This window comes from Neofelis nebulosa, chromosome 3, assembly GCF_028018385.1.
Source record: "Neofelis nebulosa isolate mNeoNeb1 chromosome 3, mNeoNeb1.pri, whole genome shotgun sequence".
NCBI classification, from domain to species: Eukaryota; Metazoa; Chordata; class Mammalia; order Carnivora; family Felidae; genus Neofelis; species Neofelis nebulosa.
The window spans coordinates 193,604,264-193,848,920 of record NC_080784.1 but is presented as its reverse complement, the minus strand read 5'-3'; the positions used below and the strand labels follow the sequence as shown (position 1 = coordinate 193,848,920).

At 43.8% G+C, this 244,657-nt stretch overlaps 3 protein-coding genes across 5 annotated transcripts; 2 read left to right on the top strand and 1 right to left on the bottom strand.

Annotated features, from left to right (window-relative positions):
* Positions 1–30,599: 30,599 nt before the first annotated feature.
* On the top strand, positions 30,600–59,679 carry LAP3 (leucine aminopeptidase 3). The gene is made up of 13 exons (XM_058723012.1): positions 30,600–30,756; positions 33,107–33,222; positions 34,549–34,603; positions 35,333–35,438; positions 36,511–36,670; positions 38,534–38,698; positions 41,335–41,493; positions 45,721–45,845; positions 47,533–47,621; positions 48,705–48,807; positions 55,594–55,673; positions 57,987–58,096; positions 59,124–59,679. Exons 1-13 carry the CDS (start codon positions 30,655–30,657, stop codon positions 59,311–59,313), a joined length of 1,560 nt encoding a protein of 519 aa, XP_058578995.1. The 5' UTR covers positions 30,600–30,654; the 3' UTR covers positions 59,314–59,679.
* A 3,174-nt stretch (positions 59,680–62,853) lies between these two features.
* On the top strand, positions 62,854–70,983 carry MED28 (mediator complex subunit 28). Of its 3 annotated transcripts, none has more exons than XM_058723011.1 (5): positions 62,854–63,032; positions 67,585–67,651; positions 68,314–68,426; positions 69,672–69,897; positions 70,748–70,983. In XM_058723011.1, the coding sequence occupies exons 1-4, from the start codon at positions 62,883–62,885 to the stop codon at positions 69,867–69,869; spliced, it is 528 nt and encodes a 175-aa protein (XP_058578994.1). In that variant the 5' UTR covers positions 62,854–62,882; the 3' UTR covers positions 69,870–69,897; positions 70,748–70,983. The 3 variants fall into 3 exon arrangements, with proteins under 3 accessions (XP_058578994.1, XP_058578993.1, XP_058578992.1); XM_058723010.1 differs by having other exon boundaries at positions 70,745–70,983; XM_058723009.1 differs by having other exon boundaries at positions 69,672–70,983.
* Positions 70,984–76,893: 5,910 nt separating this feature from the next.
* On the bottom strand, positions 76,894–228,564 carry FAM184B (family with sequence similarity 184 member B). The gene is made up of 18 exons (XM_058723003.1): positions 228,286–228,564; positions 152,114–152,866; positions 151,223–151,358; positions 149,760–149,899; positions 149,025–149,231; positions 127,904–128,014; positions 123,753–123,860; positions 110,696–110,799; positions 100,664–100,793; positions 99,718–99,930; positions 91,101–91,254; positions 87,931–88,094; positions 85,213–85,385; positions 83,988–84,134; positions 82,012–82,129; positions 80,329–80,433; positions 78,868–79,067; positions 76,894–77,127 (listed from the first exon to the last, which is right to left on the bottom strand). Exons 1-18 carry the CDS (start codon positions 228,430–228,432, stop codon positions 77,034–77,036), a joined length of 3,204 nt encoding a protein of 1,067 aa, XP_058578986.1. The 5' UTR covers positions 228,433–228,564; the 3' UTR covers positions 76,894–77,033.
* Positions 228,565–244,657: the final 16,093 nt, after the last annotated feature.

Here is a 244,657-nt window from a genome sequence, read left to right as displayed (position 1 = left end):
CAGGGAATCTCAAGGTGAACCATGACCTCAGGATATGGTGCTGGAGAGGGACACAGCCACTTAGAGAAGTTACTGTGCCCATTTTAGATGAGTTACTGTATAGGAAAGACGTCTTCCCCTCCCCTTCTCTCCTCCTCCTCTCCCCTTCCCCCCTCCTCCTCCTCCCCTCCTCCACCTCCTCCTTTTCCTCCTCCCTTTAGTTTTGGTTGTTGAACTAAAGTAGAGTTTCATAAGTAACCTATGTAACCCTGACGCACATAAAATTCTTGCCAAATAAATTAGGTTTCACACTCTCTTTTGCTCCTATAATTGCTCCTATAATTTATTTTCTACCATAATGTCAACAGTCAGCAAATAAGTCTCCACTTGACGTGAACACCATTGGATCCCTACTGAGCATTCGCTGGGCTCTGTGCTGAGTACTCCACATGCATTATGTCATTTCATCCCCACCAAAACCCTGAGAAGCACTTACTCTAATTACTGGTTTTGAAATTAGAAATCTAGTTTTCTCATTTGGAAAATAACCAGCTTGCATAAGATCATCTCTAATTTTCTTTCCCACTCTAACATGTTATGATTTTTAATGTTATAAAATATGTTCAGATTTATCATAAACGGAGCACCTAGTATATCCCCGGCACTAAGCTCAGCATTTTCATGTGGGCTATTTGGTAATGTGTGATGGAGATGTTACATGTATAAACCAAAAATTCAACATTTGGAGGATTCCAACCACCAGTTCAATGATATTTTGAATACACATGCATTTCTGTAATCGTCATAGGTTGAATTCTCAGCTAAATAAAACAAATTTATACACAGCATGGGATTATTTGTTTCCTTGCTTTTTGTTTTGGAAAAAGTAATAAGCAACAATGACAAACAACTTTGCAACAACAGCGATTTTTCTTTTGCCATTTCGGGAAGAACAAATAGGATGTCATACATCTTTTCTTTATTGTTTTTTATTTTAAAACTTTTTTTTAACGTTTAGTTATTTTTGAGAGACAGGCAGAGCATGAGCCGGGGAGGGGGAGAGAGAGACAGGGAGGCACAGAATCCGAAGCAGGCTCCAGGCTCTGAGCTGTCAGCACAGAGCCCAATGCGGGGCTCAAACTCAGGCACCCCGATCATGACCTGAGCCGAAGTCAGACCCTCAACAGACTGAGCCCCCCCAGGCGCCCCCATTTTTTTTCTTTTGTAGCAAGTTTCTCAACCCTGAAGATTTTGAAAGGGTGGGAGGCATGAGGAAGTTAATACGCCAAAACGTGTTCGTTCTACTGAAAAGGAGAGGATTATGTGAGGCCAGCAGACCTTCTTGGTACTGCTCTATGGAATGGGGAGCCAATCAGTAAGGAAACCCTGATGTCCCTGCTGATGGTCACCCTGGGCTCTTCCAGGTAGAGCAGCCCATGTTGAGAGGCAGTTGGCTCTATACCCACTATTTATTAACTGTATTGTCAGGGTAATTTCTGTCTCCAGAGCAAATTATTCAAAGTATTGTTTTGTGGGTTTTTTTTTTTTTAAGTTTATTTATTTTGAGAGAGAGAGAGCGTGGCTCCAGTTCAAGTGCAAGAGCACATACCAGCCGGGGAGGGGCAGAGAAAGGGAGAAAGAGAATCCCAAGCAGGCTCCCCACTGCCAGCCCAGAGCCCAATGTGGGGCTTGAACTCACAAACAGTGAGATGGTGACCTGAGCAGAGATCAAGATTCGGCTGCTTAACCCACTGAGCCACTCCGGCGCCCCCTTACTTCGGTTTTGAAAAGCAGTGTTCTGGGGCACCTGCGTGGCTCAATGGGTTAAGCACCTGACTTTGGCTCAGGTCATGATCTCGCAGTTCGTGAGTCCGAGCCCTGAGTCGGGCTCTGTGCTGACAGCTCGGAGCCTGGAGCCTGCTTCGGATTCCATGTCTCCCTCTCTCTGCCCCTCCCCTGCTCATGCTTATCTCTCTCTCTCTCTCTCTCAAAAATAAATAAACTTTAAAATAAGCTAGATTTCTATTAAAAAAAAAAAAAAGAAAGAAAAGCAGTGTTCTCTGTGGTGAGTGGTCAGCAGAGCCATTTTAAAAGCCCAACTTTAGGGGCACCTGGCTGGTTCAGTCAGTAAAGCATGGGACTCTTGATCTCCAGTTGTGAGTTTGAGCCCCACATTGGGAATAGAGATTACTAAAAAATAAATAAATAAACACCCAACTTTAGGGGTTCCACTCTAGTAGATTCTCATAGTGGAAAAAATCCTAGAAAATTCATAAATTGTTCACTTTTTCATTTTGTTTTTAAGTGTGTCTTTTTTTCTTTGAGAGTCACATCTAGAAGGTGTTCTCTCTGTCAGTCATCATTATAGCAAATATTAACAAGTTACTTAGAACTTATAAAGCTATAGCAAAAACACTATTTTATAGCTGAGAAAGCAGAGTGGGAATGCATTACGTTTTCAAGTTTCCTTTATGTATCAAGTTTTATACCCATCAGTATAAATGAAAATACTACATTCAGACAAATAATATTACACTGTTTAAAGTTATACATTCAAAGAATCAGTTTTCTTTTAAAAATTTTTTTTTAATGTTTATTTATTTTTGACAGAGAAAGAGACAGAGCATGAACGGCGGAGTGTCAGAGAGAGAGGGAGACACAGAATCTGAAACAGGCTCCAGGCTCTGAGCTGTCAGCACAGAGCCCGACGCGGGGCTCAAACTCACGGACCGCGGGATCACGACCTGAGCCGAAGTCAGACGCTCAACCGACTGAGCCACCTAGACGCCCCAGAATCAGTTCTTTCTTAAACTGAAGTTTAGCTTACAAATCACATTCTTCTATTTATAAGGCTAGCAAATTTTAATGGTCACTTTCAAAGGGCTTTTGATTACTTGGTGCCATTTACAAATGTAGTTAAATAAACCTCTTGAAATAGCCTGTATACCTTTAATCAATTTCTTTTCTAAGCACTCCAATTAACTGACAAAATTTAATAAGTCTTCTAATGAGTGAAACTTAAAGTACTGTGAACCTTAAATTCTTGTAGCTGTTCTAACACTACACATAAATGGAGTAGGATTCCAAATCAATTGGAATTGCAAGGCTGACCTATTTCTCACAGACCAACTCCTCTTAATCATCACCAATACCTAAAATAGTAAATTTGCACAGATTTTAAACTCAAAAATATCACTACTTCGATTTTCTTCCTTTTAGATATTTTTGCACTCAATGAGAAATCTTGTCAGGGAAAGATGCTTACTCACCAAGTAAATAATTATACCAATTTTTTAGGAATTGCTTTCCCATATATTTTGGGAATTAACTCTTAAAAGGCTTGAGGTCACATGAGGATCTTAAGTCTTGCCTCAAATGTCACCTTCCAAGTGACAACCCAATTCAATACTGAAACCTGCTTCACACCTCCTTAGTATTGCCAATCGGCCTGCTCTGCTCTACATATTCCTTTTACTTAATTTTCACATGCCACATAATTGGTGTGTGTGTTGTGTTATTATTGTCTTTTTTCTCTGTTAAGAATGTCACCTCAGGGCGCCTGGGGGGGCTCAGTCGGTTAAGTGTCTGACTTCATCTCAGGTCATGATCTCACAGTTTGGGGTTCGAGCCCCGCATTGGACTCTGTGCTGACAGCTCAGAGCCTGGAGCCTGCTTCAGACTCTGTGTCTCCCTCTCTGCCCCTCCCCAGCCTGCACTCTGTTTCTCTGTCTCTCTGTCTCTCTCTCTCTCTCTCTCAAAAATAAGTAAAACATTAGAAAAAAAAAGAATGTCATCTCTGTTAAGACAGTGATCTTTCTAGGTTTTTCTCTTGTTGATGTATCTAAAGCATCCCGAACTGTTCTTAAATTATATAGAAAACAAAGATTTTATATACACAAAAAAATTTAAAACACCAATGAAAATTTTAAAGTGCCCCTTTTCCTCCTTCAACCCCCACTTTTAAAGGTAACCATTTCTAAAATCTCTATGTAAATTTTCCTATACTCTTTTATAAATATACATCCACTTTTCTCTTACACAATGGATTATTTGTATACATATTGCTCTGTAATTCTAAAATGTTTATTTATTTATTTTGAGAGAGACAGAGAGAGAGAGAGAGAGAGCAGGGGAAGGGCAGAGAGAAAGGGAGAGAGAGAATCCCAAGCAGACTCTACAATGTCAGCACAGAGCCCTACATAGGGCTAAACAAGCCAACTTCTTCTGGAATAGTATTAACTATCTTCTTTTTATAAACAGATAAATCATATATGACAACAAATGAGCTGTTGCTTACTTTTGATTTGATTTTATTTATTTTTTTAATGTTTTTTCATTTATTTTTGAGGCAGAGAGAGACAGAGCATGAGCAGGGGACGGGCAGAGAGAGAGGGAGAGAGAGAATCCCAAGCAGACTCTGCAATGTCAGCACAGAGCCCGATGTAGGGCTTGAACTCACAAACTGTGAGATCATGACCTAAGCCAAAATCAAGAGTCAGATGCTTAACTGACTGAGCCACCCAGGAGCCCCTCCAGTACATATTTCTTTTTTTTTTTTTTCAACGTTTTTTATTTATTTTTGGGACAGAGAGAGACAGAGCATGAACGGGGGAGGGTCAGAGAGAGGGAGACACAGAATCGGAAACAGGGTCCAGGCTCCGAGCCATCAGCCCAGAGCCTGACGCGGGGCTCGAACTCACGGACCGCGAAATCGTGACCTGGCTGAAGTCGGACGCTTAACCGACTGCGCCACCCAGGCGCCCCCTCCAGTACATATTTCTAAACAAGCCAACTTCTTCTGGAAAAAAAAGTGGTGGATAATATAACTTTCTTCTTTTTATAAACAGATAAATCATATATGACAACAAATGAGTTGTTGCTTACTTTTTATTTTTTTATTTATTTAAATTTTTTTTTTAATTTATTTTTGAGACAGAGAGAGACAGAGTGTGGGCAGGGGAGGGGCAGAGAGAGAGGGAGACACAGAATCTGAAGCAGGCTCCAGGCTCTGAGCTGTCAGCACAGAGCCCAACGCGGGGCTCAAACTCATGGACTGTGAGATCATGACCTGAGCTGAAGTCGGATGCTAACCAACTGAGCCACCCAGGCATCCCTGTTGCTTACTTTTTAGATCATTTGATCCAAATTCAGGAAAGAGAAAGGTACACATAAGAAAGGTACATATTGCAGTGGTCAATAAAGTTTCTTGGGAAAGTGACTGGAGGTCAAGTAAATGTGTTTCATGCTGGCAGAGAGGATGCATGGAAAAGACAGAGACACAAGCAAGCAGGGCATCCAGGAAAGATGGACTGGGCTGTGTTCTGAGGACAGTGAGATGATGGGCTGCACAGAGTAGAAGACTGCGTATCAGAAGATAAGTCTGTAATATTAGCAGTCTTGCAGGAAATATATCCTATATTCCAGGCACTATGCTAAGCACTTGATGAGCTTTACCTATGCTATCACATTTGATGCCTGTGGCAATTTTTTAACTTTTAATTTTGACATGATTTTAGACTTACAGCAACTCGTAAATGTGGTACAAGGAATCCCCACATATCCTTTAGCTAGATTCTCCACTGTTAGCATTTTACCATATTTTCTTTATTACATTCTCTCTCTCTTCTCTTCACCTCTCTCTTCTTCTGTGTGTGTGCATGTGCATATGTATGCAGGTGTGTGTGTGTGATGTGCACTATGTACATGTGTGTATGCACGCAAGGGTGTATGCATAGACTTTTGCTAAAGCATTTGAGAGTAAGTTGCAGACATCTTACCACTTACCTCTAAATACTTTAGTGTGTATTTCCTTTAAAAATATTTTTAAAGGCATTCTTTTATATAACTACAGCACAATCAGCAAAATCAGGAAATTAACATTGACACAGTTCTGTTGTCTCATCTACAGATCTTATTCCAATTTTGCCAACAGTCCTCTTTTGTCCTTTATAGTTTGTTCCTTTTAACATGATGCAGGGGCCAGGTTGCATTTAGTATCATATCTCTTTAGTGTCCTTTAAACTAGAACAATCCATCAGTCCTTTGTTTTCTCTCATGACCTTGACATTTTTTGAAGAACACAGGACATTTATTTTATAGACTCTCTCTGGGTTTGTGTTTCCTTAGATTTTAGCTGTGCCTTCTCGGCAGGAATCACCTTTCACATGATGTTGGAACCATCTCAATACAACCTATAGGAGGCGCTTGATATCTTTTTGTCCTACTGGTGGTATTAACTGTGATAGCTTGGAGAGTGGTATTGTCAGATTTCTCCACTGTGGTTACTACCTTTCCCATTCACATTAGTCAGTATCTTCTTGAGAGATATTTTGAGCCTATGTAAACATCTTATTTCCCATCATATTCTCACCCAGTAGTTTTTTTTTGTTTTTTAACGTTTATTTATTATTGAGAGACAGAGAGAGACAGAGCATGAGCATGGTCCAGGGGAGGGCAGAGAGAGAGGAGGAGACACAGAATCCGAAACAGGCTCCAGGCTCTGAGCTGTCAGCACAAAGCCCAACGCGGGGCTGGAACCACAAACCGCAAGATCATGACCTGAGTTGAAGTCAGATGCTTAACTGACTGAGCCACCCAGGCGCCCCTCTCACCCACTAGTTTTAGCACCTGTTGACTGCTTCCTGCCTGAATCCACTGTTATTGTGATGGTTACCAAATGGTTCTTTTCCTAATTGCATTATTCCTTCTTACATGTATTAGTTGGCATTTTACTGTAAGGTAGAATTTATTTATGTATTTGTTCATTTGTGTTATGAATATGGACTCATAGATTCCTATGTCATTCTATGGTTTATTATCCATTCTTAGTTCATTGTTTATTTTGATGCTCAAATTGTCCCAAATGTGACCCGCGAGAGAGCCTTCTGGTAGCTCCTTTTGACAGGTCCCCACTGTTCTCTAAGCACTTCTTTACCTTTGGCACAGCAAGATTCTAGGCTTATGTTGTGCTCTCCCTGTCCCAGCCCTGAATCAGCATGGCTGTGTTTTGAGGTAGCTCATACTATGCTCATACTATTTTTTAGACGAGAAACAGAAGCTCAAGAAGTTGGGTATGTGGTTACAGATGTCAGAAAAAGGAAGTCAGTTCAGTAACATTTTGCCATCAGACAAAAAAACTGCAAGGGAACTGCCATTAAAATAACAACTGTTTGGGGGGAGGTGGCTTTAAGTCCCATTTGGGATGAGGGACCACGGCTCACCCACCATGGAGGACCAACTAGTATGAGAACTCTCCCTGACAACCTTATCCTTGACAAAGCAACAGAAGAAAGAGAGAAGATGGCGTCAGCAGACTGTGCAGCATCTGCTAGAAAGCCAAACACCTTGCGTCATTGCTTACACTCAGTGAAAAGCTGAACTTAATTTTAAGAGTCTTTGATTTGGGACACTTGGGTGGCTCAGTCGGTTAAGCATCCAACTTCGGTTCAGGTCATGATCTCACAGTTCATGGGTTCCAGCCCCATATAGGGGCTGTTAGCACAGAGCCTGGAGCCTGCTTTGGATTCTGTGTGTGTGTGTGTGTGTGTCTCTCTTCCCCTCCCCTGCTGGCAATCTGTCTCTCTCTCTCTCTCTCTCTCTCTCAAAATCAAATAAACATTAAAAAAAAATAATATGAAAAACAAAGTGTCTTCAATTTTATGGTTTATCAGAAACATAGTCTCTGGGATTTTCTTTTAATAAAAATTCATTACCATTGGTGAACGGGACGCATCCTTGCTGGATTTTCACTATGAGTGATGATAAATTGTGCAGTGTTTGTGGAGAAGATAATGTAATGAATTACATCATGATGTAATAAGATAATTTTTTTTAAAAAAAATCTTGTATCCCAAAACACCAACATTTTTAACAGCTTCATTGAGGATGACTTTATACACCAACTGCAGTCATTTAAAGTAGACAATTCATAAATAAATACATAAATAAGTGTACAATTGAGAGTGTTTGTAGAATTGTGTGCAAACATCACCACAATTTTAGAACATTTTCAGGGCCCCAAAAGGGGCCCAGGTCCTCTAGCATTCTGCTCCCTCTCTTCCAAGCCCAGTGTAGGCAACCACTAATGTGTGTTCTGTCTTAGGGATTTGCCTATTCTGGACATTTCTTATAAATGGATTTACACGATATGTGGTTCTAGTGACTGGGCTCTTCTGCTTAATCTAATGTCCTCAAGGTTCATCCATGTTGTAGCATAATGTCCCCAAATTATAATTTAAAAAAAATTTTTTTTAATGTTTATTTATTTTTGAGACAGAGAGAGACAGAGCATGAATGGGGGAGGGTCAGAGAGAGGGAGACACAGAATCTGAAACAGGCTCCAGGCTCCGAGCTGTCAGCACAGAGCCCGACGCGGGGCTCGAACTCACGGACCACGAGATCGTGACCTGAGCTGAAGTCGGCCGCTTAACCGACTGAGCCACCCAGGCGCCCCCCAAATTATAATTTTTATATGCCATCATTGTGTCTCTCATCCCACATAGTGTACAGCCTGTACTTATTTTCATTCCCTTTTCTTCACATAAAAATATCAAGCCTATTTTTTTTTTTAATGTCCATGTTTTCTTCTTTATAACTTTTAAGGGCTATATCAGTATCTAACCTCATGACCTCCCCCTGCAGTGGAAATTTCCAGGGCTGACATTTCAGACGATCCCATCAGATCCTATAATCCCTTACTCATGCCATCATTAAAGACAAAACATCATTAAGGACAAAACAAAATCAGAGCCAAAGGATAGCGTGTAACAATGATCATTCTAATACTCAATTGTTCCTTCTGCAGCTAAATGAAGGTTTTATCCTCAGGGAAACTGTGACACCATCTCAAGCTCCATGGCAGTGACACCCTTGCCTGGGCTTCTCCCCGGAAGATATGGAAGTCACTGCCATCATTCCTCAACAAAGGGCCATTATGACAAAATGCAAAAAATAAGCTTTCCCGCTTTCCTGGGCATCTTCATTATAACATTAAGACTTCTTTCTCATGCCTGTTTATAAACAAATAGACTTTTTTTTTCACATGTTAATCGGGAAATTTTCAAATCTAATTAAAAGCAGACAGACTATTATAATGCAGTCCCATCACCCAGCTTCAATGATCAGCCCATGGCTAATCTTATTTCGTCTGTACCTTCACCTCCACATTCCCACCTCCAGGGACACCTTTTAGCTTCTCACTAAAACTATTTTCAAATATTTCCTTGGGATGCCCCTACACTGTCCTCCCACTGATATGATTATTTTAACTTTGTTTTCAATAGATATTTGGGGAGAATCACTATGTGTCCAGCACTGGGTCCTGAGGGCACAAAGATGAATAGGACATTGTTTGGGCAGTTTATAGACCAGAAAGCAAAAACACAAACATTCCATTTGATTATTACATGAGTTTGGGGCGTGGACCAAGTTGGTTCCTGACACGGCTTCACGCGGACAGTGGTGGGGTTTGTAAGTAAATTCACCAATAGTAATCATGTGCTGGAGTGAGGGTAAAGTTTCCAATAAAGTTGCGGGTATGGAAGTACTCACATGGTGTTATTTTAAAGGTTAGATAGGGTTAACCTTTATGATGAGGTTGGGGGTTGGCTAAAATGTGAAAGCAGGGCCACTTCTCTGATTGAATCCTTGAGCAGCTGTGGCACTTTGTTATGGCAGCTCCAGGGAATAATAACGAGGGAGGAGCAGGATGTGAAGGAGGGTCAGGAAAACCAACAAGATTTGTTGGTTGCAAGCAGGGACAGAGGAAGGAGAAGGATCCAGGAGGCCTCCCAGATTTCTCATTTGAGGAGGTTAGTGATGGTGATACCACCGACCGTCACAGGAATCCAGGAGAAGGAATAGTTTGGGATGAGTTACATCTTCGAGCCTGTGGACGGATCATCCAAGTAATACACAGCCGGAAATTGAATGTTGAGTCTGAAGCATTTCACAAACACTGGACACCTGTGATTCTTGCCTCATTTCTGGGACTGTTTTTGCTGTGTGCTCTTTCCTCAACCAGAAAAAAAAAAAAAAAAAAAAAAAAAGATAATAATACCTTCCCTGTCTACCTTGCAGAGTTGCTAAGGGATCAAATAATAATACAATGTATACAAACACCTTTTGAAAATGGTAGAAAAGCAGTTATTTTAAGAAAAATTTATAATTACATCTGCCTATTCCAGGACACCAAAGGATGTTTTCAAAACTTCGCCGAGCTCATTGAGGTTCTTCAGAGCAATCTGCCTCCAAATAACGACTGTTTTCTAGGCATGAACCATTTACCAAATCCTGGATCTGGTAGTAAACTGTGTCCGGATCCCTTTGTTTTGCTTCTTTTCGTTTTGTTCTGTTCTGTCACTGAAGGCTATAACCACAGGGTGGCAATTGGCCATTTCTGGAAACTTAACCACACTGGCTTATAATGCTGTCTTAGTATGATAAGGGCTGACTTTTAACTATAACAGTTACATGCATTTCTCTAAGATATCTTAACAGTAGGAGTATTGTAAATCAGAGATAAGTCATTTCATTTGAAACAGTGAGTCAAAAAGAAATTAGAGAAGTAATGAGCTTCACCTGCCTTATTGCTTTGTTAAAATCATGGGCTGTTTTAGCACTGATATTATGTGATATTGTCACAAAAGCATAGGTTGTAATAATCACAGTCAAAGAAATGCATGCTGTGCAAAAATTGATAAACTGATTTTGAAGTTGAACTACTTTTAAAAACTGACATGGTAGGACCATCTTTCACCACTGGGGGGAAGCAATCCACTGGAAACGAATACTTTGTGTCCTGGGGTATGATTTCCAGGGGGATAGGGAATGTTGAACGGGTCTTCCAACTCAGATTCAGTCTAGGATTCTAACAGGATAGATTTCAATTTCAATTTCCAATCAGAGAAGGAAAGCCCTTTCTATATTTTACATATAACATTGCTGGCTAAGTACAATGGCCATCATTTCTCAGGGGGTGCTGACAGACCGTTAAGACAGAAACTGTTAGAACTTTAGAGGTCTTCTATCTTACCAGTAATCTGTAAAGTCTTAGCCATTAAAGTATTCCTTTTTAGTCTTCTGAGGGAAAAGAGAGTCCTAAAACTAAAAATATTTTGTTAACTGATAACTCACCAAGTATAAAAGAGTAGATAGGGCAACCATGACAAGTCACTGGATCAACTTTTTGCCCATAAAAATTTACTCTTTAATGGGGCACCTGCATGGCTCAGTCAGTTAAGCATCTGACTCTGGATTTCGGCTTGGGTTATGATCTCACCGTTTGTGAGACGCCCCCCTGACTCAGGCTCAGCACAGAGCCTGCTTGGGATTCTCTCTCTCTCTCTCTCTCTCTCTCTGCCCCTCACATGCGCATGCTCTCTCTCTCTCTCTCTCAAAAATAAATAAGGGGCACCTGGGTAGCTCAGTTGGTTGAACGTCGACTCTTGGTTTCGGCTCAGGTCTTGACCTCACAGTTTGTGACTCTTGGCTAACAGTGCAGAACCTGCTTCGGATTCTCTCTTTCCCTCTCTCCCTGCCTCCCCCTCTCAGAATAAATAAATAAACATTTAAAAATAAATAAACATTAAGAAAACTTTAAAAGTTATTATCATTATAATAACACATGCCAGGGCGACTGGGTGGCTCAGTCGTTTAAGCATCCGCTTCTGCTCAGGTCATGATTTCAGGGTTCATGAGTTCGAGTCCCGAATCGGTTGAGCTCAAGCTCCACTTTGGGTGAGCACAAATCCTGCTTCAGGTGAGCCCTGCTTCTCTCTCTCTTCCTCTCTCTCTGCCTCTTGCTTGCTTGTGCCCTCTCTCTCTCTCCCTCTCTCTCTCTCTGTCAAAGAAAAAAAAAAACATTAAGAAAATTTGGAAAGCACAAAATTATGGGAGAGAAGGTAAAAATTAAACTACTATAAATATTTTATTTATTTTATTAAATGGTTTCCTAAGATACTGTATTTAATTAAGCTGATATCTTAAATGTTTTCTGGAATAAGGAAAGCAGAATAAATAGGATAGATAGATTGATAGATCTACAGATCGATAGATAGGCACAAGGAACCATCTCAATAGTTTCCAAACATGGATGACGGTCAAAATTACCTGCTGAGCTTTTAAAAACTAAATCAGAATCTGTTGTGGGGGAGGAAGGAGAAAAGGAAAGGTAGATTTCTGAGTGAGTGTGTGCGTGCATGTGTGTGTTTCCTGAGTTCTCCAGCTGACAGCTAAGAGTTGGCATTTGGGAATTACTGATACAATCAAGACAATATACAGTGTTTGAAATATACAGTGCCTGAATGTAAGTGCAGAATTACCCGACTCCATAGGTTGATCAGTACACTCCCTGGACATAAGAATGTTGTGCTGCTCCATGCGAAGTGAGACAAAAGTATTACTTAGAGTCCAAATGGTTTGGAACAATGAGAGGCCCAGAGGGACTGCACCGAGAAAAACTCCCTTAAGCAAGAAAGGGCTGTGTGCAGCCCTGACCTGGGTAGCTCTCCTGTATTTGTTGGGGAGTGAATAGTAGTATGTGGAAATGAAAGCAGAAAAATAAGTTACTGAGTCATGCTGACATACCATGACTCTAATTACGTGACTGCTTATGCATATACATTAGCGAACTCAGGAAGAAATGCATGGGGTGGAGTAATGGGTAAGGGTGGGCTCGACATTCCTTAGTAACCTAAGCATTTCATCTTGGAAGGAAAAACATTTCTGCTATTTCCGGCATGTATTGTTTTTTCCTTGGTTGAGCAGATACTGCGTTCAGCGTGTGCTGCATTCAGCCCACGCTGCTCTTGCCTTACTTTATCTCTTCTGTCCTCTGTATCCCCACATAAGAAGAGGGTCCACTTCTTTTTTTCTTTTATTTATTTATTTTGAGAGAGAGAGAGAAAGCTAGAGCAGGGGAGGGGCAGAGAGAGAGAGAAAGAAAGAATCCCAAGCAGGCTCTATACCATCAGCACAGAGCCCAATGTGGGGCTCAAACTCGTGAACCGTGAGATCATGACCTGAGCTGAAATCAAGAGTTGGACATTTAACTGACTGAGCCACCCAGGCGCCCCAGAAAAGAATCCATTTCTTAAACAGAGAGCTCGAGATATAGAAACTTAGTTATATTTTTATTCAGTGGCAGAATTGATAAGGATGAAGGTTTTTTTTGAGTAATTCACTCTATTTTTGAGTGAATTATTTTGAGTACTCTATTTTTTGAGTAATTCACTTCTCAGTGGTAGGGCAAAACACTCCCTTAGCTCTAGCAAGTTCTTGACTATGACAAGTTGGGTACTCACCTGCTCCAGTAACTTTTTTACCCACTTCACATATTCATCCTCCGTGAATGTAATCCTTACATAGATTCAACTCACCTCAATTTTTCACAAACTGTATTCGAGCGGCATTGTTGGGCATTGATTTTCTAGCTCTACAAGCAGATGCTGTGGAACTCAGAAATTTACATTTCTGTAGTTCTTAAATTTCAGACTCACCTAGAAATATTTTTTTAATGCAAACTTTCAACTCACGCTCCCGAAGATTCTGATTCAGAAGTTCTAGGGTGATTCTGATTCAGGTCTAGGGTGAGACTTAGAAATCTACATTTTTAACAAGCAGTTCCAGTGAGACTTACCCACATGGGCCACAACCACATTTTGATAAACGTGGGTCTGCTTGTGGATGATCATTTCTTGTTAACACAGGCTACCCCCTGGGGAGTGAAGACAGATTAATTAGAAAGCCCCAGAGACATACTGGCTTTACAAGTGCTTCTGTTACACAAGTGATGCCAATGAAATCCAGCTGACCTATGGCACTTGGAGAAAATTGCCTGGTGAACCTTAGCCAAGGAAAATGCTTCCCTGGCAAGGGCACCTTGAACTTGAATCTCTGCCTTCAGAAGGGAGAACAGTGACTCAAGAGACTACCCATATGGAAATGGTAAAGTTGAGGAAAGCATTTCCTTTAAGATAAACACCTACACAAGTGCAAACTCCTAACAAGGCAAGGGTAAACCTAAAATGTTCTCCAGGAATTCTGTACATATCTGTAAAACTGTCAAATATAACACGGATAGAAGCAGTGAATTGCACGATTCTACAATTGATGCTGTGATATTGTCTAAGGGTATCATAAAGGCGTCAAAATTATTGGGTGGAGGAGGATAAAGGCAAGATCACTGCAGGTACCTGGTGGTTAAGCCGGAATGCCTCCCAGTTACTACGGAAGGGGTGGGGCACCTTTGCTGGCGTCTCACTACCTGTACCCACGCGCATGCGCACACACGGCTGCTGTGTGATTGGAAATGTGATGCGCAGCACGTCCTGCGCATCAACGACAGTCACCCTGATGATGGAAGTACGCTAAGTCGTAAATTCTCCGCATCAAGCTTTCACCTTTCTTTGAAAACGTAGAGAACACATAAATAATTGGTAACTTTTGTCAGACTCTTCTGGTGTGCAAAACTCTACTCCAAGTAGATTAATTCTGTATGGATTAATTCTCACAGCAAGCCTAGGAGGTGGGTGTACTGTTAATCGCACTTTACGGTAAGGAAAGGGAGACAGAGAAGCATTGAATAATGTGCCCAAAGTCACACTGGGATGTAGCTACAGGCACTTTGGCTCCAGAGCTCAGCTTTTATTGACTTGTCTGTCAGTAACCGATGTGTGGTATTTATTTTGTATACAAATTCTTTGCTGATTACATGGCTCGCAAATATCTTTTCCCAAGCTATGGTTTGCCTTTCACTGTCTGAATGTCTTTTTGTTGAACAGAAGTTCTTAATGTAATTCATCACTCTTCCTTTATTGGTCGTGCTTTTTGAACCATGTGTAAGAAATCTTTGCCTATCCCTAGTTCATCCGAATAGTGTCCTCTGTTTTCTTCCACAGATTTTACCGTTTTACCTTTCACATTTGCTTGGAAATGATTTTTGTGTTTGTTGTGAGGTAAGGGTCAAAACTAATTTTTTCCTGGACACATACCCACCTGGCCCCACTTCATTAATTGAGATCCGAGGGCTTCAATTACGTAAAGGACTTGTTTCTCTGCTGGTCTGCAGCACCACTTTTTTTTTTTTTTTAATTTATTTTTGGGACAGAGAGAGACAGAGCATGAACGGGGGAGGGGCAGAGAGAGAGGGAGACACAGAATCGGAAACAGGCTCCAGGCTCCGAGCCATCAGCCCAGAGCCCGACACGGGGCTCGAACTCACAGAGCGCGAGATCGTGACCTGGCTGAAGTCGGACGCTTAACCGACTGCGCCATCCAGGCGCCCCCTGCAGCACCACTTTTATAACAAATCTAGTGTTCATAGAAGAATGCTCATTCATTTTTATTCTTATTTTTTAATTTATTTTTTATTTTTTTAAATTTTTTAATGTTTATTTATTTTTGAGAGAGAAAGACAGAGACAGAGCATGATCAGGGGAGGGACAGAGAGAGAGAGATACACAGAATCCGAAGTAGCCTCCAGGCTGAACTGTCAGCACAGAGCCCGATGCAGGGCTCGAACCCACAAACCGTGAGATCATGACCTGAGCCGGTCTGATGGCTTAACTGACTGAGCCACCCAGGCGGCCCCTATTTTTTATTTTAGAGAGAGAGAGCATGTGAGTGGAGGAGAGGGGCAGAGGTAGAGAGAGAGAATTTCAAGCAGCCTTCAAACTTAGTTCGGAGCCTGATGCAATCCCACAACCCTGGGACCATGACCTGGGCCAAAATCTAGAGTAGGATTCTCAACCTACTGAGCCACCCAGGTGCCCCTAAGAATGCTAATTCATTTTTTTTAATGTTTATTTTTTTTATTTTTTTATTTTTTTTAATTTTTTTTTTCAACGTTTTTTATTTATTTTTGGGACAGAGAGAGACAGAGCATGAACAGGGGAGGTGCAGAGAGAGGGAGACACAGAATCGGAAACAGGCTCCAGGCTCCGAGCCATCAGCCCAGAGCCCGACGCGGGGCTCAAACTCACGGACCGCGAGATCGTGACCTGGCTGAAGTCGGACGCTTAACCGACTGCGCCACCCAGGCGCCCCTAAATGTTTATTTTTGAGAGAGAGAGAGAGAAACACACACACAGTGTGAGAGGGGGAGGGGCAGAGAGCAAGGGAGACACAGAATCGGAAGCAGACTCCAGGCTCTGAGCTGTTAGCACAGAGCCCGTCGCAGGGCTTGAACTCACAAACTGTGAGATCATAACCTGAGCTGAAGTCTGACGCTTAACCGACTGAGCCACCCAGGCGCCCCAGATGTTAATTCATTTTTAAGTATCAGTTTGGTATAACTAGTGCATATGCCAAATTATATTGGGATACTTTTTAAATACTAGGAGATTTTACTAAAAATCTGAGCACAATACTCTGATCCCACATAGCTGGACTCCTGCCTCTGTTGGGGAGGCTGGAAGCCCATGAGTGTTCATGGCAACTATCCTTTCTTCCAGAGCTTCCCCAAGTGGTGTGCCGAGAACACTGTTCTCTGGATAGGTGAGGGGAGGGCCTAGAAATATATGAGGAGAGCAAACAATTAATCCTTCACCACACACATTCATTTGTTCAAACCACAGGGTGTGGCCAGTTTTCATTCTCACCTTTCCCACCTAGCTCATAGCTAGGGTTCAGCGTTAATAAGAAGCATTTCCCAACTGTGTCTGAACTCAGAACCCTTTGATCTTAGAGCATGTCACTCTCAGCCTGGCCTTCATTCTCTATTTACTAGTGAGAAGAGAAGCCAGTAAGTTCCTGCCACCAAACCTATAAAGCAGCCTGTGTCTGACCTCACTCCTTCCTCCTCTGGTTACTAGTGTGTGCTATTCAGTCAAGGGATGTCCCTTTCTTCCACTCCAGGGCCACCCCTCTTGCTGCCTTGGGACTCTGCTCCCACCCCCCACCCCCCAAACAGTGCACCTTTCCCCTTCCTGGTGACTGGCTCCTCCCCTACAACACATAAACATGTTTTACATCACCCACCTTAAGAAACAAAACAATCTGGGGCACCTGGGCGGCTCAGTCAGTGGCACCCAACTCTTCATTTAGACTCAGGTCATGATCTCACGGTTTCATGGGTTTGAGCCTGAATTGGGTTCTGCGCTGACCGTGTGCAGAACCTGCTTGGAATTCTCCCTCTCGCTGCACCTCCCCTGCTCACGCTGTCTCTGTCTCTCTCAAAATAAATAAAACTTAAAAAAATAAATAAATAAACAATCATGAGAAATGTAAAATGGTACAGCCCCTCTGGAAAATAGTTTGATGGTTTCCTTAAAAACTGAATTCAAGAGTTGAACGCTTAACCCACTGAGCCACCCAAGTGTCCCACAGCTTTGTTTGGAATAGTCAAACACTGGAAACAATCAAAATGTCCTTCAGCAGGTGAATGGCTAAAAAAATGTGGAGCATCTATACCATGGAATACTATTCAGCAAGAAAAAGGAATGAACCATTGGACAGATCTCCAGAGCACATGCTGAGTAGGAGAAACCAATCTTAAAAGGTCACATACGATATGATCCCATTGACATAACACTCTAGAAATGATACCGTTCTACACATGGAGAACAAATTAGTGGTTGCCAAGGGTTAGGGATGGGGGAGAAGGGAGCATGAGGGAGATCTTTGTAATAGTTTGATGTGATAAAGTAACATGGAACCATACGCACACATTATGCTAACGTAAGTTTCCTAGTTTGGATATTGTACTGTAGTTATATAGATGCGAATGTAGACCTACTCATGTGATAAAACATAGAACTGTATAGACACACATTCATATACCAATGTCATCTTCTTGGGTTTGGTATTGTTCTATAATTATGTAGATGTAGAAGTAACCACTGGGGAAAACAGGTGAAGTGTAAATGGAGTCTCCTGGATTTCCTTTCCAACTTTCTGCAAACTGATCATTTTTTTTTTCAAAATAAAACATTAAGAAGAAAAGGAAAAATATGAGTGTCAACCAAACAAAAACATCATCTTCCCTAGACTCCACATTTCCCTCTAAGTACAACAATATCTTTCTCCACTTCTTTCAGCCAAACTTTTGAAAAAATTTTAATTTACATTCTCCATATCTACTTTTTTGAACCATTACTTGAGTCATTAATTTATTCACCAAATATTTATTGAGTGACTATTATGCCATATGCATTATTCTAGTTTCTATTTATTAAGTGATGATGATGTCATATTCGTTGTTCTAGCTTCTTGGGACACATAAGTGAACAAAATTTCTTCTCTTATGCAGCTTACATTTGAGGAAAGGTGGAGGTGACAGGCAATAAAGTAAATAAATTAAACATATAGTATGTTCAATGGTGGTAAAAGCCATGAAAAAAAAATAGTAAGGAGGAATAGTGCTTATATGGAAACAAGAGTGATTTATGTTTTTGGGTGTTTTTTTAGTTTATTTATTTTGAGAGAGAGAGAGAGAGAGCACAAGCAGGTGAGGGGCAGAGAGGAGAGAGAATCCCAAGCAGGCTCTGCACTATCAGATCAGAGCCCTATGTGGGGCTTGAACTTACGAACCGTGAGATCATGACCCGAGCCAAGATCAAGAGTCAGACACTTAACCTACTGAGCCACCCAGACACCCTACAAAAGTGATTTAAACAGAGTGTCAGATAAGCCCTCACTAAAAAGTAATATTTGAGCAAAGACCTTAAGGAAGCAAAGGGAGGAGTTTGGCAGAAATCTGGGAACATCATTCCTGACAGGTCAAATAGCAACTGCAAAGGCCCTGTGGCAGGAGCCTCCCTGGCTTTTTCAAGACACAATGAGGTGGTAAAAGTGATAGGAGTAGAGGGAGTCATAGGAGATGAGACCCAGAAGATAATTGGTTGGAGGTGGAGAGACTGGATCCCTTGTTGGACATTGTAAGTCTGAAAGTGAATGATCAGAAGACCTTGGTGAATTTTGAACTCAGGTGACATGAGGTAACCTACATTTTTACAGAATCTGCTACGGATGGAATAGACCTTTGCAATGGCTCTTGCCAAGTAAACTGGAACCTCCACATTGTATCATCTGTTGGACTCTTGCCCGTTTTTCTTCTTGCTGACTCATCTTAAGGCAGTGTTGGAGCTTGCTGAGCACTGTTGTTCTCTAATCACTGTCTTTATCTTGCTACCCCTCAGGCCACTCCTTCTCTGTTTCTTCTTCTACCTGTTCCTTAATGGAATCTTACCTCTCCCCTGGTTCCATTCTGGCTGATGCTTGCAAAATTGTATCATTAGCCAGCATGATTCACCTGAACTCCCAACCCTTACATCCAGCTGCCTATTGCATATTTCCACTTGGATGTCTCCAACTGCAAACTCACCTTGAGTAAAATGGAACTGTTTTTTTGTTTTTTTTGTTTTTTTTGTTTTTTTTTTTTTACTACTGCCTCTTTGTTTAACCCCATTCCCAGGACTGCTTCTCCTCCTGGGCCTTCAATCTCAGCTGAAAGCATGACATCCACCTTACTGCTTAAGTTAGACATCTAGGAGTCACCTTTGAATCCTCACTGTCCCTCACTCTTCAAATCCAGTCCATCACCAAGTCATCTTGACTCCACCTTAAGTGCATGATAATTCTCCATTTTCCTCCTTTGCCGCAGCCCCCATGCAGTCCAAGCCACCGTTAGCTCTCCCCAGAGTACAAGTCTTCAACTGCTAGACCCTGCTTACCTGTACAGCTCCATTTTCCCTTACTGTCTACACTGCAGCCACATCGACTCTCAGTTCCTTGAAAGACCAGCCACACACTCTTGCCTATTAACAAGCTCTTCACCTACCTCCTCTCTCTTCAGTTCCATCTGTCCTACTCATTGTACAGGTCTCAGCTTTAATGTTAATTTCTCTGGGAGAACTTTCCTGCCTCACAAATCAGGTGAGAGCTTCCTACTCTGTGCTCTTGTATTCTCCTTATCACAGCCCTCACTCATCACATACCCTTGGGATTGCCTTGTTTAGTGGTCTTTCTTCCTTCCCGCATGATGTGCTGAGTGAAGGCAGATTGTGTCTTTTATTTATCTTGTATTGGGTTACCTCACTACTGCCATATTGTAAGCCCTGAAAATATTTATGAAGTGAATGAACGAAGTAAATAGATAGATCCTGGGGCTCATGTAACTCAGGACTCTCTTGCTTATCTTTTTTAAATTTTTTTTTTTTCAATGTTTTTTATTTATTTTTTGGGACAGAGAGAGACAGAGCATGAATGGGGGAGGGGCAGAGAGAGAGGGAGACACAGAATGGGAAACAGGCTCCAGGCTCTGAGCCATCAGCCCAGAGCCCGACGCGGGGCTCGAACTCACGGACCGCGAGATCGTGACCTGGCTGAAGTCGGACACTTAACCGACTGCGCCACCCAGGCGCCCCTGGACTCTCTTGCTTATCTTATTCACTGCTGTGTTCCCCAGCTCCTAGAACAGTATCTCACGCAAAGTAGGTATTCAATAAATATTTGCTTCATAAATGAACAAACACATATAGCAAAATTCCATTCCAGTGGTCTGAGGAGTAGTAAATTATTCAGTCCGTGATGAGATTATATTGAGAACCATCCTTTTAATCCTTAATTTACAGAGTCATCATGAGGCCAAATTACACAGCAATGAAGAAACTCTAAACAGAAACATGAAATGATACCTCAATAAATCTTTACACATTATACTCACTCTCCCCCACATAAATGCTTCTTTCCTAATTTAGTTGAAGACTAGATTCTCTCTCTAAAGGGATTGAATCATAGATACTCCAGATTTGGGGGGCCCAGATCCATCAGGGGGATGCACGTAATTGAAAATAGGGAAGGAGTGCCTGGGTGGCTCAGTCGGTTAAGCATCTGACTCTTTCTTGGTTTTGGCTCAGGTCGTGATCTTGCAGTTTGTGAGATCAAGCCCTGTGTCAGGCCCTGAGCTGACAGCTTGGAGCCTGCTTGGGATTTTCTCCCTCTCTGCTCCTCCCCACCTCCTGTCTCAAAATAAATAAATAAACTTAAAAAAATGAAAATAGGGAAATTAAATGAAAATCTATAGACTGAATTATGAGTCAAGACACATTCCACTTGACATGCTCCAGAAAAACTAGCAGTCAGGCTATTGAAGGACAGACAATCGAAGGATCCTTTTTGAGGAAAAGGGGCAGCCCAAGAGGAAAGACTTGTCAATTCTGATATTTGGGGATGTCCCCATGAAATGACTGGATCCTACCTAAACACCCTTAGGTGACAGCTACTAATTGTCAAAGAGGTTCCATTTAGCCTTGTAGTGCCTCACTCATATGTTATTAGACAGCCAAAGATCATCAGGCATTTGAGGAAATCCACCAACATCAAAGTCAGATTAAAACAAAGAAGAGCTAGGTCTCAGAGGAAATAGACAATTCAGAGAATAGGAGCAAACTTCAGAGAAAGTGTTCTTAATGTCTACAGAAAAATAGTTGTAAATAGGGCAAAAATGAGAAAAGAAAGAGCTCTAGGAAATGAAAAATTTTGATAGCAGAAATAAGAAATTCAAGGGCAAAATCCAAGAAGATGAGAAATAGGATTGATGTTAAACAAACAAACAAACAAACAAACAAACAAACAAACAAACGTGTTAAGGGATGCATGGGTGGCTCAGTCAGTTAAGCGTCCAACTCTTGATTTTGGCTTGGGTCTTGAGCTCATGGTTCGTGAGTCGAGCCCTGAGTCAGGAGATTCCTTCCTTGAGATTCTCTCTCTTCCTCTCCCTCTGCCCCTCCCCAACTCATGCTCGCTCTCTCACTCTCTCTCTCAATAAACTTAAAAAAATATATGAAGCAAACGTTCAGCCTTTATTTGTTCACAATAGATTCTTAATATATAGTAGCTATTATCATCTCATTCAAAAGATAAATGTGTCAGTAATCTTTGCACATGAGATTCCTTCCAACTGGAATGTGTCTTCTAGGGATATTTTATTAAAACCTAAATTTTGGGGCGCCTTGGTGGCTCAGTCGGTCAAGCCTCCAACTTTGGCTCAGGTCGTGATTTCACTGCTCGTGAGTTTCAGCCCCGCATCAGGCTCTGTGCTGCCAGCTCAGGGCCTGGAGCCTGCTTTGGATTCTGTGTCTTCCTCTCTCTCTGCCCCTCACCCACTCACGGTCTGCCTCTGTCTCTCAAAAATAAATAAACATAAAAAAATCTAAAAAAAACATAAATTTCAAAGTTTCACGTGTATTATTTTAGAACATTAATCTTAGATTTGTACACAGCAATGGATTCGCTCAGCCTTTGCAATATACTTTGCAATGCGTTGGTTTAAACAACATTAACAACCTAGTGTATAAGCTTGCAGCCCTAATTGCCTCTTTGGGTCTTTGTTTTTCTTGTGAAGGCTCCCATGTAAAAATTAATAAGTAAAATGTGTATGCTTTGTTCCTGTTAATCAGTCATGTCAGTTTAATTTTCAGGCCCAACCAGAGATCCTAAGAGGGTAAAGGAGAAATTTTACCTCCTCTAAAAGAACATAGACAAAGAGGACCTGATCTAACAAGGGCATCAAGAAAGAATTCCTGTGGGAAGTGAAATTGGAACTGTGACCTGAGAGAGAAGTAGCAAATACTGCGTGGGCAGACACTGCTTGTGGTGGAAACAATATCCAGTTTCCCTTTCATTGTTAGTTTCAGAAGGCAGATTTTCAGTATGGGTAGGCTCAGTATGTGTTCCTTTGTTCTTCTGAAGCGTGTGTGTCAATGGCCCACAGGCATGCCCCTAGCTTTCAGTGTTTCAGACTCCACTGGGGAAGGGGAGGGGCCCTGCTACTGAGGCAAGAGAGAAGTGCTGGTAAGCCAGTTGCCCTGCATTGGCTCTCAGGGAAACCCACTGGCCATCGGGGACTGACGCCCACTGCTGAACCTTACCTTGCTCTGTCTCCTCTCTGTGAGTATAATGTACTTCCATCCAGTGCTTGACTGCATTGCATTTTTCTTTGAAAACTCGGATACCAAGATGCAGTGGGCAGAAGAGCCTAGGTTCCTACTCTGGATAAGAGGCAACAGATGTCATTTGCTTAACACTAAATATGGTAGTGCAGAAAGACAGAAGAAATGTAGCCTCTGAGAACTTTAGGCAGCTGTGGTACCAGCCTTTGTCTTCTCTCACATGAGAAGATAAATTTCTAATGTGTTTAAGTCTCTATTGAAGAATTTCTTAACACACAGGAAGTTGCGTAACAGTAAGGGTTATGGACGCCTGAAACCACAGACAGTACCAAACTCTATTCATACTAATGTATAAATTAGGTACAATAAGAGATTAGCAACAATAACTATTAATAAATAGAATAATTATAATAATATTCTGTAAAAAAAGGTGTGTCTCAAAATATCTTCTTGTACTGGACTCACCTTTCTTTTTCTGGTGATGATGTGAGACAATAAAATGCCTGCGTGACAAGATGAAATGAAGTGAAGGACGGAGGCATCTTGATGGAGCGTTAGGTTAACGTTCCATTAGTTGATACGGTCGGGGGGGTCACCTGCTTCCAGACCACCTTTGACCGAGGGGAACTGAAACCATGGAAAACAAAACTGCAAAGAAGGGGGTGGCTACCGTATGGGGCTCTGTGGGCATCTCAGGTTTGCTGGCTTCCCAGTACCTCTTACAAACCCCTTCCGTTTAGGGAACAGCCCACCTTGGGAGCCCTGCCTCCTTAGGGAATAGCCAGAGGCCTCACATTCCCAGCAGCTGGGGGCGGGCAGGTGGCCCCACTCTCCCCGTGGTGGCCCCCTCAGCAGATTTCAATTCAGAGGAGAGCAACCTGAGGAGGGAGGCCCGTGTGGGAGCAGAATTGTGGGTAGGTTTGAAGCAAATGGAAGACAGATGCAGCCGGTGCCATTCCTTTCTGCTACCCTGAGTGTAGATACGCTGCTGATAAGCTCCTGCAACCATGAAGGAAAGACCAAGCAAAGAGCAGGAACAGCCAGGCATCACTAAGCAGCTGAACTAACACTGGAAAAACCTATCACTGGACTTGCTGTTACAGGAGGAAAACAAACTGCTATTCGTTTGGGCCTCCGTTGGTCAAATATTCTGCTGTTTGTGCCTGGAATTGTTCCTAACTTAGGGCAAAGTTACAAACAAGCAAGTGGTAGGTGTTGTCACGGAGATGTGAACGAAGGGCCTCTTTCTTGACAAATAGGATGAAATGTTGTCGCCGGACTCCTTAATCTTGGGAGCATTTGAAACCCTTGAACTCTCAATCAGTAGTCAACCTCCTTCCTTCCTCGGCTTTGGTGACATTGCACCATGAATGTTAGGAAGCTGTGCATGGTGTTCGGTGATAGGGCTACATACGGGGGTTGTCCAGCCACGAGGCTCTCAGCACACAAACCTGTACCGTAAGGGGGAGGGCCAACTTCGTGGGCGGGTGATCTGTGATGCATAGGTCCCCACAGTTAGCAGGGCCCAACACTTGGTTTAATGTTCCATCTTGTAATTCTTGATCATTTTGAAGAGGGGGCCGCACATTTTCCTTCTGCACTGGGCTCTGAAAATCAGGTAGCTAGGCCTGGTAAAAGACTCTAACATGCTAATGAACCAAATCAGAAATATGGTGCCAGCTAACTCAAATTCCCCTCCATCTTGATGACCATACATCTAGTGAAATAAAAATTGATTACTTCCTGCTAAGGTACATAATACCTTCAAAGGAAAATCAAATTCTCCTCATGATGGTCCTCTTCTCTGTGAATTTATTTTTTGTGTGATACAAATGTATAAGGCTTTAAATTTTTTCTTTTTTACCAAAGTATAATTAACATACAATGTTATATTAGTTTAAACGTGTATTTTTTTTTTTAACGTTTATTTATTTTTGAGACAGAGACAGAGCATGAACAGGGGAGGGGCAGAGAGAGAGGGAGACACAGAATCGGAAGCAGGCTCCAGGCTCTGAGCCATCAGCCCAGAGCCTGACGCGGGGCTCGAACTCACGGACCGTGAGATCGTGACCTGAGCTGAAGTCGGACTCTTAACCGACTGAGCCACTCAGGCGCCCCTAAACGTGTATGTTTTAAGGGGAGCAGCAGCAGACCCCACCCCACACTTTCAGACCAGCCCATTTGACAGCTTCTCTGTCTAGACTCACCATCAAAGGAAAGCAAACAGTACTATGGCATAGTGATTTGTTTTATTATCTGAATTGTAAAACGTCCAATACTCCCCCACAAGAATCTGTCCAGTTTGGAAAAGAAAAAAGAAAACCAAAGTAAGAATGAGAATGAATAAGATGTGGGAAAGACTTCATCTTGAAACTAGGGTGGGGGAATTGAAAATATTTTTTTTAATGTTTATTTTTGAGAGAGAGAGAGAGAGAGAGAGAGAGAGGCAGAGTGTGAGTGGGGGAGGGACAGAGAGAGATGGAGACACAGAATCTGAAGCCAGCTCCAGGCTCTGAGCTGTCAGCACAGAGCCCAACTCGGGGCTTGAACTCACAAACTGTGAGATCAGGCCACGAGCCGAAGTCAGACGCTTTACTGACTGAGCCACCCAGGTGTCCCAGAATTGAAAACCGATTTTAAGCAAAGCTTTGTAATGTTATCTGTTATCTGTGTTTTAGTTAGAATTCAAACTCAGCTGCTATAACAAAGGATAGAATATCAGTGGCCTAAACAAAGTGACAGTCGGGGTATGAGCAGTCCAGATACGATTCACTGGCCTCCTGCTGTTGGTGACCAGCTTCCTGCGGCTTATGGTTTTACAGGGTTGCTGTTCTCGCCCCTCCACTAAGGCTGTGCTTCCAATGACAGAGAAGGGGAGAAGAGGAGGAGGAAGGCTCCCTCTTCCATTTTACAGAAATCTTAAGGCTGTTTTCAAGGAACTACTCTCTCAGTTTTCCTCCTGCCCCATTGGTTGTGACATTTTATTCTGTGTGCTGGTTCTTCTTTGTTTCCCACATCTTCGTGTTGAAGGACCTTAGAGCTCAGTCCTTGGTGCTCTACTTTTTGATTTTTCCCCTCTATCTACACTTCTCCTTTTGTGGACTCATGCTTTTAGGTACCGTCTTCATGCCAGTGACTCTCAAATATATATCTCCAACCCAGAACTTTCTCTTGAACTCCAGACTCCTCTATCAAGCTACTTCCTCCACATCTCCACTTGGATGTCTAATGGACATCTTATACCCCTGACCACCTCCCGCAAATCTGCTCTGCCCACAGCCTTCCTAGTTGATGACATTAGCCAGGAAAGCTCTTTCCCCTGATATTCTCACTATTCATTTTCTCACCTCCTTCGAGGCTGTGCTCAAATGTCATTTTTCCAATAAGGCCTACCTTGACCACCCTATTGAACACTGCATCACATTCCCCTTCACCGATTGCTCTCAACCCCCTTGCTCTGCTCTGCCTTTTCTTTACTCTATTGCATGCATGTATTATTTTCTCACACACAACATAATTTATGTAGATAACTTCTCATAATCCTTATGTTTATTGTTTGACTCTCCCAACTAGAATATAAGCTCCAAATTAGCAGGGATCTTTGTCTCTTTTATTCACTGATGGACCCCAAGTGCCTAGAACAGTGCCTGGCACTGAATATTCAATAAGTATTTTTTTTTTAATTTTTTTTTCAACGTTTTTTATTTATTTTTGGGACAGAGAGAGACAGAGCATGAACGGGGGAGGGGCAGAGAGAGAGGGAGACACAGAATCGGAAACAGGCTCCAGGCTCCGAGCCATCAGTCCAGAGCGTGACGCGGGGCTCGAACTCACGGACCGCGAGATCGTGACCTGGCTGAAGTCGGACGCTTAACCGACTGCGCCACCCAGGCGCCCCTCAATAAGTATTTTTAAATGAACAAATGGACAAAGAAGGGCCGTGCTTTGTAAGTCTCACATGCATACTTCACTTCCATTCCCTCCCATTAGCTGGAACCCAATCACAGAACCATCCTACCAGCAAGAGACTGGAAAATATAGTTTCATTGGATGGCAAAGTGCCTGGCTAAAGCTTCCAATACTAGAGAAAGGAGGGAGACTAATATTGGGGGACAACTCACAGACTCTACCACAGGGCGAAGGTTACCTTTATCCTCAGTGACTGTGAGTGACTAACATCATCCAGTCATGATTTGGCTTGGCGGGGGGAGGGAGGCTATAAAGTGAAAGAAGATGTGAAACAAGTTAAAATATTATGCTAAGGTTATTGCATGTAGCAACTTCCTAAACTTGAACATAGCTAAAAGTATATAATTTTTATTACTAGAAAATGCTTCTCCCTTTCTCCGTCTAAATAAGTGTTGATGTTTTAAACGTATCAGCTAGAAGCAGTGTTGAATTACTACCTGTCCAGGGTGCCCCATGAGGTGCTAAATGACTGTTACTCATCAATGTTTATATGATCAGGTCCTCTTCTTGCCTCTCTGACCACTCCCTACTTTGCCTCTTTCTTGGGTTTCTCCATCTCCTGACAGAGGGTATCTGCTACAAGCTCTGTCTTTTCCCTTTGTTCATCTTGCTCCATGATGGCATCTGTAGGGAAACCATCAGACTCCTGGCTATTGAACTCACTCTGTGAAAGTCTGCATAATCAGCTCAAGTTCCACTGGACTTCTTTCCTTCTGCTTTTCCCTCCAATGTCCCTCCAATGTCCCATTGTTACGTTAGAGTCAACATTTTTTCATTTTTTTCTTTTTTTTAGACAGAGAGAGGGAGAGAGGGTGCACATGCATGGGAGGAGCAGAGAGAGAGAGAGAGAGAGAGAGAGACTCCTAAGCAGGCTCCATGCTCAGTGGTGAGCACAACATGAGCTCAATCTCATGACCCTGAGCCAAAATCAAGCGTCAGATGCTCAAGTGACCGAGCCACCCACCCAAGAACCAGAGAGTTAACATTTATAATTAAACTCCCCATCGCCCATTACCTTCATCGCTTTTCCCCAAGCAAGAAGAGAGTGTTTGGGTCCTAAACAGGGTAGTGGTGTATGTTGTCTCACATCCATAAGCTGTGTCTAGCTGATTCTAACTTTCATTTCCCAAATTGAGTCATCTAGAAAGTCTGTCAAAAACTCATGCCTTTAGTCAGCCTCCCTGCTGTTAGAAGATAATTTTCCCCAAAAAGTTATAATCATGGCTCTTATATGGACATAGAGATGAATACATGTTAAAGATTTTATTTAACTCATGAAGGAAACAGATTGTTGTTTGTAACTAGCTCAAAAGATAATTCTGAGAACCCATGAATTTATAGATCAAGAATACTGAAATGAATATGCACATGGAGACAAGTTGTCATCAGTGAGGATGGGAACAGGGAGGCTATTGTCTAGGAAGGCTGTGGTTGGAGCAGGTTTGCAGGGTGTGGTCAGAGGTATGAGACTCCATCAGACATCTAAATCCAAGTGTGGAGGATGCGGTTCCATGGGAGAGAGAGGGCAGTCAACTCACTTCTATTGGACAGGACATAATTTGCATGTCTATAAACAAGACTTGTGTTGCCCAACAATTGTCAGAGTTGTGAAAGAACTTCCTTGGAATCTAAATCAGATACGCCAGAGGAGTTTCCTCATAGTCTCTCTGGACAATGCACAGGTTTCCATGAAGGTGTAACTTTCCCCTAAACTGTTCAATCTTCTTCTACCCTTCATGCCAACCTCTATCAGGTGTACTAAAACATAGGTTTTAGGTCCTCCAGCTTCTATGAAGTACATTATCGAGTCCATGTGGACTCTCACATTGATAATAAACTCTGCCAGCCTTTCAAGATCCAGCATCACTCTCTTTTATAACCACCTTTCATTCTAGGCAGGCCTGATCACTCTCCCCAAGCCAAGCCAATAACTTCCCACACACTCCTCCCTGTTTTCATATCTTCCTCAATCATCTAAATCCTTCTCATTCGCCTGGCTCATTTCAAACTTTTTTAGTTTGCATTTAGTATCTAAAGACTACAAGTGAGACCTATCCTGTTCTTTAATTATCAAAGCTATGTCCACTAGACCTTGATCAATGCTTTCATTCATTTTATGAACACCTTGTTTATGTGCCAGCCACCATCTATACTCTACATCTAGGGACAGGAAATCAAGACACGAAAACCTTGGCTCCCAAAATGCCTGAGGGGAAACATACAATGAGCACACAGTAATTAGTTCTCTGAGACAAGCTGCTTTCAGAGCAAAAGAAGTGCACATAACCCAGATGTGGAATGTTATTGAAGGTTTCCTGGCATCAGACAAAGTCTTAGTCAAGCAGAGAAGGGGGCAGAAAGAACTGGAGCATAGGCACATATCACTCAATGAAATACCGTCTATTTTTATCTCTCACAGTCATGATATATCTTGCTTCTACTACATAAGAGTCCTTGTGGCCAGGGACCCTTTTAAATCCTGTTGTACCTTAGTGAACACTTTGTAAAACTAAGGTTTGATCAAAGACTGTCTTACATCCCTAAGTGGCCAATAATACTGTTTGGTAAGGACTAAAGTTACTTGGGGGCTGTGAGATTTATTTCTTCCTTCCCATTAAGTATATGAAAACGTAAATGCTGTGGTCCTTGAAGCACACTTCAGTTGGTGGATCCCTGCCACCACCCTGTGCCCTAAGCTAAAACCAAAGATCCAGCTAAAATTAGGATCAGACACTGGTATAACATTATGGATGGTTTTGTAACTCACCTTGTGCTTCTAAGTTCTCAGAGTTGCATTCCACCATGTGTGGGGGTTTTTTTACAATAAAAATTTTAAATCCTCTTATTTATATTTTTAAACACCTTTCTTTCTTTCTTCCTTCCTTCCTGAGCCAGAGTCAAGAGTCCCACCGATGTTTAACCAACTGAGCCACCCAGAAACCCCTAAAACCCTTTTAAAAAAAAAGGAAAATGATGGGGGCATCTGGGTGGCTCAGGCAGTTAAGCTTCGACTTTGACTCAGGTCATGATGTCACGGTTTGTGGATTTGAGTCCAGAGCCTGGAGCCTGCTTCAGATTCTGCGTCTCCCTCTCTCTCTGCCCCTTCCCTGCTCGTGTTCTGTCTCTTTCTGAAAAATAAATAAACATTAAAATTTTTTTTTTTTAGAAAAAGGAAAATGATGTTAAAATATTGAACACTATTCACAAAGCTCCTGTTTTCAAAAATACCATTTGGGCTAACTGACGTATTACACTCCTGGACCAGACAGAAGTTCAAAAACGTTCCCCAAGAGGATATGAATAAAAATAACTCGATAGGACCACCTTCACTACTCGGACCTGTAGGGTAAAACCACACTCCTCTTCCTAGCTCCCGGGGATTCCTTGGAGCCCCGCCTCCGTACCCGCCCCTTGTGGTACGCCATTACCGCGACTCCGCCCCTCTCTCGCGCTCTCGTCGGAGAGCTGGCACGCCCCCGAGCCCTCGCTACGCCCTAGCGTCCGTCCCATCACAGTCCAGTCTGATGGTGCGTGCCTGCGCGCTCCGCCCCCTGGCATCTGCCCTCTCCCACCCCAGGCGCAAGCACACTCGGTCCCGCCCAAGCTCGGGCACGCGCAAGCCGGCCGCACCCAAAAGCCGCGCCCCTGGTGACCTTGTGCCCAGTTTCTGACTCCAGCCCCGCACGCTCTCTGGCACCTGCTCCGCCCCCTGGGCGCGCGCCCGCCGTTCCCGAAAGCCCCACCCCCCCGGCACGCGCCCGTCCTCCCAAAGCGCCACGTGCTCGCTGGAGGGCGGTGCTGGGGCCGAGCCGGGAAGATGTTCTTGCTGCCCCTTCCGGCTGCTGGGCGAGTCGTCGTCCGACGTCTGGGCGTGAATCGTGTCTGGGGACGGGGTTTCGCTGCCGCAGACATGACGAAGGTGAGAGGCCGCCGCGGGAGTCCTGCGCGGGGCGACCGGAGCTTCGGGGCGGGTCGAGACCGCGGTGTCCGGGCTTCTGCGCCAAGTTGCCGAAACCGGTTCCAAAGTTCCCGGTCTGTGCCGAGCTGGGCTCTGGCAGGGGCGGGCGGCTTTGGGCTGCCCATCCCCCGAGCATTCAGCGGTGCGCTCCCTTCCTTCTTTTGCTTGGGGGAGTGCTAGGATCCGAGCTCTGGCCGAGAGAGAGTGATAGCTGTAGCTACCGCGTCCTGATGCATTGTTTTGTTTAGTCCTCGCTGTGCCCCAGGAAGGGATGGTGCCAGTGTGGCTGTCACAGTAGCTAGGACGAAGCTCACATTTCGTGAGGTGCAGCGCAGCGTCCTCTAAGGTCCCAGAGGCGGCCAGCCTCGGGCCCCACTCCCACGAGCTCCCACCGCCTGCTGAAGTGGAAGACCAGGAAAACAGGTCCACCGGGAGCAAATTGCCTGAAAGAGTTTCTAGAGGGAAAATAGTGTCTCTCTAGGGAAAAGGGCTTTGCACAGACACCTATATCTTCGTGAAATCAGAAGAAGAGCGTCTTGGCGGGAGAAAAGCCTTTTCCATCCAATTGATCAAAAAAAAAATTATGAAGGTCACTATTGGGGTGAGGATCTGGAAGGGGGATGGTTCGGTGAAAGGAGCACAGACTTGGGAGTCATGCTTGAGAACCAGAAAGAATGACCCTGGTGAGGAATATTCTAGATGCGGCTTGAGCTCAGGCCTCCCTCCCTCTGTATGGCAGGTGGACCGGATACTTTATCCCCTGTTCTTTCCAATACTGTGCAACATCCTATCCAGACAGCAGCTGGCTCCCGTCTCCTCAGTTCCTCATTGGTTTCACCAAATACCGGGCAGTGGGCAGTCTTAGGAAGATTAGAAGCCGGGAAAGCTATGCCGAGGAAGCGGTGTTTTTGTTTGATGGAAAAGAGAAAGGATGCTGTTTGGTCCAAGTACCAGTGTGATTTTGTGGCAAAGATGAAGGACTGTCAGAGAAGGTAATTAGGATTCTTGCTCAGTTCTGTTATTGCACATGGGCTAGTATTACTGCACCAGGTTTCTGTCTCCTGGTCTGTGGGAAGAAGAGTACATGTCCTTTCTACCTCACAGAGTTGCTGTAAGGCAGAAAACATTTTAAAGTCAAAAATTGTCATGCAAAGGCAAATAGTGATTCCTAGGGTGACTTCCTTATTTCAGTTGTTGGAGACTTGACGGGTAAGCCGCCTAAGTACTGGGCACAGTGCTCTGCTCCTGCCTCTCCTGCCTCTCTGTGAAGATGCCTCCTTTTTCTTTTCTTCTCTTTCAGCCTATGAGTTGGCCAGAGTGCTTATTTGTATTGGCAGGTGCAGCCATTGGCTTTGCTGTGATCGCGTCCCAGGATACCTGAGATTTGCATTTGAAGATTGTGGGGAAGGGAAAACTTCCCTCTACTTGGCTGGGTTCTGTGGCTGGACCTGGCAATTAAACGGACATATGACAGATTAACAGGGAAAAGCGAACAAAATTTTTTTGATGTTTTTACACGTACATGGGAATTTTCAAAAGGAAAATGAAGACCCAAAGTGCCTGAGGCCTAAAAGCTTACATACCTTTTTAAACAGTGAGAAATTGTGGGGGTGTGACAAGACAAAGGGGCTTGGGCTGGGGCAGTAAGCTATGTAACTGACTAGGAAGTATATGGGGGAAATTAATGGAAGATAAGGGTGATTTTAGTAGGTTTGTTTGTGTAGGTCCGTTTTAATGTCAACTCCCAGTTTCTGGTGATAAGAATGTTCTCTTCTCAGTACAGGAAAGTACCTTTCTTATGGGAAATTTTTTGCCCTGCTTTTAGGTGGAAAGTGGGATGTCAGAGAGCCTTTCCTGCACCTGCTTTTTATTCATGTGTCTTTAGCTCAAAATAATCAATATGCCCAAGTGACATATTTTGGGGTGGCCTGTTCTGAACCCTTTTGAGGTCTAACTTGGTTAAAAAATGAATTTGTTTTCTTACACAAAACACCTTTCTGCCCTTCTTTATTTGGAAGTAAAAAAGGAAACGCTTTATTTGGTGAAAGTCATTTGTTGGCAGAGACCAGGAAGACCCAGGACAGGTAGTACTTACAGCCTTGCTTTGGCAGGAATTTGAAACTTTTAGGCAGGATGTGAGTGTAGCGGACTGCCCAGCACCTACTTCTTTTTCAGCTTTGTCCTTGAGGGGAATGCAGTTTGGGTGGAATTATTTGCTGCTTCTGGAATGTGGGGACCTTTGAGTCTCCCTAAGGGATCTACTGTAATTATATTCTTTTTTTTTTTTTTTTTCCGGCTTATTCTTTCTCAGGGTCTTGTTTTAGGAATCTATAACAAAGAAAAAGAAGACGATGTGCCGCAGTTTACAAGTGCAGGAGAGAATTTCGATAAATTAGTGTCTGGAAAGTTGAGAGAAGTTTTGAACATGTAAGTATTCACCTATGGGTTCTGGTTTTTAAAACGCCCTGAAATCGAAAGAGAATTTTTTTTTAATGCTTTGTTAGTAGATAAAAATGAACGGAAGTAAGTTGGCTGCTATCTTCTCAGTAGAAGTGAAAGTATTCATTCCTGGAATGCACTTTGGTACTTTGCCTTTTAGTAGGGGTGGGTGTACAATTCTGGGAAGTCAGGCTACTTCAGATCACAAACATGTTATGAGAGACTGACCCAGAAGGATCTGGAAAGTACCAGATTTCCTTAGCTCACCTTCTTCCTACCCGCCTGTTTTCCCACCAGCCTGTCTACCTCCTCTAATGCCCCTTCACTTATGGGGCACAGTGTCCCTGGACTAGTTCAAAACTGCTTGAGGGTGTCACTCCTTTCTTGGCATGCCTTGAGTTTCAGGAGCTTCTCCGAGTCTCAAAGTGAATCACCCGGGGGTATAGTTGGACTACAGATTCTAAGTCAGTAAGTCTGGGTGGGGCCTATAGTTGGAGCACTTTTGGTTTAGCTACAGTTTAAAGAAGGTAGGGAAACATTGGAGTTTCTAAGTCCTTCTGAGCTGCGGGCCACTTTTGGCAGAAAGAGAAGTGTTAACATAAAGCCACAGCAAGTACATACTATGTGGGTTATAGATCAACCTACTAGAATCTAATAGATGTAATCTGATAATCATAGTAATTGTCTCATCACCGGGCAACAGAACTTGTGTCCCTTCTCAATGACCAGTCCTTCACCAGTAGACCACCTTCCCAAATGCTGTGATTAAGTCATTAATGCAAAAGCCAGCCTGACAAAGTATAGTTCAACCTGGCCTTCCTGACCGATAACTGTCAGCTCTGGGACCAGGGCATCCAGCCCTCTAGCTATAAGGCTTTGCCATCTGCTTTGTTTTGAAATTGAACTGTATCCCATCTGTATATAACCCCCCACCCGCCCCAACAGTCTCCAGGCTGAACACCGCAGTCAGGTCAACCATGACGAAGATGGGAGATTCAGGCTCGCCTTCATCTGGGGCTCCGCTCTCCTCTGTAGCCACACGTTACCCATCCATGGTGTTGCTTGCTGTAGTTGTTTTCATATAAATGTGTATGAACTGTAATGTGGAAGTTTGCTGAATAATTTTTGAGCTAGAATTGGAAGTGCTGCAGCTGAAAAATCAGACCTGTGAGAATTCTGTATGTTGATAAAAGCATAAATGCAGCAAACTCACAGAAGCAGCAGAGTATTATAATAAACCTAAAGGTGTGAATATGTCACTGCCCAAAGGAACAGAGCAAACTAGATTTTAAAACCTATTTCCTCTTGTTTTAGATCTGGACCTCCTCTGAAGGCAGGCAAAACCCGAACCTTTTATGGTCTGCATGAGGTATGAGATGAAGATTAGGTTCATTTGGCAAAGCCTCAGTGAGCACCCTCCTGAGTGCCAAGTAGGGGGACTGCGTAGTCATGGAGAAAATTTCCTATCAGATTGTTTGCATGCTTTTGTCACCGTATTAAGCCATAAATACTAGTTAGATTTGACAGGCAGTTTGCGGTCAAATAGCACAGCATCTCCTGCATTCCTCAGTCTGTCGACTTTCTTTATTCAATTGCCATAGAATTTCTGTACTCAAATTGCATAGAATTATTTGCAGGATTATCTTCGCTCTACCTTTTAAATACACAAGTGATAAAATTTTACCAAGATACAGGGTAAAAAAACCAAAATAACCGAATTACACGGTGAAGTTCCTGTGCTGAGGCGAAGGTAGTTGTGTGGGAGCTCATGTACCATTCCTGCTTGAAAAGGATGTTTTAAGGGGCGCCTGGGTGGCGCAGTCGGTTAAGCGTCCGACTTCAGCCAGGTCACGATCTCACGGTCCGTGAGTTCGAGCCCCGCGTCGGGCTCTGGGCTGATGGCTCAGAGCCTGGAGCCTGTTTCCGATTCTGTGTCTCCCTCTCTCTCTGCCCCTCCCCCGTTCATGCTCTGTCTCTCTCTGTCCCCAAAATAAATAAAAAACATTGAAAAAAAAAATTTAAAAAAAAAAAAAAAAAAAAAAAAGAAAAGGATGTTTTAAAGACAGGAAGTGGCTGATTTTGTGTGTGTGCCGAACAGGACTTCCCGAGCGTGGTGGTGGTCGGCCTTGGCAGAAAGACAGCTGGAATTGATGACCAGGAAAACTGGCATGAAGGCAAAGAAAACATCAGAGCTGCTGTGGCAGGTCATTACCGTTGTGAAGTGTAAGGTTGATGGAGAATCTGGAGGATGTCGTCTTTAAATTCTCTCTTCCCCTCATTTTATCCTCTTAATCACCACCCGACTGCGGTCACAGAGAAAACCCTCATCTGAGTAAATATTCAGTTTCTCTTACACCGTATGCCTGGCCTTATGTTGGCTACAGAAGGTTAGCTTATGGAGTTTTAGTTTGGGTATTTCCATAGCTTGTGTTTGGAGCTTTCAGACCATTTATTCACTCGTGTAGTAGGACCTTAGAGCTCGATTTTACCAGAAAGTTACAGTGGATTTTCGGCTTTTTGTAATACGAACCTGTTGTTGCCCAACTTCTAAATGATGTGGATTCCTCTTTTTTACCAGTCAGAGAAAAGGGCTGCAAAGTGCAGGGTGCTTGTTTATTACTGCTTACCAAAGGTAGGTGCCTGTCCCACTTGGCCGTGTGCGTGGTTTACAAGTTGAGGAAGACGCAGCTGAGTCACTGCAAAGCTGAGCAGCAGAGTGAGGCCTTTAGCACAGAGACTGTGGTTAAAGACGCTTTGAAGACATCGCCGAGGCGGTGGCAATTAGCTTGATTGATCTTTGGCTCTGTGTATTTCATCTGTGCTTGCTAAATCTACTTTCAAAGTTCACGGGGAGTGATTCGTTCATAACTTTTATTTGCAACCTTTTGCTGACCTGATCTTAATAAAGTGCTGTGTTACTAATGTACTTGACTCAGTTCTTTGCTATTGCTAATCTGGCAAGCTCTTGGTGACTGGGAAGCTTCATCAGGAGATTGTAGTGTTTCTGAAGTAATATGGTGACAGCAGCCACTTCTGATGGCCCCCTCTGCCAGGAGCTAGATGCGTCCTTTTGTCTGTGAGTCTGTCTTCCACAACCTGTGAGGCATGTACACATCCTCACTTTACAGAAGGAGAAATGGAGGCTCAGAAAGGTCAAGTGTCAGCTGGGATTTGAACCCCAGTCCTCTTTTCTCAGCCCACAACCATACCTCTGCCTTTCGCTAGTGAGTTGCCTCTGACTGACTCCAGTTTTCTGGTTCCTCTGTCCTTCTGAAGCGGGGTGCAGGCAGATTCAGGACCTGGAGATCTCTTCGGTGGAGGTGGATCCCTGTGGAGATGCGCAGGCGGCTGCAGAAGGAGCAGTGCTCGGTCTCTATGAGTATGATGACCTGAAGCAGAAGAAGAAAGTAGTTGTATCGGCAAAGCTCCACGGAAGGTGATGGAACGAAGCCAGGCCCGGGGTTGCATTTCTTGACCTTCAGATAGTGGGACATTTGGATATGACCACATACGAGCTTTTCAGTACGGGCACTGCCACATGGCTAATCTGTGACCTCCCGCATCACCTTAGCCATTTTAAGAGTATGGTAACTGTCCATGTTCTCCTGGCTTTTGCCATGTGCACGTTTTGACCCATGGCTTCCCACTCCCTCCATGCTTGCTGGTTACTAGGAAGCCAGACCCAGTTAGCTCTCTGAAGAGGGAGGGAATAAGGTGACAGGTAGGTCCCAGCAGGTTTCTTTCTTTCTTTTTTTAATGTTTATTCATTTATTTATTTTTGAGAAAGACAGCATGATCCAGGAAGGGGCAGAGAAGAGAGAGGGGGAGAGAGGGAGAGAGAGAGAGGGAGAGAGAGAGAATCCCAAGCAGGCTCCATGCTTTCAGTGCAGAGCCCAACATGGGGCTTGAACTCACAAATCATGAGATCATGACCTGAGCTGAAGTCGGACACTTAACCAATTAAGCCACGCAGGCACCCCCCAGCGGGTTTTGATACAAACAGTTTTCATTTAGCCAGCATCTGTAGGCACTGAGTTAAATTCCAGGATACACAGAGGAAGAGCTATGGTCCTTGCTCTTGTGGTCTAGTGGGGAGACTCATTTCTCAGCCGACTTAATGAGCACCTGCTATATTGCAGCCCTATCCTGGGGTCTGGGAGATAAAGCCTCTCTTGTTAGGAACAGACAGAGGTGAGACCTTCAAGAGGTGGGGCTGTGAGGACACAGCCCGGTGGTTGGCAGCTGTCGTGGACTGGTTTGGAATGAGGGCCCCGTGACCAGTCAGTCGGTCTTTGAATCCTGGCTCCCCTGCCTGCTGGCTGAGTAACGTCAGCGAAGTGATTGAAGTCTCCGTTACACGTTCTTCGTTTGTTCAGTAGAGCTGTAATTCCAGCCTTCTAGGGCCTTTATGATGATGGAAAGACACTGTCAAGCGTATGGCACATGGCAAACCCTCCAAACTACGAGCTGTTTTATCTGTCTCTATGCCACCTGTATTAGTTCCTGTTGTGCATAAGGAGAGCTGGTGGGGGCGGGGGGTGGTGGTGCCACCTGGTTGGCTCAATCAGTTAAGCATCCGACTCTTGATTCAGCTCAGGTCGTGATCTCATGGTTTGTGGGTTTGAGCCTCGGGTTGGGCTCTGCATTGATAGTGAGGAGCCTGCTTGAGATTCTCTCCCTCTATGTCCCTCCCCCATGCGCACTTGCTCTCTAAATAAATAAATTAATTAACAAACAAACTTAAAAAAAAAAGAAAGGAAGAAGAGCTGGGATCGTGAAACACATGCGCATGTCCTTTCTCTTAAAGCTGGTCATTGCCCTTCGGTGCGGTGGTATTCAGAGCCCTGACCCAGGCACAGAGAAGGCAGAAAGACCTTCACGTCCACTTCAGGACTTTGCAGTGTGCTTGCTCTCCAGTGAGCACTGGGGGCTGCATCATCCCTGATGCAGTGAAGGAAGACAACATGGGCCTTTGGAAATGTGGAAACCTCCTCCATCAGTGTGTGTTAGAGTTAGGGCTTCAGAGACCCATCAGTCCACCCCTTGTTCATGCACATGAAATGCAAAATGCTTACCACCTCTGACTCAGCTCAGCAAGGGCTGTTTTCTAGCTCTTATACGTTGCCCCCCCCCCCCCCCCCCCCAGATCAGAGCACAGAGAATGATCCAGGTCCCATGTGTCCGTTTTGCACCTGTAGTCTTTGTCTTTTGTTTTTATAGGGTAAGGCCCCTCCTAGTTGCGACACAGTTAGTGTCTTGACAGGTTGTCTCGTGGTGACCTTGTGCTTTCTTCTACCAGTGGGGACCAGGAGGCCTGGCAGAAGGGAGTCCTCTTTGCTTCTGGACAGAACTTGGCACGCCACCTGATGGAGACTCCAGCCAATGAGATGACGCCAACCAGATTTGCTGAAATTATTGAGAAGAATCTCAAGAGTGCTAGTAGTAAGACAGAGGTTCATGTCAGGTAATTCAGCGTCATGTCAGTTACCCCAAAAAGAAACCTTGTGCCCATTAGCAGGCACTCTTCATTTCCATCTCCCCACCCAGCCATCAGTTGGTGAACATTCGGGTGCTTCTCTACCTTTTGGATACCATGAATAATGCGGCTCTGAGCATTGATGTCCATGTTTTTGTATGAACATATGTTTTCATGTCTCTTAGGTGTGTACCTAGGAGTTGAATTGTTGGATCAAATTGTAACCGTTTAGCTTTTTGATAATTTGTGTATCTTGTTTTGGTGAATTATTTCTATCGTTTTTTGACATAAGTAAAGAGCACAGCGTGCCTAAGTTGGCATGAAATGAGAATCTCTGCCTTGTAGATTCCTAAATTGGGTACCAGAGCTGGTTCCTGGGCAGCCCTGTGTGGTCATCGTCAGCAGCTGGGCTGTGGGAGGTAAAAGCTACCCCTCCAGGTTCTGTTACCCTCTTGTGATCTCCCCATAACCCTGTAAGCAAAAACAAGTCTGACCTTGGGGGAAATTTATGATTAAAATAAGTCAGTGGATATTTGCTTTACCTAGATAATTGTTTACTACCAGTGTTGTATCTCAGGGGAGCTTCCATTTAAAATATCTTCAGTACTTAGTTGTGACTGGAGTTCACGTTATTTGGGGAAATCCCTATGGTCTAGATAGAGTGAATAAAAATGTATAGTTTTTAGAAAATGCAGCACTTGATAAGATAAAATCCAGAGCTTGATAAGATATTTGGAACAGTTAGCATATGTTTAATTTGTAGCAACATTTAGTCTCTCTATAAAGGTGTCTTGGCAAAGACTGTTACTTTTTTGATCTGAGGAGACACCAGAGCTACTTTGTGTCAGCGGATAGTGACTGTGTGGTTACACACCAGTGAAGGTGCCTCCTGTGTGCCTGGGAATTGGGCACGCAAATGCGGATGGTGGTGGTCCTTGACCTCAAAGAAGTGAGGAGCTTACAGGAAGGAACAGGCAGGAAAATGGGGGTGTGCGGAGGATCCTGCCCAAGCAGATAGTCAAGGAGGGTTCTGGGAAAGTTGAAAAGTTTGCCAATGAAAAGGGTGCCTAAGCAAAGTCTGGAGGTTCCTTGGAAGTTAGCAGATGGAGAGAGTGGGGTGGGGCATTTCAGGTGCAGAAGCATGTGTTTGGTGGTCCCTTGGAAATTGCGGGGCTGGTGGCCCAGCCAAGGGGAGGTTCGGCCAGAGAGGAGGTGGGTCAGGTCGGTATAATTCATTAAACTGAGGCAGCTGCATCTGACGGCTGTAGTGTGGATGGGTACGAATCAGAGAAATACAGACAGGACTTCCAGAAGGACAGGATTTTAACAAGGCATCAAGTACTGAGTTTGTGATTAAAAAATGCCCACGTTATACAGCCTTGCTGCTTTTGAAGTGGGTTTTGTTTTGTTTTTAATTGTCAACCTTCTGTCTTTATGTTCTTTTCTCTCTAGAGTCTGGCAGCCATCTCTCCATGACACAACCCTAGTTTAATAGTTTCTTTTTTTTTTTTTTAATTTTTTTAACATTTATTTATTTTTGAGACAGAGAGAGAGAGAGAGCATGAACAGGGGAGGGTCAGAGGAAGAGGGAGACATAGAATCTGAAACAGGCTCCAGGCTCTGAGCTGTCAGCACAGAGCCTGACACGGGGCTCAAACCCACAGACCGCGAGATCATGACCTGAGCCGAAGTCGGACGCTTAACCGACTGAGCCACCCAGGCGCCCCCCTAGTTTAATAGTTTGAACGAATGGGTAGTCAAGTGTGGGAGGAGCACTCCTTGGATATGGCTGTTTCTGCTTGGCCGGTAGGAGTGTAGGATTTCTCTCCTGGCTTAGTTACTGTGGCCAGAAACCAGTACAAAGCCCTTTGTATCCCTTGCCTACGAGGAATAGCGATATGGCGTCTGTTTTCTGGTTGGCACCACAATTAGATCATCATCAGCGATCCCGTGTTTGTTAAATAATTACTAGTTTTCCCATTTCAAGCAGACATCTCAAACTGCAGTTGAAACCGTGAGAAATGGTGTCACAACATTGAAAAGATCAAATTCCAGCAATTCTAAAAAAGCAAAGAAAGGCGATACTTTAGTTCACTCATTGAAGTGTAGCTTTGTGGGGGTTTTTCTTTGTTGTTTTCTTTTGTTGGTTAGGTTTTTTTGTTCTTTTTTTTTTTTTTTTTTGTCGTTTTAGAAATACAAAAAAATAAAGCAGTGGACCCTGTAACTGTTTTTAAGCACCATTTGTGGTTTGAGAGCCTCGCTAACTTTATCTTGCGTTCAAACTTTGGATATGTGTGAGCAGATGAGGGGGAGCAAATCAAGTAATAGGCACTTACCGAGTCTGTACTGTTATCCGACATTGTATTACGCACCATGGATGAGCTCTCTTAGTAATTCTATAGTTAATCTTCTGACAGATGCATCTTTGACCTCATTTAATAGATGAGGAAACACTTAGAATCAAGTGACTGGCTCAGGAACATGCAGAAAGCAATTAGGAAGTGATCATTGAAGCATTATGTCGCACATTTTAGGAGTTTTACATGCAGATGAGCTTTTTCTAAGCTACTTTGAAATAGAGCTGACCGCAAGTGTGTTGACTTTTCACTTTTTCTGCCCTGTAGACCCAAATCTTGGATTGAGGAACAGGAAATGGGATCGTTCCTAAGTGTGGCCAAAGGATCCGATGAGCCTCCAGTCTTCTTGGAAATTCACTACAGAGGCAGCCCCAATGCAGGCGAAGCGCCCCTGGTGTTTGTTGGGAAGGGAATTACCTTTGACAGGTACCTCTTTATGTCTTTGCTTTGTATTTTGGTGAATGCTTTGTGTGGACTTGTATTGTTTATGTAAAGTTTGCTTCAAAAGCACAGTGTTTGGTCAAATCTTACGTTACTTTAAATGTATTACTGTGTGTCAGAGACTCTGTTAGGCACTTTACATATGTCACCCCTGGTCTATCCTCTAGGAGTTAGGCAGACATTGTATAGATAAGGAAACCCCGAGTTGGAGAGGTGAAATAATTTGCTCAGAGCCCCATAACTAATACCTAGTGTTGGAAGTCAAATTTGGGTCTGTCTTTAATATGACTTGATCTTTCCACCATACACTTTGATTCCCCGTGTGGATGTTAAAGATCCCTCGTGTGGATGCAGGGATGCAGCTGTTTGGACCATACAGCCTCCTGTCTGCCCTGTTTCACGTTGCTTTGTTTAGCTGACCAGCCTGGCTTCCATTAATCCTGTTAAGCCGTAAGTATTCCTTAGAATTGGAAACTGACTGTTTCAAGCAAGCAGAAACTGAGGCGGAGAAGATGCTATGGGTATTTCCGGAGGAAGCGTTGGCTGCTGAATACTAGCTCAGAGATGCCAATTGAGTGTGAGAGTTAAAAAGGATTACTTGGCCAAAGATTGCGGTGGATAAAACACGTGAGATTTTCGTTTCGCTTTGTTTTAACTATGGGACTTCTCAGGGCACAGGATGTAGCATTTTCTAAATTCCCTTCGGTGGGAATTTATTTCTCGTGGGACTCATGGTCCCTGGAAACTACTTTGGAAAATGCTGCTACGTGTCCGTTAAATCTGGGTGTCTCCAGTACACGTGCACACCCATTCAGAGACTCTGGTACGTGAATGGAGTGTCCTTACAGGAGTGTGCTGGGCACGGTGACGCCCGTCCTGGGCAGAGCTGGCTGCCAGCAGAGTCTTCCTGATGTTAGCCTCCTGTGTCTTCCGCCCACAGGTCCACCTCCTCTCCTTTGAAGCATTGGGCTCCAAACGATCCTCAGTAAAAGATTCAAGCTCATACTATTCAAAATATGCACATTGATTTTCAGTTCCATTCATCTGCTATTGTCACTTAAGTGTTTATTCTAAAACACTATGGCAAGGAAAAATTAGAGCACAAAAATGGTGCTGTGTTTATTGGTCTTGCCAATTGTGATGATTTTATATTGTCTTGGGCTCATATCTCAATGCAGCGTTAACGTTCAGTGTGAAGTTTATTGTTAACTCAATTCCATACTTGAGTGTTTGCTGTGAGAATTTTGAGCAAGGAGACCTTGGTAAAGTAGAAAGCTTCCTCGCAGGAGTGACAGGCTCAGATAAAGTTGGGAAGGGAAGGAGAGGGTAGTGCAGCAGCGAGTTGGGCAGAGGAAGGACGGTGGAGGCTGCAAGGCAGGAAGGACGAGGGAGCCCCTGGAGCTGAAAGAGCACCTACAGCAGAGCCTCACAGGGAAGAGGACACAGTGGCTGGAGAGGTTGGTAGAGCCGGGTCCTTCTGGGACCGGTGGCATTTTGGACTTGGCTCTAAGAACAGTATGAAGTAACTGAAGGGTTTCTAGCCAAGGCAAAGGAGGACATGGGATTTATGTGTGTAGTGAAATTCATCCTTGAAGTATTCAGTTCGAAGAGTTTAACAAATATGCATAGCCCTGCACCAGCCTTCGCTCCTGTGAAAACAGAATCCTTCCATCACCCCAAACACCGGCCTGGTGCATTTTGCAGGTGTCCCTTTCCCACCCCTGCCTCAGGCCACCAGTCATCTTTGTGTGGCTGTGGATGAGTGTTTCTTGTTCTAGAAATTCATTCTCATGGGATCTTTTAAGTCTTCTTTCTTCTTTTCTTCTTTTCTTTTAAGCCTTCTTTCTTTCTGCATCGTGTCTGTGGCATTCACTCATGTTGGTCACATCAGTAATTGGTTGCCTTTTATCACTGGGTTGTATTCCGTTATATGGAAACACCAAAGTATATTCATTGTAACTGCGTGTTTCACTATACACAGTGACCGAACTTCTCCACAGTGGTTGTGCCATTTTGCATTCCTGCACACAGATCCAGCTGTGGCGCGTCCTCCCCAGCCTCTGATACTGTCATTCTTGGATTCTAGCTCTTCCTGGGGATGTGTGGCATAGCTCGGAGGTTCATTTTGAGTGTGATTAGTTCCCTAATGACTAATGGTGTTTAGCATTCTCACTGAGAGTATTGGCTGTTGGTATATCTTTAGTGAAGTGTCCAAATCTTTCGCCTTTTTTTTTTTTTTTATAGGACTGATGGTCATGCTGAGTTAGAAGTTTTTAAAACTATACATTGTATACATTGTTGTATTCTAGATAATAAACCCTTTGTGGGATCAGTATTTGAAAGTATCTTTTTTTCCCCCACTGTCAGGCTTGCCTTTTCATTTTTTTAAGTGACCTCTTTCGAGGAGCAGTTTTAATTTTGATGAAGTGTAATTTATCAATTTTTACTTTTATACTTCATGTTTTTGTTGCCCTGTTTAAGAAATTATTGCCAATGCCCAGGTCTGTGTTTTCTTTTCTAAGTGTTACGGTTTTAGCATTTAAGACTATGATCCATTTTGAAATTTTGCATATGCTGTGAAAAGCATGGCGTTTTTTGTTTTTTTTTTTCTTTCCATATGGATGTCTTTTTGTTGCAAACCTGTCTCTTTGAAAGACTGTCCTTTCTCCATTGAACTACCTTGCACCGTTGTTAAATCAGTTGACCATATAATTACGGGTCTAACTCTGGCCTCTTTGTCATTTCCCCAGGACCTTGCAACCAAGTGTCTAATGAGTACAGCTTTGTCTTGAAATGTTGTAACATGACCCTCCAGTTTTGCTCTTCTTTTTCAAAATTCTTTTGGCTGCATCATTTGCATTTACATATCAATTTTAGAATCCGCTTAGGATTTTTTATACACACATACACACACACAAACACACACACACACACACACACACACACACACAGAAACCCTGCTGGGATGTTGGTTGATATATTTTGTATTTTGGTAAGAAAAGTCGTTGTGTGGGTAATGAAATGAAGGGGGTAATAAGATTGACATAGGGAGACCTTAATATATAGGAGCTGCGGCAGACATCTCCATGACGTGATGATGTCCTCACCAGGATGGATTCAATAGAAATGGATGGATTTGAGAGCAGTCTAACAGGTGAGCAGTGAGAACTGCTGCTCTTTGGTGGTTACTTTGAACTGTAGTCCTATGAATGGAAGGTTGGGAAGGATGTGGCCAGTAGACAGAATGACCTCATGTACCAGTGTGTTTCCTTTGCCCCCATGGGGTTCTCCCTGGACTTCTTGGACCAACAGTGTATTTCTTTTCTTATTCTGAGCCAGTGGATCGTCTTTAATTCTAGGTGTAATTGACAGCCATCTAATTATCCAGAGCTTCTGAGATGAGTGAGAATTAGGACCTAATCTCTAAGGAAAGCAGACCTCAGTGCAGGGAATAGACTCTGGAACCGCCAGGTCAGGTCAGCAGCACATCTCAGAACTCACAGTGCGAGCCCCAGCTCCAGGCCCAGCCTGCAAAGCCTGTGGCTTCCGGACTCTTGCAGACTGGAAGCAGAAAAGTCACTAGGTAGTCAGAGAAGCCTGTTTGGGGCAGTAGTTTGGGTTTCTTGCCAACTGAAACCCATCTCGGCTCTCGGGTTTGAGCACTGTCTTTAAGGCTTCTGGGGAGCATCTTCCTCATGCCTCTGCCTGATTCAGGTCGTATTTTGCCATCAGCAGGATGGAGTGCACCTTAGGGGTGTCAGAAGGAATTGTCCTTGTGTCCTTCTGTGGCTTGCGAGGGATCCTCCCAGTCTTCTGAGCTTGTTGGCTTTTCTTAACAGTTTGTGACCCTCAGGTTCAATAAGTTGACTGACTCACCAAATTTGCTGAAAAGACACATCTATGTGGGTGTCAGGAGCTAATGAGCTAATACAGAGATGGGTTTGAACAGCACCAATTACATGACTTAGTAATGGCTCCACTGACACTGCTGTGTTTCATTCAACAAGAAATAAAATGAGCCAGGACACCCATTTATGTTTTTATAAAGACTGTGATGTCATCTTTTAAAATGTTAAGTCATTCAGATTCTCAATTTAGAAACTTGAATTTTCTTTGCCAGGTAGATGATGCCTCAGCTTATATATTCTTTCTTAAAGGGACATGAGCCCTCTCTTTCGCCACTGATACGGCTGCTGTCCTTTCCCCCCACAGTGGCGGCATTTCCATCAAGGCCTCTGCAAATATGGACCTCATGAGGGCTGACATGGGAGGAGCTGCCACCATCTGCTCAGCCATCGTCTCTGCTGCCAAGCTGAACCTACCCATTAACATCGTAGGTGAGGGGACAAGGGGCGTGTCCTGGAGAGTTCTGGAATCCAGTCAAATGGCAGAATGGGCAGCAAACATAGTTTCCTCTAACCTGAAAAAAATCAGGAAATGTGTTTGTTTTTTTAAGATTTAATTAATAAACTAATTTAGAGAGCAAGCGAGGGAGGGGCAGAGAGACAGGGAGAGAGAATCCCAAGCAGGCTTCGTGCTCACCATGGAGCTCAAGGAGGGGCTCAGTCTCACGACCATGACATCATGACCTGAGCCAGTATCCACAGTCGGCTGCTTAACTGACTGAGCTTAACCAACAGCTGCCCCAAGAAATGGTTTTTAAATAGCTTTTCCTCGAGCAGAAGCTGGTAGCTAAGTGTCTTCTTGTCTGGACTGGTGGAATTAAATGTGGGCCGTAACTAGAATTGAGTTTTTGTACTTCTGCAGACAGTGGTTAGCAGTCAGGGGCACCCAGTGTGGGGCTTGTGACTTAACTCCAGTGAAAACCGCTCAGCAGTCTGGGTGGAAGAACACCTCCAGCTCATTCAGGGGTGGCCTCATCGGGCTTGTGGCCGATTACAAGGCATGAAATACAGAAAATGCCCGGGACACAAGAAGTGTTCCGTCCACAGCCACTCTTTGTGTCATTCAGGATGACAGACGCTGCTGGGGGCTCTCTGTGTCGCAGGAGGGTGGGGATGGCAGGGGAGGACTTAGGTTAACTGACTGCCCGGTGTCCCATCCGTGGTTTATACCAAGGGAAGGTGAACTTGGAAGTCAGGTCTGTTTCACAGGTGCCTCCCCCGTCCTGCCAATATCCTCGTCCTATTTTGCTGAACTTTTGAAAGTAAGTTGCAGACATATGCCAGGTCACCCCTGAATGCTTCAGCGTGTGTCTGTCTCCTAAGAACAAGGACACCCTGTGCAACAACGATACCATTATTTCCAGGAATTTGATACACAGTCCCCTAATTCAGACTTCCCAGTTGTCCACAAAAATGATTATTTTGTGCACACAGGCACACACAAGTTTTTATTTTTGAAATCTGAGAGCCGGTTAAGGATCACACATTGCATGTGGTTGCCATGTCTCCAATTTTTTTCTATTTTGGAATCTTTTCCTCCCCTTTTATTTTATTCTTTCATGACATTGGCAGTTTTGAAGGGTCCAGGCTTGTCTTGTGATGGTCCACAATTTGGATTTGTTTGGTTGTGTCTTCAGGATAGAATCAGATTAGACTCCTTGATAAGAATGCTACATGAGTGTGCACTTCCTGTTGCTGGTGCACATGATGTCATTTGGGTCACTGGTGATGCTAAATTTGATCACTTGTTTAAGGTGATGTCTCTGGCATACTTCTTTTTTTTTTTTTTTTTTTTAAATTTTTTTTTTTCAACATTTTTTATTTATTTTTGGGACAGAGAGAGACAGAGCATGAACAGGGGAGGGGCAGAGAGAGAGGGAGACACAGAATCGGAAACAGGCTCCAGGCTCCGAGCCATCGGCCCAGAGCCTGACGCGGGGCTCGAACTCACGGACCGCGAGATCGTGACCTGGCTGAAGTCGGACGCTTAACCGACTGCGCCACCCAGGCGCCCCAACTCTGGCATACTTCTGATGGCCCACCAGTGGCCTCGGTCCTCGGGGGGGGTGAGTTTGGACCCGGCACATTCCATGTTCATTCATATATGCTTTTCCAATAGGTTTGGCCCCTCTCTGTGAAAACATGCCCAGCGGTAAGGCCAACAAGCCTGGGGATGTCGTTAAAGCCAGGAACGGGAAGACCATACAGGTGTGTGAGTGGAAAACAGCCCTCCCCATTCGGGTGTTCCTAAAGGAATCCCCAGTGGCCACATAAACACACTTGAAGGGAAGCAGAGCGTGAGCTCCATTTAGAGGAGGGGGGTGTCTTTATTTAAGTGGCCTTCCATGCAGTTAGAAGTATTTTATGGGGAATTTTAAGAACATTTTCCCTGTCTTACTGTTCCTCTTATGTGCTATACACACAAGTTACAAGTCTGCAGCAGGCCCTGTAGAGCACAGCAAAGCAGGAAAGCGAGAGCTGTCTTTACCTGTGCCATGATTAGCTTTTTCTGTTTTGGTGTTCAGGCGGGGCACACCGACCTGAATCATGGACTCTGCACTCCTGGCAATGTGGCAGCAGGTTCTCTGCTGGGGCACCTGCATGCATGCACGCACTGCCCATAATGCCTGGGCCTCTGTGTAAAAGTAGGCAATATAATATATATAAAGTTGCTTAAGTTGCAAAGAGTTCTGTCTGGAGGTCCAGGCTGCCCTTTCACTGTAACTTTCTTAAACTCTTTAGCCTCTTTGTTTTCAGAAATCTTGAAATCTTCCTTTATCCTGTGAGAAACTTGTTGGTAAAATGGACCAGACATTTTCTATTTATTCTTGCTTTCAAAGCCATGAATGAGCGTTTGGTCATCAGCTCTGGTACAGGGCTTATTAAAGCATGTTTGCTCTTCAGATTAAATCTGTTCCTATTCTTTTTTTTTTTTTAATGTTTATTTTTGAGAGAGAGAGAGACAGAGTGCCAGCAGGGGAGGGGCAGAAAGAGAGGGAGACACAATCCGAAGCAGGCTCCAGGCCCTGAGCTGTCAGCACAGAGCCCGATGCGGGGCTCAAACTCACGAGCTGTGAGATTGTGACCTGAGCCGAAGTCGGCCACTTAACCGATTGAGCCACCCAGGTGCCCCTAAATCCGTTCCTATTCTAATTGAAGGATGTTTTGATACCGAGTAACAGATGCCACACTGGCTTTTCTTACATTTAAGTTGAACAGTGTTGTATCCAGTTTTGATACTCATTGTTTGTGTTATCTTACCCTTTTTTTTTTTGACCCTTCTCTTTGCAGATCGATAACACGGATGCAGAGGGGAGGCTCATACTGGCTGATGCACTTTGTTATGCGCACACCTTTAACCCAAAGGTCATCATCAATGCTGCCACCCTAACAGGTCAAACAGCCTGCTTTTCCTACCTTTGTTTGAGGAAAGCTGTATTTGTTGGCATAGGGCGCACACGTTAACTCAGGGCGTGATTTTGCTGAACGTGGGCTCGCTCCACTTGCATTCAGACATCTTTCACCAGAGGAATCGTTCTGCAGCTTAAACTGGTTTGGACGTTGGATTTGTGGTTTTAAAACATCTCAGGCTATATCTCTTAAAAAAAAGAAATAACAAGTGGGTTATATCAGCCCACCCAGAGTGACATCTAAAAATGACACGAGATGTTTGTGGTGTTATTGCTATTTGATACAGACCCGAAAAGGTTAGTGATAAATCCCCAAATCAGTAGCTGTTTGCGTTAATCATAACATACCGGATGCCAGCTGAGTTTTCTGAACTTCCTGTACTTGACATTACAAAGAAACAAAAACCTCGGAGGGTGGGTAGGGAGGTCCTCATTTAACAGGCGGTGTGGTGCGAAGCATAAGCTCCGAGGCTGGCTTTGGGCATCTCCCGCTTAATGGTCGTTCAGCCTTGGGCAAGTTACCTGACCCCCTGGAGCATCAGTACCTGGGACAAAGTGCATTTGCCTGGCAGATTGGGAGATAGGGAGTTTTTAGAAAGCCTAATACAGTGCCCACATGGGGCGGGCATTGGATGAAGGAAGGCTGGGCCACCACTGTTGGGTAGAGTAACAAATTCATTCCCAAAGGGGTGACAGCAGACACTGCCTTGCTGCAAAAAGCGAATGTTAGGAGTCTTTCATCCAGCAGTTGTCTTGCCGAGATTTGTTGTTTCTGCCTCTGTGAAGGTTAAAATTCAGACCATTTTTTCTCTTTTGGTTTTTATTCTTCTGATCATGTGAGCCTTTACTTTAGCAGAAATCAGTTCATGTTTTCCCTTTTATGTGACTGTAACAATACTGCATAGATTTATTTGCTGGGAGGCCTTTTATTAAGCTAGCATTGTAGTATTTTTGTGGTCTTTTGTCTTTCTGTTTGATTTAGCAAACACGTGAGCTGAAGGGTGGAGGTGCTGAGGCTGGTGTTTGGGGGGTGGCAGTGAGGTGGGTGGTATAGTGCACCTTTCCTGTAAATGAGGAAGCACAGTCCCCCCCCCCTTTTTTTTTTTTTGTCTAGTCTGAGGGTGAGAAAATTGGTCTCAGGTAACTAAGAGCAAGCTGATGGGTGAGCCTTTATACTGCCCAGATGTTGGCCCAGCGGAAGCTCCCCACACAGTGACTGGCCCCTTCTGAGTTCCAGTAGCTGTGATCAAAGGGGACAGTAAGAAACACTTTCCAACCCCAGGTTCATGGTGGGAGGAGGTACATAGTCTTCAGAGATAAAGGACCTGATTTTGAAACTTGTCCTGCATCTTAACAGCATGTGACTTTGAACAAGGCCTCAGTTGTCTCATCTGTAAAAAGGGTATAATAGCACCCCATTAACAGGAGGGGTTTCTGTGCAGATGAGGTGAGATGATACAGGTTGATGTTACTGTCCTGCCAGACACTGAACCAATGTTACTGTCCTTGAAAAGGCAGGCCCGTATCAGACCGTAGGAATGATGGCATGTTTAGGGGATGACCATTCAGTCATGCTACCTGTTTTCATTTCATTTCATTTCATTTTTCTAGTGCAACTTTCTGATTTGAGATGGAGTAAGAGGGGTGACATCCTTGGAGCTTTGATGTTTCTGTGAGACTATGACAGTTCTGGTAACTTGATCAGTTAGTACCTCAATAAACAGCTCCAAATGGGCCTTGGAAAAGAAAACAGAAAGTATGCCTCTGCTATTGGTAATTCTGAAATTGGTGATGGTACCAGTTCTGTAATTTTGTAGAAAATAGATCATTTTCGGGGCGCCTGGTGGCTCAGTCGGTTAAGCATACGACTTCGGCTCAGGTCATGATCTCATGGTTTGTGAGTTCAGGCCCCGTGTAGGGCTCTGTGCTGACAGCTGGGAGCCTGGAGCCTGCTTCAGATTCCATGTCTCCCTCTCTCTCTGCCCCTCCCCCGCTTGCACTCTGTCTGTCTCTCTCAAAAATAAATGAACATTAAAAAATTTTTTTTAGGGGCGCCTGGGTGGCGCAGTCGGTTAAGCGTCCGACTTCAGCCAGGTCACGATCTCACGGTCCGTGAGTTCGAGCCCCGCGTCAGGCTCTGGGCTGATGGCTCGGAGCCTGGAGCCTGTTTCCGATTCTGTGTCTCCCTCTCTCTCTGCCCCTCCCCCGTTCATGCTCTGTCTCTCTCTGTCCCAAAAATAAATAAAAAACGTTGGAAAAAAAAAAAAAATTAAAAAAAAAAAAAAATTTTTTTTAAAAATTAAAAAAAAAGAAAATCATTTTCTAAAGTAGGTAATGAAGTCAGCTTCAGAGCCTTGATCCCAGTTGGATCATATTAAATATCTATGTGTGTCACTTCCTATTCCTTTAGTAGGAGATATCGCATTCTTATTTGAGGGCTGGGCATCTTGTTTGAGAACTGCTGCTTGAGCTGGGATCTGAAAGCGGAGGCACCACTGGGTGGAGGAGGGAAGGAAGAGCATCCCAGAGGAGGGCACCCTTCACTTAAGGGCTTGTGGGGGCAACGGTGAATGGGACTGAGGAGAGCACAGTGCAGCTGGGGCAGGCACACAAGGCCAACATTCTAGGAGGTGCCAGACCCCGGCTCCACCTTGGCATGTTACTGGGTATTGTCCTGAGCCAAGTGCAGCAGGAAACTCTGGGACAATGAGATCAAGTTTGCTCCATGAAACTGGCGCCATCAGGGCTCATGCTGGCCGTGTGCAGAATGCACTGGAGAAGGGCACGAGGTGACTGGCAGGCCAGCTAGGTGGTGAGCAGTGTGTACTTGCTGACTCTTGTGGATGTGTGAGTGTGTGTGTTAGGATGAATGTTGTAGTATCTGCAGGTGGCCTCAAAATAATCTGTTGAGCAGGAGGGGGGTGGGCTGTTGGGGGGTATAGATGAAACAAGCTTGCCCATGAGTTGGTTACTGTTGATGCTGGTTAATGGGTATCTGTGCATGTATGGTACTATTCTCTTTGTGTATATTTGGACGTTTCTAGGAGTTTTTTGTTTTTTGTTTTAAAGACCATTATTACTGTAGTCCAGGTGGTGGATAATAGTGGTAACAGTGGTGGAAGAGAGCAGCAGATAGGTTTGAGAGAGAATTGGGAGGTAGAGAGTAACAAAACCTGAAGGAACAAATGACCCAAACAGACCTGAGTTACCAAATGTCGTGCAGAATTATGGGTTTTTGCATATGAGTCACCAGTTTTTGTTTTAAATTGTCAACTGTTCAAAATTCCTTATTATTAACCAATTATTAACGTAGTTTACTTGTGATGTTTTGGGCAAAAGGTACAATCCATGCACTCATGGCACAGAGTAATCGGATACCAAAGTACTACTCTCTTTCCTGAAGAGTCAGCTTATTCATGGCATGGGTGTGGTGATGGGTTGATCAAGATTAACAAAATGATATGATTCCTCTAAGCTTTATTTCTTTTTTATTATTTTTTATTTCTAAATTTACATCTAAGTTAGTTAGCATATAGTGCAACAATGATTTTAGGAGTAGATTCCTTAATGCCCCTTACCCATTTACCCATCTCCCCTCCCACAACCCCTCCAGTAACCCTCTGTTCTCCATATTTATGTCTCTTATGTTTTGTCCCCTTCCCTGTTTTTATATTATTTTTGTTTCCCTTCCCTTATGTTCATCTGTTTTATATCTTAAATTTCTCATATGAGTGAAGTCATATGACATTTGTTTTTCTCTAATTTCACTTAGCATAATACTCTCCAGTTCCATCCACGTAGTTGCAAATGGCAAGATTTCATTCCTTTTGATTGCCGAATAATACTCCATTGTACATATATACCACATCTTCTTTATCCGTTCATCCACCGATGGACATTTGGGCTCTTTCCATACTTTGGCTATTGTTGATAGCACTGCTATAAACATGGGGGTGCATGTGCCCCTTTGAAACAGCACACCTGTATCCCTCAGATAAATACCTAGTAGTGCAATTGCTGGGTTGTAGGGTAGTTCTATTTTTAATTTTTTGAAGAACCTCCATAATGTTTTCCAGAGTGGTTGCACCAGTTTGCATTCCCACCAACAAGGGAAAAGAGATCCTCTTTCTCCGCATCCTCGCCATCACCTGTTGTTGCCTGAGTTGTTAATGTTAGCCATTCTGACTGGAGTAAGGTGGTATCTCATTGTGGTTTTGATTTGTGTTTCTCTGATGATGAGTGAAGTTGAGCATTTTTCATGTGTCGGTTGGCCAACTGGATGTCTTCTTTGCAGAAGTGTCTATTCATGTCTTTTGCCCATTTCTTCACTGGATTATTTGTTTTTTGGGTGTTGAATTCAAAAAGTTCCTTATAGATTTTGGATACCAAGCCTTTATCTGATATGTCATTTGCAAATATCTTCTCCCATTCTGTCGGTTGCCTTTTAGTTTTGCTGATTGTTTCCTTTGCTGTGCAGAAGCTTTTTATTTTGATGAGGTCCCAGTAGTTCCTTTTTGCTTTTGCTTCCCTTGCCTCCAGAGACATGTTGAGTAAGAAGTTGCTGCGGCGGAGATCAAAGAGGTTTTTGCCTGCTTTCTCCTTTGGATTTTGATGGCTTCCTGTCCTATGTTTATGTCTTTCATCCATTTTGAGTTTATTTTTGTGTATGGTGTAAGAAAGTGGTCCAGGTTCATTTTTCTGCATGTTGCTGTCCAGTTTTCCCAGCACTGTTTGCTGAAGAAACTGTCTGTATTCCATTGGATATTCTTTCCTGCTTTGTCAAAGATTAGTTGGCCATATGTTTGTGGGTCCATTTCTGGGTTCTCTATTCTGTTCCGTTGATCTGAGTGTGTGTTTTTGTGCCAGTACCATACTGTCTTGATGATTACAGCTTTGTAATACTTCTTAAAGTCCAGGATTGTGATGCCTCCAGCTTCAGTTTTCTTTTTCAGGATTGCTTTGCCTATTTGGGTTTTTTTCTGGTTTCGTGGGGGAGATGCTAACAACCGGTCCATGAAAAGCCACCACGCAAAGCTACAGTTAAGGATTAAGGAGCACCCTGGACATGCCTTGTGTTATAGGTAGCAGATGCCACCTTGTGAAAATTATAGAATTTCCCTCATCTTCTGTGGTGTCTCCTCTGACGTTCCAGGAGTATCCTAGTACCGAATGGTACTAGGGTTGGCTTTTCTCTTCGCATAAATACTGAGCTCCTGTGTCCCAGGCAGAGTGCTAGGCCCTACATGAATACTTAGGAATTAATGTGATCCCTGCCTCAGAGCTTGCAGCAGGACCAGGCAGGTAACAAACAAAATTGCCTGGAGCCAATACTGGAACCAGAGAAGGCGCCGCTAAGCTGTAGCATCTACTTGTGGTTGGCGTTCAGGAACATGTACCCACAAAACCCTGGAAATATGGATTTTTAACTTGATTTAAAAAATATATTAATGTGGGGCACCTGGGTGGTTCAGTCAGTTGGGCGTCCGACTTCAGCTCAGGTTATGATCTCACCATCTGTGAGTTCCAGCCCTGCATCGGGCTCTGTGCTGACAGCTCAGAGTGTCTCCCTCTCTCTCTGGCCCTCTTCTTTCTCTCTCTCAAAAAGAAAAAAAAAAAAAAAAAAAAGCCATATATATATATATGTATATATGTGTATACATTTATATATATATATAAATGTAAGGGGTGCCTGGGTGGCTCAGTCGGTTAAGTGTCTGACTTTGGCTCAGGTCATGATCTCACGGTTCATGGGTTTGAGCCCTGCGTCGGGCTCTGTGCTGATAGCTCAGAGCCTGGAGTCTTCTTTGGATTCTATGTCTCCCTCTCTCTCTGCTCCTCCCCTGCTCACGCTCTGTCTCTCTCAAAAATGAATAAACATTAAAAAAAAATATATATATATATATATACTTTTTACTAATGTAAAAAGAAAAGTCTTCCAAGGTGATGCAAATTTGTTGGAGAAAGAAATGAAGATGAAACAAATTAAGTATGGTAAAATAAGAACACTTTTTTTTAAAAGGCAGAGTCTTACAGCAGATGTGGTTAGAAATATTGAGGAATTAGAGATGCTTAAGTGCTCCATAAAAGGTAAATTATGATACCTGTACCCAGTGGACTTTTAAAGTCATTAAAACTACTTTCTAATGTTTGTTTATAAAAGAGGAATAAATGTTTAAATTTTTTTTAAGTTTGCTTGAGAGTACAAGCCAGGGAGGGACAGAGAGAGGGAGACAGAGATAGAGAGACAGAGACAGTCCCAAGCAGGCTCTGAGCTATCAGCACAGAGCCCGACGCAGGGCTTGAACTCAGGAACCATGAGATCATGACCTGAGCGAAAATCAAGAGTCAGATGCTTAACCAACTGAGCCACCCAGGCACCCCAAGAGGAATAAATGCTTAAAGCATAAGAGGAAAAACACGTATTTGGACATGAACAGTATGGTCTTATGTTTTGGTTTTTTTTTTTAAGTTTAGAAAAAATCTGGAAGGAAATATTTAAAATATATAATGGTTATGCTGAGGATGAGATTATTGGTGATATTTGGTATTGTTTCCTTTTTTACATTTTCTCTAATCACTGAAGCTGACTTCCAGTTGAGGAACTAGGAAGATCTTAAGTGTATACAGTAAGGATTTTCTAAGGTTACCTATTTTTGAAAATGAAGCATACATTTAAATCATATTAAAGACTGAACTTTTGGTTTGAGCAGCAGAGAAACACATCGTGCCTGAAGACACTGAACATTGACCTGAGGGCTTATGTCTTGCAGGTGCCATGGACATAGCTCTGGGGTCCGGTGCCACTGGGGTCTTTACCAATTCGTCCTGGCTGTGGAACAGACTATTTGAGGTAGGAATAATATGTAGAGACTGAAATTACAGAGATGATTAAATTATTATGATTAAACCTAAGTTATTCTTTCTTCAACCCCTATGTGACCTAGTGGTTTTTTTGTCGCAGGTTTGCCTTTGAATTGAAAATACAATACACTCTATTCAGTGTGCTTTGCGTTCTCTGTAAACATTCCAAAATTATAATTATGATACCACATTTCTCTTCTCCTTTTGTGGCCTCAGACTGATGTGAAAGTGACTCAAATACCACGGCCACTGTAGAATCCCTGAGGTAGGAAAGGTTTTGAGGACAGCTTTGTAAAGGAAGGGATAGTCTTCAGTGAATGTGTGTTGTGAGTCGACAGCGCTTGTCCTGGCTATTTGTGGGCGGTGTGAAGTATGTCTACTGACCGCTGTGCTCTGTGCCTCCTCCACACCCCTTCGTAGCCAGCCTGCCTCTTCCAGACAGCAGTCTCTGTCACCCCTCCCCCCCACTCCCCCACTGCCGGTGGCTTTCCCCAGTCAGCACCACTCAGCCTCACTAGCCTGGCTGGGGGCAGCACTCCACCCCGGCCTTTTGGTGACACCCTACTCTTAGCTTCTGTGACAATTTCTTTGGGTTCCCTTCTTCACTGACTTCTATTTCAGCCTCCTTTGCCAGTTTTTTCCTTTGCCCCTTTGATGGGCGTTCAGCCCTAGGCTACATGCTCTTCCCAGTCTTCACGGGGAAGCCCAGCGGCTTCAGCGGGCACCTCTCTGCTGCTTGCTCCCATCTCTCTCCTGAGCTCCAGACCCGGTGTATCTGCTGGGTAATGAGACAGCTCCATCTGACCCCTCCTCTTTCAACAAGTAATGAATGGGAGCTTCCTGTGTGCCACTGGGGGACAAATACAAAATGTCTCTGAATACATTCTTGATATTTAAGAATTTGCTGGGGCGCCTGGGTGGCGCAGTCGGTTAAGCGTCCGACTTCAGCCAGGTCACGATCTCGCCATCCGTGAGTTCGAGCCCCGCGTCAGGCTCTGGGCTGATGGCTCGGAGCCTGGAGCCTGTTTCCGATTCTGTGTCTCCCTCTCTCTCTGCCCCTCCCCCGTTCACGCTCTGTCTCTCTCTGTCCCAAAAATAAATAAAAAATGTTGAAAAAAAAAATTAAAAAAAAAAAAAAAAAAGAATTTGCCCTCCCCGCCCAGCACTTGGGACATTCAGCTCAGTTGTCTCCTGCCAGGCTGGACAGGTGGGGGGACTCTCCTCTAGCCTGCCATGCACCCCATGTCCCTCTTTATCAAGCACCCACAATGCTGCTGTTTTGATTTGTTTTTAATTATTTTTTTATTTATTTTTGAGAGAGAGACACACACAGCACGAGCAGGGGAGGGGCAGAGAGAGAGGGAGACACAGAATCCAAAGCAGGCTCCAGGCCCTGAGCTGTCAGCACAGAGCCCGATGCGGGGCCCAAACTCATGAACCGTGAGATCATGACCTGAGCCAAAGTCGGATCCTTAACCAACTGAGTCATCCAGGCGCCCCTTGACTTTTTAAAATTTAAGCTTCTTTTTAAAAAAAATCAAAGTTATATGTGTATAAACATTTAAATCCCAGTCAGCAATCTACAACAGTCTACAGTCTGTTTTTCCAGAGGCAGACACTTTCAACCCTGGGGCTGATTCATCTATTTACTCATGTCTCAAAATAACAGCTTCTGTTGCCGCTTCCTGACCTTCCACTTTTGGGTCTTACTTCTGACCACAGTGTATTAAAACAGTCTGTGTATCTGTTTCTCCTACTAGCCTTTGAGCCCTCTGATGGCTCGGACATTAAATTTCTTTATATCCCCAACACCTGGCGGTGCTCTGTAGCCATTCAGTAAATGGTGAATGTGAACGAGTGTGGTTTTGATTATGTGAATGAATAAGCTCACCTTGTCTTAGGCTCTGGTCTTCAGTGGTGCAGTTTCAGACATGTCTTTCCCCAGCACACTGAGGTGATGAGCATCACGAAGACTATTTCCCCCTAATCAGTCCCACAAAGCCTGGATGTACTGCTGGCTACCAGATTATTGTAAATTGAAATCCATAATATTTGATGGTTTTAGCAGATATCCTACAAATTTGTGGGATATTTTACAACATTCCTGGTTTCTTTTATAATTCTTAAGTAAATCTTTGAATTAACTGAATGATTCTGGACCTGGTTGTATAGTTTCCTGTTTTAGAGTAATAGGTCAGAGAGAACAGTTCTTTCTTTCCTGCACTGAATACATCAGTGCCATGAATTTAACCAGAACCTACTTCATGCAGTCTTCTAACTATTGTACCTATTTCGTCTCTAGGCCAGCATTGAAACAGGGGACCGTGTCTGGAGGATGCCTCTCTTTGAACATTATACAAGACAAGTTGTAGATTGCCAACTTGCTGATGTTAATAACATTGGAAAATACAGGTATGTAAAATGAGCTATAAAAGTACGCCTTTATAATCATTGGTTACCAAAATGGTCACTTTAATTTTACGCCCTTTCACAGAAAAATGTAGCCAATTTTCTTTTGATGCAGTGTTCATAAGCACTAATTCCTAATGTCTTTAATTTTCAAGGTGTTTTCCAACTGGTTCTCAAAATTTTGTATGTTTTCAAATCTAAAAGTTATTTTAGGGGCGCCTGGGTGGCGCAGTCGGTTAAGCGTCCGACTTCAGCCAGGTCACGATCTCGCGGTCCGTGAGTTCGAGCCCCGCGTCAGGCTCTGGGCTGATGGCTCGGAGCCTGGAGCCTGTTTCCGATTCTGTGTCTCCCTCTCTCTGCCCCTCCCCCGTTCATGCTCTGCCTCTCTCTGTCCCAAAAATAAATAAAAAAAAAAAAACGTTGAAAAAAAAAAAATTAAAAAAAATAAAAGTTATTTTATTTTTTTAAGTTTATTTATTTATTTGGAGAGAGACAGCGTGAGTGAGGGGGGAGGGGGGAGGGAGGGAGGGAGGGAGGGGGAGAGAGAGAGAGAGAGAGAGAGAGAGAGAGAGGGAGAATGAGAATGAGAATGAGAATGAGAATGAGAATGAGAATGAGAATGAATCCCAGACAGGCTCTGCAATGCCAGCACAGAGCCTGAAGCAGGGCTCAAACCCACAAAACCATGAGATCATGACCTGAGCTGAAACCAAGAGTTGGATGCTTAACCAACTGAGCAACCCAGGCACTCCTAAAAGTTATTTTAAATAAATGGTAAGGGAAAATGATGAAAAATAAGTGAACTCATTACCATGGGGAAGAGGAATCTGGAATTTATTCTTTACCTTAAAGCTGTGTCTGAGAATAAATATTCTGAAAGTGGTTTCTGGGCTATGTTCTTAGTAGATCTCATAAGCTTGACTTTTGCTGTTTGCTCATAGGAGCTACTTAGCACGAATGAAGGATCTTAATGAAATGGTCAGTGCACATTTACATGGCATTAAACAATGGTTTTTGTCTTTCTCTTCAGGTCTGCAGGAGCATGTACGGCTGCAGCATTCCTGAAAGAATTTGTGACTCATCCTAAGTGGGCACATTTAGATATAGCAGGTGTGATGACCAACAAAGATGAGGTTCCGTATCTGCGGAAGGGCATGACTGGGAGGCCCACAAGGACCCTGATAGAGTTCTTGCTTCATTTCAGTCAAGATAGTGCTTAGTTCAGATCCTCTAAAATTTTTCAGTTCTCTTAAATGAGCAGTTGAGCCTCAAAATATTTTTGAATGAATGGATGAAAATCTTAAAAGAAACAAAGGATGGTATTTAAAAATGTAGAACAAAAGAAAATTTGATTATCTTGATTTTTTTCCGTTTTATGTAGAGATTTATAAAGGTAAAGCTAATAATCTTGCTTGGCAATGACTTTTAAGATATTCTATAAATGATTACATGTTGAAAAACTACCTGATTTTCAGAGTAGATGTTTTTAAGTGAGGAGCAAAATGTATTTTAGATTTGTGATGCTAGGAACAAACTAAAGGTTCCTATGTACTTGTCACAAAAAATAAATCCAACTTTTTATGCTCGCTGGTGTGGCTCTGGTATTCTGTATTACTGTCAACTCAGTGACAATTATAACTTGTCTCTTCTGGCTGTGTTATGTGAACTAAGTAAGTTGGGGCATGGTGATACAGTATTTTCTCCAATGTTAATGATCACTTTAGAGCACTCAGTGATAAGCTTATCAGTTGGTGAGGTAGGTACTATTATCCCCAGATTACAGATGAGGAAAATGAGGCACCAGAGGGAGGGTTAATAACGTGCCAACAATGTCACCAAGCTAGTAAGTGGGAAAGCAGAGATTAAACACTAGGGGGCCTGTCTCCAGAGCTGGCATTGTTAATTGTTTATTACACTGTAGTGCTTTCTGTCAATACGGTGGCTTGAATAGATGTGGAATATATTTAAGTGAAGAAACCAGACCAAGAGTGGCACCTGGGTGGCTCAGTCGGTTGAACGTTCGACTTCAGCTCAGGTCATGATCTCATGGTTCGTGGGTTCGTGCCCGGCATTGGGCTCTGTGCTGACAGCTCAGCGCCTGGAGCCTGCTTCAGGTTCTGTGTCTCCCTCTCTCTCTGCCCCTCCTCCACTCACACTGTGTGTCTCTCTCTCTCAAAAATAAACATTAAAAAAAAACCACCACCAATAAAAGGAATGTTCATGGGTAGAGTATTGCTTATCACCTGGGACTACAACCAATCAACAAAATTCCACTTGTGCCGATTTAGGATAGAACAAACCTCTCCTCTTTTTTACTTTTGTATCTAGGTGAACAAATTACCCATGAATTGGATCGATCTATACCTTTTTTCTTAAGACTGAACATTTGACAGAAAACATGTTTATTGGAGTTGCTTTTAATATTTAAGAAATGTGACATGTAAGAGGATGTTATGTGTCTTAAGTGGTTTATAGAGAGGGAATGGGTATGGGAATGCACATCTGTGTTGTTAGCATTAAAATCATGCAGGAATAGTGAGTAAACACGGGTGCCCCTGACTATCCATGTCCAGAAGGTACTTTGTCAGGAAAGATGGAAATAGGTGGAACCACCACCTTGTGAAGGGAAACTAGAAGCATTTCGGTTTCTTCTAAGGTGACTCAGAAGGTGAAGCAGGGATTTGATAGAAAGCTTTCTATCGAAGGCATTTTATAAAGAGAGGAACGACAACTCTCATGTTTATTAGAGCGTGGGATCCAAAAAGCATGACTTAGCCCTGGATTCATGTGCTTATCTAGTCTGGCTGAGGTGAAATTTAGCTGTCATTGCACATGCATCTGGCTGCCAGGTATTTCACAAACCCTTCGCTCGTCTCAGAACCACGCTCTGAGGCAGGTGGTATTACCCATGTCTATCAGGGAGGTCTAGGTATGGCTGTGCTGCACGCCAAAACAGTAGTGGTTTAGAATGTGATAGTGTTACGTGGTAGCTGAAGTAGAGAACCCCCAAACTGAAGCGGCCCCATCCATGGCGGCTGGATATCCAGACTGGGAAATGCAAATCACCCCCCCCCAGCCTCAAGTCTCTGTCACGGTCCCAGGTGGCTGTTGCGGTTAGAGACCACATGAGGATGGGAAGCGTTAAAGTCTTTTACTTTTGCAAAAAAGTGAAGTGATTCCCACTGTTCCGATGGGTTTTTTTTGTTTGTTTTATAAAAGTTATATATATTAAAACATTGATGGTAACATTAACTGGTTTATTTTTAAATAAATATTTTAAATTCTCAGTTTTAATAGATATTTTACCTATTCTAAGTTTTAATTGAATACTGACAACCCATACAAACAAAAATGTTTGTCGTACTCAGCAATATTGTAGAGGCATAAAGGGGTCTTAAGACCCAAAAAGAGTTTGGGAACTGCTGGAGTCCACTAGTTCCATGATGGTGTTATATTTTTGTTCAGTCAACAAACATGCCAGGCAGTTTTGGGTGTTGAGAGTACAGGTACACAAGACAGGCAGGCCCTGATCTCATGGAGCTTGCATTCCTGTTGGTGCACATGTGTCTGGTGACTTTTGTTAATGAAGGACAATGAACAAGGTCATTTCAGGTGATGCTTAAATGTTGTAAAGAAAATTAAGCAGGGTGAAGTGGCTGGGCGTGTGGGGCTAATTTTGATGGACACTGAGAAGATGACTTTTGATCTGAGACCTGATTCGCAAAGGGGAGCCTCTGCTTTTTCTGGTTACTTGTGCCCTGCCTCCCTCACTCCAGCCCTACTGGCCTTTCTGTGGTTCCTTAAATATGCCAGGCAGTTTCTTTCATCAGGCACCCCTGCCCCCGTCTAGAAAGATTTTTCTATGTAAATTTTTACTTTTGTCACTCTAGCGCAGAATCTCTGAGAGGACCTCTCCAGCCACCCATCTCAAATCCATCACTATGCATATTCTTACCGGGTTTCATTTTTTTAAAACACTTGTCTCTACATGATATTGCTATATATGTGTCTCTCTCTCCCACAAAAACAGTAGTGAACTCCACGAGAACAGAGACTTGGGGTGACTGTTAAAATCCCAGAGTAAACAGAGTCTCGGACCAAGAATAAATGTGCTGGAAAACTGTGAAATTAAATATAATGGGACAAACACTTAGCTTCTGAAAAGATAAATAAGTGTTAAAAAGCAAGTTACTGAAAGACATTAGCATAGTGGCTTTAATTAACTATACATATCTAAGGTGAACAATGCCAGGCACACAGGGAGCCTGAACAATGTTAATGTTTTTGTTACCGGTCTCTCGCACAGAAAATGTAGGCGTAACTTTGCCAGTTTGTTCCCGCCCTGCCCACACTGACTAGATTAGTCATAGGTACACAGTAAACGCTCGGTAACTGTGGAATAAAGGGGCGCCTCCCTCCTTCTTACCAACGGGTAACCTCAGCCCGTAGAGAGAAGCTTTGGCCAAAGTCCTTCCAAATCTTAAGGGCAAAGGCGGGATTTGCACAGGAGTATCCTGACTCCTGGAGAAGGGCTCGCTCCATCGTAGTCACTGAATTCTCCACTCCCACAACTGCGTCAAATCCGGTCAAAGCTTTCAGTTAAGGTCACTAAAAGTCTGGCTGCCTACTGGCCGAGAAGAAAAGGGAGATGCCACCAAACCTACGCTTTCCCTGGAGCTCGACGGAAGCCCGCTGCGGCCTGCGGTGTCACGTGACCGTGCGTGCCCCGTGACCCGCGGGCGCCAGCTCCTGCGCAGGCGCAGTGGGCCTCCTGCCCGCCCTTTCAGAAATGGCGGCGCCGCTGGGAGGTATGTTCTCTGGACAGCCGCCTGGACATCCCGGAGACTCCAGGGGCCAGGCTTCGCTTCTTCAGGCAGCGCCAGGCCCTCCGAGAACTTCTAACAGTACGTTGGTGGACGAGTTGGAGTCCTCTTTTGAGGTAAGATGAGACTGCGGCGTCCGTTCCCAGCCTCCTTTCTTACCTGAAACCTTAGCTGCACCTGGGCAGTTTGCCCTTTCAGTGATGCTCGCGACAGTCTTCCAGATCGGGGAAGAGGCTCAGAGAACGTAAGTTACTTGCTTTAATCTCCACTTTGAGTGGTGGCCGGAAGTGTGCGCAGGTCTGCTGGCGGAGACCTAGACTTTGTTTCTGGAAGCACGTGGACTTCAAGTTTGCCCACCCCCAGCCTTGGACCCTTCTAGGTTCCCAGTCGGTGGTTCCCGTTTTACTCTTTCTTGGCCCCATCCCTGAGCGCTCTTCCCCGCATCCCTGCGTGTAGGGTACTGGTGGATCTACGAAGGGTAACGACACACTGCTACGTCCTGTTCCTTTCCGCTGGGCTGCACCTTTCAACGGCCCTGAAGTAATGGACTCTTGGAGATGAAATGGACTTACGTAAAAGTTGCTGTGTGGAAGTTGGTACTAGGAGAGGGGGGAGGGGGAGAAGGAAAGCTGGGGGTTAGGGAGCGAGGGAGGCAGGGATGACCCAAACCGAGTTCTGCTCTAGAAGTTGGAAAATGGGGAGTGGTAGTAGACAAAGGAGAGGTAAAAATAAGTTAGTGCTTAAAAATAAGATGGTTTCCAGTGGTCCCTAAAGTGAAAGATGAGCCATTATTGTGCGGAAATCAAAGAACTTATAAGTGCAGGCCCCTTTTCCACATTTTAAATCCTAGTCGTGTGAGTTTTATACTATGTGTAATAGCAGAGTAGAACATGAATATGGTTTGTAAATGACTGTGTTACTGGGACTGCATGGGCAAAAATGCTTTTACTGGGGAGTGTACATTGAAAAGTTTGGAGATAACGAACTGATTTGAAGGATATCCAAATCTATCTGGGAGGAGAATGAGATGCTTTTGCAGTGGTACCAAGCCAGAAAGGAAGGGGTTTGGTAAGCTTTAGAGCAGCATTTAGCGTTGAGGTGAGGTGGCTGTCAGTCATGAGAGCTTGTTGAAAGACTGGCCCTGTAGATGTCTTGGCCAGAGCCAACCACCAGTGTCCTAATGCTGTCATTCTTGAGTTAAAGCCAAAAGGTTACTGTGGTCTTCCCAGCTCTGCATGTTCAGCTTTCTGCTTCATTCCAACTTTCTCTTCCTTCTAGGCACATAAGACTCCTGCATTTGCTGTTTGTTTTCCCTTTGGGTTTCCAGCTGCCTTCTCCCAAGTCCCGCATCACTTCCCCAATGGATCTGTCCTTCATTCTCCCATCAGTGCTAATACAATGGCAGCAGGTAGCAATAGCTTTGATGGATATTTGTCAAACAGTGAAGGAGCCTGTTGTGGCCCTGTCTTTGGTGCTTAGAATACAGAGAAAACAGTCCTTGCCATCAAGGAACTCAAGACAGCCGCCGGGTGGAAGAAACAGATGAGTGGCAGGCAGTTGCTGTGTTGGGGGATCAGTGCTCTGGTAGACGAAAACCCGGGGTACTCTGAGAGCACACATGGGTGTGGCTGCCAAAGGCACTTCCCAGGGAATGTGAAACCCAAAAGGGCGTTCAGACAAAGCCAGGTGACAGGGAGTGAGTGGTGCGACCTGGGCTGGCTCTCTGCTGCTGCATGATCACCCATCTGGTCTTCTCAGGACTTTGCTCAAGGCCACATTTTCATTTCCTTTTCATTTCACTGTGGTCTGTGTGGGCCTCTGTTTTGTAACCTGCAGTGGTTCATGGCACCTGCTTGCCCACTTTTCGTTTCTATTTGGGGGCTCTCCCTTTAGGTCTCTAGCTTTCTCATTCTAGTTGCTCAGTAAATGCTCTTCAATGTAATGAGTTTGTTGAGATCATGCATTCTTGTGGGAGGAAGTCTTGGAAACCATCCTCTCCTTTTATGAATGGAGAAACTGAGGCCCAGAGGAGAAATTACTTGCCCAAAGCCAACCCCTTGGCTTGTGCAAATGAGGACTATTACTTGGGCCTCCCTACTGTCCATCCTACGCGTACTTCTTTTTTTTTTTTTTTTAATTTTTTTTTCAACGTTTTTTTATTTATTTTTGGGACAGAGAGAGACACAGCATGAACGGGGGAGGGGCAGAGAGAGAGGGAGACACAGAATCGGAAACAGGCTCCAGGCTCCGAGCCATCAGCCCAGAGCCTGACGCGGGGCTCGAACTCACGGACCGCGAGATCGTGACCTGGCTGAAGTCGGACGCTTAACCGACTGCGCCACCCAGGCGCCCCCCTACGCGTACTTCTAAAGTTGTTTTTTTTTTTTTTAAGTTTATTTGTTTTGAGAGAGAAAGAGAGCATGCATGCACATGGGAGAGGGGCAGTGAAAGAAGGAGAGAGAATCCTAAGCAGGCTCTGTGCTGTCAGTGCAGAGCTTGATGCAGGGCTCAAACCCGCAAACCCTGAGATCATGACCTGAGCTGAAACCAAGAGTTGGACAGACACTCAACTGGCTGAGCCACCCAGGTGCCTCCCTACGCATACTTCTAAGAAGCATATTCTTTTTTTTAAAATTATTTAAAAAAAATTTTTAATGTTTATTTTTGAGAGAGAGACAGACACACAGTGAGTGGAGGAGGGGCAGAGAGAGAGGGAGACACAGAATCCGAAGGAGACTCCAGACCCTGAGCTGTCAGCACAGAGCCAGACGCAGGGCTCAAACCCATGAACTCTGAGACCATGACCTGAGCTGAAGTCGGACACTCAACCGACTGAGCCACCCAGGCGCCCCAAGCATATTCTTTTTATAGACTACCACACATTTCTCCATACAACTGCTCACCTGTCTATGAAGACCTGTATGTATAATTTTTAAATTTTTTTTTAAATGTTTGTTTATTTTTGAGAGCGTGAGAGCAGGGGAGAGAGAGGGGGACAGAGGATCTGAAGCAGGCTCCATGCTGACAGTAGAGACCCCATGTTGGGGCTCAAACTCACAAACCATGAGATTGTGACCTGAGCCCAAGTCTGATGTTTAACCAACTGAGCCATCCAGGGGCCCCTGATTTCTTCTTCCTTTTTTTTTTTTTTTAAAGAGGGAAGAGGGAGCGAAAATTCCTGAGATCAAATTTCACTATGCCTGGTGGCCCTGCTGGTTGTGAGGGAGCAGCTCCACCATTGTTGATTGGTTTGCCTGGTTGGCCTCCTGGGTGGGATGTTTTCCAGTACCCACAGGTTTCACAGAGCAGATGTGCCCTAGTCATATCCCAAATCCAACAGGCGTCATCTTTCCATGTAATACACAGAATGGGTAATTTGTTTTTCGGATTTCTTGAGGTGTTACAGGGATTTCCCAGGAGGAGTCCTGTGATTTTTCTCTATAAATCAAATAGGGGAAACTTCTGGCAGCAGAATTTGTTGCTTCCCGAAGGGCCCTCACATGTGGGTTATGGCCTAAATTTGGGCCCAGATATGCCTGCCTCACACCAGTGTACTTTGCTCACTGCTGGTGGGGATGTGCTTTCCTGAGGTTTCCTTCTTTCCTTCTTTCCTTCCCTCCTTCCTTCCTTCCTTCCTTCCTTCCTTCCTTCCTTCCTTCCTTCCATTTATGTATTTTGAGAAAGAAGGCACAAGCCGGGGGAGGGAGAGAGAGAGAGGGAGACAGAATCTCAAACAGGCTCTGTGCTGCTGGCACAGAGCTGCCCACGGGGCTCCATCTCTATAACTGCGAGATCATGACATTTGCAGAAATCAGGAGTCAGACGCTTAACTGACTGAGCCACCCAGACGCCCTGAGGCTTCCTTTCTGACCACTGCTCCCCACCAGCTCTCCCATTCCCTTTCTGATCCCACTGCCCTGTGATAGACCTCTTTATGCATTTCCTGACAGTTTCCTGTGCACAGAAGTGCTTGGCTGAGTCATGTATTCCTCTAGATCAGTGCCCCTTGAGAAAAATTCTCTCGGACTTGTTTACCCATGTGATAGCAAGCTCTTAGGTTGTCCCGTCTGTCATTAACGTGTACTTAGTGAGCACCCACTTAGTGCCGAGCAGTATTCCTGCTCTAGGAGTATGAGAACAAGATATGCAAAATTCCCACCTGCTGACAGGGGACAACTGATAATGGACTAGAAGAATGGAATGATGTCAGTTAACTGTGTGAAAAACAATAAAGCTGGCCATGAGGATAGAGCGAGCCATTTCAAAAGAGTAGAGAGAGATGGCTTCTCTGAGGAGGTAATGATTTATCTGAGCCCTAATAGGGTGATGGTACAATTCATGTAAGCATCAGAGGGAGGGGCTTTAAGTGGAGTTGGACCAGGGGCCCAGGCTCTGGTATGGAATGGGATCCTGGTGAAAGGGGCGAGTGGCAGGAGAGAGGCCAGGTCGTGATGCTTGCAAATACCAGCTGCCTCATTTGGAGGCTCTCCCTCCATGTGTCTCATGGACTTAGTTTACCAAGTTATTTCATTAGCAGGATATCTTGTCAGCTAATGTGTAAACCCAGACTGTGTCAACTCATTGAATAACTTCAAGAGAAGTTGTTACTCTGAAGTAATATTTTTGACATGTGAATGACATTTTTTCTTACATGTTTGAATCACACAGGCTTGCTTTGCTTCTCTTGTGAGTCAGGACTATGTCAATGGCACAGATCAGGAGGAAATTAGAACTGGTAAGAATTCACTCTGTAGACCACGTTCTTGCCTTCAGCAAGATTCCTGATTGCTTATTTTACACTTTACAGTTTTGTTTGTATCCTTAGAGAACTTTTCCAGGGAATGAAATTTATGCAGTCATTTCTATATACTGCTGGTTCTTTGTTCGGTTTATCAACTGACATGTCACACTCATAATGAGCTAGTTATAATGTGCTGTCCATATTGTATAGGACAGTAATAACCAACAATGCGTGCTGTTTTTTTAAAAAAATAAGTTTTGATTATTTTTTGAAGGTGTTACAGAGAAAAGTCTCTTGTGTTTCCCTGACTTTGCCCAAGTTCTGTCCCAAGAAGCAACTCTGATTGTTTTGTACTATATTTTACATGTTACATTTTAACTGGAAGTCATGATTCTAATTGCTGGATGTCAGGATTGTCTTTCCTCAGAAGAACTTTTGTGTTGTGCTGAGGTCTCATTAACCTTATATAAATGCAAATTATCTACTATTTAATGTTGGTTAACACATGGGGGTTGGGAGTCAGTATTTCTGTTGTCAGAATTAAATTCCAGATTACATCTTTGGGAAGGTGCTGTTTTGATATTTTTGACTGTTCATTTATGAGGACGATATATGTGTCTAGTGTTTTTCTTAATATTTTGGTCTTTTTTTATAAGGTGTTGATCAGTGTATCCAGAAATTTCTGGATATTGCAAGACAGACGGAATGTTTTTTCCTACAAAAAAGATTGCAGTTATCTGTCCAGAAACCAGAGCAAGTTATCAAAGAGGTATGAACTCAACTTTCTCTTCAACTTTCAGGAAGAGCACATATGGTCAGGATTCCATCTGTGCTTTAAATGAGATACACCCTTTTCCCATGAGTTATAGTAGGCTTTACAGATTGAATACACATGTTGCTAGATGTCAGTGTTCACGACAAGTTGGGCAAGTAGTGGAGCCAGGGGTGGAGGTGGAAGGCTGGGCTTCAAACAGAGTTTCATTTGCTGGACGACTTCTCTTAAAGAAAAGGTTCTGCTGCTTGAAAAAGGTTGAAAAGTCATTAATATAGATGATAAGTTCATTTTGGACAGAAACTGTGATTTGTGTGTATCCCCGGCTGCCTTACACACAGGAAGGGCTCAAGTTTTGTTCAAGGAATCAAAACTTAAATGTTCTGTCCCAGGTTCCTTGAGACTCAGGGTTTCATTTATCTCAGATGTTTGAAACTGGGGCATTTGGAAATGTGTTGGAGTTGCCATGATGACTGGGAAGCTTCATTGGCATTTAGTGTGTTGGGCTAAAGCCTGCCCCATGCAGTGTGGAAGAGAGAATTGTCTTGCCCAAGAGACCAGTCATGCCCCTGATGAGAAACACTAAATGGACATGATTGTTTTTTGGTACTGTTTGAAGTAACTATTCCCACAAGCTGAATTAATTGAAAACCTTTTTATTAATTGATATCAGCTGATGAGAATGTGAATGATAAGATGATACTCTTATAATTTATTATGTCAGAGCATTTCCTGATTTGAGTACTTGACTAAGAACATAGGTGTGTTCAATGCCAGGCCTTCATAAAGAATTACAATGCTGGTATTCATTTAAAAAGCTCTTGAAGATGAGATTTTAACACTTCAGCCCAAACTGATAGAATAGTGGTGTGGACTCTTTTAAACGGTTGTTAACATATGTTTCAGATTCTCAGCAGTGACCTTTGGACAGAAATACTGGGTGCCTGGGGATCAGGTTGGGAAAGAGCCTGATTTTCTTTGCCTGCACTTTGGTACTTTGGAATACTGGAACATCTGTATTACTTATTAAAAGAAAATGAAAAGTAAAAGCTCCCAGCGTTAAGCAGCATCTTCCATTAGAGGAGTTGCTGTGTATTATTCGGATAGAGGAGCCAAGCAGAGTGTTGGATGTACAAAGGTTGAATTGATTCTCTTTGAGTTTACTTCTTAGTGTTCTTACCTAATCAGGAACTATGTTCATTTTTCATGAGTTTGCCCTGACTTAATCGTCTTTGTTTGTAGGATGTCTCAGAACTAAGGAATGAATTGCAGCGGAAGGATGCTCTGGTCCAGAAGCACTTGACAAAACTGAGGCATTGGCAGCAGGTGCTGGAGGACATCAACGCGCAGCACAAAAAGCCAGCCGAAATCCCTCAGGGCTCCTTGGCCTACCTCGAGCAGGCGTCTGCTAACATCCCTGCACCCATGAAGCAAAGCTGAGTCAAAGCGGGCCTGAAGGGGATCTGGTGTGAGTCAGCCTAGGCACAGTTTTGACAAACATCACTTCTTGTGGACGTGACATTTTGGAAGAACTCTTTGCCAAAGAATGAGATGATTTTTGTTTGATGGTCTCACCTAAAATGTTCCCCTAGTTTGATAAACATCTTTTCTTGAGTACTTTATAAAATGGTTTTGGTAGATCAAGTAAATTTTTGTCTTTAGCAAAGTTTAGGCTGTTAATATGATGCCACTTACAGATTCCTTTTTATGTTTCTTTGTATTTTTTTTATGACTAAGTCTTTTTGTGTTTCCAATTTTAGATTAGCTTATATAATATGAAGGGAAAAGTTCGTATGATTTGATCTGAGAATCAGAGGATGAGGATTTTGTTTGTAGACCTTTTATAACAATTATCCCTCAATGGTAATATAGTAAAATAGGTAAATTTGCATATTTTAAGACTTTGAATTACCTCAAGAAGAGGAATCTAATGCAGCAATGTCCATAAGGCTTCCAGAGCTCTCAAAATGAGGGTATTTTGTAAATAGGTTGAAAGGACTATCATATCCTAAGTTAGTGTAGTATTAATACATAGGATCCTTAAGTTGATGTTGACTTTTATTTGGGGTAAGTTTATATTTTGTGTGGTGTTTTTTCACTTTTGGGGTGGGGGTGTGTAGCAAGAGCAGTGATACGGTAAATTGTTAGGTTCTGCAGTGATGCATCCATTTTAAGTAAGGGGGTAGACCTTGTGCTCAGCACAACAGTTGAGGTATACGCGCAGTATGAGAGGTTAAAGCTTGCTATGGTTGGTTATCTCTTTCACTTTCAGTTTTGTTTGCTTGTGTTGTTTTTGTTTCTGTTTTTTTTCGTAGCAGAATTTCTCATTAAGGAAGGATCTTGCTAATGAGTGACATTGATTCCAAGGGACTGGGGTCTTGGGGTGGAGAATGGGCTGCAGGTGACTCTCAGCGACTCACCATCCTCGAAGATGGTGGGATCTCAGCATTTGGGAAGACATTTTACCCTCTTGTTGGTTACATGGGCCAATGAGATTCTCTGTTGAGCTGCCGTTGAGAAATACAGACCGGCATTGTGTGTGGTGCTCCTTGGATGAGATTTTCCTTTCTCGTTGTTTACAATCTAATCAGATTACATCTCTTTACCCAAAACAGATGCTCTATTGTCTTCCGAACAGGCAATACTTCTGTGACTCAGTGTCCTGAAGTGTTTTATTTCCTTCAGCCTTGAAGGCCCTCCCTATATAACACTGATACCCATCCATTCATGGTTGTTTGGTCTGATGCCATCTGGTCCCTGAAGCCACTGCATGCTTTCTGCCTCACCCCCCAAGACACAGGACTACCTCTCTCTCTACCAACCTTGCATGGTTCTCCTTGTGGAGGTTAGTGATTTGCATCTGTCTCAGTGCCTCTCATTAGAAGTAGGCATTGTTCCTCACTGAATGTACAGGGACCACTTATTATTTATTTTTTATGCGTAATACTTTTTACTCATTTTTGTTTGTGTGCCCATGTGTGGGGTACACAGCCTGAGGCTAACAAATCCCCTCAGTATAGGTTAAACAGAGCTTTTAAAAAAAGGTTTTACTCACAATATATGACCTCAGGGTTGTTAACCTGGTCACTTCATGCCAATTCGAAGCTCTGATTGGCAGCTTTAGATTTCTTTTTTGTTTTTTTTAATTAAAAAAAAATTTTTTTTTTTTTTAACGTTTATTTATTTTTTAAGAGACAGAGACAGAGCATGAGCTGGGAAAGGGACACAGAGAGAGGGGGAGTCACAGATTTCGAAGCAGGCTCCAGGCTCTGAGCTGTCAGCACAGAGCCCGACACGGGGCTTGAACCCATGAACCATGAGATCGTGACCTGAGCCGAAGTCGGCCACCTAACCGACTGAGCCACCCAGGTGCCCCTTTTTAATTTTTTTTTTTTAATGTTTATTTTTGAGAGAGAGAGGGAGAGACAGAGCATGAGTGGGGGAGGGGCAGAGAGAGAGGGAGACACAGAATCTGAAGCAAGCTCCAGGTTCTGAGCTGTCAGTACAGAGCCTGACACGAAATGTGAGATCATGACCCGAGCCAAAATCAGACGCTTAACCGACTGAGCCACCCAGGCATCCCAACAGCTTTGATTTCTTGATTAAAAACCTAAATAAACTGCTTAAGTTTTAGGCAGTCTTTGAGTAATAAAGAGGTTCTTAGTGAAAATATTGGGAACTATTCTTTTTGGTGCTTAGTGAAAATATTTTGAATTCATTCAAGAACCAGTTATTGCCATTTCTTTATTATGAATTCAGAGTTTTCTGTCAATACAACTTTTCAATCTTAGCTATGAATATCATTTTAATTTCTTGGTGATTAACATCGAAAATGCTCTTGAGTTGCTGTCTTTAGTGAGAAGAAACCATCAGCTAGGATTTCCCTTACTTTTCCAGTCCCAGAAGGACAAACCTACCCACATCTTCAGGGTCTCCTTTTTTTCCTTCCTGTTCCCTCTCCTGAAGTGCCTACCCTGTGTAGGACCAGCCTTTCCACCAGGGTTCTGGGCCCCAGGCCAGTCACCTTCTCTAGGGCTTAATCCTTGGGCGGTGTCCATCTTCCGCATCCCCCATCTCCTGGATCATTCCCTGCGGCTCACGAGTTCTTCATCTCCCATCTTCAACATTCCTTCGGTACCTGAGCTGATGCCCTATCTCCCTGCCCCTCGTTCAGTCTCCAGCATCTCTCCTTCTCTTCCTCCTTTTCCAGCCTGCCCCTTCCATACCACCATCACTGTGCTCATGATGGTTACTGGCCACTTCATCTTCTTTACTTGAATTCATTCTCTTTGATACGTCTTCCCTTCTCTTTCCTTTTCTACCCAGCTTCTCAGTGTTGACATTTCTGAGCCTTTGGTCCTGGGCTTCTGGAGGCCTTGGAGGAATGCTGCTCTCCCTTCAAGAGAGTCGTTGTGGGGAGTACAGTTACCAAAGCTCCACCTCTGGGCATCTGCTGCAGGGTTCCCTGGAGGCCGTGCTCTCCCTGGCTGTGATCAGACACAGGTGGGGTACTGAAGCCAGGTCATTCCTGCTCAACATGGGACTCCTCATGGGCAGTCTTTGCTCTGGAGCTCCCATTGGCCTGGCCAAGACTTCTTGGTGCTGTCTTATTGTCTGAGCTTCTTTGCTCAAATCTTCCTTGGCCTCCCTTTCACTGGTGTCAACCTGCACCATAGTCTGAAGGCTCTTCTTGCCTTAGGCTTCCTCTTCCCTTTATGTTACAGGTGGTTTTTCTTGAGAAGAGGAAGAAAAACCTGTCCCTGACATCCAGATACTGATCTGTGTTATGGACACTTATCCAACTAGGCCATGGTATTCTCCTGTTGGACATGAACAATCTCAGAATACCAACTCAGAGTTGCTCCAAGATCATGATAAAGTAGGACAAAACAAAAGCACCTCATTATTTTGTCTAGGCTCAGAGAAACAATAAGGTCACAGTGTTAACCCACCAAACATTCTTCTGACTGAAGTGAGTAACTGCTTTTTTTTTTTTTTTTTTTTAACTATTTTCAGCTTTATCTTCACTCTAGTCTGTACTCCGAACAAATAAAATTTTCTTTCAGGCACCCAGTCATAGAATTGCCCTGACTTGTTTACAGCATCCAAACTAGAGTGCACCCTTGCATCCTTAGGCTGTCTGAAATCACTCACCAAAGCCAGAATTCTGAAATAGGTTCTAACACCCTCTTTCTGAGAAGCCCTACCATCTCCGCAATGAGCATTCTCCCTATTGCAACAAGTAATAAACCCAACTTGTTCCTGCAGATGTGTTTCTGGTGGTCCTTGGCTGAGGGCCATTGAAATCCCCAATAAATGTCTTCTAATTCTAATTGTGTCTTGGGAGATAGCTCCTGGAGGACCTGACTGACATGGCTGTTAGTGGACGTGGTCTGAGAGCAGGCAGTAGGATGGGGCCTGGGGACTGGCTCATGCACTGTCCCAATTGGCAAGGAAGACCCATGGCAGTGTGGTTGCCAGTGGCCCAATTGCTGAAGATTCCACCAGTGGTGCCACAGGGAGACGTCCCAGTGGAAGGGAACATTGTCAGTACAAGGACCAAACATTGGAAGGTAAGGGGGCATACTGTGTACAAGAACAGTGGAGTTGGCTGGTTAGCACCTCACTGTCTTGACTCCCATGGAGGGATAATGACTAACAGGACTTAACAGTCAACAGCCACTCTGAGTGCCTGGGGCATCTTTGATTATCACCTGTAGGGTGAGGGGAGACAGCTGAGGAACTAGCAGGAGGGAGTAGATCAAAAATAGTATTGCATCCCCAGGGGTGATGGTGGAGATTAGCGCTACCGTAAGAAATCTGAAGAATGCAGGGACAGCTCCTTACCACAGCTCCATTTAATTTCCTAACGTCGCCCTTGCAGAATCCAGATGGATCCTGGAGAGAATATAGACCAAGTAGCCTCACTCACAACTACTGTGTTGGATGTTACATCAATGCTAGAGCAGCTAAAGGGTTCAGGTACACAATATGCAGCCATTTCTTGAGCGAGTTCAGTCTTTTCTACTCTAATTAAGAAACACTTTACAGCAATCTTCCTTTCCAGTTTTGCTCCAGCCGTGTGTTAGCCCCTCCTTCTATCCTAAAAGAGCCTAACAAGATTTATCACCAAATCTTGCTGTTTCTCCCTCCTGACTCAATCCTGAATCAGTTCATTTCTCTTCATCTGCACTGTTTTCCCCAAGCCATCACTGTCATGTCTGGACCACTCACTCTTGAGAGATTGATGGAATCTGATTATATACACAAAAACCAGAAGAATGTTTTATCTATCAAATTGAGTTTCTTTGTCAGTATTATCTAGGGTACAGAGAGGATTTTATTCACTGTGGTGAAGGTGGAACTTTGAAAGAAACTTTCTGGATGATAATTCTGCTATATCAAAAAGCTTAAGCATGTATCCTTTGATGCTTTACTTAGATACCCAAGGAATGTGTCCTAAGGAGATAAATGATAGAAGCATGCTCAGATTTAGTTAACAGATACAATTATTGCAGTGTGGAATCTAGAAATTTAACAGAATCTTTCACTCACCTGCAACAAGAAAGAAATCAAACAGATGTAGAGTCTCAGTAAAATTCTGTCCCTGCAGCAGGTGTCATGCTGAGTTAAAGTGCAGCCTACGTTGCTAGTCATCAGTAGTTGCAGTGTTGGAAGAATGTTTCAATAAACAGTACAACTATCTGTATGTAGTTTAGTTTTTAAAACACAAAACGCAAGCATAATCCTACAGTGCTCACCCTAAGCAGGAAACAAGATCACTAAAAAAAATTGATACTGAGAAATAACATGGCATGTTACATGTATGGTAACAAGTATTTTCATTTAAGAAATTATCGGGGCCACGTGTTTTGATTAGATAGGAATTTTACCTTTAGGGGCCTCTGGGTGGCTCAGTTGGTTTTGTGTCCGACTCTTGATTTTGGTTCAGGTCATGACTCACGGTGGGATTGAGCCCTGGAGACAGTGTGTCAGAGCCTGCTTGGGATTCTCTCCCCTCTCTGTCTGCCTCTTACCCTCTCAGGTGTGCTCACTCTCTCAAAACAAATAAACCTTAAAAACATTAAAGGGGTGCCTGGGTGGCTCAGTCAGTTGAGCGTCTGACTTCGACTCAGGTCATGATCTAACAGTGTGTGGGATCGAGCCCCACATCAGGCTCTGTGCTGACAGCTCAAAGCCTGGAGCCTGCTTCAGATTCTGTCTCCCTCTCTCTCTGCCCCTCTCCTTCTCTCTCTCTCTCTCTCTCTCTCTCTCTCTCTCAAGGATAAAGATTAAAAAAAAATTAAAAAAAAAAAACAACATTAAAAAAGATAGTGATTTTACCTTTAAATTGTCAGTTGTAATTTGAGTTGTAATTGCATTTCTCCCAAAATTATGTAAGCAGCTACTTTTCATTTAAAGTTGACCTGATTGAGATTAATGTGAATTTCTTATTTCCAAACTGTCTTCATCTACTTTCACCTTTCTTTGGGAAAACAATACAAGTCACAGCCATTTTTAATTGCCCAGTTTAAAGTTTTATTCAAAGAGCAAAGATTTGACAGTGCATAGAATAAACGTTTATGGCCACGTGTGGGGCCAGCACCAAAGGATTGAGAACATATTTTGCCCAAATTGTATTGAGTCTTGTCAAATCACACTGCTCCATCAGAAGGCCAGACTATTCAGTGTGGACTGACATGGGTCAGCACCATGAATGGCCAGTCCCGATTCCCTTACAGTACTGAGCATCCATGTGATGGGGAAGCAATGCACCATGAGGCAAAGGGCCCAGGCCCAAAGACTATGGGCTCAGTAGATCTTTGACTTCAAAGAATACTCTAGAAACTTTCACAAGTGACCAAGTTGAAACTACAGTCATATGACAGAGTGAGGCTCGGTTATTCACAGAAAAATTCTGGCAGTGATTCATTCCAGTTCGTGATTGGTGTCATACCTATCCTATTTTGCTTACTTCTCCAAAAGCCCCTTTTGAGGTAGGTGTTATCCCCTCTCTCATCTACTTCAGGTCCTGGACTTAGGAAGTCAGAGCACTCAGTCGAAGTGTGCCAAGGGCTGCTGTCATCCACTCCTAGTTTTGCCTTGTTTTGTGTTTGTAATTGGTTTTCATGAGTATTTCGAACTTTTATTCTTCCTAGTGAGGTTGAACGTGCATTTTGGAATTCTGTCATTTACACAGAAATACTTTTCAAGTGGAGGTGACTAGCTTCCTAAGGACAAGTGAAACCACTTTTAAAGTAGATCATGGAAATCACAAAGCCTGACATTCCACAAAGTGGAGTGAAATCTTATGGACACTAGAAATACAATGTGAGGGTCATCAGTAACATTAATATTTTCTGTGGGTGCATTTTGATAACAATGGTTTATGTTGTTTTGTTTTTTACCTTAATGTCAAGAATTTTGTTTAAGCACTGGTTTCACAATGAAACAGTATGAAATGTTAATGCCAAAATTTGTTTTGGCTATTAGATATAAATCGTATCACAAGCAAGTTAATTTAGTTTTTTAGTTCATTCCTTCAGTCAGATGCTTTACATGTGTTTCAGGTGTCCTCTTTGTGATGGAATCCTGAGACTCAGTTTAGAAAGAGAAATACTTGGTAAACCATTCCTGGTGGGCAGAGCCCTGTTTCTGCTGGACTTCTTTGGGTTGGGCTGTTTCACCATCTTGTGTCCTAAAAACAAACCAACAAACAAAAAGATTGTTTTAGATGGCTTTGAAAATTATTCAGTAAACAACTTAATACCCCACTATCTTTCAGGGAGTAAAGCTGTTGCTTTACTCTTTGAAAGACCGTGAGTATAACTGGCTAACACTCATGGCTAGAAACAAGGTGTGAAAGATGGGGTGGGAAGGGAACGTCTAATTCCTGTTTCGAAAATGAGGTTCTCCACTGTTTTACTTAAGACTAATGAGCATATTGTATAAACTTATATTTCAGGCACAAATTGAACACTAAACCTCATAAAAAAGGTAAGGAATGAAACAGTTAATCAACACAGCCTTATAATGTCTGGCTTCTTCAGAAGTTATCTAATGTGTTCGCACCTCAATAAGCCTAATAAATTGAAAAGAGGAAACAGTAAGCAAGAAAGTATGATGTATACCTGCTGACTGGTCTCTGTCTGCATTTGTGAAGCTTCATATAAAACTGGGGACCTAGCTTATTCACAGGTGTATGATACTGAGATGAACCCACAGCCAGAGTCAGGAGCTGGCTCTAGCCGTTAATACAGGGGTGTGCTTAGGGTTCCAGGCCTCAGTTTCTGCAGCTTTGAAACAAAAGGGCTGGCCTCCTTCATTGACGGACAGGAGGTCCTTGCTACTCAACATTTATAAAGGTCTGTGCCTCCCATTTGTCCCAATAGCCGCAGGTATGCAGGGCCTTTGAAAAAAGAACACTTTATTTTTATTATTATATTTTGAGAAAGGACAAGTGGGGGTGGGGGCGGGGGGCAGACAGAGAGAGAGAGAGAGAAAATCCCAAGATGACAGCTTGGAGCCCAATCCCACGACTGTGAGATCATGACCTGAGTCAAAATCAAGAGTCAGATGCTTAACCAACTGAGCCGCCCAGGCATCCCTGGAAAAAGAACATTTTAGAAGGAGCCATTTCTGAAATGCAAAATTCAAAGCACAGAATGTCAAGTTCTGCCTCTGAAAAGAAGACTGGATAGGAGGGAGAATTAATAAACGGGGAAATGATTGTGAAAGAAACATGTTGCAAGGGTTTCTGGAAAAATAAGGTAGTATCTGAGATGATTGATCATGCATGAGCTACCAACCCAGATTAAGAGGCCTTAAAATCTCAAGATGATACAATAAATCTTGAGAAATAACCTTAATAATAATAGCAGTGGCAGTAATAGTGGAAATCGACTGAATGCTTCTGTACCAGGTTCTGTGCTAACTGCGTCCTGTGGATTAATTCCGTCAGTCTCACAGTCTGGTGAGGCAGGTGCTGTATTATCTTTGTTTTAGAGGTGAGGAAATGGAGACCTAGAGAGGTCAAGTAACCCGCCCAAAGTCACCTAGGTAAGAACAAGAGACCAGAATTTGAATCCAGACCTCAGGGCCAGGTGATTAGAGTCCATCTTCTGTGTTACCCACACTGACACGGCTAGCTAAGTGATCTAATCATCCATGAGAGGAAAAAAAAGACTTTCTGGAACTTGGTACCAAGAATAGTACTTGTCTAAAGAATGACATACTTCCTTCCTCTTACACCACCTTCCCATTTGGCTGGATTGTAATTTGTCCAAGGCAGGGAGGGGCTTGTCTCCCTGTCCTTTTTACCTGCCCAGAGTCTGGGTATTGAAGAGGTGCCAGAAAGGAATCTGAAATCCCCCCCTATCTATGGAAAACTGGAATCACAACTCCCCACCCCACCCCCACCCCCCACCCCCACCCCCACCTTGTGGCAGTTTTCACATCTAGAGCCTGGGTGGGTTTGTAAGGCTGGCCACAGCCAGGGCTTGGGTCCAAGCTGGGTGACTTCGTTATTGGAGGGGCGTTGATCCTGGAGCTCAGATCACCACTCAGAAAATTCTTTGCGTAGGAGGCCAGGTTTGGCACGCTGACCACTCGGCTGGGCACTTCCTCCAGCTTCTTTTTCTGTTTGTAGTAAAAGAAAGGCCAGTTAGTTCCACCCTAAAGAGTCATTATTGTAAATAAAAAAAGGCCCACCCAACCAAAACTATATGGTAGAAGAGGCAGTAATTTTATTTATATACCTACATGTTATTTTTATTTTTAAAAATTTTTTTTTCAACGTTTTTTATTTATTTTGGGGACAGAGAGAGACAGAGCATGAACGGGGGAGGGGCAGAGAGAGAGGGAGACACAGAATCGGAAACAGGCTCCAGGCTCCGAGCCATCAGCCCAGAGCCTGACGCGGGGCTCGAACTCACGGACCGCGAGATCGTGACCTGGCTGAAGTCGGACGCTTAACCGACTGCGCCACCCAGGCGCCCCTACATGTTATTTTTAAAGCATTTCTTTCTCCAGTCTTTGTTTTATGAAACACAGGTTCACAATCTCTTGCCCAAAACCTCTGGGGACGTGTGTTTGGTAATTCAAATTTTTTTTTTAGACATTAGAAGGCCATATAAGACCCCCAACAGGAGCTGGGTCCATTGTCTTCAAATGCATTAATATTTCTGCAGTGAAACAACACTGTTTCACTGAGAGGCATACATAAAAATCATAAATGAGCTCACATCTGTTCAGCTTAGGGTAGGTTTACTGTCCTTTGAACTATTAAACATTTTAAGCACTTTTAGGATTTTGTTACAGCAGATGAGAGATTTGGATGTGAATATTCTCATTATAACAAATTCCAAAAATATATAAGGAAAAAAAGGAAGTGGGAGATTCCTGGGGCTCCTGGGTGGCTCAGTTGGTTGAGCATCCAACTCGATTTCAGCTCAGGTCATGAACTCCTGGTTCGTGAGGTCGAGCCCCGTGTCAGGCTCTTGCTAACCGCACAGCAGCACAGAGCCTACTTGGGATTCTCTCTCTCTCTCTGCCTCTCCCCTAGTCCTGCACTCGCTCCCACTCTCTCTCAAACATTTTTTTAAAAGTGGGAGATTCTTGTTTGTTTCTCTCATTATCCAGATATAACCATTATTAACGGTGACATGTTTATAGGAAACTCGGAGAATACAAAAACCCGTAAGAAATTAAAAGTACACGTAATCTGCCTCGCCAGATATAAATACTGTTTGTTAATAATTTGGACCGTTCCCCATGAGTCTTATTTTCAGTGAACATTCCTCTGATTGTATGCCAGCACGCCGATAAGTAAGCTGTAGTTACCTTCAGGAAAATGAAACCAGCAGCACTGTAATGCCTGAAATCGGCAGAACCAATTTACCTTCATGGAGGGGGTCAAATATCCTGGGTGAGGGTTGAAAGAGAAAGACCGGTTCCGATGGGACATGGCGCTGGGGAAGGCTGCACAGTGAAATCTTCTCTCCTCCTGGAAAAACACAACTGAGTCCAAATGAGCCTGACCACACCACTGGGTTTGACCTGATGGAAGATGGTCGAGTGAGGGCAGAACACCGTGAGGGAAAGCCCAGGGGAAGGGGGAGGATGTGTGGGGATCCAGCTGCCATCCACTGAAGCTTTGAGGAAGCACCTTTAGTCCTGTGGCCTGAGTCCCCAGCTTCTGTATAGGGAACGGCGAGCTTATTTGAAACGTCTTGGGCAGTTAGAGAAACAGGTACTCTGGGCATCTGAAGACTAAAAGCTGGTACAATCACTATATCACCAACCTTGTTTATGCGTGTCACTGTCCACTTTTCTCTCTCCTGCTGTATTATTTTTAAAGCAGATTCTAATCATTGTATAATTTCATCTTTAAAAACATCCACATCTATCTCTAAGAGATAAAAACTCTTTAAAAAAAAATACCACAATTCTCTTGTCACACCTAGCAAACAAGCTATTCCTTAGTATCATTTAATTTTCAGTTAGTGGTGAAGTGTTCCTGTCTCATCAGCGTCCTGACATGGAACTGCGTGGTAGGGGCACGGATGGGAGTGAGAGAGGAGACGGGTGTGTGTTTGTGGGAGGACGTGAGGCTGGCAGGCTGCCGAAGATCCTGGATTTCACTCGGGGAAGGACGGGAGGCGTGAGCGGTGCAGAATGGAGCCGAGCTCTCATCTGACACGCTTCCCCAAGACTGCCCTGGTTGATGTGAGGTCAGCGTGCGGGCAAGGCTGGAGTGAGTGGGGAGTCCAGTGGTTCACTGCGCGTGTGAGAGGGGCTTGGACTAAAGCGGTGGAGGCAGAGACGGGTGGGGAAGGTGGCTGGACTTCTCAGGTGGCCGACTAGCCCTCCCACCGTGGGCTGCACTGACAGGTGCCAGTCGAGAGCCACCATCTGCAGAGCTGGACGTAAGCCAGGAGGAGCAGCGCCCGCCGGTTCAGCTGGGGTGCTACAAGCAACCTGCCACCAGACCAGGGAGCACGGGGCCGCCGGGTTAGAGCCCAAAGCAATGGATGGAGTATCAGGAGACAGGGATGTGAGGGAGGTGGACTGCGTGAAAGCTCAGGAGCAGGTGGAGGGAGGGGCATTCCAAAGAAATGGCCTCAGGCCTTGGTGGCTGTGGGCTACAGACCCCGAGGGAGAAAACTTCTTCCTAAGGGGCCCCGGGGCGGCTTTGCGAACTGGAAAACAGGTAGTCATTTTTACAAAAGGAAGATCAACAAACAATAACTGGCTTGATTGAGTCTACTAAAATTCCAACAGAAGGCAAGCCATTCTGGATTTTCCCAAATTCCATAGATGAAAAAACTGAACCAATCAACCATGGGCAGATGCTGTAGGACTTGAGTGCTTGGGGGGCGGGGGGCTCTATTTTTCTGTATTAATTTTTTTAGTGAGTATATATTGTTTCAGATAATATACAAAAGTAATCAAGGATCTTCTGAAGGTGGTTTTAGAGTTATCAGGATTAAAATTGCTAGGTAGGCAGAGCAATGGCAAGAACAAAGTGGATGGCCCTCCGGAAGGAACCCTGCAGACCCCCTGGTGGCCGTGACGGCCTCACCATGAGCTGCTTGATGATCTCCTCTCTCTCCTTCAGGCGGGTCTGCAGGCGGCCTATGAGCTGAACGTCCTCTGGCCTGGACGCCCCCTTCCCTGGTTTCTCTCCGGAATCCTTCAGTCTGTTTGGAACAGGCATGCAGTTAGTCTCCTTGCTGCCGTTGCCCAACAACAAGCAGGTGCATAGGGTGGGGACGCTGCTGTGAGCTTAGCCTGGCCAGCTAATATCTCCGTTCACAAAAGGGGAAATGGAGGCCGAGGGACCCTGCCTGGGACCAGCCAGTGAGTTGGCTGCAGAGCTCAGGACCCCAACTCCAAGTCTGACGTCTGCCAGTTACCCCAAGGCTGCGGGGCCAAGGAACCAAAGGCCTGTGGCTGATGCACACACTGCCCTCAGTGAAGCTTCAAGAACCAGGGATGCCTGGGCAGAGAGGCCTCGGCAGAAAAATGTCCCCCACTGCGGCCGCCCGAGGTCTGGGCTGATGCCGACGTGGCTCTGGCGCCATCTGCTGGCCGAAACGGAGCACGGGATGAGCTGGTTCTCCCTCAGAGCTGCGGGCAGCTAGTTCCCCCAGCCCTTTCAGCACGAAGCCAGAGAGAAGTAAATCTGCGCACGGTGGGGGAGGGGGTGAGGGCTGCAGGTGACCTACTGACTGTAGTGCTAAGAGGGCCGGGACTTCGGGGTGAGATAACTTGGGATCTAATCCCTACTCTGCCTTTAGGAAAAGGCTATGTGACCTTGCGTAGCCTTTCCCTGTGATCATCAGTTACCTATTCTTTAAAAGGGGCACGAAACTGGGTGGTTGTGAGCATTCAGCGAGATAATGGGCGCCTGGCCTGTGGTAAGTGCCCATTAGATGGTAGCTGATAAAACCTTTCACTCTGGATTCTGGATGGTTTGCTTTGCACTGGAGACAGTGGAGAACATGTTTTTAAGAGCACAGACAGGTAACAGATTCACTTAGTGCGGCTTGACCTTGGGCAGGTGGTTTTACCTGTCATCTTCCACCTCCGTGCTGCTAACCCTGACCCCCTAGTCTCTTCTCTCAGCAGCCAGAGTGACCTTATTGAAAGGTAAATCTGACCATGTCATTCCTGCTCAAAGCCTTGCAATGGCTTCCAGTGCACCCTGAACACATCCAAACTCCTTCCTGTTTAGTGCAGGTCTCCTTCATCCCTCCCAGCTAGCCCACCAATCTCAATTCCTGCCACTCACCCTTTCACTTATTCCTGGCTGTTCAGTCATGTGAAGCAGGCCCCAGGGCCATTGTACTTGCTGTTGTGTCCACTTGGAATGTTCCTCCTCCAAACGGCTCTCTCATTCCCTCGCCTCCTTGTGCTTAAATGCCACCTCCTTAGACAGGCCTTCCTTGCCCACCCTTGCCACTCCCTAGACACTGATCCTGTTTTTCTTTTAGCACTTTCAATGCCTGATATGAAAAGTATTCATCTGTTTATTTCTTGTCTGAATTCCCATCGAGAATTTTTGAGCTCTACGAGAGCATGGTCTTTGTTTAGTTCTGGCTGTAACTCCAGGCACACAGTAGGCTCTTAATAAACATCTGTTGAATAATAAAGATGTATGCATACAGGCACAAGACCCCCTTGGTTTCTTTATCTGTCCATGAAGGAGACTGTGAAGATTCAGTGAGGTGATGCATGTTAGAATGGGGCAAATGTTCATTAAAAAGTAGACTTGATCCCGCTGATTTCTTCCCAGGGTGAGGGGTCAAACCAAGCCCATAAGGCAGTGTTCATTCCTCACAGATTCCCAGTGCCCTGCACGGAGAGAATGCAGTCTCATAAAATGATGGGGGTAACGAACTATCCCCAATTGCCCAGGACTGAGGTGCTTCTTGGAATTCAGAACTTGTAGTTTTAAAACTGGGAGCGTCCCAGGCACAGTGGGATGAGTTGGTCACCCTAATAAAATGTACCTCTACTAGTCCCTCCTAACCTGGGGCCCAAGGCCTCACTTACTCAGTTTCCAGGGCAGCCAGCCGGGCCTGGAGCCTGGCTTGTGCACTGCTGAAATCCGCCACCATGGCCTGCATCTCCTTCCGGTGTTCCTGGCGTAGCTTCTCCACCTCCCGGGCCCGTTGGGCTTGCTGATCCTCCTCCAGCAGCCTGTGGGTGGAGGGAAGCACAGCCGGGCTGGCCCAGGCTCTAGGGACTGAGCCTCTTGGGCACTGGGGTTTCTCCCCGCTCTGCTGGGTGGCTGGGGTGGGAAGCAATGGGTGGGGGTGATTATGAATGAGGTCAGGATGCTGGGAAGGAGACCTGGGATCTCTTGAGTTGTGGGGTCCAGGATACACCCTGCTTGTGGGACCCCTTCTCAGCACCTCCTGCCCCAGCATCCCATGAAGGAGAAACCCGACTGTGAAGCCTTCAGGGGCAAGCAGTGGAGGACAGCTCTGGAGGGTTCTGGAAAATCCTCCCTTCACGGGGGGCAAATGGAGGCCTGGAGGCTGAGATTGTGTATCGTAATTACTGATCCTTGGGACTCTGAGGCCTGGGGAGTCACCAGTCCAGTGTTGAAAGGCGGGGAGGGATAGGGGGTAGGTCTTCCTCCATCACTTCCTAGCTGTGTGACCTAAGGCAAGCCACACCCTGCTCAGTTTCTTCACCTGTTAAATGGGTGTGATCATAGTGGCTACCTTACAGGGTTAGTGCAAGGATGAATCATGCTAACACATGTCCAGAACAAAGTAACAGCGGTTCACCCAGCACTTCCTCCATGCATTCCGGGGCGGGTGCTAAATCCTGCTCACCTGTCACTGCATTCCAGGACAGCCCTGAGAGGTGGCGGTCTTACCTCCTTCGCGGATGAGGGCGGGGGCGTGGAGAAGCTAGCGGACTCACCTGAGCTCACACGGCACCGCTTGAGCTATTTCACGGCACTGCCTCCCTAAGGCTGGTTTCGAAGGGACTTCTAGTACGGTAAGGTCTGATCCCAGAAATTCCTTGATTTGTAGGAAACAGAGTTCCCTCCTCTATCCCAGGGCAAACCCTGCAGTTTTGAGACGAATTCCTAGAGCACTGGTCCTTTTCATGCGTCGGGAGTAACATCAGGGCAGTGCTAGCGTGTTAGGGAGTCTTTCCTTTGCGGAGAAGCCCAGGGGGTGAGCCTTAGGTTCAGAGGCTCACCCCGGGGCGCTGGAGGGAGCGAGGGAGAAGGGAGCTCCGGCCCCGCCCTGAGACCGACCTGCGCTGCTCGCGGAGCTGTAGCGCCTCCTGCTGATGCTGTTCCACCTCGGCCCGCAGCCGCTGCACTGCGTCCTTGAGCTGCGAGTTCTCCTCCCAGGGGTCGCAGCCCTCGCTCGGACCCGGCTCCGCGGTGCCCTTCGGGGAGCCCGCCTGGCCCGGGCCGCCCGCGTCCTGGGGAGAAGCACCCGGGAGAGGCGTTTTCAGGAGGCGCCAAGGGCCCCAGATGCGCCGCCGAAGGACGGGGACCCGTGCTCCGCCCAGCCTGGAGCCCTCACCAGCCTCCTGCTCCCGATTAAGGAGCTCACATCCAGGCTCTTCAGGTTTTCCCGCTTTCCCGAGTTGGCCAGATCCTCCCTCACAAAGCCTAATAACGTTGGTGAACCAGGAACGTGACTCAAGGCAAGCCAAACACTCCACCCAGAGCGCCCTCCCCACTTCAACAGCACTGCCTCGGGCAAGAAGCGACAAGCCCGCTCTCCTCTGCTATCACCGAATCCCGATCCCGTCTGTGGAGCGATTACACCGAAGTGCGCTCATTTGTTTAATGGTGGTCCCCTCCACTAGCCTGGGAGGGCCTCCCGAAGGCACCGTCTCCCCTCGAGTTTTCCAATCTGATGGCACCTGGCTCGGGGGCTGGGATCAGAAGGGGCCAAACAAATGCTTGCTAAATGAAATGATACTTGAACGCCAGTGGTTCAGATAGAAATTCAAAAATCTATGTCCAAATGAAATGGGGTCAGAGTTAACCCCTGTTTAGTGAATGTTACAGTTTTCAAGTTCACTCAAACATGCCTGAAGGTTTCTGCGTTTGTTCATTCCACATGGAACAGCTTTGCACAGGGAACATCTGTGGCCCATGCCCCACACCTCTTGCTTCCTGCCCTGGGGCTTGTGTGTGTGTGACACCCATGGGCACGTGGGCACCTGGCACTCACCTGGTTAGTTAAGGTCCTGGGGGGCCATGGTTAGAGCTTGGTTAAGGTCCTGGGGGGCCATGCTTGACTAATGGGAGAAAGAACCTGCTGGATAAATGCATCCCCCTCTGTCCCAAGCTGGGACAGGTATGAGGATGATCTCACAGGGCTCCTCGGAAGATCCCAGCAGGCGGGACACCACTTACCTGCAGTGGTGGCCGACTTAAAGACGCATCCTTGTACTGGGTACCCTCCCTTCCGTCTTTCACTCGTGCTGCCTGGGGCTGCTTTCCTCCTGGCTCACGCCCCCACCTTTCTTCTCTGTGTGGGTTTTCATCTGAGGCCCTGCTATTCCTCCCAGAGGGGTCAGGGCTTCCCTCCAATGAGGTGAAGGTGAAGGCTGGCACTTGGTGGCCGGGTGTCATCCCACCCATCCAAGGATCCATAGCACTTGGGGAGGGAGTTTGTCATTGCAGACGTCACGACCCCACATTTCTCCTGCCCCCTCCCATAGGTAGGGGTGGCTCCCACCAATCTAGAACGCTTACTGGGACACACTCTGTCTGGGAACACTTACTGGGAACGCTAGACTTTACTGACTGGGCTGAGCTCCTTGTGAGTCATCATTTAAATTTCTCATTAAACACAGATTGTCTTCAGGTGCTCAGTACTGGCACAATCCTGAGCAAAGGATGCCCACGTCCCCCCGATCTTCAGCAGGGCTGGGACATGAACCCACTGTTGGCCACCACAAACCCTGGAGAAGACTCTCCCATGTGCAGACTTCGTGCAGAGTGCTGAGTGGGGGCAGGGATGAAATGAAGCAGATGTGGCTGATTCTCGAAAGACTCCTAATCCAGTTGAGAACATCCATGAAGAACACGCATGATATGCTGGCTGCCTAACAGGGCCATGCGGTAGACACCAGTGCCAGCTGAACTATAACCAGAAGTACTCAGAGACTGGTGGGGTCCCAGGTGTGGAGGGGAGCCCCCTAGAGCTGACTTCGGCAGCACATAGACTAAAATTGGAGAGGAGACCACTGGCACAGAGGGTAAGCTGCGCACTGAGGGAGGACGGTGTCCCAAGCAGGGAGTGGGCACATGCAAAGGCCCAGAGGCAGGATGCAGACCCCACATTGAGAGCAGAAGGGGATACGACTGAAGATACAAAGTGCAGCCAGTGGGTGAAGGCTTTTCCTTGCCAGGCTTAGGCATTTGGAGCTCATTCTGATAGCAATAGGGAGTCACTGAAGCCTTTATACAGATGAATAGCTGACACCATATGGTGCATGGTGGGCTGAGCGGGGAGAGAGGCCTGGGCTGTTAGGAGGTCACTGTACTGCCAGCCATGTGGGAATATGGATGTACCCGGAAGGGGTTGATGGGCCAAGTCTGACTACGAGGCTCAAAGAGAGTCAGTGTTGAACCTCAGTGACAAAAAGGCAGCTCCCACTCATGGGAACAGACAGGGAGTCTGTCTGGAAAGGTGTTCTGAGGCATTCTCTGCAGATTTGAGGGAGTGACCCTGACTGTCTGTCTCCAGGGCCTCTCAGGCAGTGGCACTCTGAAATGCTATTGTATCTGCATTAAAAATAACACACAGCACGAAAAACTTGTGTTCTGCTTTTCAAAACGGGAGCCCGCAGGCCCATCGAGTGTCTCCCAGCACCGTGGAGCGAGGCTCTTCCCCATTTCAGACGGGAATGGGGAGCACCCGGGGCCCCTCCTTTATGAGTTTCCCTCTGCAGCCTGGACACTGCTCCCAGAGGGGTGCGGTGTGGGCAGAGTGGGGGTGCTGACCTCTGCAGCGACGGCGTGGTCCTCACTGTCACCTGGACACTGGGCGGTGGCCTGCGGCTTGCCCAAGCTGCCCAGAGCCCTCAGCTCGGCCTGCAGCACCTCCAGGTCTTTCTGGTGCCCAGAGCAGGCGGCCCGCTGCTCCGACAGCTCCTGCCTCAGGGACTCTGCAGAAGGAAGGGCTGTCATTTCTTAAAGAGAAGATGATTTTCAAGGCTAGTAAGTTTGATACTTTTCTGTTACGGACTTTTGAGACTCTGTATTTTAGTTATTGCAACTTAACTTTGGAAACGTCGTTCCAATAATTCCGTAAGCCGTAAGATACCCATAAGATAGTACAGGGCAAATACTCCACACACATTTGTTAAATAACCAAGTGATGTTTAGAGTGGAAATTAACGACAGTGTAAAAGCATATCCATTGCAAAACACTTCCTATAAACTTACTTCTCTGAAAGTTAGAGTATATCAAACACAGCAAAGCTTAGTTATTCTGATGATATGTTGAAAATTTTACTTGATCATCTTTCTTCCCCACTAGGATTTTAATATAGTGATTTCTACAGCTTATTTTCTTTAAAAAATCCACACCCAATGCAATATTTTGAAATCCCTTATCACAAAAATATGTGCAATAAAACTCTTTAGCAAAGCATAACTACAGTGGGCTCATTTATTACCCACTGTCTCCCCTGGCCTCCTCCCTCTCTCCCTCCCTCCCTCCACACCCATCCACCTGTCCATCCAGCATGTCTGGGTCTCCACCTCAGTGTATCAGGTAATCTGATGGACACTCCCTGCCCCTCACACACTGACCAGCAGGTCAGGTGTGTCTCATACAGACAGTGCAGTAGCTAATCGGGACCAGGAATGTCTAATACCCCCCTGTTGTGGCAGGTGCTCTCACCCACCCAATACCACTCATAAAGCCAGTGATTCGCTCTCATTGTTATAGAGTCCACTGACCCCCTCCTTCCTGGGATTGTGTTGAGAATCCCGGCATGTACCCATGGTCTCTCCTGACTCTTTTGTCCAGGAAAGGACCAGGCTATTGTGGGATCAGAGGGGCCAGGGGACAGGCAGCAGGGACAGCTGCTGTCAGGTGCTGGAATCACCAGGGGTGCCCAACCGGATCTGAATTTTGTCGTGTACCTGAGACATATGGTACACCCTGGACCTTATCTTGTGTAATCTGCCTCTTTTACATGCTGCTAACTTTAGCACGTCCCACCTGGGGAATCTCTCTCTCTCTCTCTCTCTCTCTCCTGCCTGCTTCCCACATCACTTCCTCCAGAAATAGAGCAGATGTGCTGACGTGCAGTCAGGGGGACATGCTGTCTAATGAAAGCTCACCCAAGCAGCAGGTAGATCTTACTCACTTACACAGGTAAAGAAAATGCTCTTCTCCCAAATTCTCTTAAGGAGACCCCCGTCTGGGTGTGAAAAGAAATATTTAGTAAGGCCAATACGATCTTTAATGCTAGGCATGAAATAAGGGGAGGCATTTGTCTTGCTCCTAAGAGTGAGAAAGGCGGGCGCCTGGGTGGCTCAGTTAAGCATCTGACTCTTGGTTTCTGCTCAGGCCTTGATCTCACGGTTCAAGAATTCAAGCCCTGCATCAGGCTCTGTGCTGACAGTGCGGAGCCTGCGTGGGATTCTCTCTCCCTCTCTCTCTGCCCCCCCCCCCCCACTCTCTGTCCCAAAATAAATAAATAAAATTAAAATATTTTTTAAAAAAGAGAGAAGGAAGATGAGAAAATGAGGGAAAAGTTGATCTACAAAAACAGAAGTTTCTAGGGTCAGCCACATCTGTGTAACACGCTAGGTGGATGCTGTTATTCCCATTTTACAGATGAGCAACTGAGGCACAGCGTAGGTAAGTAACTTGCCCAAAGTCACACAACTAGTGAGTGTTGGAACTGGGCTTCAAGTCCAGACGATTTGACTCAGGAGATCTTTACTGCTTCTGGTAACTTCCAGAATGCTTTGTGTGACTGGTTTTGGATGTGGAAAGAGGAGGTGAGTTTCATGCCGAGGATCATGGGGGGCCGGGCAGGCAAAGGAAGCAGAGTAACTACAGGAGTCTGGAGGTGTAAGTTGCCCAGATTTTCAGGAATCTTCCGAACGGAAATGAGAGGTTGAGGCAATCCCATGCAACTTTCATGAAGGCTCAGCGATCTGGTTATATTTTATAATAATGATGATGATGATAATACAGGTGCCTCTACTTTTCAAAAGTTCGCTTACAGGGATGCCTGGTTGGCTCAGTCGGTTAAGCATCCGACTTCAGCTCAGGTCATGATCTCACAGTTTGTGAGTTCATGCCCCGCATCAGGATCTGTGCGGACCGCTCAGAGCCTGGAGCCTGCTTAGGATTCTGCGCCTCCCTCTCTCTCTCTCTGCCCCTCCCCCGTTCGTGCCCTGTCTCTGTCTCTCAAAAATAAACGTTGAAAATTTTTTTTAAAACTTAAAGTTCACCTACATTAGAACCTATTTTCACTAGCCCAGAGAAATCTGAAGAGGATTTTAATTTTTATATAACAAAGTGAAAAGCGACAACAGCGTTCACTGCTAATTTTGCCCCGAGAGGTCCAAAGGCAGCGCGCGCCCCCCAGCGCCTTCCGCGAGAACCACACCCAGCATCTCCGGCCCAAGCACCGGGGCTCCGAGCGGTGTCTGTGAGCATCTGGGCTGTTTCTCCATCTAGTGTGTCCATCCGTTAGCCAGATGTGTCCTACGGTATGAGGAAAGCCTCAGAGAGGTGATTTGGGGGGCCTGGGAACGCTCAACATTTTTTCCATTTAAATTAATGGTAATTGCTTCTTCGCTCTTTGCCATTTCGGCTCATGACACGTTTCACAGGAACGCTCTGCTTTGGGGTAGCAGAAAACCTACACTACAGTCCGCATTCACTGGGCTCCTGTCGTATGCTGGGCACTTTATATTTAATCTCTCTTCAAGTCCACACAACGCCCCTATGAGGTAGGGACAACTGTGACTCCACTTTCCAGAAAAGGAAACTGAGACTGGCAGTGACACCCGCCTCCCAACCCCGGTGTCCCACCCTGACCTGTGTGCCCACAGACCCCCGGGCCCCATCTTGCCCCAGGTGTCCACGCGTGGACTCGGCGGGGTAGCCAGGCCCTCCCAGGGGCGGCTGGCTGGCTGTATACCTAACACGAGAGCCTGCTGAGCCTGCGTCCTCTCCCGCTCTCCCTGGAGCTCCTGCCGGGCCTTTTCCTCCAGGGCCTGGAGCTCCAGCCGGTGCGCCTGGTGCTGGATCTGCAGGCTGTGGCTGGCTTCCTTCTTCAGGCGCTCCTCTGCGGCCTGCGGGGGGGGGGGGGGGGGAGTGGGAGAAAGTGGGAATGGAGGGGAGACCTGTCCCCTCTGCCAAGTTCTGCCTCTGCACCAGGGCCCACAGAGCACTCACCACTGTGGGGTGGAGGCCTTATCAGGCTACAGAGGACATTCCCCAACCCATCTGGGATGACAGTGACAGCTGGGCCCCAGCAGCCATTTTGTGCCATGTGAACCTGACCCCAAACCACAGCTGATTAGACCAGAGTGGACACCTGTTCTAACCGGAGCCAGTCATTGGGAATTTGGTGTTAGGAGGCCAGGGAGAGAGCGAGCAAGAAACAGACAGACAGACACTGACTGGTTGGTTCGTTTTAACACACTCGGGAGGAGTGAGGTGACCATCTCACTCGCACCTGCCCCAGGACCAGAGAGGTGCAGAGAGCTGTGTGTGAGGACAGCCAAAGGCTGAGTGCAGAGCAGAGCAGCAGTGACAAAAGGAGGGGCCCGTATAGCTTCTTCAGTCTCTGGTCTAGTCTGGTCCTCGGAACTGGCTGGGTCTCTGCCTTTAGGTTCACTTATTCTTTTATTACTTACTTCATTTATAATTATTTCATTCATTCAGTCATTCTTTTACTCAACATTCATTTATTGAAACTCTCTTATATATCAAACACCCAAAGTGGGTTCTATGAGCAGCTGTGTAAACTTTAATAGAAATCTCTCCACAGCAAAGCTAGCTCAAGGTGGTTTCTGGGGTAGGAACCATGAATGGTCCCTGAAATGTCCATGTGGGAATCCCTGGAATATGTTACTGGAATCTCTGGAATAATCCCTGTGAATATGTTACTTTCCATGGTAAAAGGAGTGTGCAGGTGTGATTTAGTTAAGGATCCTGAAATGGGAGATTATCCCGAATTATCTGGGAGGGTCCAATGTGGTCATAAAGGTCCTTACCAGAGGGAGGCGGGAGAGCCAGTGAGAGGAGAGGTGCTAAGAGGAAGCAGAGGGGGAGGGGAGGGGAAGAGGAGTTGGGAGGGTGATGGGGGAGAGGGGAAGGGAGGCGGGTATGAGAAGATGTTCCATGCTAGGCTGCTGGCTTTGATGATGCAGGAAGGGGCTGGGAGCCAAGGAAAGCAGACAGCCTCTAGAAGCCTCAAGAGGCAGGAAAACAGATCCTCCCTGAGAGCTTTCAGAAGGAGCACATTCCTGCCAACACCTTGACCTCCAGAACTGTCAGGTAATAAATCTTTGATGTGTTCAGCCACCAATGTGTTACAGCAGCGATAGGAAATGTATTAAGTTTCTGTTTTTTATTTTTTGTTTGTTTGTTTGTTTACAACAGAGAATTCCAGTTAAGACACAGCCCACCTTTTAGATGAGGAAATTGAGGCTGGGTGGGGGAGATGGACTGGTTTTCGAAAGTCACACAGGAAAGATGTGGCAAATATCGCCTCCCTCCCCCTTTTTAAGAGCCAGCTGCAGGGACTGACCTGACTGCAGACAGGTAAAGTTGGGGGCAGGATCACAACCTTGGGCGGCAGAGGTCCTGGGCCCAATGAGAAATGGGGTTTCAGCAAAGGTAGGAGGCTCCTGCTGGGGAGCACTGAGCCCTCCCACCTCCCACCCCCCCAGGCAGCTAGCTGAATGCAGCAGGGCCTCCAGATGCTTACTTGTGCCTTTGGCTTCCTAGAAACGGGACCGGTTTTACTCCTCCCATGGGAAACTCAAACGGTGCTGAGTTTATTTAATAAGAAAGAAGAGTCTCCTGCTTTTCAGACTCTGATATTTCCTCCTCCTGCACTTGCTGCAAGGCTCAGAGAACTCCAACTGGTGGCATTTTTATCCCAAGGGAAATGGGAACCGAGAGGTATGAGCTAAGGCTTGCCCAAGACAGTGCCAAAGTCTCTCAGTCTGTGACCCAGGCCCTCGGTGCCTGGGGGCAGTAGCCCTTAGCAGTGAGGACTAAGCAAAGTTTAGCACCCAGGGTTTTTATCAAAACTGGACCCTCATCCCTGGTGAGTTGCTCCAGTAAACCTATGGGAAGTTTACTCTGCTTTTGCTGTGGTCGGTTTAGAGCCGCCCCAAAGGCCCATTTTCACCCTGTCTCTCTACAAAGGTTCTGACACCAATTACAATGTATGTGGGTGGTGGGGGGTGTGGGTTCCCTACCCCAACAAGCAATGATCGAAGCCCAAGTGTCCCACAATTCAACTCAGTCCTGACACTATCTACCCGGAGACAGCAGCAGGTCCCACGGGGTGAGAGCTCAGTCCCACAAGACCGCCCTCCTTTCGGGTAACTATTGCAAGACTAGGTTGTTACCTGTGCTTCTGACCAACTAGCTATAAGTCAGAGGTTCCCATGACCCCCTCCCTGAATTCGATTAACTTGTTAAAGTGGCTCACAGAACTCAGGAAACCCATTTACTTACTAGATTATTGATTTATTGCAAAGGATATTAAAGGATATGAATCAACAGCCAGATGAAGAGATATGCAGGAAGAGGTCTGGGACGGTCCCAAGCACAGGAGCTTTTGTTCCCAGGGAACTGGGGTGTGTCACCTTTTTGGTACTTGGATGTGTTCACCCACCTGCAAGCTCTCTGAGCCCCCTCCTTTTGGGTTTCTAAGAGGGCTCATCACATAGACATGATTAATTAAATCATTGGCCATTTGATTGATTGGATCTCCAGCCTCTCCCCAGAGGTCAGGGGTGGGACTGAAAGTTCCAACCCTCCAATCCTAAGGTTGGTTCCCCTGGCCACCAGCTCCCCAACCCTCAGGTGGGGTCCAGAAGCCACCTCCTTAACATAACAAAAGAGACCTTAGCTGTTCTCATCACTTAGGAAGTTCCAAGAGTTTTAGGAGCTCTGTGTCAGAAATGAGACTAAGACTAAATAATATTTCTTGTTATAAGTCACAATATCATTCTTTCCGTGCCCCATCCTGGGTAAAGTCTCCTTTCCCTGTGCTCCCCAAATACCTTGGGCAACTGCCTCCATAGCTCCAACTCACTGAATTGCAGCAGCCTGTTTGAGTGGTTGCCTTTCCCCCTAGAGGTGAGCTCCATAAAGACAGGAGTGTGTTATCATCTTGGAATCTCTGGAGCTCGGCACCGTGGTAGTTTGCGGTCACTGCTCAATAAGTAACTGCAGAATCATGAGTGAGCAGCGACAGAGGATCTTCAAAAACTTGAGCTCTGCTATAGACAGGATGTTTATACCTCCCATCCCCCAAATTCATATGTTGAAACCTGATCCCCAAAATGATGGTATTAGGGGTGGAGCTTCTGGGGGTGATTAGGTCAATGATGGTGAAGCCCTCATAAATCAGTGCACCTGTAAAGGACGTCCTAAAAAGCTCCCTGCCCCTACTCCCATGTGAGGTGACAGCAAGACAGGTGTCTGTGAACTAGAAAGTGAGCTCTCAATAGACACTAAACCAGTAGGTGCTTGGTCTTGCACTTCCAGCCTCCAGAACTGTGGGAAATAAATTTCTGTTGTTTACAAGCCACTCAGTCCATGGTATTCCGTTACAGCAGCCTGAATGGACAAAGACAAGCTCTTAGCCACATATGGTTCTAAGTACTTGACATGTATTATCTCTTTTGATGCTCTCAATGGTCCTATTAGCTATTATTTGATAAATGAGCAAACTGAGGCACAAAGAAGCTGAGTGACTGCCTGAGCCCACACTTCATAAGTGGTAGACCCAGGATTTGAACGCATGCATCCCACCCTTCATCACTATCCTGTCCCAGGAATGACTATGTATCTGCTATTTCATTCTTTTTTTTTTAATGTTTATTTTTGAGACAGAGAAAGAGGGAGAGAACATGCAAGTGGGGGAGGGGCAGAGAGAGTGGGGGGTTGCAGAGGATCCAAAGCAAGCTCTGTGCTGACAGCCCAATGCGGGGCTTGAACTCACAAACTGCAAGATCATGAGCTGAAGTCTGACAATCAACTGAGCCACCCAGGCGCCCCTCTATCTGCTATTTCTAATTAGAACTGGAACTTGACTTCCTTGGTGTCATTTTGGAATCATCAGATTTGAGCCAGCAACAAGGACCCCGTGAGCCTACAGGGTCTCCAGGGACTGGAGCTAAGAACTGCGGGATATCCCCCTCTCCTGAGGCCAGACCTCACATGTTCCTTCTTCCAATCAACCAAAGCCCCTGGAACTTCTCCTCCCCACCGGTGGGTCACGCCTCCCAGCTTCCTCTGCCTGAAATCAAGGGTCAAGGTCTGCAGCCTGAATGGGTAAAGTTCAGGAAAACACAAAGGCCAGAATTACCCACCACTAACAATCTAGGATCTCATCAACCTGAGCTCTTGTAAAAGAAGAAAGAGAACTCACATTTTTTGAACACCTACCAAGTGCCAAGTAGTCCACATGCGTTGTTTCATTTTTCTTTTTTTGTTAAAGCTTATTTTGTATTTTTATCAGGGCAATGAATACACATAGTATAAAGGGCTAAATAGTATTGAAAGTAAGGAAAACCAGCACCTTGGAACCCTCCTTTTCCTCTCCGCCCTCTGTTCTCTGGAGGCTGCCAATGACAACTCTTCTCATTGCTTCTTCTGGGATTTACCACCATCACCAGGCTAGAATCTCCATTCTGCTTCATCTTAGTTGTTTTAGACATTAGGAATTATCTTCCCATTAGGGTAGATGAGGATTTCAGGCCTCATACACTCTCCCCCTTCCATTCCTCATATTTCATTAAATTACTTTTTCATTATAGTGACATAAATTCAATACCTTTATTATGAGTAAATACAGTTCATTCCCAAGTGAAATAAACTATTATGATTAAAGCCTACCTGCACAACTTTTTCTTTTTCCTTGTATTAAAATAACTTGCTTAGCTTTCTTTGAATATTTGGCTAAAACTTCCTATAACATCTAACAGCTTTGTAAAACATTTGTGTGTGTGTGTGTGTGTGTGTGTGTGTGTGTGTGGTGTGTGTTGGGGGGCTCTTGGTGTCTCAATCGGCTGAGCATCTGACTCTTGATTTCAGCTCAGGTCATGGTCTTGCGGTTCATGAGAGGAACCCCGTGTCGGGCTCTGCGCTGACAGCATGGAGCCTTCTTGGGACTCTCTCTCTCTCTCTCTCTCTCTCTCTCTGCCCTTCCCTGCCTCACATTCTCTCAAAATAAATAAACAACATGAAAAAAAATTCCAAAAACCCACGTGTGTGTGTGTGTGTGTAAACACTGCCAATACAACTTTCCACATGGCCAAGTTGATCAGAGAATCCGTCAGTTCTATTTTCCCCCAGAGCCCTTCTCCCGGGACCTCCGTCCTCTTGCTCCAGCCCACACTGGGTTGTGGCTCAGCCAGCAGCATAGCTGAGCTCCTCCCTTTTCCTTCTCCTACACTGGATTCCTCTATCCTAGATCTCTCTTATTCCCTCGTCCTTGGTTTGCTCCCTTTTTTTTGTGGGCCACTCTTCAAGGAACTTCCTAAGAAAAAGTACATGGAAGGTATACCAGTCTGGGTCCAACAGAAGACAGAAACCACACGGTATTTTAAGTTGGAGAAGCTCAATATAAAGAACTATTGCGCTATGACAGGGGAGTAACTCTAGAGATGCAAAGAGAACTCCAGGTGTCCTGAGGCTGAGAGAGAGCACCCAAGACAAGGATAACTTGGAAGGCGGGAGTCCTTCCCCAGTTTGGGTCCAGACCTTGTTGGAGAAGGCATGCTGGCAGCTCACTGGTGGAGAAGATCACTGGGCTGCCCAGGCCAGAGTTGGTCAAGCAGGAACAACCCTCCATGGCACAGATGAGCCACAGTTGGTGATGCTCAGAGGACATGGGGGCACCATGAAGGCATGAGGGCCAGAGCAGACAGTATTTTTCTCAGGAGGCTGGCACAGAACGATCTCTGGGCTGTAGGCAACAGTGGACATTGGCAGGATCCCGGGGAGAGTCAGGGTGTGTACGCGTGAGGGCTGGAGTGTGTTGTGTCCACAAGGGGAGGCCACAGGAAGGTAGTCACTGGCCACGGTTGTGGGGTCACTGCGAGGTTACAGGGGCAGAGTAACACCTGATGTCCTCACACGGCCACATCACTGTTCAACTGTGCAAATGAAGCCAGAAACAAAGCAAAACAGCTGCCAGAACCAGGAAGAGAAGCCTCTTTCCTCGTACAAGGTGCCTCCAGCGCCCTCTACTGACAAAGCTTAACATTGAGCCCTCTGCCAAGGAGCAATGCTTCAAGAATCTGGTCATTATTTCAGGACAAACACTGAAGAATGAATTGGGAGCTGAGAGGCAATAAATTGATAACAGAAGGTAAATTTCCTAATACTTAATATTCCAGTAAATATTTGTAATCAATTCTCACGCTTATGAATAGTTTTAATTAAATTTCTCAAAATCACCCCGTTGGCTTCTAGCTTCTTGTGTTGTCTATGGAGATAACTGATGATGTTCTGATTCAAGTACTTTGTGCCTGGTATCGCTTTTCCGCATTAGAAGCTTTGGAATTTCTTCTGTTTCCCTGGTGTCCTGAAATTTCAAGAAGAACCTTCGTAGGGGTCCTTCTCATGTAGCTGTAAGGATTTCATTGTTTCTTTGAAAATACTCTCCCCTCCATTATCTCTTTCTGGAACTCCCATTTGTTAGATATCAGGGTCCTAGCTGACATCTAGTCTCTCCATTTCTTGTTCCTTCTCCTCCATCATCCATTTCATGTTCTATCTTTGCTTTCCAGAAAGTTTCTTCATTTTTTACATTTAAAATCGTTTCTTGATTTTTAGAAATTCTGACATTATATATATAATATAAAGAGCTCTTCCTTACTCTAATTGCCCCTCCTTTACAAATAGCATGTTGTTCTTGTTTCACGGATGCAAGATCATCTTTTAATTCTGAGGAGATCAATCCTCAGAAGCTTTTTTTCCTCTTTTTCTTCTGACTGCATTAACCATTTCTTCCGCATCTTTTTTTTAAATTTTTTTAATTTAATGCTTCTATTTATTTTTGGGATAGAGAGAGACAGAGAATGAGCAGGGGAGGGGCACAGAGAGGGGGAGACACAGAATCTGAAGTGGGTTCCAGGCTCTGAGCTGTCAGCACAGAGCCCGATGTGGGGCTCGAACTCATGGACTGTGAGATCATGACCTGAGCCGAAGTCAGAGGCTTAACTGACTGAGCCACCCAGGTGCCCCTCTGCATCTTTTCTTTCTCCCTCCATAATCTTGGATTCCAACTTCCATGTTAGTGGCTTCCATAAAAAGTTTAGTCCTTTCATATTTAAGATGGAGCACTGAAGGCTACTTGGAAGAGGGTCCCATTGGGTGGTGGGCACCCTCTGGAGGTTGACCAGATGGCCAACCAGCAATTTTACTAGAAGCCCACAAATGTGAGAATCTACAGGTCTTTTCTCCAGGATGGTTTAATTTCTCCAGAGAAGGTTCTCCAGTCTCCTACTTAGGGGGTCTAAGTTCTAGTTACTTGCCTTCTGGAGCTGAGCAGCAGAATGCACTTCTGGGGACAGGACAGAGGTGGCAGCAGTCTATCTAATGGCTCAGTATACAGATTCTCACCTACACCTGTTCTCAGACCCAAGCCTCACCCTAGCCTCTGTGACTGGTATTTCCTAATTCAGAGTCTCTCTGGCTTAGTTTATCCAGGCGTTTCCTTTGGCTCAGGTCATGAACTCATGGTTGGTGGGTTTGAGGCCCGTGTTGGGCTCTGCACTGTCAGTGCACAGCCTCCTTGGGATTATTTCTGTCCACCCCTCCACGACCCATGCTTTCTCTCTGTCTCTCAAAATAAATAAATAAACTTAAAAAAAAAAACCACTTGAGACTTTAATTCAGTGAGACACTTTACTAAGCAACTATTGTGAAGTAGGTGAAGAATCAGTGATGAACAAATACAGATGGCTCCTGCCTCAAGGGGCTTCACTTAGTAGATCTGATCATATAAAAAAGTCATTCGTTAGTGCATGCAGACTGCCATGACCAAGAAAGACCAAGGTGACATAGTAGGAGACTCAGCTCCTGAGAGAGCAGGAGGTAGGAGATCGATGAAAAGTGCTCCTGCTGGATTACACATTGTCGTGGGCCTGACCACCTCATCCCAACTTTCCAAGCTGTCCTCTCTGTTTTTACCTCTGGGCCAAGCCTGCCTCTCCCAGCATGCATCACACACGACATTGCCCAAGTCATAAAGAAAGTAGTTCTCATGTTATCAAGATCACACGAGAATAAGGAGAAGCAGCACAAGAAGCACAACAGAACCCATGTGTGAATCCTTCCTTGGCCGCTTACGAGTCGTGTGACCCTAAGTAAGTTAATAAATCTCTCTGAACCTTTTTCCTCATCTGAAAAAAGGGACCATGAGAACAGTGACCTTGTAGGATTCATGTGGGGATTGGAGATAATGTACAAAAAGAAAGGCACCCCATGTAGTGCATAGCAGGTGCTTGCATAGTGAGCGCTCAGTAAATAGTGGATTTCATAACTATCACCCTTACCTTGAGTTCTTGATTTTTGGCCTTCTCAAGCATGCGCAAGGCTCGCTGGTGGGAGGCCTCGAGCTGGGCTTTCATGGCCTGGTTCTGCTGAACGGTCTCCTGGAGCTCGTGCTGCAGCTTCTCCCTTTCGTGGTCGGAGAGTTGCTTGAGCTCCTGCAGGTCCTCCCGGTAGCTGCTGGCGCACTGCTCCAGAGCCTGCTGCATCTGGGAGACCTGCCCGACAGGGCATCCTGCCCTCAGGCTAGCTCCCCTCCCTCCCCCTTCCTGGGATACTTTTAAAAAAATAAGTGTTCCGAGCATCTCAAACCAGCTGAGCCTCCTTTATCTGTGGGAACTCTGAGGAGGGCACCTGTAACCTTGAAACACCTGGGGATGGCCAGTCTCCGCGGGGCTTCCTGGCTAGAGTCACAGATGCCAGGTGAGAGGGGCAGGGGGGTTGGGATGTAAACTATCCAAGAGAAACCAAAGAGGGGACCACTGAAGTCTTCTCTGACAATCCCATTTAGTATTACACCCCCCCTCCCGCCCACCACCAGATAGCCTCTCAATCCTTCTTATCGTGTTCTGCTTTTCCTTTTTCCTGAAACCCTATCATCCTCTAATACACCATGAGCTTTACTTAATTCGTATGTCTAGTATTTACAGTCTGTACCCACTTCCTCTACTGTAATATAAACTCTGTAATGCAGGACTTTTGTTTAACTTGTTCACTGATGTATCCCAAGCATCTAGAAGGGTTCCTGGCTCATGGCAGGTACTCATGAGCCACAGGATGTGTTGAATGAATGAATGAATGAAGCCAAGAATCCCACCTTGCCCTGACCTGGAATGCCCTCCCCATGAATCAGTCCTTGCATGTATTTCCAAGGCTGTCTGTAGGGATGAGAAGGAGGCTGGGTCTCCCTCAGAGTGAGGGCACACCCCCTCCCCCCCATGGCTGTCCTACCTGGGCTTGCAATCTGGCCTTCTGGCTTTGCCACTCCTCCTGCAGACGCTGGATGTCGGGTGCCTTCTCCTCCAGCAAAGAGCTCAGTGGAGGTTGCAGGCCATCTCCTTCCTTGAGGGGCACTTTGATCCTTTGAAGAGAGAGAGGCTCAAATCACACAAAGTCCTGGGTGGAGAATGACGTGACCACCTCGGGCTGGGAGAGGGGACCTGCCATGGCAGTGAGTGGGGTGAGAAACATTTTCCTTGGCTTTAAAAAGTAACCTGACACACAATTCTAAGTGTTATCACAATTCTCAGTTATGAGTTACTATGGGGCCCTTGGGAGCTCCAAAAAAGAGGTCTCTATGGCCTAATTTCACAACTCTTCCTGAAGATGAAAAAAAAAGAAATAATAATGTTTTACTTGAATACAGCACTTTACACTTTTCAAAGCATGCTCATACCATTTATTGACGGTCCCAGGAATACATAGGAGGATTGCAAAGAGGCCTTTACATATACAGCACGAACAAGAAGATGCTGGGTTAGAGCTGCAGGAGTTTCTGTGTTCCAGGACAGATGCTCAAGGAGGTCTTTGGAGCAGACCTTCCTTTACTTAATGCTGAACTTTTAAACCAGCAGAGAAATTCAAATATAACTGACTGCGAACTGGGATTTTAAGTATTTATCCTGTGTAGCAATGTGAAAGAATGCCATGCCGTGGGCATCTCTGCAGAGATTGCTAGGATGTAGGTGGAGTTTTCTCCTTCCAGCAAGGACATTAGGCCAGAGGACCAGAGGTTAAGAGGGGAGGGCCCCTTATCTGGGAAGAAAGGCATTGAGAAGGGGGAACTCTGGCTTGGCAGAGGCAGGGAGGCCCAGAAACATGGGCACAAGCTGGGGGGTAAAGGAATAGATAGTCAGCAGGGACCCCCGAAAGGGAAGACAGGAAGCCAAGAGCAGCACAGCAATGTGGTTCAGAGCATGAACTGGAACCAGATTCCCCAGAGTCAAATTCAGTCCTACTATGGACCAGTTATGTGATGTTGGGTGAGGCCTTTAAACTATCTGGGCCTAAATTTCCTCATCTGTAATGTGGGGTTAGTAATGGTAACATTCACATGAAATGTTGTAAGGATTAATAGAGTAAATATCTTTTAAAAACTTAAAACCATGTCAGGCACATAGTAAGAATTATATAAAGAATTAACCAAACACTTAGCAAAGGGAGGTTTCTTTCTCTGCATTCTGTTTCTTTTAGGTAATCCTTTAAGCTTTTGAGGATAACTACCTTGAAGGAGAAACAAACAGAAGCCTCCTGGGTCTGAGCTCTGGGTATGAAACAAACCAAGGATTAGGAGACCGTCAGATGGGGATCAGCAGAGAAGAGGCCTCCAGCAAGAGTGAGAAGCCACGCGACCACGTTGGATATGTGGACCAGGTTAGCTCACCCTGACGACTCCTGGGGAGGACACTGGACTTCCTCCCAGGGCTCAGCTATTACTTTTGAAATGATTTATTAAAATTTTTTTTTTACATTTATTTATTTTTGAGAGACAGAGCACAAGTGGGGGAGGGGCAGAGAGAGAGGGAGACACAGAATCTGAAGCAGGGGAGGGGCAGAGAGAGAGAGGGAGACACAGAATCTGAAACAAGCTCCAGGCTCCAAGCTGTCAGCACAGAGCCCAACGTGGGGCTCGAACCCACAAACTGCGAGATCATGACCTGAGCCGAAGTCGGACGCTCAGCCGACTGAGCCACCCAGGTGCCCTGAAATGATTTATCGAGATAAAATTTACATATAGTGAAACTCACAGATCTTAAGTCTACAATTCAATGAGTTTTGACAAATATATACAACTATAAAACCAACATTCCAATCCAAATATAGGACACTTTCATTACTCCAAAGCTCCCCTTGCACCCTCTTCTTGCCAATGTCCACTCACAGGTAGCCAGTGTTTTGACTTCCATCACTACAGAATACGTTTTCCTAATCTTCAGCATCATACACATGGAATCATATGGTATGCGTTCTTCTGTCTGGTTCTTCTCCTCAACACGGTGTCTCCAGGATTCACCCACATTGTTGAGCCTATCAGTGGGGCACACTTGCGTGGATGAGTAGTGTTTCATTATGTGAATATGCCGCAATTTGTTCACCCATCTTCCTACTGATAGATATGTTGAGTCGTTTACATTTCCGGGCTATTGTGAATAAGGCTGCTAGAAATATTCCTGTACAAGTATTTTCGTGGATCTGTGTTTCCATTTCGTTTGCTTCAAGACCTAGGATGGGAATTGCTGGTAGATGTATGACTAACTTTTCACAAAACCATCGAATGGTTTTCTGGGGTGGCTGCACCATGTTACGCTCCCACCAGCAACATACGAGAGCTTCAGTTGCTCTACATCATTGCCGATGTTCTGGGTCTTCGGTCCTTTTCATTTTAGTCTTTCTGGTGGGTGTGAAATGGTATCTCACTGTAACTTTAAGTTGCATTTCCCTGATGACTCTGATGTGAAATACATAGTCATGTGCTTATGGAACTTTTTTTTGGACGTGTCTGTTTCTTGTAATTAAAAAAAATTTTTTTTTAATGTTTGTTTATTTTTGGGACAATGCAAGAGACAGAGTGCCAGTGGCCAAAGGGCAGAGGGAGACACAGAATCTGAAGCAGGCTCCAGGCTCTGAGCTGTCAGCACAGAACCTGATTCGGGGCTTGAACTCATGAACCATGAGATCATGACCTGAGCCAAAGTTGGATGCTTAACCAACTGAGCCACTCAGGTGTCCCTGTTTCTTGTAATTTTTTAATGGAAGTGTCTGTTCAAGCATTTTATCCACTTACGAATATATTTATCTTTGCTATTATTGATTTATAGGAAGTCATTATATACTCTGGATACAGACTGGATAACTTCTCTGAGCTTGTATATTTATTTTCTTAACAGTACTTTTCTAGTGAGCAGAAATTTTAATTTTGATGAAGACCAATTCATCAATTTTTTCTTGGATGATTAGTGTTTTCATGTCCTAAAAAATAATTGCCTATTTCAAATTCAATGATAATTTAAAAAGGACACATCTTTATTTGGGGGGATACGGCTAATGAAGGGAAGTTCTTCAACCTGAAAAAGATAATCTATGATGAACTACAGCAAACATACTTAATGGTGAAATGTTGAACACTTTCCTCCTAAGATTGGAAACAAGGCAAAAATTCTGCTCTCACTACTTGACATTGTCCTGGCCAGTCCTATAAAGTAAGAAAAAGAGCTACAGGTGATAAAAAGAAGAGTAAAAATGTCTTTATTTACAGACAGAATGATAGTGATTGAAATACTCCATGTTGTTAAGATGTTAGTCTACTCTAGGGGCGCCTGGGTGGCTCAGTCGGTTGAGCGCCGACTTCGGCTCAGGTCACGATCTTGCGGTCCGTGAGTTCGAGCCCCGCATCGGGCCCCTGTGCTGACAGCTCAGAGCCCGGAGCCTGTTTCGGATTCTGTGTCTCCCTCTCTCTGACCCTCCCCCATTCATGCTCTGTCTCTCTCTGTCTCAAAAATAAATAAACGTTAAAAAAAAATTAAAAAAAAAAAAAAAAGATGTTAGTCTACTCTAAAGTGAACTACAGAGTCATTTTTTTATTTTTTAAGTTTTTTCTTCCTTTAATGTTTATTCATTTTTTGAGAGGGGAGAGAGAGAGAGAGAGAGAGAGCAAGCACACAAATGGGGGAAGGACAGAGAGAAGAGGGAGACACAGAATCCGAAGCAGATTCCAGGCTCTCAGCTGACACAGAGCCTGATGCGGAGCTTGAACCTACAAACCGCAAGATCATGACCTGAGCCGGAGTTGGGCGCTTAACCCACTGAGCTAACCAGGTGCCCCTGTACTATAGATTTAGTTCAGTCCAGAATACAATCCTAACAGCCTTATTTGTAGAAATAAATAGGCTATTTTGACTACTGATGTGGAATGGTGAAGGACCTAGAAAAAGAAAAAAGAATCTTAAAGAGCAAAGTTGGAGGAGGCAGGCTACACTGATTCCAAGACATTATGAAGCTAAAATAATACAGACTGTATGGTATCAATGCACAGATAGACAAATAGATCAATGAAAAATAACGCAGTGTCGGAAACAGACGCATGCAAAGAGGTTAGATTCATTTTTGCTAAAAGTGCTGAGGCAATTTGGGGCACCTGGGTGGCTCAGTAGATCGGGCATCCAGCTCTTGATTTCGCTCAGTCATGATCTCACAGTCCGTGGGATCAAGCCCTGAGTCGGGCTCTGTGCTGCCCGTGCAGCACCTGCTCGGGATTCTGTCTCTCCTTCTCTCTCTGCCCATCCCCCATGCATGCACGCACACACACTCCCTCTCTCTCTCAAAATAAATAAATCAACTTAAAAAAAAAGTGCTGAGGCAATTCAGTGGGGATAGGAAAAATTTTTTCAACAAATGGTGTTGGAACTGGACAAACATATGAAAATAATAAACTTTGACCCTTCCTTCACAAAAATTAACTCTAAATATACAATATAAAACTATAAAGCATAATCAGAACATCTGTGCAATTTGGGGTAGGCAGCGATATTTTTTAGGACATGAATCTCCAATTACGACTGTGGATTTTTCCCTTTAGTTCTCTCACTATTTGCTTCATTATTTTTGAAGCTCTGTTATAAGGTCAAACACATTTAGGACTGTTATGTCTTCCTGATGAATTGACCCCTTTAGCATTAGGACATACCTCCTTTCAGCCCTGACAACATTCCTTGTTCCGAAACCTACTTTGATACGAATGTAGCCACGTTAGCTTCCTTCTGCTGTTTGCATGGTATAGTTCATTTTTTTCCCTTCAGACCTCTCTGTGCCTCTATCAGTTTGCAATGGCTGCGATAACAAAATACCACAGGACGGGCGGCTTAAAAACAGAAATTTACTTTCTCACAATCCTGGAGGCCAGAAGTCCAAGATCGAGGTGCCGTATTTGGTTTTCCCGAGGCTTCCCTTCTCGCTGGGTTCTTATGTGGTGGCTCCTCCGTCTCTGTTGTGTGTGTGCTGGTCTGTTCTCATAAGGATGCCAGTCATGTTGGAGTAGGACGGCCCTTACAACCCCATTGTAACTTAATTACCTCTTGAAAGGCCCTGGCTCTAAATATGTCATATTATAAAGTCCGCGGGGTTAGGGCCTCAACATAGAAGTTTTGCGGGGGATACAATTTTGCTCGTGAGTGTCTTCATGTGTATTTAAATGTCTGTCTTGTAGACAGTGCATAGCAACATCTTGCCTTGTTTTCCTGACAATCTCTTTCTTTTAGATGCTATGTTTGGTTCATGTACATTGTAATTATTCAAATGGTTGGGCTTAAATCTATGTCTTGCCATTTGCTTTCTATTTGCCCAATCTTTTTTTTTTTTTTTTAACTGTTTTTCTTCTCTTCTTCCTTTCTGTCTTCCTACCTGGCAAATATTTTTCAGTATTCCATTTTAGTTCTTTTATTGAATTGTTTTAGTTCTTCTTTGTATTAATGTTTAATGCTTCTCTATGGATTACAATTTGTATCCTTAACTTATCACAATCTATTAGAGTTAATAAGGTACCTCTTGGGGTACCTGGGTGGCTCAGTCGGTTAAGCGGCCGACTTCGGCTCAGGTCATGATCTCGCAGTCCGTGAGTCGAGCCCTGCATCAGGCTCTGTGCTGACAGCTCAGAGCCTGGGGCCTGCTTCGGATTCTGTGTCTCCCTCTCTCTCTGCCCCTCCCCTGCTCATGCTCTGTTTCTCTCTGTCTCAAAAAAGTAAATGAAAACATTAAAAAAAAAAAAAAGGTACCTCTTGATGTAACACATAAGTCTCTTACAACAATATAATTCCATTAATCCTAGCAGCCCAAGAGTCCATCCATAGATGAATGGATAAAGAAAATATGGGATGGATGGATATATATGTATATAAAGATAATGTGTGTATGTATATTATGGTACATTATATACATATATAATGGAATATCACTCAGCCATAAAAAGGAATGAGATCTTGCCATGCGTGACAATGTGGAAAGACCTAGAGTGTATTATGCTAAGTGAAATAAGTCAGACAAAGAACAACAAATACCAAATTATTTCATTTATATGTGGAATCTAAAAAACAAAGCAAATGAACAAACAAATTTTTTAAAAAGCAGAAAACAGACCCATAAATACAGAGAACAAGCTGATGGTTTCCAGAGGGGAGGAGGTGGGGAGATTGGGCAAACAGGTGAAGGGCAGAGGGAGACTCAGGCTTCCAGCTGTGGAATGAAGAAGTCATGGGGTTGAAAGGCACAGCCCAGGGGACACAGTCAATGGTATTGTAACAGTGTTGCATGGTGACAGATGGTAGCTACACTTGTGGAAAGCATAGCATAATGCATAGAGTTTTGGGATAACTGTGTTGTGCTAATGTAACATGCCTGTCAACTATACTGCTATTAAAAAAGAAGTGAGAGCAAACAAAAAAATGAAAAAAAAAAAAAGTCTATCCCTGTCCTTTGTGCTAATGTAGTCATATATTGTCAGTAACATACATTATGAATCCCACAGTAAAATGGTAATATCATTATCATCATGCTCCTTCTTAAGCAGTTAGATGTGTTTTAAAGAAATGGAAAGAAGGTAAAACAATAGACTTTTACCTAAATGTTTACCATTTCTGTTGTTCTTCATTTTCTCCTCTAGATCCAAGTTTAAATCCAGTCACTTCCTTTTGGCTTAAATAAATTCCATTAGCATTTATCATACTGAAAGTTGGATGGTGAAAAATTCTCTTAGCTTTTGTGTGCCCGAATATGTTTTTGTTTCACTCTCATTTTTGAAGGATATTTTCACTGGATTTAGAATTTGGAGTTGACAGGTTGTTTTTGTTTTTATTTTTCCTTTTAGTACTTTAATGATAGTGTTCAAGTGCTTTTTTTGGAATGCAGAAAGAGAATAAGGCTGGAAGGCCAAAGAGAAGTTTGTTGTCATTAGTACTCATGAGCATTTAAGTGTCCCCTATATTTGTAATGTCTTTTCAAAGGCTGGCTACTTTTAAGATTTTGGGGGGTATATTTGTTTTGGCAGCTTTTCTGTGATGTATCTAGAGATTTCTAGGATGTATCTGTGACACTGTCTTTGGATTCAGCCTGCTGGCCGTTTGCTGTGCTCCCTGAATATGTAAGTTGACATTCCTCATCACTCTGAGAGAATATTCAGCCACTATTTTTTAAAATATTTTTTCCTGATCCATTTTCTTTCTCTTCTTCCTCCTGGGCCCCAACTACATGCATGTTAGACCATCTGATTTTGTCCCACAGGTCACTAAGGATCTCTTCCTTAAAAATGTATTTTTTTCTTTCTTCTTCTTCATTCTCTGGATAAGGTAGTTTCTATTCATCTGTCTTTAAGTGATTAACTTTTCTTCCATGGTCTCCAATTTGCTATTATACACACCCGTGAGATTTTCATTTTGAACACTATACTTTACAGCTTCAGAATTTCCTTTGGTTTCAAGGTTTTCATTCCTCGGCTGAGTTCCCTATTGGTTCCCTGATTATAACTGTCTCTTCTTCACAGCCTTCATACCCCCAAAGTATGACCTCCACGACGTCTCCACCGAAGGCCCGTAGTGCTTGGGACGGAACCACCTCCCAGCTCAGCACTGCCTCTGGTATTCGCATTTTCTCAGTGCCACGGCAGCAGGCACACATCTGGGCCCCGTGGGGGTCTCATCTTGTAGATGTTCTCTGAAGCCCTTGGCCGAGGACCTGTGGAAAGTCCTCTTAACAGATCTCTGCCCTTCCTGCCCCCCACAGGACCATCTCCTCTGATACCCTGCCTTATAAATTCCAGCCGCCTTAGCTGCCCTGAGCCCTGCTGTCTGCCTTCTCAGCTCAGCTTGACTTCACCTCCCCCCGCCGCAGCTGGCATCTCCCCACAGGCAGAAGAGCAGGGGCAAGAGGGGGTGGTCGTGGGCTTGGACCTACAGTTCCCTTCTCAAGAAGACAAACTTTCCCTGCATGTTGTCCCATTACTCAAGCATGCATTCATGTTTTCTCCAGTTAAAAAAAATTTTTTTTCTAACGTTTATTTATTTTTGAGAGCGAGAGACAGAGCCTGAGCAGGGGAAGGGCAGAGAGAGAGGGAGACACAGAATTCAAAGCAGACTCCAGGCTCTGAGCTGTCAGCACAGAGCCCAACGCAGGGCTTGAACCCTTGAGCCGTGAGATCATGACCTGAGCTGAAGTCAGATGCTCAACCGACTGAGCCAGCCAGGGGCCCCTGTTTTCTCCAGTTTTATAGCTGTTTCCAGAAAGACTAACTAGTACCAGACTGGGAGCCCATGGCTAGAAGTGGAAGTTTCAGTTCTTATTACTATTAGTGGATCAAGTGACCCTGGAGAGGTGGAAGGCCTGTGGCTCTTGGTTTTACACACACTCCATTTAGCTGCCCTGAAGTGAGATGTGGCTAAAACCGTGATTCTGAAGTCAGAGACACTCATCCAATCCTACTGTCTACCTTGGGAGACAATAACCTCCCTGTTAAGTTACCTCCCTTTCCTCTATTTTCCTCATCTTTCAAGTGAGGTACTTCAAAAATAGTATTTACATAATAATTAGATAGGTTAATCCTTTTTTAATTTTTTTTAATTTTTTATTTTTTTACATTTTATTTATTTTTGAGAAACAGAGTGAAACAAAGCGTGAGCAGGGGAGGGGCAGAGAGGGAAGGAGACACAGAATCTGAAGCAGGCTCCAGGCTCTGAGCAAGCAGTCAGCACAGAGCCTGACGCGGGGCTTGAACCCACAAACTGTGAGATCATGACCTGAGCTGAAGTCGGACGCTCAACCAAATGAGCCACCCAGGCGCCCCAGGTTAATCCTTTTTTAAGTATTTATTTTTGAGAGAGAGAGAGAGAGAGAACGGGAGGGGGGAGGGGCAGAGAGAGAAGGGGACAGAGGGTCTATTGCCCAATGTGATGGTGTCAGGAGATGGGGGTTTTGGAAGGTGTTTAGGTCATGAGGGTGGAGCTGGTCGTGGTGAGATTAATGCCCTTAAAACAAAAGACATGAGAGAGACCTCTCCTCTCCCACCCTCTCTCTCCTCTAACCCCCCTTCCTCAACCTTGCTCACCATGTGAGGACACAGAAAGAAAATGGCCACCTGCAAGCCAGAGCAGAGTTCTCCAGGACCAGCACCTTGACCTTGGACTTCCCAGCCTCCAGAACTATGAGAGACAAATTTCTGTTGTTTAGGCCACCCGATCTGTGGAGTTTTGTTATAGCAGCCAGAGCTGACTATAAGGCATGTGGACAGCATATTCTCTGTCCAGTGATAGTTTGGGTCATGTGACTTGCTTTGGCCAGTGGAATATGAATAGAAATGAGAGAATGCAGTTCTGAGTGTGGGCTTTAAAAGCCACTGCATATTTTCATCAGCTGTTTTGAGATTCTTCCCTTTACCATGACAACAACATGCCGTAAATAGGGGCTAATATTTCAGTCTCGGTCCCAGAATGATAAAGCATGTGGATGAGACTTGAACTCTACCCAAGGTTTGGGGCAGGCAATAACATGGGACCCTCAGCCAGGAGCCAAGATTATACATAGTTGACCTATGAGTTAAAAATCACTGATATTTTGGGGATGTTTGTTACAGCAGCTAAAGCTGACTAATATAGGTGATAGAGATGGGGGTTTCCCATCGGTGACAGAGTCCCCATATCTCCCCTAGTTTAAAAAAACTTGGAAGAATAAGGAATAGAGGTTTGAGGCTAGTCCAGGTCTGAGTTTTAGACAGGCTTACTAACCTCTCTGAGTCTCAGATTCTTAATATATAAATGGACTCTCCAGGTTGGTATAACAATTAAATAAGATAAATTGTGTAAAACCCAAAGCTGCACTGAGGACATGATGTAAAGGGCAGTGATAAATACTTGAGGAATGAATGAATGGATGGATGAATGAATGAGTCCTTCCAAATCTGAGTTCTCATTCATTGGAGCACTTGCAAGCCTGTATGGCCTCCTGTACCTTTCTTCTTCATCACTGCTGGTTCCTTCTTCAGCTGCTAACTTGTCCTGGTACTCTTCTCCTTTGGGTGGGGTCTGAGGTTTATTCAGCTTCGAGCATGGATCCTAAGGCAAAAACAGTTGCAAGATGAGACTAAGTACACTTCCCTGATTCAGCCTGTGGCTTATCAAACCAGAGAGTGGAGGAGAAAGGGCCCCCAGCGATCCACGATCGGTGCACAGCCTGGTTTGATTCAGTGCCCAGCACAGTACCTGGTTTAGCAGCAGCCCTTGTCCCCTTGTCCTGTCTTTCAGCTGACCAAGCATTTCACATAGCTGATGAAACTGAAGCTCAGAGACAATCAGTAACCTGTCCAGGGTCCCACCATCGGTGAGTGGCAGAAATGGGACAATCAGGCGGTCTGACCCTGGGGCTGCTGTGGGGATCAGAGAACACTGCCAGCAAAGCTTACTGATCAGTGTGAACAACTGCTATTATTATGATACCTGTTTTAAGGTGGCAGCCTGTGACATCTCATTACATAGGATTGGAGAACATGGGACTCTCTGAATGACCGTACGTGTTGAGACACAAGGTGTGGTAGGAGGAGAATGTGGAAACCAGGAATGATCACTGAGGCCTCAGAATTTTCTGTGAATCTAATTTGTTCGTGTTAGCATTCTCCCCTTTCCAAAGAGATAAAAGGTGAAAAAGACTTTTTTATTTTGATTTTTCTATTTGTCATAGTAACCACTGTCTATGGAACACACTATTATAAGACAAGCTAGGAACAGATTTCTTTATGGGCAAATCTCATTAAATAATGATAAATTGTAACCTGGGGTTCCGCTAACTACTTGTATGGCCTTGAGCCAGCCTCCTTCTCCCTTTTCTGGACAAAAGCTTCATCAGCTGTTAAACAAACAGGTTGCTTACATCTGTGGTTTTCAGCTTGTGCTCCAGAGACCCTGGGACATGTCCCTGGGACCCTCAGGGTTTGCAAGGGGCAGAACAGAGGCTGGAGGATGGGGCCTGGGGCTCCCATTCCCTCTCAACCTGACATGAAATTGCTTTGGTTGTATTTCCAGGTACTGCAATGTCTATCAAAGGTCGCTAATGTCAGAGCGCCTGGGTGGCTCAGTCGGTTAAGTGTTCGACTTTGGCTCAAGTCATGATCTCAAGGCCCGTGGGTTCAAGCCCCGCGTCAGGCTCTGTGCTGACAGCTTGGAGCCTGGAGCCTGCTTCGGATTCTGTGTCTCCCTCTCTCTCTGCCCCTCCCCCACTCATGCTCTGTCTCTCTTTCTCTCTCAAAAATAAATAAACATTAAAAAAGTGTTTAAAAGTCACCAATGTCAAGGCCAGTGATGACCTCTGTGCTGCCGAACTCAATGGCCACTCCTTGGGCCATTTCCAGTCCCTGCAGAACTGGAAATATCTGGTCACTCCCTTCTGCATGCGGCCCTCTGTCCTCCTCCCTTGCCAGCTGCTCCTTCTTAGTCTCTTCTGCTCAAGCCACCTGCTCTTCTGCTCCACACCTTAGTCCTTGGACTTCTCTCTCTCACTCCCCAGAATCTCATCTAGTTCCAAGAATACTGATGACAAAGAAATTTAATCTATTTCCAAGCTTTCCCCTGAAGTCTGGACTTGGATATCCAATTGTCCTCCAGATATCTCTTGGATGCTTATCTCCAAGAGATATCCTAGATATCGCTATGATGCTTAACAAGCTTCTCAAACTGCAACATGTCCCAATCTGAACTCTTGGTCTCATCCTCCCTAAACAACAAGCATGCACTTGCCTCAGGGAATTTGCACAGACTGTTCCACCACCCACAATGCTCTTTCCTAAGATATTGGCATGCCTTGCTCCTTCACTTCACTCACCACAACAGAGAGACTTTCCCTGGTTTAAATTCTGGGCTCTGGTACCAGATACCTATGTTTAAATCCCAGTTCTCTGTATTACTAATGATAGTAATACTATCTAATATCTAATACTAAATAGAAAAACTATTTAGGTTGTCATGAGGATTAAATAAACCAATAAATGTAAAGTCCTTGAAATAGAATGAATACTCAAATTAATATTTCCCAAGATTATTGTTCTCTGATCACCTTCTCTAAAATACCACCCCCTCTCCCTTTCTGTCTCCCACCTTGCTCTATAACTTCCTCAAAGTGCAAATCATGGCCTCATGTTAATTACTTGTCTACTTTTTTCTTCAGTTTCCCTTTCTGGAAGGTAAGCTCCAGGGCGGCAGGGACTCTGCTCTGTTCACGCTCCTTTCCTTGGTTCCTGGAACAGTGTGTGGCACATGGAGAACATTCAGTACACACTATATGAATAAACCGAAACACATCACCGGCCACTAGAGGATAGCAGGAGGGCCATTTTCTTCCACACCTGCCCCACACTCCCACTACATCCCATGGCCCAGAGTTCGGGTGTTTTCCAGCGCTACTCAGGGGCCCTTCGTGCCTTTATGATTCTTAAGTTCCAAGTTCTGTTTGAATCATTTGTTTCCTCTAAACATAGCAGATACCATGCGATCCTGGACCCTTCATTTCCAGAGAATCAGGGTAGAAGTGGCCCTCAGGGAACCCCTGCCCATCTCTACCTGGGTGGGTGTGTTCAGGGGTGCCCAGAGGTGGTGGCCCATTGGAGAGTAAGAGTTCCCTCTGCCTCCCACACCCAAACTTTCAAAACCCTGTCTGGGTCCTTAGCTAAGCCAAAACTACCTTCTCCAGGTTTTCCTTCCCTGCATAATTCTGGGCCATGTGACTTTGCTTAAGACCTGGAATACGGGCGTGAAGGAGCAGCCTGCTTCTTTTCGTGCTTGGATGCTTGATGTAGGTGCACATTGTCACTGATCTGCTGGCTTGGCTGGTTGGCCTGGGCTGCTTGGGGCTCTCGGCTCCTCTACCTCTCACCAGACCCTCCATAGGCTTCTCACACCCTGGGCCCAGGGCATGTTTAGCCCTATGATGAAGGATGCCGGATTCTCCTACAGGTCACCAAAATCCTCAGAGCTGGAGGCTCATCAGCCTCAGAAGCTGATACCATTTTAGCTCAGCCTCCTGGGCTGTATTCGTCCTTGGTCTTCCCCATTCCACATCTGTCCTTCTGTCCTTCTGACTGCCCGCCCTGCTGTAGGCCCTCTTTAAGCCCAACACCAGGCACAGATGCAACAGTCGAATATGGAATGTCTCCCACAGTCATGCCATGTTGTTTCCTAAAATGAATCCCATGTTTTCTATCACTTCTAGTACTCTGTTTCTTTAATCTCTAGATCATGCTTGTCCTTCCAAAGCCCCACTCAACAGCCACTTCCTCCATGAAGCCTTCACAATCTCTTTTGCTGCAATTATACCCTCTGCTCTTGAAGTTCCCATAAAAATTTTTTTCTTTTTTGCTACTGTAAATTGCTCACAAATATTTATGGGCCATTTACTAGGTGACGGACACTATTCCAGAGACACGGCAATAAATAAAACAGAAAATAGTTTTTCTGCTTTGCGTTAGTTATAGGAGTGTTCTCTGTCTCCCATCCTAGAAGGTAAAAGTAATCCCATATACAGTTTTTAAAATGTTATAAATCCCACAGCCAATAACTGAGAACATTCTGCATGGCCATTTTCCTTTGCCTGAATCTTTTTTCTTTATTGTGTGTAACGGGATACTAAATTCCAGCTGGCTGACATGCCATTAGTTGCAGGGCCCGGTGAGTTTAGTTCCTGGCTGTGCACTTTCAAAAATGTTGTCATTGACCAGCTTACAACCTCCATGTGGACTGTAAGCTAAAAGACCCACCTTCGCCTCCCGCTATGAGGTATCTGGGGCATTAGAAGGATCTTGGATATCTAATTCCTACAAAGGCCAGGAGCTAATATCACAGTCTAAGCAAAACAGCTTTTTGAGACACCTGTTATAAATACATGTTCGATATAATCCAAGGAAAATTACGCAGTAAATGTGGAATAGCAACAATAAATCAGAATAATATAATACTACAATATAAGTACATAAATAATGATAAAGTTAATTAGTCCAAGTTTCTAAAGGAAAACTGAAGGTTATCAGGAAATGTTGATAAATAGAAAGCACAAAATAAATTGACAGAAATAATCTTAATGGTATCAGTAAGCATGATAAACATGAACTGGCTAAATTCAACATGGTATCTATCCTGGTAAAAAGAATTGTTCACTAAAACTCTCTAATAATGAACCTGTAGGCATCTAACAATCAAACCTGAAAACATAAGGCAAAATGTTCAGAACTGTATGGAGAAATGGGCAAATTTGTAACTGTAATGGGAGAATCTAATAACCACCTCTCAGAAACTGATATATTAAGTAGACAAAATGAACTAGGATATAGAATATTTGAACAACAAAGTTAGTAACCCAAACATAATAGCTAAAAAAGAAATACTAATCAGTGCTAACATTTACATGGTGCTACATGTTGCCAGGCCCTCAACTATGAGATGGGCAGTATCATCCCATTTTAAAGGTGATGAAACTGAGGCAAGAAAGAATACATAAGTTCCCTAAGATCATACAGTGAACATAGCACAGAGCTACAATTCAAACATATAGTCAACACCTGAACAACACAGATTTGAACTGTGAGGGTCCACTTATCCGTGGATTTTTTTTTTCAGCACAATCTAGTACAGTATTATAAATGTATTTTCTCTTCCTTATGATATTCTTAATAACGTTTTCTTTCCTGTAGCTTATTTTAAAATATGTGTTAATCAACTGTTTATGATATTGGTAAAGCTTCTTGGTAAATAGTAGGTCATTAATAGTTACATTTTGGGGGAAGTTAAAAGTTACATGTGGATTTTTGACCATGTGGGGCAGTTGACATCCCTAACCCCTACACTGTCCACGGGTCAACTGTATACTTAAATTACTAAAATGAGAATACAGGTTTTTTTCTATCACATTGGTTACTTTTAAAAATGACCCCACAGCAGTCTACAGGGAAATCTCACCATGGTTCCGAGTGTTGACGTTCTACAAACCACGTGATCTGATAACAACGCAATAAAATTAGAAAGCAACAAGAAAGTAAGTTTTAAAAAGTAAACTATGGGATACAGCTAAAGACATACATTTTTACAGGGAAATTTACAGCCTTAAATGTATTTGTTAGAAAACATTCAAGAGGTTAGAAAAAGAATAACATAATAAACCCCATGTCAGTAGAAGGAAAGAGATATGAAAGACAAAATTAACGACATAGAAAAGAAGAGATCCAGCCAACACATCTGAAAGGTGACTTTTTGAAAAGACACATGAAGCCTGATCAAGGGAAAAAGAAGAAACTTAAAGCAATATGAATAATGAACAAATATCTCACGAAAGTTATTATAGAGATGAAAAAGAATTTCAAATGTACTGAGCCATTGTGAAGATCATGAAAGGGAATGTGCAGGATGTAATTTCTGGGCCACCTTATCAACAACTGATATATTTAAAGGCATCCTGGGCAGGAGTCCAGATACAGGAGAGAATGGAAAACGCTATAAAGAGCTGATGATGCACCCAGATGACAGCACCGGCTCCCAGCTGCATCACATTTTTCTATTTCCATACATTAACTGATGGATGCCTATGGCTCTGTAAGGTGGGCAGGAAAGACACTGCCATCCTTACATTACAGATGGGGATGTGAGGTCAGAGAAGTAGTCCAGCTACTTGCCTCAGGTCACATAGCCTGGGGGGTGGCATGAGGACTGTACTCCTGGATTGTCCCACTCCCTGCCATGATTCCATGTGATCACCATGTTGGGAAGATTGCCAGGTGCCAGCACTGGGACTTAACTGGGTATGAGTTCAAACCACATTGTACAAATGTGATATGAGAACTGTCTGTGAAACAGATGCTCAAAATCAACCTGACAGATGAAAGCTGTTTTCCTAATCAACAGGGAGGTGAACTCAGTAATCCTTTCGGTCTATTCGCTTTTTTTCCATCCCCTAGGGCCAGAGACAGGGACATCCTTCCCAAAGAGGAAGGTGAATCCTCCTCTTCCTCCACATGTAATTGGAGAAGGACCCCAGTGTTCTTCTAAATCATCCTCCAGCCAAGGCAAATTTTGTATGGGGTTCCTAATCCAACCTTTAACTATCAGGACCCAAAATGGTACCCTTAATTCCCTTCATTCAGTTGTCATGTCATGTATCAATTTGTGTATGAGATGGTGCTAAACATCTGCCGCAGGCAGATACATTAAGTACTGGAAAGGGTAAAGATTAAGAACACATAGTTCTTGATTTCAGCAAACTTTTGGTGTAGCGGGGTGTGGGGAGGTGGGGTGTGGACCAATAGACCATATAAATGTCAAAAATATTTCCCCCCTCTCTCCCCCTATCTGTGCGCCTGGCATTTGAAGTCAAAGTACATCATTCAAAAGGCACTAGGGTGCCATTGGAATATTTCACAAATGGATATGACCATGGACATCACCAGTTGGCTGAATGAATGCTTTCAAGCCCACCACTACTCATGTCAATGGTGTGTTCTTCTCTGACCTTCAAATAGAGCAGACTCTCCAGCTGCCCGTTTCCTGGTTATCTGCCTAGGGTCTCAGTGAGCTCCTCCCAGGAAGGACCCTGAGCCACTCCTGGTGTATTCTAAGTTATCCACTCCTAATTCACACTCCTGGTTTCCCCATCAGGCTCCGGTTCAGTCCAGCACTCTCTGTCCAGGGCCAAAGTGGCCTGGGCATAAAGTATGCACAGAAAAATAAATAGTTCTGCTTCTTCTGCAACCATCCATCATAAAAGTCTCCTCCCAACTCCTCCCAAGCAAATAGCTGGTTATTTTAAACTTGTGTTCACATTAGGTCTTCATCTTTCATCTTCCAGGCAGCTAACCTCTTCTGGATTATTTCTATTTTAAAGGAACACCCACACCCAGGAAATCTCCTGGAAGGGAATATTCAAAGTCATCCTCAAGTTCAGCTGACAATCTTTCAAAAGTAGCATTATGTACATCTTAAAATAGAACACCTAATGCAATGGGGTTTTGCTGAAATGATTACAGGGGACTGTAATAGATACTATAAAGTCACCTTACATTTATAGAATCTTGAACAGTTTTGAAAAGCGCCTTCATACACATTCTTCTGTTCATTACCAAAAGTCCCTGGGGTGTGGAGCCAAGCAGGGATTATAGCCACCATTTTACTAATGAGAAGCAGTATGGAATGATATCATGGGCCCTGATGCTACTCTTTGGGCCTCAGTTTCCCTACCTGCAGAATGAGCATAATAATGACACTTGTCTTTTAGGGTTGTCGTGTGACCGTGTAAAGCACTAAGTTCTTGGCACATAGTCAGGGCCTTATCAGATTAATAAGGAAATTGATCTCAGGTTTGTGGATTTGCCTGAGGTCCCCAAGTAGGTCTAGGGTACAGCTGGGGTGGAATCCATGTCCTAATCTCAGACAGGAGCTGTTGCCCTCCCTATGCTGTCTTCCCAGGATCAGCAGATCTCAGTCTGATTCTCGGCCAGGAATCTCTCCACAGAGTAACTCTTCAGGGCAGCCTGCCTGTTCCATGTCAGATAGAACCAGACCCCTCTACTCACATCACACAGAAACATTGCAGTTGTTCAAGGGCTTAGTGATTATTTGTCTGCCCGCCCTCAGGACAGCTGACACCCTTGGATTCATATGATCCAGTTATGGTACTTGGTGACAGCTACCCGGCAAAGTGCACAGGGCCTCCTGTGACCAGGGGACACTTCTCAAGCCTGGGAAAGTGTTGGAGTACCCCTCATCTCCCTTCCTAACAGTCTTGGCGATTTCGACTTGGGACATTTCACTGTGGTCCTTCCCTTTGCCGATGAAGTCATCTTCAACTTTCAGTGTCCAGGCAGATGGCAGCAGATGTCACTCCTCTGTGGAACCTTCCTGGACTCCCCTTGGCAGAAACCTGCCTCTCCCATATTGGCTGCAAAGAATCTTCCTGCCATTATTACAGTATTTCTCATACCGGGTTATTATTTAAATAAAAATTTATTTCCCCCACTTGCAATGGAACTCTCTGAGGACCAACTCTCTGAGGATCTCATTTACCCCAGCATCCAGCCCCCCTGCCCTGCACAGACACTACACAGAAATATTTGTTGAGGCAAAAAAGGCTTGAATAATAATTACCACAAATGACTCTCCTTTCTCTTCTGGAGAGGTATAGGCACAAGAATATGAAAAGTTCTCCCTTATCTTCCCTAGTTCACTGTGACCCAGGCAACAGAGGAGTCTTCCAGAAAAAAAAGAATGTTTTCCTTCAGAATTAGCAAGACTGACATGGCTTTCTGAAACCCAGAGAATAAAACTATGAATCTAAGAGAATCAAAGAGACTTGACATGAGAGACAAGGACAAAAGTTTCAGCAGAGTCCCAGCTAACTGTCCCAGAGACAGAGCCACACCCAGGCTTGGCAACCCTCTCTCTGCATGTTCTGGGAGTGGAGTGAAAACAGCTCGATTCTCAATCGGCATTATTATTTATATCTTCTTGACTCTCTGCACTGCTTTGGCAGAAGAGTCAATGGCCTAAACTAAAACTCCTGAGTATTTTTTTTAAGTTTATTTATTTATTTTGAGAGAGAACACATTCAAGTAGGGAAGGGGCAGAGAGAGAGAGAGAGAGAGAGAGGGAGGGAGAGAGAATATCAAGGAGGCTCCGCACCACCAGTGCAGAGTCCAATGCGCAGCTCGAACTCATGAACTACAAGACCATGACCTGAGCCGAAGTCTCAGATGCTTAACCAACTGAGCCAGCCAGACACCCCAGAATGCCTGAGTCTTTTTTTTTTTTTTAACATTTTATTTATTTTTGAGACAGAGAGAGCATGAACGGGGCAGGGGCAGAGAGAGAGGGAGACACAGAATTGGAAGCAGGCTCCAGGCTCTGAGCCATCAGCCCAGAGCCCGACGCGGGGCTCGAACTCACGGATCGCGAGATCGTGACCTGAGCTGAAGTCGGACGCTTAACCGACTGAGCCACCCAGGCGCCCCAGAATGCCTGAGTCTTGAACAAACTTAAATTTTATAGCCCCCAGTTCAGCAAGAATATCTTTGGGGAAGTGGCGTGCTGTCCCTGTTTCCACCTCTGGATGAGCAGCCAGATGGTTCAATCCCCTCTGAGCCTTCTCTTCAAGACTCTGCCCCTTGCAGGTTCCTGTGTAGTGAAAGCTATCACTGCACAGCAGAGGGCCACTAACATATCCTCTGCACCAGCCTCAGAGAATCTCTAGGACTTTGTCTCTCTAGAGTCTGAGCAAAGCTTCGACTCCCTTGGCTGGCATATAGTTGGCTTGTCAAAAATATTTTAACTAAATTCTAAATTTTCTCTTACTGGTCATGTTCAGAAAGTTTTGTAATGTGCTGTGTTGGCCAAGTTGTGGGGAAACAGGCACTCACATGAGCTGCCATTGGGAGTGTGCCATGGGACATCATCAATGGAAGGCAATGTGGCATAACTATCAAAGTTAAAAAATCACATGCCACTGGAGCCAGAAAGTTCTGCAATCATGAGTTGGCACCTACTGAGCATTTCCACATGCTAGGTACTTTCTGACACTGTACATATATTAATTCATTTAGTTCTCACAAAAGCCCTCTGAGATAGATGGTATCATTGCCCCATTTTACAGATGAAGAAGCTTAAGCAAAGAGACTAAATCATTTGTCTGAGATTCTCTAGCCAGTAAGAGCCCAAGCATCTGGTTCAGGGGTGAGCTTTCCTAACCACTATACTACACTATATCCCACTACAGAGCTATCCAGTGAAGTAGTCCCTGTAAGGGAAAAACCAACCAAAATATCTATCATAAGTGAAAGGTTAAATAATATTAAAAAATAAATTAAAAAAAAAAAAAATGGAAACCAATTTGACAGTAAATTTCATATATTAAAAAATAAATTAAAAAAAAAAAAAAAAAAAAAAAAAAAAAGAAAGGTTAAATATATTACGGTTTTTCTTTTTAAAAAAATGAGGTTGATATGGAGGTTTACCCGTGTTACAATCTCCTTAAATTTTCTCTATGAAATTTTAAGGTACAAAAAGTAGAGCACAAGGCAGTATGCTATCATTTGTAGAAAAAATAATATATTCATAATTATGCTTGCATAAGCACAGTATAGCTCTGAGCAGATAGACAAGCAGATAGACAAGATAGGGAACTGGGGGGAGGAGGGATCCTTTTCATAGTATGCCTTTATATACCTTTTAAATTCTGTGCCACAAACATTTGAAAAGAAAACAAGTTAAAAGAACAAACTTTACCTGTAAAGTATATAATAGTTGCTTAATAGAAAACATAGTTTAATTTAATTTAAATTAAATTTAAATAGAAGTTTAATTCTATTTCTAAATGTCCACATAGTCTTAACACTGTTGATTTATGAATTTTTCTCTCCTCTAGCATCTAGCTCAGAGGCTGATACCTCCTAGCTATTCCACAAATGACTGGGGAATGAATGAATAATGTGCATGCAGAGTTGAACCAAATGGAACTGGTATTCTTCAAGGTTCCACGGGCAATTCTACGTAGGAGAGATACATACCACTCTCTAGAAACTGGGTTCATAAGTGACAATGTTCTAGACCAAGGAGGGTGGTAGGAGAGCCAAGTTTCATGGTGAACCAATTCATGGTTGTCAACATGCACTTGGATTTTGAACTTCTTCAGGGCTCTTAGCTACATCAGTGGTTCTCAACTGGGGGCAATTTTGTCCCTAAGAAACTCTTGATGACATCTGGAGACATTTTTGGCTGAGACATTTTTATTGGGGAGATGCTATTGGCACTTGGTGGGTAGTGACTGGGGATCAGGCAGAGAAACCCTGAGCTGCCATACCAGCTCTGGCCCTTATTCATCAGTCCTGGAACATACCTAGAATTTCTATGTTTGTGTATTGTCCCCTGAAAATGCAGCCAATGCACAATATTCCTGAGCTTATCAACCTTATTTTCACTGGAATCTCCTCACTCAGGATCCCAGCCAACTCCATCTGATCTTCCTGCCACAGTCAGTGTGAGGAGCTGAGAAATATTCAAATATTTGAGGAAGAGTCTTTCTGAGAAACTGCACAGTGTGCTGGTGGGAAGTTCAGCTGTCCCTGGGGCTAGCAGTTCTTCCAACAGAAGGCTCGCTCGTGAGGCTGGTTCTTGAGAAACTGCAGGAGAATGAAAATATCTGCCTACTTCTCAGGAAGACATCATCAGAAAGGATGGGTAGCCCCAGATCAGGAAGGACCAGCCCTATGGATGAAGGTGCCTTCAGCTTTCTCCTACAGGCTTATGTGGGAGCAATGAGGGCTGCTCAAGGATTCCCCCCAGTCTCTGGGTGTCAGGAAGGGAAACACAGGGAATCCTTGCCGCTCTTCTTAACCCCAAGACAGAGTTGAGGTCAGTTTTATCTGGGAGGCATCTGGGCATGTGTTGATACTTTCACAAGAAGAGTAGAGGATCAGAACCATAGACAAGTAGTTCTGTTCTGTCCTGGCTGCTTGGATGCCTCTGACCATGGGCAAGTCACCCAACTGCTGTGTCATTCAGTTTCTTCCTCTGTAAAATGAGTACATTACAGGGTTGTTGTAAAACTCCAATGAAGTCATAGATGGGGACCGTGCTCTAGAACTGACCAGGTCCCATACAAATGTTGTTATTCAAGTCCTTATCCACCAGATTTTAGGCTCATTTTTACCCTGATGAATATGTGGTTAAGTATGAGCAATCCCAGTGGGGCAAGCCAGGGGACTGTTGGCAGGATCAGGGCTCAAGTTCTGGAAGTCTGAGGTCGAGGAAAAGAAACTGCCTCTTTCTGTAGACACTCAGGCACACGGATGTGATGAATAAGAGATGGGTGAGGGTGAAACAATGAGATTCAGACCCACATGCGTTTTCCCACATGGAGTATGAAGCAGACTGAAAATTTAGGGCAGTAATAAGTAAAATTTTACAGTGGTGGGCTTTTGATGGCTCCAGATGTGAAGGTTAATAATAGGAAAGCTGAAGCAAGAGGATCATCCAAGCCAGGGCGCTCAAACACTAACTTCACAGGAATTATCTGTTTTTGACATCATGCAACAAATGTTAAATGAGTGCCTGTGGTTTGCATTAAATTGTGCCCCCAGGGAGATATATTGAAGCCCTAGCCCCAATTACCTACTAAGGTGACCTTATTTGGAAATAAGATTTTGTGGATGTAGTTAGTTAAAATGAGGTCAAACTGCATTAGGGTGGGCCCTAAACCCAACAACCGGTGTCCTTAGAAGAAGGTCCTTAGAAGAAGGTCTTCCATAGTGAAGAGCCAGACGCATAGACACACGTGATGACAGAGGCAGAGCTTGGAGTGATGCATCTGCAAACCACAAGTGCCACAGATTGCCAGCAGCCATCAGAAGCTGGTAGAGAGGCATGCAGGAGATTCTCCCTCAGAGCCTCAGGAAGGAACCAACCCTACTGACACCTTGATTTGGGATGTTTCCCCTCCAAAACTGTGAGACAACACATTTCTGTGGCTTAAGCCACCAAGCGTGTGGTAATTCATCATGGCGTCCCTAGGAAAATAAAATAGCTTATCGTGAGCTGACAGAGGACAAACAGGAACCAGCTTCCGCCCTGGGGCAGAGTCCCTGAAAGGGCAGCATCGTGGGGAAGAGCTAGTATGAGAGTAACTGATCCCACAGAGGCGGAGGGGGGTGGCCAGACAGCATTATTACTATGCTTCCTGCTGGGCAGAACAGGAGGCCAGCTCTTGGTGAGTGCCCTTCTATCTGCCAGGCAAGCTGCTCTCAGAGAGGGAGAGAAGGTTTCATGTGACAAGCCTTGTTCTTTTTCAAACCACATGCATAATTACTTGGAACTCTATTTTCTTTACGGTTTGTGCAAATGGATTTTGTGGTGATTTTTTATTTTCCAGGCATTTTGGCAGCTCTGAGGGGGGAAATAAAAGAACCTCTTAATGCCAGCATGTGTCACTGGGGACGATGAAGTGCTGAAAGAAGAGAAATATCCTTAATTAAAGCAGAAAAAACAGAGGTTACCTGGGTCTCTAAAATACTACAGCGCTGGCTGTCCAATTCCTGGGGCCTTTCTTTGCCTCTTCGGGGATGTACCTTATTCTGTTGGATAAATTCTTCCAGTCTTAAAACCTAAAATGGAAGAAAAGAAACGCTTGGTAATGGAAACAAAGTCCCATCTCCTGATGGGGTCATTAATCTGGGAAACCATTCTCCTGGGTCAATCAGTTCTGGGAACAGTGCTCCATTAGACAAATTCCAAATGTGCTTCTGGAAAGGGCATTTCTAATTGGCAAGTTGCTTCGTCTTCCTGGAATAGATGAGCCTATACTTCCTTTTAAATTATTTATATAAATACACCTATACTAGAGCTGCAGGGTGGTTTTCACTGGCTTTCATACCATTCCTGGAAGGTCACTCTATTTCTTTTTTTAAAAAGTTAGTTGGTAAAGAAAAGGAACAGTATTTAAGAATTATACCAATAAGGGGTACCTGGGAGGCTCAGTTGGTTAAGCGGCCAACTCTTGAATTCGGCTCAGGTCATCTTACTGTTCGTGAGATCAATCCCCATGTCGGGCTCTGTGCTGACAGCACAGAGCCTGCGTGGGATTCTCTCTTTCGTCTCTCCCCCTCCCCTGCTCTTTCTCTCAAAACAAATATTAAAAAAAGAATTATACCAATAAAATGAAACAGTGGCTAGAAGGTGCTATTAAATTGTAGAGCCTTAATTATGATGATTATTATTAACCAATTAAGTGTAGAGTCTCAATTAAACAGACTGGCTTCTCTGCTCTAGACTTTGGGAAGAACAAGGCTTAGAACCATACAGGAAACTCAGATGTTGCTAACAAATCTTTGTAGGAAAGCTAGTGCTCCTCAGGCATCATGCCAGGTATGAGGAGATAAGGGAGAGGGACAGAGTGAGAGCAAGATGGTAAGAGAATAAAATATAGCCCACGCTTTCTAGGAGTTGTCATCTTATGGAGGAGGCAGATACACGTTTATAATCACAGCAACATTCAGAAGACAAACTAATAATAGTACCTTTGATGCTGAGTTTGCTCTGTGCCAGGAACAGACCTAAGCATTTGACAGTATAAACTCCTCTAACCCTCACAACAATTACTGTGAGACACATACTACTGCAGAGAATTTACAGCAATAAACTCTGCCGAGGGGAGTCCAGGGCAACTTTATGGGCACTGAAGGATGAATAGGAGTCCATCTGTGGCCAGGGTGAGAAAGGACATTCCAGGTGGTAGGAATAGTAGGTACAATGGCAGAGGGAAGGTAGGATGTGTGTGAGAATTGGAGGAAAGTTCCATGTCAGGGGCTCAGCATGAAGGAGTGGATGGGAGAAAACAGAGTCCTGGGGGGTAGTGGTGGAGAGTTAGGTTAGGCCCAAATTATGAAAAACATGGCGATTAAAAGATTTGGGAGAAGGAGGAGTGGGGCCTTGAGCATATCTGGGGTTTAGAATGCTAGTTCTGGAATTAGCCAGCCTAGGGAGAAGGTAGAGGCAGGGAGATACAGGCCAAGACTTTCAAGACTCCAGGCAACATCACAGAAGAAGAAGATTATGCAACTACTTACACTACATCTTGCTAAGGCTTATGAAATACTCAAATGAGTTCTATGCACTTGTTCACACAATGTCTATAAGAGGTAAAGAAAAACAGAGCCTAGGTGAGCCATCCTGGGGGGCTGATAAAGACAGGGGAGGGGGACTGAGAGCCTTCAGTGGTAGGACACACAGGACTTGACAGCTGAGTGGATGTGAGGGTGGGCAGGGCAGGGACTGTAGGTGAGGACAGAGGAGCAGGAGAGGAGGAGGTCAGGGCTGACGCTTCCATTTCTCGCTTTGGTAAGCGGGTGAATAGATGATGTCGCCACCAAGGCTGTGGAAGGAATGGAGGGTGACGGGCAGGCACTTTGTCAAGGTCAGCCTCTGGGTCACACCAGCCATCTGCAGATACTCATGTCCTGAGTGATCCTGGGGCATCAGAGACACGGCATACTGTGCTGCACATAGTGTTAGCATAACGGTTAAGAGTGGGGTCTTCAGAGCCGCATAACCTGGGTTGGAATCTGAGACCCACTACTCATTACCTGTGTGACTTTGAGGAAGTGACTTACCATCTCTGTGCCTCAGTTAACTCATCCGTAAACCACAGATCACAACAGCACCTACTGTGTGGCAGTTGTGAGGACTAAAAGTTCATATATGGAAACTGCTCAGGCAGTAGCTGAACTAGAGCAAGCACTTGACGAAACTCACTCTTGTCATTTTTTGAGGGGTTCTGAGGGGCATTCGGGGAAATCATCAGGTGGTGACCCCAGGGTCCCATGTCAGAAGGATAACTGGGCTGAAGCCTCCCTAAGTTCTGCAGCACAGAGTAGTCCAGATCCGGTGTAAAGATTGGCAGTATAACTCAGAAGGGAGGGAGAGAGGAGTGAGAGCGAAACGGGCATCTTTGCTGTGCAGCCACCTGGGGCTGAGGTGGAACCAAAGCCTCTGGAGCAGAGACTTCCCACCAGGACCTCTCCTCCAGAGCCCCTGATATATCAAGTTCAAGGCTTGGCACGTTCACCTTTTAGAAAAATGATAACTTGTGACATAGAAAAACCGAATGTGTTTTTCTCCCTTCATCACTCAGCTGAAGGGAGAACACCACAGACACCGCTGCAGGCCCCTGAGCTTCTCCCTGATCCACCACCCCCTCTCCCTTCTAGAAATAACCACCAGTTCAGGTTTTCTTCTCTCACCATGCATGTCTCCAGACTGAACTCCATTAGAGGTATCCTTAAACAATCCAGACTATTTTGCACACGGCTTCTATATTCTCAAAACCCCCCCTAGGAGGTCCTAGTGCTCGATCAGGGCTGAGGAACCAATTTCATGGGCTCCTGAGGGGATGGTGGACTCAGGGCTCATCTGGAATGTGTGAAGGAGGACAGGGGAAGTAAGGAAACCTCTTTACATTTTTTGAGGGCCTAATTAGGCTCAAGAACAAAGCCGGGGGGCACCTGGGTGGCTCAGTCAGTTAAACATCCGACTCCTGATTTCGACTCAGGTCACGATCTCACAGTTTGTGAGATTGAGCCTCACGTGGGGCTCTGTGCTGACACAATGGAGCCTGCTTGGGGTTCTCTCTCTCCCTCTCTCTCTCTTCCCTTCCCCTGCTCATGCTCTCTCTTTCTCTCAAAATAAATAAACATTAAAAAAAAAAAAGAATGAAGCCTGTTTCCAGGCCCTCCCAAGAGTTCTTCCCCCACCATAACAGGGTCAACAGGTCTTTTAAACTTTGACTTGGTTTCTGGGTGGTCTGGGTAGGTGGACTTCCCTACCAAGCAAACTGTGATGTTCAGCTGGTCTACAGGCATTCTCTACCCCTTTCTCCCTTCCCTGCCTCCACTCTCGCTTCCCAGGCTGGTCACGTGATGCAGACATTACCAGTGGGAGGAAGAGTCAGTGGGAGCCCTCTGTGGAGGCTGGTGGTTTCCTGATGAAGTAGACAGGCCTGGTCTTCACTTCCTCTCCCCATTTCTTGGTGTAAATTTGGGCTCAACAATGAAGCAGTGACAGTCATTTTCCCAGTCTGGGGGAATCTGAGCTAATTTCTCCATTAGACATAGAAGGCACAGGGCCTAGGGCCCACAATACTTTTAGGGGCCACGACAATGCTTTAATTTCTTTTAAAGTCAGAAGGTAAAAATACAGCTTGGCTATATTCATCTTCATACCAATGTAGTCATAAAATATGCTTTTTGATATTTTTTCCAGTAGAGGAAGGAGCCCATGAAGGCAAAGCACCTAATACTCCTGAAAGTGAGAACAGAGCCCAGGAGGAGGCAGGACTATGGGAATCTCAGATGTACCAGGCCTGATATAATTTAGCCACAGAATCAACCCCAGAAGCCTCCTGCCTCCTTCTTTTATGTGAGACATTAAACGCCTCTTTGTTAAGCCTCCATAAATCAGGCTCTCTGTTACTTGCAGCTAAATTTATGCCTCCTGAGACATATTTCTTGTCAGGATGAAGTCCTTTCCTTTCTGCTGAGGATGCTGAACATACAGAAGTTGGGCCAGTTTTCTGAGATTCCTGGCATCTCAGTTAACCAAGACTCCCACCCAGAACCATCACTCCCAAGCACTGCATTAATTCAGGATTTACCTCGAGCAGAGAATTCTGGAGCTTCACATTTAGGGCTGCTTTCTCTTCTTCCAGCTGCTTGATCTCATTTTCTGATTTCTTCTTCACTTCCTCCAACTGTGCTTCTACTTCCTAAATGATGATTAGTAGAGTTATCCACACAAGTCACGAATGCATGGACAGGACATGTACCTATTCACACCCTGCTCTATTCCCAAAAGAGTTCAAAGAAGCTTACAATAAAGGTCACAGGATGCAAAATCAATACATAGAAATATGTTGCATTTCTATACACTAATAGTGAAGCAGCAGAAAGAGAAATTCAGAAAACAATCCCATTTACAATTGTACCCCACAAAATAAAATACCTAGGTATGAATTTTACCAATGAGATGGAAGTCCTGTACTCTGAAAACTATAAAACACTAATGAAAGAAATTGAGGATGACAGAAACAAATGTAAAGATATTCCATGCTCATGAATTTGGAGAACCAATATTGCTGAAATGTCAATACTACCCAAAGCAATCTACATATTTAATGCAATCTCTATCAAAATACTGACAGCATTTTTTTCAAAACTAGAACAAATAATCCTAAAATTTGCATGGAGCCATGAAAGACCGCAAATGGCCAAAGTAATCTTGAAAAAGAAAAAGAAAACTGGAGGTATCACAACCCCAGATTCCAAGATATACTAGAAAGCTGTAGTAATCAAAACAGTATGGTACTGGCACAAAACAGAATAGACAGGCCGGAAATAAACCCAGAATTGTATGGTCAACTAATCCTTGACAAAGGAGGCAAGAATGTGCAATGGGAAAAAAGACCATCTCTTCAACAAATGGAGTTGGAAAAACTGTACATCTAGATGCAAAAGACTGAAACTGGACCACTTTCTTATACCATACACAAAAATAAATTCAAAATGGATTAAAGACCTAAGTGTGAGACCTGAAGCCATAAATATCCTAGAAGAAAACACAGGCAGTAATTTCTCTGACATCTACTGTAGCAACATTTTTCTAGATATGTCTCCTGAGGCAAGGGAAACAAAAGCAAAATAAACTACTGGTATTAAATCAAAGCAAAAAGCTACTGGAGCACCTGGGTGGCTCAGCTGGTTGAGTGTCTAACTTCAGCTCAGGTCATGATCTCATGGTTTGTGAGTTTGAGTCCCATGTTGGGCTCTTGGCTGACAGCTCAGAGCCTGGAACCTGCTTCAGATTCTGTATCTCCCTCTCTCTGCCCCTCCCCCACTCATGCTCTGTCTCTCTGTCTCAAAAATAAATAAACATTAAAAAATTTCAAAACAAAAACAAAAAGCTATTGCACAGCAAAGGAAACAATCAACAAAACTAAAAGATAACCTACTGAATGGGAGAAGACATTTGCAAATGACATATCTAATAAAGAGTTAGTATCCAAAATATATAAAGAACATACAACTCAACACCAAAAACACCCCCAAATAATCTATTTAAAAAATGGGAAGAAGAGGGGTGCCTGGGTGGCTCAGTGGGTTGACCATCCAACGTCAGCTCAGGTCATGATCTTGTGTTTGTGGGTTTGAGCTCTGCATTGCACTCTGTGCTGACAGCTCAGAGCCTGGAGCCTGCTTTGGATTCTGTGTCTCCCTCTCTCTCTGCCCCTACCCTGCTCGTCCTCTGTCTCTCAAAAAATAAAACAAAATGTTAAAAAAAATTTTAAATGGGAAGAAGAGGGGCAGCTGGGTGGCTCAGTTGGTTAAGCATCTGACTTTGGCTCAAGTCATGATCTCATGGTTAGTGAGTTAGAGCCCCACGTCGGGCTCTGCACTGACAGCTCAGAGCCTGGAGCCTGCTTGGGATTCTGTGTCTCTCTCTCTATCTCTGCACCTCCCCTGCATGTGCTCTCTCTCAAAAATAAATAAATAAACTTTAAAAAAATGAGAAGACTGGGGCGCCTGGGTGGCACAGTCGGTTAAGCGTCCGACTTCAGCCAGGTCACGATCTCGCGGTCCGTGAGTTCGAGCCCCGCGTCAGGCTCTGGGCTGATGGCTCGGAGCCTGGAGCCTGTTTCCGATTCTGTGTCTCCCTCTCTCTCTGCCCCTCCCCCGTTCATGCTCTGTCTCTCTCTGTCCCAAAAATAAATAAAAAACGTTGAAAAAAAATTTAAAAAAAAAAAAAAAATGAGAAGACATGAACAAATATTTCTCCAAAGATGACACACAGATGACTGACAGACACATGAAAAGATGCTCAGCATCACTCATCATCAGGGAAATGCAGATCAAAACCACAATGAGATACCACCTCATACCTGTCAGAATGATTTAAAAAATGCACAAGAAACAACAAGTGTTGCTGAAGATGTGGGGAAAAAATGAACCCTTGTGTACTGTTGGTGGGAATGCAAACTGGTGTGGCCACTGTGGAAAACAGTATGGACGTGCATCAAAAAAATTAAAAATAGAATTGCCATATGATCTAGTAATTCCACCTAGGTATTTAGCCAAAGAGTAAAAAAACACCAATTCAAATGGATACATGCACCCCTATGTTTATTGCAACATTAATTAAAAGATCCAAAATGGGGCACCTGGGTGGCTCAGTTAGTTAAGCGTTTGACTCTTGGTTTAGGGTCAGGTCATGATCTCACAGTTTCATGGGTTTGAGTCCCACATTAGGCTCTGCTCTGACAGCATGGAGCCTGCTTGGGATTCTCTGTCTCCCCCTCTCTCCGACTCTCCCCCACTTGTCTCTCTGTCTCTCAAAAATAAATAAATAAACTTAAAAAATAGCCAAATTATGGAAGCATCCATGTGTCCATTAATAGTTGAATGGATAAAGAAGATGTGCTGTGTATATATATATATATATATATATATATATATATATAACTCAGCCATAAAAAAGAATGAAATCTTGCCATTTGCTGCAATATTGATGGATCTAGAGAGTATAATATTAAGTGAAATAAGTCAGAATGGCCATGACTTCACTCATATGTGGAATTTAAGAAACAAAACAAATATACAAAAAAAAAAAAGAGAGAGAGAGAGAGAGAGAGAGAGAGAGAGAGAGACAAACCAAAAAACAGACTCTTAACTATAGAGAACAAACTGATGGTTACCAGAGGAGGTGGGTAGGGGGATGGGTGAAATAGGTGAAGGAGATTAAGACTACATTTATTATGATAAGCACCGAGTAATGTATAGAATTGCTGAATTACTATATTGTATCCTGAAACTAATACAACACTGTATGTTAACTATATTGGAATTAAAATTTTTTTTAATAATTCATTTTTAAAAAGTTGCTGGGATGAGCAAGTCCAGAGTCAGCAGCATTTTATATAAACCATTACTTCACTCCTGGCACCAATTTAATTTTGTACCTCAGCTCAGCTTTTAATATTACTTAAAGGAAATAACTGCAAAGTTATTAAATATCTACTTCAAGTTAAAAAAAAGAAACTTAATCATAAAATACTTCAGGAAAATAGAAATTAGAGATACATACGCAGGTCAAAAGAAAACAAATGTGAAGATCATACCCAAAATCTGACCTATATTGGAGAGGGCATGGTAGACACCCAGGTTTAAGTTTTGTAGTGTCAAATGAGAAAAGAGGAATGCTCATTGACACAACTCTCAGTGTTCCATAAGTCAAGAAGCCAACTACATTCTCAGATGCAGGGAAATATTAAAATCAGAACAAAGTCTTCCTGTGGTCTTCTCAATAGCTTCCATACTTTAGTCAAAATGATGAGGCTCACAGGGTTGCTTCCTCCACAGTTTCTCACCATAGACTGACAACCTCACATAGAAGATCCAGGTAGAGGAACATTCTGGAGACCATGTGAGTGGAACAGCCTTTTATCTATGTGATCTGGAACACATTTCCTAACTTCTCTGTGACTCAGTGTGTTCCTTCCATGCCCAGCACAGTGCCAGCAGGTGAGGGGTGGATAAATAATTAGTGAGGGACCCATAAATAAGAAGTACTACTCTTATTCTGACAGATGCATAGTATTTCCAATTTAGCTTATTTTGAGGAAAAGGAGGAAATATTCTGTTCCTCTTAGCTGGTCTTTATAAGTAGAAAACAGATCATTCATTCAACAAATACTTACTGAAACCTACCATGTGCCAAGCACTGTTCTCAGAGCTGGGGATAAAAACAGATGAAACATTTGGACGCACCCCGCATGGGGCTCCACATCCACATAATATTTTATCTCTTTATCCCTCTTCCCCCTTTATTCTCTCTCTCTCTCTCTCTCTCCCACACACACACACTCAAAAAGAAAAAAAAAAAACGGATGAAACATCTACTCACCAGGAACTTACATTGGCATAAAAGAGACAGGCATCAAAGTCAATAGGCTCAACATAGTATACACTATGTTGTATGATGACAAGTGCCAAGGAGAAATAACAAAGCAGGAAAGGGGGCTATGGAAGGTCGAGGGGTTGGGTTCAGTTCACATAGGTTGGCCAAAGAAGTCCTCAGGAGAAACGACTCTGGAGTAAAGGCTTGTGTTAAGTGAGGAGGCTAACCAATGAGATGTCTTGGTGTGAGCCCTCCTGGACCTGCACAGACCCTGGCATGTTCTAAGCGCAGACAGGAGGCCACTTGGCTGGAATGGAATGACCGAAGGGGTGGGCAATGAGGTTAGAGGACACGGGGGAGACCACAGGAAGCTTCATACGTTGTGGTAGAGACAGACGAGTAAGATGAAGGCCAGCCAACAGCTGGAAAGTGGAGTGAGATGATTCAGCGTTAACACGGTCACTTGGTTTCTGTCTTGAGGGCAGACTGAAGGGGGGACGGGGCAAGCGGGGCAGCAGGCAGGCCAGCGTGGAGGCTGCTACAGTAACCAAGGCAGGAGCAGAAGGGGGCAGGACTGAGGCAGCAGCGTGGCTGGTGACGGGCATAGAACCATGGATGTTTTCTCAGTGTTCGCTGCAAGGACCTGCTGTAAAGGGAGGAGTCACGGACAACATCAGGGCTTCTAACCTGAGCGGGGTGGAGGAGGATGGTGCCACCATGAACACAGACAAGGAAGCAGGTTTACGGTCAGCAGGAGGAGCTCGGGGACCTGTTGAGTTTGAGACCTCTGTGAGAAGTCCTGTGTGCAGGTGGACACATGGGTCTGGAAATCAGGGGAGAGTTCTGGATTGCAGGTATGCATTTGGGAGTCAGCATACAGAACGTATTGCGCCATGTATTTGAATGAAAATGCTAGAGAGAGAATAAAAAGGAAAAGTAGGAGAGATTCAAGAACTGAGCCCTGGGACATTCAAGAATATCCCGTGAAGTTGAGGTTATAGTATCTGAGAGCTACCTGGAGTGTGGTTCTTGTATGCTGTCAATTGATTACAGACCTTTATGCTCTCATTGAGAGATGGCCATAGTGATACCAGCTGACATTTACCGAGTGCATGCCATCTGCTGCTCCTTTACACAAATAATCACTTTGATCCTTATGAAAACCCTATCAACTGGGTACCAGTGTTAATGGTCATTATATAATGAAGAAACGAAGCTCTAAGAGGTTAAGTGATTTGCCCAAGGTTGTGCAGCCAGTAAGTGGAGAAGTCAAAGGTGAACTCAGGGAAGGCTGGCCGCTTGGCTGCACTTCTTCCCCGCCATCCTAAGGGAAATGTGGCATGCAGCACAGGCAAACGCCTGACTTAAAGGCCATCCTACTTCTGCTACAGCAAAGCTGAGGGAGGTCCTGTGGGCAGGCCCCAGATGCTCCCCAAAGCAGGGTGAAGAAGCTGGAAGTCCAGTCTTCAGAAACTGGAGCCTTGTTCTGTTTCCAAGGAGTGTCAGCACTTGAGCTGACATATGGGAATGTGGAGAGGCAAAGGCTTATGTGATGGGGGATGACCTGGGGTTAAATGGAAACCTATCATTCATTCATTCAACCAACCAAAATTAACTGAATGTCTATTACAGGCCAAGTATTGAAGAGGCTAGAGATATAGTGACTCGTAAATGTTTAGCTGGCTTCCAACCAATCAATTTGATTTGTAGCATTTGTTAATTTCTGTGGCATAAGAACTCCTACTGTGGCCAATTTCAAGCTATTGCCATGATGTCACTGAACACAGAATTGGGAAAAGATGTAACAATTGTCTCTTAGGAGTCAGTACAAGTTGACTCTAACACACCACTGGAGGTAGTCGTGAACAGGGTATCCCAGTGGGGAAAACAAGTAGCAAATAGGTGATTACAATGAAGTGTAGTAACAGCCAAGCTAAGGTAGGTACAGAGGGGACCACGTACCAAACACTAGGCCAGGCAAGTGACAGCTTCTAGAAAGATCAATATTTAAACCAAGACCAATAGGATCAGCAAAAACGAGGCAAAATGAGACAGATGAATTTGGGAGTTGGTGGGGGAGTGTTCCCCATCAAGGAAGAGCTATGCATTAAGGCCAAGAAGGGAAAGGATTTGTCATGAATGAGGACCTAAAAGGCTGGAAGGCAGAATTAAACCGGGGAGAGGTGTGGGATGAAGCAAGAGAGTCAAACAGGAGTCCAGTGATGTAGGGTCTTAAAAAGCCACATTAAGGAATTTGAACTACACTGTGAAGACGATAGAGGGCCTTTGGAGAGTTTGAAACCAAGGCTGAGTTTTCAGAAGATCCCCCCTGGAATGGAGACTGGGTTCAAGGAAGTGGGAGAGGGGACACAGGGAGACCAGTCAGGAGATCATCGCATGGTCTGGCAGGAAATGGTGGGTGACTAGATCATTGTGCTACCACTGAGGATGGAAGGAAATGGAGATATTTCAGGGCCATCAAAGGAGTGGACGACATGGGCTTGATGACTGGCTGAATGTAATGCATGAAAGAGAAGTCATGTCTGACTCCTGGGTTTCTGACTCGGGCATCTAAAAAGATGCTGCTATTGATCACCTGGAGGACACACTTTGCACTTCCTGTGGGGCCAAGTCCAGGTCAGGCCAGTGGCCCTGGGGTCAGTCACTTAGAAGAAAAGAGGGAAGTGATTAGATTATAAGGTCACATGAGGTGGACACTTAGCATGCGTACAGTCTCTTCAGTGAATCTATGATCCCTCTTGCATGGCTTGTTGTTCGGAGAGATCACTTGCAAAAAATATATATATAAATTATCCTTTTGTCCCAAGAACCATCAGAAATAAAGCCATCCCCCCAGCAAAGTTTTTGTTTTCTTTCTTTTTTTTTTTTTTTTACTTCATTGATTAACTTCTCAGTCAGTGAAGCTTTTGTTGAAAAGTTTTGTTTAACATGCTTCCTGGTGCAGATACTCACTGACTTTGCCAAAGCATGTTCACTACAACGACAGTGTAGACTCCTGTGAGACAGATTCTTAGCAGAAAGCAATGGTTATTTCTAATTTTATGCAGCCCACCTTCCCAGGGTCCATGTAATCAATCACAGCTTCAGTTGTCGCCTTGACAAATGGACCTAAAGTGGAAAAAAATGTCCCCACAGATGGAAATAGCTGACTTCATTAATAATTTTTGGAGATATTTCAGTAAGCTTCATTTTAGGTGCTGAATAATGAGACTTACTGTCAGAAGATGAATGGTTCTGGGTTGCCTCCAGAACACAGATTGGAAAGAAAGCATCCCCATAGCCAGCTCAGGCCAAAGTGAACCTGAGGATTTCAGCAGGAAATTTTAACATCCTCCCAGCTAGGCAAAGAGGAAAAACAACTACCAGGATATGAACATGAGGAAAAAGGAGACTAGTGCTTTCAAATCTAAAAATTGCAGCTTCCTATCCATACCTAGAACAGGGTTCCATGAGCCATTAATTTACAGAATTCACAGAGCACTTCCAGAAACTCTGTTCTCACTGAACTCTCATGGTACGCAGGGAAAAAGCTTTAGTACATCCATTTCACATGGAAGAAATCCCATAAGGTAGAAGCAGGACTCACACCCATCTTCTGCTTCCTTGTCTAGATTGTCCACAATTACAGGTAATTTTTAAAAAAAAGACACAGGAAGGAGCCACTGTAATGGGAACAATAAATGAGCAACCACAGAAAATTACCAAACAGACCTTTCAACTGGGGTTTTAAAGGAAAACGTATTAACTGTTTTTCAGGAAGAAAAATTATGATTTGGAATGCACTTATAGTAAAGCCCATGAAAGAGTCAGTACAAAACCTAAGCCACCTAAGCCACCTAAGTGACCTAAGTCACTCTGAGCCACCATTAGCGATCACCATGACACCAATATTAATCAATACGTGGGGCATGTGGCTCTATAAAGGGTCACCCTTCAGTAGTAGGGCTGGAGCAGCACTAGCGTAAACCCTACTCTAAACTCATCCCAACAAAGCTTAAAAATAAGTCAGGAAAAATGGTAAATTTTCTGTTATATGCATTTGACCACAATGAAAAAAAAAATGTCTGGAAAAGATGCGGCCGATTCACAAGTAATTTAACTTCTCGGCTTGCCAAAACATTTAGCACTCATAAAAGGATGCTTTAAAAAATCCATACTTCCAACAAGTTAACATTCTTTTTTATTTATTTATTCATATTTGAGAGAGAGAGAGAGAGAGAGAGAGAGAGAGAGAGAGAATGCATGAATGGGGGAGGGGCAGAGAGAGACAGAGACAAGAGACAGAATTCGAAGCAGACTCCAGGTTCTGTGCTGTCAGCACTGAGCCCAATGTGGGGCTTGAACTCACAAGCCTTGAGATCATGACCTGAGTCAAAGTACGACCCTTAACCGACTGAGCCACCCAGGCGACCCAACAAGTTAACATTCTGAATGTCCAGCATCCAATTAAAAATTACTAATAGAGGCTGCAGGGGCCAGAAATGTAAAAGCTGGGGGGCGGCACACAGAGTCAGTAAGAGGGACACAAGGGTAAAAGCCGGCCACCTCGCTGTGCCAGCCCTGCTGCCCTGAGGAGCTGGGCTGGAAGGCAGGCAAGCGGGTACCTCCTCCATGTCTGTGTGAAGTCCCCAGAGCCTGGAAGGTGCCTACCATGTGTGACTGCGGGCCCCTTGGAGCTGTGGCTTCATCCCACCCAACCCCATCGTCCCTCTGTCTTGAGGCTCCATCTGGCCAGGAGCTGGGTGTCTCTATTTGCATTCAATTTAAGTTCACCCAACTACAGAGCAGGCCCGCACTGCGTCCAGGGGCGTACCCCGTCCTGTTCACTGGCACAGTGCTTTAAGGCATAGGTGCTAAATAAACATTTGTTCAAATATTACTCTCTACCACATAGCACTATATTGAGTTCGACTGTTTATTTAAATATAACCTGTCCTAAAGAACAATGCATTTGTTAGTGCAAAATACCTACTGGGCACCGACTAGATTGAGGGGTTCAGTCCCCGGGCCCACCAAGTTCACATTCTAGGAGATGGACTACAATCAAGCAAAGCAATCACAGTGGCTCTAAAAGCCAACTGGGGCCGGTGTGTGAGCTCAGGGGATGGAGAGACCGAGCTGGGCACTGGGCTAGTTTGTGGGGGGAGGTCCTCTATGTGGGGATTCTCAAGGGGTTCCCCAGGAGGCCCAGAAGCACGGAGATGGGGAAGATCACTTCAGGGGAGGTGGCCAGCAAAGGAGGGGGTGACACACAGGCCTGGGGGGGGGGGGCTCCCCAGGGTCAGGCAGAGTGAGAAGCATGTGCCCTGGAAGCTAGAAGTCCAAACATGGCCAGGCAGGATGCAGTGAATATACGTAGTCATTGCTCAGTCTCCTGGGGAAAGGACAACAGCCAGCAGCCAGGTGCACAGGAGCTCAGCTGGGGTGACAGATGCGCTGGGAGGAGGGAGGAGGGAGGACACTTTGGTTTGGGGCATGAGCAAGTGGGAGAATGGGGCCACCTGCTAACGGGGAGTCAGGGGGACTATCTCTGTGGATTTGTGCACCTTTGTCCCAAGGTGTTTCCTTCATTTTCACAGTGGAAAGCAGACGTCTACGAAGGCTTCTGCAGGTGCTGTGCTGCCATGCTCCCTTCGGGCTGACTGTCCTGTGACACCCGCAGAACTCTGTTCCCTTCTTAACGCTGCAGCTGCCCCCAAGCCACCCCCTCAGCCTGCCACCCTGCAGTCAGCACTCCGGCTGCAGTCCGGCTGAGGAGTGTGGCGTGAACAGGGTGAGCTCATCTTCAGTTTTCTCTCGTGGAATCGAAATGCCTGACTTTGAGAGTGTGGCTCGGGCCATCACCTACAATCAAAAAAAAAAACCCCACTTCCTTGCAGGAAAACTTCAGGGTTATTTTCAGTAAAAGAATTTCCCAAAGATACGTTTTCATTAGCCCTGAATGAATGTACTCCTCTGTCTGTGGGGCCAGACATGATGGGGTATGTAGGCAGGTGTTCTGGTTGTAGATGGATTTGGGTCGAACTGTCTGATCCTATGCCACCTGGGTTCTTCAGTTCAAGTGGAGAGGCTAGCCTTGGCCAACCTGAGCAAGAGGGAACCTGTCGGGAGGCAGGCTTTTGGAGGTCCCAGCTGGGGCCATGCCTCAGAATGGCCTTGGGTGGTTGCCTGGAGGGAAAACCCGCCATGAGACCCTTGGTCCTGGAGTTCACTTCTCTGAGAGAGTGTCCAGGGGAGTATGGGAGGACCTCAAGGCTGCCCCAAGCTGATGTGGAGGAAGGAGACACTGACCTTTGGGGTTTCCAGGTGGGCTGACCGCCACACTATTCTTCCTCTGTAGCTGTACTCTGATAATGGGAATGAGGGCAGAGGTCATCCTCAAGCCGGAAACTGGGGGGAGTAGGTGGGGAGGGGAATGTGTGTCTCACATCAGTGGAGCACACCAGCCCACCGGCAGAGCCAGCCAATCCATCCTGGGCTGGAAACCCGGTTAGGTTCCCTCTAGAGGGTGGGGAGTGGTGTTGGGTGGGATGAAGCCTAGGATGAGGACACTAGTAAGACAGGGCCTTTTTCCCTTTAATGTTTATTTATTTGTTTTGAGAGAGAGAGAGAGAGAAAGAACATTAGCATGGCAGGGTAGAGAGAGAGTGAGAGAGAAACCCATGCCTGCGCGACACTGCCAGCTGGGGCTGGATCTCACGAATAGGAAGATCATGACCTGAGCTGAAACCGAGAGTCGAATGTTCAACCAACTAAGCCACCCAGGCACCGCAAGACAGGGCCTTTTTGATTTAAGTCTTGAGCAAGTCCAACATCAATACCAACCATCCCAGTAAGCCCATCCCTACTGATTTCGACCAGCATACACCAAATTGACCAAATGCACTTGACACACAGAAACAGGCATCTCCTGAGGACTCCCCATTTCCAACCAGAGTTTTGATCACTACACGGTTCTGATCCATCCTTAGGGGTAAATTCAGCAAACAGCATGTTTTTAGTTGTCATGTGTCCTCATTGTTGCCTGCAGGGAAGAATGCCACGATGGTGTGACTTTCCACGCAGTTTGTCCTCTATTTCCCAGTTGTGTCTGGCCAGACTGAGCGGCTGTAGCTCTGCCTGGGCCTCAACGTGCTCCCTCTGGTTTGGGCACATGTCTGGGGCTGCACTTGCTAGCCACACTTCTGTAGACCCACTATCTGCTGACACACCAGATTTAAGAAGATCCAGGGTCTCATAACAACACCCAAAATATCCAGGATATGATTAAGAATACTCATCATACCAAGGACCAGGAAAATGTCATCTTGTACAAGTCAGACAATCCAAAGATGCCCAACACCAAAATGACATAGGTGTTGGGATTACCTGATGTATTGTAAAGTAGCCATCATGCAAATGCTTCAACTGGCAATCACAAACATGCTTGAAACAAAAGAACAATGATAGGTCTCAGCAAAGAAACAAAAGATACAAAGAAGAACTATCTTGAAAATTTAGAACTGAAAAAATACAATAACTGAAATTTTAAAAATACCATAAATAGGCTCAATAGCAGAAAGGAGAGGAATCTAGAAGAGAGTCATAAATTTGAAGACAGAGTAACAGAAATTACTTCATCTGAACAAGAGAGATAAAATGACTGGAAAAAAAGGAAAAAAAGAACAGAACCTGTGAAAATGTAGCAAAAACTCTAACATTTGCCGAATTGGAATCCAAGAATGAGAAAAGAAAAAAAGTGGGAATGAAAAAGTATTTCAAGAAAAAATGGATGATAATCTCCCAAATTTGCCAAAAGATATAAACCTAAAGATTCAAGAAACTGAGAAAAACCCAAACAGGATAAACCCAAAGAAATTCACACGAAGACACATGTTCCAGACTAAATTGTGTCCTCTCCCATATTCACATATTGCAGTCCTAAACCTCTGTGAATTTGTGGAGGTAGTACTTGGACAGGTAATTAGGTGGAGATTAGGTCATGAAGGTAGGACCTTTATGATGGAATTAGCACCGTTATAAAAGACATCAGAGGGGTGCCTGGGTGGCTCAGTTGGTTAAGCATCTGACTTTGGCTCAGGTCATGATCTCATGGTTCCTGAGTTCCAGCCCCACATCAGGCTCTGTGCTAACAGCTCAGAGCCTGGAGCCTGCTTCAGATTCTTTGTCTCCCTCTCTCTCCCCCTCCCCCACTCACACTCTGTCTCTCTCTCTCTCTCTCGAAAATAAAATAAACATTAAAAACATAAATAATTATTTAAAATTATTTATTTGAAGTTCATATAAATCCTGAAACTCATGTCATCTCCCATTCTGGGAGGTGACCCCCAATCCACCCCAGCTCCTTTTCCATGTCCTTCAGGGTGGGCATGTGCAGGGACATTACCCCTTTGAAAATGTTGCCTGCAAGGCAAATGCTCCCAGGAAGCCATGCATGTTGCTGATGAAGCTCTCCGGCTCATGGACATCAGCCTGCCTCTGACCCCACTGGTTGCCCTGTTCTTGTGAGGCTGGAGCACCTCTCCTTAGCCTGGAGAAGCTCAGCTGATGACTTCTCCATGCTCAGGGCCTGGGTTCCCTCTGGAACTTGCTCTCAGCCCCCTCTGCATCTCATGCCCCTGTCCAGGGAGACCTGGCTCTCTGGCAAGGTGTTCTTTAAATTGTGTCCTTCTTGTGACATCCAGTGACAAAGCAGATTTCTCAATGTTTGGTTTTCTTCTTCACACATTAAGAGTAAATCTTTTAGCTCAGACACTTTCTGAAGGATTTATTCCTCTGCCTCCTTATATTGAAAGCTTCTTTCATAAATTCAAACTTTCTGTCAAATGCTGTCAAAGATTTATCCATACACTTCATTTCCATGGAAAACTCTTCCAGCTTTCAGTCTATCTCGTTTAAGGCATGGTATCTTTTGCTCCCTCTGAAGACAACTCCCCAGAAGATGAAGGCTCCTCAAATGAAGTGCCATCAGGATACCAGGCTGAAGTTGGTCCTGGGCCAGAGGTCTGACTGTGGGGACTGCAGTCTGAGTGGTTTCAAGCACTCGTCAGGCCTCAGCCTCGAGCCACAGCTGAGTGACATTTGGGAGCAAGCTTCCAGCAGAGAGAGGAACCTCTACCTTCGCAGACAGCCTCTATCCTGGCTCCTCCACTAAAAGACAGATGTTCTGGGGACTCATTTTCCCTGCACTAAGCTCTCAGTCAGCCGGATATGCAGGGGAATCTTTGGCCCTATGCTGAGTTGGCTGGAATTCCTGGTTTGTCAAGTGTCTGGAAGACTCATTCACCCTTTGCTGAGCTGGGGTGGCAGGGCTCCCAGTTGGTGAGGTGCCCAGGCAACTCCTTTGTCCTGTGGTGAGCTGGGTCAGAGGGCTCCCACTTTGGAGGGTTTGCATTCAGCCAGTGGTCCAGGGGACTCATTTGTCCTGTGCTGAGCGGGTTTGGAGAATTCCTGGTCGGCCAGGTATCCATGGGCCTCATTTTCCCTGTGTTGAGCCAAGTCAAAAGTCTCCCAGTCATGCGGGTATACAGGGGCTCACTGCCCTGAACTGAGCCAGGGAGTCAGAAGGCTCCCAAACAGGAGTGTCTGTGAGACTCACTTGTTCTGTACCAAACTAGGTCAGTGTGCTCATGGTTGTCCCGGTGTTCCAGGGACTCATTTGCCCTCCTCTAATTGGTAGGAGAGCTTCTGGTCCTCAGTGTGTTTGGTAAACTTGTTTGCACTGTGCTGAGCTGAGTGAGATGGAGGGCTCCCACTTGGTCAGATGTCTGGGGAATTCATTTGCCCCATTCCAAGTGGGGTCAGAGTATTCCTGGTCCAAGAGCACCTAGTCAGCCTACTGTCCCGGGGACCCCTTTGCCCTGTGCTAAGGTGGTTCAGAGAAATCCCCACAAGCCAGGGGGCAGTAGGGACATGATTGCCTTGTGCTAATGTGGGTCAGAAAGCTTGTAGTTGGTAGTGTCTGGGGGATTCGTTCACACTGTGCTGATGAGGGTCAGTTGGCTCTTGGTCGAAGGGCTCCTGGCTGGGCCAGCTGGAAGACCTGATTGTTCTGTGTTCTGTTGAGTAGGAGGGCTCCCGGTTGGCCCAGTATTCAGGCAACTTGTTTGCCCCATGCTGAGCTTGGTCAGAAGGTTTGTGGTATGTGGGTCTTTAGTGACCCCACTATCCTGGGGACTGGTTAGCCATATGCTGAGTTGGTTCAGAGAATTCCATTGGCTGGGAATCCAGGGGCCTTGCTTGCCTTGTGCTGACCTGGATTAAAGGGCTTGCCATCAGCCAGGTTTCCAGGGGATTAGTCTGCCCTGTGCTGAACGGGGTCGGTGGGCTCCCAGTGGGCCCAGCGTCTGGGGGACTCCACTGTCTGTGCTAACTTAGTTCAGAAGATTCTCTATTAGCCAGGGATCTGGGGGACTCATTTGTCTTGAGCTGACCTGGGTCAGAAAGCTTGTGGTCAGATGGAGGTCCGGGGAATTAGTTCACCCTGTGATGCACTGAGTTGGGGGGCTCCTCTCCCGGATGGCCTGGTGTTTGGTGGACTCAGTTGCCCTGTGCTCTGTTGAGTTGGAGGGCTCTTGGTTGGCCCAGTGTTCAGGCAATTTGTTTGCCCCATGCTAAGCTGGGTCAGGGGCCTTTTGGTACAACGGTGCCCAGTGGTTCCACTGTCCTGGGAACTCATTAGCCCTATGTGGAGTTGGTTCAGAGAATTCCCTAGAAGATGAGGGCCCAGGAGACTTCTTTGCTTTGTGCTGATCTGGGTCAAAGGGCTTGCCATCAGCCACGTGTCCAGAGTATTTGTTTACCCTGTGCTGAACTGGGTCAGTGGGTTCCAGGTCATCCTGGCGTCTAGGAGACTCTACTGCCTTGTGCTACACTGGTTCAGAGAATTACCCATTGGCCAATGGACTGGGGGACGCCTTTGCCTTGTGCTGATCTGAGTCAGAAAGCTAGTGGTTGGCTGAATGCCTAGGGGATTAGTTCACCCTTCAATTAGTTGGTTCAGATGGCTCCTGGTTGGCCTGGTGTCTGGTAGACTCAATTGCCCTGTGCTCTGCTGGTTGGAGAACTCCCAGTTGGCCCAGTGTCCAAGCAACTTTTTGACACATGCTGAGCTGAGTCAGAGGGCTTTGGGTACAAGGACGCACAGTAGGCCCACTGTCCCTGGGAATGATTAGCTCCGTGCTAAGTTGGTTAGGAGAACCCATTGGCCAGGGATCTGGCTGACTGGTTCACCTTGGGCTGATCTGGGTCAGAAAGTATTGGTCAGCCAGATGTCTGGAGGGTTAGTTCACCCTGTGATAAGCTAGGTCCCAGGGCTCCTGGATGGCCTGGTGTCTGGCAGACTCAATTGCCCTGTGCTCTTCTGGGTTGAGAGCCAGCTGGAAGGCTCCCGGATGGCCCAGCGTCCAGGCAAATCATCTGTACCATGCTGAGCTGGGTCAGAGGGCTTGTGGTATGTGGGTGCCCAGTGGGCACACTATCCTAGGGACTCATTAGCCTTATGCTGAGTTGATTGGGAGAATTCCTTGTTGGCTGGGTGTCCAGGGGAATTGCTTGCCTTGTACTGATCTAGGTCAAAGGGCTTGCCATCAGCCAGGTATCCAGGGGATTAGTTTGCTCTGTGCTAAACTGGGTCGGTGGGTTCCTGGTGGGCCCAGTGTCTGGGGTACTCCATTGCCCCATGCTAAGTTGGTTCAGAGAATTCCACATTGGCTGGGGGTCTGGGAAACTTTATTGCCTTGTGCTGATGAAGGTCAGTTGGCTCCTGGTGGCAGGGCTTCTGGTTGGCCCAGCTGGAAGACTGGATTTCCCTGTAGTCTTGATTCAGAGAGCTCCCAACTAGAGGGTTCCTGGTCAGCCTAGAGTCCTGGAGACTTGTTGGCTCCATGCTGAGTTGGGTTAGAGAAGTCCTCACAAGCCATCTTTCTGGGAGAGTCTCTTATCCTGCACTGTGGTCTGGTGTGCTCGCACTTGGTCATGTATCTAGAGGACTAGTTTGTGCTGACCCTTGACAGAAGACTCCATGTCAGTAGAATGTCCAGGGTACCCTCAGGACATGCCCCCAGCTTCCTCATGTTGAGCCAGGTTATGACCCCAGAGCACTGGAGAGGCTCTGCCTGGCTGGGTAAGGGTCTGTTGTACTCTGATTCTCACAACCCCCTACCCTTCTGCCAAATGGGCCAGAGTAACTGGGTGTTCTGGCCAGCCCTGCAGTGGGGCCTGGATCCAGGTGGGGCCCAGTGCTGGTATAAGAACTCATGCAACCCCAGAGGGGCAGAAGGGTAGAAGCAAACATGAAGGTGGAGTGCAGAGCGTGGGTGAGAGGCTGGGATGGGATCAGTGGGGGGTGGCGAACCCTGAATAGGAGGAGCTGTGACCCAGGAGCCCTCTCTCCAGTGCAGCCTTGGGTCAGTGCTGGGCCTTTCCAACAATCAGGGTTCATCCCAACACCTCCTGAGGGCACCACTGTGCCCCAGCCAATCACCAGGGGGCTCTCAGCTTGGTCTTGCTCATGCAGCCAATCACCAGGCAGCTCAACTGGCCAATCACTAGATGGCTCTCGCCGTGGCCCACCTGCTGTCATCACCTGGCCTCCATGTTTTTAAAGGAAAATATGTAAACTTGCTTGGAGAAGAAACATTACTGTTTTTGGAATCTATCTATAAAGTTCATGGTGCGGCAACAACAGTCAACCAGTACAAAGTCAAAAATGTCAGCAATCACAATAACACCAGTATTAATCAATACATGAGGTATTAGACCCCATGAAGGTCACACTTCAGTAGTAAAGCTAAAGTGGCACCAGCCCAAATGCTACTCTACACTCATCCTAACCAAGTTTAAAAATAAATCTCAGGGGTGCCTGGGTGGCTCAGTCGGTTAAGCGTCCGACTTCAGCTCAGGTCACGATCTCACGGTCCGTGAGTTCGAGCCCCGCGTCGGGCTCTGGGCTGATGGCTCAGAGCCTGGAGCCTGCTTCCGATTCTGTGTCTCCCTCTCTCTCTGCTCCTCCCCCGTTCATGCTCTGTCTCTCTCTGTCTCAAAAATAAATAAACGTTAAAATAAATAAATAAATAAATAAATAAATCTCAAAAGTGGTACCTTTTAACACAATAAAAAGAATAAGTCTGGAAAAGATGAAGCTGAGTCACAAGTAATTTAACCACTTGCCAAAACAAAATGCACTCCTAAAAGGGTGATAACAAAATGCAGTCTTTCAATAAGTTAACACTCTTAATGTCCAGCATCCCAATAAGACATTACTAAATATCCACAGAAGCACGAAAATGGGACTTGTAACCAGGAGAAAAATCAATCATAGAGAAAAAAAACCCAAAATAACAGATGAGAATGCTAAAAGAGCAATTACACTCATGCCGAAGAACTTAAAGGAAGACATAAGCATAATGAGGAGAAAGGGAAACCATACTGGAAGACCAAATGGAATTTCAAGAGCTGAAAAATATGATATTGTAAATGAAAAGATATACCAAATAGGCTTTAAAAAATTGCATAATATACAAAAACAAAATGAGTGTACTTAAAAGATACAGCTACGAAAGCTATCCAAACTGAAGCACAGAGAGCCAAGGAGACCAAAAATAAATGAACAGAAAATAAATAAATAAATAAATGAACAAAGCTTCAGTGACTTGTGGGACAATATTGGAAGGAGGGTGAAGCAGAAGAGATAATGGCATTAAAATTTCCAAACTGGAAAAAACTATAAACCCACAGGTCCAGGACATTCCATGAATCCCAAGCAGAAAAACATACATATAAAATATCATACATGGCATACCATAATCAAGGTGTGGAAACCAGTGACAAAGAGAAACTCTTAAAAGCAGTCAGAGAACAAAAAGACATATTATGAATAGGGGGAATATGAGAAGGAGGACTGCCAAGGTTTCTTGCATTTGAAGAAAATGCAAACCAAAAAACGTCAAATGACATTTTTAAAGTTCTGAAAGGAAAAAAAAAACTTAGCATTCTGTATCCAGCAAAAATAAAGGCAAAAAAAGACATTTTCAGACATACAAAAGCAGAATTTGCCGTGAGTGGACTTACACCACAAGAAATGCTTCAGGTCAAAGCAACAAAGACTGTAGAAATGGGAAATGAAAAAGAATAAGTATAATATTATAATTTAAAAATAAAATATGCAAGGAATATTTTTTTCTTATTGAAAACTGTCCTCTAAAAAATAATGGACTTTTGGGGCCCCTGAGTGGCTCAGTCTGTTGAGCATCCACTCTTCATTTTGGCTCGGGTCATGATCTCACAGTTCATGAGTTCCAGCCCCTGTCCAGCTCTGTGCTGACAGCAAGCAGCCTACTTGAGATTCTCTCTCTTTTCTTCTCTTTCTGCCCCTCCCTGGTTCATGTGCTCTTTCTCTCTCTCTCTCTCAAACTAAATAAATAAACTTCAAAAAAATAATTGACTTTTTAAGGAAACATAAAAGCAATATACTGTCTCGTTTGTAACATGTCTAAATTAGAATGTATGACAACAATTACACAAAGGTCAGGAAGGGATAAATGGAAATACATTGTTGTGAGGTTTGTACAGCGAAGTTATATATGTGAAATAAAATAACATTTGGCACCAGACAGGGATAAATTAAAGACGTATGTTGGAAATCGTAGAGCAACCACTAGAGCAGCCCCCAACCCCTGAAGAAAAAAAGGAAAAATAGCTAATGAGCCATTAGTGGAGATAAAAGAGGGAATACAAAAAATAAATTCGATGAATCAAAAATAAACAGAAAAAGAAGTAAAAAAGAGAAAGAAAACAGATATGACAAATACAAAAACAGCAAGATAGTAGACTTAGTGATAATTATATTCAATGTAAATGGTCTAAATGCCCCTCAAAAAAAAGGGGGTGGGGTAAAAAGCATAACGCCCCTCTCCCAAACCAGAAGAGAAACACAATTTATTTCTATGTGATTCATTTCCCAAATGGATTCATGCCCCCTGATTAAAGCCAAAATGGGATTTGTGCAGTCAGTCAGGCTTCGCTGACAGGTTACCAGGGCAACCTGTAGCTCTGGGAGCTATGGTTCCTTCCACTGACTGTGACTCTGGATAGAAAAAGCAGTCAGCTATTTGTCTGAGGATCGGGTTTGCGTGACCACTAGCAGCTCATGGGGAGGAAAATGCTCTCCAAACAGCTGCCTCCTGCTCAGCGCAGGGGTGGGAACCAGGGGTTCTGGACTTGGGCTATCAGATTTTTTAAAAATTTTTTTAAAGTTTTATTTTTTGAGAGAGTGAGAGAGTGAGCCAGAAGGGAAGGGGCAAAGGGAGAGAGGAAGGGAGAGAATAGCAAGCGGGCTCCACGCTGGGTGCAAGCCTGATGGGGGGTTCGATCTCACGGCTGTGAGATCATGACCTGAGCCAAAATCATGAGTCGGTCACTTAACCGACTGAGCCAGGTGACCCTCGAGCTATCAGGTTCTAATACTAGCTCCAGCACTCACTGTCTGTGTGAGTTGATATGCAACATCTTTGAGCCTTAATTTTCTCATCTCTAAAATATGAATACCAATTTTGTCATCTTGTTGGGAAGATTCACTGTGTTTCTGAGACTGAAGTGCCTTATAAGTGTGGTGGTCATACACAATAAATTAAAAATTAAAAAGAAAGTATAGCAGGCGCTAACCAATATTAACATGCATTGTGTCAGCCGGTGCTCAGGGTAACTCAGCATAGCCACTGTTTATCCACCTTTTACTACATGCTGTGCACTGAACTAAGAGTTTTTATTTAATACCATAAGGAATCCATAACAAGCCTTCAAAGTGTTTGCCCTTATTTTAGAAATCATGAGAGAGCTTAAGTGACCTGGCCATGGTCATACAGCTGGTGGAAGTGTTAGGACTTCTTAGACCAGGACTAGTTTGGATCTTTCATGAGTTCATTTATTTACCCAACACACACGTTTATTGAGTACCTACTACTCGTAACCGCCACACAACACTGCAATCGTCAGTGCTATCTGATTGTCTTTCAGCAAAAACTCAAAGCTGATAATGCAGGCTCTTGCATTATAAAGAGAGTAAGTTCACGATATTATTGATTTACACTTCATTCTTTTCCTAAAATGTCACAGACGTGAGTTGCTCTTCCCAGTAAACAGGAAGAGATGAAGCCTTGCATTTCTTCTCAGCAGAAAGCTGCCTCCTTTGGTAGAAAGTCAGAAAAGTACCCAGAGGCTGGGAATCTTCTCTCACGTTGGCAAGCCACTGATTAATTTCCTTCATCTACCTGTTATGCCCCAGGCACATACTATGCTTTGTTTCTTTTCACACAGATTACCTCATTTAATCCTCGCCGCTCCTCTAGGAGGTGCTGTTATCGTCATCTGCTTTATAAATGAGGAACCTAAGGCACACAAGTTTTCCCTCTGAGGGGCCCAAGTTCAATAACTCACTTGCTCACAAAGCTCCTAGCAGAGCTGGGATTTGAATCCAGGCAAGTCTGCTAGGGCCTCAGTGCTTGCTTCATGTTATTTCTCTCTGTCTTTGCTGAGGAGAGTTGAATTTCCTCAGTTAAATGTATGTTCAGAGGACACAATTCTACATCGTGTCAACGATTCTAGGCCCTGACCGGCTCACAGTCTAAGGAATGTCCCCGTCTCCTCTAAAAGACTCTGAACTGCCTTGGGCAGAGAAATAACTTAGATGTATACACAGCAGGAGCTCAGTAAATGTCCAAGGAAGGAAAGAAGAAATACAAGAGAAAAGGAGGGAGGTAGAGGAAAGGAAAAAGAATCGGAACAGAGTCTATGAAAGGGGGTCTCACCTTGTGCAGCTTCCTCCTCTCGGCCTCCACCGAAGAGCGAACCGATTTGATTTCTATGGCGTGCTTCTTTACCAAGTCTTCCAGGCGCTTCACTAGCTGGTCTTTGAGATGTTTCTTCTCCTCTTCTGTCTGATGTTTGATTTTACGAAGGTCTTCTTCATATTGCTTCTTCATATATTCCGTCTCAATACTTGCCTCTTTCTTGGTCTATAAAAAAGAAAAAGGGCCTTGTAAACCTGCCAGCATGGGGTGAGGAGCAGGGAATTACCATTTCTCTTGGGTACAACATTTACACACTGATTTTACAGCATGTAGCACAAGGTGCCATAAAGTTCATGAGACTATATATCTGATATTCGTAAGAGACCACTTTATCCACCTGAATCAGCAAAGGGCCCTTTGGAATAGTGTACCTATGGTCACAGGAGGAGATACTCCAGCCCACTATAGCAGTGTCTAAAGAATGCTTTGTTTGTTTTGACTGGGAACAGACAGTGGGAATCCCATGCAAGTTTCCCAGGAGCCGTCGATAGAAGTTCTGCTATATTCTTAGTCTCCTAATTTCAAAGGCAAGAAGTTAGCTGGAATTTCACACCCATGCATTGACCCCTGAAACCATGGGACCTGCTTCTTCCAAGTGGCTCTGTCATAGTTAGGAGATTGGCCTCTGCCTGAAGCTCATTCCAGCAAAGCCTCCTGTGACTTCTCCATTCCCAGGGCTGGGTGAGACACTACCTGTGTCTCTGGGCATCCTTTGGTACATGGACACTCCTTGGGAAAGTTCGGGTCCTGCTGAGGATGGAGACTGCAGCCTTCCAGGTCATTCGCCTTCCCTAGGACTTCATTCTCTGCAACTAGCTCTGTCTTCATTTCATCTGCAAGCATAAGTTTCAACATCATTTGAAATGTCCTTGGCCTTGGCCTCATGTCCAAGGTCTTCTGCAGTCGGGTACCCATTCTGCTGTTTGACTATTCTACCCACCACTCTCGGATGGACTCCCCTGCTCTGTGGCCTTCTGGCCCCTCAAGCATAGTCAAGGTGGTGATTGTTGTCTTTGCTCAAGCAGCATCCCGAATGCTAGCTTCTTAAACAAGTCATTGTCAAAGCTTTCTGATTGTGCTTTCCATAGGTTAAAAAAAAAATTGAACACATTCCTGGATAGATATACATTCAAAATATTTAAATGTAAAAGATAAAACAAAAAACAAATATAACTAGAAATGCTCACCATTTTCTTCCCATATTCTCAGAGGTATCCAAGCCCTACTTTTGAAAACATTGCACTAAAGCCTCCACACACTTGTGGCTCCAGTTCGAACCTCCTCCTCCACACCCTTCCAGCCCATGGTGACCTCTTTTCAGGATGCTTCACTTCCCTGCAGCCTGGGCCACTGCATGATACCAAAGCATGCTCTGGGCTGTAGAGTCACTGTCCCATAAGCTCCCTGGGGTAAGAGCCTATGTTTTGTGCCTTTTTTATATCTCCTAGTATCAAGTTGATCACACTGTAGGTATTCAAGGACTTTCTGATGAGGGACTCTACTGGAAGGCCTCCTGGAGTCAGATATTCTGAGACACACACGCCAGTTATCCCATTAACCAGTGGCCTTGAGCGAGCCAGTTATCCTTCCAGCCTCATCTCTTTGTCTGGACCATGGGAGATACTGACAACACCCACTCACAGAACAACTGGGAAGACCCAGTAATGTCGCTGTGTGAAATGATGGGAAAAGAATGAAGTGTTGCCCAAGCGTGGGGGAAAAGCCAATGCTGAGGAGTTCAGGCATGTGGTGGGCCTGGTGACGAAGTATTTGGGGGGGCAAGGTGTCCCTTTGTATCATGCCTTTTAGCTATTTGCACTGTGGTGGCTCTAGGTGGCAGCTCACCTGTGTCCTGCATGGATTGAGCTGGCCCACCAGGGGTCAGATCAAACAGCCCCGCCCCTGGCTCTGCTCCCTCAACAGTCTCAAGGCTGCAAAACTGTTGCAGGGCACCTGGGTGACTCAGTTGGTTAAGCATCCAATTCTTGATTTCAGCTCAGTTCATGAGATTGAGCCCTGCTGTCAGCACAGAGCTTGCTTGGGATTCTCTCTCCCTCTCTCTGCCCCTCTCCCACTCCCCCACTCTCACGCATGCACGTGCTCTCTCTCTCTCATAATAAATAAATGTTTAAAAAAGCTGTTGCAGCACATCCGACCGGTTTTCGGTGTTACATGACGTTCCTGCAGCATCAGTCTGTCTTTGGCAATGGCCAGCTTCTCCCCGAGTTTTTTTGCAGTGCTTTTCAACTCAGAGTTCTCCTGCCGAGCCTCCTTGAGCTGCACATCTAGGTCCTAAACAGACAGAAAGGGTCTCATTTCTCTGGGAATAGTTCTCTGTGGAGACATCCAATATACACAGAACCAGCGTCACATCTGAAAGGTGGGTCAGTGCACAGCATAAGCTCTGTGTCCCTGCGATTTGGTGGCTCATGTTCATCAAATCCCTACTCATCCAGATTGGCTGTGTGACTCTGGGCACATATTTAACCTTTCTGTGGTGAGGATTAAATGAGATAAAGTGTCTGGGACAGAAAAAGTGCTCAGGGATTATTAGGAATATCAGCTGCTGCAAGTTTTAGAGACAGGGTGTTGTGAGCGTGTGGGGTTTGTCAATGATCTGCCTTGTCAATGTTCTGGCTGTCCAGGAAAGCCAAGTCCCAAGGAGTTTAGGACAGGCAAGTTGTTATGGAATGAAGAGGGCTATAGAATGCAGCTAACCAGTGAGGTTAGTCTTTAAGCCTCCCAATTTCTTTTCTTCTGCAAACTGTAAGTGTCTAAGCTCTCTGAGGTCAGGGAGCCAGCTCACCATGTGTCTCCTGGCCATAGCCCTGGGCCTGGCACATAGTAGACATTCCGTAAATATCTGCTGACAGAATGTACTTGAACTCAAAGGAAATAAGAGGAGTCACTTTGGTAGAAGTCAAGGGCTTTGCACAAAGAGTTTAAAGCTCAGTAGATGTTAAAAACAGTTTTAACACACAGTAAGTGTTAAAATTAGGGACCACGAATATGATCTCATTTGCAAGCCATCCGAGCCCCTGCTTTACCTGAGTCCTCTCCTTCAGCTTCTGGGCATACTTCTTCAGGTCACTTATCTTGCGGCCCCTGTGTTCCAGATCCCCTTCCAGCTTCCTGACCTGAGCCTGCAGGGCTGACTCCTGGACCTGGAAGTTCTTGCGGAGGTCCGTCTCCTTCTCCTGCCACTGCCACAGGGCCTCACTCACGGACTGCTGCATGGCCTGCCGGATGGCCTCGGTGTCCCGCTCATAGGTGGCCTGCAGCTCCTCAGCCTTCCGGGCGTAGTCCTTGCTCAGCTGCTGGTTTTCCGCTCGCAGCCTCTCCACCTCCAGGAGGACGTCCCGCATCTCGTGGCCGTGGCCTGGCTCTCCCTTGGGCTCCGGGCCCTCCTGGGAAAGCTGGCCCCACTGGGGCGTCTCGTGGCTCGCCAGGTGCCGGAGCCTCTTCTCATAGTCGGCCTTGAGCTCCAGCATCTCCTTGGAGAGGGTGAGGACCCGCTCGGCGTGCTCCGCCTCCACCCTCAGCTCCCTCTCTTTGGTCTCCAGCCTGCACGTGGCCGACTGAGCCAGCGCCTCCTGGGTCAGCCTCTTCTGCAGCTCCAAGGCGTTCTCCAGGGCCCGAATGCGCTGGAGCAGGGCCTCCTCCTCTGCGTGGCCCTGTTCCCGCAGGAGCCTGGCCTCGGTCTCCGCCACGGCCTTCTGGAGCTCCTCCCGGTGGGCTTCCCGCAGAGCCTCCACGCTGGCCTCCGCTTCATCCTGGCGGGTGTTGAGGGCGTAAATCACCTGCAGGAAAATCCACAGAGCCCAGTTAGTGAGAGGAGTGTGGATACGTGAGGGACGACGTGGCCAGAGATGCTTCTCTCCCATGGTAGTGACTTAAGCTGATCCCCACCAGCGGCACCTGAGAAGAGGATTTGTGTGGAAATGATTTAGTAGAAACTAGTAGAAACGATTTAGTAGAAACCCCTCCCGGGATGGGTGCCTGGGCGGCTCAGTTGGTTGAGCCTCTGACTCTTGGTTTCGGCTCAGGTCACAGTCCACGGTTGGTGAGTTTGAGCCCTCTGTTGGGGATCCCCGCTTGGGATACTATCTTTCCCTCTCTCTGTGCCCCTCCCCTGCTCTCTCTCTCTCTCTCTCTCTCTCAAAAAATAAACTTTAGGGACGCCTGGGTGGCTCAGTTGGTTAAGTGTCCAACTTTGGCTCAGGTCACGATTTCACGGTTCTTGGGTTTGAGCCCTGCATCAGGCTCTGTGCTGGCAGCCCAGAGCCTGGAGCCTGCTTTGGATTCTGTGTCTCCCTCTCTCTGCCCCTCCCCTGCTCATCGTCTGTGTCTCTCTCTCTCAAAAATAAATAAACATTAAAAAAAACTTTTTAATAAATAAACTTTAAAAAAGAGATTTAAAAAAATTGTCCCCAGGAGAGACTAGTAAGGAAGCAGGGAGGTGAGACAGGAAAGTGGTGGAAGCAAAGTGAAGTGAGGGAGTGATTAATGCATAAAGGCCACATATCTGTGGCAGAGATCCATAGGGGAGTTCTGGAGTGCCATGGGAATCCAGCAAAAGGTTTAAAGCTCAGATTTGTTAAAAACAGAAAACACTTTGGGGCACAAAAACAAACAACCCCCCCCAAAAAAACCAAAACATCAGAAAATAGAATTCAGCAGTATATAAAAAGGATTACACACCATGACCAAATGGGATTTATCCCAGGAATGCAAAGTTGATTTAACATCTAAAAATCAGTTAATGGAATGCACCATATGAATAGAATAAAAGACAAAAAGGACATGATTGTCTCAATAGACACAGGACAAGCATTTGGTAAAATACAACACCCCTTCATAATACCAACAACACTCAACAACCTAGAAATAGAAGGGAGCCTCCTCAATCTGGTAGAGGCAACAGCTTGCGCTGTATCCATGGTGAAACACTGTTTCTCCATAACTTCAGGAACAAAACAGGGGCACTTTGTTATTGCAGAGAAGAGAAGGAAGGAAGGTGGGAGCATGGTAGGGCCCAGGAACTGGCCTGAGCAACAGGTAGATGTTTACTAAAAGGGAAAAGCTACAGGTAGGACAGGCATGGGGAAGAAAATCAAGAAATCTGTATTGAACAAATTTTAAAAAAATTTTTAATGTTTTATTTATTTTTAAGACAGAGAGAGACAGAGCATGAGTGGGGATGGGGCAGAGAGAGAGGGAGACACAGAATGGGAAGCAGGCTCCAGGCTCCGAGCTGTCAGCACAGAGCCCGACACGGGGCTCGAACTCACGAACCGTGAGATCGTGACCTGAGCCGAAGTTGGATGCTTGACCAACTGAGCCACCCAGGAGCCCTGTCACACAGTTTCACACTTATAGACCCTGACCTTTGTAGGTTGCTGTTTTTCCCTTGTTCATAAGTCTTGTCTATTGAATTGGACTAGAATTTCATTATCAATTTCCCACTACTTAGTTAAGACTTCATTAATGGCTTTTAAATCCTATTCCTTATATCCCCAAGTTCCTCTGTGAGACTGAAGGCCGTTGAAAGGATCAAGGTGGAGGCAAAGCAGGTGGAGACCCCCCTGAACCAGAGAAGAACTGCTTTCACACTGGGGGGTTACCAGACATGGAGTTTATAAATAATCCAAAAGGTTTCCATTGCTTTAAAACAGTAAAACACACAGGGGCTTAGATGATTATGAGAATAAATCAATCAGAAACATCATATGAGAGAAAGTTTGGGGTAATTGTGTGTGTATGTATGTATATGTAATTATGAAATAGTTGTTGAAGAAGGCCAAATGGCACCACTAGAGCTGACACCTGTGATACGTTTAATAACAGTTTACCTTAAGACTGCAGAACTTGAGGGGTGCCTGGGTGGTTCAATCAGTTAAGCTTCTAACTTCAGATCAGGTCACAATCTCGCAGTTCCTGAGTTCGAGCCCCGCGTCGGGCTCTGTGCTGACAGCTCAGAGCCTGGAGCCTGCTTCAGATTCTGTGTCTCACTCTCTCTCTGCCTCTCCCCTGCTCATGGTCTATCTATCTGTCTCTCTCTCTCTCTCAAAAATAAATAAATTAACTAATTAATTAATTAAAAAAAAAAGAAACCACATATCCAGGATGCTGCCTAAAATCTCAATTTTTTTAAGTTTATTTATTTATTTTGAAATAGACAGAGACAACACAAATAGGGGAGGCACAGAGAGAAAAGGAGAGAGAGAAAGAATCCCAAGCAGGCTCTAAACTGTCAGCACAGAGACTGACATGGGGCTCAAACTCATGAAACGTGAGATCACAAATTTGAGCCGAAATCAACAGACACTTTATCGACTGAGCTACCCAGGCACTCCTAAAATCTTCTTTTTCACCGTCTACATGTGACATACCTATTGGTTGGCTGTCTGTCTCTCTTCCTAAAATGTAGGCTCTGTGACAGAGGAGACTGGTCTTCTTTGTTCACTACTAATGATCCCTAGTGCCTGACTCAAGGTGAACACTCTAAAAATATTTCTTAAGTGGATGAGTGAATGAAGAAGGAATCAGAGCTCTATCTTGAACCATGTTGTTCTAAAGGTGTGAGATGAGCTTGACATCTTGTGAAGTCTTGGGAGAATAAGCACTGTTTTGAGAATGTGAATCTAATACTCTTTGATGTCAAGGTCAAGGGAAGGAAGCCCTTTTGTCCTCCCAGGAAGACTCGCCAATGAAATGAAGCTGCTGTCTCTACAACTCGTTCCTCTCATCACCCTTGCACACAATTTGGCCACCTTTGGTTTCTACGGCTTCTAATAGTTTGCATCTAAGAGTGTATCTGGAGTAACCGAATGTTGAAACTGGTAATGCCACTGGCTGTCATTTGTGTCAATAATAAATACCATTTTTACAGAGTTTACTAATATCCCTAGAACAAGGTTAGGTGCGGTATACACATTCATAATCTCAGAAAATCCTCATAGCAATGTTGCAAAGTTAGTATTTTTATCCCCATTCTAAGAATGAAAATTTGAGGTTCAGAGAAGTTTAGTAACTTTTGCAAGGTCACAGGAGATAAGAAATTTTCACGAACTCTGAAGCACATGCTCACAGCCTGCTACTACATTGCGTCTCCCAGTCCCATTCAACCACTTATTCCTTTATGCATTTGCTGCATATCTCAGATGGACCAGATTCTGTTCTGGGCACAGAACATATGGTCGATAAGACAACTAAAGTTGTAGCCTCAGAAATATTATGATTCAATGGGAAAGTCAGACAAGAAATCGGTGAAGTTTCAACACCTTGTGATAAGTGCTATGAGAGGGATCAGCACCAATTACTATGGAAACACAGAAGAAGGGGTCTATTTGGAAAGAAGACTTCCCGGGAAAAGTTAGCCTTGCCTACTCAATTTGGGATGACCTATTTCCTTTTACATGTCAACCTGCATATAGGCAAGAACAGTATGGCTTCTGTGTATTGTCTCCTAGCACTTGGGAGGAAGTTCAGGGTGCCACAGTTTCATAATAAATAGATCTATTATGATCCTGTTGCAGGCCATCAAGGATTTATGCTTTATTTCCACAGAGTTGCTGCAGGGGAACAGCCACCAAGCAGAGACCACATTTCGTAGCCCCCTTGTATCTACATGGGACCATAATTGTCAATGGAATGTAGCCAGATGTAGTGGTGTCATCTTCGGGCCAACAGTGGAGTTAAGGTGAAGAGGAGGGTTAAGAAGGGGGTATGGACTTTCCATAGTCTCTTTTTTCCATCTACAAACTTAATGAGCAGGACTCAGAGGCTTTAGAAGAAGGTGGAATACAAGATGGAAGGCACCTAGGTCCTTGATGATTGATGGAAGACCATCTACTCACCAGGAGCACTGGCACTGATCTTTATATAAACAAGAAATAACCTATAGTATTGGGCCTCTGAAGTCCTGGCATTTATTTGTTCCAACAGCTACTGTTACCCTAGGAAACCTCACAGGACTCAGCATACAGTCAGAATCCTATGATTACAGTGAAAGTCTACAAAGTAAACTCAACAAAGGGAAAAGATGAATGGGGAGAAGTCTGGAGGAAACTAGGCTCAAGCTTCCAAAAGTCCTCCCCCAGTGGAGTCCTCTTCCAGCACAATCCCACAGGACTTGCTTAATTTCCCTATCAAAGCATTGTAACAACAACTGTGAAATACTGTTTACCAAAGGAGCTCATTAAAGACTGAGTACAGTTTTTACTGGGGGCTAGCCAGGTAGGCAACTTCTACTGGCAGTACAAAAATACCAGATTCCCAGGAGGAAAGCAAGTGCTCAGTATAAATCACACCATTTGCATAAACAGTTTAGGCATAGTGAGTCACTCTTAACAGTCTGGGTGGTGGGAACCCTCTGGAGAGCTAAGTTCCTAGATGCCAAGTGAGGGCCACTTTGCAAGACAGCCAATCTAAGCATAAGCCATCTTGGGCCATCTAAGTTAACTCTTTCTGCGCGCCTAATACCCAACTGATAAAGATTCTCTTCAGTAGAGTCAAGCTTGTGCCATAAGTAAATCTGAACATAAATAAGGCTTTCTCATGGTGAAGAACAAAACATCCTTGAAAAGGTTATTCCATGAAATTTGGCATAGGTGATTCCATGAAGGATAAAATCAACTGGTGTAGGTGGTGATCATAGAGAATGGAATTCCTACATTCATCTACAGCTGTAGAACAGAAAACTTAGTTGAAGATTCTGCATATCCTGATGCCACAAAAGCACTCAATGAAAAAAGAACCCAAAGAACTCAAAGAAGAAAGAACTCCACCCGTCTGAGTAGAAACCACTGTCCTCTGGGTTTTGAGGACTATAACTGTTTCCAGCATTTGCTCATGTGAGTCTTCTCTGTCCTGTGAAAACTCTCCCCACATGCATACCCTTGAATTAACACAAGATCAGAGGTAGCAGAGAGGGTATCACACTGTGGGTGGGCACATGATGTCTGAGGGCTCTTGCGCATATGCACGTTTACTCATGGCGGCTCCCAATGAAAAGTCCCCAACTAATCCCCACCAAGGGTCTCCTCCAATTGTTCTGTTTGCCTGAGATCCAGTTACAGAACTCCTGGAGTCCAGAAGTGCCCTCCTCCCTTTCCCCTCATGCCCTCACCCAGAAGGTTACTCCAAGGATAGTGTATGCACAAATAAGAAAGTATGTTATGTTATGTTATGTTATGTTATGTTATGTTATATTTCATATCATATTTCTCACCCTCTTTTACACAAATGTGCATTAATCTAGACCATGATTTTTTTTTACCCAGCAATAGATCTTGGAGGTTATGTAATTCTGTACATAAAGCAATTCCTTATTTTTATTTTTGGCTGCTTCATATGCCATTGTATGGATGTGCTATAATTTATTTTTCTGCTGCTTTCTGATAGACATTGAGGTGTTTCTCCATGGAAGATTACTGATATGTTTCTTATTTCACTGTTAAGAAACAAACTTTTTTTCCTTTTCCATTCCTGCCAGTAAACTTGAGGTCTGCTTTTTGCATATGAAATTCTAATGTTTTTATTTATTTTTGAAGGAGAGAGAGAGACAGAGCATGAGCAGGGGAGGGGCAGAGAGAGAGGGAGACACAGAATCCGAAGCAGGCTCCAGGCTCTGAGCTATCAGCACAGAGCCCGATGCAGGGCTCGAACTCACAAACTGTGAGATCATGACCTGAGCCGAAGTCGGATGCTTAACCGACTGGGCCACCCAGGCGCCCCTGCTTATGAGTGAAATTCTAGAGCTTGGCGTTTAAAACAACAACAACAACAACCCACATCTTCATAATTAATACAGAAGCCTAGTGAAGAGGCGGAGGAAGAGTCTCCTCTTCTTGCAGGAGAAAGAGACACCATTTTGTGTCATAAACCTAACTCAAAAAATTTTGAGAACGTTCAAATGTGTCAAATTTGTCTTCCTGTGCAACATGGAGACATGTGTGAATGTTCACGACTATGACCATGGCAAGGGCATTCCTGGGGGGCTCCACTGGGATATCCTGCCTACTATCAAGACATCTTCTTCTTTTTCTATCTTCTCCACTTCCTCACTCTTGTAAGTTTGCTCTCTGAGTTTAACCTCTCTTTCTTTACCTGGTGCAATGGTCTGTTTTCATCTTAACTGCCCCCCACCACCACTGCCAATTTTTAACCTGAACTCCATGGCCAATCATTTCAACTACCTTCTTATTGACATCCTCAAACCTTCTGCCCATCTCATCTTTAGCCTCACATCCTTGGTATTCAAAACATCAGATCAACCCAACCACCTCAACTCTTGTCAAATACTCCTAACTGGTCCGTAAGATTCCCAACCTCTGAATCACTATATTGCACATCTGAAACTAATGTAACACTGTATGTTAACTAACTAGAATTAAAATAAAAATGTTAAATAAAAAAAAAAAACAAACTTGACAAGTATGGATTTGAGGCAGTCTGGAACATTAAATAAGACATTGTTAGACTGAAAAAAAAAAATATGCCTGACTTCACCTGTGGTCTCCATGCTGATACCTTTAATCAATATGTCTCGAAGTCATTCCTTATTCCTTTTCCCTGTAAGGGCTATTTTAATTCTCTACCACATTTCATAGGCCACATCCCCAATTCTTGGCCCATTCCTGTTCTACCATACAGTGTTATCTCTTGCTTTTTGGAGGAGCAGTCATTAAGAGCTTGAGCTCCAGGGCTAGCCAACCTAGGTTGGAGTTCCAGCCTCACTGTTTCCTACCTGGTGACTTGGGAAGATAATTCAACCTCTCTAGAGCTCAGTTCCTTTAACAGCAAAATGGTATTAACAAAGGGAACCTGGGTGGCTCAGTCGGTTAAGCATCTGACTTGATTTCAGCTCAGGTCATGATCTCACAGTTGTGGGACTGAGCCCCATGCTTGAGATTCTCTCTCTCCTTCTCTCTCTGCCCCTCCCCTGTGCGCTCTCTCTCTCTCTCTCTAAAATAAATAAATAAACATTTTTAAAAATGACATTAACAACAGCATCAATCTCTTAGGGCTATATTGAGAACTACATGAGAGAATGCACCAAAACACTAGATATTGAATAACTGCATAATTAATGTACCTGAAATCCAGAGAAAAAAAGACTTGAATTCTTAACCATAAGCTGGGAAAAAGTATTTAGTGCAGTGTTGGGGCAGAAGCAGACTGGTACAGTTAAGGAGAGAATGGAGGGCAGGAAAAGGGAGGTGACTGATGGGTGCCTACTATTCCCCAAAGACACTGGTGAAGGGAAGGGGAACAGAGAAGATAGACAAACAGGATCAAAGCAAGTGGGAGGCACTAGAGAAAGGCAGATGAGAAGAATTTAGAAGAACGGAAAAGATGCAATATAACTAAGTTTTATTTGGAACCATTGGAAAAAAGCATAAGACATTTCACTTCCTATATAAAGTGTCCTTTAGTCCCCTACAAACAATAGAAACTTACTCCATTCATCTTTCTTCCAGTGCACTTTGCAGCACTTGGTTGTTATGGTCCTTTCATGTCACAAGATGGACACTTGGGTGCTAGATGTTGAAGTAAAATGTGAGCTTCATCAGAGTAGGGACCTCAGGGACCCTCAACAGGACCTTTCTATATTACATAGTTCCCAGGCACCTAGTATAGTCAATGTCCGGCTTGATTCAGGTTCTCAGAGTGTTTACTGTTAAACAGAAGGAGGACTTTGTAAAGGGGTAGTGAAAGACTAAAAGAATAGGATTCGAGAAGGGAGACCTGCAGGAGCAGAGACCTCAAGTGGGAACATACAGGAAACAAAGATAACAATGAAAATACTAGGCTTGGAATCTCTCCTGCCTGAGTTCAGATCCTGTTTGTCATTCGATGTATGGACCCAGATGCTATTTGCTATCTGTGTGACCTTGCACGTGCTATATCATCTCGCTGAGTCTCAGTTTCCTCATTTGTATAAGGGGGAGAATAAGGGGGAGCTTTATTGAGTTATTGAAGAATTAAATGAGATACTGCTGTAAGGCATGTTGCATGGTGCCGGGCTCACATTAAGCATCTGATGAGACTCCGCTGTTACTATTATGGTTTCCCGTAAGGCACTTTAATCCTGACAGAGGTCCCTGCAGCAGTGGCACTTCTCCTAAGGAAGGCAATATGGTAGGAACAACGGAGCTGGCCAGGATCCTCTGGAATGAGATGGGCGTAGGTTTACCTTCCTGGTAGCAGAGATTGCTGGTGTGCCCAGTATCTGTTTCTCTCCTACATCCTTAAAAATAGAAGGTTTAGGGGTGCCTGGTGGCTCAGTAGGTTAAGCGTCCGACTCTTGGTTTCAGCTCAGGTCATGATCTCACAGTTGGTGAGTTCAAGCCCTGCATCAGGCTCTGTGCTAGCAGTGTGGAGACTGCTTGGGATTGTCTCTCTCCCTCTCTTTCTGCCCCTCCTCCACTCGTGCTGTCTCTATCTCTCCCAAAATAAACTTAAGAAAAAAATAGAAGCCCTAACCTTTCCATGGGAAGTTTGCCACAGTTCTCAGCTTCCCTTCCAGCTCTGAACAGCCATGTGATCAAGTTCTGCCCAGCTGGATATAAGCAGACATGTCATTCCTTTCTTCCAGGATGGGTCCTCTATTTCTGAGCGGTCTTCTTGGACCATGTTGTGAACACCATGGGGAAGATTGGCAGAACAATGAGATAAGAGGAGCCAGGGCCTTTGCTGCTGTGGAAGGCCATGCCAGCCCTGGACTGATTTCAACTGGATTGCATTTGGGTTTTCTGTCACTCTCAGAAAACCTAATTCAGTTGATATATATACTTTCTGACTCTTATCTTTTTAAAAAACTGTTCAAGTTATTTAACTTCTTGGAAACTGTTTCTTGCCTATAAAATAGACCTGTTTTTTAAGGATATGATAGGATTACATCTCTGAGGTTCTGGCACATAGTAGGTACTCATTAAATGTTTCTTCCTCCTCTCTTCTCATGTTCTGCTCTCAAAAAGAAACGTCCCCCTTTTTTGGAGACTCAATCTGCTCCTCCCGCCGCCCTCTACGTCTGCAATTGTTGAGCAGAATTGGAGCAGACCCACCCTTTCTCTGGGCTTGGTGCCATGCTTTCTTTCACTCACCACCTAGCCAACTGAAACATCAAAGGAACTGCCCGAACCTCATTTATAAATCCACCTCCTCAGTAGGAGGCCAACTTCAGAATCCATCAAGGGACATGAATAATTTAGCAGCCAAGAGAAATACTGAGCCAGTCACAGTCTTCCCAAGGGTTTTAGAAATCCACTGCTAATGGTTTGATTCCGGAGAAAATTTCAGCAGAGGGCCTGTGAGGGTCTTAGAGGTTGAGTATTGTAGGTTTAACAAAGTCATAATTTATGTATTATGTGCATGAGATCCTGAGGAAGTTTTCCATCAAGTCTGGAAGCAGGAGTCAGAAGTGAAATAAAAAAGGAAGGAAGGAAATAATATTTATTGAGTGCCCAGAGTATAAGCTTCACTGGGCCAGGTAACTGACATAGGATTTTTCAATTAATCTTTTTAAATTATTTTTTTAAGTTTATTTATTTATTTTGAGAGAGAGAATGCAAGTGAGAGAGGGGTAGAGAGAAAGAAAGAGAGAATCCCAAGCAGGTTCTGCACTGTCAGTACAGAGTCCAATGTGGGGCTCGGACTCATGAACCATGAGATCATGACTTGAGCCAAAGTTGGACACTTAACCAACTGAGCCCCCAGGCACCCCTTCAAATAATATTCTAATGATTCTAGAAAGTGACCATTCTCATGATTATCCCTATTTTACAGGAAGGAAACTGACAATTTTGAGGAAACTGACATTGGGTGGCCTAACTTAATGTGCAAGGGTCCTACGGCATGGTGCTCACTAGGAGCCTTTACAGACTACTGGATCTGGCTTCATATCACAGCTCCACCACTTTCTAGCTGTGTGACTTCGAGTATGTGATTGAACCTCTCTGATTCTCAGTAACCTCATCTAAGGCGTGGAAAACACAATGCCTACCTCGTAGATTTGCTTAGAGATTAAAATGACATAGTGAACCTAAAACCCTATAGCAGTGTTTCTAGCACACAATAAACACTCAAGAAATGCTGTTATTATTTTTACTATTATTGATATTATTGCCAAAAGTCATTGAGCTAAAAAGTAAGGGTGCTGGAATTCAACCCCAAACCCTTCTGGATCTAAAATTAAAAGAAACAGAAGCATAACTGTGGTTAGAAAAGAGCTGGTAATATTCTTCCCTACAAGATTTTTTGTAGCATTTACCACATTTGCAGAATTTAGCAGTCACGGTGCTCAGCCCCGGAAAAACAGAGAAAACTGAAAATCATTCTATTTAGGAACTTGTATGAGATATGGTAGATGTATTATTTGTCCATTTTTTTTCCCCTTTCCCTCCCCTTCCTGACCATGGCCCTCCCAGTCTATGGACCTCATTTACTTGAATCCCTGTTGGGCTTTATTTATCACTTGCTTTGCAAATGGAATTTGAGAGTACTTGTTGCAAACAGAGGCTTTAAATGTGTTTGTGTTTTGGCTTGCCCTCTTGTGCTTCTACCTTTTGCCACTGGAAGAGTACACGCAGGGTAGCCACAGTTCCCAGAATGAGAGACACGTGGAACCTTCCAGACCTCAACTCAAAGCCTGGAGCTATCCTGGTTCAGCCAAGTTCAGCAGAGAGCCGCTGAGCAGCAGCCAGGCTGAGCATGAAACAAACCACTGTTGTTGGAGGCTACTGAGATTTTAGGGTTGTTTATAACACAGCGTTATTGCCGGGAAAACACAAAGAGAGAGAGAAAGAAACAAGTAAGACAACTAGTATATTGGGGCACCTGGGTGGCTCAGTCGGTTAAGCTTCTGACTTCGGCTCAGGTCATGATCTCACAGTCTGTGGGTTCCAGCCCCATGTCGGGGTCTGTGCTGACAGCTGAGAGCCTGGAGCCTGCTTTGGATTCTGTGTCTCCTTCTCTCTCTGCCCCTCCCCAACTTGTGCTCTGTCTCTTTATGTCTCTCAAACATAGAAAGGGGCGCCTGGGTGGCGCAGTCGGTTAAGCGTCCAACTTCAGCCAGGTCACGATCTCGCGGTCCGTGAGTTCGAGCCCCGCGTCAGGCTCTGGGCTGATGGCTGGGAGCCTGGAGCCTGTTTCCGATTCTGTGTCTCCCTCTCTCTCTGCCCCTCCCCCGTTCATGCTCTGTCTCTCTCTGTCCCAAAAATAAAAAAAAATAAAAAAAAAACATAGATAGATAGATAGATAGATACCCTCTTCTCTCTTGAACCCTCTCCAAACAGGCTTTCAAGCTGACCAATCCACCAAGCCAACTCCTCACTCTTTCACTAATGATCTCTACATTGCTAAAACAGTAGCCAATTCTGAGTCTCCAACTGTTCAACTTTTCGGCAGCTTTTTGACATTAGAAATCACTTCCTCCTCCCCAAAACAGTCTTCACTTGGCTCCCATAATACATCATCCACCTACTGACCACTGGCCACTCCTCATCTGGCTAGTTCCTCATCATCTCTCACCCTTCAAATAGGAGTTCCCCAAAGCTTAGGCCTCAGATTGCTACTCTTCTCTACAAACATTCCTTTGGGATCTTATCCAAGCTCATGATTTCATGCATGCTTATTTGCTAATGACTCCCAAATTAAATGGCCAGGTTGGACCCATCAGCTGAACGTCCGACTCATGTATCCTCTTGCTTACCAATATCTTCATTCGGATAGCTAATATACATCTCACATTTAATTCTGGATTTTTCCTTCAAAACCTGCTCCTCCCACAATGTTCTCCATCTCACCTCATGCAATATTCTCCAACTCCCTCCGTCTAGTTGCTTAGGTCAAATTTTGGAGTTGACCAACAAGTTCATGAAAAGATGTTCAACACAATGTCACTCATCATTAAGGAAATGCAAATCAATACTACAATAAGATAGCACTTCACAACTATCAGGATGTTTTTTGTTTGTTTGTTTGTTTGTTTGTTTGTTTTGAGAGAGTGAGGGCAAATGGACAAGGGGCAGAGAGAAGGAGAGAGAGAATCCCAAGCAGGCTCTGCACTGTCACTGCAGAGCCTAATAGCCTAATTCAGGGCTTGAACTCACACACCATGAGATCGTGACCTGAGCCAATCGTGACCTACCACTTAACTGACTAAGCCACCCAGGTGCCCTAGGATGGTTATTTTTAAAAAAACAGATGACAAGTGTTGATGAGATGTGGAGGAATTGGAACCATGGCTGGCAGGAATGTAAAGTGGTGTAGCCACTTGGAAAACGGTAGGAGGGTTCCTCAAATAATTAAACGTAGAATTACCAGTTGATACAGTAATTATACTTCTAGAGTTTCAATTCCAAGAGAATTGAAAGCATGTACTTGAACAGGTATGTGTACATTCATGTTCACAGCATTATTCACAATAGTCAAAAGACAGAAACAACCCAAGCGTCCATCAGTGGATGGATGGATAAACAAAATGTAGTATATACATACAATGTTATTCACACTTAAAAAGAAAGAAATTCTGGGGCACCTGGGTGGCTCAGTCCGTTGAGTGTCTGACTCTTGGTTTCACCCCAGGTCATGATCTCGCCGTTCATGAGTTCAAGCCCCATGTCAAGCTCTGCACTGATGGTGCAGAGTCTGCTTGGGATTCTCTCTCTCTCTCTCTCTCTCTCTCTCTCTCTCTCTCTCTCTCCCTTTCTCTACGCCCCTCCCCTGCTCACACACACACTTTCTCTCAAAATAAATAAATAAACTTAAAAAAAAAAGAAGTTCTGACATATGCCAGAACTTGGATGAACTTTGAAGACATTATGCTAAGTGACATAAGCCAGTCATGAATGACAAATATTGTGTGATTGCTTATATGAGGATCCTAGAGTAGTCAAATTCACATAGACAAAAAGTAGAATGGTGGTTGCAGGGGCTGGAGGAAGGTATGGGAATGTGGAGTTATTGTTGACAAGGTATAGAGTTTCAGTTTAGGAAGATGAAAAAGTTCTAGAGCTAGCTGGTGATAATGGTTGCACGATGTGAATGTACTTAAATGCCACTGAACTATACATTTTAAAATGATAAATTTTATGTTATTTATATTTTGTCAGAATAAAAACATGTTTAAAGTTTCCTGGCTCAAATATGTCTCTCACATCCCACATCCACTCCCTGAATGTGGCCACTTCTCACCTTCCCATCCTCCCCTTAAACTGAGTCATGAGCACCTCCCACCTGGACCACTGCAATGACCTCCCAACTCTTGCTTCTGCTTTCCCTATACAGTCTGCTAAAAGTCAGCCAAATCATGTCCCTCCATTGCTCAAAATCTTCCCCTTGTTTCCAGTGCACTCAGGAAAAGTCAGGGCCTTAAAATGGCCAAAAGGGGGTTACCTGACCTGGCTCCCCATGACCTTTCTGAGCTCACCTCATGCTCTTTCTCAATCCGCCCACCTTCCACTGCACTGACATCCTTGCTACGCCTCAGTCATGCCATGGCCTTCTCTCTGTATCTGTGCATATATTGTTGCCTTTTGGGGATTACCATCCTTCCATCTGACATCTACATGGCTTTGGGTTTCTGCTCATATGCCACCTTATCGGTGGTACCTGCCCTGATTACCCCAAAGCCTTGCTCTCCCCGTATCTTTCCCCCTTGATTTTTCTCCATGTCACCTTCATCTGACATATTATATATCTAACATATTTTTAAAAATTTACTTATTTGCCTCCCTCTCCAGAAAATGAATTGTATGCAGAGACTTTCGTCTGTCAAGTCCACTACTAGATCCCAGAACAGTGCCTGACATGTGCAAAGGACCCTGTAAATATTTGTCGAATAATGAAGTTTCTCTTTATCCTAGCAGAAAGGCATCAGAATGAGTTGGGTTTAAAAAGATGAGCAGTTGTCAGCTAGGTGGGCAGGGAGGGGAGGAGAATACAGGTAGGGGGAGTCTCAGAAACAGCAGGTAGCACAAAAGCATGACACAGAATGGGCTGGGAAGGGACACACAAGGGGAGCCCTCCTGGGGAGGAACATTAGCAGAAAGGGGAGGACAGTGTGACACAATGCTGGACAGGCAGGCAGGGCTTGGACCCTCAAGGCTGCAGCATCCATGTTAAGGGGTTTATCCTGTGTGCCTAGCACGTAGTGATCATGTAGATTCCCATGGGACCTTGCCCCCCAGGAAGCCTGGTGTGGTAGGTCGTGGGGTCGAGGTGGCGGTGGGGCAGGGATCTGCATTTTTCACATTCATCTGCAGAGTCCTCAGACCCTGAAAAATGATGTGTGCATACATTGGGGAACTATGTTTACATGTCTTGCAGGAAGCTTTTCTCATAAGATTCTGCCTGTCTGTAATGTGGTGAATAACACACTCCGTAATGGTTAATTGGATGTGTCAGCTTGATTAGGCCATGGGATGCCAGCTATTTGGTTAAACAGGATTCTGGGTGTGTCTGTGAGTGTTTCTGAATGAGATTAACATTTGAATCAGTAGGCAGAGTGAAGCGGACTGCCCTCCCCAGTGTGGGTGGGCCTCCGCAGCTCCAATGGAGGACTGAATAGAAGGAAAGGCCGTGGTGAGGGAGAATTCACTCTGACTGCCACATGTGGAATCAGTCTTCTGCCCTTGGACAGGGCACCATTGGTTCTCCTCAGGCCTGCGGACTAGGGGCTGAAATTTACACGGCCAGTGCTCACGGGTCTCCAGCTTGCCAGACCAGACATCAGGGGCCTCTCCGCTTTCATAACCTGGTGAGCCAATTCCTTATAAGAAATCATTCACAAAAAAAAAAAAAAAAAAGAAAAAAAACCAAAACCAAAAACAAAAAGTTCCATCGACTATTCTAGGTGCTATACATTAAAAAAAAAAAAAAAGAAATCATTCACACGTGTACATGTGTGTGTGTGTGTGCAAGTGTGTGTATTCTGTTTCTGTGGAGAACCTAATACACTCTCCAGTTCATAAGTTTGGGACCACCGCCCTGGCTGCAGAGTGGAGTCCTGATATAATGGGGGCAGGAAGAGGACTGCAGGATGCCCAAGAACAAGCTGGGGGTGGCAAAAAGTTGGAATTAGAGCCAGAGAGGGGAAGAAGTACCAGGAAGGATGGCAGACCTAGAGATGCTCTGTATGTGGGGTGGGGAAGAGGGAAAAGAGTCCAGAGGATTCTCCTGCTTGCACGACTGAGGGGGTGTCCATTCCACCCCACCTTGGAAACATAGCATCGTAGGATGCCAGAACACGGAAAGGCTGTGGTCCTTGTTCTTGACTCAAATGTCTGCACACATGGTGGAGCCCCAACTTCCTGGCACCAAGTCAGAATAGAGGACTAGCTAGCTCTTAAGAAGGAAGACCTGAATTTGAGTGCCAAAATGCCCAGAAAGAGCAGAGGTCATGAGGTTGCTACCCCTTCCTTTGTGGAAATGGGATAGAACAGGTTCCAAGTAAGGCTGGGCTCCTGAAGGAAAATGGGCTTGGGACGGACTCCTAGATGGAGTCCTTGATGCTAATTAAAATCTCACCATTACCTTGGGGCACCTGGGTGGCTCAGTTGGTTAAGTGTCTGACTTTGGCTCAGGTCATGATCTCATGGTTCATGAGTTCCAGCCCTGCATCAGGCTCTGTGCTGACAGCTCAGAGTCTGGAACCTGTTTTGGATTCTGTGTTTCCCTCTCTCTCAAAAATAAACGTTGAAAAAAAAAAATCTCCCCATAACCCATCAGAGAGCCATTGCTAGGTACCTAGCCGCACATGGCTGTGCTGGGAGGCTTAGGCTTCTGAGTAACTGACGCCCACTGTCTCTCAAACCAGTTTAGACTGATACTTAGCTAAAAGGTGAGTGCAGTTTCTCCAAAGGATCTTTTTTTTTTTAATGTTTATTTATTTTTGAGAGAAAGAATGCAACAGAGCATGAGCAGGGGAGGGGCAGAGAGAGAGGGAGACAGAGTCCAAAGCAGGCTCCAGGCTCTGAGCTGTTAGCACAAGCCTGATGCGAGGCTCAAACCCACAAACTCGGGAGTCATGACCTGAGCCGAAGTCCAACGCTTAACCAACTGAGCAACCCAGGCGCCCCTCTCCAAAGGCTCTCAATTAGAGCATCTTCTTTTCCTGGTCCAGGCCTGCTCTCGCAGAGACATGGGCCTTCCTGCCTTCTAGTCAGCTGCACTAAAGCAGATGTGGGACCTGGAAAGTGGCCATCTTGTCTTGTAAACATGGAATTATTTGTTTACAGCTTTTTGGAAAGGGAAGACTAGGGATAGTTCCCTTGGTTAGCTAACCTGGTCAATGGATACGAGTATGTTAGTCATACTTCCTTTGTGGATAAAGCCAATCCAAAGAAATCTTAACACTGCTCACAGGGAATACTGTAACAGACAAGTAATCCAAACTGGGGCATCAAAATCTATAACAGCGCACACAAATGAAATTGTGTGAACTCAAAAGCAGAAACAGCAGTTCTTCAAGTTCACCTGTTTAAATTATGATTTTATAAAGTTAAATTCTGAAAGCAGGTTGTGTGTGTCTCTATACAGACATGCATATCCATTTGCTCCATACAAATGGTGTAACAATGAGTGCTAATGTTATTTTTACATAGCACTTTACAGTTCACAAAGCAACTTTAAAGGTAAACCCCACAGCATGAAAGATAAAAATATTGAATGCTCATTCTAAATGAATTTTTATTTTCTTCACTGTTCTCTGGGGGAAAAAAATCTCCTTAAGAATTTTCCAATCCATTTATTGTACCTTCTGCATAATGTTCAGTAAATGGTATGTTTCAAGCTAAATATTCTTGTCCAAATAACACCTTAAAACCCAAAGACCCATTTACAATACTCGGGTCTCCTTTGCAAATTGTCTTCCCAGCCATAGCTGAGTTTCTGTGCTGTGACCATGGGTGGCCTTGAGTACTACAGCAGGGAATTCTTTTACATTTTATCTTGTTAATGTTTATTTATTTATTTTGAGAGAGAGAAAAAGCATGCACGAGCAGGGAAGGGACAAAGAGAGAGAAAAGAAAGACTCCCAAGCAGGCTCCATGCTGTCAGCACAGAGCCCGACGTGGGGCTCAAAGTCATGAACCATGAAATCATGACCTGAGCCAAAATCAAGAGTAGGTAGCTTAACCTACTGAGACACCCAGGTGCCCCCTCAAGCAGGGAGTTCTGCTAGATGCTCTGTTCGATTCTCAATTTATGGGTGATGGGTAGACATGGCTCACTTAACCTTCGCACAAGAAATGGAAGAGCCACACTGGGGCAAGCTCACAGACCAGACCATCTTTTGTCTCTGGCTTGTCCTATCAGGAGCATCTGTGAGAAAACAGAGTCCACAGAAGCCAGCCACAGCAGGGGCCTCAAAAAGTTAGAGTAGATTCAGTTAAAATTAAAGATATAAAATTGAAGAGGCAAGATGGTGTTTTAAAATCACACACACACATCAACAAAGAAAAGGGTCAAGAATATACCAGAATATGACCAGAGTGATCTCTGGATGGTACAAAATGAAGGGTGATCAATTTTTCTCCTTTTTTGTTTTTTGTTTGTTTTTCTGCATTCTCCAATTTTTTCTATAATGAGTGTGTACTTCAGTTATATCAGAAAAAAAATCTAGGTGTTTTTCTTTTATTTTAAGGTTGGGATATACCATTGAACTGTTCAGCATCAATTAATCCACAAGGGTCTGGCCTGAGGCACAAGCCCTGGAGAAACAGATTCTGACAGAGAAGAATCAAGTCCTGAGGCCTCGTCCGACCATGCTGCCTCCACCTGGCTGGTCTATTTTGGTCTGAATGGCCCAATGATAAATGTGTTGTCTTTTCCATTAAGGTCTCTAGTTCTACAAAGAAGAGTTTAAGAAACTTCAGCAAGTGGTGCTGGGGAAACTGGACAGCGACATGCAGAAGAATGAACCTGGACCACTTTCTTACACCATCCACAAAAATAAACTCAAAATGGATGAAAGACCTAAACAAAGGACAGGAAGTCATCAAAATCCTCGAGGAAAAAGCAGGCAAAAACCTCTTTGATCTTGCCCGCAGCAATTTCTTACTCAACACGTCTCCAGAGTCAAGGGAAACAAAAGCAAAAGTGAACTATTGGGACCTCATCAAAATAAAAAGCTTCTGCACAGTGAAGGAAACAATCAGCAAAACTAAAAGGCAACGGACAGAATGGGAGAAGATATTTGCAAATGACATATCAGATAAAGGGTTAGTATCCAAAATCTACAAAGAATTTATCAAACTCAACACCCAAAGAACAAATAATCCAGTGAAGAAATGGGCAAAAGACATGAGTAGACACTTCTCCAATGAAAACATCCAGATGGCCAACCAACACATGAAAAAATGTTCAACATCACTCCTCATCAGGGAAATACAAATCAAAACCACAATGAGATGCCACCTTACACCTGTCAGAATGGTTAACATTAACAACTCAGGCAACAATAGATGTTGGCAAGGATGCAGAGAAAGAGGATCTCTTTTGCATTGTTGGTGGGAATGCAAGCTGGTGCAGCCACTCTGGAAAACAGTATGGAAATTCCTCAAAAAACTAAAAATAGAACTACCCTATGACCCAGCAATTGCACTACTGGGCATTTTTCCAAGGGATGCAGGTGTGCTATTTCAAAGGGACACATGCACCCCCATATTTATAGCAGCACTATCAACAATAGCCAAAGTATGAGAAGAACCCACATGTCCATCAATGGATGACTGGGTAAAGAAAATGTGGTATATATACACAATGGAGTATTACTCGGCAAACAAAAAGAATGAAATCTTGCTATTTGCAACTACATGGATGGAACTGGAGGGTATTATGCTAAGTGAAATTAGTCAGAGAAAGACAAAAATCATATGACTTCATTCATATGAGGACTTTAAGAGACAAAACAGATGAACATAAGGAAAGGGAAACAAAAATAATATAAAAAACAGGGAGGGGGACAAAAGAGACTCATAAATATGGAGAACAAACTGAGGGTTGTTGGAGGGGTTGTGGGAGGGGGGATGGGCTAAATGGGTAAGGGGCATTAAGGAATCTACTCCTGAAATCATTGCTTCACTATATGCTGACTAATTTGGATGTAAACTTTAAAAAATAAAAAATAAAGTTAAAGAAAAAAAGGAGAGTTTAAGAGAGTCTTGTTGCTGCTGTGGGTGTAATGATGTGTGAAAAACTTTGATCCAGGAGATAGGGAACCACGGGTCACAGACAAATAATGGATGCCAATGTTCGGTGGCCACTCTCTGCTTTCAGAGATGAGCTCTTGAGGTCAGCCTCGCATAAACCTCTTCGGGAAACAAATGTAACAACAACAGCAAGAGCATTTGGCTTCTGTAAACCTGAGAGCCAACCTGCTGTCTGTACTGCCTCAACAATTCTGGAATAGTCCCCTCAAAACCACTCTCCCCATGACTACTCAACTTGACAACCCCTTCACCCCTTGCTCACCAGAGTGTTCTTTCTAAATCTAAGGGCTGACTATATGACAGTCCTGCTTAACAATCCTCAGAGGCTCCTCATCACCCACAGCAGTGGCTCTCAACCTTTTGCTGTCCCAGTGTCCCTGATGGTAGGAAATGGCCTATGGGGACTCACCACTGTAGAGCCTGTTGGTTTTGTTGGGACAGTCATGACACACTTTTGTGTGTCCAGATGCCAAACCCTGGGCCAGGCAACTAGCAGGCACACAGTAGGTCCTCCGTGACAGGTTGCTGAAGTGAACTAGCTGGGACTGTTACACAGCACTGTATCCTCCCCACCTGGCAGAACCCCTCGTCCAGAATTTGACAGAAGATAAATGAATGAATAAGTGACGGACAAGTGAATGAAGAACAGAGAGGGGACATGTGACAGAGAGGGGACATCACTCAAATGTGATACACGCAAGTGATATTATATAGAGCTGCCTTGGAAGAGAGGCACGCAATTCTTATCTTCATCTAACTAGTGAAAACAATTTTAATCACCCCAGGTAGTAAAGTCAGAAAATAATAGAAATTATTCTTCAGTAAACATTTAGTAAGCATCTAATATGAGTCTGACCTTGAATCTAGAGCTCTTTTCATTCCGTTCAAATCCAATAGCTATCTGTGGGGTTACAAAAACCCTTAATAGAACATTCTGTGGGTGAGCATCTAAGAGGTTGCCAGGATGGGTTCTGATAATAACATTAAGTATAAAATCATGTCTATTTTCACTGATGGTGACAGTCTTCTTTCTCTTGGCTGAGTTCCCTGAATCAATCTTAAGTCTTCCAGCATTAGAAAGCCCAAAATACATTTGTTACATACTCCTGAAAGTCCCTTCTTTGCTTTTAAAAGAGAAAGAAAGATCCAGAGGTCATGGAGTAATGCCTTCCCTGCATTTCTTGGCCTGATCCTTCTTGATCCAGTAAAAATATGTGAAACTCCCCTTTAAAATCTTTATGTTTTAGGGTCACCTGGGTGACTCAGCTGGTTAAGCATCCGACTTCGGCTCAGGTCATGATCCTACAGTTCATGGGTTCGAGTCCCACGTTGGGCTCTATGCTGACAGCTCAGAGCCTGGAGCCTGCTTTGGATTCTGTGTCTCACTCTCTCTCTCTGCCTCTACCCCACTCACACTCTCTCTCTCAAAAATAAATAAACATTAAAAAAATTAAAATCTTTATGTTTTAGCAACCAAATCCTAGAAATGTACAGATTTAACAATCAGGGCTCTTCTAGATACAAAAACAGAAAATCAAATTCACCAGGTTGGGGAAAAGAAGGCAATTAATTGGCTCATGTACCTGAAAAGTCCAGAGCCAGTTCTGGCTTCTGGTACAGATAGATCCAGGCTCTCAAATGTCTATTGACTCTATCTCTTTCCATCTCATAGTTTTGCTTCCCTTTGAGCTGGCTTTATTCTTCAGGAGGTTCTTAGCAAAGTAGCCACAGGCAGCTTCAAGAATACATTTTACCAACTTAGCATGCCCCTAGAAAGAGAGTGCCTTTGCCAACCACTTCAACAAAGTCTCAAGGTATTCACCCAAGAAGAGTCATGGTTTCTAACACTAACTTCTGTGGCCAATGAGATAGAATACACTGATCAGGTAAGCTCAGGTCATGTGGGATCCAGGAAAATGGGGCCTACCTGCCTCAACCATATGGTCTAGAGACTGAAGTGGGGGACACTGTGCCAGCACGAACAGATGTCCACTACAGCCAGTACTCCTGGGAAAGACAAGATCTTCAATTTCTCTGAGAAAATGGTTTCCTCTCCTAGTAAACAGAATGGTCAAACTGAACTGATACTTCACAAAGGGAATGGATGTGAACGAGGGAGTCTAAGGTCAAATAGGCCTGAAAAGGATTTGGGCACCTCTGTTATAAAGATACTTGTTTAGCTGTCTCTACCCACAGAAGGTAGCCATTGAGTTCTTTTTCTTATGCATAAAACCTTGGATTGCGAGCAACTTGTTCTGCGAGTGTTCTGCAAGACGAGCAAACATTTCTAATAAATTTTAACTTGATAAAGGAGCAATGTCTTGCAATATTAGTAGTATGTGATGCCGAACATGGCATGATCACAACTGAGCCAATGGTTCCTGAAATTCTCTTTGATATACGTATGCTTTGGATTACAAAAATGTTTCCAGAATGAGTTATGCTCACAAACCAAGGTTTCACTGTAATGCCAATTAATGTCCTTTCAATTGTATTTTGGGAGGTGCTGGGCCAAGAGTTCTTTAGGTTTTGACCTGTGTGAAGTAAAGTGTCAAAGGCACAGGAGAGCACGTGGTAGGAGTGCTCAGGGCTTGGAGCTCTTTCCATCTGGATAGTCAGCACAGACAGGTCCTGGAGGGGACCGGGAACTGGGGGAGTAGAGTGAGGAAGTTTCTGGAGAGAGAGAGTGGGTCGAGGTGTGCAGGGAGAACAAATGTTGTCTGTGGGGAGCTGGGAGAAATAAGACTCAAAAAAGGCAAAAGAAAAAAAAAAGACTCAAAGAAGGCATCTCAGCATTCTAGCATAGTTAGCTCTAGGTGGTGGCATTACAGGGGCTTTGAACTTTTAAGCAATTTTTGCTTTTTTGCATTTTCTAATTTCTTACAAAGTATGTATTACTTTGAAAAAATAAAATGACCAAGGGAGAGAAACATTTTAAAATATTTTTTAAAATGCAAAAACTATATGAACTAATTAACCATGTAGTTTTTCTATAACCCATACTCTATTTGATTAAATGGATAAGTTTTAAGGCGTGCCTGGATGGCTCAGTCGGTTAAGCGTCCGACTCTGGTTTTGGCTCAGGTCATGATCTCATGGTTTCATGAGTTACAGCCCTGCGTCAGGCTCTGTGCTGGCAGCACAGAGCCTGCTTGGATTCTCTCTCTCCCTCTCTCTTTGCCCCTCCCCCACTCATGCTGTCTCTGTCTCTCTCAAAATAAATAAAATAAAAACTTAAAAAGGAACTTAAGCAGGTAAGTTTTAAGTTAAAAGCTGGTAACTTCCTTAATCTCTGTCATTGGCCTTTTTTCCTGTAGTGAAAAAGCAAATATAAGGATGACAATTATGAAGAGAAATGATTCTCTATTCAACTCTTCGTTTTTCCTCATTGCTCCCTGTCTCATTACAGGTACTCTGGCTCCTGAAAGGATGCTGACCATGCAGGACCATGGGTGCAATGAACACCATGCTCAATCACTCTGCAGATGACACTACAAGCAGAATAAATGCAAAAGCAGCAGGTATTTAGGATACATACCCATCCATGGTGCTGCTAAACTCATCCTGCATCAATCAGAGGTACACAGAGTCCAGAGTGCTGAAGTCAGGATGGGTGACTGTTCTCATCAGGTTTCCAAAATCTGAGATGCTCAGCAAGTCAGTTTTAAAAGGACATAACTAGGGGCGCCTGGGTGGCGCAGTCGGTTAAGCGTCCGACTTCAGCCAGGTCACGATCTCGCGGTCCGTGAGTTCGAGCCCCGCGTCGGGCTCTGGGCTGACGGCTCGGAGCCTGGAGCCTGTTTCCGATTCTGTGTCTCCCTCTCTCTCTGCCCCTCCCCCGTTCAGCTCTGTCTCTCTCTGTCCCAAAAATAAAAAATAAAAAACGTTGAAAAAAAAATTAAAAAAAATAAAATAAAATAAAAGGACATAACTAGATGATGATGATGATGGTGGTGGTGGTGATGATGGTAATAGCAGGATGATCTTTATAACACAGATGATAATTGTAGCAGCAACTAACAATTCCTGAGGGTTTACAAGGTGCTAGGCACTGAGGTCACAGCTTGATACACCCTCTCCCATCTGACCCTCACAATAATCCCACAGTGGGTAAATCACATTATTTCCTCAATTTTATAGATTGGCAAACTAAGGCACAGGAAGGGTTGGGAAATGTGCCTGAGGTTATGGGACTGGAGAGCAACCAAACAAACCAAGACTCTGTTCTGGCTTGCTCTAGGGCCCGTGTTTTTTTTTTTTATTTTTTTTTATTTTTATTTTTTTTTTATTTCTGGGACAGAGAGAGACAGAGCATGAACGGGGGAGGGGCAGAGACAGGGAGACACAGAATCGGAAACAGGCTCTAGGCTCCCAGCCATCAGCCCAGAGCCTGACGCGGGGCTCGAACTCACGGACCGCGAGATCGTGACCTGGCTGAAGTCGGACGCTTAACCGACTGCGCCACCCAGGCGCCCCTAGGGCCCGTGTTCTTAACCACTGCATAAACCATTTAAACAAAACTGGAGGGCCAATTAAGTAAAAGTGAATTCTAAATCTATGATTGGTAAGGTCTTAAGTAAGAGCGAATCCTATTCCTTTTTTTAAATAAATTTTTTATGTTTATTTATTTTTGAGAGAGAGAGAGAGAGAGAGAGAGAGAAGGGGAGGAGAAGAGAGAGAGAGGGAGACACAGAACACGAAGCAGATCCCAGGCTCTGAGCTGTCAGCACAGAGCCCTACTCAGGGCTTGAACCCACAATGGTGAGATCATGACCCGAGCCAAAGTCAGACACTTAACTGACTGCACGACCTACGCATCCCAAAGTGAATCTTATTCTTAAATTTTTTTTTCAACGTTTTTTATTTATTTTTGGACAGAGAGAGACAGAGCATGAACGGGGGAGGGGCAGAGAGAGAGGGAGACACAGAATCGGAAACAGGCTCCAGGCTCCGAGCCATCAGCCCGGAGCCTGACGCGGGGCTCGAACTCACAGACCGCGAGATCGTGACCTGGCTGAAGTCGGACGCTTAACCGACTGCGCCACCCAGGCGCCCCTGAATCTTATTCTTAATCTTTACTTAATCTTAAGTACAGCTGAATCCTACTCATTCAATGGTAGGTGCTATAAAAATGGTAAGGGGCTGTATGGTAAAGGGTTATAAAAATACTCCCTGAAATACAGAGGGTTAAATAAGGTGGGATTTATTTTTCTCTTTCTCAGAACAGTCCCAAGGTGAGTGCTGGTCAGAAGTGGGTGGAAGGCTCTGGTCTACAGCTCAGTTCTGCCACGCTCATCCTTCATCCATCTCAACCTGCAGCCTCTGTTATCTGGGCCCACACCCTCCACCACATTTGTTGCCATTTCAATCAGTAAAAAAGGGAAATAGAGGAGGTCCAGGGTAAGCAGCTTTAACTTAGGTGGGGATGAAGTTGGAGGTGCATACATCACCCACTCACCTCCCATGATTCTGCTTGCACTTTCTCCCAAGGCCTCACCTAGCCAACAAGGAGATTGGGAGATGCAGTCTTTGGCTTGGCTGCCATATGTCCAGCTAAAGCATAGATGGTTCTACAACTAAAAGGAAAAAAGGTAGACAGGCTGTTTCCTCTGTGCCAGTGCCCTAGAAAGTTAAAAGTTCGATCGTGCCTTTCACTGATTCTATACCAACTGTCTTATGTACAGATTAAGAAGCAAGGCTCAGAGAGTTTAAGCAATTTTGCCAGTATCCTTCATCTCATTAGGGCAGAAAAGAATCTAGAGCTAGTCCCCTGACTTTCAGTCCAATGTTCCTTTTTTTCTAAATTGAGTCTTCAGATTAAATTGAAAAGGTTACCATCAAAATTCTAAGTTGTGCCAGATAAACACAATGACCTTTAAAAGACTGACAGCCGGTTGTGACACTGCTCAAATGTTGAACAGACGTTCAAAAGAAGTCAATAAAGGCCAAAAGAAAGGTGAATATATTCACAGAATTTTAAGATTGTAAGCAAGATATCACCAAGACCATCTTCCTCATTTCATAAATAAGGCTACTATGGCCTCAGGAGTCCACTGATTTCTACATAGTCACCCAGCATATGCGGAAGAGTCACGATTGGCTTTATCTCTCGATCTTCAGTGTTACTTCCACTGAACCTTAAAGTCCCTCATGAGAAGGAGAAGGCACCTCAGAACACCATAAAGTTGGAGCCCATGTGACTGATTCCCTGGAAACCCCACTTCTACCTCCTCGGGCATTACCTATGAAATCTGTTACTCTCTGATCTAGACAGTTACAATTCAATAATCTCCATTTATAGAACTCCTTCCCTTCATTAGGAACATGCTAGTGGTGAAGGGATACAAAGATATGGAAGCCATGGTCTCTGTCCTGGGACCCTACAATTTAGCAACAAATACATAAACAATTGTTATGAAGCAGTGCAAAATGACATAATGGCCAGATCTAGAACGGTGACTACTTTATCTATTTTCCCAGAAAACATAATACACCATCTGTGACAGACTCTCTGGCAGAGGGGTGAGTAGGCATTTTCAGCTAAGCTGATGTTAGAATACCATCCCTCTTACCAAAGTGATTGGCAGAGGATGGGCATGTGATCCAAGCAAGGGCAAGCAGGGTCCTTCCTGAGGTTTTATTCACTGAGGTGGGAGAGAATCATCCTTTCCCCTGTTGGGTCTGAGGGTTAGAAGGATGTGAATTCAGAGTGACCTGTGGCCTTATTCTCCATCACATGGAAAAAGCCATGGAGAAGAATAACTGTCACACAGACCAGTGCAGAGACAGGAGTGGGAGAAAAGTTAAGGATACCTGTCTAACTGCAACCAATACCTAGGTCCTTGGACATCCATCCTCCTCTCCTCCCTCCTCATCAGAATTGACATTTTCAGTGATTGTGTGTGTGTGTGTGTGTGTGTGTGTGTGTGTGTGTGTTTGGTTTTATTTTGTTGCTGTTGTTTACTTTTAATTTAAATTTTAGTTAACATACTGTGCAATATTGGCTTCAGGGTAATTCAGTGATCCATCACTTACATACAACACCCAGTGCTCATCCCAACAAGTGCCCTCCTTAGTACCCATCACTCATCTAGCCCATCTCCCATCCCCCTCCCTCCATCAATGCTCAGTTTGTTCTCTATCATTAAGAGTCTCTTGGGACACCTGGGTAGCTCAGGGGGTTAAGTGTCCAACTCTTGATTTCAACTCAGGTCATGATTTCACAGTTTGTTGTATTGAGCCCACGTTAGATTCTGTGCTGACAATGAGGAGCCTGCGTGGGATTCTCTCTCTGCCCCTCCCCCGCTCATGCTCACTCTCTCGCTCTCTCTCTCTCTCTCTCTCAAAAATAAACACTTTTTAAAAAAAGAATCTCTTGTGGTTTATTTCCCTCTCTTCTCCCCTCCCCTTCCCATATGTTCATAAAAAGATGGGTGTGTATTAAATGACCCACCCCACAAAGATAATACAAAATGAATATTGTACATACATATGTAACACATACAAAGATATTTATAGTTCAGGGAACATTTGGGGCATACAGAGATTTTTCACTGTAGCTGTTAAGACCCAGTTGAGTGCTGTTTACACTCTTCATTTCTTGAAATAACACATAATCCTGCTTTTGGAAGAGTCTGCTGTCAGGCTGGCCTAATTGTTTGGTCACAATAAACAGACAAGAAAGAGCGGCAGCTGCTCAGCTGGAAGCTGGCTGGGAGAGACAGATGAGTGAGTGTTTTCATGATTATACTTATTTAATATTTATAAAAGATAACTGTCATCAGGATCCAATCTCCAGGCTACCAGGTAATTTGTATCATAAAGCCTTGTGGGGGGTTGTGTTTTATATCATGTATTTCTTTTTCCATCATAGTGGCCTGCACTGTTGGCTCCACATATAAAGCAAACTACAAAACCATATGGTCCCTTGTTCTGGATTTTTGTAGCTGGAGAAAATAAAGAGCCAACTCACGATTTTTCTTCCTCTTTTTTAAATGGTTATTTATTTCTGAGAGAGAGAGAGAGCGCGCACGTGCATGTGCACAAGCAGGGGAGGGGCAGAGAGAGGGGGGAGACACAGAATCTGAACCAGGCTCAAGGCTCTGAGCTGTCAGCACAGAGCCCAATGCAGGGCTTGAACTCATGAACCATGAGATTATGACTTTAGCCAAAACTGGATGCTTAACTGACTGAACCACCCGGGTGCCCCTCAACTCACTATTTTTCTTAAAAAATATACCTAGTACCAATTTCCTTGAAGGAAAAAGAAATTACCATTAGGAAGTGGAGTATATCTTCCTTATGCACACATTCCCTTTTCGTTCAATTGTTTAGTGAACATTTATCAAGGGTCCACTACATGCTAGGCATGGTTCTCAGTATTGGGGATACAGTGTGCTTAAAAGACACCCAAACACTGGTGTGCACAAAGTTAACCATTCTAGTGAGAGTGAGACAATATGTTAGATAAGTAAAATAAACAAATTGTTAGTGATAAATGCTAAAGAATAGCATAGAGCAAAAAAGGAATGTTTGGGGGATGGTAGTTAAAATTTTACACAGGGTGGTGATGGAAGGCTTCCCTCAGAAAGTAACATTTGAGGGAAGGTGTAGGTGAAGGGAAAGAGCAAACAGTGCAGTTTATAAGGGAAGAGCCCTCCTGGCAGAGGTGAGAGGCTGTGTGTGGCCAGACAATCAGCAGGAGGCCGGTGTGGCTGGGGCAGAGTGAGTAGTGGAGAGTACTCAGCAGGTGAGAAGTGTTGGGGCCAGGTCATGGAGATCTCACAGGTGACCGAAGAAGTTGGGATTTTACCTGCTGTGAGGTGGAAGCCCTGGAGAGTTTTGAGCATGATGACACTATGTGATGTATATTTTATAACAATTACCTTGGTGCCTGTGTTGGGACCAGTGGAAGCAGGATTGGTCAGGATTCATTTCTCTTAGGCATCTCCAGACACTGTCTGTCGCCAGCCATTCTACCTTCTTCATTCCTTCAGTGATCTTCTTCCCCAGGCCACTTCAGAACCACAAGCTCTTCTGTCCCCATCAAAATGTATTTTGGGCTTCTTTAATCACACTAGATAGTCAACAATGTATACCACTGTGGCAAATTCAAACCCAAGAAGAGCAAAACGATGAACAAAAATTTGTAGAGTCTTTACGGAGTACAGTGGGCTTATGATCTCCCACTGTTTGGTCAGGACTTCTTCAGGTATAAGTAAAACTAATCCAACTGTACTCACTTTCTAGTTTTGATACATTGCCATAAATTTAGACACTTAATATAAGGTCTATATGTCAGAAGTCCAGGTATGGAGTGGCTGGGTTATTGCTTAGGGTCTCAAGGGCTAAATCAAGGTGTTGGTCGGCTGAGTTCCTGTCTGGAGGCACTGGGGAGACATCTGTTTCACGCTAATTCAGGTTGTTGGAATAACTTAGTTACTTGTAGCTGCAGAACTGTCATCAGGGACTGCTCTCAGCTCCCAGTAGCTACCTGCAGTCCTGAATACGTGGTCCCTCCAGCTCTCTCACTGAATCTTGTCACACTTCAGATCTCTCTGATTTCTCTCTCTAATCTCTAGACTTGACTCTAAGGGCTCATGGGATTAGGTCAGGTTTACCTGGATAATCTTCCTACTTTAAGATCAGTTTATTTGGGAACTGAATTACAACTGCAAAATCTGTTCACTGCAAAACCTAGATTAGCGATTCACTGAATACCTGAATACCAGGGGCTGAGAACTTGGGGCCATCTTAAAATTCTGCCTAATACGTCAACTAAAAGGGAACATACTGACCCATGTGTCTGGGAAAGACCTTCCAGAGAGGAAGGCACAGCTATGGGAGCCAAGCAGGGCCTTAGGGACTGGTACTAGGACTCATTGCACCCCCAACTTACTCATTCTCTCTCTCCATTCACCTCTTAACTCTGTTGACTCCTGCTCATTTTTCTTCTGCAGAGTTGCCTTCCCCATATAACAAGAAAGACAGCCATCAACTGCTCTAGTTCCTTCTCTCACAGTTCTGCTATTCCAGCAGAAAGTGGATTTCTTTCTCCTTATGTCTGAATATCAATCCAGAGAAGGATACTAGATCATGTGCTATGGCTGGAATGGGAAGTGGAGCACCAAGACTGAGATGCTTTCAGAGCTGTTTGGAAAGGGATAAGAGTTCCCCAAAGGAGAGAAATGGAAGGTATGCTGGATAGACAGACAAACAGACCAACTGTGACCCTAGTCAGCTATCAGCCTCACTCTTTCCCTCGAGGACTTCAAATCCCCTCTGCATCTCTCCCTTCTTTTCTTACTTGACTAGTCTTGCCTTCTCCACCTCTCAAGGGATTGAGATATGGTTCCACTGCCCACAAGATTGAGTTCAAACCTACATCAGTTGGGGGTGTGGGATGGGGTTAGACAGTGAGGGGATAATGCCTTGTAGAATAATCTAGAAAAAATTCTGCACCAGAGAGTAGTTCTTGTTCTGCTACTAACTGACATTGAGCACAATGTGGTAGCCATGGAGGTCTGCAACTCAGAACTCTCTTCTGGAGAACTTGACATCAGGCGTATAGTCATTTGGCAGCTTCCACTTTCACATCTTTGGATTCACTGTGACATTCACACCAAGACAATGATCCCTCCAATGTGCTTTGAGCCAACAACCAAGCCTGATGGTGATACCAAGTCTGGGCTATTTCTGCCCAACACAAGATTGTTGTAATGTTCTACCTTTTCAGGAGCTCTTCATTGGCTTGGCCAAGACCCTTTTTAAAGCTGTACTGCAGTCTGCAGGCTCTCCTATTCAATCCTGTCCCTTTCCCTCTCCTCTCATGGGTGTCAGGCCTGCATCAAGTGGGTGCTCCCTGACTACTCCTTTACTCTTCAGACATTTCTCCTAACAAATCTCTTGCACATCTAAATTGGTCCTGGTATCCACTTTTTGGAGGATCTAAACTGACACTCATGACAATGCTCTATTTCTGATCTATAACATGGAAGAAATTGGACTGGATTTCTAGCATCCTTTCTAGCTCTGAAATTTCACCTATTTTTGAAATTCTAGAAGACTATCTCTGTTTGATGAAAGAAGAGAAACAGGGCTAAGCAACTAGATCTCTGACCCACGCTATTTAGGGCCTCTGATGCTTGCTATGTTTGATTTTTGTCACTATAAAGAACCTTCTTGTTGCTAATACCTTATCAGGAAAGGTAAATAATTCTGGGCAATGTTTCAAATGGCTACAAAGTGTTTAGAGACTGTCTGAAAACTCTACACATGGCTTGAACCATCACTTTGCCTGAGCTAATCGTTCTTATACTTCAATGCACAGAAGAAGCACTTTTAAAAAGGCAGATTCATGAACGCAACCCATAGAAAGCTTCACTCAAGAGGAGGGTGGTGGCTCCTGGGAAACTGCCCCCGCCCCACTTTTTAACAATCAAGCTTTCTAGTGACTCTGATGCTGGTAGTTTGTTCCCCAGGTGGCAATGTGGTGAAGACATTTCTAGTATGTTTAGATAACAGCTGGGAAAGCTGAGGAATTCTGGAATTTCAAGAAACTTCAGCAATGGAAGAGGAGACCACAGGAGGGAGTGTGGACCCTCAGTTCTATCCCAGTTTCTGGCTTGGACTGTATTTTATTTAAAACAAAATTTTTTTAATATTTATTTATTTGAGAGAGAGACAGAGAGAGAGAGAGAGAGGGAGCAGGGGATGTGCAGAGAGAGAGGGAGACACAGAATCTGAAGCAGGCTCCAGGCTCTGAGCTGTCAGCCCAGAGCCTGACATGGGGTTTCAACTCACGAACAGGGAGATTGTGACCTGAGCCGAAGTTAGCCGCTTAACCAACTGAGCCAACCAGGTGCCCCTGGACCTTATTCTAAAGATCTGTGAGAATGTCACTTCAAAGTTTAGGAAGCATCTCTCTCATCTAGATGAAACACAGGGTCAACAAAGAGTAGAGAAAGAGTCAGATGCAGTGAATGTTATTTTTCTTCTCTGGCATAACAGGTGCTAGAACTTAGAATGGTGCTCTGGATAAACAGTGGAGCACAGAATCTGAAGTTTCAGAGCTCAGTGCCTGGTAAGGAAGTAGAATGAATCCCCAGGAGCAGGCAGCAGGGTCTGAGAAGTCCATGTGCCATACAGGGAGAAGTGGTTCCCCCGCTTGGAGTGCATTTGGTAGAGACCATATGGCCTCCCCACAGGCAAAAGTCCCAGCAGGCTGTGAAGAGCAGCCATGTTTGCTGGTATTGGAACAAAGATGCCAGAGTGCAGTGAAACCTGGCACTGGCTGTGTGTTAGGATTTGCCATAATCTCTGAACCTCTGCTGCTGCACAATTGCAGAAATGTTTTCTGGGGCAAGCCAGCACCTGGCCATTGTGCAGCAAGACCTTCCCCCAGAGAGTTGGTACAGGTCCAAGCTGAGGGAGTTTCTGAAGCTTGGGGTTTCTGAGATAAAACTCTGAAGGGAGGTGTCACCTGGCTGGCGGACAGCTTGGAGATGGCCAGGGTAGAGGCAAGGAGTGGACGGAGGCTGGAGACAAAGAAGGGTAAGGTGAGATCACTGGTCGGTGAGAGCATGAAGTTCCTGTGCCAGAGACTAGGGAGCTGCCTGAAGCCATTTCCATCTCTCTTGTGCACATATATGTGAGTGGATGCACACCACACTAATCCACCCCAGTAAGCTAAGCAGTGCCGCCTAGTGGAGAATGGAGCCATTATGTCAAACCCTGCCAAACTGCGCCCTCCAAGCACATCCCCTAGAAGACCAGCACAAGTCACTCCGCCTGTTTAATGTACAGACTATAGAGGGCTTCATAGTTTCAGTTCTAGGGGAAACTGAATGTAACATCATTCGGGTTTCATTTATTGGTTTGTGTTCTTTGCTTCTGTTTTTGTTTTCTTTTTCTTCCTTTCCTGGATACACAAAGAGAACATTTATTTTTACTTCTACTTTTTTTTTTAATTTTTATTCTATTCCATTTTCTTTATTTTGTTTTATTCTATTTTATTATTTTTTAATTTAAAAATTTTTCTTTATCTCTTTTTCCTTTTCTTTCCCTTTTTTCTCTATTCTATCAAACTTCTTTCAACCAGCAGACCAAAACAGACCTAGGATCCAGCTTCCTTTATTTGATTTTTTTGTTTTGTTTTTAATTTTTTTAATTTTAATTTTTTAAATTTATTGTTTTTTCTTCCCTCAAAATGACAAAATGTAGGAATTCACTCCAAAAGAAAGAACAAGAAGAAATGACAGCTAGGGGCTTAATCAGCACAGATACAAGTTAGATATCTGAACTAGAATTTAGAACTATGAAAATAAGAATACTAGCTGGGGTTGAAAAAAACATAGAATCCCTTTCTGTGGAGATAAAAGAAATAAAACCTAGTCAGGACGAAATTAAAAATGCTATAACCAAGATGCAATCTCAAATGGTTACCACAATGGCAAGGATGGACGAAGCAGAGCAGCAAACCAGCAATATAGAAGATAAAATTATGGAGAATAATGAAGCAGAAAAAAGGAGGGAAACAAAGACAAATGAGCAAATATGAGACTTAAAAAAATCAGTGACTTATTAAAAATTAATAACATCTGAATCATTGGAGTCCCAGAAGATGAAGAGAAAGAAAAAAGGGCAGAAGGTTTATGTGAGCAACTTATAGTAGAAAACTTTCCTAGTCTGGAGAAGGACACAGACATCAAAATCCAAGAAGCACAGAGCACTCCCATTAGATTCAACAAAAAGTGACCATCATCAAGGCATATCATAGTCAAATTCACAAAATACACAGACAAGGAAAGAATCATGAAAGCAGCAAGGGAGAAAAAAAAGTCCTTAACCTATAAGGGAAGATAGATCAGGTTTGCAGTAGACCTATCCACAGAAACATGGAAGGCCAGAAAGGAGTGGCAGGGTATATTCAACATGCTGAATTGGAAAAATATGTAGCCAAGAATTCCTTATCCAGCAAGGCTATCATTCAAAATAGAAAGAGAGATAAAGAATTTCCCAGACAAACAAAAACTAAAGGAGTTCGTGACCTCTAAACCAGCCCTGCAAGAAATTTTAAGGGGGACTCCTGGAGTGAAGAAAAGACAAAACAAAAGAAAAAAAAACCAAAGCAGCAAAGACTAGAAAGTACTAGAGAATATCACCAGAAAACCAACACTAATGCTCCAAGCAAAAGACATAGAGTATCAGAATGGATAAGAAAACAAGACCTATCTATATGCTACTTACAAGAGATTCATTCTAGACCTAAAGACACCTGCAGATTGAAAGTAAGGGGATGGAGGGGCACCTAGGTGGCTCAGTCGGTTAAAGTGTCTGACTTCAGCTCAGGTCATGATCTCACAGTTCATGAGTTTGACCACCACATCGGGTTCTGTGCTGATAGCTCAGAGCCTGGAGCCTGTTTCAGATTCTGTGTCTCTCTCTCTCTCTCTGCTGCTCCCCCGCTTGCACTCTGTCTCTGTCTCTCTCAAAAGTGAATAAAGATTAAAAAATAAAGAATTGAGTGGCTTAGTAATATCTTATTTAAAAAAAGGAAGTAAGGGAATGGAGAACAATCTATCATGCTAAAGGTCGTCAAAAGAAAGCTGGAGTAGCCATACTTTTGTCAGACAAACCAGATTTTAAAATAAAGACTGTAACAAGAGATGAAGAAGGGCATTATATCATAATTAAGGGGCCTATTCACCAAGATCTAACAAATTTCTAACAAAGAAATTCATTGATAATAATACTATATATAATATTAGGGGACTTTAACACCCCACTTACAGCAATAAACAGATCATGTGAGAAGAAAATCAACAAGGAGACAATGGCTTTGAATGACACACTGCACTGGATGGCCTTAACATATATACTCAGAACATTTCATCCTAACGCAGCAGAATATACATTCTTCTCGAGTACACATGGAACATTCTCCAGAATAGCTGGGTCACAAATCAACCCTCAAGAAGTTCAAAAAGATCAAGATCATACCATGCATATTTCAGACCACAATGCTATGAAACTCGAAATCAACCACAAGAAAAAATTTGGAAAGACCATGAATACTTGGAGATTAAAGAACATCCTACTAAATAACGAATGTGTTAATCAAGAACTTAAACAGAAAATTAAAAAGTACACTGAAGTCAATGAAAATGAAAACATGATAGCCTAAAAACCTCTGGGATGCAGCAAAGGTGGCCATAAGAGGGAAGTATACAGCAATCCAGCCTTACACCTAAAAGAGCTGGAAAAAGGACATCAAATAAAGCTCAAAACCAGCAGAAGAAGGGAAATAATAAATATTAGAGAAGAAATAAATTATATGAAAAAAAAAAAAAAGAACAGATCAATGAAACCAGGAGCTGGTTCTTGGAAAGAATTAACAAAACTGATAAACTCCTAGACAGACTGATAAAAAAAAAAAAAAGGACCCAAAAGGACCCAAATAAATAAAATCGTGAAGGAAAGAGATCACAACCAATACCACAGAAATACAAAGATCTACCAAACTACCAAAACTAAAACAGGAAGAAATAGAAAATTTGAACAGACCCATAACCAGTAAGTATATTAAATCAGTAATCAAAAATCTCCCAACAAACAAGAGTCCAGGGCTGGATGACTTTCAAGGGGAATTCTACCAAACATTTAAAGAAAAGTTAATATCTATTCTTTTGAAACTGTTCCAAAAAATAGAAATGGAATGAAAACTTCCCAACTCATTCTATGAGGCCAGCATTACCTTGACTCCAAAACCAGACAAAGTCTCCACTAAAAAGGAGAACTACAGACCAGTTTCTGATGAACATGGATGCAAAAATTCTCAACAAGATACTAGGAAATTGGATCCAATAATACATTTAAAAAATTATTTACCACAATCAAGTGAGATTTATTCCTGGGATGCAGGGCTGGTTCAATATCTGCAGATCAATCAATGTGATATATCATATTAATAAAAGAAAAGATAAGAACCGCATGATCCTCTCAATAGATGCAGAAAAAACATTTGACAAAATACAGCATCCTTTCTTGATAAAAACCCTCAAGAAAGTAAGGATAGAAGGATCATACCTCAAGATCATAAAGGCCATATAGGAAAGACCCACAGCTAATATCATCATCAATGCGGAAAAACTGACAGCTTTCCACCTAAGGTCAGAAACACGGCAAGGATGTCTACTCTCACCACTGTTATTCAGCAGTATTGGAAGTCCTAGCCTCAGCAATGAGACAACACAAAGAAACAAAAGGTATCCAAATCAGCAAGGAGGAAGTGAAACTTTCACTCTTCATAGATGACATGATACTGTATGTAGAAAATCCAAAAGACTGTAAAAAATTGCAGAACTGATAACATGAATTCACCAAAGTCACAGGATTTAAAATCAGTGTACAGAAATAGGTTGCATTTCTATACACCAATAATGAAACAGCAGAAAGAAAAATCAAGCAGCCGATCCCATTGACGGTTCCACCAAAACCCATAAAATACCTAGAAACAAACCTAACCAAAGATGTGAAAAATCTATGCACTGAAAACTATAGAAAGTTTATTAAGGAAATTGAAGAAGACACCAAAAAAATGGAAAAACATTCCATGCTCATGGATTAGAAGAACATATATTGTTAAAATGTCAATACTACCCAAAGCAATCTACATATTTAATGCAATCCCTATCAAAATAACACCAGCATTCTTCACAGAGCTAGAACAAATAATCCTAACATTTGTATGGAACCCTGGATAGACAAAGCAATCTTGTAAAAGAAAACCAAAGCTGGAAGCATCACAATCCTGGACTTCAAGCTGTATTACAAAGCTGTAATCATCAAGACAGTATGGTACTGGCACAAGAACAGACACTCAGATCACTGGAACAGAATAGAGAACCCAGAAATGAACCCACAAATGTATGGCCAACTAATCTTTGACAAAGCAGGAAAGACTATCCAATGGAATAAAGACAGTCTCTTCAGCAAACGGTGTTGGGAAAACTGGATAGCGACATGCAGAAAAATGAACCTGGACCACCTTCTCACACCATACACAAAAATAAACTCAAAATGGATGAAAGACATAAACATAGGACAGGAAGCCATCAAAATCCTCGAAGAGAAATCAGGCAAAAATCTCTTTGACCTTGGCCGCAGCAACTTCTTACTCAACACGTCTCCGGAGGCAAGGGAAGCAAAAGCAAAAAGGAACTATTGGGACCTCATCAAAATAAAAAGCTTCTGCACAGAGAAGGAAACAATCAGCAAAACTAAAAACAACCAACGGAATGGGAGAAGATATTTGCAAATGACATATCAGATAAAGGGTTAGTATCCAAAATCTATAAAGAACTTATCAAACTCAACACCCCAAAAACAAATAATCCAGTGAAGAAATGGGCAAAAGACATGAATAGACACTTCTCCAAAGAAGACATCCAGATGGCTCACACATGAAAAAAAGCTCAACATCACTCATCATCAGGGAAATACAAATCAAAACCACAATGAGATACCACCTCACATCTGTCAGAATGGCTAACATTAACAATGCAGGCAACAACAGATGTTGGTGACAACGCAGAGAAAGAGGAACCCTTTTGCACTGGTGGTGGGAATGCAAACTGGTGCAGCCACTCTGGAAAACAGTATGGAGGTTCCTAAAAAAATTAAAAATAGAAGTATCCTATGACCTAGCAATTGCATTACTAGGTATTTATCCAAAGGATACAGCAGTGCTAATTCAAAGGGGGAAATGCACCCCAATGTTTATAGCAGCACTATCAACAATAGCCAAAGTATGGCAAGAGCCCAAATGTCCAATGACTGATGAATGGATAAAGAAGATATGGTATATATATATACAATGGGATATTACTCAGTGATCAAAAAGAAATAAATCTTGCCATTTGCAACAACATGGATGAAACTGGAATGTATTTTGCTAAATGAAATAAGTCAGAGAAAGACAAATATCATATGATTTCACTCATATGTGAAATTTAAGAAACGAAACAGATTAACATGAGGGAAGGGAAGCAAAAATAATATAAAAACAGAGAGAGAGACGAACCATAAGAGACTCTTAATGATAGAGAACAAACTGAGAGTTGCTGGCAGGGTGTTGGGTGGGGGTGGGAGGGTGAGCTAAATGGGCAAGGGACATTAAGGAGAGAACTTGTTGGGATGAGCACTGGGTGTCATATGTAAGTGATGAATCACTAAATTGTATTCCTGAAATCATTATTACACTATATGTTAACTAACTTGGATTTAAATTTAAAGAGATAATTAAATAAAAATAAAAATTATAAAATAAAATAATTTAAAAAATAAAAATAATAAAATGGAATTCTTATAATCAACATTAAAAAAAAAAGAATGGTGCTCTGAACAAACTGCTCTGTGAGGCTGCAGGATCTCTGCTCTCATTCCCTCAGTGGACATTCTGGGGCATCTCTCAGTCCCAGGAGGGAGCATCTAACTGGCTTTGGCCATCTCATCCGTCTTCCAAGGTTAATCTGGCCCAACTATCAGGGTATCCTCAAGAGGATTGTCCCTGGAAGAAATGGGAATCAAGATCCTCTGGTTCACTGAAAGTCTTCAAAGTTGATCCATAGTCACCTTGCATTTGACACAGTTTTGTTCCTTACATTTTAATCATTTGTATAATTTTAAAAAATCATTTGATTTTTCATTATAAAAGTAGTACATGATCAAGGTAAAAGTAAGTCAAAAGAACCACAATTAAAAAAAAAAAAACTGCTCTCATTGTGCCTAGGTGGCTCAGTTGGATAAGCATCAGACACTGGATCCCAGCTCAGGTCTTGATCTCAGGGTTGTGAATTCATGTTGGGCTCCACACACTGGGCATGAAGCCTACTTAAAAAAAAATCTTCTCCCAATTAAAATATCCTCAGGGGCGCCTGGGTGGCTCAGTCAGGTAAGCATCCAACTCTTGGTTTCGGCTCAGGTCATGATTTCACCGTTTCGTGAGTTTGAGCCCCACATCAGGCTCTGTGCTGACAGTGCAGAGCCTGCTTGGGATTCTCTCTCTCCCCCTCTCTCTGCCACCCTCACGCTGTCTCCGTCTCTCTCAAAATAAATAAACTTTAAAAATATATCCTTAAAAAAAAGAGTACACATATTCTACAATCATAGGGGTTTAAGGACCCTCTGAAGTGCATCTATAAGCCTCTTACTGTCTATGGCGCCTTGTTCAGGAAACTTTGCAGTAAGGAAAAAGGAAGCCAGAAAAGATCATAAATCTAAAATACTGGAAACAGATCTAAAAATTGAATTGTTAGCATAACCTATATATTCTGCATTCGTTGCCTCGAACACAATAAAAAAAATCAAAAGAAGAATAAAAGTCACCTCCAAACCCACTAGAACAAAGAAATGGTTACACTAACATTCTGGTGTGTTTCCTGCTAGGTTACTTTTGTACTTAACGTTTTAAGGTATTTTCATAATTATGATCATGGAATATATTCAATTTCATTTCCTTACTTTTAACTTACCATTATAAGCGTCTTTTCTTCATAAACATAAGTGTTTTTTTCCCTTCATAAACATCATTCTTACTGTGGACATAAAATTCCATTATATACCCCAATCCTATTTTATTGCTATATACACCTATCGTTGGAAGTTTAAATTATTTCCAATGTTTGCTTATAAATAATGGTGCTTAGAATAAAGACTTGCAATAAGGATTTTTTCATGTTTTGGATTTTTCCCTTAGGAGAATTCTCAGAAGTGGAATTTGAAGATGAGAGGGCACGATTTTAAGAGTAATCATACATATCATCAAAATGCTTTTGACAGTGGGACCATTTCACTCTGCCACCAGTCTGCTTCACCACACTCTCACCATCATTGTGTGTTTCCTTTCCTTTAATCTTTACAAGTTGATTGGCAAAAATTGTTGATATACTTCCCATGGTCCTGTTTTAATCCCATGACCCTTGATTCGCAGAGATGCCCATTAGACATTGCAAACCAGTATCCGAGGTATGTAAAAAATGGACTAAAACATTTTACAAATGTTCGTTAAAGCAGTTTGATTCTTGCAATTCATCATGTTTTGTATTTTCATATAGATGGATTTCTCAACCTTGGCACTATTGACATTTTGCACCAGATAAGTCTTTGTTGTAGGGATTGTAGGGTGTGAAGCAGCATCCTTGGCCTTGACCCACTAGATGCCAGTAGCTCTATCTCCTGTGACTCCATTGTGACAACTAAAAATGGCTCCAGACATTACCAAATGTCCCCTGGGGGAAAATAGCCCCTGAGAATCGAATGTCTCCTAGGAAGAAAATGGCCTCTGACTAATGGAAAAACACTAATACAAAAATACTAATGGCCTCTGAGTTCTGTTAGCTCAGGTTTCCATTCCAATATTAAACTTTTATTTCTTAGTATCTTCGACCTGATAGTGCCTGCCTAACACCCTTTCTTGGTTTCTCCCTTGCAATAGAACTCCTATTTCATTCAGCTGTTCCCCTCCCATGGACTCAGGACATGAATTAGGACTAATTACTCCTTGTCTAAGCCAGGCCCTAGAGTCCTGTTTCCCTTATCAGTGATTAGTTTTGGTTTGGGTGTAGTAGTCTGTCCTGGCCACGGGACCCAAGGAGATATCTGCTGAAGGACTTCTGGGAAATATTTCCTTACTAACAACAAGAAGAACATAGGAGAAAATGCCCTTCACCTTCAGCAGATGGTGTCATGTCTCTGTGTGCTGCCTGGAATTGCTGAAGCCACCTTGGAACTCTGAAGGGAGAAAGCATTGACATGCAGAAGACTAAGAAAATGGAAAGCACTCAGCCTATGAGGAAATACTTGAGACACTGAATCATCCAGCCATGGAGAGGTTCTACCTCCTGGATTCCTGTTACATGACACAACACATCTCTAAACTTTTAAACTACTTGTTATTGTTGTGTCTTCCACTGTTTGCATCCTAACAGACTTTCTGGAACCCCAAACACAGTGCCCAAGAGAGGTGGCAAAATCAGTTCCTCTCTGGGTGGGTTCCAACATCCAAGTTGGAGCAATAGGCAGCCCATGGCCACAAGGGCCATCTCCAAGCAGAGACATGGCTCCAGAAGGTCCAGCCAGTTGAAGAAAGAGCTCAACCAAGGGGCGGGGAATCTAGACAGCTAATTCTTGTCCTAAAGAACCAGGTAAGCAGGTCTAAAAAGACAGAGGTGTGGCAGGAAGGAAGCTGCTCCTCAGGGTCCAGGAGTTCAGGGAAGCAGATGAATTTCAAGCCCACCATGGAAGGTAACAGAAGCTTTTGGTACAGAAGGATGGCTCTGTTTTCACTCTCTCAGAGTGGGCAAGACTGGAGGTCTTCAGTACAGTCGCAGTAGTTGAGAGGAGCTAGAACAGGTTGTTACTGACCAAGTGTCTAGCATGAAAAGATCTCAAAAATATTTTAGGAACAAATACATCAGCTGGAACTAACAAGACCAAGTTTTATTTAAAAAGGTTTTAAAACATTCTCTGTATGTAACTTTTACTCAAATAAAAAATTTTAAAACATGTTGAAATGAAATGTAGCATTATTTTCAAGATAGCTATAAGGCAGCCTTTCTCCCCATGGATGCCGCCAAGCAAGCATCATTAAAGTCTCCCCTCCCACCACCATCACGTCTAAGTCAGAGTCTCCCAACGAGCCTGAACAGCTGAAGAAGCCCTTCATCAGAGGTTTAGCTTTGAAACAACCAATGGGAGTCTAAGAGGCTTTGGGTTTGTCATGGATGCCACTGTGGAGGAGGTGGATACAGCTATGATACAAGGCCATGCAAGGTGGATGGAAGAGTTGCAGAACCAAAGAGGGTTGTCTCAGAGAAGATTCTCAAACACCTGGTACCCACTTAACTGTGAAAAAGATTTATGTTGGTGGCATTAAAGAAGACACTGAAGAACATCACATAAGAGATTATTTTGAACAGTATGGGAAAATTGAAGTGGTTGCAATCATGACTGACGAAGGCAGTGGCAAGAAGGGAGGCTCTGCTTTTAACATTTGATGACCACGACTCCATAGACAGGACTGTCATTCAAAAATACCATACTGTGAATGGCCATAACTGTGACATAAGAAAGCCCTATCTGAGCAACAGATGGCTAATGTTTCATTCAACCAAAGATGTCCAGCAGTTCTGGAAACTTTCATGGCGGTCATGGAGGTGGTTTTGGTGGGAATGACAACTTTCATCATGGAGGAAACTTCAGTGGGCCAGGTGGCTTTGGTGGCAGTCGAGGTGGGGTGATAGATATGGTGGCAGTAGGGACGGCTATAATGGATTTGTTTAAGATGAAAGCAACTTTGGAGGTGGTGGAAGCTATAATGATTTTGATGATCAATCTTCAAATTTTGGGCCCACGAAAGGAGAGAATTTTGGAGGCAGAGCTCTGGCCCCTATGTTGGTGGAGGCCAATACTTTGCCAAACCACAAAACCAAGGTGGCTATCATGGTTCCAGCAGGAGCAGTAGCCACGGCAGTGGCAGAAGGTTTTAATTACAGTCAGGAAACAAAGCATAGCAGGAAAGGAGAGCCAGAGAAGTGACAGGGAAGCTACAGATTATAAGGTGAACTCAGCCCAGCATAGTGGTATCAGGGCCTAGCTGCTACAAAGAAGACATGTCTTAGACAATACTCATGTGTGTGGGCAAAAAACCTTGAGGACTGTATTTGTGACTAACTGTATAACAGGTTATTTTAGTTGCTGATCTGTGGAAAGTGCAAAGCATTCCAACAAAGGGTTTTAATGTAGATTTTTTTGGTTGTTGCCTCCTTGCTGTTGACTGCTAAATAGTGTTATCAGGATGTCGAATAAATGTGTCTTTTTAAAAATGTGTTGTGTATAGTTAGTCTACTTTGAAGCCATCTTGGTAAACTAACCCAACAGTGTGAAGTTAGAATTCCTTCACAGTGATGCCAGGTTTGATTCAAAATTTCTCTGCAACCTGCTTGGGCACAGAAGCCATGATCTCCACAAACTTTGGTGTAACTGGACTGACAGTTAATGTGTTGTGACCTGTAGTTCACTGTTAAAAGGGCCATCCAATCAAAGTCCTGGAGTTTATTTGGTTATTTATATGATTGTTGACACATCCTAGGCAATATATCTAAATTGAAGTATGGTATCAGCTAAAATTAGATGGGACTAAAGCTTGTGTATCATTCATTATCATGCATAATCAATAAACAATTTAATATTCTCTTGAAAATATATAGATAAAGCCATTTTTCCACTCACTTAAATCAGCTCTTCTGTTGTCAAAAATTTCCATAATTAAGTAATTCAGAGAAACAGGTTATTAAATACTGGGATGGCTGTCACTCTCTGCAGGCCTTTAAAAATTGACTAAGTGGGGCGCCTGCGTGGCTCAGTCGGTTAAGCGTCCGACTTCAGCTCAGGTCACGATCTCGCGGTCCCCAAGTTCGAGCCCCATGTCAGGCTCTGGGCTGATGGCTCAGAGCCTGGAGCTTGCTTCCAATTCTGTGTCTCCTCTCTCTCTGCCCCTCCCCCGTTCATGCTGTGTCTCTCTCTGTCTCAAAAATAAATAAACGTTAAAAAAAAATTTTTTTAATTGACTAAGATAATTGACTAAGATAATTGAATATGATTCAACAGCTTTGCTAATTATAAAATATAACCAGTTGAAAAGGATTAAATGTTGGAGGTGGTCATAGAGAGGACATTCCCGCTGCTTGACCCATGAGCTGGACCAGAGAGACTGGAAGTTTCTCACACCTTGCCCTGTTCTCAGAATGTGTTATGGCCCATTCTTTCCACACTGGGAGCCATTCTGAAGGCCATGGACTTGTTGCCACCATCTGAACTGAATATGTGACTGAACCCACTTAGGGCCTCTATATAAACTTTTAAAATTCTGGGGGTGGGTGTGAAAGCCTCTTCCTCTTGCAGCCATCCATGAGAAGCCTTATATGTAAGTTTTCCTTGCTTATTACACCTGCCATCTACCAACCTAAGGTGCTCTGCCTTTTTCTTCAGTCTCTCCCTGTCCTTTCTATACAGGGGCCTCTTTTGATTTTCACCCCGAGAATTCCAAAGGTTCCCAACATTAAGAAAGGAAATTTTCTCTTTACAACAACAGCAAATACACACACACACACACAACACAGAGGAACAAATTTAAGAAATATGTAGAATTTATATGTAGAAAATTTTAAGCTGTGAGATGTGAAAGTAAATGAGAAGACCTACTGTGGTTTTGAAGAGGAACACTTAATATAATAGTATGTAAATTTTCACTATACTAATGTATAATTGCAATGCAATCCCTATACATACACCAACAGGATTTTTTTCTATTCACATAGAAAAATGAATAGGTGAATAATCCAGGGACCATTTTATAAATCTATGGTAGATATTTAGTAAGATATCAAAGCTTATTATAAAGTTATAATAATTAAATTAAATTGCTTGGTTCTAGACATGAAATACATGATTAGAAGAGAAGACAGTGGCGCCTGGGTGGCTGTTGGTTAAGTGTCTGGCTCTTGATTTCAGCTCAGGTCATGATCTCACAATTTGTGGGCTTGAACCCTGCATTGGGCTCTGCGATGACAGTGCGGATCCTGCTTCAGATTCTCTCTTTCCCTCTCACTCTGCTCGTTCCCTACTCGCTCACATGTGCATTTTCTCTTTCTCTCAAAATAAATTAAAGAAGTGTTAAAAAAAAAAAGAACAGGAGAGTTCAGATTGCTAAATTCATGGTAAAGATTGTATTTCAAATCCATGTGGAATGGCTGAATTATTCAATAAATGGTATAGGGCAATTGGCCAAGCATTTGAAAAGGAATATAGTCGGATCCCCACTTCACCCTTTATATCAAAACTACAACTTACATGTAAAAAATAAAACCAGATAAGTATTAGAGGAAACTATAGATTAATTTATATTTATTTTATATATTATATAACTTACAATATTAGAGAAGGATAAAGGCCTAAGGTATTATTTACCTACTATATTTTCCTTTTGCTAATTCCTTTAACAAATTACCACAAACTTAGTGGCTTACAACAACACGAATTTATTTTCTCACAATTGTGGAGGTCAGAAGACCTAAAATCAAGGTGTCAGCAAGGCTGCACTCCTTCTAGAGGCTCTAGGGATGACTCTGCCTCTTCAGCTTCTAGGGGCCACCTGTATTCTTGGGCTCATGGCCTCTTCCTGCATCACTCCCATCTCTGCTTCTGTTATCACAGGTCCCGCTCTGCCTGTGACCCTTCCACCTCCCTCGTAGAAGAACCCCTGTGATTACACTCCGTCCACCTGGATAATCCAAGAAAACAACCCATCTCAAGCACTTTAACTTAATCACATCTGCAAAGTCCCTTCTGTCATGTAAAGGAATATATTCTCAGGTCTTAAGGATTAGGACACTGACATCTTGGTCAATGGGGGGGGGGGGGATTATTCTGTCTACCATAGCACTACCCAATAGCTACTCCTTCCTTCTTCCCCCCTTTTTAAAAAGCTTATTTATTTTGAGAGAGAGAGCGAGCATGGGTGTGTGTGTGTGTGTGTGTGTGTGTGTGTGTGTGTGTGTATGCATCAGAAAGGGAGGAGCAGAGAGAGGAGGAGAGAGAGAATCTGAGGTAGGCTCCACACTGTCAAACATGGAGTCCAACATGGGGCTGGATCCTCATGAACCATGGTATCATGCCCTGAGCAGAAACCAAGAGTTGGACGCTGAATTGACTGAGCCACCCAGGCACCCCTCCTTCCTTTTTCATTAACAGGACATCAATTATATTCATGTAGCCACCTCTACCCCATGCAGTCTGGGTGACTCAGGAAAAGAAGACCACATGTCTGGCTGCAACAATGGGTTTTGACTGGTCCAGACATTTGATGCATAACATTCCTCTAGTGATGGTTATTGATCCAGAATGGTCATGGGCTCTAATTCATTGGTACAATCAAGAAAGTGGGAACTAATATTCCATGGCAGATAAAGAGATTTCACTCTCACTGAATAAGAACAAGGGGTGTGTCTCTCCCGTTGCTACTAGGAGCCGTCTTATGACAAGCAGGGAGGCCAACTTCAGTATGGTGTCACCACTACAGATGTCAAAGCAGGGACAGGAAGGACCTCAGGTCCTGATGATATCGTTGAGCTGTTTGATCAGCCTATCACAAAGTCTTCCCTACTATTGGATTTTCTGTTAAAGAAAATAAGAAATTTTCTAATTCTTTAAACCATATTTGGGTAGGTTTTCTGTTAATTGCCCTAAGAGCATCCTAACTGATACATAGCCAGAACATAAAACCCAGAAGCCAGTAAGAAGAATATGGATATATTCCAGTAAATTTTAAACTCAATAAACTTTAAAGTTCCAAGTGGGAAAATTATAAAAACGTCAAAAGACAGTAATAAATGGAAAAATGTTTTCAACAGACATGACAACCAATTACCTGACTTAACAAAAGCATGTATAAATTGTAAGAACGTGGAACCCGATACAAGTATGGACAGGGACTTACATAGTCTAAGGAAAAATAAATGCAAGCAGCCAATAATCAAATCAATGAATGCTCAAACTCAAAATTTTTAAAGGGTAATCTAATTAAGTAGATTACTTTCTAAAACTATGATCAGAGGAAAAAGTTTCATGAGGTTGTTGGTTCAGGTTGGGGAAAGAGGCCTCTCCATGTGGATGAGAGTATACAAATCAACACAACCTTTCTGGGGGGCACCTCAGCAACATTTCCCACAATTTTCAATGAATATGCCTTTTGATCCAGCATTTCCACTGCTAGGGATTTATATTATGGGTGCCATAACATGATGTAGGTCATGAATATTTACTGCAGTACCATCTGGAATGGAAGAAAAAAACCAACTATGATGCCCAAGGAGAACCAAACAATGAATTATGGACATTCTGCAGCCATTAAAAAGGCTAAGGTGCCTGAGTGGCATAGTCGATTAAACATCTGACTCGATCTCAGCTCAGGTTATGATCTCACAGTTCATGAGTTTGAGCCCTGCATCCAGCTCTGTTTTGATGGAGCAGAACCTAATTGGGACCGTGTCTCTCCTTCTCTCTGTCCCTTCCCCATTTGTGCACGCGCTCTCTCAAAATAAATAAAATTTAAATAAATAAATAAACAAACTTTAAATAACGAATTTTTTTTAAAAAGGCTAAGCTAGGAGCCAAGATGGCAAAACAGCATGGAAGTTTTTTATGTGTCTCGTGTCCATGAAATACAGCCAGACCAACAATAAACCATCCTGCACACCTAGAAAACTGATTGGAGGATTAACACAACAATCTGCACAACCTGAACCATAGAATTCAGCAGGTACACGGCACAGAGAGTGAACTTGGGGATCGAGAAGCCTCGGGAAGGGAGGTGCTTTTGCGGGTGGAGAGAGGACACAGACGGGGGTGGGGTGGGGAGAAAACAGGAAAAGCACCCCTCCCCAAAAGCAGCCGGAGAGAAAGTGGAAAATTGGAAACAGCCGCAGGGACTAAACTAAAAAGGGAGAAAGGAGAAAGGACAGGGTTTAAATTCCATTAAGACTGTAAACAAGGGGAGCGCAAAGGCTGCAACTCCGCAGCTCGATACCTGGTGGTGCTCTGGTGGGAAGGGCGAATCCCCAGGAGCAGAGTGGGGTCCGGGAGGCTCTCGGGCCACACGGGGAGAAGCGGTTCCACTGCTGGAAGGACATTTGGTAGACACTGTTGAAGCCACCTTGTCCCAGCAGACCCCAGAAAACGGCCACTTTCTCTGATGCTGGAACAAGGTCATTAAGGGTAAAGCCTGGTGCCAGACATATGTTGTGATTTTCTACAATCCCTGAAACGCTGCTGCTACACTGTCTCACAAACATTTTCTGGGACGAGCTGGCACCTGGCCGCAGTGTTGGGGCACCAGCAGCAGCAGGGTCCAGCAAGTGTTCCTGGGTGAGGCTAACATTCGGCCATTGCTCATTCGGCCATGGCTTGGTGAGACCCTCTTGCAGAGGGGTGAAGCGGGTCAAAACCGCAGTCCTTCAGAAGTGAGGGCTGGGGAAAAGAGCCGCATCTGAGACAAAACTCGGGAGAGAGGTACTGCCTGGGGCTCGGTCACGGACAGTGAACAAGCAGGGAGTGGACGAAAGCTGAAGACAGAGGACGGGTCCGTGATTGCCTATCGGGGAGAACAGAATTCTGACACTAGAGAAGTATCAGCTGGGTGATGCCATTTTCACCGCTACCGCGCATGCGCATACACACCCACGAGCGACGCAACAATCCTCCCCAGTCGGCTAGCAGCGCCATCTAGTGGAGAACAGAGCCGTTACACTGAGCCCCACCCAGCTGGGCCAACCTCACTCTTCAAGAACACAGGTCTCACTGCCTACTTAGTTTATGGACTATAGAGCGCTACACAGTCTGACTTCTAGGGGAAAACAAAGTAATTTCAGTCCTATTTCAATCTGTTAGCAGGTCCATCTATTCAGTTTTCTTTTTTTTTTCTTTTTCACTTCTTTTCTTTTTCTAGAATACAGAAAGAAAAATTCATTTTCATTTTCAATTTTTATTAAAAATATTTTTATTTAGTTTTTTTTACTATATTTTTTACTTTTGTGTAAATTTTTTCAAATTCTATTTTACTTCCATCATTTTATTTTAGTCTACTTCAGTGTATTCACTTTTTCAAATTTTCAAACGATTTCCTTCTTTTTCTTTTTTCTCTTTTTAATTTCTTTTCTTTTTCTTGAATGCAGAAAGAGAAAAACTTCATTTTACTTTCAATTTCTATTAAAATATTTTTCTTTAATTTTTTTACTATATTTTTTGTTTTTATGTAAATTTTTTCAAATTCTGTTTTACTTCCATCACTTTATTTTAGTCTACTACAGTGTATTAATTTTTTCAAATTTTCAAATGATTTTTTTTCTTTTTTCTCTTTTTCATTTCTTTTTCTTGAATACAGAAAGAGAAAAAATTCATTTTTATTTTTAATTTTTATTAAAAATATTTTTCTTTAATTTTTTTCTACTATAATCTTTACTTTTGTGTAAATTTTTTCAAATTCTATTTTACTCCCATTATCTCATTTTAGTCTACTTCAGTGTATTCATTTTTTCAAATTCTCAAATGATTTCCTCCCCCTTTTTTTGTTCTAATCTGTCAAACCACTTTCAACACCCAGACCAAAACACACCTAGGATCTAGCATCATTTATTCAATTTTGTGTGTGTGTATGTGTGTGTTTAATTTCTTAATTTTAATATTTTTAATTTTTATATATTTTTAATTTTAATTTTTCTACCTCATTAATTCATTTTCCCCCTTCAAAATGACAAAACGAAGGAATTCACCCCAAAAGAAACAGCACGAAGAAACAACAGCCAGGGATTTAACCAACACAGATACAAGCAAGATGTCTGAACCAGAATTTAGAATCACAATAATAAGAATACTAGCTGGAGTTGAAAATAGATTAGAATCCCTTTCTGCAGAGATAAAAGAAGTAAAAAATAGTCAGAATGAAATTAAAAATGCTATAACTGAGCTGCAATCATGGATGGATGCCGTGGCAGCAAGAATGGATGAGGCAGAACAGAGAATCAGCGATACAGAGGGCAAACATATAGAGAATAATGAAGCAGGAAAAAAGAGGGAGATGAAGGCAAAAGAGCATATTTAAGAATTAGAGAAATCACTGACTCATTCAAAAGGAAGAACATCAGAATCATAGGGATCCCAGAAGAGGAAGAGAGAAATAGGGGTAGAAGGGATATGTGAGCAATCATAGCAGAAAACTTTCTTAACCTGAGGAAAGACACAGATGTCAAAATCCAGGAAGGACAGAGGACCCCCATGAGATTCAACAAAAACTGACCATCAACAAGGTATATCATAGTCAAATTCACAAAATACTCAGGCAAGGAGAGAATCATGAAAGCAGCAAGGGAAAAATGTCCCTAACCTACAAGGGAAGACAGACCACGTTTGCTGCAGACCTATCCACAGAAACTTGGCAGGCCAGGAAGGAGTAGCAGGATATATTCAATGTGCTGAATCAGAAAAAATATGCAGCCAAGAATTCTTTATCCAGCAAGGCTGTCACTCAAAATAGAAGGAGAGAAAAAAAGTTTCCCAGACAAAAATTAAAGGAGTTTGTGACCACTAAACCAGCCCTACAAGAAATTTTAAGGGGGACTCTCTGAGGGAAGAAAAGATGAAAAAATATATACACATACATATGTGTGTGTGTGTGTGTGTGTGTGTGTGTGTGTGTATATATATATATATATATATATATATATATATATATATACCAAAAGCAACAAAGATTAGAAAGGACCAGAGAACACCACCAGAAACTCCAACTCTATAATCATCATAATGGCAATAAATTCATATCTTTCAGTACTCACTCTAAACGTCAATGGACTCAACGCTCCAATCAAAAGACATAGGGTAACAGAATGGATAAGAAAACAAGATCCATCTATATGCTGTTTACAAGAGACCCACTTTAGACCTAAAGACACCTTCAGATTGAAAATAAGGGGATGAAGAACCATCTATCATGCTAATGGTCAACAAAAGAAAGCTGGAGTAGCCATACTTATATCAGACAATCTAGGCTTTAAAATAAAGACTGTATCAAGAGATGCAGAAAGGCATTATATCATAATCAAGGGGTCTATCCACCAAGATCTAACAATTGTAAACATGTGCCAAATGTGGAAACACCCAAATATATAAATCAATTAATCACAAACATAAAGAAATTCATTGATAGTAACACCATAATAGTAGGAGACTTCAACACCCCACTCACAGCAATGGACAGATCATCTAATCAAAAAACCAAAAAGGAAACAATGGCTTTGAATGACACACTGGACCAGATGGACTTAACATATATATTCAGAACATTTTATCCTAAAGCAGCGGAATAGACATTCTTCTCCAGTGCACATGGAATGTTCTCCAGAATAGACCATATGCTGGGACACAAATCAGCTCTAAGTAAGTACAAAAAGATTGAGATCATACCGTGCATATTTTTTAGACCACAATGCTATGAAACTCGAAATCAACCACAAGAAAAAAATTGAAGAGATAACAAATATTTGTAGACTAAAAAACATACTACTGAAGAATGAATGGGCTAACCAAGAAGTTAGAGAGGAAATAGAAAAGTACATGTAAGCCAATGAAAATGATAACACCACAGCCCAAAACTTCTGGGACACAGCAAAGACGGTCATAAGAGGAAAGTATATAGTAATCCAGGCCTTCCTAAAGAAGGAAGAAAGATCTCAGATACACAACCTAACCTTATGCCTTAAGGACCTGGAAAAAGAACAGCAAATAAAACTCAAAACCAGCAGAACATAGGAAATAACAAAGATTAGAGCAGAAATTAATGCTATTGAAACCAAAAAAAACCCAGTAGAACAGATCAATGAAACCAGAAGCTGGTTCTTTGAAAGAATTAACAAAATTGATAAACCACTAGCCAGTTTGGTCAAAAAGAAAGAGAAAAAGAAAAAGAAACAGAAAAAGAAAAAGGAAAGGCCCCAAATAAATAAAATCAAGAATGAAAGAGGAGAGATCACAACCAACACAGCAGAAATAAAAACAATAATAAGAGAATACTATGAGCAATTATATGCCAATAAAATGGACAATCTGGAAGAAATGGACAAATTCCTAGAAACATATACACTACCAACACTGAAACAGGAAGAAATAGAAAATTTGAACAGACCCATAACTAGAAAAGAAATAGAATTAGTAATCAAAATTCTTCCAAAAAACAAGATTCCAGGGTCAGATGGCTTTCCAGGGGAATTCTACCAAACATTTAAGGAAGAGTTAACACCTATTCTCTTGAAGGTGTTCCAAAAAATAGAAATGGAAAGAAAACTTCCAAACTCTTTCTATGAAGCCAGCATTACCTTGATTCCAAAACCAGACAGAGACCCCACTAAAAAGAACTATAGACCAATCTCCCTGATGAACATGGATGCATAAATCCTCAACACGATATTAGCCAACCAGATCCAACAATACATTAAAAAAAATTATTCACCACAACCAAGTGGGATTTACACCTGGGATGCAGGGCTGGTTCAATATCCACAAAATAATTACCATGATTCACCACATCAATAAAAGAAAGGACAAGAACCATACGATCCTCTCAATAGATGTGGAGAAAGTATTTGACAAAATACAGCATCCTTTCTTGATAAAAACCCTCAAGAAAGTAGGGATAGAAGGAGCATACCTCAAGATCATAAAAGCCATATATGAACAACCCAATGCTAATATCATCCTCAATGGGGAAAAACTGACAGCTTTCCCTTTAAGGTCAGGAACAAGACAGGGATGTCCACTCTCACCACTGTCATTCAACATATTATTAGAAGTCTTCGCCTCTGAAATCAGACAACACAAAGAAATAAAAGGCATCCAGATCGGCCAGGAGGAGGTCAAACTTTCACTCTTCGCAGATGATATGATACTCTATATGGAAAACCCAAAAGATTCCACCAATAAACTGCCAGAATTGATTCATGAATTCAGCAAAGTTGCAGGATATAAAATCAATGCACAGAAATCGGTTGCATTCCTATACACCAACAATGAAGCAACAGAAAGAGAAATCAAGGAATTGATCCCATTTACAGCTGCACCAAAAACCATAAAATACCTAGGAATAAATCTAACAAAAGAGGTGAAAAATCTATACACTGAAAACTATAAAAAGCTTATGAAAGAAATTGAAGAAGACATAAAAAAATGGAAAAATATTCCATGCTCCTGGATAGGAAGAACAAACATTGTTAAAATGTCAATACTACCCAAAGCAATCTACATATTCAATGTAATCCCTATCAAAATAACACCAACATTCTTCACAGAGCTAGAACAAATAATCCTAACATTTGTATGGAACCAGAAAAGACCCTGAATAGCCAAAGCAATCTTGAAAAAGAAAACCAAAGCAGGAGGCATCACAATCCCAGACTTCAAGCTATACTTCAAAGCTGTAATCATTAAGACAGTGTGGTATTGGCACAAAAACAGACACTCAGATCAATGGAACAGAATAGAGAACCCAGAAATGGACCCACAAACATATGGCCAACTAATCTTTGACAAAGCAGGAAAGAATATCCAATGGAATAAAGACAGTCTCTTCAGCAATGGTGCTGGGAAAACTGGACAGCAACATGCAGAAGAATGAACCTGGACCACTTTCTTACACCATACACAAAAATAAACTCAAAGTGGGTGAAAGGCCCCAATGTAAGACAGGAAGCCATCAAAATCCTTGAGGAGAAAGCAGGCAAAAACGTCTTTGATCTTGGCTGCAGCAACTTCTTACTCAAAACGTTTCTGGAGGCAAGGGAAGCAAAAGCAAAAAATGAACTACTGGGACCTCATCAAAATAAAAAGCTTCTGCACAGTGAAGGAAACAATCAGCAAAACTAAAAGGCAACCGACAGAATGGGGGAAGATATTTGTGAATGACATATCAGATAAAGGGTTAGTATCCAAAATCTATAAAGAACTTGTCAAACTCAACACCCAAAAAACAAATAATCCAGTGAAGAAATGGGCAAAAGACATGAATAGACACTTCTCCAAAGAAGACATCCAGATGACCAACAGGCACATGAAAAGATGCTCAACATCACTCCTCATCAGGGAAATACAAATCAAAACCACAATGAGATACCACCTCACACCTGTCAGAATGGCTAACATTAACAACCCAGGCAACAACAGATGTTGGCAAGAATGCAGAGAAAGAGGATCTCTTTTGCACTGCTGGTGGGAATGCAAGCTGGTGCAGCCACTCTGGAAAACAGTATGGAGGTTCCTCAAAAAATTAAAAATAGAAATACCCTATGACCCAGCAGTTTCACTAAGAGACATTTATCCAAGGGATACAAGTGTGCTATTTCGAAGGGACACATGCATCCCCATGTTTATAGCAGCACTATCAACAATAGCCAAAGTATGGGAAGAGCCCAAATGTCCACTGATAGATGAATGGATAAAGAAGATGTGGTATATACATACAATGGAGTACTACTCAGCAATCAAAAAGAATGTAATCTTGCCATTCGCAACTACATGGATGGAACTAGAGGGTATTATGCTAAGTGAAATTAGTCTGTCAGAGAAATACAAAAATCACATGATTTCGCTCATATGAGGACTTAAGAGACAAAACAGATGAACACAAGGGAAGGGAAACAAAAATAATATAAAAACAGGGAGGGGGGAGAAACAGAAGAAACTCATAAATATGGAGAACAAACTGAGGGTTACTGGAGAGGTTGTGGGAGGGGAGATGGACTAAATGGGGAAGGGCACTAAGGAATCTACTCCTGAAATCATTGCTTCACTATATGCTAACTAATTTGGATGTAAAATTTAAAAGATAAAAAATAAAATTAAAAAAAGAATGAAAGAAAGAAAAAAAAAAGAAAGGAAAAGTTAAAAAAAAATAAAAGGCTAAGCTAGAGCGGTTCCTGGGTGGCCCAGTTGGTCAAGAGTCCAACTACTGGTTCCGGCTCAGGTCATGATCTCACATTTCTTGGGATTGTGCCCCACATCCGCACTGACCACACGGAGCCTGCTTGGGATTCTGTCTCTCCCTCTCTCTCTCTCTCTCTCACTCACTCTCTCTTTCTGCCCCTCCCCTGCTTGTTCTTTCTCTCTCTTAAAATAAATAAACTTAAAAAAAAAAGGCTAAGGTAGAACTGTATGTGCAGAATGGAAGGGTCTCCAAGATGTGTTAATATAATTAGTATAATGTGATAATATTAATATAATCTTTAAGCAGTAATAGTGTACATAATAGCATTTGTGTAAAATTTTAAAAACTAGACATGCATAAAAATAGATATGTATATATTTATGTATAGCTAAATAATATGGTAGTATATGTATAAATTTTGTTTTCACAGAAGAAAATACAGGAAACTTCCAATAGGTTCATGAGAAGAACTTATTTTTCATTGTCTACCTCTCTGTATTGTATAAATTGTCTTTCTCTGCAATTTTTTTAAATAGTTCACATTGGTTATCTGACTTGTGGAATAATTTGACATTTTTGTTTTATTTTTTATATCTGTGCATTAAAGAAAACAAATAGAAGTTAGTTTGACAGTGAATTCACTGGAGAGTCATTTGGATGGTTGGCTGGAAAGCAGACTATTCAGCAGTGTATTCAAGGCCATTATAATCAAGCCACAGCTTTCCTTTAAGTTTATTCATTTTTTTTATTAATTCAGCAAATATGTGAAAGGCCACCATGTTTCTAGCTCTATATAAGAAGCTCTACAGATTCAAAGATCACAAGCCATGGACAGTATCCTCAAGTTGCTCATGGGCATTTGTGCCAGTGGAATGTATTGTCCATGATGCTGTCATGGAGGAGAGTGCCATATGTGGTAGTTCCCAAGGTGGGAGGGATCTGTTTGCCTTGGGTGATTCATAAACGCTTCACAAAGCCACTTGAACATGACCTTGGGAAGTGTTAAGGTAGAGAGGACATCAAACTGAGGAAACATGTGCAAACACAAGAAGAGGTGGAAGGAAATGGTGTGTTTACAAATCTTTAGGTCATCTGGCATGCCTTGTGCATGGGGTGAGGCCAGGAAGTATTCAGAAGATGAGATTGGAAAGGCAAAAAAAAAAAGGCATATCACAGATGGCCCTGTTTACTCTAATGGCAATAGGGAGCCAATGCAGGATGTGATGTAGCTGCATATATGATCCAGTGGGTTTCAGAGAGGTCACCCCAACATCAGTGAGAATAGATCCTAGTCCCATGGTGGTTACATGAGAGTCTGTGAAGCATAGTAATTAATAGCATGGAATGTCTGGATTTGAATTCTGGCTCTACTACTTACTAGTTGTGTGATTTGGGGAAAATTATTTAGCGTTTCTGTGCCTCAGTTTTCTCAGAGTCAATGTCCAATAATCAAAGGTCTAGGTATCCAACTTTCTCCAGGACACAGCTACCCTCATACACTCACACAACAGTTCCCCTTGGGGAAAGACTCAGTACCGAGGTGTGAGTTCTTTCTTAAGGGGACCTGTTCTCCCCTAGATTAAGGGGCTCTGGGCCTATGAACTGATGCAGGTCTGTAACAGTTCAAGGAGCAATGACTCTCAAATAGCTTGATGCAAGTTAGGCCTCTGTTCATGACACCTACAGATATAAAATCATTAAGGTTGAATTAAAAACCCTATACACTTTCAGCTTGACTTACAAGTATCAATATGAAACCATGATGCAATTTATCTTTAGAAAAATACCTATTTCATATGTCTGCATGGAAGGTCTAGATTCAGGGCATCTGGGTGGCTCAGTTGGTTAAGCGTCTGACTCGATCTCAGGTCAGGTCTTGATCTCAGGGTCATCGGTTTGAGCCACATGTTGAGCTCTGCGCTAGGCGTGGAGCCTACTTAAAAAAAAAAAAGCCTAGATTTGAGGAACAACCTAGTAGCAATGAGTGCCCTCAGCATGTAGACTGCAGGCTCTTAATGCCATTTTCTACTAAAAAGAAACAAGGGTTGAAAGATGTGTGAAATATGTGAGTAAGGTATTTAGCAATGTCCACCCTCAAATCTGTAACTCAAACCCTGACCTCTCTCTTAAAGGACCATTAAAAATAACCAGCTGCCTCCCTGACATCTTGACTTGGATGTTTCATAAGACCTTTAAACTCAACATGCCAAAAACAAAACAAATGACCTCCTCCCCACCCCCAACTAAATCTGCCTTGCTACTAATTAGCTGTGTGACTTCAGAGAAGCCTCTTAGCTAGTCTAGTCTCCAGTGTGTGAACTGGGCCAATAACTAAATTATCTCTAGGTCATTTCCAGCTGAAGGAATGTGTGGGACTAAAACTTGCCCCCATTTGTCAGTACTAATTTAATTATGCATTGTTTCTAAAACTGAACCACTTTTAAGGCAACACTAAGTTCCTATATATTCTTGGAAGGAGCAATACTGCATGATAAATCTTAGCATCAGCTTAGCCATCAGAGATTATTTATTCAGTACTGGCAACTGCGGTGTATTTGGCTGAAATTTCAAATAGCCCATCGTTGCTTTCACTATGGGCTCATGCATCCTGGAACCAACCAGCCATGTAGCTAACCACCTGCCTCCCTGTAGCAACAGCCAAGGGCCTGTGTGTTGTTGGGAAGATAATTTAGATGACTGGGTTTTTTTTTTTCAGGTCCAGGCTTTTGTATCCCTTTCTGAAATGTGACAGGTGCATTTTTTTCCAAGGTAGGAAGAAGAGATGGTTTTGACCTCTAGTGCCTATTGAAGCATCTGCAGAAGGGTGACGTCATTTTTATTGCATAAGTGAGGGCACTGCCACAGTAAAGTGAAAGGGGTGATAAATAAGATCCTTGGAGGCTGTTAAATGGCACTTAGCAGGAGGGAGGCCTGAGTGACAAGTGCGCACTGCTCAGGGATCACAACACGCTTCCCCTTTCCTTGGCACTTTACACTATCACGCTGATGGTGGTGTTCAACTTCACTGTCTCTCTGTTTAGATGGTTTACTTGATTTAAGGGGTTAAAAAGTTAGGAAGGGTTAAAACAAATGAGAATAAAAGATAGTTGGGAAAAGGTGGAGAAAAGGTGGATCAGCCTCTTTCGGCCAATTCAGAACCACCCCACCCCCCCCGCCCCAAGGTATAAAAGATAATGCATTTATTTTTTCTCTGAGGCAGTAGAAGTCTGACGTCAGCTGGAGCATCCTATCCTATCCTTGGGAGTCAAAGGAAATGTGACCGGAACCCCCATTAAACGGGCAATGGGAATCTCAGCACCATCCATCCTTTGGGTTTTCAGGGGACTGGCTTCTGTTTCTTCTGGTCTCCACCAGCTCCACATCCCTGCTTCCACTGGACTATTCCCTTTAGGGATTAGCTCACTGCCTTGAAGTGCTGTCCAGTTTCTTCAGACATTGTCAAGCAGTGGACACTGCCCGGACACCTTTACTCCCCCAAGAACCACCTCTATGGGGGTCAAGGTGGCAGACTTGCCTGAAATGTTGGGAGAAGTGTTCCATTGCATGGCATCAGAGCTCAGCGAGCAGCTCAAAGTTGGGTATAGGGCATCTAGCTAGGTCCTTAAAGTTAATTCAAGAAAAACTTCTGCCATTCGCTGTTGTTTTAAATCTATTTGCTATGTCAGTTAGTTGCCATCTTCACACATCAAGGTAGGTACTGCTTCCAATATTTGTCAGGTGAGGAATCTAAGGAATCTGTTGGGTAACTTTCTAAGGCTCCAGACGGTTTGGGGCACACGAGTGATGTGAATCCAGACCTGACTGACTAGGGCCCCTAAACAATTCAGGATTTCATAACATGCTTAGTTGGTAAGGAATTCATATACGAATTCTCACCTGAGCAACAGTCCAGTGGAGGAAGTAGGGATTGAAATGCCCATTTTGCACATGAGGAGCTGAAGCTCTAGAGGAAATTCAAGGTCAACCAGATATTCAAATCAGAAAACCATCCAGGCTGCCCCTTGTCTGTCCGTGTCTCTTGCCAAATAAATAACCAAACAAAACACACGTCCTGGACTCAGGCAATGCATTCAACATTGTTAGGTATTGCTATTTATGTGTGACTTGTCCTTTTAATGTTAAGAGCACTTAGAGTCTTAAAAGACCTCTGGGAAAATGGGGAGCCCAATCCCCAGGTCTCCCTTGGAAACTCTGGTTTACCAGCAAGAACCACCACACTGTTGCATATTTACACAGAAGCCTCCTGGGCTTCTGGGAAGAAATGTCTCTTCTCCAGGGGACTCTGTGACTTCTGATTAAGTCCTAAGATAGTGAACTGAAGGCTCTTCAAAGTCACTGTCCAAATATGGCTTGAGCCTTGAGTGAACAAAGTCTGCCTAAGTCATTGGTTCTCAACAGGAGTTGATTGGACCCCCCCTCCCAGCCCCCAGAGGTTATTTGGCAACATCTGGAGACATTTTCTGTTGTCTAGGGGAGGGCTACTGGTATTTAATAAGTAGAGGACAGGGATGCTCCTAAACATTTACAATGCACAGGACAGCCTTTCACAACAAAGAATTATTTGGCCTCAAATGTCAGTAGGGCCCAGGCTGAGATACCCTGCCATAAGCCTAAGGTAATGCCCGGGCTCCATCCTGGGCCCTGGTTGACTGACGACACAAAGCAAGCTCAAGGTGGTGGCTATCATGCGTTCTCTGACATAGAAACCTCAAAAACAAGTGGCTTGTTCCCCCATAGAAGGGAATGTAAGGGAACTAAAGTATGAGATAGCCTTCAGAGCTCTTTCTGTGGTGGCTGAACACTAGGGGGAAGGGATGTTTCCCCATCTTCAGGAGAGTGGGCTAGGCAAGTGGCAGGAACCTAGGTGGGGGTAGACAGGGACAGCTGGGGAGCTCCTCTTCCCAAGGAATATAGATGGAAAAGGCAACTAGAAGCAGCAGCAAAGAGGCACAAAAGTTCTCCCTGCAGCAACCCTGAGGCAGGCAGGTGAGGTGGGCACTGTGTCCATTAGACAGATCCAGACAGGGAGTCCTCAGGGAATTTCACAGAGGTGATCCCAGCAGTGGCAAAGCTGGAACCAGACCCAAGTCTTCTGATGCTCTTAGAGACTAAATTGGGTGCTCTCCCAGATTTATACTTTGAATTACTAACCCCTAGTGTAAGTGTATTTGGAGAGAGGGCCTTTAAGGAGGTAATTAAAATTAAATGAGGTCATAATGGTGGGGCCCTAATCCAGTAGGACTAGCATCCCAATAAGAAAAGGAAGAGACACCACAAACCTCTCCCCGCATATGCACAATGGAAAGCAATGTGTAGACACAGCAAGAGGGGGGCTGTCTACAAGCCAGGAAGAGACCCCTCTCAACAGAAACCAACATCACTGGCAACTTGTTCTTGAACTTCCAGCCTCCAGAAATGTGAGATAATACATTTCAATTGTTTAAGTCACATGGTCTGTGGTATTCTGTTTATGGCAGCCTGAGCCAATTAATACAGATGTCAACATTTGGCTCCCTGTGCCAGGCTCTCCCAACCGTGGCCCATCATTCTAATGACACCCAGGTCACCAATGACCAATTATAATGGCTTCTTTTTCAGGACTCAAACCACCTTCCATCTCTGCACCACCTGCCACCAGTCAACACTCCCTCTTGAAGGCCTCTCCTCCCGTGTGAAACACCAGCTTCACCTATGTCTCCCAATATCTCTCTCAGGGCTCTCTCAGGCTCTCTCAGGCTCTCTCTTTCATAGGATAGCTGTCCTGAAGGTTCCATTTTTGACAGCCTTTTGTTCTAATGCTGCAAATCCTCCCTGGGAAAGCTGCCAAAAGACCTATTTCCACAAGGATTTTAAACAATCTCCATAGCAATGAATGGAAGTACCCAGTCCAGAATCAGTTTGTACCAAATATTTACTGAGTGAAGGAGTAAATGAAGAAATAAACAAACTATCCTCTATAAGTTAATAATTCCTAAAATCCAGTCTCTAGCCTAGCTATTTCTTCTGAGGTCCAACCCTACTGTCTTAGGGACTGCCCATAGCTGCAAAACAAACTACCCTTGAACTCAATGACTTATTACAAGAAGCATTTTTTTTTTCTCATGCAGGCTAACTATGGTTGAGCTGATCTAGGCTGGTCTTGGCTGAGTGGATCTGCCCCATGTTTCAGATTTTGAATCATCCGGGTTTGGCTCCAAGCTGTGAGAGCTGGATTCAGGTCTGCTCCTTTGGGGCCAGACTATAGGGACTGTGGCCACTCAGCACATGGTTTTCTCATGGCAATATCCAAATGGCACAAGCACATCGAAGGCCTCTGCCCATGTTCACAGCCTTTAACATTCCATGGACCAAAGCAGGTTCAAGAAGAAGCCCATCATTAATGGGATGAGGAGGCAAACTCTGTTCATGGGATGGAGGAAGGGGATAGGAGTATTTGCTGAACACTAATGCAAACATCCAAGCTAGCACAACTATATTGAATCTCCCACAAGATATTTCCCCTTCGAATATCTTACAAAGTCCTTAAATTCTCCATGTCATTTGCCAAGAACCTGCCACTACCAAATCTTCCTTTTGTAGAGTTGGGTCTTCCTGTCCATGTCCTATTAGCAGGCGATCCTGCTGAATTTGGACAGAATTCCAAACACCTACGTCTACCAGCCAGCTCCCCTGAATTCTGAATCACCCACCTTCTAGAACCCCTCATTGTCCTGGCCCACACAGCTGAAGAACTCTCCCATTGCAGACATCAGCCTGACTCACACTTGTGCTGCCTAGGTTTTTCAGACACTGCGTCCCTGGCATCTCAATGGGATGCTCACTTCCCAGCTCCTGTTGTTCAGTGCTGGTTCTTCCCCTGCCAGTCAACTCCAGCTACCAAGGTCCCACAAGGCCCTGTGCCTTTGCTTCCCTAAGTCACAATGAGGATACTACACACTGCACAGCCCTTTTGAGCACTCACTTGCTGTAATGGAAACAAGCTTCTCTCTATCAGCTCTTCTCTGGGGACAGCATGTCATGGATGTGGCTATGAACCACTTTTCATGGAACTCACATTAGGACCCACCAAAGGGGAGAGAGGTCAGCACATGAGTTACTGATTAGCATTTGCTTTCCTGAGGCATGGTTTAGTTTACATTTGCTCACAAATACACGCACGCACACACACACACACACACACACACCCCTATACTCTGTTCTAATTTCCCCACTCATTTTTATTTAGTCTGTCACCAGATAATTTGATAGGCTTCCTTGGGACCAATGGGCCCTGCTCCAGGAGGCTGAGGACAGGAATAGCAAGTCTGGACAGGAGCACTTTGGCAGCATGGAGAGGACAAGCTTTGCAAGACGAATATCGCCAGTATTGCTGGCTCTTGCCTGCTGTATTAATTTCTCCTTTAAAAGAAAGCTGACCCATTTTTTCCAGCCCACAGCCCTAATGGACTCTTATTCAGAGGCCATCCTTCTCCCACATAAAGAGCTGTATTGTGTTTAATGATAAGGCTTTTAATGGAATTTGCTATTTCTGGGTCTCTGGGAAAACGCCATTAATGAGCTTGCAAGAGCAAGGAAAAGCAGACGCTTCAGGGGCGTGCTTCTCAAGGGCAGGCTACCCTGGCAAGATGATGCACGAAAACCAGAAAACAGGTTCTTTCACACTTTCTTGGAACTGGTTTGACCTAACAAAACTATGATAGAGACAAACTTTGTCTTCAAAATGTCAAGGTATCGCTCTTACCCGCCCCCATGCTACCCACTCCCAACATCCTCTTGGCATGCCCCTCATTCTGATATCGCCCACAAGTGCTTCTGTCACCCTGATCATAACAAAACCATCAGCAGAGTGCAAAACTAGACCAAGACACGCAGGTAAACTAAGCAGACTAACACCTGCCACTCCTTCAAAACCTGGAATTGATCCAAGGCCTGTTTAAGACACTGCGAATGACATGAGGAGGAGAGACCCAAGAAAGAGGCAGGCCACTCCAGGTGCGTAGGTGGCAGTTTTAATAACAGCAAAGGGACCTTTCATACGAGGCTTAATCTTGGGTGACAGTAAGACAAACGGACGCCTGCACCCACCCTCCAAATCTTAAAAGGTTACTAAGAGGCCCTCACCAGGCCCGGTCACGTATATACTGGTGGTTTTCAACACCACATCACCCTCTCAAGGCTGTGTCCTCGGAGCAGCCTCTGGGAGCTGGAAAGGCAAGCGGAACCCACATTCCAAGGGCAGGAGAGGGGGTGCCCGGGTCCAGCTCACAGGTCAGTTGGTGGTCCCGTCTTTTTGATGACGGTCCCCAACAATGCAATGCTTCTCTGAAGGAGCGGCTTCTGCCATCCCTGGGCCCTTCCTATGATGTGCTGCCACCTCTTACAGATGGGAGTTTTGCTGGCACACCTGCCCTTTCATGTCTCCTGCTGGCACTCGCCGTGTCCTGGCACTCATGGAGCACTAAAGACATAGAAAAAAGGTGTAAGATGCAGACCTTGTCCTCAAAGGTTTAACAGTTCAAACTAATCCGACTCCCATTACTATTATTGAGAGCAGAGCCCTATGCTCCAAGCTGTTGAAAGTTCAAAAATGAGGAAGACAAAACAGAGCGTCCTGGTTATCTTACAGACTTGCTCAACCTGAAGTCTGCAGCATCACCTGAGCTGGCTGAAAATGCATATTCTCAGCCCTCACTGGGGACCGACTGAATGTAAAATGCTAAAGGTGGGCCTAGCCGTGTGTGTTTAATACTAACATCTGAGCAGCACAGGCCTCAAGAGCTTCTAGAGAAGTGTAGGAAATAAGACAAACATGCAATCTCGCTGCTACCGGACAGGCCAAGCCCAGGGCCCGGCAATGGACCAGGACCTATCGCCTAGGCCAGAGGCAGTGGCCTCGGAGTCAGGCTGAAGTCACAGCCACCAGTGCAGTTTCAAAATGCATCACTGCCTGAGCCCCACACTTTGCTGGTCTAAATTTTCATTAAAAAACCCTGACGGTTATGAGAGGAGAGCAGCTCAGCAGATATCTGAGAGAGCAGTAGCTTTCAGTAACGGTGAAGAGGGGATTGTAAGAAGCCAGTGTATTTGCTTTCTGTGGCGCCATAACAAGTCACCCACAGACTGGTTTCCAACAACAGAACTTTAGGGGAGCCTGGCTGGCTCAGTCAGGAGAGCGTGGGACTCTTGATCTCAGGGTCATGAGTTCAAGCCCCACACTGGGTGTAGAATTTACTTAAATAAATACTTTAAAAAATAAAGTAAAACAACAGGACTTTATTCTCTCACAGTCCTGGAGGTCAGAAGTTCAAAGTCGAGGTGCCTGTAGGGCCTCACTCCCTTCTGAAGCGCAGGGGGAGAATCATCCATTCTTGGCCTCTTCCAGCTTCTGGTGGCTGCAGGTGTTTCTTGGCTTGTAGGAGCACTTCTCCAATCTTTGCCTCCATTGTCACAGGGCCTTCACCTCTTCCATCTCAAATCTTCCTCTGCTGTTCTCTTGTAAGGACACGTGTCATTGGATTTAGGGCCCACTCAGACAATAGAAGACTATCTCATCTCAAGACACTTAACCTTCAAAGGCTCCTTTTCCCAATAAGGTAGGATTCACGGGTTCCAGAGCTTTGGTGTCTACCGGGGACACAATTTGTGTGTGTGTCTACCACAGTCGCCAACAAGAGAAGACAGCGTCTGCCAAGCATACAATTAGCACGAAGCAGTAAAAGACTGAGCAGTCTCTTGGGCTTGCTTGTTAACCAAATGGGAGCCCGAAGTTCAAGGGGCAAAGTTATTATGGTAGTTGTTCAGAATTCAGCAGGCGGGGCATAGCTTTTCAGGAAAATTTTACCACCATTCTGCTTCGAAAGACTAAGGAGAACACTATGTCTGACGATGACATCAATGATTCACAAGCAGGCCTCCCTGCTTCCTGTTCTGAAGGTTCCACAGCAAAGGAAAAGGTGTTCTCAGGAGACCAGGGACAAGACAGGGAGAACAGCTCATGTGCCACAGATTCCACTGGATCCCTGAGCTGTGAGGAAGCTGCTTGCTTCTCTGATGGCTTGAGCAACCCAGGAGCATCCTTGAGCTACATCCTCTTACTCTGGAGGATCAGAATACAGTAACTTCAAATAGGTCCATTACACAGTCAGAATGTGAAATGACAATCTGGGCCTGTGATTATGTCACTGTAGTTTGAAAGTAATTACAGTAGCCCCTTCTCCCTGCCCTTATCTGCTGGGGACACATTCCAAGAGCCCCAGTGGATGCCCTGAACCCACAGATAGTACCGAACTCACTTGTACGTGCTATAGGTTTTTTCCTTCACATACACATTTATGATAAAGCTTAATTTATAAATTAGGCATAGTAAGAGATTAACAACAATAACTATTAATAAAATAGAGCAATTTTAATGCTATACTATAAAGAAAGTTATGTGAATGTGGTCTCTGTCTCTCAAAATGTCTTACTGTACTGTCCTCACCCTTCTTGTGGTGATATGAGATGATAAAATGTCTACATGATGAGACAAAGTGAGGCAAATGCCACAGGCATTGTGACATATATATCACACTGTATCGGGAAGATCATCTGCTTCTGGACTGTAGTTGACCCTAGGTAACTGAAACCACGGAGAAGGGGGGGACCACTGTATATCATGGTCTCGGTAACTATGAGTGTTGCTCTCATGGAACTGTTCCAGCAGTTTATAGAGGTAGAGAGCTGTAATAAATGCCTTTAAAAATGGCAAGCTTTGCAGTTAACAAGTCAGGAGAACATCTTGTATATGAGACTGCTTTCAACTAGTCACAAAATACCCCTCTCTCCAGGTCTCTCCCTTCCAAACTTCCTGATATTCCTTCATAGGAGTCTACCTGTAACGAAGGTGAGTTTTGCTCATAGAAATTTAACCAAAGAAAATAATATAGCACGTGTGCAGTCTCAAGAACATCCATCATAATACAAATTACAATAATGAAAAACTGGAATCAACCAAAATGCCCACCAATAATAGTTCTCAGGGAAACTTCCTTGATGCCTCGGGCTGTTCAATGTTTTCATACTTCTTGCTTGGTAACATATCAAAATTGTAATTTGCTTGCTGTATAAAAACAGTAGATAATAAACATTGAAAAAAATTATGTTGGAGAGCTCAAGATCTATTGTGAAGGTAACACAATAGTTATGTATCATGTAACCCTATTTTTGGAAATTATATGTCTATATTTGCATGGGGAATTATATAGTAGGATATATAAAAATATTAGTTATTATATCACTACAGTTATTACATATTTGAAAATGCTTTAAAATCTTGTTTGTATTTTTGATTTTTCTAAAATGGATGTTTTTCTTTTTTTTTTTTTAATTGTTTTTAATGTTTATTTTTGAGAAAGAGAGACAGAGCACAAGCAGGGGAGAGGCAGAGAGAGAGGGAGACACAGAATCCGAAGGCGGCTCCAGGCTCGCAGGCTCGCAGGCTCCAGGCTCTAAGCTGTCAGCACAGAGCCTGGCTCGGGTCTCGAACCCACAAACCGCAAAATCATGACCTGAGCTGAAGTCGGACACTCAACCAATTGAGCCACCCAGGTACCCCTGGATGCGTTCTTCTAAAATAGTATATGATTGGTCATTGCTTTTTTATTTTACCTTATAATTCTGGTGTCCTAAAGGAATTGGAATCTGACCAATGGAAGCACCAAGTTTGGTCAGACCCTGTGTCTGTAGTCAGGGGCTGGAAGTGACTAAGTCAGATGCTGGCTTGGGAGGGAATGGAAGAAGTCCACTTACTTGTCAGATTTGACCAGTTCCCCACAGCACTCAGAAAATTAGAGAGTAGCACCTCCTGAGTTCTGGCCTTGAGAAGAGCTTCCCCACTTTCCCACAAAATGTATGTAGACTCTGGTTAAAATTTGATACTTTATCCCAGAAGCAGAGGAAGGTCAGGGTAGAGCTGTATTCATTTAGTCCATCAATGAGCACATGTGGGCACCGATCACTAACCAGGCACTGTTTTGGGCACTAGAGGTAGAGGAGAAAAGAAAGCACACAGAAATCCCTGCCCTCAAGGAACTTCCTCTGCGGAGAAGAGAAGGCAATAAATAGAGGAGAAGAAGAAAATAGCAGATAGAGCCAAGAGGACCTCAGAAATGAGCAGGGCAGCAGCACAGTCTAGGGGCACAGGGAGGCCAGGTCCGAAGAGACATCTGAGCCAAGCCAGGGGTCGGGCAGAAGACTCCACAGGACAAAGACACCGAGCAGCACAAACTGGGCACATTTGAAAGGCCAAAAAGAAGGACGATGTGGCCCGGTAGGTGACACTGAGACATGGTCAGCAGCCACCTCAAGTGACCACCATTGAGAATGTATTCTAGGTGAAAAAATTTCATTCCAAGAGAAACAGGAAGCCACGACATTTTAAACAGAAGAACGACACGTTCTAGTTTATATTTTAAAGGCTCATGCTTGCCACTGTGTGAGGAGCCCAGGGTAGACCACAGGAACCTGAGGAGGCCACAGCCAGGGTTGGAGCAGAAGTGGAGGTGGACAAGGAGAATGGAGATGGACTGATTCGTTATTTGTTTATGGGGTGAAGTCACCAGGACTTGCTTTCAGAACTGGATTCAAGAAGGAGAAAGATAGGATTCAGTTTATTTTGTTTAATGTTGTTTTAATTTAGCAGCTTTATTGAGATACAATTCTTATACCATACAATTTGCCTAATTAAACTACAGTTCAGTGGCTTTAAGTACATTCACAGAGTTATGTAACCATCACTACAACTGTCTTTAGAATATTCCCTTCAGGGAGACACTTGGGTGGCTCAGTTGGCTCAGTCAGTTAAGCAGTTAAGCATCCGACTCTTGGTTTTGGCTCAGATCATGATCTCATAGTTGGTGACTTCAAGCCCTGTGTCGGGCTCTGCACTGACAGCACAGAGCCTGCTTGGGATCTCTTCTGCCCCTCCCCCACTCACACTCTCACTCTCTCTCTCTCAAAAGTAAATAAATTTTAAAAATATATTATATAAAAACATAATATTCTTTACCCTAAAAAGAAGCCCTGTATCCCTTAGCCACTACCTGCCCCCCACCTCGTACTTTGTACCACATTTCATTTATCCATTCTTCCACTGATGGACATTTAGCTCATTTCTATTTTGTGGCTATTATGAATAATGCTGCTATGAAAAGTGTATGAGTTTTTGTGTGGGTGCATGTTTTAATTTCTCGTGGGTACTGCAGAATTGCTGGTTCATGTGATAACTCTGTTTAACTGTTGGAGGAACTGCCAGACTGTTTTCCAAAGCAGGTGGAATGTTGTGTGTTCCCACCAACAGTGTGTGAGGCTTTGATTCGTTTTTTTTTTTTTTTATATAAGGGAAATTATTTTTAAGTTTATTCATTTTGAGAAAAGGAGAGAGAGAGTGAGAGCGAGAGCGCACAAGCAGGGGAGGGGCAGAGAAATGGAGAGACAGGATCCCAAGCAGGCTCTGCGCCATCAGCACAGAACCCAACGCAGCATTCGAGCTCCCGAACTGTGAGATCATGACCTTAGCTGAGATCGGGAGTCCGACACTTAACCAACTGAGACGCCCAGGCGCCCCGAGGCTTTGATCCTGTTTTATGGTCACTCTGGCTGCTGTGTGGAAGAAGGATTGATGCAGACATCAGAACGGCCATGCAAAAGTGGAGGTTATCTTAGTAGAGTTCAGACACCCCACTTAAGGTGTACTTCATTTGTTTGTTTTATGGCAAAAAGATTTTTGTGAGGAAGCCATGTTTATACCATGAATCACGTCATTAAATGAAAAGATTCCAACAGAGAGAACTTGTTAAAACAGATCTGCAGTTTTCAAATCTAGGATCCTAAAGCAAACTGGTATGGAACTGAGTGAACATCTGTCCCCAAACAAGCTCCTACAAGCAGGAGGGTATTTTCAGAGAAGCTACGGGAGTCAGGGGGTACAATAAAGCTTCCACACCTTTAAGCCATGAAAACCCAGGGCTCCAAGTGGCAGCCTGTGGCTGAGGACTCCTGTGGCAACAGGCATCACTCCTACTGCCTTTGGACCCTGCCTCTCTGTCCCAGAGAAGGGCTGGCTTTGTTCCCACTGCTGCTTTGGACAACTGGGCAAGAGTCCTGTTCCTCTGCACTTCTTCCAGTCCAGAAAGGAATGGGAAGCCAGTGTCTATCAAGCTCACAATATGACCAGCCCTGGGCGAGACGCTCCATTTGCAGTCAGTAAAGCCTCTTCTGTCAAATTACCAAGGAAGAAACATTTATTTTTTCCAATTAGAGATGAGGAAAGTTGGCCCCTTTGGCTCAGAAGGTCAGAAAAGGCTTCTCTAAAGAGTTGGTATTTAAGCTGATACCAGCCACGTCCAGATCAGGAGGAAGAACAGTCCACAGTAAACCCCCAAATCATTCATTAGCTAGCTCTCCACGTGTCTTCATGGTTTTTTTTTTCATTTAATTTTTATTTATTAGCATAAATAAGAGTAAGAAGTATCCCTCTAGAAACAAATCAAGTTTAAATTGATTGAAAAGATAACTTTGAGTAGAAATTGTCATTGTTTTTCCTTAATCTCTCCATAACAATAGCCCCCACTCCATCCCTACAGACATCCACTATCTCCCTCACACATTAGTACCATTGTCTGTGCTAATATGTCTTAGTAGACGTTGGACCTGGGGGAGATCATGTAAACCAATGGCATGGCAGACAACGTGCGTTTCTATGGGCAGATGGCTCCGTGAGAGAAAAGGAGGAAGAGGAAAGAGCTCTGCCCAATTCCTACTCTTAGCCTCAGTAATTGGATACGCATTCCCCCTTCCATGGGAAAAAGTAGTAAAGATGATTGGGAGAGGTTAAGTCTGGACACATAAGGATGACCAGGGAAGAAATATTCCCCACCCTCCACACACACCCAGCACTAGGTTCTGGATGTCCTGGTTCTGTCACTACATACTAATGTGACATTGGGCAAGAATGCTGGCTCTCTTCTGGGTCTCAGATTTCTTCTCTCTCAATTAGAGATGGTGCTTCCCTTCTTGCCATGCAGAACTGCTGTGCGCACAGGATGAGTAAGTGTGTCAAAGGCTTTGCAGAGAGCACACACACTACAAAAAAAAGAATGAAATCTGGCCATTTGCAACAACACAAATGGATCTCGAGGGTACAACACTAAGTGGAATAGGACAGAGAAAGACAAATACCATATGATTTTACTCATATGTGGAATCTAAAGAACAAAACAAATGAACAAACAAATACAGAAAGACTCATAAATACAGAGAACAAACTGGTTGTTGCTAGAGAGGAGGGGGATTTGGGGAGATGGGTGAAATAGGTGAAAGGGATTAAGAGGTACAAACTTCCAGTTATAAAATAGATGAGTCAAGGGGATGAAAAGTACAGCATAGGGAATGTAGTCAATAATATTATTATAATGTTGTATCATGCAATGATTTTCATGGTGCAATGTATAGAACTGCTGAATCACTGTGTGGGACACCTGAAATTAATATAACATTATGTGTCAACTATACTTAATAAAATAAATAAATAGGGTCACTTGGGTGGCTCAGTTGGTTAAGCGTCCAACTCTTGATTTCGGCTCAGGTCATGATCTCATGGTTCATGGGTCTGAGCCCCACGACGAGCTCCACACTAATAATGCAAAGCCTGCTTGAGATTCTCTCTCTCTGCCCCTCCCCCCATAAATAAATAAAATTAAAAAAAATAATAAGATAAATAAGTAAAAAATGAAAGGGGGGGTAGGGAACTAATATAAAGCCTTGAAGCTCAAAAAGAAAAGATTACAAACACTAACAAATCATAAGGTATCACGAATGTGTGGAAGTTGCAGGCCCTTGCTTGCAGGGTCTTCCAAGAGACTGGCAGAGATGTTTTTAAAACAGTGACTGAGAAGGTCCCGTAGGGTTAGTCTACTCCTTCTACTTTTGGCTGGGAAGCTTCTGGCACCTAGCAGAACTGCTCATTGTCTCCTGGGCCCATTTTCTCTGATCGGGAGATGAGAGGGAGGGCCGTGGGTATGTGGTTACTTGTGGTCCGGGTTCCCGAGAGTCAGTCTTCAGTTGGAGAAATGGTTCATGGACAGGGAACGCACACTTTCCCACTCATTTGCTTGTTCTAATTTAAAGGGGTCTTCATTAAAGCTTCTATATGGGGCAAGACTTTCTATCCCTTGAAAGTTGAAACTGGGGAATCCCTGAGTATGAGGGATGCCAAGCCTTCTGGGTATGAGGATGTGGAGAGCCCTGAAAAAAAAAAAAAAGAATCAGCCTGAGATTGCTGGGACAGAGCAAAAGCAGAGGTAGGCCTGACTGTCCCAAGCTTGGCTGGGCCAAGCTGCCTGATGTTTTCAAGACTGAAAGCTTCCCAAAGGCTTTCATAGGGATGGATTTGGAACCTCCTGTTGCCCAAATAACCCTTCTGCGTCCACTTTACTGTTTAAACCTTCACTTGTTCTGAAACGGTTGTTCTTGGCCTTGAGAAAACAGCAATGCCTGTCACCTCTCTCTCGTCTCCTTCAAAGGTGGGGCCTGGGGCGTTGTATGCTTCATGTTTGTTTTTAACTTTTTATTCGGAAACAATTTCAAACTTAGGAAAAAAACTGCCAGAAGAACAGCACAAAGAACATCCCCACACCCATTCACCTGTTCTTAACATCAGTGCCCTTTGTTTTCACCTGTTCTTAACATCAGTGCCCTTTGTTTTATCGTTTGCTTTCTTTCTATATTCTATTTTCTATATTTTATTTATAAGATAAAATGCTCTGAGAGTAAGACATCACACTCATGTCCTGGAAAGTAAGACCTATTTCAAAGTGCATTACTTCAGAATAAGGACATGTTGGTGCATAGCCACGGTATACAGTCAACTCCAGCAAATTTCACAGTGATATAAATGCTTTTACTTTCTCTGTCATCAAATTCCAGTTTGTCAGTCAACTCCACTGTCTCCTCACAACAATTTTTCCACCCAGTAGAGACTCCAGTCTAGGATCAGGCATGGCACCTAGTTGTCGGCTCACTGGTGTATATTTTTTTTTATTTAATTTATTTATTTTGAGGGAGAAAGAGCACGCTTGTGCGCATGCGGGGGAGGGCCACAGCGTGAGGGAAATAATCGCAATCTCCCGAGGTGGTAGCACAGAGCCCGATGTGGGGCTCCATCCCATGAACCGTGAGATCATGACCTGAGCTGAAATCAAGAGCTGGTCGCCCAACCCACCAAACCACCCAGGCGCCCCACCCCTGGTGTATTTTTAAAAGCTCCCCAGATGACTGTAATGTGAACCCATGTAAATGAATATTTACCACACTAATACATACTGAGTGTCTACCAGGTGCAAAGTATTGTGAATAAATTAGAGTTTATGATTTTTAAGGGACATACTATCTACAAATCAACTATAACATCAGATGGATAAATATCATGAAAGAATATTTACCAAGTCTGTGGGAGGAAACTCTAATTAAATTTAACAAGCTCACTGAGAGTCTACTATGTGCCAGGCATTGTACGAACTTCTGGAAAAACAGATGTAAGAAAAAAATAATCAATGCACAATTAATAATGAATGAATGCATGGCTAATTTCAAAAGTGAGGTTTTTCAAAGGCTTTTCTTGGGGCCAGTGAGACTTAAGAGATAAGTAGGACTCAACTTTTAGAGATGAAGACATTTCAGGAGAGGAGACATCCAGAGGACAATAGAGAGAAGTGAATGACCATGGAGTAAGCAAAGAAGTGTACTTCATTGTGACTTGACAACTGAGTGCGTGGAATTGGATTAGGTTTTCTTGGAAAAGTAGGCTGAACAATGCAAGATGACAGAGTCACTTTGAAACATAGTTGGGCCGTTTCTTCAAAAGTTAAACATAAACTTAACATACAATCCAACAATTCTATTCCTAGGTATCTACCTGAGTGTAATGAAAATGTGTGTCCACACAAGGACTTTGCACAGGAATGTAATGTTTGTAGAGCATTATTTATAGTAGCCCCAGCGTGGAAACAACCCAAATGTGTGCCACAGAAGGTACATATTCATGCATTGGGGTACTACTGAGCAATGAAAAGGAATGAATGACTGATACATACTACAACATGGGTTAACTTCAAAAACATTCTGCTAAGATTTAGCAACTATGTGAAAAAAGCTAGATGGAAATACCACACACTGTATCATTTCACTGAGATGAAATGTCTGGAAAAGACAAATTTATAGACAGAAAGTAGATTAATGGTTGCCTGGTGTTGGAGTTGGAATGGGGACTAAGTACTAATGGGTACCTAGGACAGGTTTCTTTTTTTTCTTTTTTTACATTTTTATTCATTTTTGAGAGACAGAGAGAGACAGAATATGAGCGGGGGAGGGGGAGAGAGAAGGGGAGACGCGGAACCTGAAGCAGGCTCCAGGTTCTGAGCTGTCAGCACAGAGCCAGACGTGGGGCTCAAACCCATGAACCGTGAGATCATGACCTGAGCCAAAGTCAGACACCTAACCGACTGAGCCACCCAGGTGCCCCCCTAGGATAGATTTCTTTACAGTGATAGCAATGTCCCCAGACTGGATTATGGTTATAGAGTAACAACTCTGTACATTTACTAAAAAAGTTGAATCATACACTTACATAGATGAATTTTATAATATGTAAATTATACTTGAATAAAACTGTAAAAATTAAGAAGTTATTAAAATCAGAAAGGAAATATGAATAGTAATCTTAGAAATGAAAAATATAATTATTGAAATTCTAAAACTTAACAGGTAGAAGAAACTCTGGACTGGATAAATTATTTAGAGAACTGGCACACAGAAGGATTGGATTAAGGAATTCACCAGGAGGCAACGCAGAGGCAAAAAAATTTTTTTTTTGAAATCACATTTCAGGATATAGATGAAGTGGCTGGCTTCCTCACTGACCTAACAGCAGTTCCAGAAAAGAGAATGTAGGCAATGACAGAGAAACAATATTTGAAGAGAAAATCATTGATAATTTTCCAGAATTAAAGAGAGCACACCAGTCCTCACCAGAAGGGACACTCACATCTAGAGAGTTCTGGTGAAACTGCTGCACGTCAAAATAAAACAAACACAAATCTTGAATACTTTCAACAGAAAGGCAGACTGTCTACAAAGGAATGAAACTTAGACTGGCAGCAGAATTTTTACCAATGACAATCAGTACCAGAAAACAATGGGGCACCTTCATCAAGGTGCTCTGGGAAAATAACTGCTCACTAGAATTTTACACCCAAACACATTTTCACGCTCTGGGAAAATGACTGTTCACTAGAATTTTACACCCAAATACATTCTCACCCAACACTGAGGGCAAAATACAGTTCCAAATATACAAAGAATTCCCTCCCCCACGCAGACCCCAACAGAAAGGATTATTAAAAAATGAACTTCAGCTAGAAGAAAAGCAAACCCAAAGAGAAGCCTTTGGATTTGAGGGAAAAATAGTGAGAAGAACCTGATGAAGTGTCAGTGAATTTAAATAACTCTTGACTATAAAAATTATTTTTATTTTTATTTTTTTAATGTTTATTTATTTGGGGGGAGAGAGAGGGAAAGAGTGTGCAAGTGGGGGAGGGGCAGACAGAGAGAGGGAGAGAGGCATTACATAATAAGAATCAATATGACTTCTAATGCAAAATAGCCTTTGAGAAACATTACCTACTGTGTGCTAGGGATCGTGCTGCTTTCGTCACTGCTGTGTCTTCAGTGGTTGGCACATAATAGGTGTGCCATAAATACTACTGAGTGGAATGATCACCACATTGTACTGAAATAATCTGTTTACGTGTTTGTTCTACACAGGGGTAGGGACTCCGTCTTAGTTTTGTGCCATCAATATTCAGCACTGGGCCCGGCACACAGCAGGCACTCCATAAATTCAAATGAATTCAAGGTTCATCTCTTCCATAAAATCTCCCTGTCTCTGCCTATAATGGCTTACCCCTTGTTTCCACTTCTATAGAACTCATAATTTGAAATACCCAATTTAGCAACTGATTACACAATAGTGTCTTTTAGTTTTCTTTTCATATTTCAAACCTTGTTTTTCCAAAAGCATTTTAGATTCCTTACAGATAACGATGTTGTATACTGTGCCTAGCGCCTTGAATCAATACTTTTGGGGGGGATGAATGTCATATTTGAGTAAATGTAGATCAGTGGTGCCAAGGTCTCAAGGGGTATCTTCATTCTCTTTTTTCAATCCTTGACTAAAGAGATCACTGTTTGGAGACGGGGTCATATGCAAAGAATGTGGACAAGTTGATGGGAGGGGCGGGAGAAGGCAGCTAGTGCCCAATTCCAAGTCTCCCTGCTGTCTTCCTTCCAGCAAAATAGAGAGGAAAATGCCTGTGAACCTACCAAAAAATGGGTGTGGGGAAGTGAAGGAAGATAGGGAAGAGAGCATGTCCCATACACTACTGGACAGAATCTGGACCTGACCCTTCCACTAGCAGGCACGGTACTAGGAATTTATTATGAGATCAAAAAGGAAACCCTGAGGCAAAAGCTACATTCTCACACTGGGAGCCTTGTATAGAAAACAGAGAGGGATGCTATTTCCAGCTATACACAAGGCACAGAAAGGGAACCTACCACAAGGAGTTCCTAATAGGGAAGCTGCAGAGGGCTAACAAAGGCCAGTGTGGTATTTTCTTGCTGGTCTTCATAAGGAAGACATCAGAGTCTGGAGAGGTTCAATCCAGTTCCTGGGAGGAGGTAGGGAGATGGGCCCGCTGACCTCCCAAGGTCTTTTGTAATCCAATAATTAATGGGGGAGCCGTACACTTCCCCACTTATGCTCTTACACACATCTGCACCCAGTTTGATAGTAAGTCCTCTGGGCTGCCTTCCAGGTCTAGTACGGTGCCAGGCAAGCTGCTGGCACTCAACAAATGGCTCAAATATTTGTTGAATGAAGGAATAAATTAATCAAGTGTTTAAATAGAGCCCGCATGACCTCCCCAGCTCTAAAGTACAACGATGAATAAAATCACAACATTCCAGGCACGATCACTTGAGCAGAGCTGCCAAAGGAAAACACACACACACACACACACACACACACACACACACACGCACTGATTCAACTAGGTTTCCCACCTTGGGAACACAGACCACCTGCTCGGCACGCAGTCTGTTGGAGTTTCCTTGGCAAGGATCCTCTCAGCTGCTTTAAGGATGGTGCTTCCAGAAGGTCAAGTTACCAAGATTTAGGACCGCTCCCCTAACCGGTTGGCCTCCCAGACAAAGTTTCTGCCCGGATTCGTCCTGGGCTTCCCCTGGGTGCGTCTGCCCTCCCCCAACCTGGACGCGCAGCTCGCCTGCCCGCAGCGCCTCACCTTACCTTGGTGAGCTGGGCGATCTTCTTGCACATTTTCACGTGCATCTCGGGATCCCAATCCATTCTCCAGTCGGTGCCACCGCGGGCATCAGCTTTGGAGCCCTGGCAAGTCCCGGACGCGTGAATTTTGCTGTTAAGGACAGAAGCCATGGCTAAAACGCGTCCGACACTCAAGGGCTCTCGCTAGTGTTCTCGCTGCCCGTGGTGTGCACGTGCGTGCGCGCGCGGGCGTGTGAGCGTGTGGGCTTCCTCCGGAGCGGTGGCACTGCAGTCCCGCCGCCCGCACCGCCGAGCGGCCCCTACTGCCCCGAGGTGTCGGCCTCTAGGCGGTCCCCGCGCCCACCCTCCCTTCTCCGGCGCTCGCTCGCTCGCTGGCTCGCTGGGTCTCTGGCTCTGCGGGCACCCGCACCCTGCGGCGGCACGCCGAAGATCCGCACGTGCCGCTAGTGACCCGCGCGCCGCTCTCCCGCCCGTGCGGGTTTCGCCTGCAACAGAAGTGCTTCCGCGACGAGGAGCCGCTGGCCTTGGAGAGGTTCGCGCTGGCCCCGCGCCGGGCTCTCGGACACGTGGGTGGCGCAGGGCTCTGGACTCAGCAGCGACTGCCCCCGCCGGCGGTGCGCATCCCAAGCCAAGGAAGAATCAGAGCCGGCCTCAGCCTCGGGCAGCCGGGGCGCGCGGTCTGGGAAGGGGCCCTCGGCGATGTTCTCCGGGGCGAACGGGTGGCGAGGGACCGGGCAACCTTGATGGGCGCACTCAGCCGGAGGCTCTGGAGCCTCGGAGCTCGACGCTGAAGGCGGAGATGGGGGCGGGATATAGAGAGAGGGGCAGGGAGGTAAAGAGCAAGTCGCGCGGTTGCAAGGAGGTACCGGGACCAGGGCGCACGGTGCGGGCCCCAGCGGGGGCTGCGGGTGGCAATCCCCCTTCCCCCATCTTGGGGAGGAGCCCGGACGTTGCGGGAGGATTGCCGGAGATCACCGAACAAAGGGAAGAAGCCAAAGGGGCGGCCGAGGAGCTGGTGACAGAAATCTGGGAAGAGAAAGCGCGGAACGCGTAGTACCAGAAGCCGCAGGAGCGAAGAGGGAAAGTCTCAGAGAGATAGAAACGATGGTAGCAGGTGTGGGAAAGGAGGAAGCAAAGAGGAATGGGGTAGTTGAGTAACAGATGGAGCTGAAAGTCTAAGTACACAGAGCCCAGTGAAAGGGAAGTGACTCATCCCTCTCCACACTCTTGGCCACTGGCCAACTGGAGGCAGATCTTGTCACGATTTCGAGCTTGTGCCTTTTTGTTTGTTGAATGTAAGAGTTAGCGGCCAAATTTCTTTGTGACTTGCTTTCTCTGGTTTCAAACAGTGGGCTTTGGGGAAAGTGATAGCACCCTCATCAGATTTTCCTAACATATGAATAATAGCGTCAACATAATAAGCAATTTTCATGGTTAATACATTTTATTTTAGAAACTGCCTTATATCAAGAATTTTAATAATCTTGATAAAGCAAGCAAGCTTCCAAATGGTTTCAGAAATCACAATCCCATCCCTCTACACCGCAGATAACCATACCCATTTTTATAGATAAGGGAATAGATCCAGAAAATTTGTACAGTCAGGCAGTTGCAAAAGTAGCCCAGTTGTGTCTGAAACCAAGATATTCCTCTTCTAAATTGCTTACTTTAACCCCAGTATACTGCACTGGGTAGGAATGGCCAATCTGGGTTTTGGGCTCCTAGTATATTATCTTAGATTCCCTCTCCAAGGCAACATCTTAGTTTCCGATTCATTTAGAAAACACAATGCCTGGATCAGAATCACTGCCAATGTGGGACCCAAGGAATTTAACAAAAATCCCCTACCCCTGGACAAGCAGAGCAAGACTAACTCCATTTTGTGCTATACCCACCATCTCATGTATAACCCCCACATGACCTACTTATTGCTTTAACACACTCCCCCACCCTAGTCAAGCCGCTGAGCACACCCTTACTGGAAACTGGCTCATATAGGAATACGGAGCCCCTAACCGCCAAAGAATGTAAACCTCGCCTTTTGCCCGCCAAACTTGCGCGCCAATTCTGACCAGAGTGATAGGCTAGTTCAAACAGTTACTATAAGGTAAATTGTAATTCAATTGGCCACCTGCGTGTGGACTGGCATGACTATGCAACTTTCTGTGTGTGTGTTACAATCTCATTGGCCACTGGCCCCTATAAAACTGCTACGCCTCTTAACCTAGGGGTCCAAGTCCCTGCTCTGCTGTGTTGGGTATACTTGGGCCCAAGCTCGAGCTTGCAAATAAACCCTCGTGAGCTTGCAAATAAACCCTCGTGCGTTTGCATCGGTATTGGCTCCTTGGTGATCTCTCGGATTCGAAATCGGGGGCGTTACACCAGGAGACTGACACAGATTTCCAGCCTTAAGCTAGACTCCCAGAGTCAAAATACTTGGAGTTGAGGGTCCAGGAATCGACATTTTACACAAGTTCCCTTTAGAGTAGTTTCTGCAGGATCTTATTACACGTTAAATTTTATGGGAATTCCACCACTGTGTAAACTTGAGGGAAATTAGCCTTTTTAGTGCAAAACTTTACCAAAAGTTGTGCACCATTTCGGAAAGTCACATCAACAATGGCCACATGACTCATGGTATTTGATTGCCAGTGCAACATCCTTGTACTATATTTGACACATTCATGGGGGGGGGGGGGGTTTACCTATATGTGCAAGCATCTGAATACTATGTGATACCATAAGGTTAATCATATCAGAGCATGTCTATATTGAAATATATATGACTTAATTATAATTATTTTCCTTTTATTTCTCCTTTATATTACTGTCAAGGAATTATATTGATTTAAAAAATGTGTGTACTAATTTTAATTTTTTTATGTTTATTTAATTTTGAGAGAGAGAGAGAGAGAGAGACAGAGCACAAATGGGGAAGGGGCAGAGAGAGAGGGAGAGAGGGAGACACAGTATCCAAAGCAGGTTCCAGGCTCTGAGCTGTCAGCACAGAGCCCAACGTGGGCCTGAACCCACGAACTACGAGATGACCACCTGAGCTGAAGCTGCCGCTTAACTGGCTGAGGCACCCAGGCACCCCTAAAATGTGTGTACTAATTTTTAAAATTATCTCTGAACTTCAGTATAGTAACATGAACATTATAAAGAAAAGTGACACTGGGTCTGAATAGGATTGAGCATCCCTCCTGTAGATGATCATATACACACTAAAGCTTAGTAATACTGCAATGTAACCACAAGTTTTACTTATTTAAATATGATCATGTCTAGGGGCAAAAATATTTTTCCAGTAGGATATATTATACTTTCAACTTTATACTGGAAGACTGGGAAAACCTCAGATTCCCTTATCAGGCTTTGTTGGACCACAGCTGCTGTAAGGAAGTTACCATAGCTGACCCGTCTTGGAAAGAGTCCTCTGCAGCTGCTGGGATTTGCTAGTGCTATGATTAGTAGGTCTTTCACACTATCAGGAATGAAAGAGAGGGCAGAAGAGAATTAAGCACTGTATCACATATGGGGTGTATATGTGGGGAACAATTATTAGACCACTAACATGATCTTGGCATTGTACTATGCTCTTGGCACATGTTCTTACTTCCTCTAAGGTACTTATTATTATTGTCATTCTACAGACTATAAAGTTAAGGGAGGCTAAGCACCCAATTTTATACAGCTAGTAATGGATCTGGGTCTGATTTTGAAGGCTATTTTTCCCAGAGCACGATGCTGGCAATATGAAATTCTTAAAGCCATAATTGATTTTTCTTTCTTTAGATTGTAAAAATATAAGCTTCTTACAGTAGTCTTTGCCTAAAAAAAAAAAAGACCCTCGCCTGTAATAAGACAAAATATAAGAAGCAGGCAAAAAATTACCCCAAATTCTACACTTAGAGAAAGTAACTATTAATATTTTAGAGAAGATTCTTGTAGATGTCTCTCTGCACACATCTAAAAAATGTTATGTTCATATATGCAGTTTTAAAACATAAATGGGATACTGTACATAATGTTTTTGAACCCTATTCACTCGACATAAAATATACATCTTCTTCCTCTTTTGGCAAGAAAGATCTACAATCCCATGTTTAACAACCAGTACTCCGTTGTATACAAAGTATCCTATTTATCCTATCCCCTATTGAAAAAAAATTTATATTTTAAGCAAAATGTTTCCTATATGTTCCTATTTGCTGTGTGTATTTTCTGTATTGAGAATATTCAATTGTGTCCCAAAGGACAGGAGAAACAAAAAGGATATATGATATTCATCTGTTAAGTATAATAGGAAAAACAAATAGCTTAAATTGTTAAGAAGTGTTAAGTACAGAAAGTATACTGTAAGACACGATAAAGAGAATGGAATGTATATAAAAAGGATGGCACAAACAAGAGTATTACTGAAAATGATGGGAGGGCCAAGTTGTCAATTAAGATGATACTAACTTCGGGTCAATAGCTACATTATCCCCTCAAATGCCATTCGTTGTTGACACCCATTTTGGCCCCATGAATGTTCTGTCCAGAAAAAGATAAAAAACATGGCTCTCAGCAGACCTCTAACCAGGCATACTTGTCCCTGCACATTTCTGATAGAAGTACTTATCAGCTCTAGGCACCCTCTCTCTGCTGAGCCCCCTTTTCAGTTTCAGCTGTTGCCCTTTTAAGTGCACTATCAGAAGTGAAGGTTGATGCAGCAGACAGGACATAACACTGCATGACACAGGGTTCAGGTAATAAGGTCCTCCCAGCTCCCTGGCACCTTATCCTCAATGTCTTCACCTTCACTGTACTTTCCAGCTGACTTCTATTGAAAAGTGATTCAGTAAACCTTGTGATTTGAGCACCTTAATTTGGGCTGTGGAGCTTCCTGTCCATGACATATGGGATAGTGTATTTGGAGGGCTACCATTGCATGGAGATAACTTCCTACATGACATCATACATGGATCTTTGCATACATGTGCAAATATTTCTACAGGAATAAATCCTCATAAACCAATTTCAATAGGTCAGCAAATTTTAAATGTTGATATATATTGCTGTACTGTTCTCTTGAAGTTATTCCAACTTATACTCTCATTAATAGGGCACAAGGGGTGCCTGGGTGGCTCTGCCAGTTGGGTGTCTGACTCTTGATTTCAGCTTGGGCCACGATCCCAGGGTTGTGGGATTGAGCCCCGCATCAGGCTCTACACTGAGCATGGAGCCTGCTTGGGATTCTCTGTCTCCTTTTGCCTCTCTCCCCCTCTTGTGCACACTCTCCCCCCTACTAAAATGAAAAAAAAAATTTTTTTTAAATAGTGCACAAAAATGAGTGTTTTCCCATACCCTTGCCGAAATTAGCAGCTTTTTTTTTAAGTTTATTTATTTATTTTGAGAGAGAAAAGGAAAGAGAGCAGGGCAGAGGAGAGAGAAGGGGAGAGAGAAGAAACCCAAGCAGGCTTCACACTGCCAGCTCAAAGCTGGCTCTATCCCATGAGATCATGACCTGAGCCGAAATCAAGAGTCGGATGAGCCACCAACTGAGCCACTCAGGGGCCCCACACTAGCAGCTCCTGATCTTCAAATATCTTCCATTTTAATACATAAAGCGTGTCTCTCCCTACACACCATTTCTGTGAATATTAGTAGGGCTATTGGAACACCTTTCCACAAATTGATCAGTTGTTGGAATTGAGCCTTTTTTCATTGTTTTCACGGGGCTTTCTTCCTTATGTTGGAATAATTTTCTAGGCCCAAGTTGGAGTGCCCAGAGTGCCACATCTGCCAACTGAAACTTAAATACCTTTTGTGTCCTTGTAAATTTTTTGCCTGACCAGAATCAGTATATGCAATCAGCCAAGCCTCAAACCCCAAGCCAATTCTGGGCCCTGGGCTTATTTCCTGTTCCTCCTCACTCCAGACGGGTTGACTCTGTGGTCCCAGCCAATCAGGTGTTTTCTCTTTTTCTCCTCCTTGTTCTTTATCCATTATCCTACAAAAGCTTCCTGCCTTCTATCCTATTTTGTAGTCTCTGAACACAGACTGTCCACTTTTGTTGAAGGTAAAAGAAAGTAATTGCATCCTAAATGAGACTGGTTGTTTGGAGTGAAGTAGCTTGGGACAAAATCTGAATGCAAAGGAAAGTTGTAGAAGGTTCGTGAAGGGAAATCTTTGGAAAAGAATTTTATGTGTGGTCAGGATAGACTAAGATTGAGATGAATGGATTTTAAAAGTATAGTGGTGTAAGGTTGAAGTTCCCACTTTTCTCTCTGTTCAAAACAAAATTTTCTTGGACTGTTGATCTGCTCTTTTTTTTTTTTTAACGTTTATTTATTTTTGAGAGACAGAGTGAGACAGAGCATGAGTGGGGGAAGGGCAGAGGGGGGGGGGGTACACAGAATCCGAAGCAGGCTCCAGGCTCTGAGCTGTCCGCACAGAGTCCGATGTGGGACTAGAACTCACAGACTGCCAGATCATGACCCGAGCTGAAGTCAGACCCTTAACTGACGGAGCCACTGAGGGGCCCCTGATCTGCTCTTGATAAGAAAATATAAACAAAGGTTTTTTCTCTTTTGTCTGCCAGGAAAACCAAAGCTTGTATTTTTGTCTTTTTCAGGTCTTTGATTACTTAGTTAAAACTTCTCAATGTTAAAGGAGCTTAGCTTTGCTAACAACTATATAATCCTACATATTTGCTTTTGAAATCTTATTGCCGTCTTGGTTAAATAAATAATTTAAAGTCTTGAGATTTGTAATGATCTGTAATCCTAGTTAGGATGTGCTTTATAACTTTCTAAGGTTTTAACAAACTTTCAAGATTTAAATTGTAAAAGAAGTCTTTGTGACCAATTAGGCTTTTTTATCTGGTATGCTAAGTTACTTGGAAAAGAACTTTCAAATAATGGTAAACCTTAGGTTGTACTGCATGGGTAAATGCTATAACTGCTCAAATATATACGCAATTCCTAAAGTTTTAATGTTCTGGGATAAGGTCCTGACCGATATTCTTATTATGGAAGTGCTATGTATCATAAAAATCACTGAATTTCCTTGTCATTTGCATCATAATGAACTCTTATCAGATCTTTAACAATGTCTATTTCTGAGATTTTGTCACTAATAATTTTGTACTTAGGCTGTAACAAAACGTGTTTCATCTTCAAGGAGATTCATAAAAAGGACTTTTAGGACAAATACAGGTATTTGACATCTTTAAGATTAATACTAAAATGGGTTAGAATTTCCAGAACTAAAAAGTTGCATCCAAACTGAACAAGAATTAGGAACATGGGACTAATGAACTGTGGAAGATTATAGTTTTGTGACTCTTGTTGGAAATATTGCTGGTTCTCTAATGTCTGTTCTTCTATATTAAGGAAACTTTCTCTTGAGATATCTATGATATACAGAAATCTGATAAAATGTTCATTTGTAAGCTGAAGCAAAAGATAACTCTTTTCTTTACCTAAACCCTCTAAAATTCAAGAAGTCTCACTGAGTATTCTTTCAGCAATCATTTTTATTTGCATAAGCTCAGTAAAAATCTATTCTCCTTGTAACAAGACACGACTGAAAATGCTGATTATTTTACTAAGGCTGGAATGTCATCTTTGAGAGTGATATGCACAGACTCAGATATACCAGACAGCTTTAAGGAACTAAGGTTGACTTTATGAAACATGGAGCCGTAGAGCCCCTTGGAAATGTTGGCCTGATACATTGCTTACAGAGTTCCCAGCAGCCTTACCAGGTGAGTAAAGAATGTTACTTCCTGGCAGGTGCAGGAACCTCAGGATATCTTGGGGACCTGGTGAAAAGGAATTTGCCCAAATCTACAGGTATTGCAGGCATGTCTGATGGCAAGTATTTGGCTTGGCTTCTGGTCTGGAGAGGCTACTAAAAGTTCAATCTGGTGATTCCTTATAAAAAGTTCCAACAAAGCAAACTTTAAAAGATCTATATGATCAATCACTATTCTTGCTGAGCTTATGTAGATAATTAGGCCAAGTTTATTAAAACTGGACTTGTTTTACAAGCAAATTAGTATTGATTTGGCTATCTCTGGAAATGAGGGTTTTTAGAGAGAAAAACTATGTTTCAATAACACACATTCATGGATGTTAAATTCTAGTTCTGATTGTCTTTAAATGTTTATTATCTGCCTAAGCTGGACAACTTGAGGTAAACTTAAGAGATACTGTCACGATAGCACAAGTATGGACAATCTTCTTGTTATTTTGTGGAGATAGTAACAGGACCCTATGGGTATATTATTTAAACAACTGGAAAATGGGATGAACTCACCCAACAACTGTATATGGAAAACCTTTACTCACTGTAGATCTATCAACAGATAAAGACTATAATGCTTTATTAAGTTATTCACTTGAGGCCAGGTTAATTAATAAATCTCTAAATCCTTCCTAAACCTGAACTAACAGTTCCTAGAAGCCTATCCCATATAAACCCAGGAGACCTGGTTTAATGAAAGGATTGAAAGTCCAAAATAGCAGGGAATTTAATTCCAAAATGGAAGGGACCCTACTGGGTCATATTATGTACTCCCACTGCAATAAACTTAGAGGGGCATTTTTCATGGGCTCCTGTATCCAAAATAAAACCTGTATCCCCATAACAGGAAACTAATGAGTAAACTAATGTGTCTTCTTATTCCTGTGACCCTGTAGAAGACTGCAAACTTCTCTTAGGCCAGTTGTACCTTTCTTTTTCATTCTCCTTTCCCCGATTTATATGGACAATTCCTTCTTACAATGGGCCATTCAAAAGGATCACCACAGACATTTAACTTACAAACCAGAAAAACCCATCTGACCTGCTGCCTGGACCCCTCCCATCTGAGGATGCTTCAAGCCTGACATCCAAAAAATCTCACTGGCAGACACCGGGTTTGTAATTTGCTGTAACCATTAAACTGTATTTTTCTTGTTTCCATAAAAACACCTCTTATTAATTACCCGATTGTTCACTAAACAAAACAGAGTCTTTATGATGGCTAAACACCACCTGTTACACGGTTAAGGCCTTAAATGACTCTCGAAATAACATTACATTATTAAATACTAAAATAACTCAAATGCATAAAATAGTTCTACAAAATAGAATGGCATTAGATGTTTTAACTGCTGCACAACATGGAACTTCTACTCTCATAAAAACAAAATGCTGTGTATACATTCTTTATTACCACAAAAATATTTCTGGATTTTAACTGATATGAATTCTCAAATTGGTGCTTTAAACAATCCCTCTCTTACTCTTAAATATGGAGAACAAACAGAGGGTTACAGGAGGGGTTGTGGGAGGGGGATGGGCTAAATGGGCAAGGGGCATTAAGGAATCTACTTCTGAAATCATTGTTGCACTATATGCTAACTAATTTGGATGTAAATTTAAAAAAATAAAATTATAAAAAAGTATAAAAAAACAAACAATCCCTCTCTTTCCTTTAATGATTGGTTAAACATCTAGACTAGAGGATTTTTGACAGCTACCAAAGGACTTTCATTTGAGCTAATCTTTCTAGTTATTCTAATTGTTTTGCTGTTTTCTCCCATCTCTCTCTGCCTGGTCCCAAGATTCCATCACTGCAATAACTTCAAGCCAACAGATGATCCTTTCTACTCAAGGAGGTTCACGTTGTCCACGTTGGATCCAGCTGTCTCTGCCATTTGTAACTCTCCTGTATGTTCCTCAACTGATCAATATTGACCCATAGGTGGGGACAACTCTATGCCCTTGCTTAGCAGGAAGAAGCTACAGAAGACAAGACCTTCCACCTTCAGCAAACTTCAAGATTTAAGGGTCAAAATTGTTCATGGGGGATATGATGAGGAGTATAACACAAGCTGAAGGCAGAGTACAAGCTAGCAACCCCAACCCCCACCCCCCCACCATCCCGGTGGACTATGTGTGATATTCCTTGGACACTCCGGGCTACCCAAGAACAAAGGAAAGGGGTTTAAGTACTTGCCATGGTGATGTGGGAAACTAAGGCAAGTGAAAAATTAAATTCCCTTACTGCCTATAGCCCATTGACAAGTCCTTGAAACTGGCAGAGTGACCTCCCTCTAGGAGCTCAGCTGCCTCAATGATGACACTTTGCTAGGGGCAAAAGGGAATCTTGGCTTAATATTATCCTGACCACCCGCCGCCCCCTCCCTCCCCCCCCCCCCCCCCCCCCCCGGATCCTGTGAGTATCCTTAAACACATAAAAATTCCTTTGCAAACCTTCTTTATCTTTAACCTCTGAGTATACGTTGTCAATCATACTCCGGGCTTATGGTCTGCTGATATACATCTGAAGGGTCTCATGACTGAGGTTTTACTAAACAGTAATTCATGACGTTTTCTTAACAACAGCTAGCCCCTCAAGGTCCTGGAAACCTTGCTTCCAAAATTCCTTAGAGACTTGCACTGTCCCTAACCCCCTCCCAAAGTGAAGGTATATCATAAGTCACTCTTCACCACCTGAGTGCAGCTCTTTCTGCCCACAAGTCCTGTCCCTGTGCTTTAATAAAATCACCTTTTTGCACCAAAGACGTCTTCCAGAGTTCTTTCTTGGTCGTTGGCTCCGAACCCCAAACCATCACCCCAAAACCCCATCAGTTTCTCCTAGTAATTCTATGGTTTCTTTCTTTCTTTTAATGTTTATTAAATTTGATCTAGCTGTGATTTATGTTCATATATGGAGTGAGGTTGAAATACAGACTTGTTTTTCCAGATGGGTAAGCAATTGTCTCAATGGGTATTGAATAATTCATCTTTACCACATTGATAATCTAAGTGCTGCCTTAGGTGAGCTCTTCAGTAGAAATTTACTAATCTTTTAGCCTTTGCTTAGTTTTATTTCCTTATCAGTTAAGTAGCATGGGTAACTTGATTGTTATCATTACCAATATATTTCTACTACTCATCTAAAACCAAGATCACATTCTTATTTATTTCACTTAACCCCTTTACGTAGAAGGCTTACTCTGCTTATTCCTACTGTTAAAAGGAAAACCACAGGTCCAAAATGGCGTTACTTAGGTCAAGTCACCAAACCAGGGGTTAATGCCTAGTGTAAGTGCAGTTTCAATCTCCCCCATAAATGTAGTCCTAACTGGTCAGTCAGGAATTTGTTTATAAGAACAAATAAAGTAATCTGTCACAAAGGAAGATGAGGTAATCTGCATGATGACATCGTCTGCCATTCCCCCCAAAGGGAAAGTGACCTTTCCGGGAAGAATCCTTTCTTTCTTTTGCTAATAGCTTCCTTGCCTCACCCTCTTTCCTATAAAAACCTTCCATTTTGTAATACAACTCCTTGATGCTCCCTCTACTTACTTGACAGGATGCTGCTCGATTCATGAATTGCTTTAAAAAGCCAATTAGACCTTCAAATTACTCTGTTGAATTTTTAAAAAAAAATTTTTTTAATGTTTATTTATTTTTGAGAGAGAGGCAGACACAGAATCCAAAACAGGCTCCAGGCTCTGAGCTGTCAGCACAGAGCCCGACGTGGGGCTCGAATTCACAAACTGTGAGATCATGACCTGAGCCGAAGTTGGACGCTCAACTGACTGAGCCACCCAGGTGCCCCTCGGCTTAATTTTTTTTTTAACACTACTCATCTTTCAGACTGGCTTGCAAGTCCCTAAAATATGTGCTCGAGGCTGTGCATTTCTGTATAGCATCTAGATAATATTTTTAAAAGCTCAAGTTCTCTGTTGGGGTGCCTGGGTGGCTCAGCTGGTTAAGCATCCACCATTGGCTCAGGTCATGATTCCACGGTTCTTGGATTTGAGCTCCACATCAGGCTCTGTGCTGACTGTGTGGAGCCTGCTTAGGATTCTCACTCTCAGTCTCTCTCTCTGCTCCTGCCCCACTTGTGCTCTCTCCTCTCTCTCAAAATAAATAAACTTAAAAAAATAAATTTATTTGTCAAATATCTCCCCCCCCCCCCCTTTTGAGGGAAGAATGTAAGAAATGAACACACAGCTTGAACTGGGACTATGCCTTTGTTATAATCCTCACACACATTGATTAGTACCCGGGTGTCCATAAAGGTAGTGTAGAGGCCACTGTTAGGCAATAAGCTTGAGCAATGGAGACCTGAGTAAGGTAAAAGGGCACACAGTGACTACAGAGTTGACTGGAAACAGCCTCATTTAGCTATCCACCTTAGGCCCTAACTGACCAATTATAACCAGGCATAGTTACAGAAAAAGGGAACCTTCTGTACATTCCCATACCTCCTCACCCTGCCCTGTAAGTGTAGCCCCTCACCACCACCTCGTGGCAGACAGCCTATCCTTTGCTGTCCTGCCTGCCGCTCCCTTGTTGTGTATTCAATAAACGTTTATCTCTTTGGTTCTGACTTGGGTGCATTCTTTCATTGGCCCAGCCACCTGACTCTCCGCCTCCAATCAGATCGGGATGCCCCACGGGTAGCCTGGAATGAGGTCTTCTGTATCATCTCCACAGGAAGAAAATAAAGACAAAACCCCTTGTCAGGAAATGACAAGACTTATGCTGAACTTACAGTAATATCAACATAACACCACGGGACACGCCATTTTGGAATAAAATGGTTTGGGACAATATTATAGCCAGATTATATTGTTGCACGGTCATGGAGTGAAAGGGTCAAGAAAGAATTCTTGAGACATTGTATGGTGCAACTTAGTAAGTTTATTTAAGTAAGAAACGTAGGGACAGGACCCCCCGGGCAGAAAAGAGCTGCACTTTTGCTGTATGAAGCTGGTGATTATATGCTTAGTGCTCAAAGGGGAGGGGACGTACAGGGAGTATTAGATCATAAATGTCTTCTTCAGATTTCTACTCATAAAACTACTTTTGAAAGATTTCTCTGGTGTTTACCATTCAGTTAGGTATTAACTATTGGTGAGATATATAGTCAGTCATGACACCCTTTAAGAAAGTAGCAACCAGGGGCGCCTGGGTGGCGCAGTCGGCTAAGCGTCCGACTTCAGCCAGGTCACGATCTCGCGGTCTGTGAGTTCGAGCCCCGCGTCAGGCTCTGGGCTGATGGCTCGGAGCCTGGAGCCTGTTTCCGATTCTGTGTCTCCCTCTCTCTCTGCCCCTCCCCCGTTCATGCTCTGTCTCTCTCTGTCCCAAAAATAAATAAAAAACGTTGAAAAAAAAAAATTAAAAAAAAAAAAAAAAAAAAAAAAAAAGTAGCAACCAGCCTGTAATTTGATCCTTATCGGAACTATATAGCCTATAGATCAGCCTTCTGGGCTAAAGGTGAACACTTTTGTGCTTCTATCCCTCATCAACATTAATATTAGTATGAACACCATGCACTCCATACGGTTCTGGAAATAGCCTGTGGGAACTGAGTCCAGGAACTCTAGCATTGGTAGTTTTTTTTTTTTTTTTTTTTTTTTCATCTTCCTACCTTAAAATTGCATTAGTGGTAACAAAGGTGTGAAACACAGGGATAAAAGGGTAGAGTACTTCACCTAAGAGTAGTTCATGGCAGAAGTGGTCTTTTCAATACCTGAAATATTAACCAATTTGCAAAGTACATTGGACATTGCCTTAGGGTAAACAGGTAGGAAGTGAATACTGTTGCCTTTCTGGTCTTTTTCTAGAGTTCAAAGAGAATTAAACAGTAGAACTCTCCAACACTCAAAAAAGGAATGGAACTGATGCTTTTTAATTCTCTTTGTAACAGCAATAGAGTGCTCAGCACTCAATGGAAACTCAAATGTTTTTAACTGAGTTAAGTATCGGTAATATGACTGACCCGTATACAGTCGAATATTTCAATGTAGCAATTTCCCAATTTCTCTTTTTGGAACTGACTACTTTTTTTCTCCCTTTAAATCATCTATGGTGTTTCTGCAATAAATTTCCAAGTATTGTCTAGAGTATTTACATGGATTTATAACTTTTTTTTTTTTTTTTTAAGTAAGCTCTACGCCCAACATGGAGTTTGAACTCAGGACCCTGAGTATTTCAGTCTCCAAATAGGAGAAATTTTGATTTAGTAGATATGAGTAAGGCATTTAAATAACCACTTCAGTGATGCTGTTGTGGATGGTACCAGGCCCCACTTTGAAAATTGAAAATTGCCATTAAAGGCTCTAACAAACCTTGTCAGTTCCTTCTAGGTCTTGCTTTATAATGTCCTTCTTGTCCTTTCTCCTATTTCAAACCTGTCATCCACCAAGTTTCAGCTCAGATCACGCTTCTGAGGCACGCTTGACCTGACTCTTCCAGTCAGAGATGCTCTCTCTGATCTCCCATGGCAATCAATATATAAGGGACATTCAAAAATGAAAAAAATGAAGTCTCTCTCCCACCTGTTTCTAGCCACTGGTTCGACTTCCAGAGGCAACAAATTCTATTTCTGTATGAACATATAAAGTATGTATGTATTACTTTCTGACCCATTTTATGCTTGCTACTATACTGAATGAAGAACATGGCTTCCTACACTGTACCCACTCCACATTCCTTATCTTTATTTTATCAGAATTCCAATAGTAACTGTTTAACATTGTAACTATATAAATATGGTTCGTGGGCCAAAGTGTGACCAGGATTACTCCTACTTTCTTTTACAACCCCCCCCCCCCCCCACTTCTAAGTCACTAACTGCTAGGGATTCAATTAATTTTGTGTTGGCTCAATATTCAGCAAAAATCTGTTGTTGGGTGTTGGCCTTGCCCTTTGGAAGGCTGAATATCTAACTTTCTTCTTTAATATTATTTTTGGCAACCCTCAAATTATGCTAGATCAATGATAATGGTTCTATTTTCAGGTAGACATCATATCTCTTCAGATTAACAATGTCTGCAACGTTAACCAGACAAGTATGCTAGTTATGGTGACACTAATTGCTAAAATAAACTCACATTTCACTGTCTTAACACCGGAAAGGGTGTTTTTTTTGGTCACAATAAACTCTGAGTTACTGGTCTTTAGACACCCCCCCCCCCCCTTTCCTGCCTAAGGTGAATCTGTGGTTGGCTCTTTCCCTCTGTGCTCCATCATCCCCTAGGACCTCACCGGCATCCTCATTCAGCCAGCAAAAGGTAAAGAGCACATAGAGAAGGTATACCCAATTCTGAAACACCCTGGACTGGAAGTGACACAACAATTCTGTTGTCATTCCTTTGGCAAGAACTGACACCAAAGGCACAGCCAAAGATATAAGGCTCTGGGAAATAAAATTCCTGCCTGGGTAGCAATTGCTCAAAAGAACTCCATACTGTGAAAAGGGGAACACACAATTTGATGGGCACATAATATTCTACTGCAAATCATTCAGACTTACTGTTCATATCTGAACATTCACTTGTAAATAAAGGTAAATATTTGGGATATAAACTGAAGTGCAAAAAAATCTCACAAAAATGTAAGCTGATGAAAGTAGAAATTAAAAAAAAATTTTTTTTTTCAACGTTTATTTTATTTTTGGGACAGAGAGAGACAGAGCATGAACGGGGGAGGGGCAGAGAGAGAGGGAGACACAGAATCGGAAACAGGCTCCAGGCTCCGAGCCATCAGCCCAGAGCCTGACGTGGGGCTCGAACTCACGGACCGCGAGATCGTGACCTGGCTGAAGTCGGACGCTTAACTGACTGCGCCACCCAGGCGCCCCGAAAGTAGAAATTTTTGTCTGTTTTGCTGACTGCAGAAGTCCCAGTGTTTAGAATAGTACTTGGCACTTGGAAGGTGCTCAATAAATATCTGCTGAATATTCAACTGAATGGATGTGATTTATGTGCCAAATTCTATTAGTCAGCCAAAATATTAATGTGAATGTATTTTGAAAGTGCAACAAATTATTGATTGTGAAAACTGTTAAATTTATGTGCAGAAGCAGATATTGAGAAATTTCTTATAGTTGAATAACAGGAAAATGGATGGTAAGAATATTAGATTAGCTAACATCTAGAAGAATATCTTAAACGCATAAAAACATTTAAAACAGTACATGGCAGAATAATAAATACATTTATTCATAATTCCAGTAGTTACAGAATTGGTATACTAACATTCAAAATTTTAAGCAAATAATTGCATTAGATTTTTAGTTATTTTTTGCCACTTAGATAATTAATTTTCAAGAAAAAGTTTAATTTGGGAATTCTTCAGTCTTTTGAGGATAGCTTAAAAACACGATGTCAAGGGGCACCTGGGTGGCTCAGTCGGTTGAGCGTCTAACTCGATTTCAGCTCAGGTCATGATCTCACTTGGTGAGATAGAGCCCTGCATAGGACTCTGCACTGACAGCACGGAGCCTGCTTGAGATCCTTTCTCCCCCTCTCTCTCTGCCCCTCCCCTGCTCGGGCTCTCTCTGTCTCTCAAAATAAATAAATAAACATTAAAAAAA

Excerpts from the sequence above, each read along its gene's own strand:
- MED28 (XM_058723011.1), top strand. The coding sequence starts at position 62,883 with ATGGCGGCGCCGCTGGGAGGTATGTTCTCTGGACAGCCGCCTGGACAT. Across the intron at positions 63,033-67,584 it reads AGTTGGAGTCCTCTTTTGAG|GCTTGCTTTGCTTCTCTTGT; the intron begins GTAAGATGAGAC and ends TGAATCACACAG. Across the intron at positions 68,427-69,671 it reads CAGAGCAAGTTATCAAAGAG|GATGTCTCAGAACTAAGGAA; the intron begins GTATGAACTCAA and ends CTTTGTTTGTAG.
- FAM184B (XM_058723003.1), bottom strand. The coding sequence starts at position 228,432 with ATGGCTTCTGTCCTTAACAGCAAAATTCACGCGTCCGGGACTTGCCAG. Across the intron at positions 100,794-110,695 it reads AGCAGTGATGAAGAAGAAAG|GATCAAAGTGCCCCTCAAGG; the intron begins GTACAGGAGGCC and ends CTCTCTTCAAAG. Across the intron at positions 88,095-91,100 it reads TCAGCAGGCTCTCGTGTTAG|AGTCCCTGAGGCAGGAGCTG; the intron begins GTATACAGCCAG and ends TTCCTTCTGCAG.
- LAP3 (XM_058723012.1), top strand. The coding sequence starts at position 30,655 with ATGTTCTTGCTGCCCCTTCCGGCTGCTGGGCGAGTCGTCGTCCGACGT. Across the intron at positions 33,223-34,548 it reads TTGAGAGAAGTTTTGAACAT|ATCTGGACCTCCTCTGAAGG; the intron begins GTAAGTATTCAC and ends CTCTTGTTTTAG. Across the intron at positions 58,097-59,123 it reads AATAACATTGGAAAATACAG|GTCTGCAGGAGCATGTACGG; the intron begins GTATGTAAAATG and ends CTTTCTCTTCAG.